The sequence below is a fragment of the Acanthochromis polyacanthus genome, chromosome 7, assembly GCF_021347895.1.
Source record: "Acanthochromis polyacanthus isolate Apoly-LR-REF ecotype Palm Island chromosome 7, KAUST_Apoly_ChrSc, whole genome shotgun sequence".
Taxonomy (NCBI): Eukaryota; Metazoa; Chordata; class Actinopteri; family Pomacentridae; genus Acanthochromis; species Acanthochromis polyacanthus.
Window position 1 is genome coordinate 21336617 of NC_067119.1, and position 240432 is coordinate 21577048.

A 240432-nucleotide genomic window follows, 5' to 3' on the forward strand; every position below is an offset into this window, starting at 1 on the left:
AAATGTTCCCAGAAAGTTCGGTGAAACTCCCCTTCCTAATTACAAACACACAATCGAAAATTAGTCTAAATACAATTCAACAGCTGAACTTTTCTCCTCTACTTCATCGCATAAAAATATGAATGAAAAACGTGAAATTATCAGACTGTTTTTTGATGCCTTTTATCTTTACTGCATATTTGATCATTTGTCCAAATGGCATCATTAGAGAAATTCAGTTTAATAATAGCCCAACGAAAACAACTAATTACCACTGATTTTATTATTATTATTATTATTGTTGTTGTTGTTGTTGTTGTTATTGTTATTGTTATTGCTATTATTATTATTACTATTATTATTATTATTATTGTTGTTGTTGTTGTTGTTGTTGTTGTTGTTGTTATTGTTATTGTTATTGCTATTGCTATTATTATTATTATTATTATAACCTTCAGAAATGAGTCTTTTGGAATACATGTAATAATAAATAGTGTTAATAAACAGAAATATAAATGAATTATTAAAATCATCTTTCCAAAATGTTTAAATCATTTATGTTGTTTTATTGTCTTTATATCTTGCTCTCCTTAATTTATAGGATACTTGCTTTTCCAAAATCCTCTTTGATTATTTCTTACATGGCCTTTTAAAACTGGCCGTGAGGAAACACACCGTGAAGTTCCTGCACTCTTTTAAGACACACAGTGTTCATTAAGGTTGGTGGTAGAAAATATTTCTTTTGTGGACTAGCACCATCTTGGTTATTTAAATCTTTAGATTTTGAGTAATTAATCTGATTTCCAGCCTGGTTGTTACAGCTTTTTGGAATATAACTCTTCATTATTTGGTCTGTGGCCTAAGCAGAAGAAACCGGTTTCAATAATACCTGAAATGAAGTGGTGGTGGCGGCTGGAAGGCTCATTATTGTCCCATCCTGGCTTCAGCTGACTGGATCCTCTGTTCTCTGTCTGGAGGAAGTGGTGAAGGGGTCCCAGACCTCCTGCACTCAGCAGGTCTGTCTCACACACCTCCAGCCCGGCCAGAGCCAGTGTGTGCATATGTGTGTGTGGCATCAGGGGGCAAGGTCAACCCATTTCTCTGCAAACAATCACATCACACAGGGCAAAATACATTCCAACCCCCCTGCCTCCAGTTTGTAAGGTGGTCTGATGTGGGAACAGCGGCCAGTGGGGGTTTGGCAGCGGTCCAGACGGGGGCCTCTGAGTCCAGATGAAGGAAAACCTGGTCCACATTAATATGACTTCATATTATGCATGTTAGAAAGACTCAGCTTTCTGCACAGGCTCAGTTAAACGCTGCACTCTTCTGTAATCTCAGTGATAATCTGACTTGTTGTAAATGGGCCTTCAGATCAGCTCACCTATGGTCAGTAAAATCACACACACTGAGGTGTTTCCCCTCTAAAAACACAATACAAAAAATAAAACACTGCTCATTAATTCTGTCAGTTTAATCTAAATTATTACTATAATTTAGGAATTTGAGAAAGTGCTGTGACTTGAAATCATGAAGTATTACAGGAATATTCTTGGAAATATTCATTAGAATCAATAATTAACATGAAGATGAACTCTTCAGGCACTTTGAAAAACTGTGTCACTGTTGTAGCTCCGATCACAGAGGTTTTCTGAAAATTGAAGGGTTCATCTTCATTGAACAGAAACATTGTCCGTTCTTCATTCACTGGATCAGACTCAGCAGCTAACTGCAACATAAAACCTGAATATCTACAAAAACATGAGGATCTGATGCTAACATTTCTAAACAAATGAACAAATTACATAATGAGCGACTGTAACTTGGCTGGATGTTTGATTTTTAGATTAATGACTTGATCTAAAATGGCCACCAGTGTTCATTCTGTTGCTGATTCTACGTTAATGTTCTGATGAGTCCATGTTTTGATTTGACATCCCAATTTTAGAACAGGGCTTTTATTTTGAAGATGACTGTGAGTGTCAGCTGTTAAAATATAGATGTTTTAATTGTTTGGCTTGTCGTTCTCACTTTCCCTTTGTTGTCATATTTAATGGTGTGACTGGTACTGAATGTTCGTTATAGCTGCTGGTGAAACTTTCCCTGGGATCTGAAGTGAGTGTCTGCAAGTGAGAAAGAGGCTTCATGAGTTCATTTCACATTGAACTGCCTGCATTCATTGTTTTGACACAGCAGACAGTGCAGCGACTCAAGTGAGATGTCTCACTGCGCCCTCTAGTGGATTTCCTCTGCAAACAGAGAAATAACAATTTGCAGCAAACGCATCAATGTGACAAAGTCCAAAAGACAAAAAAAACCACCAAAAACTCATGTTGGTCTTCATCAGACACACATTTCTGTTTGCCGGCCGACAAGCCCCAGAACGTGTTTATCTCTGAAGCAGTGCAAGCAATGACTGTGCTTCGTAACATTTAAAATCAGCAGAGTGTAACGACATCAGAAGGCAGACGCACACAGGAATCTGGTGCAGATTCACTGATGTGGGAACATTAACATTTCAGGGAGCTGAGTGTCTGTCTGCCCTCAGAGCTGCCTGTCACTCACAGGCGTCAGACTGAAGTGCTGTGTGACCTTTACATTAGGTTTGTGCACACAGGAACAAGAAATTCAACCTCCAAGGCTTCTAGAGCAACATTGTATTTCCAGGCATTTATCTATGTTTATAAATGCAACTATCAAAGATCAGAAACTCACCAGAGACCTGGTTATATTAGCTTGATGTTTCAGATCAATGTTTATTTAGTTTAGGCTCAATCTCCATCACCTTCATTTTTTTCTTTCCTACACTCCCAAAACTTTCATCCCCGTCTTCCTCTCCACATGTTTCTGCTTGGATTTCCCTCGGTACCTAGAGGAACTCTGTCTTTAACAGACTGAAAACTCATTTCAACACAGCTGACATTTCACAAGCACTGAGGGCCTTTTTACCTACTGCCACAATTTAAAGTGTTCAGTGGAGACATTTTACTCTCACCAGTCCTGCAGCCACGCAGCTGCACTGGGAGGCAGAGGGGGATGTGGACGGAGGTCAGGACACAGTTTTAGGCATTTTACCTAATGGACTTTGCACTAGATGTGTGAAACACTTCACTTAACAGAGCCTCTGGCCACTAGATCGCCATGTGTATGTGTGCTTGTGTTTGTGACTTCATGCCATGCGTGGGCTTAAGGTGACAGTGTTAAAGGGCAAATTTGTTGGCCCTGACCCTTTGCATGTCTGCCAGTTTTTTGCCCTTTAGAGAGAAAACACATAAAAGTCTTATTGAGATCACTTCTACCAAAACAATTCATAAAACTCTAAGTTCTTTTGTGTGGACTTTTACAGATGGCAGAGTAAATAAAAAGAAATCACCCTATAATCTGATAAAAAAAAAACCTCAAACGAGACAATAAAAAGCATCATTTAATGTACAAGAAAGTAAATTATCATTATATGCAGGCAATACGTGCACACGGCTTCAGAAAATGCAAACAGGAATGAACACGGTACCACATCAATGAAGCCTTGAGGTGAACTTAAGAAGAGCTAGAACTACTGGTGTAACAGCACAACGTGTGAGAGGCAAAGGAAGCTGTAGTATCTGCTGTGACAAATCATGAAGGAAGCACAACTTTAAAAAAAAAAAAAAAAAAAAGCATCCTCAAAGTGCAGAATTACAGTTCAATTACAAAAAGTAGTGGCAAATCTTTCCACATAATGCTGCAAAAATAAAATATCACATTTACAAGCTGTTAAATCGAGTGGTGAGCTGTACTTTGAGGCTGGAACCATTTATTGTAATAAGTACCATTAAAATACTGCAGTATTATTATGGTACCGTGTTAAAACCTAACAGAGGAATCACAGTTTCCTGACAATTGACCTTCAAGCAAAGGATAAAAGCTCCTTTTCAAAGCATACTGTGAATACATAAAAGATGTTAGGAATAAAATGCTTGTTTAATTACTATTAAAGGAAAGTTGATGTGAGAAAAGAAGGAAAAACACTGCTGGGCCCAGTGGAAACTAATGCTGTCCAGTATATCTAAATGTGTTCGGTGAAAATAAGCGTTGAGTATAAAAATGTGGATAGCAATATGCTAAAATGCCATTAAATACTTCTCTGTGAATACTTCAAGCGAGGGGGAAAACAAGTTCTGGTGAGTCCCGTGGCACCCAAGCGCAACAGACTGAAAGCATGTGCCATAATTGTTTAAAATCTGCAAGAACAATTAACAAGATTATTCAAGTTTTCAGAGGAAGTTGAACTAAAAACATCTCCATCATATCTTTTCACAGTCCTGTGAACAACTAGCACTGTGCCTCTTTCAGCTGGGTGCATCCTTCGTCTGCTAAACAGCTACAACACCAGCAGGGGGCCCCAATCTCACGTCATAGCATTGAGGCCGATGGTCACAGTGTCACTTCATTAGCAGGGAATACTATTATTACCAGTCACATTCATTTAAAAACAGGTACCAACACTTTAGTCCACACAGGAGTCTGGACAGACGTCACTGAACTAGACGTCAGTGGTGCGGATGCTGTCGTCGTCTAAGCTGAAGGGGAAGCTGCAGCTGGTGTGAGCCTGAGGCTGCGAGCGATGCCTCCGACGCCCGCTGGCCACATCCGCTGAGGCCGTGAGGATCCCCAGTCCGCTGATTGAAGGGGCTGGGGGAGCGCTGGGGCCGGGGGTCGGGGTGGACAGAGAGTTGGAAGAGGAGGAGGTGGACGAGGAGGTGGAGGAGGAGGACAGAGAGGGCAGAGTGGGCACAGAGCAGAACACGTTATCTTCATCCTCTGCATCCATTATGGAGGCCTCACACTGTGGGACGGGTGTCCAGGGCTGCCAGCCTGGTGCCACAGAGCAGGATTTAACCAGTGTAGGTCTGCGCTCATCACGGTGCTGACCATGAGGCGCAGAGCAGGCATTTTGATTTCGGTAGAGAGAAGACGAACGTTTAAAGGAAAAGCCCTGAAATTAGAGAGACAAAAACACAGTTACGAATCATAACCAAGAATTTTCCAGTTTCTTAAAACATACAGACAGGGAAAAAAAAGCAGAATTATTTGTTTTAGGTGTCTTTCCCCAAAAGGAAGGCCGGGAGAAGACAAAGTTACCTTTGGGGGACCTCTGAAATCCTGGATCTTCATCTCAATGTCCCTGATCCAACCGTGCATCTCCTCAGGAGAGTCCGTCTGCAGAGAAAGGTCCCCAGAAGATGAAGCCTCACAGAGCAGCATGTCTGAAATTATTCTCACACCAGCCTTTGGCACCTGTTTTCTAATATCTACTGATCTTGTTTAAAATGGTATTCAATATCTGTAGTTTAAAGGTTAGTTTGGGGACTTATTTGCCTTTATTTTATAGAGACAGTGGAGACACAGGGAATGTGGGGAGGCAGAGTAGAGGACTGACATGCAGAGGATGACCATATCAAACCCATCCTCTGTTCACTCCATTAGCTCCCCATATCCTCCAGAATTCACTACAAAATTGCTCTTCTCACTTAGTGCATTCATGGCAATGCTCCAGAATACCTTAAAGAACTCATCTGTCACCAATCATCAAAAAGAAACCTCCGCACCAATAACTATCACCTCCTCCACCTGCCCAGAACCAAACTCCAGACCATGGGAGACAGAGCCTTCACCTCAGCCGCCCCTCACATCTGGAACTGCCTCCCTGAGAGCTCCACAGACAGTAGATGTTTTTAAAAAAGGCCTAAAGACCTTTCTTTTTAACAAAGCTTTAAATTAAATGTGCTCCTGAAATTTGTATTTTATTTTTTTTACTGGCATTTTATTTTATTTTATTGTTTTTATCCGTTTTATATCTTCACTGTAGCACTTTGAGATTTTGCCTAAATGAAAAGTGCATTACAAATAAAATGTATCATTATTATTATTATTACTATGATCCCCAACCAGAAACACTCACTGCTCAGCGCATTTGCTCTCATGCGATAACTACCCAAACTATTGTGTGGTTTTAATCAATATCTACATATGCATGTACAGTCAGGAACAAAAGTTTACGTACACTTGTAAAGGCCATGTACACCATGGCAGTCTTAACTTTCTAGTGACTCCTATACCTCTGAATTTTCTATGATGGAATAATTTAAATACATTTATTTGTTGAAAAAAACAATCATGCATTTTTGCTGTTTCATAAATTTGTTACAGGTCTTCTGAATATTGGACTAAATCCTCTCAGAGCTATAGAAGACTGCCGTGATATACATGATTTGTACAAGTGCATGTACATTTTTGCTGATGACTGAATGTACAGTCTTGAAAACAACAAAAAATTTCCTGCTAACAAGTATTGTCTGAACCCAGTCTGCATTGTGGAGGTGCTTGAAAATATTGATGATTACGTCCTCATCTTTAACTAGAGCTTAACGTTAGTGTGTATGGTGGATCATAATTAAAAATAACTGCCTTCTCCACCTACAGATCCATCTACCTACATCACTCTACCTACCTACCTGTCATTATTTGTCAATCAGTCAGTTTGTTGATTGAAAGAATTAATCTGCAACTATTTTGAAAATGAACCATATAATGACTTGCAATCACCCTAAATCAGAGGTTCTGTGTCAGACCAAAGTTAAACTTTATACAGTAATAAAAATAATCCTTGTTGTAACTGTAGTTTATATTACTGTATGTTTAAAAAATGAACATCAGTTGAACAACCATTTAGCTTTTGGGATTTTTTTCCCCTTTCGGCAACATCAAATAGAAATGTGATTTAAGATAACATGAAATTTTGGTAATGATTTGTATCAATCTGTTGTTTCAGTTTACTAAATGCATGCTGCACTTCCCTTTTTCATGCACAAACAAACATAAAAGTGCTGCTGCTTGCAGGCATCTCTCTCTGTGTCTTCCAGTACTTCCTATCTGATCCGAGCCTCGGTCAGCTGTTCTCCCAGGGGGAGGAACAGGATATTATTGTTGTTATGGAAACAGATGGCTGTGCCCGTTTCACAAAAACAAACTTTTCATGCTCCTAAATAAAGAGTCTGTGCCACACATCAGCAGCAGAGCATTCAGAGAAAACATTTCAAAACATCAGGACCGACACACCTGGAAATACAGACCTCTGTTCTGACTTAAGGAACTAAAAATACAAAAGGGGAATCCCCATCATTATTCTGAATTATTTTAAAACTTATATGGATACAGAAAGATTAAGAAAGAACAGAAGAAAGACACTTTACCTGAATGTAGAAAGTTCTGGAGCTGGTGATGATCTCAAACAGGTTGTCTCTCAGCAGGAGATCCCTGACACACACAGAAAGTGAGTTAAATATACAGCGGGAGAGTAAAAAAAGAGAAGCTGTTTTGTATTGTCATTTGTGTTCCTCATACATATACCAGATAACATCACATTTTAACCATATAAAAAATAAATTAAGTAAAGTACTATGTGTAACTGTCTAAAGTAGGAAACTGTTACTGGAAATCAGTAGTAGAAATAGCTCTTAACAGTGGGGGAACACTGAATCATAGAAATAATAATAACAACAACAACTTCATTTATACAGCACTTTAAGAGAAAAAATGAGTTTACACGGTGCTTTGAGAGACAAAGAAAAAGCAGTAAAACAAAAGGCAACAAGTCAAACAAGAAGATTCCGATATAAGCCTCAACTTCGAGATCTAAAGCTGTGAGCTGACTCATATGAGGATTGACATTTCTACTATGTAGCTTTCTACCAGACTGTGACATGCTTTGAAAGTGATCAGTAAAGTCTTAAAGAGCTCCTATTATTGACAATAAGGATGCTAGTGCATATTGTACATTTACAATTTAGTTATTTAAGGTCTACCACAACATGTTAAGATGTTTTGGTGTTCAAAACACATTTTTTTCTCATAATGTGCGATCCTGCAGCACCTCTTCTCACCCTTTGAATGCTCTGTTGCAGCTATTGTCTCTTTAAGGCCCTCCTCCCAAAAAGCCATGTCTGCTCTGATTGGTCAGTTGGTTCAACAAAGCTATCCCATCCTGCTTATTTACTATAACTCCAAATCTCTGAGTATACTGAGGGAGCGTAGTAGGACCAACTCTAGAGATGAAATAATGGTGGGCTACGAGGAAGCTGCATATTGTTTGAGTCCATGCCAAACTAGCTCCACCGAACGCCTCAATGTCTCGTATCCCATTCATTGTTTATGGGAAACGTATGGAAACACACCGCATTGCATGGTGGTTGCGTTGCGGTGAGTTCCCTTGAGTTGCTTGCAGCTCATTTGCATAAAGTAGTTTGATTTCTACTTTATGGAAATGAGGCCTGGGGAGCGGAGGTCTGACGCCTTTTGAAACTTTTGTTAAATGTCTGAACTAAAATGAGGACAGATTCAACAGCTGCACAGCTTATTTCTCACCTCAAATGCTTTCAGAAATACTTTGCGCTGAACTGTGAGAAGGTTCGCGGCCGAGGTGGCTGGTATTGGTGTTGTTCTGACACTTCTTGTTCTGACTGAAGCTAAAGCGCTGTCATGTGACCACCTAGTGACACGCCTACCGAGCGGGTGATATTCAGATATAGCGCATTTCTATGTGAGAAAAAAACACCCCTGTGCAGACCATTATACACGTCACATGGTGACATAGATGAGTGACGGAGAAAAGCCTGTACTTCAAACATTGTTCTTCTAGGGTCATTCTGGCGTCAAATAAAATCTTTTGCCATTAAATACTTTTCTGTAGACAAGGTCTATTTGACCCTAAATTACAAAATGAAGGGAAAAATGTGGTAATGGCTTGTACTCAAGTAAGACTAAAGGTGCAGCACAGATTTGATTGACAGTTTATACTATATGCTTTAAATAACAGTCAAACCAGGTGGGGTCATTTTTACCCCAGAGAACAAAAAGGTGCATGATGAGGGTTAACACGGATAAAAATATGGGCTCTTTAAGATCAGTTCTAAAATGACCAGGAAGCCACTAGAGAGAAGCCAGGATTTGGATGATGTGATGTCGTCTGCTAAAACCAGACCAGAAGCCAAGCTGTGATATTCTGGAGGCAACAGAGTGACTTTTGGTAGAAGCCAGAACGGAGGGAGATGCAGCACCGAAAATTACTGCACGAATCACATTTTCCAGGTCAGAGTTTGAGAATGCTAGTTTAAGACCAGAGCAGCAAGAGAAGCTCTGTGTAGTAAGAAAGTTCATCTGCAAAAAAAGAGACTAAGACAGGTATTTAAAATAAAACTTATTTTGTATGCATTTTTAATATGGACTCTAACTTCAGCTTGTCACTTTCCATCATGCACAACCATGCACAGTGCCAGGGTTTAATATTAAATCATGAGGTGAAAATAGCACTTGCACAACATGAGAGAAGCTTAATCCTACACTGAACAACAAATCTGGTGAAAACTGATGAAATGTTGTGACAAATTTGTGTATGTCATCAGTTTGTGTGCATCCATAGCAGATAGATCGAGAGAAAGCAAAATGGTGGAAGAATCTGGCTGATTCAAGTTTGACTCACCCTGACTTGACGAGACATTCATGGACCTTCTGAATGTCCCTCAGCAGAACAGCTCGAAGAGGCTCCTTGTCCTGGGAGACATTCAGACACGAGCAGACAAAGACCACAGTCACTCGTAAGCATCAGCTAGCGACAGGAAAACAAAAAAAATGTAAAAGTCTGACTCCTCACCATCTCTGACTTGTAGTAGCTGACTGCGTTGTCATCCAGGGTGAAAAACCGCCTCTTCCAGCTCTTCCTCTGAAACACACACCACGGTACAGTTTCCACATTCTGTTTTTAGACACACATTGAGTTGATCGGTTTTAGGTTGCTGCACACTCACCACATTTCCCTGTTTAACACAGTAACCACATCTCAGCACGCCCGGCCTGTTGCCCTTCCTCTCTCTGCCCTCTGTGTCTTCACTCTCATTCTGAAACATTTCATCACAACCGCCTTCATTATCACGGTCACAGTGACCACCGGCATCAGATATCTCTGCTACACACACTTGTGAACTCAAATGGAAGACAGTGCTGTTTTGCTTTTCTTAAAACAAACGGTTCGAGCAGATTTCGGGGTTTCTGCTGACACTATCGCAGCAGGTTTTAGCTTACTCTACTGTACCTGGATGGGAGTGTGCACCACCACACCGCCGATGATCTCAGTCTTATAAGCCTGCTGTTTCCTCCCTCCCTGAGTGTCACTGATCACTGTTTTCACATCAGACCTCAGAGGTGCAGGGCAGGACTTAGGAACCTGTAAACCAAGGAGGTAATATTAACAACACAAACACGGCAAGTGGTTTCTCTCAATAAAAGCCTGACAGACAATATTGCTATGATGATATTAGTCCATATCGGCCTGTCACAGATTTATTAGTATTGGCATACAGTATATGTTGTCTGACACACTGCACATCAATGTGAAAACTGTCTTTTATAGATGATAATGCATAAAAGGTGCATGGTGTAATTTTGGAACTGTCTCATCACATAGTTTGTCTGCAGCATGTGTGGCAGAGTGGTACATAAACAGTTTGTCTTTGTGGTTACTAAGAAGCAACTAGCTTGTGAAATATTCGGCTTTAAAACCAATAAACAGTGGCCTCACCATTGTTCCTTTTCAATGTACCGCCAAGATATATTTAACAATGTGGTCGATATATCATTATCGTCATTTCATGTGCCCTAAAACTTGATCCAAAATCCAGCATCAGTCAGGATCTACTCTGGATGTCTCAGAATCAAAATATACTGCTTGTGTGGTTCTGTGAGTGCTGTCTTTCTCATGCACTAGCCACAATACTGTGAAAAAGAGCTTGAAAGTGCAAACTGATTTATTGACTAGCATGTACTTGTTTCCATTAAAAAAAATGAGAAAATATTTTATTAAGTGAATTATATATGTGCTGCATTACATGAATGAGCCACACCATGAAAACCAGTGGGAGGTGAAATGAACATCATTGATCATCTTTGTTACAAAGTAGTAGCCTAGCCGCGCTAGGCAACCCACGGCAACGAATTTAATTCTCTGCCAGGGTGGGTCTAGTTACCCTCCATAAGGCTCGAGGCTGGATGCTCCTAAAACTGGCCGGACCAATCACCATGAAGTGTAGAGTCAGAAGGCAGGCGTAACTAAGTGACGACAAAGGCGTGACGATTCTGACAGAAACAACCGGCGCACAATAAACAGTTATCTTTTGACTCGGCTTTGGCCACAGCCCTTAAAGATTTGAAGCTAAAATTCAACTTCAAAGATAAACAAAGGACGGCACTGAAGTGTTTCATTGAGAAGAAAGACGTATTTGGACTTATGCCGACGGGATATGGCAAATCCTTAATATACCAGTTGGCTCCGCTGGTTGGGAAGCTAATAAGACTTAACCACAATCCACCGGCACTCTAGGAACTATGTCAGCCTATTCGTTGCGCTGATTGGTTGTATACCTACCCAATTGCTGCAGAGTGATTTGAAAGACAACCTTTTAGCCCGCCTCCCTCCCTGTCGAGCGGTCCTAGACCCTTGTGCCTTCAGAACATGGGTCTAGCACGGCTAGGCTGACAAAGTAGCGCAACGAAACAACACTCCCTGACAGCAGTAGCCTCCTCCAGAAAGACAACGCACCCCTCTATATTACAAAAAATGCTCAACAAAAGGCTCGAGGAACACGAACAAGAGCCTACATTGTTAGTCCCCCCCCAATCTGACTGAGCCTCCATAAGATGTGCCAGAACAAGCTCAATGTGGAAGACAAAAAGGATTTAGAGATGTTTTGTCACCACAAAGGGAGATATTATGCAGGTTATATTAATGTTGTGGTTTTTATTTAGCCTTACATTGTTGGTAAACATGTAGACAAGAATATAGAAACACTGTCAATTAATGCAAGACACCTCAACAGAAGTTTCTGATCACAAAGTGAAGCAATCCACCACACAGTTTCAACAAAAACTGAACAACCTCCGTAAAGCAGGTTTTACTGCATGATTGTGTTAAATTACATTATTTTAAGCACGGTACAACTAAAAGAAAAGACACCGATTGTCTACGAAATAGCCAAAGTATAAATGGGCTCTGCAAAGTATAGGCCAAAAATACAAACTCATCCACCTTAATGTGGCAGAAGAAGAAAAGGTAATCTTAAAAGGATCAATTTTAAATCATTTTAAGTTGTCATCAGTTCGGATTTTACTTCACCACTAAATTGACATCATGCCCATTCTGCTTCACAACACTTTTTCACGCGATGCTTTATCGAGGCCAAGGAAGTTCAGAAAGCGCGGCAGAGCAGCCTCCCCTTGATGGGGAAGTGAAAGAGCGTGAGCAGCGCTGCTTCCTGTGTCAGTGTGCAGGTGAGAGAAAAGAGTAACACTCGTCTTCTCTCACCTGCCGTCATCAAATATCTGGATGTCACCAGTCAAATAAAGCTTCGGACATTTCGCCGAGCGCACATACAGATATTATGCAAATGTGCACACTGAGCGTGGACACCTTCACCACAGTGACGCTGATGTGTTATCACTCCTCTTCTTGCACATTCACAGTTTCCTCATTCACAAAGTGTGTGAGAGGGTATTTGTGGGCACCCTTCTGGCATCTGCGTATGCCTGGGCCAAACTGGTTTCAGTCTCTCCACCGCAAACTGCAGCTTCCTGCACTCAGGTGGAAACAAATCCCCCATCAATAACTGCTAGTTTAGGCGTCATCTCCCTGCTCATTAGACAAGCACATGTGGATAAAACATCACGTGAGTGTTGCACTTACAGTGATCTTACTGGCCCTGTTGAGAGCAGCCACCCAGTCCCTCATGTCAGTCACATCGTTGGCTTGGAGGAAGTATCGCCGCGAAACTGCATTAATGACTGCAGAAATATCAAGAATAGCCACATTAGATAATAGAAAGACACTTTTGGCACAATGTGATTGCGTGCAACTGTGCTAGCATGAGTCTGTGTTTCCCTGGAAAACTCACCAAAGCAGAACTCCGTCTTGGGCTTTTGCTTCACTGTAGCTTCACTGACCTGAAGAGAAGAGAAGAGAAGAGAAGAGAAGAGAAGAGAAGAGAAGAGAAGAGAAGAGAAGAGAAGAGAAGAGAAGAGAAGAGAAGAGAAGAGAAGAGAAGAGAAGAGAAGAGAAGAGAAGAGAAGATTCATATGTTTGCCGTCCAGGGAGGAGCTGTCAGCGCTACAGAGCAATGAAGCCAGATGTCATTATCTTTGGTTAGCTCAGCGAGCGACATCTGGAAAACTTCTCAACGTCTGCTCTAACTCTGCGGCTGCATATGACCATTAACTATAACAACAGATAACTCTGAGATCTTGTGTATCTGGAAATTCTTGAATGAATTTGCATGCTATCTGTGTGCATTCTGTGAATTCCTGTGTCCGAGCAGCTCCAGCGTCTAGGTTTGTTCTGTTCAAGGGACTTTATGTAACTACAGCACACAGCCGAGGGAAATGACAGGCAATTGAGAGGGTGGTTTACCTTAGAGATGTAAGTTAGCTTCAGGCTGCCGACAAAACTGGCTCCGCTGGGCAGGTTCTGCATGCAAACACAAACACACGGACTCGTTATTGGCTCAGAGTCCAAGGTTACATTTCCTCTTGCTGTTTGTGCAAGTGTGTGTCATGCATGTATGAACCTGAGGGTTGTCCATGTACCACAGCAGAGCATTTCCCTGCGTGTCGAGGATGAAGTATCGTCTCTGGAAGCGGCAGCTGTTCTCCTTCTCTTCGATGTCTAGGAAGCCGCACACACGGTTCAGCCGATCCACGTACGGCATGCTGTCGCTATCACATATCACTGAGTTAGAGACACAGTGAGGCGGACAATGAGAAGCGAAATATGGAGGAAGCAACAGAGGTAGGCAGACTAATAGGACAAAAAGGCAAAGACAGGCAGATGTGGAGGATAAACCATCTTTCATTTAGTGTACACACACACACACACACACACACACACACACACACACACACACACACACACACACACACACACACACACACACACACACACACACACACACACACACACACACACACACACACACACACACACACACACACACACACACACACACACACACACACACACGAAGAAAGAGACCCACTCACACTCAGCAGTTTTTCATGTGACGTGATTGAGGCTGAGCAGCAAACCCTGAAGCCTGAGGCTGAGCTGAGGCCCTCCACCACAGCCAAAAATTACAGACTGCACTCAAGATCTGCACACACGCACATTTCCACTGGCCAGAGAAGAGAGAGGAGAGAGGAGAGGAGAGAGGAGGAAGAGAGGAGGAGAGAGGAGGGGGGACGGAGTTGCTGAGATGTGTTCATTAAAATGATGCCATGAATGTGAGTCACTGAGCTGCTGGCTGATTCCTCAACACGATCAGGACTTATTCAGCTCAGATATGCTGATGATATTTTACTACTTTTAGCTTTCCAATGGAATTTAATTAATTGGTACCTCATAGTAAATTAAAAGTTGTTTTTAGTTTTAGGGGGAGTTTCTGGCTCCATCACAGGAGATGCAAAACGATCACAATGACCAACAGTATACTGTTAGATGCACAAAATACCAAAAAAAAAAAAAAAAATCTTGTGCTCTTTTTCCATTTCACAGACTGACTTTTCCAGATATCTGAATTTATGAACGGATTTGAATGCACCGTGGCCACAAAGGTAATGTGATGGCAAACTAGGCCACATCTGTGACTGATTTTTTTTTCTCTTTTTACACAAGAAGAAAAATTATGACTGTCACATAAAATATATAATCAGGACTGGTTGGCTGTCCCTTTCTGCCAATGCTTTTACAGCACTGTCTTGGCTTTCCAGGAGATGGAAATGATCAACATTTCCATGAAAACTTTCGCACACGTCACCAAACTGAGCACAACACAAACACAGAAATTGCCAGGCAGCATCTTCACCGAGCTGGTGCAACTCCTGTGGAACTATTTTGAAGTTCATTTTGAAACTGAAAAAAATTGTGGGTTGTGCTTGTGATGCGTGTTTTCTTCTGCCATTGAAATAGGTCAAAGATACGGAAGATTTCTGCAGAAAACATGTAATGGAAAAGTGAAAATGATGCCACAGAGGTCGCACAGATACCAACACTGAGACAAGCACACTCCCCCCCCCCCACACACACGTTTGTTTTTCTATACCGGTGGGGACTTACCATTGACTCCCATTCATATCTAACTCCTAACCCTTACCCTAACCTTAACCATCACCAAATCAATGCCTAACCCTAAACAAACGTTTTTGCACTTTTACATTTTTTATTAACAACAATATGGCCAAGAAAACGGTGTTGCCACCCGTGGGGACCTCATTTTAGGTCCCCACCGTAAGACAAGTCCCCACCTTTATAGCAAATAGTCAGGTCAAAGTCCCCACCGGTATAGCAGAAACAAGTACACACACACACACACACACACACACACACACACACACACACACACACACACACACACACACACACACACACACACACACACACACACACACACACACACACACACACACACACACACACACACACCAACCATTTTGGGTATCAGAGAACAGCTGGTTTAACCATTACAGGGAGAAGCAGCGGTGAAGTTGTGGCATCTTCAGCTGAACTTTGCCAATAAATATAATTTTGATGGTGTTTAACACAGTTTTCAAGAACTGTGGCTTTGAAATGTGGTAGAATGACGCCCAAGCAGCAATTAACGCTGACAGAGTTTGTGTGTATGAGGACAGAACAACATGTAAAGATTGCAGTGGTGATACCAGATGTGATGTCTGTAACCACATCCAGCGTAGCGAAGTGAAACCCACCTATAGTACATTTACACAACTGCTTTTAATTTAAACCGCTTTTTAGATGGTCAGAAACTGAGATTCCAACTCTTCTGAGAAGTTTAAAAGGAACTTTTAAGTCTTCGCATTTCTTGTGAGAGACAGAATAACAGAAGAATGGTGGAGATATCTGAACTCTTAAACCACAGAATGAGTCAAACTCCAAACACCGCCCATCCTGCGCTTCCCTGAACACAACACAGCACTGTAGCATCTTTTGTTTTGCCTGGTAAATGCTCTTCTTTCTTCTCAAACTTGACAAAGTTCACTCCAGAACACATTATATAACGCTGTTCTCTGACTGAATAGCAACGCCTGCGATAATAAAGTTTACTTTGACATGTAAAATAGATGGATCCTTGTTTTGCAGAAGCACATTTTTTAATGTCAGTCGAAAAACTCACCTCAAGACTTCTCACACAGCCCTGAGGACATCATTTGTTGCTTTTTGTGTGAAATCTTCATCTAAACGTTTAAGGATCATAGTTAAGAACCACAATGTAATCATAATTAGACATAAAAGTGAATATCTGGGCAATTTTGGACTGTTGGTTAAGCATAAGAGGCAGTTTTAAGAGCTTCAGGAGGTGCCAACAGGCTTTTGCTCAACAGCTGATGGACCAGATGTAATCATGTAGTGGATGAACTGATACTAAAACCTAATTGTTGACTGCAGTTCGCCACTGGAGTCTGGTGGTCACGGCCATGGACAACGTGATTATGAGCAGGCAATGAAAATTTTTAAAAATGTGACCAGGCAGAGTTACTCAGCAACACCTGACTGACATTTCATTTGTTCAGCTCAGATGACCTGCACTGACTCACCAGATCCAACGACTCAGCGGCCTGCCACACCTACTGTACCATCCACACGCACAGGCGCACGCACCCACATACGCACAGACACACACAGTCACAGTGTCCCTGTCGACAGTCTACTTACCCGCTGAGGAGACTCAGTGTGCGCCACAGCCAGCGCCCCGCAGGGCTACGAAGCGCGGAGGAGAGACCCGACGTTGGTAAATACGCGCATGTTTTACGCAAAGTTTTTAAGAACTTTTACAAACGGCGGACATCCACTAAACCGGCGTGCATGAGACTGTCGCACTCTCGCCTGTTTGTTTGTGTGCTCGGATTACAGAAGTCTTGTCTTTTTTTCCGGGTTGGACGTTTCGTTATTAGAATAAACCAGCCCCGGATGTGATCTATGCGTCCTCCGGCCGGGTCCTCCTCCTCTGAGCTGCTGCTCAGCTCTCAGATGAGGAAGCTCAGTTCAACGAGCTCGTTTGTTCTTCCTTAACCTCACTTTGTATCATTTCAACAGCCTCTGCGATGCAACTTTGGCCTTTGGCTGAGTTTTTTTTCTGCCTTGACAGACACCAGACGTCTTTGCACTGAAGCGTTTTCCAAAAAATAAAGAAAAAAGTAAATGCAGCATTTCTTTTTCTGCAACTGCATGCGATACGTTATCTCTACTTGTCTCAGGTGGCAACTTGAGAACTGGGTCAAACACACAGACACACATTCAGCTGAATCAGGTGGTTGAAGCAGAAGAGCTGAAGGGAGCTTTAGATTTGCTAGTTAAGGGAACTGAACTTAGTGTGACATATTCTGTTTCCACACATTTTAATGGTGTAAAACTGCATTAGAAATTATGGGCAAACCCTTTGTGATGTCTAAAACTCCCTTTCAACGTTATGAAACCTTTCTTCTCTTTTTAAAAGTGCAGTAACTTAAGATATAGTTGTTTTTTTCTGTGTAGACCACATTAGACCAGGTCCAGATATAACCCTGTATAGAAACTGATCAAATCTGGAGCATATTATGCCAGAAAGGCAAACTAATCTAAAGAACATAGTCTCTGACTTGTTAACTCTTTATTCTATTTTTGATCAGCAAAAAAGTGAAATCTCACTCCCTTTTTCAAAACATCTGGAGCTCGTCAATGCAGTCCAGGACAAGGTCCAGATCTACATCCACTGTATATAGACCAGTCTAATCTGGACTAGATTATATCAGAGAGGCTACAATGTCTCTAGAACCCAGTTTCTGATTTGTGAAACCCTTTTTCTGTTGGAGAACTCGCTAAAAAAGGAGATTTTATTGCTTTTTTTACATGTCGACCATATTACACCAGATCCAGATCAACACCCACTATATATAGACATGTCAGCTCTAGACTAGACTATTTTACAGAAGTCAAAAAGTCTCTAAAATATGGCTTCTTATTTGTGACGTCTTCATTCTATTTGTGAACATGTAAAAAAAAAAAAGGGGAAGACTTCACTTCGTTTTTTTTAGATGTAGACCACATTAGACCAGGTCCACTTCTAAAACAGTCACATGTAGGCAGGAAAAATCAATAAACCTCACTGCTTTTTTCCCACCTAGACCAGATTTAGATTTAAAACTTCTAAACGTAGACTGGTCACATCTAGACTAGACTATTGTACAAAGATTAAAAATGTTTTAAAACAGCAGAATCAGATTTGTAAAACAAAAATGGAGCCTTTACTGCTTTTTTTCTCTTACCTAGACTAAATTAGACCTGGTCCAGATTTAAAACCACTTTATTTATACTTGTCAAATCTAGAGGTTATTTCCACAGAGTCAAAAGAGTCTGATTGCTGACACATTAATTTGATTTGTATAAATGCAAAAAGGGGAGATTGCACTTTTCCCCCCCAGATAAACCACATTAGACCAGGTCCAGATCAAGGACTACTACCTGTAGACTGATCAGATCTGGACTAGGTTGTCCTACAGAGGCTAAAGAAAAATCTCTGGTTAGTGAACAGTTTCTAAGGAAAACTTCATACTAGTACAGTGGTTTTCTATTCCTGCCATGGGAAAAGAGCACAAGACAGGTGCAGGATGACGCGTCAAAAGCAACTGGTGCTAAAGAACTGAATAAAAGTTGTGCACATAAATGCAAAGTAGGAATTAGAAGGATGTAAAAGCAGGACTGTAGTGAAGATTTTAAAAATATAAAAAAAACACCACATCTGTACCTCACATGTTTCTCCCTAGCTTCCAGGAGCATTTCAAAAAGTACTACATTTTCAGGTTTTATTCATTCATTCAGTTATATTTTCTGTAAATTGCTCCTTCTAAATGTTCTTTAACATCCTTTTCTATACTGTCAGGCACTTCTGGTGAAGAAATGCCAAACAAATCCCTAAATCCCTTTAAAGTCTGTGTGTATGTTTCCTCCTCAGGCCATTCAACTCTATAAATCCTCAGAAATGTCACATGACATCAGCGTTCTGGATGATAGCAGCAGCCCTAAATAAATGCCCCACATTCACTTAGTGTATTCAAATGGAAGCTGGCAGTTATTTTAGTTAACATGGGAAATATTGGAGGACATATTTCATCCAAATACAGCTACTCGTCTTGTTTTTGAGCAAATCGAGTACACTGCATGCAAATATGTTGATGTAAAGCAAATCCCATAAGCTTTGTGGTTGTTACATTGCAAATAATGTTTTTAAACTGTTCCAAATGACCAACTTTACATATGTTTTGTCAGTGCTGCCCATATTTAGTACATAACTCACCCTGAGGGGACTTATGTTATGATTTAGCTTTATATAAAGAAAATGTAATTGAATATTTAGCTGTCGGTTACTGACTGTTGTGGTCTGTTGGATTCTGTTTTAACACTTATGTAATAAAAAGTGACTTCACAGTCTCAACCATACAGAAACACCTCCAAGTTTAAATTTACCACCAGAGAGAAACCTCAGCACGATCCTTTACAAAGAGTTACATTTCTGGCAGGTTGAAATATATTTTTATATTGACTCAGTGATTTACGGCAGTTCTTGGCTTGACTTTCTCATTTTGTTTGGTTATCCTCAGTTTCTATAAATAAATATCATCAGAGAAGCAACAACTTCAACCTTAGACAAATGTGTAAAATATTTCCCTGTAAAATTCAGATTCAGAACTATTTGAATACTTTACTTTAGGATTGCTTCACTGGTTGTTCACCTTCTCTGACTTTGGTGCGGCTGAGCTTGTCAGCTTTGTAACTGCTGAAATAGCAAATATCTGCATTTACAGAAGTCATTCTGTGTTCTCTTCTCTTTCTTTTGGTAAAAAATTTGCGTCCTCTTGTTAAGAGGAAGTGGTTGCACGTCATATGACCTGCCAGAGGACGGAGACCTACCTCACTGATTTCATATCCTGAGGCGACTGTACAAAATTCAAGTTACACAGTTGCAGAAGGAAGTCTTGAAGTTTCCACAGAGCTGATGTTTCTGCTGAAAATCACAGTGATGGAATGTTTCTTTTAGCTGGTTTCTAGGTCTGCTTTTACATTAGGAATATTAACAAAAAACCCCACAGATTTAGAAGAGTAGAGTGTCAAATGCCACATAAAAAATGAGGGTGTGATTGCATTTTTATTCAGCTTACAATGCACACAAGTGCGCAAATAAAACACTAAACACATCATTATTAGACATTTTTACACATTTGTTGTCAGATGTTTGCGTTACCATGACACCGACAGATAATGTGGTTCCATGGTGTGAAGCAAACTGTGCACTACATCTACCCACGCCTACTGAAACCACACCCGAGTCCCCCCTGGCTGCATCGGCGCTGTAAGTAGGTGCTCACTTTTTGCACATTTATTCACCACATACACTGTGAGGATCACAGGTTCACAGCTTGACATTATCCGAAACTGAAGATACTATTATATACAATTAAGTTACTATTGATGTGTTAGATGATAATAAAGAATGAAAAAAAACGCTAAAAGAAAACGAAAGCTGCTGAAATGCAGCTCGTATCTGTGGGACAGACCTGCAGAAACCTTATTATAACACCCTTTTTGTTGTCAAACCACATGAAAACTCTCTGCAACTCTCTCTTTTTTTAAAAACTTGCATGGACAATATAACAAATAAGAGGAGGTGATGAATCACTGGAGGGAAAGAAGAGGTGGAGGAGTTTAGAGCTGACTGAAGGCCATACGCAGCAGCAGGGCTGTGAGCAGCAGGACTGGGCTGGAGGCCAGAGCCCCTGCACTGTTGTGGTGGTGATCCCCGTGGCTGTGACTCCTGTGGGGCCCGTTGCAGTCGTCTCCAAAACAACACTCCATCCTGGCTCCAGAGCTGCTGCCGTGAGCCTTGTCGCAGAAGGCCTTGTACGTGCACGACTTCATCACGGTGTCTGGAAGAGAGCGAGACGGAGCAGTTGAACTCAAAAGTCGCCACTTGTGTTGATTTGACTCCGTGAACCCGATGAACTCCCTCCCACAGTCCCACTCCTCTTCTCTCCGTGCACACACATACTGGCCCGCGGAGGCCTGTGGTTATCAGAAACTGCTGGGAGAACATCCAGCACACGATGAGAGGATGCAGAGGCTGGATTTATGATCGCACACCATCTCACACATTCACTTATCTGCAAATATTTTAGGTACTTTTATATCATCAAAGGTGTCTGATGCTACATGAGAGCAACCACAAACATCCAGTCTGAGTCACAAAGAGTCATCTTCAGAAGCAACTGAGAGAGTTTTACAATAGATTACACACGCTCTTGGTTCGTACATTAGTAAATTTGTGATTAAAAATGACTTTTAAGCCTCTTTTTGTCAATGGAAACAGCATTAGCATGATTTTAATGACTTCCTTTAATGAGAATGCACACAAGCAACTTCTGTCAGTGTTGTGCTGACCTCTAGTGAGATACTTACACCACTGTATCCAAACGAATCACACTCGGGTCGCATGCATGTGTGTTTACTCACTAGGTCCAGTGATGGTGGAGCAGGCATCGGCGTACTGAGGACAAGAGGTGGATCCCTGTCGGTTGCAGTCGTCGTCATTGGCCGCCACGCATGTGTGACATTTGAGCGCATGGCCTTTGCAGACAGAACAAGAGAGAGCACCTGACTTGAGACTAAGCATGTTTATTCACAGGCGAGCACAAGAATATGTTCCTATTGGTCCATTCAGCAGCACTCAGATACACACTCGCTTGCAGGTAGATTGAGTCGACATGCATGCTGAGTGACACATTTGCACACAAAGCTGTTGCGTGTTGCTGCTGTGTGGATTTGTCCACCATACAGGCAAATTTTTCAGCCGATTAAGTTGCCGTATACTGTGTATATACCTTGCTTGTTTAAATCTATGACAGATTTACTGCAGAGGAGGAGAATCTTCAATCAATTGTCTTTCTCAAAGTGCCTCGGTAGCCTCTCTATAATCAGTCTGTCAACTACAAATCACTAAATATTTCCACCGGTGCTAAAAAAAAAAAAAAAAAAAAAAAAAAAGCTCAAATCCAGAATTCTAGAAACTTACTGTGGCAGGCCAAAGAGACAAGCAGCAGCAGCGCCAGAGCGGTCTTCATGGTGGCTGGCTGATAGGTCACTGTGTCTTCAAGAGTCCGGGGAAAGAGTGGATGAGCCTCTGATGGAGGGAACACCGGGGTTGAGGAGGAGAAGGAGGGGGTTTGGCTCTGGGAAGGTGTCTGAGGGCATTAAAGTCTTATCTCTGTAATCTCCATCTATGCTGCACAGCCAGCACCCTGCAGTAATAGACTTAACCAAGCGAGCTTTAACAGGGAGTTCAGTCTCATGAAGCTATCAGACAATTTTAAAGTCATTTGTTAGGTTAGATTCTTCCACACTGTTTTTGTAGCCGCTGATAGCTTCCAGAATGTGAAATGTAAACACTCAGCATTGTTAACAGTAGTGAGGCCAAATCTGAGGCCATGACACACACACTGACATTCAAACCGAAAATTTACACAGTGGTCAGGGAAGTCCCCGTATCAGCTGCGAGTCTGTGGCAAATGTGACCATGAGCAGCTACAAAAGCACAAGTAGCGAGTAAAAGAAACAGAACGTAGCTGAACAAATTATATTTATTCAGGCAAATGTACAACACATTCACGCTGCTTCAACACAAGTGTGAGATCGCCATTTCTAATTCACAAACTGACACAAATAATTAAAGAAATGGGCTAAAGTTACAAAGCCGTATCTTATAAAAACAAAGCCGAGTAACAAGAGTGAACATGACATTAGAATGGCACAAATATCAACTGTGGCACAAGAGTGGGCTTGTGCTTTAAGTGGAGACCGTTTTTCAACTAAATATTTGCATTTATATTTACTTGAACAAAGATCACCAATTTAAAACATACATTTGCAGTTTTTAAACTGTTATATTGAGCCAAACAGTAGTTTGTGTTAAACCTTCATTTTTGTTGTAGAAATGTTTGCCTTTACTGGAGGGAAATTTTCTTCTATAGAAAAAAAGCAAGAATTGAAAAGCAGATTCCAAAGAAAAACAAGAACCAATACTCATCATGAATCATACTGGCAGCAGTTCCGAGATTCTCCCACTGATAACCATTTACTAAACCAAAACCACCTAAAACATTACATCTCTGTGCCAAACAACTAGTGTTTACTGGTGTGTAGAGAAAATGATCTGCAGTCTGAGAAGCATAAAGCTGTAAAAATAAACATGCAAAGAAACAGACGTATTTGTTGAATAACTTGTGCACGGCTGTAAATGCAGGTATGAGGACTCACATCTTCATCACGCATAAACAACGGAACAAAAAGCTCTTAGTTTCCAAGAGGTAAATATGATTAGTGGAAACTCAATGACAGAGCGATGACATATAGCAGCACTTGCTAATCATGTAATAATTGTAAATAAGCTCAATCAAAATATCGTCAGTATGTTTTATTTTTTCCAGTTGTTCAGGATTCTTAACATGACATAGTTAAAGGTCCCATACGGTGAAAATACACTGTTATAGTGTTTTGTGGTTGTAATAAACTTGGTTTAAAATAAAAGCTGTTGTCTTCTTCTGACATCTTTTCAGTATTTGAGATAAAAACTAAAAGACACATTGTGGAGACATGCGACACTTCGATTAATCTGCTGAAAAGCGGCACAACATGGGACCTTATACAGCAGTGGAGCTGATTTTTCTTTCTAAATTTTTAAAGTCGTCTCTGTGCTGATTTTGTGGATCGGACAAAACGATGCCACCAAAATGTATATAATCACAGGAAAGTCTATGATTGTCAGGTTATTATACGTCTCTGCGACTGATAAACATTCTGCAGCACTTTGAACTCCTCACAATCCCAAATGTGTCACAGTACTGTAAACCAGAAAAAGCAACAGCCATAAATCATTTGCAGCTTGGTTTCAGTGTCACTCCTGAACAAACCAAGGCCTCTGAGGACTCGTGCGTTTCCTCAATCCTAAATCCTTTCCTCCAGTTCTTGTGCAGTTTGACTTGACCTCATTCTGCCCCAAACAATACCCCTGAGCTTTACTCTTCCAAAATAAAATCCCTGTTTACGTCATAGAAAAATACATTTTCAGGATTCTTACTTTAATATAAAATAATCAAAAGCCCATCAAATCAAAAGCCCAATTGTAACTTCAAAACAAACCCCAGCCTGCATTAAATCCGATGTCATCCTGCAGGAGGAGTTGCTGGGAATTTAGCTGTTAAGCCGCTGGGAGTTTAAGTTGAGTCACAAGCAGGTTGTTGTTCACTGGCATGATGGACAAAAGCACAAGGGCTCCAGATGGCCACATAATGGCCACAAACAAAACAAAGTGATTACGTATAGTTAACATGTCTACAACCGTCTTGGTTCTGGTCACATGTAGTGCAATTGTAGTACGCAAGAAGTTACTTCAGACATCTGTACAAAAGCAGGCTCTGAGAGGGCAGGCACAGGGGACGAGCTGCTTCTTGGCTGGGGGCGTGCACAGGGCATTACTGTAGGCAGGGCGGGAGGGACTGTAGTGGCCGATTCTGATGAAGCAACCCTCAATCTATTTTACCCATTTTGGCAATCAGCTCATCACAGATCTTTGTGAGTTCCTCGATCTCTTGATTCTGTGAAAACACAGAAAGAAAGATACAATCTCTGTGTGCCAAATTACAACACAAACCCACAGCAAGAAATGACTTGTTTCATGTATTACTGAAATGCTTCATCATTGTGAAGGTTCCTGATACCTTCTGCTGTAGAGCTTGTTCCAGAGACTCGTTCTTCATCTGCTCCTTCCTCAGGCTGGCGGTCAGAGCCATGTTCTCTGAGCTCGCCTTCATACGGACCTGAGCGATCTCCTCATTGGCCCTACAACATACATGTAATGACAAAAATTAACGATGGTTTTAAACAACAGTATCTCCAATCTGTTTTTAGTTTCTTATAACATTTTTCTTTTCGTCTCCCCATACTTGTCTAGTTTCTCCTCGGCATGAATTTTCAGCGTCTGGTATCGCTGCTCCTCCTGTTTGACTCTGGCCAGATAGTCCTGAGCACACTTCTTCAGCACTTCTTCATTCTGTATGCGGAAAAACATATCAAACAATGAGTTATTTATCCGTCACACACACTCAGGAAGTGGATACAGCATTGTGAATCCCGGGATTATTCTATTATTTGTCTTGACTTGAGTCTTAATTCTTTAACAGTATTCACAGATATTTTTTCTCAGCACTGTAAACTTTTCTCCTTCTAATCTTTCAGAATTCCTGCAGTTGCACACATTTATTCCTGGAAGCTGCCCAGTACAACCACCACAGCTGTCGTTTGCCTCATGAGCAGCTGCTGTGAATCAGTAATGGGTCAACTGGGGGTTAAGATTTGGTCATAGAACTGCTTTAATCAAAGGGTTTTATGTGGGTTTGGTTGACAGAGGACAGTGTTTTAGAAGCAGATGAATCAAGCGACCTTCCATCTAAACCCCTGTTACTATTTACTTACAACTACTGTCCCTAATCGCAGGATACCTTCCAACCTTATTCTCACCTTAATCCTCTTACAACCCTCCAATTTGTGCAACTATCAGCTGATCATCTCAGCACCTGAATTTGACACTCATGAGTCATGAATTTGACTTCATGAAAGTAATTACCCAGACCTGTCTATCTAAACTATCGCTTACTTTCTTAAAGCCTTCAAGGGTGCTCTTCATAGTTTCGTAACGTCGAAACACATCAGAGAGAGAGCGTTCGACGGAGTTCAGGTCTGCCAGAGCGGCTTCCTTCTCCATCGTCACTGCGTGCAAAGCCTTCTGGGAGGTCAGGTTGTTGCGCTGCTCATCCTCTGAAAGAAGAAGATAGCATTACTGAGTGCTAAATAATCTATTTTGGTTTCAGTCTAGTAATAGTGATTGTGTGAAAAGTTGTATTTACAACACAAACAAGCAGAAATTCACAAATAAAGAGGCAAAGCAGTTTCTGTTATACAGTCAATGTGGACTCATGCTGTTGTAACAGGAAACATAGGAAAGCATAAGATCAAGTCACATTAAATTTGCTGCAGAAATGCGTGAAAATCACAGTTACTTTAATAACAGAAGTGTGTTCTGCAGCTCTGACCACACAGACAAATGTTTCAGAAGATTGCATTTCCTGACATTTCAACTCACCAATCATCTGAGCAATAGTCTTCTCATATTCTGCAACAATCTTCCTGTAATGAATCACAATACAGTGGCGGTTATAAACTGTATTTAAATCACAGCAATAATGCTTCCAACAGAGGTTAAACCTGCAAACAGCTTTTATTAAAATGATGAAAAGCGGTTCTCAGTTAGTGCCTTTTTTGGAGACAAAAATGTGTTGCAGCATCTCCACGGAACAAGTTCAGTATGTCAAAACCTCATGGCTGTTGCCATGGTGATGACAGTGACGGCGAAAGCACACAGCATCATGTTTTCTAACCTCATCTCATCCACTTCCTGCCTGCAGTCCTCGTACTTTTTCTTCCAGTCGTTCACTTCGACCTCTTTAGTGATGATCTGAAAAGAGGATTGTGTGCATCAGTTAAACGTTGTCTTTTACCTTCACAGTCTACTGAGGCAAAAACAAACACACTGTTGGCATATTAGTTGGTGGATACGAGTGCGTACCTCCTCCCTGATGAGGGTGAGAACTGCCTGTTTTTCTGCCTCACTGATGCAGATGGAATCCAGGACCTGACTTCCCGTTTTCTGCATCTCACTTCCCCCTGATTTGTTCTTCAGTTTGCACGTGTCTTCAAACTGCTGAGAGGAGAGGGAAATCAGTCATGCGCTCCGTTACCTTTTACGTCCACCCATAGTAATGAGGGGTTCCCCTAGTAAACTTTACAAGAATATATAAGATATTTAGGACAAAAACAAAGACTCCATTTTGGCAGACAGCATTCACCACTACTTCTAGAAAAATGAACACCTTTTCATCACCTTTTATTGTATATCTTCTAATGATTTTTCTACTTCCTTATATTACCAAATTAGTTCACTTCAAACTATAGTATTGTTTTATTTTTTGTAAAATGTATTATTTTCTGTTTGTTATTCTATATTTAGCATGTCATCTTTTTCTCAGCCTGACGTTATTTTCACTTCTCAAATTCGTCTCCTCTTCATCTTTCATGCCCGTCATGCCTTTCGATCATCCTTCCTCTTCTTCTCCCTGTGTCTTCCTCCTCTCTCATTTTGTCCTTTCCTGGATTATGACAGTCATATTCTAATCTCCTGAATGATAATCTAAATCCATCTGTCTCCTGAGTAGATGAACATGGTGGTAGACAGTAAGTACCTCCTGCTGCCCTACAGCACAGCGCAGTCATCGTATCAGACAGCTGATCGTACTGCAGCTCTACATATAATATAGGCGGGTCGAAACCCCAAAATAGGCAGTCAGTTACACCTTTCGTGACAGTCAGGACAACTGACTTTACTTTCATTATGTTTTTTCATTACTGGTAAAATTAACTCATGAGATGGAGGTAAAAGGGTGACTGTTAATATTATAGTGATCTAGAACAAGTCTCCACTTGTCAAAGCTGTTGTTTCTGCGCTGCTTGTGACATTTCAGCTTGAGCGATAAAAGAGTGCTTTAATCCCACCTAGTGGTCACTGATGGAGTGTAACGGAGTGAACAGGACAGTGAGCAGCATAATGATGACTGAATCTGGGCCTGGCATACAGAGACGAAAAAGGGAAAATGATTTGTGGCAACGCCTCACCGCAGAGCAGCAGTCTGACTCCTCGGGTTTGGATGTCACATGGCAGTCCTTGCCTGGAAGAAGACAGGTTATAAAACATAATGTCATTAGGTCATTAACATCAGATGACAAATGTTACAGTATCTCCCAGAACAAACATTTTCTATTAGATGTGAAGTCCTATTTCACTGACAGAGGGATGAAATGGTATTAACTGTTTTAACTATGATTTGAGTATTCTTCTTATTAACTGTAATTTAGATAATATTGCAGACGTGATATAATCTTCTAGTCTTCTGTTTTTAACTCCTTGAAAGGTCACCGTAAATACACCATATAGGAGTCCCAGAATGTGTAAAAACATAAAACATCAATTTAAAAAATTTGTACTAAAATTTTTCTATTAACTCTAATTAGACTATGCAAAAAACTATAATTTCTCCACTGCACGGTGCAACCGAGAAGACATCAGCTGTGACCACCAGTCATGAGACAAAAATTTGGGACTACTCAGCTGAACTGGGCTGACATGCAGGCTGTGTTTATACAGAGCAAAGAAAAGACAAGTATGAAAACAAATTCAAAATGAAGGTAATAAAATATACAACAAAAAACCCGCTATTTTTAAGGATATGTGACAGCTGTGGGTACTTGGAAGTGTTTCTGTGTTTAAAAACAGCTAGCTTGCAGCTGTCTGTCTAAGCAGGTTGTATGAAACAGTGAAAAATGGAGGCCTAAACAGCTAAACACTGAGCTGAAACTTAAGCCCACAAAGCCAAGCGTAGCTGCAGATTCACATGACTATCTCTAGTTTCATGACCACGAGTTACACTACTGACATTATCATATTGTTTTCAACTTGCTAAGATGAACAAATGAATTAAAAGCAACACAAGGGGAGTTAAATGAAAAAAGGACCCAATTCGACCCAGTACAGAACCTTGCAGCACACCACAACGCAGCTCCAGATGAAGATGTGCATTTACCATCAGACAGGCAACAGAACTGCTCTAATACAACGCTGACAAAAGCAGATACCTCCTGTACCCTCTTTGTCTGTAAACCATAAAACCATCTTGTGTTGTCTTCCAGTCAGAAATTTAACCTTAAAATGATTACTGAAACCTCTCCTTCTGTTGAAGCCCCTCAGGTGGCTGCTGGATAAAGACCTAATGACTAAAGATGTCTGTGTAATTGTGCCATCTGAACATGTTTGTGTTTTTAATGTTTGCAACAAAACAGCTCTGCTCAAACAGGCTTAACAGAATGAGAAACAACTGAACATTCCCATGACAAAGTAACTGTTTCATTGTGTGTGTGTGCGTGTGTGTGTGTGTGTGTGTGTGTGACCTCGTTCCTGTCCAGTATTGATTGACCATGGCTGATTGTTTGCCTAAGCTAAAGCATGCTGACTAAACTTCAACAGTAATCTGATCTCTGTATAGGAGAGGAATAAGTCAACTATTCACCACTGCAACTGTGTGTGTACTGTGGCTGACTGGCTACAACACAGATAAATATTATGAGTAAAATAAATCTAAATGGATCCTTTTACTCACTGTTTTGGTCCTTTTCTGGTTTGACCCCGACACTGCTTGCCAGCTTCTCCTCGTCTGTGGCGTGGCCTTCATGATGGTCATCCTTCAACAGCATCAAACTTAATTATCCACACTCACTGTATGTAGTTCTCAAGATTTAATGCGACCTAGTGAGTTAAACAAATCTCACAAAATGAAGAGAAGAAACATGACTGTGGCTTACTTTTCCACTGAAGTCCTTCTGCATCGCCTGGTTCTGCTTCACTTTACAGGAGTTCCTAGGTAAGAAGGTCAAAAAGAACATCAGTGTTAAGACAAACCAGATCATAGCTCTGTATGTGTGTACATGTGGACGGGTGTAATGATGAGAAGAGAAAGCCTCACAGCTGGACCACATAGCTTTGCTTTGTGTGTGCTAAGCTTGCATGCCCTGCTAAAGATCCTGAACTACGCAGAAGAAAAAGCAGATTAAGGAAGAGGGTGTATGCCAAATTGAAATCAGAGCAAGAACATTTGTAGGAGAGCATTAGAGAGAATTATAGGCTTTCAACTAACACTCTCTCTTTTCTATTTTGTACAATTATTTCTTGCACTTTTTTGCCACCTTCAGTTTGTGATGAGGGGAAATTTAGTGCAGGTGAATGTATGCAGAGCTGAAAAGAACTGCTGTTACGAAACACACACACATACACACACTCTTCTGCAAACAAAGTTATGCAGTACTTACAACAGAACACAGAGGAAATGGACTTGCTCAGCAGTCCTGATGCCACACAGAGACAAGGGAAACAGAATGACAGATTTTGGAAGGAAAAGGAAGGAAAGACACAGGAGAGGACGGGACAGGGTTTAGGTCAAACGCAAGGTGAGTGCAGGGTTATTATATTTTAGTAAACCGAAAACAAAGACTAAAACTCGACGACTCACAATGTGCAATCAAACTGGGAAACAAAATTTTGATGAAAACAGAATATGTAAATAAACTAGACACATTTAATTTGGTCAATTGTAGCAATGTAGTGAACACTATCCATTTCATTTTGATGTTGCAAAGGTCAGACGTCAATCCCTTGACTAGAAATCATGCCAAAATTGTCACAACATGACATATTCGGAGATCTTCTTTTTATCTTGTGCTTTTATCTCATACAAGGTGAGAGGGGATGGCATATCTGTGCTGTTTTCTTGTGTTTCGGAAATACAAACTAAATATTTGTATTTTAAGATCATTTTGCCTTATTTGTTCATAAAATATTGGTTAAAGTGCTTGTTAAAATACTACTTTACTTATAATAATCTGTTTGTAAGTTCACTGGGCTCAGCACTCATGGCAATTTTTCTAACAGGATTCATGATGTGTTGCTGATTGATGTTCTTATTATTAAAAGCCAAGTGTTAAAATTAGTATGCAGATGTGTAGCCATTTTTAACCTTAATAATTGGAGCTAAATAGAAATGTGCGTTTAAACAAGAAACACAAGAGGGCGTTGTTTCACACTTTAAGTCCCTGCTACCTTTCACAGAAAAATCATGCCTGCATAACATTGGTTAGAAATATTTCATCCAACATCCATCCATCCATTACCTATACACTGTTTAATCCTCGTTAGGGTCGCAGGGTGGTTTCAGCCTATTCCAGCTGACTTAGAGTGAAGACAGCGGACACCCTGGACAGGTCACCAGTCTGTCACAGGGCTACATATAAAGACAAACGATCACACTCACATTCACACCTACAGACAATTTAGAGTTACCAGTTAACCTAAGCATGTTTCTGGACTGCAGGAGGAAGCTGGAGAACCCGGAGAAAACCCAGGCATGTACATGAAGAACATGCAAACTCCATGCAGAAGATCCCAGAGCCCCGTGACACAAACCAGGGATCTTCTAGCTACAAGGCAACAGTGCTAACCACCGACCACTGTGCAGCCCACGTCATCTAACAATGAATTCAAAACCGGAATGTCAAGGCTGTGCTACATCAGTATTTATAGATAAAATGCAAGCAAATCTAACCAAACATTCTAAAAATTGAGCAAAAAAATAAACTGAATTTGATTACTTATAAACTATAAATGAAACCTATGTTTATAACTATAATAACACTCGTGACGAATGAATGGATGAGTAGGGAATAAACCACAGTTGACGGGCTTTTCAGAATACACAGCAGGCCACTATAGTTTGTTAAAATGGGAACACTTTGATCACTTCAGGTTCATTGTACACAATAACGAGCATTCACTGCTGTTCTCTACAGTCACTAAAAGAGAGAAGCGTTTGTTCAGCTTAATAATCTGTCAGTCACATTAGTTCAGATTCAGCCTGCGTGGAACTGCAGCCGCTGACCGGAACGAGGATGATTGTGATTAATGACTGGAGAGGACTGGCCTTTGTGTATGTGTGTGTCTATGAAATGAAGGTCTGCTCACGTGAGAATTGTGTTGTTGGTCTCGCAGGTCAGGTTCGTGTTCGACAGCACGTCGTCAGAGTTCATGTTGCCATTGAGCAAATCGGCATCGCTGCAAATGACATTACTGAGGGTCAGGTTTGAGTCCGGGCTGGAGTCAGATGTCGCTGGAGCTTCGTCGTCCACCTCCGTAGGATCAGGTTTGTTCAACGGTGAGATGACGGACAGTGACGGTGGCCGAAGAGCTGGAGCCTGAGGGCTGGATGAGGAGAAGCCTTCTCCAGGACCAGGTTTTGTGCATGGGGTCAAATTAAGGTTCTGATTCAGACTGAAGGTGCTGTTGTTAAGCGAGGAGCCGGTGAGGTTGTTCAGGGAATCAACCCCTTGGGACGGAGGTGTAGTGACATCTTGATTGGAGTTCTGGTCCAGAAAGTGGTTTGTACCATCAGGAACAACTGTGAAAAAAAGAAGAAAAGCAAATGAGTTTGCATCATATGTGCAGACTGTCACAAATGCTCGAGAGTAAAATAGGAGCAGAAGACATAACACAGATTACAAAGCATAAAAAGATTTTTAAAAAACTAATTAAACATTCCACAAACAAGTCTATATGAGTGGATCCATTACCAAACCTGATCAGAGGACTTCAGTGATCACAAGAATTTTGTAGTGAATTCTGAATGTGTATTGATGTGTCACATGAGACCCTTTAGAGGACTCTGCTGATATCTGGCAGTAACAGGAATGCTTTGCTAAGGTAGGTTAAGTGGGAAAATACAATGACACGGGCAGGAAAAAAACTAAACTAATCTCAACTTGAAACACAGTGTTTTCAGCTGAAAAAAATCTGTAACAAATGAAACACACATTGGTCAGTGCTTGGTTTGAAATCAAGAGAAAACAGAAGCAAGACCTTTAAGAGATGTGGACAATGCTGGCCTGTTAAAAAGTCATCAACTTAAGACTGAAAAAAAAAGATTTACGCGCTATTCTCTGCTGTTAAACTACTAAACGAGTCAGTATTCAAGCTGAAATAACAGGTTTTGTGGGCCCCTGGGGGCGGCGAATACAGTTTGAAATACCAGACTTGTTTCTTATTTGCATATACAGCCTCTTCCAGAGATATGTTACCTGAGATTTACAGTTACATTCACATGCTTAACTCTGTTTATGGTCTCAAACATTTCTTCAGTCAAATATCTTGCTCTTTCGCCATTGAATCTAGCTGGGTCTGCCTGCTGTTGCTGAGTAGGTTGAAAAAAAATAACAATAAAAAGTTGAGGCCTGAACAGTTAAACACTGAGTTGAAATGTATCATAAAAGATGTGAAAAGGCAAGAGAAGATGCAGATTCATATTATTCTCAGCAGGTTCGTGACCATGAGTTACACTGTTGAAATTGTTATATTGTTTTCACATTGTCAATATTAAAATATGGATTAAATGAAACAAGAGGAGAGATGCACAATTCAATATCATCTACTAACAAGTAGACACAAGGTATCTTTTCCACCTCCTCACCAAGAAAAAGAACTCAATACAACCCTTGTAGCACACCACAATACAGAATTCCAGATGAGAGCATATAATTACCATTAGAAAGGCTACAGAACTACTCTGATGCCTCCCTGATAAAAGCAGGGAAAAAAAGATACCTCCTGCAACCTCTCTGTCTGTAATCCGTGAAAGCTTCCATCCCCATCCTGTGTCTGTCATTTAGGGATTTAACTTTGAAATGATTAGTGAAACCTCTTCTTCTCCTGTTGGAGCACTTAAAATGCCTGCTGGTTTCCCGTCAGTATACTTCTCTTCCTGTGTCCTCACACATGCTGTTACCAGCTAGCTAATGGGCACAGCAGCAGCACAGCCCCTGTTGAGTCACACTGTTACTGAAACACAGAAATCTCTGTTACTTACAAAAATCCCCACCAACACACTGTAAAACTCACACAACTACGCGCAATAATAAACCGACAACAACCTCGCCTGTATTTCTCCTCAACATGCACAGGACATGAATGAAGTCCTTGTGGTTTCACCTTGGGTGGGTAACAGTTTCTCACATCATTTGTCACGATCACATATTAATGTGTGACTTATTACATCGTGCAGTCAAATAATTTAGGTGTAGCTGAGCTTCTGCTCAAAATCTGGGTACTTTCAAAAACACAACATACACGCCCTGTAGAGACAAGGAACAGATGTAGAAGAACCGCACCCAGTCATGCAGAGTACACTCCACCACGTGGCCTAGCAACAAAAACAACATCAGGCTTCAGTATAGTTTCACAACTCAACACAAAAGAGGAAAAGGAGGCTGAGGGAGAAGCAAGAGAGTGTCAGTGACAGAGGAACAGATACTAGCAGACACAATGCTTTCTAATGTTTCATCATTGTTCAAAGGTACATGTAGTTAGATTGTGGCATGTGGTTGTTGCCTTGAACAGGCAGTGACTCCACTAAACCATTTCAGTCTTCTAATTATAGGGAACCCGAGTATCAGTTTCTCCACACAGTCGATCTATTATTTATGAAACTAACCCAGATTTTGTACTTACCATGTGACTACTTCAGAATGAAAAGGAGACAGTCATTGTCTGTACACTAGCCACAATAATAAACACATTAATCTCTCTGCTATTATTCAGCACAGCTCCTTATATACTGTGGTGAAACCATGTCGAATCACAAATAGCTGTGACATTCAAACCACGCAGACCCATTTTAGTACACTAACAATTACAATCAATTACTTTTATGTAACTTGATTTATGATCACTGATGGAGATGGAGAAACTGAGTTTCCAAACATTAGTGATGACCACATTAGTTTCTGCACAGAAAATGCACTCTGGACTGTGAATTACCATGGTAATGTGTGGTACTTGTGTCTGTGAGGGTGAAAGCAGGACAGCTGAAGGAGAGGGGGATGAGGAGGGGGTGACTGGAAACTAGTCGAGCTCTTTGGCAGTTTCAAAAAGACAGGATTCAACTACTACCCAATTTATTTGCAGAACTGTGCCGGACCAAAAAGAACTAATTTGCATTTTGAAATGACTTTTTATATGCACACTTTGAGTAGATGACAGTGTGTTGTTCCAACATATGAATTCAGACATGTTTAATGACACTGTGGTTAACACAGCAGGCAAAATAATCTAACAGTGTGTTTTCAAAACACAATTTACATTTTAATTTAGAGGAATTAGTGTAATCACTACTACTGCAGGATGGCATGTGGGAGAAGTGGTTGGCAATGTTGCCGCACAGCAAGAATGTAGATTTGCAATGGACTAGTGACCTATTCAGGCTGTAATTCACCAGTCACCCAGCTGGGATAGGCTACAGCCTCCCATGACCCTCTACAGTATAAAGCACGTTGAGCTAATGGTGGATGGATGGACTACTGTTACAGTAACAGAGTCAGTCCACTCAAATTACAATAAAAGGAAAGAAAAACCAAAAACACAGCTTATAACACTGAGAAGAAGTATTGCCATTGGCCAGGCATTTCAGGTAGCTTTGTCATCCCTTCTGCTATCTGCATATTAACCATTTTTTTCGCTACAGGAAACAACAACAAGAAGCTCAAGGTATTAGCCTACTGTGCTGAAAAATTTGAGTTTTGCCAAGGATTTGGATGGTGCAATAATAATTGCTAGTTTTTTGGTGGATTTGGTGGTGCTTGTTCCCCTATATGTATATGTTACACCAAACAATTCCACTCGTCACCACTTTAAATGAACACCAAAGCCACATCCTTCACTTAGACCCATCCAAGACAATCGTGATTGGATTAAAGAAATACAAACAAACCAGAGCGTTTTGTTCCCATATCACAGAGCAATAGTGAGGTGTAGCAGAGTTACTAGGTACAACAGAATAGGCTGGTGTTGTTAATTTTTTTTCTTCTAATGCTAATACATTAATAATGTATTAACTAATACAATACAAAAAAATATACAGCTTTACAAGTACTTATTGTGAAAAAAAACACATTTGCTGTAGAGATGTACAAGCACACTAAGGACACTGTGATATCACTGTGTGTATACAAGTGCAACAGCCAACGCCCAACCATACGCTTCTGTGAAGCTGCTGCTGTGGTTAGACATGAAACGGAATCAAAGCAAACAGTAAATAGAGCACTGCTTTTCAGGATTGTGTTAGGACATGGGAGAAACCTAGCCTAGCCGCGCTAGACAATCCACTGCAACGAATTTAATTCTCTGCCAGGGTGGGTCTAGTTACCCTCCATAAGGCTCGAGGTTGGATGCTCCTAAAACTGGCCGGACCAATCACCATGAAGTGTAGAGTCAGAAGGCGGGCGTAACTAAGTGACGACAGAGGCGCGACGATTCTGACAGAAACAACCGGCGCACAATAAACAGTTATCTTTCGACTCGGCTTTGGCCACAGCCCTTAAAGATTTGAAGCTAAAATTCAACTTCAAAGATAAACAAAGGATGGCACTGAAGTGTTTCATTGAGAAGAAAGACGTATTTGGACTTATGCCGACGGGATATGGCAAATCCTTAATATACCAGTTGGCTCCGCTGGTTGGGAAGCTAATAGGACTTAGCCACAATCCACCGGCACTCTAGGAACTATGTCAGCCTATTCGTTGCGCTGATTGGTTGTATACCTACCCAATTGCTGCAGAGTGATTTGAAAGACAACCTTTTAGCCCGCCTCCCTCCCTGTCGAGCGTTCCTAGACTCTTGTGTCTTAAGAGCTGGGTCTAGCGCGGCTAGGCTAGGAGAAACCCACAGTGGACGTCATTCTGTACAGATCAACCTGAGCCAGTTAACCGTCATTTTAGCCTAATGTTTATCATTGAAGTGTCACAAATGATACTGCAGGATAAAGTTGCAATCCCATGAACCATCCAACACATGTTGAACATGAAAAGCATAGACCCATGTTATACACACATCTACTGAGTTTAATTTTTAATGCATGAACACAAGCAGCCAGACAGATACTTTGCCTAAATAAAATACAGACTAAACTTGGCAACTTTATTAAATTATGTGTGAATTATTTGATTGCAAAATAACTAAATTAGATTATCAAACTGAACACACATTTTTTATTGCCCTTTGTAGTCTAAAGTTGATACCATAGACACGGTTAGGACCAAAAACAAATACTGCAGCTGGACATCCAGCCCTGCGTCACAGTATCTAAGGTACCATTTATGTGTGATAAGAAACAGCTGAGCTCACTCACCTCTGTGACTGGAGTTATCCAGTTGGCCTAGCAGCTTTACAACACCTGGAGACTCAGTTTCTGGAGTCTCGAAGGTCCCCTCAGAGTCCGAACTGTGGGAGACAAAATTAAACATTCATTTGTATGTCTGTAATCTGAGTGATATTTAGTAAAAATGCAGAGACAGACACTGAATTGGACAAAGATATGGAAAGAAAAAGGTTGGAGCTACGAGTGAGCTTTAGTATATTTGGGATTTTATTTGGAACTATAGATGGAAGCAACAAACTGGCCTAAAACCATAAGCTTTTCAAACAACAGTTAATTGTTTTTGAAAACAAGAGAGAATTTAAAAACGTTGATCAGACCAAATAACTACACATACCTATATATTTAGGTATGACTGCTAAGGCTCTGCTCATGTTTTGTAGTGTCATTCTAACAAATAAGTAATGACTTTCCAATATCCATCTTTTGTTTTCTTAAAGTGACATGAAAACAATAGATTTCAAAGCTCAAACCAGCTCAAAATAAACAAGCTGCCTTTATTTTCAAGGAAGTCAGAGGAAGGGAGAGGAGAGGAAGTGAAGCCCTACAAGGCCACCTGCATCCTTTGCTCCTCAATAAGGACACACTGTGTCCCACAACGGTAATTCAAACACACACACAGTCTTTGGTCTGCTGTGTCAGCTGCCTAGACACCCAGTCCAAATTTATTTCCAAACTGTGGAGAGACTAAAAGGAAAGGGAGAAACACCGGCAGTGAGAGTTTGTGTGTGTGTACTGATTCCCAGCCACTTGATCACACATCAAAACGTCCGCAGTCTAATGAAAAACAGAACAACAAGGAACAGAGCTCACAGTGCCAATAACCACCCACACTCCATCTCTGATAACCAGTTCACACAAACACATTCACACACTGTGGGGCTCTATACAACACCATCATTCAGAGCTAATCCTAATATACATACCCACCCTCCCCTACCCTGAACACACACACACATGCACACACAGTGAATCACGTCCCAGTGATGGCCCCAACGGCTGCAATCTTGGATGGTTACTTAGAAACTAGAAATGGATGGGAGAAAAAAAAAACAAAGCTTTGGAAACTGTGGCTTTCCCCCCCTTCCCCCCAGCTTTCAGCAACTGTTCTCTAACTGCCAATGAGCCCTCACACACAAACACACACACACACACACACACACGAACACACACATAGACGAGCCTAGACAGTCATATCCTCAGTGTTTGGCGTCTCAAAGAAACAGGATGTAGCCCATAAAGCAACAACTCACAAAAGCAGCAGTTTGAGTGCCTGTGTTTTGACAAGAGTCTGTTTTTAGCCAATGACAGCATCGCTTAGCCACTGGATCCACAGCTCAGGAAGGAATCTAAGATTATACCACAACATCAGTCTGTTTGTCTCTCTCTGTGTGTGTGCGATGCTCTCTGTGTGAGTATATATCCACCACCTGTCAATATGACTCAGGGGAATCTGCAGTCATCACACAAACGCACACACTCCCAATCAATCTCCAAGTTCAAGTGGTATCAAAAAGCTTTCCGATTTCATTTCTAACATAGAACCAGCTATGTTTTTCACTTCACTTTCACACAATACTGTCTGTGTCCAAGCCCTCTTACTTGTCCTCTCCATCATCCTTCGCTTTGGGCTGCCCATCGTCTCCTGCAGCTCCCGTCACTGCTGACCAAGTCCATTTGGCCCACTGGACCGGAGACAACCAGGACATCCCTGCAACACAGCAAGTCCTAACCCCGATGCCACCTCTGATATATAACGGTAAACTTCCTCTTCGTCTGGGTCAGTTTAGATTGCTGTAGCTGTCAATGCAATCTGCAATTCTGTGACACTCCACAGTCGCAACAAAATACAAGGCTGATCTCTCTTGGTTTTGTCCCTTCCTTCTTGCTTTCGATACGGCTGTCTCACTTCCTCTTCTTGCTTAGCCGCTCAGCTTTCCCATCCTGCTCTTCTGCGTTGTTGACGCTCGTGAGCGAGAAACGTGTCTCACGCTGCTGCAGCTGCTTCTGTTGCCGCTTTGCTTGCCACAGCACTGACTCACACAGCGCAGATTACCGGAGCATCAGTAGTCACTCCCCTCTCAGCTCCCCTCCTCCTGCCTCTCAGCTCTCTGTCTGTGTGGACGATCAGCTGGTTAACAGACATCGGCTGCTGCTCCCACATGTTTGCCAACTCGCCTGCTCGCTCTCAGGAGTTTGCCTCTCCCCTCCCTGATTCTTTAAGGGTTTTGTAAAGAGGGGTAGAGGGGTGGGGGGCAATGTTTCCTGTTTTAAAAACCAAGAAGTGTCTGGTTTCTCTGTGTCAGACAGACTAGCAGATATGTGTGTCTCCAAGAGAGAACAGATGAAAGGACATCAGGTAAAGAGGTTACAAATTATGGGGCATATTTAGTACATTATAAAAGATGTGAGGTTGCTTACAGAAAAAATCCTGAACTTAAACCACTACATTATCTGGCATTTCCAAATTTTGTCCTCCTACAAAGCCCACTGAAACAAAATTATACAATCAGTCATTATGTAACACATTAAACCATTTTTTTTGTCGTTTTCCAGTTTTTCCATTCTTTATGGCTTTGGTTGCTTTGAAACAGGCATGGTCTTTTTTATTCCTCTGGTCTGAAGGAATTTTCTTCCAAATTAAATAACTGAGCCATAGCCGTCACATGGCCACTGTGATTTTGAGAGGTAATTTGAAGGTAACCCAAGTTGTTTAAAAGTGTGTTTACTGACTTGGCAGTGGACACAGTAGGCAATTGTGACCATGACAAAGACCTTCAGTAAAAAGAGCAATTACTGTCTGTTTGTTTTTCCCTGGTAGAATGCCCCTTTCATACATATAACTGAAACACACAGAGTTTAGATGTCAAGGCCACAATGTGTAACAAAACTAACTGTGGATCTATTGTTCACTCAAAATATCCAGGGCAGACAGCAAACGAATCAATACAGCAAACCTAGATTCAGCAGTAATCGCTGGCCATCACAGTAGCAGCGAAAGTCATTTAGATGAAAGTGCTTAACACTGCTCACACGTGTGTCTGTGAAGCTGGTCATGGGTGGCTTATGTAACTCTACGTTAAGGCTTTTACATTTATACATTTCTCCCCCTCTCCGGGTATCTAGGCCAGATGAAATGTGTTCATTCAAAAAACATGGAGCATGACTAATCTAATAACAGGAAGATGGTTCAGCCACTGTGAAAAGAGGGAACAGCAAAGATGCTCCTCTTTTTAACTGCAGTTTAAGGTACCTATCACTGCTGTTTACCGCTCACACATGGAAGCAAAGACAGAAGCGCTATTATCACGTTGAGCTGGTCGACAGAGACATACAGGCAGACAGTGGATAATACATGCTCCAGTCCTCTCACACATGATGTTACACACTGGTGAACACAGAGAAAGAGGCCCTGTTCAGTCGGTGATAGTTGGAAAGAAAAACAGAGAGAATTAGAAGCACGGCGGATAGAAAACAGCAGAAAGGGGAAGGAGAGACAGGAAGATAATAGAAATGAGGATGGATTGGATATTGAAGGGAGAGAAGAAGAAAGTAAGTCTGGGTAGGACTAAAATCTCAAACATTTATTTGTGTTTCTGTAACATTCCTAACATGGTCTCCTTTCCCCTCCTTTCTTTCCTTATCTGTCACTCAGGACAGCTGAGAGGACAAACCGGTCTGTCTTAAAGAAAAGGATCTGCCTGAATGTTACTGTGCTCAGAAAGGTCAACACATGAGACAGGCCGCAAAAGCAAACAGTGAGCTTTACCTGCAACTCACAGGCTCAAGATTAAAATCAGACATACAAGCAAAAACAGAGAGCAAGCAGAGCTAGAGGTGTTTTTACTCGTGTGCAACAGCTGCCCTTACAAAGTATGTACAGCTTGAATTCAGTATGCATAAAATTGGGACATGGTATCATAATATCGTGTCTTAAACTTTGATTATCGCAGTCTGTAGTGTGAAGGGAGTCTGTGGGCTCTCTGCAGTGCAAGCTTGTTTATCCTCATGCGGGACACCATGACATGGAATGTATCTGTGGAGGATTGTGGGTCAGAATGGCCAGAAAAGCAAGCTAGCTAGAATACTGCAGAATGAGACCGGATGCAGGAGACACCCTAGTATTTCTGGCAAATTGCAGTGACATGCTATGTATTGGGACATGCTAAATGTTTTTCTGCCATACTATACAGCATGGCAGTAGAGATACTGCACGAGACTGGTGGATATTGGAAAACACCCGTAAACATCAATCAAGATCGAGATTGATTTCCAGGTCACAGGCAGGAGAAAGGAGGAACAAGGAGACAAGGAGACTCAAACTAGAGAAATGAGATGAGTCTTAGGAACATTTTGAGGGGCTGACGTGGGAAAAGGTGAGTAGAGAAAGGGTGTCTGGCTGCTCTGAAGAGGCAGGAGAATAATAAAGAAAAGACAAAACTCAGACTGACTCAAAGACGGACTGTAAACCATGAAAACAAAACCCCTTGAGCAGCACGCTCACACATAAAGGACATCCTGTGCTGCACAAAGTGTTTACCCAGCTACACCCTGAAGTTATAAACTTGCCTGTGGGCACACACACTGAAAGCACATGTTTTTGAATAGACAGGGAGATAGCATGCAGAGGTAGAGTGGGAATATTCCTAACTCTCCCTGGCAGTCATGAACCAGAGACAGAGAAGAAGAAAAAGGAAAGGAAAAGAAAGAGTTGTTATGCAATACATTGAAACCATAAATAGCACACAGAAGTACACTAGCAAAATCCACACATACACCTACACTCAACAAAAATATAAATGCAACAGTTTTGTTTTTGCTCCCATTTTTTATGAGATGAACTCAAAGATCTAAAACTTTTTCCACATACACAATGTCACCATTTCTCTCAAATATTGTTCACAAATCTGTCTAAATCTGTGATAGTGAGCACTTCTCCTTTGTTGAGATAATCCATCCCACCTCACAGGTGTGCCATATCAAGATACTGATTAGACATCATGATTAGTGCACAGGTGTGCCTTAGACTGCCCACAATAAAAGGTTACTCTGAAAGGTGCAGTTTTGTTTTATTTGGGGGGGGGGGGGGATCCACTCCTCTTCAGTGACTGTTTGAAGTTGCTGGATATTGGTGGGAACTGGTACACATTGTTGAGTGTATAGAAGAGCTAGAGCTGCCATCTGAACACACAGAGAAAACTGTATGGCAGATAAATAGGCACATTGCATCAAATGGACTTGGCCTATTATGTGTGTTTAGTGTCAGTTAATCCAATACGAATGCACGTCTTTAATCATCAATTATATTTCGACTGATAGCAGCATGTGGTTATGAGCTAAGAATAAATCAGCCACGGTGAACATGTCTCCGAGCCGCAACAGAGGTGATGTGATGCTGGATGAGATAACTATGTGTGTGCGCATAGAGAGGGAATTAGTGAGGCATCTCAGCTATCACACACTGTTTATCTCTACTCTAAATCAGCTGCATGATGATATAAGGTTAGCCAGCCTGAACATTACTTCGGTGCCACTATAATGCCAACAGTTTTCCCTTGACCAGTACTGTGCTGAATTACAAATATCCTAAATATTAATGGCTGGATGTCCTTAAAATTTATTCTGAATATTCTTAAGATGATGAATATTAATGTAAGTTTTTTTCACTTAGCGTCACTGTTCTAGGCATGGTACACTACCATTTGGGGTCACTTAGAAATGTCCTTATTTTTGAAAGAAAAAAGTTTTTTTCAATTAAGACAACTTTAATTAGAAATACAGTGTAGACATTGTGGTAAATGACTATTCTAGCTGGAAATGGCTAATTTTTAATGGAATATCTAGCTATTTGAAGTATTTTTATAATATTCTTTGAATTTTATGTTTGATTATTTGTATGTTCTGTGTTTCACTTCACTGTGTGGACAATTTTTTCTTCCGGACACAAATAAGTTCAGCTGAAGTACATCTGCCTTTTGACTTTCAAAGTCATCCTGCCTTTTTGTGTTGCGTCATCCTCCAGACAAACTTTACTTTTCTATCCAGAGTACTGCTAAGAATAACAGAGTCGTCCGTGTGTTCTCTGCCCAACATTTTCATGTTGTGGAGGATAATTGTAGCGTCCATTCCTATAATTTTAGGCTTTGCTCCAGTCTTGTTTCAATTAGAGGTTGCATTTAAATAAATGTACAAAGTGTTGTCTCCAAATGTTTCTTGTTTGATCATCATTTACATGGCACAGATGTCAAACAGCAGAAATGCAATGCGATGAACACATCTGTGTCAGCAACTACACCATAAATTGCTCCAGGATATGGGCCTAAATCCAAGTGCCTATAAAATGAACATAACTAGCCCAAATTATGCTTTTACTTAATATGTTAGTCTAACTTTCAAATTTCTTTTAAAAAGTGTTCTCTACAAAGCTGCACATCCTTAAGAGTGACAACTGGGTAGGTGGGTGGGTTTGACATCGATGCAATTTTCTTACATTTATGAAAAATGTAATTGTATATTCATCTTTTGTTGACATTTGATCAAATAAAAGGAGAAGAAAAAATGTTCTCTACAGAGTGAATGCCACGTGAGCATGATTCATATCTTGCATGAAAATATATATCAGCTAACACACTGTTGGACTGTCTGTGTATATAGAAATATCTAATCTAAGCAGAGTACTATGATTCGGACATATTTGTTAGTTTGTTATAGAGTGCCTATATAATGAGAGTGGCGACATGACGGGTCCAAAAAATTCTGGTCACGTGATCTATAGGAGCCATTTTGTTTCCTATTCATGAACGCCGGTTATGCCTGTTAACGTTGTTTACAACGCAGAGAGTAATTCTAGGACTTTTTTGGCTTCATAAATACCTGAAAAATGACGGGCTGTTGTGCCTTTGGGTGCACAAATCGATCGGAGAAGGGATTACACATGTTTAGATTTCCCAGGAGAAGTGAAAGAATGAAACTGTGGGAAAATAAAGTCCGGAGAGTGGGATGGAAACCGACTTCATCATGGTTTTTGTGCCAGGTTAGTCCCATGTATGTACTTTCATGTTATGATGTATGGGTGAATGACAGATAGAAAAGTTTGATGTGATTTTAGGCAGTTGTGGTTATTTTGACTTTGATCATTTTCATGCATGGAGATGCATGAAATACGGGCCGCTGAAGTTTAACGGGGTAACCCGTTAAACTTCAGCGGCCCATCTGAGCTTCGACAACAGCCTCCCTGTTCATTCACATGATTTCCAATTCAACAAACAGCTGACAGTTTTCTGTTTCCTATTTTCTGTTTTCCGTCCAACCTGCAGTCACTTATCAGCCTCATATGACCCGAACAGGCTCCGTGTTGTTCACCTGTTTCGGGGCTGTTAGCCGCCGTTAGCATGAGGATGCTGTTAGCCATATGCTTACAGCTGCAGCACCGTACAGGCGGACGGGAAAACGTATTTTGCTAAATTGACCGAAGCTGCAAGCTCGATGATAGAAACATTATACACCCATGGAAAGCTTAGATTCTCATGAATCCGCCCGTATAAACTACTTTCAGATGTGATTACCACAGCGGGTAATATAAACACATTTGTCCAACAAACAGCAAATAACGTAAACAGCAGAACTCACCTTTGAAGGCTCAAAACTAGTCACAGATGAAAATATTCCACAAAACGGCCATAATCCAACCTTGGACATCCAGACAAAACAAGCCAGTAAATTATTTTGTCCAAAACATGTCTTGAAACCAGTAAACAATCCATAGTTTTCGTGAATGTGCACCTCGCGCTGCGCATCCCATATTGAGTGAATGGAAACAAAATGGCTTCAAATCCCCAGTTGTCGCCACTCTCATTATATAGGCACTCTAGTTTGTTATATGATGTGGCTCCATCTGTTGGGCATTATTGGACCTACACTCCTCACAGCAGTAAAAAGAAATGGCAGAAACGGCAGCATTAGAGTCAGCCATTCCTTCAATGAAACAAAACTGAGATGAAAAAGCAATCTGTGTGAAAAAGCCAGGAACATGTATAACAAGGCCTTTTGGAGCCTTAACAGAGTTGACAGGATTTCTGCATTTACCATGAAATCATTTGGAAAGGAGTTTCAAATTTATAACACTAAGAAACATTATGAAAACATCCACAAAGATACTATGTAAAGAGATGAGTAGAAAGGAAGGTGGCATAGCTGCTGACAATCACTATCTTTGTTGATTTTTATGCTTGAATGCGGCTCTGCCTTATCAAGGACACAGCTCAAAGATAAAATATGCAGAGAGACAGAAGCTCCAAACTCTTTGATTTGCTTTTGGGAAGCAGAGCTGTGTTTACATCATTGATGTCTGCATGTTTTATAGAGAGCACCCAATTATCCGCAATCGGAACAGAAAACCAGCATGGAGTGAAGAGAGTGAGACTCAGAGGAGTTGCAGCGCTACAGTGTACTGAAATGACTTAACTGACAGTGACATGATAAAAAAGAAAAAAAAAAAAGAAAAAAGAATGAATGAGGAAAGAGAAGAGGGTTTTACCCAAGAGGAGTCATGTTCAGACACCAGCTGAGCTATTGTTCGTGACTGACAGGGACACAAGAGCACACAATTCTCAGACAATAGTGCATGTACATTGTATACACATGCATGCACAGAACAGGGAGCTGACACACCCCCTGCTGTTCTATTTTATGTGGGTGTTTCCATTCATTTTCCTCACCTTTTAAATCCACTTCAACTAGATTTCCATTCAAAATGCCATGCATCTCTATTAATTTCCGTAATTCAACCACAGATACCTACACTAGCTATGATAATATAGCGTGGGCGATGGTTTTCAGTCATTACATTCACAATTATTCCACAGTGAGTCTCACTTTTATGCAGGCACAAAACTTGTCAGTGAAGGGTTATGCATAATTAAAATGCTCGTTCTTGAATTCAGAGCCTGCCTTCATGTATTCACAATGTGTGTCTCTCTGAAGATACGGGAAGTTTTTCAGCTCTCACTGTTCTGATTTTTGTACCACTGCAGCAAGAAATGAGCTTCAAATGGAGGTCAGCTTCCTCCCAGCAGAACCACTGTCTGGATGTTCAGGGGTTTTACAGAGCAGGACATCCACTAAACATCCAAGACTGCTCCAGTTAAGACATAAAATGGATGATTAAGCCAAGTAAAATTAGACCAAAAGATGAAAGCTGCAATCCCACAGCACCGGTTGGCTCTTCAGTTTTCCTACAGGGAGGACCGACCCCCCCCCCCCCCCCCCCCCCCCCCCCCCGCTGCCCTAACAGTAGCACAGATGGATGCAGAGGGCTACAGTATGCTTGGAGAGGTTTTTTAAAGCACCTAAATAACAATGAGCATTGATTCAACATGGCTTTGATCCCCCTGAGCGCTCAAATCCTCTTTAAAGTCAGCAGCTTTGCCTCTCTGTCACTCACTGTGTCTTCCTGCCATCTCCCAAACAACATCTGCTTCGATAAATGGCGGCACTGCTTCTCATGTAAACAACCGCTGTTCTCCATGACATTAGAAATTGAAGAGGTGAATGGCTGGATATAGCATCACCTTTGCGTTTAAGTGTATCGAGAGACAGTGATCCGCTATAAGGGGCTTACATAAGCTTTTAAAACACAGAGATGAAAAGCACCACTGGGAGGACAAAGTGAAAGGACTCACTCTCTGTTACAAAGGATTAGAGGAAGAAGTAGAGGGTGAGTGACGGTTAAGTGCTTTTAAGCTCTGAAAAATTCCTCAGCAACATCTTCGCTCCCATTCCTTACATTTTGACTGGAGGAACGCTCCAGACAGCTGCAGTTCATACATCACACAGCACTTTAAGGATGTCAAACACACTTCAAGAGCAGCGCAGGGATCTGTGCTACCTGCTGGGACGGAAATAAACCACACAGCTTGTATGACTAACATAACACTTAAGAATTAGGGTCACAGCTGCATAATTAATAGCCGGAAGCACTATTATCTCATCTACTGTGGCAAGTACAAGTACTACAACTAAAAAAGGGGTCCAAAACTGAGGAGGGTTTGAATTAATCTACCTTTCCTCTGTCTTGCTCTCTAACTCCTGTTTGATTTGAATAGCTAAATAATATTCAAAACACCACACGAACAGAGGCTGTGCGGTGCCACGTGACGGGTTAATTTAATTCCAGTCTAGCAGGGAAAGTCCTGACTTTAAAGAAAGCATCAGTGTCCCAGTACTGCCTTTCAACTCCTTATCATGCTCTCCTTTTCCCCTCCTTTACACACTGAGTTCATTCACACAAGACAACACAATCTCGAGCACCAAAGGCAGAAACTGATCTGCTGTCCTTGATCAACCGCACTTGCATCCAATGCAATACACACAAACAATGAAGAATCTAATCTTACATGCTGCTCTTCTTGCGAGGAGAGCCGACAGATCCCTTCCTGTGCTGGCTGAGGGAGCCCCCCATGGCAACAGCAGACTCTGTTTCAGGTTTTTCCCAGATGCTCTGTTGGTGCTATTCCCCTTGCAAGGTTCACCTCTGCTTCTCCTCCAGACAGCCTGGCCCAGCGTCAGAGCCCCACACGACGGTACGTCTCATGACTGATCAGTTATTATTTAACCAACCAGCCTGTCCTCCCGTCGTCGTTTCCTCTTCAGCTGTCCCCGTTGATGCCCTATAACCGTTCAGGAGTACTACACACGAATAGCTCCGGTGACAGTCCCGCCTCCTCGCTCTACTCCTCAACCTCCATCATCTCTCTCTCTTCCCAACACGCACACACACCAGAGAGAGATTACAGTCCCCTTGTTAGCCAGTGCAACGCCTTTAAATGGAGAAAGACAGGGAGGTAAGAGTGTGTGTGTGTGTGTGTGTGTGTGTGTGGGGGGGGGGGGGGGGGGGGTCAATTTAAAAAGTCCAACGAGTTGAAGGAGGGGGGTAGGTGGAGTGTGTGTCAGTGTGTCATGGGGGTATCTGGCAGGCTCAAGAGTATTGTTCACGAGAGAAAGAGTCTCCTCTATTGTTAGTCAGCACAACAACAGATCTGAAATCCAGGGGGAGGGAGAGATGGAGGGAGAGTTGGCGGCATAAAACACAGCTTCACTTGTTGTACCACATTCCCGCTGCCTGCTGTGACCCAAAACCCACCCCAAAGGTTTAGCATGACAACACACATGCCCTTCACTGTAAGGGATTTCACTTTGTTTGCATACTTTGGTTTCCTAAGCTCACCGGAGTTGACCTCCTATGCTGGATGCATTTCAAAAACAGGTCAAGCAATGCAGCCAGTATGACAAAAAGACAGGATCAGATAGTTATGAACACATAAAAAGCTAGTTAGATAGGGTTTTACACAACTGTGTAAAGGTAAGCCAATACAGCAGGGCCTCTTAGTGGTTAAATAAGTAACTCATACCTCCTGATTCAAGCCTGTCCCATCCAGTTAGCCTCCTGAGATTAAATGAAGAAAGGCAGATGACTGGAGGGTCAGAGCACCCTGCCACAGGCCCGCCTTTCAGACCTACTCAGAGGCTTTACTGCATAACTTACTCCCACTGAAATGAATCACATGAGGCTCAGTGTGGAGCTCCTATTTTCTGAATGTAGTTTCTACACGCTAGACACAACCATACACAACCAAAGCGGCACGGAGATAATTATTGTTGAACATTTCTAAATCATAGCACGAATATGTGACTTTTAACGGTCTGTACCGTCGTTTGACCGTTACCCTGGTCGTTTGTTAGCTTGCTCTCACTTTTTTTAGCAACATAAATTAGGAAAAAATACACCAACAACGTTACAGAAAAGCAGATAGCTTTGAGGGATAGTTTCAAAACATCTTTAAGTCAAATTTAAGACTTCAACTTGCCTCGTGGCTGTTGTTTAGAGCTGCAGGTCAACTCAGCCGTTGCAAGTGATGCTGTTTGTCACACGACTGCGCATGCTCGAACGATTTGCCATAGTAACAAGGTTTAGATCGTAAATGGGACAAATGTGTGATTTACAGGGTTTGTCGTCTGGTTATTACTGTAAAACTCCCCTCCATGTTTTATTTGTTTATATTTTTTGTATGTTGTCTAACTTGATTTCAAAATAGCTCAATATGCTATCCAATGTCAACAGCACAAATACTCTGCTTGAACAAGTACTCAGATCATTAACTTAAGAAAAAGTACCAATACATCGAAGTAAAAATATTCTGTTACAAGTACAAATCCTGCTTGAAAAATTCTAGTTAAGAGTTCAATTTGTAATTTAAATGTTTCTATTTTGGTCTCTCTAAATAATATATAATCTTATATGTGGTATCTTTTTTTCATTTAATTATTAATCCTGAACTATCAGTGAGTAAGCTGCATGTCACTGTTAATTACTGCAGGTGCAGCCAATGTAAAGTACTTCATATACAGATTTTTGTACAGGGAAGTCACTTAAATATGAAGGGCTGTGATGTACGAATTAATATTAATAATGCAAAAGACAAGGCAAAACATTTTTGGGAGACATCAGGAACCAAAAAGGCTGGAAACTGTTGGTGTAACCTTCAACGGGATGTTCCATTTTAAAAGCTTTTGTATTATCCACTGCATCAAATTTTCATCTTAAAAGTAATTAAAAAACAGAAAGTAAAATATCTCCCTATGAACAGTAAAGATGGTGGTACAAAGCAGCAAAAAAACAGGAAATGCTCAAGTTAAGTACCTCAAAATTGCACATAAGCTCAGTACTTGATTAAATGTACTCGCTGGCCACCAGTGGCTGCAGGTTGAACTATTGTTTTCAAACCCACAATAAGCATGACTCAGAGAACCCCAAGGAACACAACAAGACACTTGTAACGTTTTATTATGGCACACAATACATGTAACCACATTCATTGGGTATGTAATCAGGAAGGAAATCCTTTGGGTATTTTTTTTGTATGTATCAGCATATTAGTACCAAACACCACAACAAGTGGCTCTGTTAATGAAGAAGAGTCAAAGACAAGTTTAGACACCATCATTTACAGAGACGTTATTAAGGTTCAAGAAAACATCGTCATGGTAACTTTGTATTAAGTGCATTTCTAAAAGAAGAGAATGAACAACCCCACTAGGTGAATTTATTAAATTGTGCAGCTGTTACACCCAGAGGGCTGAGAAACGGCTCATTCAGAGCTTTGTTGGAGGGGCCGTGATACCATGACAGCGATTAACAAATGAGTCTTTTATAAAGTGAAATTATTCTAACAGAGTTTCTAAACTTTGTAATCTGGACCTTGTGTTGTCAAATATGCAGATTTTGGATATTTATAATATTCTGATATTTGTACTATATATATTCTTTTATATAAAATAGAATAGCTTTGGAATACACAATTTTTATATAATTTATTCATCATGCCCTTAAATTATATTTTTATATGAAAATTCTCTTATTGCTGGGTCCGTGAGAAATATGGACATTTTGAGATCTAACATTGGGGTCAGGACCAGAATATTTTGAGAAACTCTGCTCTCATAGTACAAAGAAGTGCATGCAGTACAGATAGAAAAGGTGATTTGCAATACCTCGATACAAAGGAACAGACAAGAGGAACTTGTATCTTTTGGCCCTCAGATAATGAAAAAGTTATTACTATGTATATGAGCTTTTAGGATAAATAATATATTACTGTTATGGTCTCGAGCAAAGGTATATGGGTCGACTGTAAAAGAGCAGACAGAAGAGAGTGGTGACGGAGGAATGGCACAGACCTGGAGGATAGAGGGCACCCTTTTGTACAGTTTACACAGCGTTGTAACATCCAGTACTCACACACACTTAAACACACCGTAAAAATACAACCAGGTCATCTTTTCAAGCACCTGCATTTCCGTGCTTCAGTTCTGACATAATTCTTCATTAGGATTTCTTGTTTTAGATACATGTGGTAGACATAATCCAGGTGGCAGACATACTTCAAATCAAATCAAAATGTGATGACACACATCACCTTAATTACCAGTACAGAACTACATTATGTTTGTTAAATGGCAGGCATGACGTCCAACATTACTGCAACATTGCACAAACGTAGGAGCAGCAGCTTTGAGTTTCAAGAGGCCTTGACGCCAGCAAAGACAATAGAGCTGCCAGGAAACTTGTAACAGACAAAATATCACCTTTCACCTTCCTAATCTGAAAGCAAACAATGTACAGTTAAACAATAACCTAACCTGGTTTTGTTTTGTTAAGGTAGAGGTTCCTTAGTTAAGAGAGCTTTAAGTCTAAAAGCAGATGACCTGTGGAATATACATAAACAATGTTTTATCGAATTATAATTTTACATTTATGATTTTTAGAGCCTGGGAAATAAATGTTTTCAGAGTATAATTTACCATTTTGATTACATTCTGGATTTTTAAAATATTTTTGTCGTCAATTGCAAAGAAATGCCAGCTGAAGACATTTACTGTTTTACATAGAATGCAAAAAGATAAACAACATACATGTACATACTGTAAGTACTGTGTTTCTGGTATTGATGGTATTTAGTTACTGAAAGTGCAAATTACAGCAAAATAAACAATGACTCAAAAAAGTGCGACGAGGAGCATGACAGTGATGTTTGGATGGGTTTGAAACAACTGTCAGAACCCGACTCATATCCTGCAAAGACAATTTAAGTGACGCTAAGTGGCCGCCACTGGCTCAAACTGACTGGCATATGTGAACCAGCATCACCTGACTGCGGTCAAACGGTCTCCACTGTCAAAGGAGGAGCGATTGTGGCAATCAGGTAACACCAAGACAGTAAGGCATTCTGGAAGAGGATTGTGCTGCCTCTGGCTCCGTTAGCTGTCCTTCATTTCATTTTCTTACTTTCAGATTACTGTCATGCAAGGAAGTTTACATTCACACAACTTTATTACTGTTGAGGCTGTTCAAAGGCCACACCTAGCTTGTCGTAAATCTCCTTCAGCAGCAGGAGTGCTGTATCCTCCGACTCCCTAAAAGACACACAAATAATTTACTCGTAGTAAAAATGAGAATCATTGATGTTGTGATACAACAAAGGGAAGATATCATGACGACAAAATACGAAAGAGCAAAGTTCCTCTAGTCAGCGCCTCTGCAGATATGCAGGACTCACCAGTAACACAGATGAGACTGGATGGCAAACAGGTATTCATTGAAGCTCTCAATGGGTTTTTCTTGAAGCACGTAGTCAATTCGTCTTCCTTCATTCAGCATTCCCATTTTAATCTCAGGCTGCTCTGTCTGCTCTGCTGATACTGAGGACTCTGCCTCCTCACACACTCCTGCAGGGATACAAGTCACAACAGATAAGGTTGAATAAGTAGATAACAGTGACAGCAGCAGCTATCTCTTTTGACTCACCTTCTTTGTTAAAATTAGTTCAGATAATCAGATGATAGAGTGGACAAAAAAGGCAGCAGTTTAATCCACCCCTGCTCTGCAGGTGAACCAAAGTCATCTAACTAATCTATAATTGTCTACTCGAGAGATGAGTCACTGTCTGAATGTTGTAGGTATAAACGATAATAAGATAACAGCAACAGAACAGGAAAGGTTTGTTCTCACATGCTAGTAAAATAAGATGTGTTCGATTGTGCAGCTAATCAAAGTTTCGAAGACTCTGTGGTTTGTAGTTCAGTCACCATCTACAACAACAGGAGCTACTCTACCTGAATGCTCATTTGCTTTTTACAAGAATATTTTAAAAGATGATTTGAAGAGATTTTAACTGATGTGAGCAATTTTGGAATCACAAAATATATTGTTTTTATAGGACTATTTACTGTACTGTAGTACTTTATTGTGATCCTGTGAGAAAGGTAATGCACTCCATTTCAGAGTTGGCATTTTCAGCTTACAGAAAAAGAGGAAAAAAATCTGTTTATGCTTCTTAAAGACATTTGTTGATAGTCTGAGTCATGTAATCAGGAATAAACATTGTTATTTATCCATTGCAAAGCACTTTGGGTTAACAATTGTCGTTTTAAATGTGCCATACAAATAACTATGACTCGATAATTTATGAGTAGATATCTACTTTACTACAGTTTATCATGAGGTCTACCTTTTGCTTTGACATGAAAAATGCATATACAATCACCTTAAAATGCACGTAGAGGTTAAAAGGTAACGTAAAGAGCAATCTCACATAAAGAAATAATGCAGTTCTGATGAACCCTAAACCACTGGATGTTAGCGTCTTATACAATGTGAATTTCTGAAACATCTACCTCAGCATGTTCTGGCTTGGAATGCTAAAATTAATTAAGCTGCTAATCGTTTTCTCAAATTACTTCACGTTATGCAACGGTTTCAAATGAAAAACTCCTCTTTACTGATTTAAGGAACACCTAGCGAAGCGTGAGAAGTGTCATTGAATTGTACAGTCTGTTCTCACAACAGCTGCATTCCCCTTTAGCCATTTAAAGAACAGACAGAACTGACAGGACGTGTAGCCGCATGCACCTACCATATGTGACCTTATACTAATGGATGGTGTTACCTGCAGGTTCAGCTCCAGTCATTTACTCACGTTAAAAATAAAATCAGTGTGATTGCTACTGTGCTGCTGGCCATACTAGAGCATGCCCTGGGCCTGATACTCGATTGAAGTGGACAATGAATTCAACCAATCAGAACTAACAGCAGGGAAGAGGGGGAAAAGGCCTGAGGGAGATGTCAGTAAATTATGCTATAGTTCAAGACAAAACATACAGCAGGTGGTAATGCAGTTAGGCAAGTGGGGAGGAGGAGCCACAGGGTAGTGAAGAGCCTGTGGCAAAAATGGTGTAAATTATATAACATTTGCTTTTTGCATAAGAGTGAATGTGCCAAAATAATCAATTGTAACGTAGCAGATTTAAAAAAAAAAAAATCTGCAGTCATTGCAGGATATCATTAACAGCTAAAAAAAAAAAAGCAGTGATAGTATGTAATTTTGTCTCTTTTGTCATAATAATGGAACCTTTTCCAGATTATATCTAGTGAAGTGAAATGCAACAAACTGAAAGATGATTTATGGAGGCTCATAGGCTTTCACAAAATCATGAGAGTTCAAATAGAGTGCTCTCATCGATTGAGAGAGGACTGGAAGGTCAGTAAATTAACCTCACAGCAGTAATAAGATAGAATTAGTTAATGCATTTATTTTCCTAATTCATACCAGCCTAACGACAATCCTGGCTTACCTTGGAAATAATGCTTATGAAGGGCCCTGGGCCACTCCAGTATTTTAGTCCAAAAACCAGCACTTTTGTCTTCCCTCTTAGCAGAAGCAGTGTCTGCCGCTGAGGCTGAGGTACGAGGCAAAGTGGTGAGGGGTGAGGGGTGAGGGAAGCAGTAGAAACCAGCAGATAGAGCAGAAGAGAGTGGGGGGAGAGTGGCAACATGCAGAGAGGGGTGAGAGGAGTATGAGGACACTGGGTTAGACACGCTCTGGTGCACATTCACATTCACACACACACGTAACACCCACAAATAAAACACAGGCAAGTAAAAGTGCTTTTTCTACCCTGTGTCTCTTGAATGTTGCTCTCTATTGAAGATTCTCCTTCGTCCACTGGGGGCAGAGCAGCAACAGGTAGTCTGGCAAAAGACTGCCATGCTGTACGTAATGATCCCAGTACGTTGTTCTTCAAATCCATACTCATGCGGGTCAAGCTGTCCTTCAGCTCTACAGGACAGAAACAAATAGAGATGGACATTAACCTGAAGCTCATACAGCAGTATTGGTGAACAAAGTCAACAAAGAGGAGCAGTCATACCGAGGTGCATCCTCTTGCGGCCTTTATGGTGAGGGATTAGCATGGGCTCCACATCAACGTCTGAAACAATCATGGGCTCTATCCGATATGCAACAGGATCATACTACACAGGGAGGAAAAAGAAAAGACAGATGCAACTTTTAGCAGATGACCTCTTTCTTATGTAGGAAGAGAAATACTCCAGTTTCAGTGTCTTTATAACAACAGTCCATTATGATGGCCTCAGTTAGGTTAGCATAATCTTGGTGCAACAAGCAGGCTAGAGGAAGCAGGTCAAGTGCAGTGTACCTGTTTGTACTGTTAGTTATCTTGTTATTATTTAATGATCACAGTCACATGTGTCACTTCCAATATAAAGTTCTGTAACATTCAAATGTATTTGAAAGACAAAATATATACTGTATCTGTGGCAAATACAATTAATTCAATTCAATTTTATTTATATAGCATCAGTTCACAACAAATATCATCTCATAGCACTTAACACAGCAAAGTAAGACCTTACTTATTTGAAACAGAGAACCCGACTATTCAAAGTTCCCTTTGGATTCACTATGAGCAAGCAGTTGGAGCAACCAAACACCACCAACTTTAACATGGAGGGGGAAAAAAACTCTGACATAACCAGGCTCAGGGAAGGTGGCCATCTGCCTCAACCGGTTGGGGTGAGAGTAAAAGCTGGCATAATTCTTTTTGGGTCAGAGCACAGGGTGTGTGCTAGAGTGGGAAGATGCAGTAAGTGTGTGATTACTCACTGGGTGGTAGATGTTGTAAAAGCGCTTGCAGGTTGGGAAGGTGTAGTTTGGATCGATGCGTTTAAGCCCTCGTACAGTCAGAAACATTCCAATTGGAGAGCCAAATGCAAAAAACGTCTGAGGTTGGAATGCCAGCTGTGGATAATCAATGGATACCTGTGGATAGAAGGTTGAGTCAGAAACTTGTGCTGATTTTCACAGTTTTTGTACTTGAGGATATGCAGGACACATATTGATCTAAGAAGGAAAATGGAAATGGGAGAGTGCTGCTTTGGTTAAGAGTGAAGTTTGAAATCAAAACTACAGCATAATTCACGACAAGATAATGTTGAACGAGCAAATAAGGAGAAGACCAAGGAGATGACTGTTCATGCAGGACTGACATGTATGTGAGCACAGATACGGAGTGTGGCACTGGGTTGGACACCTCACTGGGACAGACACAGCACAATGTGACACTACCATGGAAATCCTATTGCTCATAAATGAGCCACTAGAATTTAGGTGCCTTGAGACTTCCTGACCACACTGCACAGTATGTTGAGAAACTCCAGGCACAGTGAGATTGAAAACAGCAAAGGACAAAGCCTGAGAGAAAGTGGACACCCTGTGAGACACACCTGTCCCTTGGCTATGCCTCCATTGGTCTGTCCAGGCAAGCAGGGAGAGGAAAGAAGCAGGAAGGCGCATCAAAGCTTCACCTCCCAAGCACAAATAAACATATGTATGTGTGCTCATGCGTGTTACCTGTCCAATGCCGACATCGAAGTATTCATAGTCTACAGCACTGGTGACAGACTGCGTCCTGTGGAACTGGGACTGCTGAGGCGTCGCTCTTGAAGACTGGTTACCATCGTTCTCACCGGCAGTTTGAGGTGGAACTTGCAACCCCAACGCTGGACGTAATGCCTCTGTCTTACAGTCCTGTTGAGATTAAGAAATATTAAAACGATATATGAAATGTACATACAGTAGAATTCATCTTTTGATAATCACTGGGAACACTTTGAATGATTAGGAAAGCCCCAAGCAAAAGAGGAACCGACCATAAATTAAATGAGAAACAGCCACTGTTTCTCACTGTTTGTACAGTAAATAGTTGCATCCTATCTTTAGAATTAAGAATACATATAAGTACACACAGCCCACATCAGCACCAGTCAAACATTACACAATACATTCAATGAGTTGCTTTTTTGTGAAAGAAAAAAGGAAGATTAATATGCGGCCTTGATAGACAGTGAAGGTATAATAATGCAAACTTCACAACCATCCAACTATTTCCTCCAGATAAAGTCCAGATCCATCTATGAAAAACAGTTGGTCACTTGAATCAAAACAAGAAAACACATTTAAGTTTCACCTGTCTGACCTCTGGAAGCCACTTCCTCCTGACGTAGTTCAAGATCTTCTTCCGGGGTCCAAGAGGAATTCCTAGATCTTTGAGGTCGCTGTCTTGGCAAAGAGCCTAAACACAGAGATTCTTGGGTTTTTAAGTCAAATCAAAATTCTCGCAGGAGCCTTTACCAGCTGTAGAGTATACACCAATTCTGCCCACAAACTCTCAGTTCTAACTATGCCTTAGGCTTGATTTTGCATGTTCATTGTGTGCGCTTTTTACCAGTGATTCTATATCAAGGTTTTCGGCCTGCAGTGTTTCCAGGTATTGCTGTAGGCCCAGTCTGTTCAGAGTCTGCTCCAGTGTGCCGCAGTTCAGATTACAGAGCTCACCAGAAGGCACCTTAACCACAGAGTGGGACAGAATAGTACAACAGTTTTGTTTTAGCTACATACACATAAATGTTCTTTTTTTCCATCTTTTATAGTGTATGTCATGTCGTACCCCTTCTCTGACTTGTGAGCCATTCCTCTGGTTAGTAAGCAGGTCAAACAGAATCAGTGAACCTGAGGAACAGCAGAGAAAGCAGAAGAGTTGAAAGTCAGTATTTTAATGTTCAACTTCCTTGTGACTGTGTGCGATTCTGAGTTTGCGTATCTCTAACCCAGGCTATGGCCCACTACTGAAACTGCCCCATTGAATTCTGGGTGTCTCTGCTGAAAGAGGGCATGCAGTCTGTTGATCTCTGAGGCCACCGTGTCCACTATGGTCTGGCAGTAGGTGGGGCTGTTATAGAAAAACAAGTCCAGCAGGGTGTCATTGGTGAAATGTCTCAGCCTGCTGATGCTGGGTAGAGTGATCCTCTGGATGTCCCTAGAAAGTGGGGAAAGAGGGAGAAAGTACAAAACAAAGAAAGTAAGTTTGACAATTTTCAGCATCTAACAGAGATCAAAGTAGTAATCATCAACGGAAACATCTTGTTTTGTCGACTCTCTATATCTCTTCATACTTACTCGTCTACACCGGTTGCATCCCCATGTAAAGCGCTGTGCCAGTTGACTGGGAGGAACTCCACTCGGCCCACCTGGCCATCCTGCTGAGCACGCTTATAATGAGAGGCCAGGAGGGACAGGGAAGCACTCCTGAAGTCATTTACTGGAGAAACACACCATGAAAAGGTGTCACAAAAGCACAGATATATATGTGAACATACAATACATACATGCACACAAACTTACCACACTGTATGATGGATCTGAAGCGCAAGTCACATGCAGGGCCGATGCCATGCACCATAAAGACGAGGTGGTCCACCTTCTCCGATTCACCTGGAAACACAAATACAATGAGCCCAAACGTGCTGACTGTGGGTAATACAGTAAAACTCTTACAACATTCCAACACATACCATCAGGTATTTCCACAAAGACATTGTCGACTCCCCTCTTGACAGTTCGTGGTCGGGTCTGCTCCGAAGGGGAGGACACCCAGTCATCCTGCATTCCTATTGGCTGATACTGCATTATCAGCTGAGACAGGAGCAGAGAACAGAAGCTTATTACAAGGAAACAACATAACTCATTTCAAATGTTTCTAATGTTTATCATTTAAACCTAAAAAAAACTTTGTTTTTGCTTTATTTTTGTTTCCTCAAGCATTGAGATGTATGTGTTTTAGATGCGGTTTCAATGCCAGATACTATTTGCAGTCACTGTATAATCAGAAAACCCATGGTGTGGCTTTGTCATGTATATGCAGTATTTATTACTTACAAGGTAATGTTTTAACAGCAGACCTTACCTTCGGATTGTGTAAGATAACAGTCTCTCCAGTAGGAAAGTCCAGCTTCCTCTTCCATTCGTCCAAGGTCACTGCTATCATATATGCATCCTGAAAAATAAGATGTGCAGATGAGAACCAACATATATGGAAAGAGTAACTTGGGAACACTCAAAGTTCGTAAAAGAATAAAGTTAGAAGCTTTAAAAACTTAGCATCAGTGTCAGACAACCTCCAGATTTTTGCTGAAGTCCTCCGAGTAAGGCATGAATTTAGTGTCTTTGTCTCCTTTGTAGAACCAGGTACAGCGGCGAACTTCAGTGGGAGCTTGCTCCCAATACACAGCGTAGCGCATCCTCTCCTTGACACGTACATCATATCGCTCTCCATCCACAGCCACCACCACATCCTCCTCCTCATCTCCTACTGCAAAGTAAACACATAAACAGGCAGATGTAAAGACAAACAAACAAAGAAAAAGTTCTTATCTCACTCTTCATAAATGAAAATCATTGCTCCGGAAACATGTTTGCTGGTGTTCCAAATATTTGTGCTCAAAACGTTTTGTTTATGGGAATGTTCAAGGCTTCAAGGATTCTGGAAGAAGGTTGTTGAATGTGTAAGCCAACATGTCTGGTCATACAGTGTATACAGATACAGTGTATACGGTGATGTGTACATTATAATTATACTGTCAAAGCAGTTACTTCTCAAGCTATATTGATCCACAGGACTATGTTGACACTCTGCATCAGTCAGTGCTCACATGAGTCTGTTTTCCTGGAATAATATAACAAACTTTCTACAGAAATGTTTACAAAAGCCCTAACACCCTGTCTTTCTTTGCAGATATTGATATCATCAAAGCAAAAAAAAAAAAGCACTTGTATTGACTGTGAAGTCTTTAGGTAGAATTGAAGAAATTCTCTCTTTCAAAAGATTTGGAAATCATTCACTACCGTTTTTCCGTTTTTCGTTTCCCTTTGTGTGGCAGATGTGAATGATCATAAATATTCACAAGATTTTAAGTGTGTTACAGGAAAAGCATTGCACCTGTCAAACCACGGTGTCATTTTAGACCACAGAACTCTGAAACTTGATTATGAATCATAGCTATGCTCACATAAAAACCACCCAGAAACTGAATTTTAACTCACTGTTTAATTGCTGGTAACAGTGAACATGTCCTAACAGGACAATCTATTACCCTGCTGGGCATCAGGCCAGTGATGACAGCAAAGCTTAGAGAGTCTAACGTTCCAGCAGCTGTTTATAGCAAAAACCCTCTTTTCTAACTTTATGACATAATGACATAATTTACAACCTCTGATAACCTCCTCATAATGATACAGTACATGTACACTTCATAAAACAGATTTTAACTAAGTACGCATTCTTACTGCTGTTGCAGGCGTTCTCTAGTTTGTCTGAGTCTTCTCTGCTGAAAGGAAGCCAAGAGGTGTCATCATCGGCACGTCGACAGAAAAACCAGTGAGGCTGCACTTCTTGGTAAGGAGCTGGGACTGACTCCATGTCAAGCATCTCAAAAGAAGATGCCGAAGAAGGAGAGACCTCATCCACCACGGGCGAAACCTGAACAAAAATGGTGGCAACATGCTCAAGATCTGAAATCAATATTTCTTCTTTCTCGTGTCACAAATATTGATCAGTTACCAGGAAAAAAGGAAATGCCTGCTATATAGAGTCTATAACTAAGTACATATACCAGCGTTTTCTATCTTTAGAACAGCCCACTGCTCAACCCTGAAGGATAAGAAAGTGTAGAAGTTTGAACTGAGTCTGCGTTGTTCTACTAAAATCCCGTTAAACAAACTGAGACTGTCAGTTTTCTTTGGGTAAAGAAGGATCAGGCCTCCTCTTTGCCAAACACACAAAGCTCCGTTTCATCCTTTCCTTCTCGACAGGCTGTCTCTTGTTTCTTCTGCTTCACTAAGCTGATACAACTACAGCTCGGAAACAATCTATTGTCACAGAATTTATTATGTCTACAAACAATGCTGCCATTAATAGTTTTGTTACTGGACTGCTCCTGTTTTAGGATGTTGCAAGAAAGAGCATGCCACAGTTTGGCACAGCACAGAGATTCCAAATCAGCATTTCAGTTTACAGTTTTTGCCTTCAGCTAGTATACATATTTATGATATGATATGATAAAGGATTAACTGGAACTGAATGGAACACCTTTTCTAAGAATTAAATCTTGTTGATCACCTTGTAAGAAAGATCTTTCTGCATGAGTACTGCTTGCCAGACTAGCAAACCATTTAGCAACAAAACTCTCTGGAATGTAAATGATAAAACCTCCCCACAATGAAAGGCAGAAATATTTAGCTGTTGACAACACACTGGGTTTGTTGTCTCTCTCGCACAACTTGCTATGCCAAAACCCTACAATGTGTGAAGACCATAAAGGGGGGCAGCATGTGACGTCCACCTATAGATCCCTTCATTTCCCCAGACACAAGCTCAGCATTTCCATTGACAGTTCTGTCACCTGGTGAGTAAAGAAAGCACAAGCTATTTTTGTTTGAGAGGACAGGAAGACAAACAAACATGATGTAGTCTTTCAGTTGTGGCTTTAAATAGAGCCACATCACTAAAATCAACAGCTGCACTTTTTCAAACTCAGAATTGCTTTAGTGACTGACACAGTGCACAATCAAATTTCATATTAGATTTAGTGATCTTTGTCTTTGTTTTTCTGGCAGGTTTCCCCTTGCCATAGACACCTCCAAATGGTTGGACCAAACATACATCACTAAAACCGTGCTGAAACTGCAATCCAAGTTGTAGCTAAACTGCCACTAACAGTGAGCAAATCCCATCAGGAGAGTCCAGCGCCCTGCTCGGCATCAGGCCAGTGATGACAACATTTATGTGTTGACATTTTATTCAGTAACACAGATTAGCCAAGACCTGGAAATAATCCTGACTGTAAAGCAACCATTCACATCCATTGTGTACTTTAATCTTGTTTAAACTTATAATGTGTCTCCCCAACAGCTGAATAAAAATGAACTACGACATATCTACTCACACTGATAATTAATCATCAGCTTCTTAATCATCATTTTCTTCAACAGAGCCTGTTTTATTGTCGTTTTTCAACACTGCAAGCATCACACCAGCATTTGTTTTTTTAAGAACACACAGAATCTCTTGTTATAACGGGAAACAGCCACGCCAAACAAGCCCAGACTATACACAAGATCTCTCTGATGTTTTAATGGCAAAGAAAATAACTTGGGGTAGGAGCTATGAGAATTAACTTCATTGGGATTTTTGATTTTATTTGGAGTGAGGTTAAGGTTAACGGAAACATCACAAATATTGACATCTTTACACACCTTCACCTGACCCTCAGGTGCTTTCACTGTGGCCTCAGCCTGAGTGGAGCTGTCAAACAGGTCCTGGGTGTTGTCCTTTGGGGCGGCCTGACATAGACCCCCCTCCTCAGCCTGACTGAGTGACATGAGCCCAACCCTCAGCCCTTAACCTGAGGGGGGCAGGAGACCACACAGTCACAGGACCTGTAACAACACGAATGCAACAGACGAAAACAGGAGGCTGAAGCACTAGTAAATGAGACTGGAGCGACAACAAGAAGCTGTCCTCTCGTTTATTTGTGTTTCTGCCTCATGTAGAGATAACAAACTGTAGTCATCAATACAGTTTTTTATCATTCAAGTCTCATTTTTTTAATCTTTCAGCTTCCTGTAGTGATAACAACCAGTAGTTGAACTCTTGATAACTTGTAACATCATCACTGTAGTTAATGGGACAGAGAGAGAAACAAATCAGACCAGGTTGGCTAACATCTTACCATACAGAGGTTTAGGTTTACTTTTTAACCACAGTTTTGATGAATCACAAGCAGCTGCTATAACAATTTAACACAATGAAAAACATAGGGTACTACTAACTTAAATCACACAATATTCGTCTATGATGAATTATGCTGTGACAATTGAAATTCTCTAAATTCTCTCGAACGGAACTAGCTGAAGTTATTTCTCATGTCGTTAGTGTATTTTAAAGGTCGCAGTAAACATATGGTTGAAGCCAAGGGTTGTTGACGGTAGTTGAGATTCAAGCTAGCTGAGTTGCGATGGCCAGTAAAAGGGACACTGGTGTTAAGTTCTCAAATCCTGTCGGTGTTTTAGACATCACAGCACTCATAACAGACAGTACGATAACGTAGACTCACCGTAAACTTCACACAGACTGAAAGCAGAGAATTTGTATTTGTTGCTTAGCTCGCAGTGGCTAACTCGGCTAGCCAAGGACAGCCTCCTGTCAAACGCTGCCAAGCTCCGGACTCGGAAATACAATTATTACTAAACGAGCAGTCACAAATGAACAATGTAATGGAAAAATAACAGCTTATGACAGCTTCACTAATTGAGAAGGTATTTTCTATGATTTAAGAGCTTCAAAAATGTCTCAAGTACAGGCAGAAATTCGTAAATGCAGCGTTCAGTGCTAATGGAAACGAATTTCTAACACATTATTAAAATCTTAACTGTATTTTAGAACGTCTTTCCGCTGTAAAGCAATCTAACTGTGTGTCGATTAAATTCAGAATAGGACACAGCGTCTGAAAACATCACACGTGGTTAAAAAGTAGTACACTTTCAGACTACAACTTAAAGCTCCGAGGCGCACTTGAAGGTGACATGAAACGCATCGCATCAGCACGACACCGCCCCCAAATATCACGCCGACGTCATGAATTAGTAATCAAGTACAGTTTCCTGGTTGTTTTTCCGCCAATAAAACGAGCTGTCCAAATTCCACATTTCACCAATCCGATACACGCTACAGATAAGGTACACAGCTGATTTGTGATGTGTATTCTGCGCATATTTAGTTAAATATTGTAAGTATAAATGGAATGGGGGTCAAAAAGATACAAACTTCAACAGTTTTCTGAGCAGATATCTGCTTGACTTTCAGCTGAGAGATCATTTATGCCCTACCTTGACATACTGTAGATGACTGGAATTCATTTCATTGCATTCTGGTAATACCAAACAAGTCACATGATCAGCCAAACCCAAAATTCTTAATACTTGTCTGCACAGAAATATGTCCAGGTATAACTAAAATGTCAGAGTAGTAGGTGTAAGCCTCTCAGCAACATCATCCACAGGCACGCCTATCTGTGAAAGGTTAATTAACAATAGCTTTGTTGTAATTTTTATGGAAGCTGTTACTACACTGGCACAGGGTTGGAGTTTAAGTATAATATTTGATGTCATTTAAACATATGTAAACATTAATCTCTGCATTTAACATGAAAAGCTTAATGCTGAAAGTGTTGTGGTCAGTTGACTGGAGTCAGAACACCAACAAACGCTGTGTTGTTAAATCCCACTTTGATTCCAGGGCTTACAGAAGGAGGAGTGAAAAGGGCCAGGGGAAGGAAGAGAGAGTAGAGCTACAACATATAGACACACCCAGTCCAACAAAGTGTGAGACAGACAGAGTAATGAGCCTGTGTGGAGCAATAGGAGGGTGTGGCTATTTTTCACACAGGGAGAACGGATAAGCTTAGTTTGCCTTGTAGAGAGAGGCAGGAGTCACAGTCCTCCACACACAGTAGTTTACTTTCACTCTGCCGGACTCTCAGGCAGTCCAGCTGCACACTTCCACTCCTCTCCTCTATAGTCTTCCAGCAGTTTGAGGCAAGACTCTGCGGGGAAACAGCTTCCAGCACAGAGAAGTGAAAACACAAGAACACAACTTTAGAGAAACTTCAAGACGCAGCCATGAAGGACAAAGTTAGAAGAGGAGGAGGAAGAAATCAAGGCAAGACTGGTGAGGAATCACTGTGATCTGTTTTTCTGCTCTGCTTCTCTTTCACTCTGGCTCTCTTTTGCACTTTTCCTCTTGCTTTTCTCTTTTTTTGGGTGCCTCCCTCGCTGGAGAATGCGTGGAGGGTGGGAGATTTAGCACTGAACTGCTACTCTGACATGGCCGGAGCTGCTCTTTCTTTTCTGCGAGAATCTGCTGTGTATTTTGTAACTTTGATGACACTTTCATTCAGGCAGACACGTGCTCTGCTTTGTTACAGCTGGAATCCCCCGAAAGCTATTGTCAGCTATGATCCTTTAAGAAGGACAAAGAATAGATTTAATGTGAAACTACGCAGCTTTTCTTTCTCTGTGTCCAAAATAAAAACCTTCTACATTATTGTTATCCACTTTATGACTAACTTCTGCTTTTGCCACACTATCAAGTGGGCCTCTTAACCTGCCTTAACATTTGCCACTCCCCTTCAGCAAAACAGAATGACTGAATTAAGGTGAGTGTGTGTTGGCCTGTCTCCAGATTAGATTGCCTAGAGGTGTTTTCCCCAAAGAATTGCATGAATCTGTGAGCGCAGCGTTCTGATTGATGGGTTACTCCAATTATAGTGAATTAATTTTTCTTACTTGTTTGATTATTGTACAAGCCAGCTTTAGAAATCAATGCCAAAATAAACTTGTCACTAGTGGAAACAGTGCTCTTTCTGCAGTAACATGGCAGAAGCAGCTTCAGTAGAGAAGGTGTGGATGGAAGTTTGCAGAGAGTGGGGACGCTCCCTGGCAGCCAATCGCAAACTGCTATTTTTTGGTTGTCTTCCAGGAGCAAAGTAGACCCAGATTGACAGCAAGAACTGAGGACTTATTATAGAATGACTGACAGTCACCACAGATAAAAATGTTGATTTCTGGCTTTGTGTATGCAAGTCAAAGGTGTTATATGCACAGTAAGTGCATGCATTGATGCAAGCCTGCATGGTCCACTGCCAAGCTTTAGGTTTGTCAGTTTTTGTGTCATCACACTCTGTCTCTACATGCCAGTGCTGGGTGTGGTTGTCCCTTCACTTCACCCTGAGATGACATGAGGGCCAGTAGGCAAATTCAACAGGTTTAGTCACACTTAAGTTTGTGGAACACGCTGAGTCCTGCTCTCCCTCTTGTTCTGCAAGTGTTTGTAAAAAGGTGGACACACCCACTTTCATTTTCTTTGTCTCTCTCTCTCTCTCTCTCTCTCTCTCTCTCTCTCTCTCTCTCTCTCTCTCTCTCTCTCTCTCTCTCTCTCTTCTTTCTTCTTTTTTTTGCATAAATTCACTCTGGGCCTCAGGCACTCTCACACACACAGACTCTTCAGCCCGGCTCAGTATAATTTTAGGAGGAGATTAGAGTTTTTGTTGAATCCAGCAGCAAGAACAGAAGATGGAATCTGACCATAATAAGCCGTGATTAGAATCCATTCTTTCTTTTATGCTGTTATCCGCATATTTTATGTAACAACAAGTTTTCAGAGTCACAGTGAGCTGGAAACTATCTTGGTATGTAATGAGCGGAAGGCAGGAAAACAACTCAGATTATTTGCTTTGTCCTTAGCAGGACTTTGTGATTATCCTCAGTCATTTGTGTTTCTCTGATTTCTCCCTCAAACAGATGTAATCAGCCAGACTGGTGGAAATGATGCTGCTGGTATGAAGCAAGATGAGGACACATCGTTCTCTATGAAGATCCAGGGAGCCGGAGTCGAGCCATTTGAGCTGCAGGTACAAAAGCAGACTGTTTCTCTCAGACATTTTCCCCTCTGATTTTAAAGCTCAAGATGAGTGATAATGACATGATGGACACTGAGCTCCAACAACATATCGATGTCAGTTTAACATTTTTATCCTCACAAGTAGATAGCTGACTTTTAATCTGACAGCCAGCCTTGTATTTGGACGTTGCGTGGTGTGTTAAAGCATGCATCTCTGCAGGTGCATGGATTTTGGCTTGTTCAAGATGCAGTAATGGCTCTGCTTTCGAGGAATGAGGTGTCTCCACGCTCCAACTTGTCACTGGCGCTGGCTGGAACCACTCTGGATCCTCTGGCAGAGCTGCAAAGCCTCAAGGGCCTTAAGGCAGGAACCATTGTTCGCCTGGTGGAAGGTAGCATTGCTTTTTTAGTAAATTCAGTCTAAAATATTTTTTATTTTTCTGGAATTCTATTTAATGGCATGCTGTAGCAGTGCATTCAAGTTAGGTTTAGCGGTTTTCACTCTAATTCTGTTCTGAAGTAAAAATGCCCTATATTACAAACCTGAATTAAAATGGCTGTAGAATCTGAATCACTCTGACCCTGTGCATGATTGCATGAAAGAAAGCCCCCAAAGTTTCTTGTGAACATGTCAGACAACCACAAAAGGATACAGAAATAAGAGCAGTGGGCCTTTGAAGTCAGTACAACACTGAAATATTATCCCATCTAAAATTTAAAAAAGTTTCCATAACAGTAAATTAGCATTTGCAGTCCTGTAACTTTCAACTTACAGTTATCATTAAGACTTTGGTTCATCTGTGTCTACCCTGCTCTGGTGAAAAAAGAAAAACAAAACTGTTTTGCGAAGTCAAGGACTTGCTGAATCCTACATTACCAAATATGTTCATATTTACTGACGTAGCATGCATTAGCAAACCAAAAGGAGACCATGAATGCAGGTTTTATTGGGGAGGTTATAAAGTTAATGTCCTAACAGTTCTTACTTGACATTTTACCACAGTTGTTTTTCAGCATATAAGAAAGAAAAAAAAACTTTCGTTTCCTTAATTTCATGATATTACCATTACCATATTTCATGACTGTCTTTTACTTAATTACTGCATGATTTTTTGATATTTGTATTTGTAAGAGCAAAATTATTTTGGATTACTGTAAGAATATTCATATCCACATTGTAATCACATGATCACCCTTTCACTTTGACACACACACACTTAAGTCTCTCTCAGCTGAATATAAACAGGTGAGTCACCTCTCCTGAGTCATCCTAGCAGGGTTTATGATCATAGAGATTTATTGTTGCAGAGATTACAGCTATGTGCCAAACAATTAGACAGTTTTTCTCCCTCAAATTGCTGAACTAATGAAACAAATTACTCTGTAGGTCATTCGTTATGCATCTCTGACTGATTTATATTCAGTCATGACATTTGTAATACTAAACTCTAAATAAGATACTCTTTATTAAATAGTTTCCATATCACTGTGAGTTTAATAAAGAGGTTCAGTCTAAATTTAACGTTACCATCTTTCCAGAGCCCTACACTTCCCGCTCAGCCAGGCTCCATCTGGCTCGTGTCCTGGAGCTGCTGAGAACTTCTGGACCTCAGGATGCTCTGAGAGAAGGACGTTCACCGAGTGTGCTGGAGACACTCACACATACTCAAACACCAGGTAGACACTGTGCAGTTTGACAAGAAAGGCCACACAAAGACACAAAGAGGCATCTCACTCATGGTAAAATCTGTCCTTGTTCCTGGTGCAGACTCTGGTCTGCCGAGTGGAAAGAGCCTGAAACGCTCTTTGAGCAACATGAAAACAGAGTCAGCCAACCAAGATGGAGCACCACCTGAGTACCTCCTCCCTGGTTCTTCAGAGAGGCCGCTCATGGCTCTGCTGCCTCATAGCTCCCAAACAGAAGTGCGTAAATACCTGGAGTCTGTTTGAATGCTGGGCTAGTTCACCCAAACACTGACTCTCTGTTGCTTCATATTTGTCCGTCAGGCTCCCAGACATCTGAGGGATCTGTCTCTCAGCTGCTGGAACCCACCTCCAGGACACAGAAAACTGCAGGGAGACTTTCTGTACATCACTGTGGTGACAATAGAGGGAAAACGCTGTGACATCACATCATGTCCAAAAGGTTTCTTCCTGAATAGGTAAATGATCATGATATTCAATCAAAATACTGTCTGTTGTACTGATTGTGGCTGATAATGTACCCAGCAGTCCATCTGCAGCATGTTTTGGCACCTATGTATGAAGCATTTCATACAGTTAATAGTTTAGCATTTCAGTTCAATCATGAAGCATTGTTCCCTTCTTCTTCATCATCTACAGGTCTACAGAAGATGTGTTTGATCCTCGTCCGGCACAGTCCTCCTCAGTGTTTCACTGCTTCACTGACTTGCTCTGTCACATCAGTCCTGCCTTCAGACAAACTTTTACCACACTCAAAAACAGGTAAAAATATTGCTTTTTTTTATAAAGGAAGCTTGAATGCTGCAGAACTTTATCAGAATCCCAACAGCTGGGTTAGATGAGGCGTACATTCAGTAAATTATACACCAACATGCCAATCATGAAAAATGTTCCATTAAAATTGACTGTAAGTGAAGTCTGCAGCTTTTTCTCTTTCTTCCTTCAGGCCTCAGCAAACACCAGTAGAGATGATCCCCACCCCTTACCACACCCTGAGCTGGCTCGGGCCTCCCTGCGCCTCTCGAACTCACAAAAACACCTTCTGTCGACTGGGATTGGATGAACAGGCAGCAACACAGGTTCTTTACAATAAAGGACTGCTGTTTGTTGCTGGCAGCAGTTTGCCGCTGGCCATTACACTGAGTGTAACTATGTATGCCATTGTTTGTATGTCTGATGTCTAGGCTCCAGACTGGAATGAGGAGTTACAAGCAGCCAGAGATCTTCCACAAGGAAGTCTGGAGGAGAGGCTGCAGAGAGACAGAGCTCTGCTGCAGGTAACCAGAAAGGCTGTAATTTAGCTTTAAGCAGCAGCAGGACAGGTCAAGATTCTTTTTTTTTTTTTTTTTTTTTTTACACAAGGTTAATTTCTTTTTTCATTATCTATCTCTCAGGTAAACAGTGCATTTGTGAGAGCTGTCATGCAGGGGGCAGAGACGGTGGTTGACGGCTTTGTTGAGCCAGCAAATGGAAACCCAGAGGACCCAGCTTTCCTGTGGGGTGGCCTGTTCATGAGCCAGGGGGCAGCAAGTGCAATGTTTGGTGGTGAAAGAGGACGCAGGTGAGAGCAGAGCACAAAAAGATACTATGGACGTAAGAACATTCGCTCTTTATTGAAGTGCACCAAGGCCCCATGTTGTGTCAGAAGTGTCAAGAGTTCAGAAAAAAACGAAGTGCAGGCACAGCAGGCAGGTTGGGGAAAAGAACAAACGTTAGAAAAAACTTTTTTGGGCGTATAGGATGAATGAGGGGTGGCTGGTACTACAGGTAAAAATACAAACTAGGATGCAAGGGGAGACACTGGCAGTAGAATGAAAGTAACCAAATAGGAGGGCAACAGGTCAAACTGACAAAGACAGATGGAGGGACAAGACTATTGACAGACTCAGAGCTGATTCTGGAGATAAGATACAAGTAAAACTAATCAAGGCAATCAAAAGAGGTTTTAAAGAGGGACATAGAGCAGAAGTAAAAAAACAAACAAAGGACACATGAAGAAAGGCAATTTCAAAATGAAACGGAAATGAAGAGGGACATGAAGTCTACACAAACAGAGAGACAAGAAACGCAGAAAAGGAAAACACACAGGAATGAGTCACTAAAACGAGAAACCAAAACCCAAGACCATGACGAGATGGTCTTGGGTTGTAAAATAGTTTTTGCTTCATTTTTCAGTGGTGCTGGTTAGTCAAATCCATCTTCTACTTGCAGGGCCGCTCAGAGGCTGGAGCTTAAAGGTGTACAGGCTTACAGTGACTTAGATGGACTGCAGGGGCTGCACACTCTACCTACAGCCCTGGTCGACTACAGAGGAGTGCGTCTGTCTGCTCAGGGTCTGGCTCCCGGCTTGGAAGGCTCAGAGCAGGAGCAGGAAGCCACTCCTGCCTCAAGGTACATCCTGTGGACCTATTTTATGACCAGATTTGTTCCACATTTTTGTGGTTGAGCTGCTAATTGTCTTTCTCCTTCTGTCCTCAGAGGTTTGCTTTACGGGGTAAATGCCGGACCCCAGGAGTCCAGCCAACGCAGACAGCTACTTGCACTCTTGGCTCATGCAGCCAAATCTCTTTCCCTCCAGAGGCATGTTGTTGTGGCACCCAACGGTCACAAGGTCCCGCTGTTCACCTCAGTGGATGCTCAGGGGCTGCTGGGGGCCGATGGGAGGTTCTACATACTGGACGTGTTCAGGACTTTCCCAGCTGACGCCAACTTCTGTCCAGAGGTGGAGACAGAAGGTCAGTCAGTCACTGGAGAGGAGGAGAGTGATGCAAACTGCAATGAGGATGAAGAGAAGAAGGGTTGTGTAAAAGACGGCTGGGCAGAGAGTTATCATGAAAACTCTGGGCTTCCAAACAGCTTCCCTCACGGCCTCTGTAGACTGACGCCAGAGCTGGTGCAGGCCTTCATCCAGCACAAGTGAGTTCTACATGTAAGAAAATGCTTTTAAAATTGTTTTTAAAATGAATCATGAGGTCCAAATTCTGTTTTGTTTCTTTTAGACATTCCCAGTTCACTCAGCATGTCAGGGAGAAGTTGGATGAAAATGGAGGCTTTGAAGAATGTGCAACAGCTGGTAAGCAGTGGTTTAGTGGGTCTAACTGAGGGGAAGCTAAAATTGTAATTAATACATCCAGTACTTCACATTTTATACTGGACAATTGCTTTTGTTCTTGCAGGTGACTCTCGAGCCACTGAGGCAGTACGAGCTGCATGCAAAGACGTGGGCTCAGTTAGTGACATCATCTTTGAGATGCGCTTTAACCCAAATGTTTTTTCTCCAGGTATACACACCAACCACATACACAAACACACTCATTAACATCTTTTATTAGAATACAATCTGATGACTCTCATACCTGGGCTTCACATTTAGGGATATCTTTTCCTCCTGGTGAAAGCAAATCAACGAAGCTGCAAGAGAGGTTGCTGAGGGAGGCTGCAGCTTTCATCATCACACACCAGATACCAGCCTTTGTAAGAGGATCCATTGTTAACACACTGTGACGGGCATGTCTTATATTAAATTTACAGAAACCCACAATATGCATGCATGTATGTTTGCAGGTTCAGCACTGTCTACAAAGCAACGAGGCACCAATGGACGGAGCTTCTCTCAAACAGGAGCTACGCAAAAGAGGCATCAACCTGCGGTACCTGGGTCATGTGATCAAGGCTATTAGCCAGTCAGAGCACAAGGAGCGCCTGAGGCATATAATGGTTTGTTACTTTAAAAGCAGTCAAACTTGAATTGCTCTTTTTTTTAAAAAATGTGACTGCTCTCTTAACAGTGCTTTCTATCATCCCTTTTTGTTTCTTCATCAGAGGACGGTCATAGGTGAAATTTTTATCCGCTCATCAAGAAGAGTGTTCAACAGTTTCCTCCAGGTACTTAACAGACGTCTGTGATGAGAACTCCTTCTCAGTTATAAGTTCACACACCTGAAAGTTGCACATTTGGGTCCACATGCTCCAGAAAGATTAAACGTCAGCCTCCCGTCATGTCTTTGCAGGGTGTCGATGTTCCTAGTGTCTCTGCAGCTGTCAGTCACTTTCTCAACTGCCTATTGGTTCCCCACTTCACGCCCACCTCTGTAGGGGAGGAAAGCAAGAAGAAGTCAAGGCGGCGAGGCCGAGGGGCTGGTGCCGGGGCCTGTGAAAGCACGCCCTGGAGCACGCTCACCGGCTCCGAGTTGTGGAATCTGGTCTGCCAGGATGCTGTTGAAACATATAACGTCTCTGACTGCCTGGGGTGAAGATACAGAATTTGTTTGTTCACAGATTCTATCTGTAATTTGGGCTGCGGTTGAGTGTCAGTTTTATTGCAACTGTCATTTCTCTCTGTGACAGCTCCGGCCCCAACCACCTGGTGGAAAAATACGGCCTACAGAAGCTCTCCTTGCTCAGAGAGTTCTGTTTAAAGACAGGAGTGCAGGTAAAACATCTGAAATATGGATTTAGTGTGTTATCAGCCTGGTTTATAAATCACCAGTAAATCACTGTATATTAGCAATGTTTTTTAACACAATGAAAATTAGCTGCCATGTGAAGCCTTATAAAGAAATGCTGTATATTAAAAGGTTAACTGATGTGTGGCGATTCTGTGTCCACACCAGTTGAGACTGAGAGACTACTTCCTCGACAACCAAAACAAAGCTCCCATTGGTCCAGACGACATCGTCAACATCTTCCCTGTCGTGAAGCACATTCACATGCCGACTGTGGATGCTTCAAAAGCGTACCGTACTGCACTGAACTTTATGCAGAAGGGTAGGTCAACAAACTGTAATCTTAATGCCTGATATACGTTTTTGAACAGATGATGTGATTTCATGAACATGAATTTGTTTAAGAAATAGGAATTCATTCTGTCCAAAATTAAACTTGCAACTGCAGGTCTGCTGGATCAGGCCCATGAGCACCTGAAAGAAGCAACCTACCTGTTTGGTAGAGTGTGTGACGATCTGCAGCCCGAAGCCTGTTATTGCCACAGCATGTTTGCCAGAGTGGCCTTCCTGCAGGGGAAACCAGCTGAGGTGGGAATAGCACACACACACACACAGCTATTCTGTTCATAAGAAGAAACACAATTTCTTTGCGGTAGTGGATGGTGACTGAGAAATTAATAACTGTTACTTTATTTCAGCACAATTTAAAGTACCCTATAGAGTACAAAATTCGATTTTTCCTTCTGTTTTGTACTACATAGCAGTTTGAGGGAAATGTACCTTTTACAATGCTACATTTAACTGACAGCTTCAGCAACTAGTTTAAACAAATGCATTGTTATAGAGTACCATAACCACAGTTTATATACATATAAACAAATTAGTTAAAATCATCCACACCTCAATATTATGATGCTACTTACCTGTCAATCCATTAATAACCAGTGAATTATCTTAAAAAATAAGTATATGATATGATTCTAGAAATTAGTGATGCATTTCTTGATTGCTTTAACTTTTAAGACTTTAAATGCAATAAAGTGATAATGCTAAATTAGAATAATACAGATATTTACTCAGAATGTTGTATTTGTACACGAGGATATTGCCAATTTTACTTAATTCATGTAAATGCACCTGAGACCATTGTTGTGCTGTAATACTCCGGAATTGGTCAGTGTGTCTGCATTAGTTTCAGGGTGTATTCTAATCCTACATGCATATGAATTTCTTGTCTTTGCTGTAATGTTGTCAAGGCTCGCAGTGTCCAGCTGAAAGCAGTGGTGATCAGTGAGAGGGTTCTTGGCTTTGATCATCCAAACACCATCCAGCAATATGTGAGTATCACCACACATTTGTATATCGGAGTTTGTCCAGGAGTTACGTGGGATTAATATTGTTGTGTTATCCGTAGGCCCTCTTGGGGGTGTATATGTATGCTGGAGGGGAGACCGCCTTGGCTCAGAAGTGTCTCCTCAGAGCTCGTCTACTAATGCTAGCAGTTCATGGAGAGGACCATCCGTACACTGCCGCGCTGGATGTAGGTTGCACCAACTTAGTAGTCACTTTTGTCTGAAATGCTTTTCACCACAAGCTCAGAACCGAAGCTTTTCACAGTGTAATGAAAGAAAAAACGTGTACAAATCCACTGTTTAAACGTTACATTCCTCTCCTTGTTTTCTTGCAGAGCTGTCTTGGGCTGATGCTGACAGAAGAGCAGAGAGGGCAGTTCCTCAAGAACGCTCTAAGACTTAACACCTCCTTCTTTGGCCCCACAGATCTGCATACTGCTCTCAAGTAAGATGTCATTTTTAACTTGCACTGATATGATGTATAAAAATCCATGACTTTATGACTTTGATCTGTTATGTTTCCAAATCCTCACCATGCCTCTCCCTGGTTTCTTGTTTGTGCAGTCAGCACCTGCTGGCTCAGTGGATGTGCAGTAAGGGTGACTACAGAAATGCAATGACTCATGAGAAAGAGGCCCTCACTGCTTTCACCTCACTGGTCAGTACCTACACAACACTGAGAAAATAAAATGGACTGAATGTGTGTGCATGCCATCTTATGGTTATCTTCCTCGCTAGTTTGGAGAGGATCACGCACAGACACGCTGCAGCAAAGAGTTCCTGAGCACCATAACCAAGCAAGCAGTGAAGGTGGAACGCACTCTGAGACAGGCAGGAGCTGACTGCTCTGAGCAAACTGTGGAGGTATGTGCAGGAGCTCATGTGCATTGCATAACCCTTTCCAGACTTAAAAAGAAAAAAGGAAAGTGTGTTTGATCTACCGGTTCTGTCTGTTCTCAGTGTCTAAGCCCAACAACAGAGACCATTCTGGAGCAGATGGTTCTGGTCACAGGGATCAGGAGGATTGCACAGAGGTAAATCTGCACTGCAATATACTGTGTGTTCCTTCTCTTCAATAATTTATATATTTATAGGTCCTCTTGAAAAATGACCAAATCTGCTGGGTAAGAATTAAACATACAGCTACTTGCAGCAACTAATGACTTTTCTGTGTAAATTTGTAAAGTATGTTGATACACTCATCAAACTTAGCCACAAACATTACAAAGGGACAATCTAAAGCGCTCGGTGTAGAAATGAAAAGGCAAATCACTGACTTGAACAAGTCAGGAAAGTCACTTTGAGCCATTTCAAACCACCTACAGATCCCAAAATCATCTGTGCAAACAATTGTTTGTAAGTATAAAGTGCATGGCACGATTGTGTAACTGCCATAATCAACCAAGAAAAACTAAAAAGCAGTTTTGGAATGAAATAGAAGCTGCTGGAACACAGGTGTCAGTGTCCACAGTGTTTTACATTGTAATGGACTGAGAAGCTGCTATGCAAAAGGCCTAAAGGAGGAAAGATCTGTGGTCAGAAGAAACAAAATTGAGCTGTATGACCACAATGACCAGAAGCATTTTTGGGGAAGAGAAGCTGAGGCCGTTAATCCCAAGAACACCAAGTCTACTGTCAAGCATGGTGGCAGCAGTATTATGCTCTGGAGCTGTTTAAATGCCTGTAGAACTGCTGTTTTACACAGAGAAGGAGGATTACTTCTGTGCTTTTTAGTAAAACCTAAAATTGTCAATCAGATTAGGTTTTTGATGTAGTTGGGTGTTCCAAAAAGACAATGCCCAAACGCACATTAAAAGTGATAAAGAAATGCTAAAGTCAGGCTTGAATTAAGGTTTTAGACTGGTCTCCTCAAAATCCTGACTTAAACCCCATAAATAACTTATGGACTGTACTGAGGAAACAAGTCAGTATCAGAAGACCAACAAATGTCGTTGAACTGCACCAACTCTGTCAAGAGAAGCAATCAAAGGTACAACCAGAGAGCCTTGTGGATGGCTACCAGAAGTGTGCAGTTGATGTGAAAATGTCCAAACCAGTTAAACCAAATACTTCCTTTGCTGTATGTATATTAATGACCCGGCAAATTGTATCACATTTCCAAATGATTTATAAATTCATGACAAAAACAAGAGTCATGATTGTTTTTTGTGAAAGACACATTTATTTCAGTAATTATATCATGAAGAGTTATAGGAGTCATTGGAAATTCAAGACTGGTCTTCATAAGTGTATGCAAACCTTTGTTCACAACTGTATATATAAACTCTCTCAAAGCTTGTTGAAGCAATGTGGTGACACATGAATGATTCTGGACTTTGGACACTAATACGGATGTTTGGGTTTAAAAAACACAAGAAGTTTTGCCAAACTTGGACCGCCCAGCGACAAAGATGACCCCTGTGACCTTGAAAATGAGGTCACGGTCACCAAATGCGAACTTGACCTGTGTCTTATTATGGTACACCTGTGTACCAAATATGGTGAGGCTACATCAATATTTTATCGAGCTATCGTGCGGAAACCAAATTGTTACAGACAAACAAGCAAGCAAGCAAGACCATGCAGCTGAAAACAATACCTTCCGGAAAACGCAGTTTTGCCAGGCGGTAAAAATCCAATCTCAGTATACTGTCAGATGGTTTTACAACAAACAAAATAAATAGTACATATTTTCACACCAAGATATAGTGTACTTTGGTTTTGAAAAATAAACTTAGCATGTGAAATTTGGTTGCTGAACTCTATAATAGGGACCCAAAGAATGTCCTACATTTCTTGTGACTTAGGTGCCACCATATAGACCTATGTACCCAAGTGCCCATATTTTATGTTGTTCTGTATGAATGTGTGTGTGATTTAAAAAGAAAGAAAAAGTATATAAAAATGAGGAACTCCAGTTTTTAGAGAACTGAAATGACAACCATGTGCAGACTCGCAAATGATGCTGTCACATCCTATTTGGTCATGTGGAATTGAATTTTGCATATTTCTATATTTTACCTGATATAGAAACCCATTCATTGCCTTGTTGTGTTTTAATAGTGACCGTCTCCAGGAGTACAAACAAAAACACCTTGAGCTAAAGGCTGCAGTGCAGAGGGAGCTGGGACTTATACCACCTAATGGGCCTGCCGCCTCAGAGGTTGTGAACGGAGAAGAGAAAAGCTCAGAACAAGAAACAGGATGCGGGAAGGAAGCCGAGGATGGAGGAAACCCAGCAGCGGAGAATACCAGCGAGAGCCAACAGGAGCAGCCAGTGGAAGAAGTGTCTGTGGAGAGCGCTGCTACAGTTTCTGCTAATGGTCATGAGGTGGAGTCAGCAGTGGAAAACCAGCATGAGGAGAAAACAGATGCAGAAAGTGAGGGAGCAGCTTCAGATGTAGAGGTTAAGGTGGTGAATGAAGGTGTTGAGATGAAGTCAGATGCAGTTGAGGAAAATGGTGAAATAAATGGAGCAGAGGAAACCGTTGTTAGCCCATCGGTCCTTAAGAGTGAGGTGACCTGGGCAGCTGTTGTTTCCAAACCAGTCATAACCAATGGAACAGAAGACAAAGCCTCAGCAGTGAATGGAGTAGAAGATGGTGTCACTGTCAATGGAACTGAGTGAACACATAGCAAACAAGGAGTTGTAGTAGTCACTGCTGTAAGATAAAACTCTCCCAGGATTCTTGATGTGATTAAACCCAGTGAACACAAACAACAGAAATGATGACAGAGAGTGAGAGGATTACTTTGTGTTGGAGATGTTACACTATCACTGATGCTGTCAGAGGCCTGTGCTGCCGAGCCTTTTTTCTCCCCCAACAATAAACTTTTTAGTCTGGTGCATTTACCATGTGCCTTCCCTCCCCCCTTTTTTGTGCATACATATGGTATTTGAAGGCATGAGTCTATTCAGCAAACAGCATGTCAAATCGAAATAAAGAAAACCAAGTTTCTGATGAAGTGAGATTGAAGCAGAGCAAGGCCGAATATCATGCAATAAAATGAAAAAGACAAACTGTGTGAAGTGTGTGAAAGATGTCAAAGTTGAATCTGAAGAGTGCAAACACAAGAAACATGAGCAGGACTTACCAAAGTTTTCATGTTAAAACCGCACAAAATCTGCAGAACCTGAAATCTGACATATTAAGTAATATTAAACAATACACTTAATTTGAATCAAAGCTACACAACTGAAACATGGTAATGCATTAAGAAAAAGTAGCACTTTGAAAGTCTTCCTTGTTGCCATATCTTCTGCTTGACACCTTTTATTATTATTTATACTATGTAAGAAGTATAATCCTGAATCTTCTTGTTCTGCAGCCAATTCAAGATGCAATAGAAATAGAAATCTAGTTGTTCTGGCGTTTTTCTTGACCTTCCATAGGATGTTTTTTTACATACAGGGGCACATCATGAGAAAAACAAGTAATTAATGCCATGGCTGAGCATTTCCACCTTGAAGCTGTAGTGTACTGATAGCCTCGAAAACACAGATTCAGACAGCTAGAGTTCAATATGTAGCAAACCTTTAAAAAAAGCTATCCTGCTAGGTTGTGGGGTGGGGCTTTCTGTAACAGTAGTCTTTGTTCAAAATTGGATGGCTAAATTGTCCCAATTTTACCACTTTTTTGTGTAGTGGAAAGCAGTTTTATCACACAGCACAATGCCACAGATATGGCAAGATTTGAGGGAGCATGCAATTGGCATGCTGACAGCAGGAATGTCAACCAGAGCTGTTGCTTGTGTATTGAATGTTCATTTCTCTACCAAAGGCCGTCTCCATTTATTTTTGTTGAGTGTAAGTACTTTGACAGAACTGGATTGACATGTTGAATATTTGCTGTTATGTCTGGTGCTTAAACAGCCTTAGAGATGTTTCTCGGTGTTTATACTGTCAGTCATGCATATGTTCTTTTAATACGTTTTCATTTTGTAGAAAATAAATGTCAACCTACAGAGGCTTGAAATATGCTTCAGTTAGATGATACATGGACTGTAACAAATCTACAGAAAAGATCTCCGTTTAGAGCTCTAAAAACAAAGATTTGAAGTCCCTGTCCAGTGACTGATCAAAACCCCTAAAAAATCATTTGTGTATCAGGGTGACGTATGTAGAAGTTTTTTTCCATGAAGATGATTGTTTCCCAATATATAACAGCTTATTTGTAACTCCACACTTTTCCCTCTTTGGAAATGCAGATCTATGAGGCCCCTGCATCTATCTATAACCTTCCTTCACAGTTCACTGCAGCTTGAGCACACCAGCTCCCCTACACCTCTGCTCAAACATTGTAAAACTAGACATTTCAGAGTGGCCTTTTATTGTGGGCAGTCTAAGGCACACCTGTGCACTAATCATGGTGTCTAATCAGCATCTTGATATGGCACACCTGTGAGGTGGGATGGATTATCTCATCAAAGGAGAAGTGCTCACTGTCACAGATTTAGACAGATTTGTGAACAATATTTGAGAGAAATGGTGACATTGTGTATGTGGAAAAAGTTTTAGATCTTTGAGTTCATCTCATAAAAAATATGAGCAAAAACAAAAGTGTTGCGTTTATATTTTTGTTGAGTGTATTTATTTCTGCCTTAAAGAAAGCTTAAATTAAGCCCTTACACCCTGGAGGTTCCTGTTCCAGGATCAAACCATCTGCCTTAGAAACACTCACAGGTTGCCAAGCATGGCAGATTAATTGAACATCCCACCTAGTGATACCATGACTAAAATAAATGCAGCATTCACTGTGCTTCATTTCTGTTGCAACAAATTTGGTTCAGTTGCAACTGAGAACAGGTTTAATTGCATCAATCTCACTGACACATTTTGAGGCTTTTAAATGCATTTTAAATGCCAGGGTTTTTTTGCTGTTTTTTTCATATCCAATTCTGGTCTGGTGATAAGGACAAGGACACTTTTTGTACTTCAAAATTCTCCTTAACATCATGTATCTATAGAGCCCAAACGTGTTCATTTTGACCTCTGTTTTGCAGCTGTTGATGTCTAAATTTGGGGATTTTTTTTTCAGGTGGAAATTTTAAAAAAATTGCTGTGACCACAACGTATTAATTAAAACAAAATTGTTAGTATTATCTTTTCTGTCCCCATGAAGCCTTGCAGCAAACTTCCCATGATGTTTGCTCGGTAGTACAGGATTCAGCTCAATTTAGAGCATTCCTCATTTATTTAAAAACTGGTTATATCAATGACAACAATAAAACATGTCCACTATTGTCAATTTCCCGTCTCAGCTCTGCGTTTCCTTCAGTATAATCTCCAAATCTGGGCAGTGCTGGTACTGCGGTTCACACAACTCTGTCCATGTAGACTGTGGGAGTCTGTTAAGGCTGCTGGAAGGAAAGGTGATGACTGAAGTGTCACTGAAGACGTCAATGAGACGAGACGGACAAGGGAGCTGTCTCTCCTCACACACATCCACGGCCTTACTGATGTAGCTGTAGTCCCGCTTGAGCTCTCTCTCAATCGTCCTGTGGGTGAAACAGACAACAAATGTCACCTCATCTCTTCTCAACTTGCTTCAACATTATCTCCGTCCTGTTGTCTGGTACAAACCGCTCTCTCATGCCGCTGAAGCTGTTTCCAATCATTATCACCAGCGGCAGACACTGTGCGCTCCAGTTCTTCCACAGTAGGTTGTTGTACAGGGCTTTCCCACAATGCATCAGGTAAAAGAGCGTGGGCTTTGTCGCTAGACGCTTCCCCTCCTGTACAATACAGTGAGACAAGATGCAGTTTATATGCATTTATTCATTACCTTCCAGACAGCCTATAAGTAATAAAAATCAACTTGCAGCAATCTGAAACTTACTGGAGAGTGAAATTGCGATACAATATATATCTAATCTACTCCACTAGACAACAATTTAGTCTCTATGAATTCATTTTCATACATTTTAAGGTGAAACTATGACCAATATTGGCCATCTGATAGAAACGGACAATTGTCGCTATTTTTGCATGTATATGGAAAAAAAAAACATCACTGTATTAAGTCCCAAAAGTAAATAGAGAGAACCTAGTTAAACAAATGAGACAAAATACTTACACTCAGTCATTTATGTATTGAGGAAAATGATACAGTGTTACATATCTGTGACTCATTAAAGTCTGTGAACCTTTGCACAGTATTTGATGGGCTGGTGTCTTATTGCCTGACTCACTTTCCCTTGAGATTGAGTTCACAGACAGATGTCATAACAGTTTCCATCAGAATTGGTCGGTATTATTGAGAATTCATTGTTCTATCCATCCAAAGCCCAAATTGTGATACAACAACCACCAAGCTTGTTTCGGTCTCATATGTCCAAAAAATATTTTTCTAACAGTCCTCTGGCTTCCTTGCAGCACTGCCATGCACAACGTTGTTCTGCAATCATCAACATCAGCATTAGCTAGTGTAAGAAACAGGCTTTTAGTTGCCTAGAAGTCACCACAGGTTCCTCTGTGAGCTTTCAGAATATTAAACGCCTCACTCTTGGATTGATCTTTGTTGGTCAGTGGCTCCTGGTGTGTTCAACAGTGATCCTGACATTACTTCATTTATACATAGTCTGTCTGAGTGCGGATCTGACTGGGGATGGGTGGAGTCCAAACCCTTTAGAGATGGTTTTGTAACTTTATCTGGCCTGATGAGCAACAATTCTTTTTCTGAGGTCATCATGAATCTTCTTTGTTTGCGCTATAATACAAATGTGTTGTAAAGATCAGATTTTGTTCAATCTCTGTTCTTTAAATAAAACAAGGAGCTTATTCACTCCTGAATAAAAACCCCCGACTCAAATTTCACTTTCAACTTAACGGTTAATCCTAGAGGGTCACATGCTTTTGCCACTCCCAGTTATGTAATATGGGATCATTTTCCTCAATAAATAAATGATTAATCATTACATTATCATATTTTGGTCTCACTCCCTTAATCTGGTCATTTTTTCCTACTTTTAAAAACTGTGTAAATATCTGATTATGTTTTGATCATTCTAAATGGCTCACAAGCCTTTACACAACACTGTCTGGTTTGGCAGAATGTGAAATATTTGAAATGTACATTAACAGGCACCGGTCTGACCAATGGTTTCCCACACCGTTTATGCAATAACAGTGGTTCCACAGGATGAAGAACAACAGCTGACCTCGTTTTCTGTCAGCACAGTCAGACCCAGCTCTCTCAGGACATCCTTCTCTGCTGAGGAGAATGCAGGATCATAGACAGAGCAGTCCTTCAGGGGAATCTAAAGGGAAACAAATGGTGGGATACAGAATTCATAATGAACAGGGAGCTATTGCAGTGTTTGTTGTCTCCTCTGACCTGCCCAGCATCCAGCAGCAGCAGCAACATGGCCAGCTGGTATCGAGCTGCGACACAGGAGGAGAAGGAGCCGAGTCCATAACACACACACTCCAGCTGCTGACATGATCTGTGTTCTCTGCACGTCTCCAGCTGATCCTCAGTGTCTTTGTCCTCTGGAGGTGTTGAGACTGATGCTGCCACCAACAGCTGCTCTGAGGACAAAAACCTAGACAGTCACCAAGCTGCAAACTACATAATTCCTCAGCCAAGCCACGTTTGGTGGTAACTCCACCTGTCCAACATACTCACCTTTCCACTCCTGCCAAAACTCCTCACATCTCAGCTCAGACCTACATTAACAGGACATAAACAGGATCAGAAGACATTGTGGGTTTGTTCACAAGCTTGTGCTGAAGGTGTGTACTCACTGATATCTCTTACACTATGTCCCTGATCCGTTTAACAGTTTTCCCGATATCCAGCTCTTCCTGGCAGCATGTTGAAGCAGAAGACAGCTGGAGAGATTTTGATTTCTTCGCTGCACCTTTTCGTCTCCGAGCCACCTGCCACTGATCTCCATTGTCCGACATGTATACTGACTCACCGGTGCCAAGTACACATGTCATTAAACTACTTGTTTTATTGCCTAAGCTAAGTTATCATTCAAATGATTTGTGTATTTGGCGAGTCTGCAACATGTGGGACTATTTTGAATGTAGCACACGTTTCCTCTTCCGGTGTTACACAAAAACTTGTACTCTGTAAAGCAAGCGGCGTTTCTTCAGAAATACTATGGAATAATAATTTACTGTACATATACAGTTACATTAAAATGTATAGCTTGGTCACACTGTGTATTTAGAATATATATGTGATTTCACATAACAACGTTTTCGTTTCTTTAAGGGCAACCGGCGTATCAGATCTATTTTGGCTATATAAACTGCCTTAAATCTGACTAAAACGGGATTAGTGTTGCTCTTTAAAATAGTTTTCACTGTTAGCAAAGCTTAAAAAGGGGGAATGCAAATGTATTAAAGCACCAGGCTCCCTTTCATGTGCAAACTGGCACCAAGTTTTTTAGTACAAATTTTAGCTCAACACCGACATACCCCGGAAGTACTCGTGTTGTTCGCATATCAAACGAATCGGTTAGCTGGATTACTTCTCATTACTGTCTCAGAAGAAAGTATGTATAGTTGATCTCCGGGTAGGGGAATAAACAACGCTTCAGGTATGTTAGAGAAATCAGCGTTTTCATTATTTCCCAGTACACAAGTTTCTGATGTGAAGCGCGAAAATGATGATGCATTACTCGCTAACATTAGCTACTGCTAGTAAATATTAGCTTACGCTGCCTTTTCTCCATCGAGAGAGATTTCATTAATGCAGCAGCACTCGTGTTACCAGCCAGATGATGATGTTTATGTTTATAATATATATTTTTCTCTGAAATGATAATCTATCGTTGTTGACCTCATATCTCGGGAAGCTTCAGCTACACGCTGCATTAACCCTCAGATGGACGAGTGATTGGACCCTACTACACACTACATACACTCTTCCATAAGTGGGTCAAAAATGATCCGTATAAGAATCAGTGTGTTTTTATACCATATTTGTCATTTTGGTTTAGAATAATAATTTGTATAATTGTTACTATTATATTTTTGTAGACACAAGAATGATTTCAAGTTTGAAACATGTTTGTTTTTCACTCTATAACAGATTTTGAACATTTTGATCGTTTAAAAGGAGAATATTGCACAATAGAAGAACGTCGGCATCCATTTTATTGACATTTTTCCTCTAAATGTTGGTGCTCTCTATCCCTCAAAGTTGGTGCACTTCATCACCTCTTGTGCAATATTATCAGTGATATAGATCTTGGAATAGTAATACAAATATTACAAATATTTCTTTCACAGAAGAGATAAAACCGATTGCTACTATTTTCATTCCTGAGCTTTCAAGCACAACTCTTGCGTTTTGCCAAGAAACTGTGTCCTCTCAGTTACCTTAGAGATCAGTGTAGCTCATCATTTGGATTATTTGCACTCTTTTCACCGTCCTGTGATTTTGTTTCTCTGAACATCCAGAGATGTCCATGTCCCACCTGTACGGGCGGAGAGACGAGGAGGAGGAAGGTGTGGAGGTTGAGAGCTTCGAGGTGACAGACTGGGACTTGGCCAATGAGTTCAACCCGGACCGCCGCAGACACAGACAAACCAAGGAGCAGGCCACCTATGGTATCTGGGCTGACCGGGATTCAGACGACGATGAGAGGCCGAGCTTTGGTGGCAAGAGGTAAGACATGGGTTAGTTTGTGTTGCTGCCCCACATTAAGTTTAACAATTAATAGCAGAATGGATTAACTGTAAGCCTGGGTGGTGTGGCTCAAAAATGTGTGATTATTGTTGAAAGTTTTATTCAGTGTTGATGGTCAGTGATTATTTTAATAGCGTATTTTTAATAAATACCTTGAGAAAACAAAGGCTTAATTGTAATTTATCTATTTATTAATGTACAAAGGTACTACTTTTATTGTCAACACAACAATAAAAAGCACACACAGATACATTTATTTACACTCATAATTTCTAAAAATAGAAATGAACTGATCTGATTATGATTGGCTACTTATGAGATGGGGAGAGAGCACGAACTTTGAGCTTTCATTATGTGTTTTCATGACGATTTGTACTTTACTTATTGTATTGATATTGCTATAGTTTTATCACCCATGCCTAGTAAATAAAGTGCAATTTAACTGTTTTATGCTAGATCTAAAGACTACAGTGCACCAGTGAACTTTGTGAGTGCTGGTCTGCGTAAGACTGCAGCTGAGGAGAAACAGCAGCAGAAAGGAGAAGGAGACTCCGATGACTCTGATGACGATGCCCCTGCTGCGCCTCCCCCTCCTCGCGGCCTCACTGCACCCAAAAAACTCCAGATGGTAAATTTTGTTGTGCATGCATTTTTAACTCTTTGTTATCTGTAATAGAAAAAAAAATATGACCTGTTAAAAATGCATCGTTTTGACAGGGCAACTTCCGTGGGAATCAGTCGCAGAGGTTTGCAGGAGGCATTCAGTCCGGACAAGGCATTGGGGGCTGGGAGAAGCACACAAAGGGAATTGGACAGAAACTTCTGCAGAAAATGGGTTACCAACCAGGAAAAGGCCTGGGAAAGAATGCTCAAGGTGGGTGGTGATGAGGACGTTATTTTCTTATAATGTTTTTAAAGATTGTGCGTATTTCAGGACCAACAGAGTAGAGCTGATGTACCTTGATATTGGATTCTCGCATTACTGCAGGCATTGTAAACCCTATTGAGGCAAAGGTTCGCAAAGGAAAAGGAGCAGTTGGTGCTTATGGCAACGAACGAACCCAGCAGAGTCTTCAAGACTTTCCTGTGGTCGACTCAGATGAAGAGGAGGAAAAGGTAACGTGTTGACATAAAGTTGTCGTTGCCCTTCCTTCCCAAATCTACATCTACTTTTGTTGTTGATTATACAGCAGAAATTATATTGTAGAGTCGTTATTTTGACGTTCTGTTCTATTTCTGTCTGTGTAGGAGTTTCAGAAGGAGCTAGGTCAGTGGCGTAAGGATCCTGCAGGGGCTGCAGCAAAGAAGAAACCAAAGTACTCCTACAGAACTGCAGATGAACTGAAGGCTAAAGGCAAAGTGGCAGGACGGAGTACAGCAGCGTCTGCAGGAGAGCTGGCACAAGTCAAGGTATGACAGAATCTCACATTAATGCTTCTCTGCTCGTGCCTGAGAAATGTTCTAAGCAAACTGTAGCATGGCTGTACTTTTATAATAAGCTTCAGGAACTTAATTGTACTTAAGTTCATTGCACAAGTTAAAATCCTCTGTAGATGAAATTGTCAGTATAAGCTTGTAGATAGCAACCATTTTGTTTTGGAAGCCATTTAACCCATTTCTCTTGCTGTGTTCAGGTAATTGATATGACTGGAAGAGAGCAAAAGGTATATTACAGTTACAGTCAGATGTCCAACAAGCACAGCGTTCCTGATGAAGGTCCACCGAGTATGTCCACTCGGGATCAGAAGGGATCTGGCTTTGCTCTCCCTGAGCTTGAACATAACCTGCAGCTGCTGATAGACCTCACAGAACAGGACATATTACAGGTACAAGGACCTCAAAATTTCCTCCAAATGTTCCTGTGTATATCTTGGTGTACCATTCTGTTACTTCTACCTCTTGCTAGCATGTTTTCTGTTTTTTTTTACCACCTTTTGCAGTCTGCCAGGCGTCTGCAGCATGAAAAAGATGTCGTCGTGTCTCTGAGCCACGAGTCACGGGCTTTGCAGAACAGACTGGATGCAGAGCAAGATGCCATCCAGAGAATGGAAGCTGTGCTGGCATTGGTGGAGCGTTTTCCTTCTGGGGAGACAGCACCAGGGGAGGGACCCACCCTGCAGGTGCTTATACGTTGAACATACAGACTTACTACAGTTAACAGGCTGTTTCAGTTTGTTAGTTACTTCTCTGTTTTCTTGTCCACGTGAGTAATTAGTTTGCTTTGTTTCTCTTTGTTCAGGAGTGTGCTCGGATCTTTGAGACCTTACAAACTGATTATTACGAAGAATACAAGACAATAGGACTGGCAGACCTGGCTGTAGCTGTTATTCATCCGTTACTCAAGGAGAAACTTTGTTCCTGGGACCCTCTGAAGGTATACTTTTGCAGCTGTTTTCTTTTGAGATCAGTACATACTCATTATGTGTTAAGTCATTTATAATTAAGTCACTGCTACTACTACTCTCATCTGTTGTCTGACTATTACAGGACAGCTCTTCTTGTCTGGAAGACATCGGTCAGTGGAGAGCAATCCTTGAATCCCGAGACCTTCACTCCAGCGGGCCAGATTCAAATATGGATCCTTACCACAGGTCATTTTAAACCCACAAACACATATTAAGCTATGATTATATTCATACAAATAAATCCCACTCACTTGGTGTTACAGCCTGTTTTTATAACATGTGTTGGTGAAATGCGTGCTCTGACTTTGTTTCTCCAGACTGCTATGGGAAGTGTGGATCCCAGTGATGCGGACTTGTGTGTCAGGCTGGCAGCCTCGTGTGGTCGGGCCAATGGTGGACTGTGTGGAAGTGTGGGCTCCTCTTCTGCCTCTGTGGATCCTAGATCACATACTGGAGCAGCTGATCTTACCGAGACTACAAAGAGAGGCAAGACACAGTCAGATGAAGAGAAAGCTTATTCCACATAACTTGCTTGTGGAATACAGCTGTGTTTATGCTTTCCTTAATAGCAATAGCATGGTTGTTAACATGTAAACGTCACACTTTGTTTCCTGTTTGATAGGTGGACAACTGGAACCCTTTGACAGACACAGTGCCAATCCACTCCTGGGTCCACCCTTGGCTGCCTCTGCTCCAAACACGTCTTGAGCCTCTTTACCCACCAATTAGGAGCAAGCTGTCCAACGCCTTGCAGCGGTGGCATCCCAGCGACACCTCAGCTCGCCTCATTCTCCAGCCGTGGAAAGACGTTTTTACTCCAGGTGCATGGGAGGCTTTCATGGTGAAAAACATCATCCCTAAACTAGGTATGTCTTTATCAGTGATGGTCTTATACATACCAATGCCAGTGATGAGAATGTACTGCGCTACAGTGTCTTCTCCGTCACCTCTCCCCACTGATTTTTGTTGACGTGATGGCTCTCCTGTTCCTCTCCACAGCTTTGTGTCTGGAAGAGCTGGTTATCAACCCTCACCAGCAGCAGATGGAGCCATTTCACTGGGTGATGGACTGGGAGGGCATGTTGTCCCCCTCCAGCCTTGTGTCCCTGCTGGACAAAAACTTCTTTACGAAGTGGTTGCAGGTTAGTGAATGTACTTACACAGTGATAGTACCTGAGTAGCTTATTGTATATATCGATTAAATCTTCATAACTTTTTGTTTCTGTATGTGTTTTGTTGACTTTAGGTCCTGTGTTCATGGCTGAGCAACAGTCCCAACTATGAGGAAATCACAAAGTGGTACCTCGGTTGGAAAAGCATGTTTAGTGACGTCTTGTTGGCCCAGCCCCTCATTAAAGAGAAGTTCAATGAAGCACTGGACATCATGAACCGTGCAGTATCTTCAGGCATGGGTTGGTACCACACACAGTCTGACTATTGTAAAGTAGCCTTTGATTTAAAAGTATGCATACATATCATATATGATAATAAAACAACAGCAAGCTTTATCCCTACGGTAACAAACTATCCTGTAACGATCATTCTTTTTTGTGTCCATAGGTGGATATATGCAGCCTGGTGCAAGAGAGAATATTGCATATCTCACACAGACAGAGAGACGGAAGGACTTCCAGTACGAAGCAATGCAGGAGCGCAGGGATGCTGAGAGCGTGGCCCACAGGGGCATCAGCGCTGGTGTGCCAACCAACTTTAAAGATCTAATCCAGACAAAGGCAGAGGAGAACAACATCGTCTTCATGCCCTTAGTGGCCAAACGGCATGAGGGAAAACAGTTGTACACGTTTGGTCGTATTGTCATCTACATAGACAGAGGGGTTGTGTTTGTGCAAGGAGAAAAGACTTGGGTGCCCACGTCTTTGCAGAGTCTGATAGATATGGCAAAGTAAACGTGTACATACTGAGTCTATGGTCTGCCAAGTGTAAAATGACTCAAAATAGAGCAAATATTAGTTTTTTTGTTACCACAGTATGTTGAATATTTGTCGAGAATGTGTTTGTAAAAATTTTAATGTGTTAGAATTGTGAATAAACAATTTTTGAATGTATGTGGCCTGCTTTGTTGTTATTTTAACAAAGAGCTGAATGCATATATGAAAAGTTCTGTACTTTTACAGCATAAAGCAAAGTGCACTGATGTGTGTGTATATATATACACATCTTTATGATGTTAGGTGGTTTTCAGAAGGTGTTGCATACATCTGACACAGACAGTGGAATTTTCTCTAGCATATTCTTGGCACAAATGTTCCCTGTAGGCTTGTATTAGTGTTAACTTTGATAATTAACAACATGTAAAAAAATAGATTACTAATTCTAGATGTATAACTGATTTTTTTTTATAGAATTTCCCGCTGTTTTATATAGACAGTTTCACCATTGTTTCCTTAATTTTTCTGTTGGCATGGGCTAACTATAACAAAACGATTAGGCAAGGGTGGCAGTGTAGCTGCTGTTAGCTTCAAAGCAAGAGAAGAAGTAGCCGCTTCTGTGTCCTCCAGCTAGTCTGAGGGCTTTTGACACGACAGGGCTTCCGTACACAGTCGGCGCCTTGCGGTAGCGTTTAGTTTTCTGTGTGTGTATTTGTTCGTGGTTTTACATTTTTCAGACGCATTTATCACCAAAAGGTATGTGGAAATGTATAGATATATTATCGAATATACGGTATATCGATAGTTCGGTATCTCCGATGGGAGCTTTGTCTTTGTTAGCAAACAAGCTAACGGTTGTCTAGCTAGCAGTGAGCTAGCCTTCCTTAGCTACACAGGCTCCAATGCTAACATTAGCCAACATGCTATTAGGGAAGTATTAACGAGCTCAAGGTTCTCGTGGCTTATCTTTTTTGTAAATGTTCATATTTCTATCCAGATCCCAATGTCCTCAGATGCTCTGAAGAAGCGAAAGTCGAAGGTTCTCCGCAGTGATGGAGGAACCCCAGAGATGAAGCGAGGCCGCGGAGAAGGGGACATGCAGGTAACGTTAGGGCACCGTCCGAAGGGAGCAGATGAGGGGGTCACAGGGGCAACAGCGTCCTGTAATCTGTAAGGAGCAATCTACTGAAAGGCTAGAGTCTAGGCCCAATGTCGGGGGTAAACGTCCGCACAGGCAAAGTGTCATAGGGCACCAGTAGAGACGTCGAAATCTTCCGTAAAATCTCCTTAAATTAAAGGGTCAGTGTGATAGTATATGAAATGTAGACACTACTGAGTTAAACTGTGGGATAAGTCTCGGTCTGCCCAATACTTATTAAGTCGTTTATAATGCAGTAGCCAACATAACTATAACTTTTAGCCCCAGAAATAATCAGATTTACATCACTTTTTTGATAATCCATTGCAAAAACCGTATATTTTCAGCCTTGCAAATGTATTTTACAAGTTATGTTTTTTTGTTCATCTCCTGTTAATATCAGATAAACAACATAGGAACATTTTTGCATGGCAATATCTGCTTTTATGATTTGGATTAAAGTCATTTAGTAAAACACAAATGCACCATTTGAGCAATACTAGGTTAAATGTACATTCTCTGTTATTAAGCACTAAGTGTTATATTACCAACCAGCTACATAGGCATTTGTCTGGGATGTTGAAAATGTGAGATATCAGTGCTAAATTCTCAGTCAGGTTCACTGCTATATTTGATGTTAGAAGTAATTTTGTTACTCATTACCACTTTGTTCACAAGTTAAGAACGATTGCACTGAGACTGAGAGCAGAAAAAAGGGTGTTTAAGGCTGAGACCAACAGAATCATGATATACTGTATATATTGATGCTGTGTTGTTCTTGTTGTTCAGGATGTGCGTGTTTATAGTGAGGAGGTGGAGCTGGACGGCAGGAGCCCTGACCAGGACTTCTTGCAGTATAAAGAATCATGTGAGAGTCTGGCCACACTCATGAGTGAGATCCAGGAACTGAAAGCCAGTGGAGCCAAGGAAGGGGTACGAAACTTACTTAAGCAGTTCATCTGGACATCTCTGTCATTACAGACAGATTTGTTTGTCAGTAATATTGTAAAAGCATTAAAGACTAACGGAACTCATCAGGGTGGTTTTGCTGTTTTGTCACATTCCCCCACAGCAGAATCCTTATTCATGCAGTTTGTAGTATTGGTAAATCTAATACATCACAACAGTGATTCTGTGTCCATGAGAATGAAGCCTGAATGGTTGTATTTCTTCTCAGTGTGTGGAAGTCGAGCAGAGGCGTATGCAGAGCTGCATCCACTTCATGAATCTGAAAAAACTCAATCGTCTGGCTCACATGCGACTAAAGAGAGGCAGAGACCAGACACATGAGGTAATTCCCACATTACTCTCAAATACTGTTTATGAGATATTTAAAGAAATACCAGCTTCAGTTAAGTTCACCCTGTTCCATTTATTTAGTGTAAAAAAATGCTGCCTCGACTCCCTTTTGTGCTGATCACTTAAGGAAAGTTGAACACGGAGCACTTTGTTTTGTCCTTTTAACAACTTACTGCAGTAGCTGCAGCTGTCAGCAAAGAGTGCTTATACACCCTCTGATTAATTTGTTGTTTTTTAGGGACTATTGATTTAGATGCCAATTCTGCTCATTGATCTTTGTTCTGATTGTTGGCATGTTGTCTAGTAGGTTATATATTTATGTTTTTTGCAGGGTCACCGAGGTAGTGTTTGTACACCAGGTTTACTGGTATTTTGTTTGTCTTCCCTCAGGCAAAACAGAGAGTTGATGTGCTTCACCTTCAGCTGCAGAACCTGCTTTACGAAGTTATGCATCTTCAGAAGGAGATCAGCAAATGTCTGGAGTTCAAGTTAGTAGAAAATATTTGTTAGTTTACATCATTTGATTTGACTCACTTTGCATCCTAGTTTAACATTACAGTAGAGTTTTTTTGAGCTGTGGAGTTGCACATTAAAAATTTCATATCAAAAACACCCAAAGTTAACACCATCACCACTCTGTACAAGAATCTGTTGTTGTGAAGTCCGTCAGTGAATGTGAGCCTTGGTGAAAAATAAGTAAATACAAAACAAGTTGTTTACACAACAAGGTGCACACTCAAGTTAAATCTTGAAAATTTGAATTCTTAATTTAACTGTTAAGATGTAAATAATAATACATTTTATTTAAAGTGTCTTTCAAGGAACTCAAGGACACTTTACAAAGGAATAAAAGCAACAACAGTAATTAAAAACTATACAAAAAAATAACAAACATGTTCATACATGTATCTTTTCAAAGTGGCATTTGCTTTATTTTCCCTGTAACAGGTCTAAGCATGAGGAAATAGACTTGGTCAGTGAGGGAGAGTTTTACCAGGAGGCTCCACAGGAGATTTCCAGGCCTCATCTTACAAAAAATGATCCTCACCAACTCACACTGGCCCGACTGGACTGGGAGCTCGAACAGAGGAAGAGGTACAAGCCCTGCAAGCAACATAGTGAATATGTAGCATGTTATCTTAAAAAGTTCAGTCTTGATTTTGCAAAGAACAATTTTTAAAAGTCTGTGGTTGGATATAGGTTGGCAGAGAAATATAAGGAGTCCCAGGCATCAAGGGAGACAATTCAAAAGAGTATTGAAGTGAAGAAAGAGCATCTGACAAGCTTGCAGCCAGGACTCAATGCCATTATGCAGGTAGAACAACTTTTAATGGTGCTGTGTTATAATCGTTTTGTTTTTCTTTTCTAAATTTTGATAGGACTGTCCTATCACTTTGTTTTAGTTTACATTGATTTTGCTTTGTTCATTTATTATTTGTTATATTGTTGCATTTTTCTATATGTAATGAAAAGCATTTAGTCCCATTCTCATTTAATCATTTAAGTGAAGATTAAAGATTGATGTGTGACCAGTTAACCTTGACCTTTCATTTGAATGCCCTTCCTTCTTTCACAGGCCTCTCTCCCAGTGCAGGAGTACCTCTCCATGCCGTTTGAACAGACTCAGAAACAAACAGAGATTGCCCGCCACCTGCCTCCACCTCTTTATGTCTTGTTTGTTCAAGCAAATGCCTATGGCCAAGCCTGTGGTAACAACCAAGAGAGAATATAATATACTTCAGAACTAACATGAATAGTGTTCATGGGATGTAAGTTCTGATAATTGTTATTTTTTGTTTTGATTACAGACAAGAACTTGAGTGTCTCAATCAGCGGTGATGTGGATGAGGCCAAAGCCCTGTCCAAACCTCCAGATGACTCCCAGGGTACGAACACTACTTGCTAACACACATAATCTGTGCATTTAGCGCACAGACACTTTGTTTTGTTCTGTTTTGCTCTGTATTGCTTAACCCTTTGCGCTTCAGTGCGCTTTAGTGTCCCGCCGGCGGTACACCTACTAATTTGCATAGGAATTTCAAGAATGTCCGACGGCTGCAAACGCGATTATACAAACACTATACGCCGATGGAAAGCTTAGATTCTCATGAATCCGCCGGTATAAACCACTTTCAGATGCGATTACCACAGCGGGTGAGAAAAACTCATTTGTCCGACAAAAACGAATATTCATCCATCCGTTCTCTATACACGGCTTCAACGCACACAGCGCGACTCACATTTCCGGGTTCATTATTACACACAGAAAAAAAGATTCCACAAAAAACAGCCATAATCCAACCTTTTACATCCAGACAACACAAGCCAGTAAACTGTTTTGTCCAAAACATGTCTTGAAGTCGGTATAAAATCCCCGAATCGGTCGTTTTCAAGGAAATGCACCTCGCGATGCGCGTCCAATATTCCTTGTATTTTTCGTCATTTTTAAAAAAAAAATAGAATATTAGCGTTTTTTTTGTACTGAAAATGGCTGGAATTGACTGCAGCTTAAAGGGTTAATACTATGAAAGATGCCATCCCAACAGGAAGCATAAAACTATGTGTTCTGGTTTTATCCAGATGATGAAAGTGATTCAGACGCAGAGGAGGAGCAAGAGAAAACAGTGAGTCTGAGGCCTGGCTTTACTCCAGGGCACTCACACTTCCACACTCAGACATACACATACTCTGTCACAGGTCAATGAGTTCACTTATTTCTTAATATACCCGTGTCTGCACTCGACACACAAACTCTCCCTGTAGCTCTAGCTGTCACACATTGTGGTCTGGTGGGTTGGAGAGCAGCAGCTATCGATCGGTTTTCCTGCACCCAGAGTGCCAGTGAGGGTGGTTCTGGGAAATTTTCGCCAAGAATGGCGAGGTGACTGTAACCTGAGGCCACCTTGGACATGCACAGTCAGCACCAGACCGGTGCTCATTTTTGTTGTCAGGATGTTTCTCTAGTGCTGTAGTGAATATGTATTTTCCAAATTACTGATTTGACTCTAAATGTTTTTATTTTGTGTTGCAACTTCTGTCTGGCCTTTTATCATCACATGATGGCTTGTTTGAAATCCTCTCACTCAGTCTTAGTCTTTCACTGCGTCAAACCCTTATTTTGACTTTCCTCATTGTATCTTTTGAGATGCTACATTACTGTCATGTTTCTTTTACAAATAGCTAGAATTTGATAGAATTTTTTTTCTAATGCATTTGATAAGCCACAATGTCAAGCATGTACTTTGTATTTTTTCATCTCCTGATTTCATTTCTTTTTATTTCCTCTTTGACAGAAGAGAAGAAGACCAACCACGGGTGGCCAGCTGGATGATAAAAGACGGGAGATGCTGAAAAGGCACCCTCTGTCCCTTTGCTTGGACCTGAAGTGTAAAGGTAACCCATTCTGAATGCTGGAGTTTTTTTTGGGTTAATTCAAGTCTGCTCAAAATCGGTCTGTGGGTTTTGTGCAGATTGAAACACTCCCTTTCTGTTTACTGCGTGTTTAAGCTCAGATATTTACAATTCCTCTGTTGGATTTCTTGTAATGTGACCATGTGTATGCTGTGCTGTGTAGTAACCCGATACCTATTAGATAGTATGAAGAAAGGTAAGTGTGACCCACTCTGCTGTGACATGACACCGCTTGACCCTTGTGTTCCCTCTGCTGGCTACAAAAGGAATGTAGTGACAGATTATAGGGAGATCTGCATTGCAGGCGTAACTCTACCTAAAAGGGAAGGAGGGAGGAGTGGTGAGAGAGAGACACTTGCAGCATTGTAGGTCTGCAGCACCTACAATATCTCGTAAGCATTTTTTGTCATCATCCAGTCTTTTATTTCCTCTGCCTTCCCTGTCCCTGGTTGTCTCCACTGCTGCCAGATGCAGAAATCTGTTCAGTGCAGCAAACACAAAAGCGAGTAGTGTAGGTGTGAGTGAGTGACAGTGTGTCACCGAGTTCACTGTGCCTGCAGAGAGTGGAGCATGAAAGATGACCATCAGCATGGTGTATGTGCCTCCTCAGTGCTGCTAGCTGCTGTTGTGGCCACACCCTGTTATTGCTCTCTAATGCGCTGCAGTGTGAAGTAAACCCAGGGGGGCTATCGCTGGAAGGATTAATGAAAAGAGAGGGGCACTGAGAGTATTGGATTAAGATGTGTTATCCGCCTTGTCTCCGCAGACGGCAGCATCCTCCATCTTTTCTTCTACTACCTGATGAATCTCAACATTTTGACCGTAAAGACCAAGGTCTCCACCGCCACAGATCTCAACACCGCCATCAGCGCAGGGTGTGTGTGAACGGCCAAAAGCATTTAACTCCCTCTCTGTCTTCTTGAGAGCCCTACAGAAGTCTGATGCTGCCTTCTTTTCCAGGGAGCTGCTGAAATCAGACACTTTGCTCAGCTGTCTCTACACCAGCGACCACGGACGAGAAACACCCAATCCAGCTAACCGCTACCAGTTTGACAAAGTCGGGTAAGGATGCCAGGTGGTTTTAGTGAATAAAATGCCACGTATTAATGCCCTTAATTTACCAAAGCAAAATGAACCCATGATTTGTTTTTTAGGATTGTTTCCTTTGCGGATTATGTGGAGGACCTAGGCCACCCATATATGTGGGTTCAGAATCTGGGAGGACTGCATTTTCCAAGTGATTCTTCAGAGGTGTGTGTTAAAATCAATTAGTAATCCACTAGAATGCATTTTGTCAGTGTTACAACTGCATAACGTTGGCTATATGTTGCTCATGTGTTTCCAGACTGTGAGTGTTGGCAGTTCTCTGAGTGCCAGCCACATGGAGAGCACCATGAAGCTGCTGAGGGGACGAGTCCAGTCCCGCTTGGCTTTGCACAAACAGTTTGCCTCCTTAGGTGCGTACATTTTTTGTTCACACTTGCAAACATTGTAAAAATAAATCGAAAGGACATAAATAATGATTGTTTGTGCTCCTGTCCTCAGAGCACAGCATCATCCCTGTCTCCAGTGAGTGTCAGCACCTCTTCCCTGCCAAAATCATCTCCCGTTTAGCACGCTGGACCACCATCAGTCAGCAGGAGTACATGGTACAGAAAACCCAAATATATGTTTATGTAATAGAAGTATTCATCAGGAAATACACCCCATAGAGTTAATTTTACTGTGATATTTTTCTTTATGTAAAGGATCTGCAGTATACACGCCATGTGAGTGATGCTGGGTTGGCAAAGGAGACTGACCTGTACTTTATGTCAGTGGTTGAAAGGGGCACAGGTAAATCCAGTCACTGATAACAGAATTGAATATTACTGATCATTTGATCTGAATTAGTTTTTATCAACATCTTGCCTGTGTTTTTCTCAGCTCGCCTCCAGGCTGCAGTGGTGCTGAGTCCTCGTTACCCAGAGATCTCCCCTCTCTTCTCCCTCTCTCTGAGCTGGAAGGGAGAGCGCAGTGGACGCACTGATGACAACCTCAGAGTATGAACATTTCAGTCATTTCATCACAGAAGCTTGTGTTCTGTTGTTGTTGCTGTTGTTACCCCCTAATCCTGCTACTAATTACACACGTGATTTTTACTCCGCGAAGGAACGCGGTGGAGTTATGTGATGATCGGTGTACATTAGTCTGTTGATCTGTGAGTCTGCCTGTCCGTGTGCAACATTACTCAGAAATGGACTAATGAATTTAGATGAAAATTTCAGGCGAGATCAGAAATGACACTAGGACCACCCCCTTAGTTTTTGGCAGTGATGCGGCTTATTAGTCCGGATCCACGAATTTGTTGAAGGTTTCTGTATCATTGCGCGATAGCAGCATGGCGTCACAAACTATGACAAGTGAATGCTATTTCAGCAGCCTGCTGATGATCACATGATTGCCATCCTACTACAAATCCACCACTGAGGTCTTATCAGTTAGAAATGATACGACTCAGCAGCCTTGGCAGAGTACTGCGCTCTCTGAGTGCTTTTCTTGTTCATACTGTAACAGATCTTTTACTTCTTTAGGCCATGGAGAGTGAGGTCAATGTGTTCAAAAATGAACTACAGGGACCACGTCCAGGACACCAGCTCCTGACCAACCAAATTGCACGCCTGTGTGTCTGCCTGGATGTTTATTTGGAGACTGAAGGACAAGATGACGGCGTGGAAGGACCACGAGAGTTCCCCCGTGAAAAGATGTGCTTGCGCACTGTCAGGTACGTAGTTAGAAGAAGAAATGGTAAACTTCTCACTCACATCTAATAAAAGGCATAGAATAATCTTACATTTGACGTCTCTCATCTCTTTAAATTTAGGGGCCCAAATCGCCTGAAGCCGTTCAAGTACAACCATCCTCAGGGCTTCTTCAGTCATCGTTAAAACTGTACATACAATGCTTCTACTGTAGTTCCAACTCTTAACTCTTTCAAGCTTACCTTTGTGACTCTTTGACACACAAAGCATCCTTTTTAAAACTCTTGATACCAGTTTGAAAATAAAAGAAAGCTGTTATTTTCCCGAATGAGTGTGTATCTGATCTTTTTATGACTCTGTTGCATTCAAACTTTGCTGTTCACTCCAAATCTTCCTGTTTTTATCCCCTTACGCTCCTCTCCATCCTCACCTCTCCCAGTGCTGCTCTATTTATAGGTGTCGTCTGAGCTAGCTGATTATCATGCCATTGTGGTTCAGTGCTGGAGCGAGCTGAGTCATTTCCACAGAGAATGATGATATACGATATTTACCACATTGTCTGCAGTTAGCCTCTGACCTCTCATTCATCATGCTGGCTTTAGTAATGGCAAAACAAGTTGGTATTTAGGACACTGAGAAGCCCATCAAGGATTGTTCTCATTTTTTGATTCGCTAGCATGCAAGTATCACTCTGCTGTTTTCTTGCACATTACAGCACAAATCCACCAGGATGTAACCCAACCCGTAGCTTATCTCCTCACTGATGTATAGATAAAGAATGTGTTATGTAGTTAGTAGGGAAATGAACTGTGGTGGCTGACATTTCACATATTTGATTATTTTATGTCATTGGTAAACTTTATACTGCAGCAGTGTGTTTTACTGCTACTTGTACTTTCCTCAAAATATAAAGAATTGTTTTTTGATATTCTGCTTAGAGTAAAAATTACTCAAGAGGAGGTATTGTGGGGGAAAAAATATCCGTGCAAAGAAAATACAGCTAGATAGCTTATCTTGGATGCCATTGAGGGTGGTTACAGTCACGTAAACTTCAAGTATTTCAGTGAAAATGTAAAACTACAAAGTGAAACAACGCCTACAGCACAGCCACTACATTAAAATCCGTAAACGTAGTTTGTCCCTTCCACCTTTTGTGTTCTACGGCGCAGCTGCTGATCCAGCTAACGCAGAACCATCCATCAGATGAGGTGAGATTGGATTTACGGAGGAATATGATGCAAAGAGAACACCCAAGTCGTGCCAGGAGAGAAATCCTTCCAATGTCAGCCAAAGTGTGCAATGTCAGTATTTTACCAGTGGAAAAAAAAGCCTCTTCAAGTGCCATAAATTTAACAGGTGCTTGCTTTTTAATATTCATGACATGATGAACGAGTTTTGTCACCATCTGCTGCGCTCATTAGTAAATCCTATTATGAATGATTGTGGAGTTCTATGAATAGCTGAAATACTACTGCAAGTCATTGCCAAAAATGGAGGATTTGCATTTACTTATTAATTTGTCTGGTTTCATAATGAGGGCCTGTTCTGTCTCAGCCTTAAGGCTACTTCTGATACTGATCCTGTTAATTATAGTGATTATGAATTAATAATACTGAGATAAATGTGGGCGATATAAAAGGATTATAAAGGTAGAGGCAGAGCTGTGAAACGAGGGAAATTGAGTCCGTTCTGTGCGAGCCGGCAACACAGCTCTTGATTAATACATGAACGAGGGATGTGAGGAAGGGTGCGGTGGCTGCTGAGGGTGGGTACAGCTCCCCCTCTCCTCCGCCGCAATGCAGTGCAGTAACTCGCAGCGTTTTACCTTTCTGGCCTCACACCTCGTACGATTCTCCCTCACGCTTGACAAATAGGGTTAATGTGTTGTAGAAGTTCACAATGCAAAGATTATCATCAAGGAAACTCCACAAAGCCTCTCGCGTTTGATTTTTCATTCTTTATTTACTGTTTCATATTGCATATTCTCAGCAGTTTATACATAGCACAGTCATCATTGTCCTAGCGTTGCAGACTAGACGAGTGAGACACTGCAGTTTCACCTGTCAGGAGAAGCTGCGTTAAGGTGCACCACAAGCAAAAAAATTCAAGTCTTTCTGACTGGTGTATCTGTAAATATAATATAGACATTTGTATCTCCTTAAATATACATGTTTTGTATTCAACATCTGTCACAATCTTTAGCTTGACGTTGTTTTGACATCACTACCCTTGAAGGCTTGTGTGGGCACAGCAGGACGCCGCTGCACCCATCATCGGGATTCAGTTTAAATGCACTTGTTATTTATTCATTAAGGGCAGTTGTCACATTCAGATAAAGAGTTTAGAGCATTCTGCATTCACTACAATCATACATCAGAAGCATCAGGGGTTTGTAATGGCCATACTTAGGGAGCACGGGGTTATTTGCTACAGAAATCACTATTGCTTACATACTGTGGCCTGCTCTGCTTTGGACATTGATTGCCCATCTGAAGACCTCAGTACATCCTTTTTTATCTATTTACCCTGCTTTTAGCTTTTATTCGCCTCCCTCCTTCATAGTTCTTTGGCATCTCCTCCTCTTCTAGCCCTGAAACTTGACATTTCACTTCTTGGCCTTTTCCTCCTTGCTCTCTTTTGACTCGGTGCCAGAGGACTTCTCAGCCTTCTCCATCTTTGCAGCCTCTTTACTCTCTGCTTTACTAGCCTCCTTTTTCTCCTCCGGCTTCTTCTCCTCTTTCTTGGTTTCTGTTTTCTCGGGTTCTACTTTAGGTGCAGGCTTTTCCTCTGGCTTCTTCTCCTCTGGCTTCTTCTCCTCCTTCTTGCTTTCTGTTTTCTCAGGCTCTGCTTTAGGGGCTGGCTTTGCCTCCGGCTCGGCCTTCTCTGGTTTCGGAGCAGAGGGCTTCTCCTCCTTTGCAGGGGGAGCGCTCTCTTTGGGCTCAGATTTGGGGGCTGGTTTGTCCTCGGCAGGTTTGCTGGGAGCCGCAGGTTTTGAAGGTTCTTCCTTTTTTGGTGCTTCCTCTGCTTTGCTCTCTTTCTTTGTATCAGGTTTGGCTGCCTCTTTCTCTTTGGGCTCCTCTTTCTTCTCCTCCTTCACTGGCTGTTCTTTTTCCTTCTTTTCCTCCTTCTCAGGCTGAGGCTTCTCCTCCTTTTTCTCCTCTTTTTTCTCCTCTTTAGGGGTGTCTTTGACAGCAACAGGCTTGGCCACCTCCTTCTCTGGAGACTTTGGTTCAGGGGTCTTGGGAGGAGGAGATTTAGGCTCAGGGGATTTGCTGGGTGGGGATTTTGACACTGGTGACTTTGACTCGTCTCCTGCAGGAGATTTGACTGCAGGGGACTTTTCAGGTGATTTGGGCATCGGGGATTTGGCTGCTGGTGATTTAGATTCTGGTGATTTTTGTGGTGATTTAGATTCTGGTGATTTGACAACAGGAGATTTAGGCTGAGGGGATTTTGAGGGAGGAGATGCAGCCTTTTCTGGAGATTTAGACTTCTCTTCTTCCTCACCTGCCTCTTCTTCATCTCCTTTCTCCTCTCCTTCCTCCTTTTCCTCCTCTCCCTTTTCTTCCTCCTTCTCTTCCTCTGCCTCTCCTTCTTCCTCCTTATTCTCGCCTTCCTCAGCTTCTCCCTCCTCCTCTTCTTTGGTTTCCTCTCCTTCCTCTTCCTCCTCTCCTGCTTCTTCATTCTTTCCCTCCTCCTCTTCCTCTTCCTCATCGGCCTCTTCTGTCACCTCCGTCACCTGAGTCTCATCTGTCTGCTCCTCTACGATGACTGTATCTGAGATCTCTTCTCCTTTCATTTTCAAGTGGGCAGAGATTCTGCCTTCCAGATAAGAGTACGGGCCGCCACCTGAAACAAAGCGATTCTCCTCTCCCTCCAGCAGCTTCCTGTTTCAAAGACAGAATGTGTGACAATGTTTAGAGCTTTTGACATTAGGAAACCAATTAAACTGTTTAACTATGTGTGTTTCTTGGCCCTGACTAACCTGTAAGCAGCAATCTCAATATCCAGAGCCATCTTCACATTCAGCAGCTCCTGATAGTCTTTCAGCTGGCTGGCCATCTCCCATTTGGTAGTTTTCAGCTCATTGTCCAGCTGGTTGATGGTCTCCTGCAAAATGAAAACACACAGCCTTGCAGGTTAAATATCATGCTGAGGGTCTGAGAGGAAATGTACGGTGTGTATGTATGCGGTTTTCTCATGAATGTCTGTGCCGATGTTCTACCTGTAGTGAGTTGAGGTCATCTTGGTGTCTGTCTTCGCTCTCTATACGCTGCCTCTCCAGTGACTCCTTGGTTCCCCGAAGAGTTTCCAGCTCAATGGTGCGGCTCTGGAGCTGGCGGCGGTATTCTGCAATCTCCTCCTGGGATCCACGGATTGCATTCTGGTTAGACCTAGCAGCTTCGGACAGGCGCTCCATACGCACTGTAGGGAATGCAGAGGAAGCATACACAGTGAGTGTAAGATTGCTTTTGCTGTGTCACACCACTGACTGGCCTTTGACACATCTATTGAATTTAGGATTCAATCGGTATGTGTTGGCCCTTTTTGAAAATCCTTAGACATCTGACCCGTCCAGCCTTTGGAGAGCAGACAGCCACTACTGGGAGTGTGAGTAACCTTGACACTGTCCATCTGTCAGTCAGAAGTCTGACTCAGCTCCCTCCCTCTCCCAAGCATGAATGAGCCACTGCTGCAGTCAGCTGGACGCAGAGAAGGTCATTATGTTTGCACCTTTTACTGACTCTATCAGGTCAGCATGTGGATGTACAGGAGGGGCTGATGTATGGACCATTAAGTCCTGTGACATGCCATTAAATTGCTGTGCACAAGAAACTCTTTCTGGCTTTCAAAGTTGCCAGTAGAGTATCTGTACAGCACCACAAAGGTCAGCAGCATTGTGTCATTCTCACAGGTGCTGGAGGATGATGTCTCAGTTATTGTCTCGCTTCAGTTAGTCCATCTATCATACAGGCTGATTCGAAGTCTAAGATTAAGTCTAAAGATGACATCAGTCACCAGTCACAAATGAAGCAGTATTAGTTCTGTGCGCCAGCCATGCACAGTGACCTTGAAAACAACTATATCTGGAGAGGTTCAAGGTAACACAGATACGTCAACACAACGAAAACAGAGACAGTGCGCATGGGGCGACAGCAAGAACATACCCACTGCTACCCACAGTGAGAGTGCAAATGAATCATAGTCTCCTCTCTGTGTGCCATCTCACGTCTGCAGTGCCGGGCTTAAATAAAAATTATCATTCTGCGGCAGACGCAGCCACAGGGAAAGGGCACCAAGTAGACTGTAGGGCATAATATTTCAACCCCGATGTTTACGCATTTTCTAAATAAGTTATTTGCTTTTACTAAGGCAAGTTTTCTGTTTTGTTAAAAGTCTGTGGTATGCAGGTTATCACATATTCAAATCAGCCAGCAGGGTTTGTTGTCCTATAAAGATTTAGAACGGCTTCATTTTTCAGCACCAAGGACAGAGAACAAGCGTTAAGTTTCAGCACAAAAGCCTCTACTAACGTTGCACCCTCTTTGCTCCAGCTCACCTTTGAACCACTCCTCGGCGTGCGTTGCGCTCTTGGATGCGTGAGTGTCCAGCTGTGAGCGGATCTCTCGCAGTGCGCTGGTGACGTCCGCCTTGAGCGCGTCCCGCATGTCGAAGCTCACCTGCGCGCCCTGAATCTGCGCCAGGAGCTCCGCCACTTCTTCCTCGTGGTTCTTCTTCAGAAAAGCGGCCTCCTCCTCCAGGGCGCACATCTTCTTGTCCAGCTCCAGGCGCGCCAGCCGGCACTCCTCCACGTACTTCTTCATGGTGCGAACGCCAGCCTCCAACTCCTCCCGGTTGCGCGCCTCATCCTCCAGCCGGACCCGCAGGTGCTGGATGTCTTCCTCCAGGTGCTCGTGCTCCAGAGCCGCGCGGGCCTTCTCCCCGGTCAGCTGCTGCAGGAGACCCCTCAGGTCACACAGCTCCCGCTCGTAGTGCTCCCCAACAGACGCGCGTCCGGCCTGGCTCTGCCGCAGCGCCGCCGCCTCAGCCTCCAGGTTGCGGTTGTGCATCTCCAAGTTCCGCACCTTGTCGATGTAACCGGCGAACCGGTCGTTGAGAGCCTGCAGGATCTCTTTCTCGCTCCTCCGCGTCATGTCGCCGTTGAACGTCTCCAGGCTGTCGATGGAGGATGGCTGGCTGTAGGTGTGGCGGCGGCGCTGGGAGTGAAAGCCGCTGGAGGACACCGAGGCGGGCCGAGCCTTGCGGTACGAGCCCGGGCCCATGAAGTGGTGCTCTACGGTGAAACTCATGTTGGCCGGGCCGGAGGAGAAGTGACTGCAGTAGGAGGGGAGAGCGCCGGGCTTTTATAGGAGGGAGGGAAAACTCACTAGTCAGCACCAGGACACACTCTTTTAAAGAGATAGCCTGGGCTGTGTCTTCTTCAGAAAACTACGGGCTGCGCAGGAATACATGTATTCACTCTGTGATCAGTGTAGCATCTTGTGGAGGAGTTGTATTTAGATGCACTGGGTTCATGATGTGCATTCTGGTGAAATAATAAACAGAAATATTAATTTTATAGCATATGTTATATCTTTCGAGCAGGACCTTCTTACAGCTTTGTGTGAACCCCTGGGAAAAAAGTGGAGTTTATGCATTCAATGATTGAGACATTAATAGTTTCAGACCCATTTGCAGTTGTCTACCTTTATGGATCTGTATAAACATCTCTGATAAATTATTCATTTTTGAGGGCTTTAGAAATGCAAACACACATTCATATCTCTGTGGCTAAAGTCCGTGTGAACTGGGTGTGTGGGTGTTCAGTGTGTTCTGCTGATGCTCTCTGTAGCTTCACTGCTGCAGTGTGAGTTTGCAGATCCACGCCAGCCCCCCTGGGACTCAACTCTAACTGCTGGGCCATTGATAGACTCTCTCTCTTACTACACACACACACACACACACACACACACACACACACACACACACACACACACACACACACACACACACACACACACAAGGTCTGATGCTACTCTAAAAATAGAAATCCCACCCCTCAGTTGCTGCTTCTGTTCACTGCTAAAGGGTAATTCATTTCCACATGTGCAGATGTGCTCGCAGGCCAAGCATGACATATTACACAGACCACCAACATACAGCTGCAGCAGCATAAACATCAACTTTACGGTGTATCCACGTCGGGATGTGCCTCGAGCTGCGATGATACAGCATCCACACAAACACAAAGCCAGCTGTCTCTGCTGATCTGAAGGGATGTCTGCTCTGAAGAACGCACCGGCTCTGAAGAGCACGTACAGCACCTATTGATTACTCAAACTCAGGGTGAGTGAGTTTACTCTGCATACCTTAAAGGAGAATTGTGTGTACGCCTTTCCCTTGAGATGTTCAGTGTTGGAGAAGAGATGGATCAGCACACAGTAATTGCTCTTTATCAGCAGTTCTGTGAACATGCATGTTGTGAAACCCATGGGGACCACGTGACACCTAAGCCCTTAATGTGACCTCTAGCAATTGCGTCCTGCTTGTTTGGGGTCCTGAAATGTCACTTTCAAAAATGAAGCCAATTGCAGTTACATAAATATCTTAAAATGCAATACCACGGGCCCACAATCACTGTGAGTTTTGCACCACGTGCCACACGCTCAAGGGTACATAGGATAGAAATAACATGCATCACATCCCCCTCCCTCCACCAGCTTCATGTTTTATAAATGAGGACGAAGGAGCAGAGTCAGCAGAATTCAGATGTGATTTTATGAGGATCCCATGTCCAATGTTTCTCTTGTTTCTCCTTGTTATCTGACCCTTCCCTTAAGGGATGAAATCTAAAGAAAAAGAGTGCTTTCCGAAGAGCATGTGTGTGATGTTTCTGCTGAAGAGATATCACCAATGCACAGGCCAAAAACCACTAGTACCTGCTACCTGCATTCTCCAGCTCACCTGAAAATAAATCTATTTTTGCCAACCAGTTAAAAACAGGATAGAATAAGACCTTCAAATTGGTAGTGACAATTCATCTGCCACTAACAATCCAGCATGAATTTCATAGTTCCATCTGTAGAACAATGTAATTTATGCTGTTGTTAAGTTCTCACAGAGGAACACAATCTGCTTTCCAAGCACGGTCATGGACAAATTCATCACAGCCAGATTTTATTAGTGTGAAAGGTTTAAGACTTGCCATGGAAATGACATTGACAGGACGGGAGAAGGCTCTTGCCATGTGGCGACCTTGTCCTTGAAGAGATGGATAGAGAGACAGCAGGAGAGTGAGACAGATGTAGAGATGGAAAATGGCAGGATCGATGCAGAGGAAAATGTCAGAAAAAAGTGAAACCTGTCCCTGAGGAGTGAAAGATATCTAGTGTGCATATATGTATGGCTCTGCAGCTGCGGGTGCCGTGGCTGTCAGGAGCTCCCCTTGATTTTCCATCGTGGTATATTTAGACCTTTCAGTGACTTGAGACAATGAAAGAAAGGAGGAGGAGGAGCTGGGGGGCTGTGAGGAAGGCAGACAGTGGAGATTGCAAGGAAACAGATGATGAAGTGATGGAGGGACGACAGACTCGCAGACAGGAGGGTGAGAGGAGATGAGTGGAAATGGGTGAAAAATAGGGGAGTCACCTTGGGAGGGACATCAAGAAAAATGGCTGTCCTGGCAGTCTCAAGGATGACTCAGCTGAAATACAATTAGGGCCTTGGACTTTGTTTGCTTGCTGTAGATGTGTATGTGTGTGCATGCATGTGTATGTATGTGATTATGGAAGCGTGCCAATATGGCCAATGCAGATTTTCAAAGGAGTGGAAACAAACTGAATACATTAAAGCTTTGCAGCGTGAGTGTGTGTGAGTGTGTGTGTTTATGATGTTTATGAGCGTTGCTGACCATAAAAGAAACATCATCTCTTAACAGTTTCATGCCTGTGACAAACAGTGATTGAAGTTTCTAGAAAAGCAGCTGAAGTTGGCTCCACACAGCACCACCTGCTGGACAGTCCGCAGGTTGCAGGTGTAGTTCGCAGATATGGCCACAGGAGGCAGCAGAGCCCCACAGCAGCACCTGAAACACACCACCGTTTACTTCCGGTGTCGGCTGCTGTTCGACAGACGAGGGAAAGTTCAAACAAAATATCACCAACTTTTTCAGAAAACACGGATGTTATGTCTCATAAAATGTCCCAACCGCCGTCTTTATTAAATAAATGGATCCAGGAAAACAACGAGTTGGTAAACAAGTGGAAGGTAAGTGATGTTAGCCAGCAAAGTGTTAAGCTAGCATGTAACTTGACGTTAATGTTCTGTTTTTTGGTGAGAATAGCAATATAGCATAGAAGAAAGCAAAAACATCACGATGTAGTCGTAGCTAACTTTATATTTATACTTGCGGTAGTCTATAACATACTAAGAACACAGAGTTGATATAAAAGTGACATAGAAAAACGGTTTTCTTCCTTGGTTGTCTTTAATTTAATACTTTCAGAAGTAGAAGACATATCTTTCAACGTGACTTGAGTATACATGGCAATATGACTGTATCAAAACAGTATCAGAATAAAAAAGGCATATAATTACTGACAGCAGAATGTGTTTGAGTTATCTAAAGTATAGCATTATGCTCTCAACCCCCTCTCATATTCATTCATTCATTTTTATATTATTGAATTATTGTTGCAGAGGTATTAACTTGTAATCACATTTGTAATGTTGTAGATGGTGGAGCTGACTTTACCAGCTGTATATGCATTTAAATAGTGTTATCTACAACAGTGCATCACATTTTAATAACTAATCAAATTTCCTGTTTGTAAAAATATTTACTAAAAATGTAAATGCAGTGAACAATATATAGATATAGCCAATTGTGTACATTGAATATTGTTTTAAAGTGTTTAACTGGTGAGAGATTCACACTGAAAACCTAATTAATCCACATCCTGGTCAGGTGGCTTTAGAGGACTATGATCAGACAGTGTGATCAGCACACAGACACTCTTTTGACCAGTCTCTATGAAAGTCCACCTTAAAATTCAGATTTTTTCAAATGACTTGATGCCACAGACAACAAGAGAAAAATGAAAAGGGACTGTTTGCCTGCTGGACACTGGCATGTCAGGGCTATAATCTGGGACTTGAATGTGCACAACGCCACTATTTATTATCTAAGAAGTTATTACACACAGTATGGTCTAACAGACGATCTGCCACAGGATGTTCTGGATGGATGTGTGTTTGAATCTGACAGTATATAATCCATCAACTTCACCAAGACACTCAGAAAGAGTGGAACAACATTCTGCAAGCCAGCATCAAAAACCACATTAGGTCTATGCAGATGTTTGACTCATTACTGATTTATGATTTTTAGCCTACGACCCCACCTTCTAATCTACTCGTTATCATTTCCAACATGCTGTCTACTTGGTTGGGTCATGACATCCATTCTGTTGCAGAGGAGTCGTACATTTGAACAACAGTGCTTTTTCTCCTATATTAAAAAGAGTAGATAAAATGTACTACATGATTGCAGCATTTATTTTTTGGTTCAGCTCATTTCTTGAATGTAAAAATATATTCCTGCAAAGTTACTGCAGTAAATGTGGTAAAGTAAAATATATCTTTTTTTCTTTCTACAGTACAGTGGAGTAGGAATGTAAAGTTGTATAAAATGTAAATTCTCAAGTTAAATACAAATGTCTGATCACTGAATGTTGCTTAAAGTGAGCAAACACTGTGTTATACACTGTTCATGTTGTTTTTTTTTTTTTTTTTTTAAGCAGCCAGAAAAAGGACGAGATACCGTGAGGCAGGACCATAACCAGCCTCATTTGAAGTGGTGCTCCTATGAGTTTCACAAACTTTTAGGGATAATACAAGGTGCTGCATGTTCTTCATAATTCAAAGACCTAACTTGCAAAAGCAAACGGCTCATTATCTTAATCGATACTCATCTTCTGCAGGTATTCCTCCTAATTCAGATTACACACAGTTGGAGCTGGCAGTGGTGTATAATGCCGGTGTGTGTGCTACTGCTCAGGCTCAGTTCTCAGAGGCTGAGTTGTTCCTCACACAAGCTGCAGAGAGAGGTGGGCCTCTATGTGAAATAATGGCCATGTAAATGATACAGGGACTAATGCAGTAAATCAAGTTTCATGTGAGTTGAAAGGATCTCTCAGTGTGAAACTTTTGCGGCCTGCTGTTGTTGCTTACAGTGCTGCAGGTGACAGGAGGTGAAACTGGTGCTTCAGATCCTCTTGTCTGCTGGAGAGCAGTTCTGAAATCAGTGGAGAACACACATTTGCACCCCTCTGTCTTGTACCTCGTCTGTCTGCAGTGGGCCATATGGCTGGCCACGTGCCAGCTGAAAACTATACAGGAATTTCAGGTAAGATTATGTAATGAAATCAGGTGGGAACATGTCCTAGAAGTGACCTGTTCCCACCTCACTTGTTACCTATGGTTTAAAGGAGCTCTGTAGCATCCTATGGTTTAGTACAGTTTGTTAAACCTCATTAAGTGACTGTCATTTAGCTTGTAATGTGGACCAAATTGCTATACTGAATCTCAAATAATGAATCCCTGTCAGCTTCCACTATGGTTTCCTTTGATGTAACTAAGGAAAATATGAAGTGATCGTGCTGGTGTTCAGCCCCTGTTGTCTCCTTCCTTTTATCTTATGACATTTCTTTATTTTAGAAGACAGATGCCAGCTACTATCATCTTTATACTCCAGTCTCTTATAGAAACCAAATATAATGCAAGCCTAAAACTTCGGCCAGTAGGATTTTAAAATCATCCTGCCACAGTTCTTGTTGGGTTTTGTTCTGTCTCACTATAATGTCTCTTCATGTAACACCAAATGGACTTGATGATGTTGATATCAGAGCTCTGTGAGCGCCGTGCCGTCTGTTGTAGGACTCTCTGTTCTTTCTCTAACTGAAAACAAATCTTTATCACTCTCTTGCTGTATGTTGGTGTTGTTGTCATACTGCAGATTCCTCCTTGGTGGTACTGCTTGATGAATAAGCATCTAATCCCCTACTGCCTGTCAGCTGTGTCCAGTACACATCTGTAATGTGGGATATCACAGGCGTGAGGTTGCATTTGCTGTCATTATTATGGATAAGACACAACTGCTACTACTGTATTTTTTTCCTGTGGTGCAGGAGGAGATGCCTTCTCTGTTTGAGACACTATGTGGCGGAGTAGGAGATGGCGCTATCAGTGAGGCAAGGTCAAAGTCCTCAAACATTCCACTAATGGTGATGGACCCGAGAAGGCTTATTGAATTATTGCAGATCTGCACGTCCATTGCACTAGGTCAGCAACATTTTTATTTTCTTAATGCATTTTTAAGGAGCAGATATGTTTTTTTTTTTGTGATGATGTGTGGCGCTTCTAACACATCTAGTGTTTGGATTGCTGCTCTGTGCTTTCTAAATATATGCCTCACCCCCACAAGAGCACAGTAACCGAAAGGAAAAATATCTAAAGCTAGATTAACCTGATGGAGTATGTATTTGAATGTTGATTGTTAGAACTGACTTTTCACTGTCAATATATGCTCCTAGAAATAGTTCTGGTGAATAGATTAAAGGCTCCTAAAAGACAGCAGCATTTGGATATAGGAACGATTATACAGTATATGGCACTGATAGATGACAATGATTTATAAAATGTCTCCTTGACTATGTGTGGCTGTGCTCTGTTTGACTAAGGTGCAGAGAGGCTGACTGAGGGTCAGAGTTCAGAGGCTCTGACTGGTCTGCAGGCAGCTTCTTCCCTGCCAGCTCCCAGAGCTCTAGTAGGATACACACACCTCCTCTCAGGCTCCTGCCTCACCCATATGGTACACACTCACAGTGCATGTGCAAACAAAAATGGAACACGTCTGAGTGTTTGTATGCAGTGAGCGTATTGTTTATATTTGTCTCCAGAGACGCCCTCAGATGGCATTGCAGTGCTACAGAAAGGCACTTGAGACAGACTCCCGTTGTGTGTGTGCTCTCTACCAGAGCATGCTCATTTACAGACAGCTGGGAAACACACAGGCTGAGATACAAGCTCTTCGCTTACTGCACTCAGTGAGTAACACCCATTCACAGCACATAATACAGTACATACAATGCCTAGAAAAAGTCTTCACCTCCCTTGGATGCTTCACCATTTTGTTGATTTTATGCATTAAATCATGGTCAATATAATTTGTGTTTTCTGACAAGAATTTGCAGAAAAAAAGTCTTTAATATCAAAGTGGAAACTGACTTTACTGATTTCATGTATAAAGGCAACAAACGGGTGAAACATCCAAAGGTTGAGTAGTTTTTATGGGCATTGCACGTCGACATGTTAAAATGGATTTCAGCTGTTGATAAGACTAGTAAAAACATTTGTCTTGTAGATGTGGGTAAATAATTTGTATTATTAGAAAACATCATGACTACCAATAGTGGAAAAGTTATAGAATGATAGGTGAGGTAGAGACAGAGATGCACTTCACTGTAAAATGTGACAAATATAATAAAAGTGTAAGAGTGGAATACTTCAAGCAATTTGGTAAGGAAAGAGAATGCATGATTTATTCTTTTAGCTACCTAATAATTGTATTCTACTTAATATATTGTCTTGGATTTCTTTTTTCTTTATTCTCTTACCTTTTTTTTTTTTTTTTTTTTTATTGTATCGTCCGTGATGCTGTAGCAATATTGTTTACCTGACATTCACGCCAACAAAGCACACTGGATTGAATAAAATTTGATCGCTGACACATATCCACTTAAGTGCAGGCCTGCATGCTGAAACATGAAACCTGTCTTGTCCCGCAGACTTTGATGCTGCCCTCTGCTACAGATCCTGCTCTGGCCAGCACCCATCTCCTCTCTCCGTCCTCACTCCTCTGCAGCCAATCACTGAGCAGCCTGCTCTCTGTCCCATCTGCCCTCAGTGTCCTTCACAGTTTGGCCCTCAAGTGTTTGCTCTGTGGCAGGTGAGAAGAGCAGCGTGGAGTGTCTGCAACCGTCCTGCACCTGAACGCTACTCGAAACCAGAACATGCAAATGAACATGACACACATGAATGAGTGTTGCTGCTGTTTCTGCAGAGTGTCAGAGGGTGTTGAACATTATCTGGACCTGCTGGCGGTTCTTCACTCAGAAGATCAACAAGGAGTAAGAGTGCAAACAATGACAGATATACAAGATTATTTAGGTTAAATTTGCAAAAAAAAAAAAAACTGTTTAGTAAGTAGTACTAGTAAAGCTATGTTTGTGAGAATTCATATTCTGTTTGCTCTGGCAAGGAATGCGTTCTTAATATGTAAACTGAGCTGTGTTTGTTGTGTGTCTCTATCTCAGCTGCACACTCAGGATGCTACAATACCAAGGTTACCTGAGCTTTACCTGGAGGCTGGCGCTGCCTTGCTCATGGCACGGCGGCCTGCAGACTGTTTGGCACTCTGCAGTGAAGTCATTAGCACCACACTGGAGCTGCTCCCAGAGAAAGTGGTGTTAGAAGAGCCGGAGGAAAGAAGAGAAGCCGAGACCAGGGACACGGAGGGTGAAAATAGGGTGGCAATGGTGCTCTGGACCGCAGCTGCCTACCTCCTCCAGGGTCACTGCCATTCTCACCTGAAGGACTGGAAACAAGCTGTGACTCACTACACAAGGTCAATGAGATGAAATTACTTTTATTTCTGTCGTCAGATTTTATGAGTCTAAACAAACACGTAAGATTGTGCTCTGCTTTGCAGGTGTATTAACCTGCTGGTGAAGGTGCGCTTAAAGAAGAGAGGTGAGCATTTTTTTGATTTTTTTTTTGTGTACTCTGTAGATGTCTTTCCCTTTTTATACAACCTATAGCTTCTGTTACTTTATGGTCGATTATAGATTTCCAACCACAGTTCTCCAGTGCAGACATGGATGTCCAACGAGGAAAAGACCTGTGTGTCCTTCAGAAGCTGAAGGGGCTTTCACTAGCTGGCAGGGGCATCAGCTTCACCCAGACTGACAAGCTAAAAGAGGCACTGAGAGACCTACAGCTCAGCCTACAGGCCTTTCCAGGTATGCACACCATGGCTATAACTTAATGATGTGTAAAGCAGAAGCTATTTTTGACATATGTTTATTGCACTGCAGCGACGTAGTTATACAGAGGCAAGCTAAGGTCAGCTATAGGCAGACACTTCAGTCTTGTACTTGGGTATCACTAACTACATGATAAAACCACAAGATTTCCCCTGTATGTCCCTTATATTGTCCTTCAGGTAGTTTAAAGGTTAGATTCACACCTTTTCCACAGCTGACAACATTTAGTGTGTTCTGAATCCTGTTCAGTGAGTATATTTTGTATGAAAATATTGATAATACAGAAAAAGTCATCATCTCTGCTTTTAAATGTGAAGCCAGTGGTTACAAACATATGAACACTGTGAGCTTTACACTTCATATGATATAAAATAGCACCTATTTTACCTTGAATCTTGTGCCATGAAATGTGGGCGTTAGGATGAATGCACCACAGGACTATGGTGAATCTGTGCTCGGTTTGTACGCTCCTTTGTTAGAACACATCATCATGCTGTGTGTGTTGTCTCAGAGTGTGTGGGTGCAGGACTGTGGTGTGGTGAGGTGCTGTGGAGGCTCAGCAGGAGACGGGAGGCAGCAGCTTGTTGGGAAAAGACCTGGAGCCTGACCACTCAGTCCTTAGTCGAGTAAGACGCTGTCACTCTTACATTTACTGTCCTCGGTAGAGTTGTTCTTTATACTATGCAGTGGGATTTGATTGTTCAAGCCACACTCAGAGTGGATCAGGAATAACCACTAAAGTATTGAATACCCAATTTAATGTTAATAGCAACATACATCACACAATAGTCTCACCTGTTGTGAAGATTGAACATCTTCTCAGCCATTGTTCACATATTTTTCTGTGTAGGATCTCAAATATAAACTTGTAAGCTAAAATCTGGGGCGTGTACGACAAAGTGATAATTGTGGGTTAGTGAGGTTGTAGTTGGCCTTCAGTGTCATGAAGGTTGTTCTCTTTTAACCTGGCCTCGATCACCATGGTAACTCATGCTGCACAGCTGACCTCTTTGAAGGAGGTCATGGTCAGAGGTTGGAAATTAAACTGGCTTTAAGGAGCACCTCTCTTTCACAAGTTCTCTTCCTGACTGACATACATGCAAGTGGTGATGCAGAAATTGCATAAATAGGCTTTTAGGTTTGATCCTGATTTGTTGTCCATTTTCCACTGTTGTTATTGTAGCAACTACAGAATTAATTAGTATCTTGCTATTTATCATAGAAAATATTTATCAGTAGCATTAATTTATCCGTGATTTAGTCAAAAACTAAAGAACACTTGTCATTTATTTTGGAACAGTGTCAGACCTAAATTCTTTTTGCGTAGCTTTATAAATGTTTGTTGTTTAGAGTTTAAGGGCTCTAATGTGCAGCTGTCACATTAAAATTAAGTCGCTCAGTCTTAAGTACAACATGTACAACAAATTTTGCATTGTTTTCAGAAAAAATGTTGCTTTTTACTGTGACATTTTTTCTGATGTTCTTCATGACCCACCGTTTTAACAGCCCGTTGCTCTTGACTGAAGTAGGCAGCATGCAATCGATCCATTTCTTGTGTGGAAGATGAGTCAAATAATGCCTGTAATGCCCCCTTTTATGCATGCACACACAGGACCGGGTGAAAAAAACCTGACTTAACAACGGAAGTTAATAACCGCTACAGTAGTACGTATTATCTCTGATTTAAGGGAGTTTTAGGTTTTGTTACACAAAGAAAGCCTGGTTATGTCAAACTTGCTTTGTAGTACATTTCTCTAATCACAAATGGTTATTCAAAATGAATATGAGATGTATTCTGATGCCACAAACTAACTGACACCCGTCTTAGTTCTATCAAAACACAGTTTAAATATGGGATGATTTATGATACTAGGCCTGAACAGGATGTTTGTTTGTTTTTTTAGAAAAGAAGAAGAAATTTAGGCAGCTGGTGATTTAATCAGTCTCAGTCTTATTGCTGTAGACAGACCACATTTACTGTGCTGTGATGCAGTGCTGCTTCTGTCATTCTGCCCCTTGTGTTGCAGGAATCTTCCTGTGTACCTACAGGAACCTCAGTCTGGCCCTTTGTTGGACTCAGCAGAGCTCCGCCACAGAATACAGGAACTTGGTCCTACCTAGTCAACCTGGAGACAAAAAGAGAATGCCCTGTCACTTAATGAACCGGATCAACTTTCTCCACCCTGTGAAACGTAATCCACTCTCACAACAAACATGGATCAACAGGGAGAGTAAACTAGAGCATGTTTTAAGAGTTCACAGTGTTTGAAACTGAGAATAGACACAGGGCTGGTGGTACACCTGACGTGGTTTATGCATGAAACGATGAAAGACTATGGAACGTACTGCATGGGGGTCTGAACTGAGTTGTAGGAAAGGAAATTGTTTATGTTAGCCATTCAAGACTAATGAAGACTGTTGGTTTAATATTTTTACAATAATATCAAGCACAGTGCTTACTACTTCAGAAAATACAATAAATTGTGTTGCTGCTTTAAAATGTCTGTTTATGCATCTTATTAATATGATATCGCCCATTAATACGTTTAGATTAATCTGCACTCTTTTTCACACATGCTGTTACCAAGAGTAAAGACGATAATTTAATGTTTTTGCGTTTCTTCAATATCAACGCGGTGGACGATTACTGGATGATCGGGTTTTGTTGAAAGGCCAATAAGAGAAAAGTTGATGAAAACGGGACCATCGCGCTGCTTCATAAAACTCCACAAAACCCCCGATGACGACAGACTACGGGTTTTTTGATTGGTCGTTGAATTTGACGGACAGCCAGCAGCCAATCAGAATGGAGGATCCATCCAGCTCACGGTATAACTGTAAAGAAAGCACGGAAACTGCTGCTCTTTCGTGTGAAATCACAGAGAACGTTGAGTAACGAGGACAGGTTAAGCCTCTTAAACATTTAGCTAGAATTTCTTTATTTATTAATAGTAAACCAGGTGGACCACCATGGCTTCGGGAGGGGAGTAAGTACAAATACATTTCCTTCTTATTAAAATGCGATTTTCGGAACAATGGTCATCGGCAAATACCCTTTAAATGTCTAACGCTAGTTCAGAATACGTTAGTTTATCAAAGTTAGCTCGAAAGCTAATACATTACCGAATTTGCTAGCAGTAGAGCTAATGGGGTCACTACTTCAGCCTCCGCACTTTAGTCCGTTGATTGGATAACCTAATTTTACAGCTGTGCTAGCTGTGGTGTGTTATCTGAATTGTCCATAGTTGTTAAATTGTTGTCATTTACACAGTTGTTGTTGGTCAGTTGGCGGTGCTGAGTTAGCCAGCTGTGTGACAGCGACTCGACAAAGCGCAGTCATCGCTGTCGTGTTTGAATGCTAACGTTAGCATAGCAATGGTGTCAAGGCCGTCCACCATCACGCCGACAGATATTGGCCTATCAGCCGGTTATTAGCCTGTCTTTGCACTTGCTGTCAAATTGTGAATTTAGAACACATAAATCTGCTTAGTGAATACCACAAACTTGAATAATAGGCCAACGGTTTTACGAAATGGAACGTTAGCTATCCAGACGGCTAACTTCATGGGGAGCTGCTTATAGCCATTCTACACAGTGCATCAAAGCTAGCATGCTAATAGGGTTGGCTGCTCATTCTAAATGATCGAGAATTTACTTGGATACTATTACGCCGTTAGCTTAACAGCCAAGAAATATTAAATATAGTTAATATGAACGCCAGTGTTATGTTGGTAGCTGACATGTGAACAGTCACGCTGAATATGTAGCGCAAGTCTTTTAAAGGGTAACCTAGCTAGCTAACAAAGTTTTTTTCTAATTCTTTTGCTGTGTCATCTGGGCTCGCTTGCTCGCCAGTCGGCTAGCTTTGAGGCTACCATTAGCATGCTAACAACATGAAAGAGAAACTACATAAACGGTCCAAGAGTTTTCTAGAAACGGGTCGCAATTTGACTTAATGTGTTGCTTTGCTAAACGTATTTTTGAATGGACGACTTATCAGTTTGTGTCGTTCAACAATTGTACCGGGGGTTGTGTTAACGACCTGTTTACAACGTTGCAGACATCCATGCTTAATGTCATAACTGTTGTTGTTGTTGTTGTTGTTAATATGAATATTAATATTCTTAATTAGGAAGGGAAAGAAATACTAAATAGTTTTATTCACAACCGCCTCATGCGTTCATGACACTAATACCTGAGTATTTACAGAAGTACAAGGACCACACAATTGATCTTTCTCTCGGCTATACAAAACACACTGATAGTTTACTAGCAAAACCAGGTATTAACACTCAGCAATGCAAGTTCTCATGCCCGAGTACCAAGGACACCCAGTCTCTCGTAATAGACTGTTATCATGGATTTCATTTTCCTTCTAAAGGTCCTCTGTGAGTGACACGTTTAAGCAGTTAACCCCAATGACCCTTTGAGTACAGAAATCCGTCTTGCAAAGGAGAACAAAGGGATGAAATGTAGTTCTCAGGAGAACTGAAAAGTGTCTCAGAGCACCTTCGGGGTTAGATTCGTAATAGGTGGTTTTATTGAAGTGAGGAAACCCAACGTTCATTTTTTTTTGTAGAATGTGATGTTCTAGGTTTCCTGTTCATTGTTTTTTTTTTTAATTCTATTGAACATTTACTTTTCATTTTGTTCATAATTATTGTAGGTGCTGCATGAGGTCTTTTGAGTTGCACAATCATAAGTATTTATTTGACTATATCTTGCTTTCTTCTCATCATAGATCCAAAAATGATGATCTAGCAACGGCCATTCTGAAACAGAAGAACAGACCCAACAGACTGATTGTTGATGAGTCCATCAATGAAGACAACAGTGTGGTCTCACTCTCTCAGGTGTGCATTCACAAATTCAAAAAGCGGTAAATTGTTATGATGAAGACACACTGTGATTTACAAAATAACTTTTAATGTGTCTTTAGACCAAGATGGACGAGCTGCAGCTCTTCCGTGGAGACACAGTGCTGATGAAGGGCAAGAAAAGGCGGGAGACTGTTTGCATCGTGCTGTCTGATGACACCTGTTCTGATGAAAAGGTTCGCATGAACAGGGTGGTCCGCAACAATCTGAGGGTCCGTCTTGGAGATGTTATCAGGTAGGAAGAAGCATGTGCTCGTCTTACTTTTTTTTTCTCTTGTGACCATTTAAATAAATACAAAGATTTAAATGTATTCTCTCCCTTAGCATCCAGCCATGTCCTGATGTCAAATACGGAAAGAGGATTCATGTCCTCCCAATAGATGACACAGTAGAAGGAATTACTGGGAACCTGTTTGAGGTGTACCTGAAGCCATACTTCTTGGAGGCTTACAGGCCAATCCGCAAAGGTGAGTACCAGCTTCCATCTGATGACAAAGAATTTATGTTGCATGCCTATTTATTTGAGTAACAGTAAATGTACAGCTCTGTTGGAATATTAAATATTTTTTTACCTTGTGAAGGTGATATTTTCCTGGTCAGAGGAGGTATGCGTGCTGTAGAGTTCAAGGTGGTCGAGACTGATCCCTCCCCCTACTGTATCGTTGCTCCTGACACAGTCATTCACTGTGAGGGAGAGCCAATTAGGAGAGAGGTAAATAGCAACTACACTCATGGTAAATGGGTTAACACTTACCAAAAATAAACTGCATGGAAATTTGAACATCTTGTGTTTGAACATGCAGGATGAGGAAGAGTCCCTGAACGAAGTGGGCTATGATGACATTGGAGGAGTAAGGAAGCAGTTGGCTCAGATCAAAGAGATGGTGGAGCTGCCTCTCAGACACCCCGCACTGTTCAAGGCGATAGGAGTCAAGGTGAAGTACCTTTTTAATCTGCATGGAAGAACAAGACATAAGCAAACAGATTTACCCTTCTTTGTGGAATTTTAAAGTGAATGGTGAAATGAAATTGAAAATCTCATTAAACAGTAAAGTAGAACATCTACGTACAGCCTAAAAGGCACGTTCCCTTAAGTTTTACAAGGTTTGTGCTTTTATCATAGTTATGTAGAAACAACCAGTAGCCAATATGGAGCGATATTACTGTGTAACTGGCATTGAGTCACTGTAGAAGTGTTCTACATCTGTATTGCTGTTCTAGTATATTTATTGTTTGCTATACAGTGCACTGTGAATATTTAACCAGAGTAAAGGAGGAAATAAACTAATCTACGATGCTTTTGGTTTTGACTTTCAGTTTGTGGAATTATGTCATTAAGGCAGCTGAAAGTTTAGAAATATTCAGCCTGTCTTTATTTAATCTACACGTTTTCCCTTTTTCACATAAAGGACTGACCTCAAAATTGTTTTCTTCTTTTTCAGCCTCCACGTGGAATTCTGCTATATGGACCACCTGGAACTGGAAAAACTTTGATTGCCAGGGCTGTGGCCAATGAAACAGGGGCCTTCTTCTTCCTGATTAATGGTAAGAACACTCATCTGTATTTGTTGTCTATACACGCTTATTCATTGTTGTGGTTGTTTGTAATACTTTGTCCCTGATTCTTTACACTGGAGTTGCGGTTTGATCGGTTATACTAATGTTTATCAGAGTCTCATCAGTTTGTTTGCTTAGGGGAAGATTACCTCTGAAATGAAAAGATTTGCCTCTTCATTTTAGGCCCTGAGATCATGAGTAAGCTGGCTGGAGAGAGTGAGAGTAACCTGAGAAAGGCCTTCGAGGAAGCCGAGAAGAATGCTCCTGCCATCATCTTTATCGATGAACTTGATGCAATTGCTCCAAAGAGAGAGAAGGTCAGTGGAAAGAGATGAAAACTAATGCAAAGTTCGATAACGGTGGAGTGTCTGTTTATGATTTGAGTGTTCTAAAATGACTGAAAATAGTCATCACTGCCCCGACTGAGGAGAGGGTTGAAATTGTACCAAAAGTGTGGTCTGTTTATGTAGGTTTATTTAGTAAATATTTTAAGTTAATTGTGCACTAATAGTCATTCTTTCTGATTTTAAAATATACCTAACAGGAGCTTCAGTCTTCATCAAGAGATTCATGTCTAGAGGATACTTAGAATGTGAATTGCTTCAACAATGTCTTTTGTTGGAGGAGCTTCTGTATGAATCAACTGGGCTTCTCTTGTAGGTTCTTGAATATATCTCACTTCTTATCCAAGAGGCTTCTTCAGTTCTAACTGGTTGCTGGGAAGTTACAGAACTTCTAGTCACTCCAGCTCACATCGTAAATGACCCATTAACGACCAGGACTCGCATGCCTCAAGGTGGGAATTGTTGTGAAGCAAGAAGGTCCACCAACAACCACAGCAATCATGGAGGTGAAACTGCCAGTTTATACAATAAGGGAGGTGAATCTGCCATGTCAGGAGTGACCCAAGATGTTAACAATGGCAAAACCTTCTGGGGAGAATTCTTATCACTGTGCTGTAGGTGCTTGATAAGTGGAGGAGTGGGTCTGTGACACTTATCAAGTACCTATAAGGCAGTGATTAGGTCTCCCCGCAGACTGTAAACTGGCAACTGTATCACCATGATTGCTGTCATTGTTGGTGGACCTCCTGGTTTAACAACAATTCTTGCCTTGAACCACGTGAGTCCTGGGTCAGTAATGGGCTATTACCCATGTGAGCTGGAGTGATTAGAAATTCCCCATTAATCATTTAGAACTGAAGAAGCCTCTTCAATGAAGGTGAAACCTCTTTAAGAGCCTACAGGATAAGTCAGGTTGATTTATGCTGAAGGTCCTATGATCACCATGATATGTATGACTGATGATCTACACAGACAATGTCTTTTGTGTTGTACAGACTCATGGAGAGGTGGAGAGGCGCATAGTTTCTCAGCTGCTGACTCTCATGGATGGCCTGAAACAGAGAGCACATGTCATTGTCATGGCTGCCACCAACAGACCCAACAGCATTGATCCAGCTCTCAGGAGATTTGGTAAATTATCTGGTTAAACCTTGTATCTAACTTATTTCAGTTGTTGACAACTCAGAAAAGCATCACATCCACAAAGACCTGGATATTTTTAGTAAAATGTTATACCAGTAAAACACATTAGATACCACAAAGTTTTCCCAACCCTTGTGATATTTTTGTTTTGGCATTGATTATGTTTATCTCCTTTTAGTGGTGTGCATCAATTTTGTCCTCTTGTTTTTTTTTTTTTTTTTTTTTTAAATACTGCACTCAGGACTAGTAAGATAATGTAGATAAGTTTTACTGCAGGACTGCCAGAAATTAAATGTAGATGAGTTTCTATGAATATCTTTTCTAATGGCCTATAATGTTTTACATAATGTACACAGAGGCAGTGTGGGATTATTCTAACAAAAAGGATCCGCTCATCCTGTAGCAAATTCAAATATAGTTTTCAAACACCAGCATTACTTATGGGGCATTGTGCACCTAAGATACCCGTTGATGATTACAGTACACTCAAAATTCATCATCATCATCATCAGGCGTTTAGAGTCCATTCTTCCCCTCGAGGGGGTTGGACGGTCAGGTGGTAGCCCGAACTTGCAGTCGCCATTCATCCCTGTCCTTGGCCATGTCGACTGTAAGGTTACAAGAATGAAGGTCCTCCAGAACGTTATCCATCCATGGTTTCCATGGTTTCCCTCTACTTCTGGTACCTTCTACCTCCAGTGTTTGGCACTTCCTTATACAGGAGTGACTGCGGTATGTGTGCCCAAACCAGCGTGGCCTGTTCCTTCTAAGGATGACCTCAAGGTGGACTAGGTCTAGCTTGCTGTACAGTATGGCTGTATCCATGTGCCTGAGTGTTGACTCCGCATATCCACCTAATCATAGCCCTCTCATTCCGAAGCAGTTTGGAGTGCTCCTCGTTTCTTGTCACCCAGCACTCGCTGCCATACAACATAACACTGCGGACACATGAGGCATAGATTCTTCCTCTAGTGAGCAGACTTGGGGTGCGACAGGTGAGGATAGGCAACAGCTCTCTGAATTTGCCCCACGCAGCTCTACAGTGTTTTGTGATGCTGGACAGGCTTTCACCTTCAGTGCTGATCATGTCACCGAGATAACAGAACTTGTCGATGACTTTCAGGCTGTGGTTGTCTATGTCAAGCTGGTCGAAAGGGCATCCATCAATAGGCCTTACCAGGCCTCTGCATCTGGGACAGCGAAAGGTTGGATCTTCTCTCAGCCTGCCCTGGGTGCCGCTGCAGGCCTTATGCACCCAGTGGGAGCAGCCTACACAGTAGATGGAATTCCTGCCAACCCCTGCTCTGCATACACCACAAGGGAATTTGCCGGTGTCCTTCAGTATGTTCAAATCCTTGCCACTGCACAGTATCTTCGTCTTTCCCGTGTTGACCCTCAGTCCTTTGTTTTCCATGTGTGTCTTCCACATGGTCAGTCTGGCTTTCAGCTCCTCGATGCTATCCGCGATAATGACCAAGTCATCAGCGTGGAGCATCTCCCAGGGGACCTTCATCTCAAACTCTCTGGAGAGAGCTTCCAAGACGATGATAAATGGCAGTGGGCTTAGGACAGAGCCCTGATGAAAATTATGGTGTGATATTTAATAGAACATGAAGGGAATCTCTTTGTTTGAATCCCTGAGGCAGGCTGTCATAGTTCTTGACTTAAAACTGCTGGCTGGTATTAATTCTGTGGGCTCTGCAGTTCACTAGTGGGTCAGTATCTCACAGTTCTGCAGTTTCACAGCTTTTAAAGGATATGATGGATGCTACAGCTTTGGCAAGGGGCTGGAAATTGTTCTTGCTTCATCAACAAATACTGATGTGTAGTTAAATGCAATCAGCCATGTCTTAGACCTGAAGTGTTACTTCTGCTGCCACTCCATTAGAAAAGACACTAAATTCCTGTAGATAGGAGTTTTGAATCATCTTTAGTGCTCATTGTGTGTTTCATGGTAAGTAATGCCTGTTTTTTAACCCCTACCGTCTCCAGGGCGTTTTGACAGGGAAGTGGACATTGGCATTCCAGATGCCACTGGCAGGTTGGAGATTCTCCAGATTCACACCAAGAACATGAAACTGGCTGACGATGTTGACCTAGAACAGGTTTGTGCACATAATTTCTTTGCTGTTAAGTCGTACCATACAGCACATTATGTCACTTAAGGAGAGGTCGAGTCATGTGGGGTTTTTTGTTTGTTTGTTTTTTTTACCTGTTGCTCACAAAGGGAGCAGCACTGCAAACTGCTAATTAATCTGTTTTATTAAGGAGTCTGAGAGCGTATATCTATTTAATGCAACATGACTGGTAGACTATCAAATACAATGTTTTGTTTACATTTCTTCATTACTGACCTTAACCGATGTGATCCCCCTTGGCCAGAGAGTTTGACATATGATGTGGTGAAGTTCAACGCTCTGTGACAATCATCATCCATTACAAAACAGCTGAACTCATAAATACACAGATGTAACTCCCTGTCATTTATAGCTAGCTGCATTTCATGGGTACCTTTTGTGATGCATTGATCTTTGTGTATCGTATTGTAGGTAGCCAATGAGACCCATGGGCACGTGGGTGCAGATCTGGCTGCTCTCTGCTCTGAGGCTGCCCTGCAGGCCATTAGGAAGAAGATGGACCTGATCGACCTTGAGGATGAGACCATTGATGCTGAAGTCATGAACTCTCTTGCTGTCACCATGGATGACTTCAAGGTAAGACTTGTGATGTGATCTTTGACATGGGGTAACGGTAAGATGGTGTCACATAGCCGTCTGAGTCAGTACTAACATGATCAACGCTGTATTGCAGTGGGCTCTGAGCCAGAGCAACCCATCAGCACTGAGAGAGACAGTTGTTGAGGTTCCCAACATCACCTGGGAGGACATTGGAGGTTTGGATGATGTCAAGAGGGAGCTGCAGGAGTTGGTGCAGGTATGAGTGTCCTACAAGAGTGACATCATGTCTGAAACTGATATAAGACAACCTGTAAACTTAGAATAATACTACGTATTTTTTTCTCTCTCATTTGTGCAGTACCCAGTGGAGCACCCAGATAAGTTCCTCAAGTTTGGCATGACCCCATCCAAGGGTGTGCTCTTCTACGGTCCCCCTGGTTGTGGTAAGACTCTGCTGGCTAAAGCCATTGCCAACGAGTGCCAGGCAAATTTCATCTCCATCAAAGGACCTGAGCTGCTCACAATGTGGTTTGGAGAATCTGAAGCCAACGTCAGAGAGATCTTTGACAAGGTAAGAGTGGTCTTAGTGTCTGCTATAGAACTTGTGTGTGGGAGGGGGATTAATTTATTTTCCATATTGTATGTTTAATATACAGGACTGTCACAATCTTAAGTTGAAGGTGATTTAACTCTAAGAACTGACTTCTACATTGTTTGCGTTACGTTTCCAGGCGCGTCAAGCAGCCCCATGTGTTCTCTTCTTTGACGAGCTGGACTCCATAGCCAAGGCCCGTGGCGGCAACGTGGGAGACGGTGGTGGAGCTGCCGACCGTGTCATCAACCAGATCCTGACTGAGATGGACGGAATGTCGAGCAAGAAGAACGTCTTCATCATTGGAGCCACAAACAGACCAGACATCATCGACCCTGCCATCCTGAGACCTGGCCGTCTGGATCAGCTCATCTACATCCCACTGCCCGACGAGAAGAGCAGGATCAGCATCCTGAAGGCCAACCTCCGCAAGAGTCCCATCAGCAAGGTGACAATGCTGCTACTCATTATTCACACCACCAACACACCCACTAGTTGTGCAGTGTCTCCTTTGTATGCAGAACTGAACTGTTATTATTTTCAAAGGCTTCTGTTAGACTGAGGGCATTTATTTTAAGTTGCATATCTATTCATTTTGTTCCTACCTACAGTAAGAACTTTTACATTATTCAAGTATATGGATAAAGATTTGTTTTGCCAATAAAAAAAAGAATACTTTTTCCAAAGAGATCTCCAGTAGAGTGCCAGGAGTGAGAAAAATACTGTTTGGAAAAAAGAGCTTCTAAGAATAACAAACTACATCAGAGCAGAACTGAGCTTTAAACCTGTCATTGCTTTTGTTTGATAGGATGTGGACTTGGACTTCCTGGCGAAGATGACCAATGGCTTCTCTGGAGCTGATCTTACAGAGATCTGCCAGCGGGCGTGTAAGCTGGCCATCAGAGAGAGCATCGAGAACGAGATCCGCAGAGAGAGGGAGAGGCAGACCAACCCGTCAGCTATGGTCAGCGCTTGTTCCGTCCCCTTGTTCGCTTTTTCACATCTGGATGAGCATTTGCGCATGACTGTTCTGCTGCTGCTGCCTCTGATCTCTCGTGTTTTGACATTCTCTTCTTTGTAGGAGGTGGAGGAGGATGATCCCGTGCCAGAGATTAGGAAGGACCACTTTGAAGAGGCAATGCGATTTGCTCGTCGCTCCGTCAGTGACAATGACATTCGCAAATATGAGATGTTTGCTCAGACACTGCAGCAGAGCCGTGGTTTTGGCAGCTTCAGGTACACTTTCTGACATTTTATATTGGCGTTAGTGGTGAACGCTTTGTTTTTAAGCTTTAAAGAATGACCACATGAAAGTGGCATGTCACTCTTTGTGCAGATGTACTTATGAGGGCTTGCTCTGATTGACAGTCACACCGGAGCAGATTAGTCATTAAGGAAATGCAATAACTATATAAGCAGCTTTTGTTCAAATGATTAGTTGTCTGAAAATGACCAGAGAAAGTCCTTATTACTTGTTTACTCGCCTTCAAAGACATAAATCAACTGAAATGTTAGTCATTTTCATATCGTGGGATAAAAATGGATGAATAACTTTGTTCTGTGTGTCTTAGGTTTCCCTCCAGTGCTACAGGTGGCAGTGGTCCAAGCCATGGCTCAGGCGGAACTGGCAGTGGTCCAGTGTTCAATGAGGACAACGACGATGACCTTTATGGATAAATGTACACTGCCCCACAGTGGTCAGTACCGGGATCACACCTGTACAAATTCTCACCAGATTCCACATTTTTAGGACTTTGTGCTTCTTTCATGTGTTCCTTTTTTTTGTATGATTTCCCTCGGAGAAAGCATGTAGCCGCTTGGTTTGCCCTGGCTTTGATGTGGGTGGGGGTAAGGGGATGTTGGAAATGGAAGGTGAGTGACTGATGCAGATTTTGTTTTTTGTTTCCCGGTGGGATGGGGGGTGGGGGGGTGGCGTTTATTGAGTGGCCTCATTCTCAGTATATCACAACCAACATGAATGGCTATAGTGATGGGATTCTATGCTAGACTCAGAAAGAAAAGAAAAAACATATTGCTAATGACTTCCTCTTTTTTTTTAAAATAAACAGTAGCATATAATGTATTACAACTTTGTCAAGGTTATGTTGTTGAAAATAAAATCTCACGAAACGGAAGTATTACCAGCGTCTGTTTTAAGCTTATTTATTGATCCAGTCAGTGTACATATCTGTATTCAAAAACCTTAGCACAGAGGATGTGTAAAACATTACGTGCATTTAGAATGTCTTCAAAGAAAATTTCTGTGATTATTTTCAAAACTTTAAGGTTTACATGACTGTTGTCAGAGCTAATTTGAATTTACAATGTTTTCTTTGGGTGGGACAGTTATTTTTATTCTTCCTTGGATTGCTTGCCAGTGAAACAGAAAACATGCAGAGAGGTGACATACCACAAATTTATTTGGCTGGTGATTATAGAGTAAAGCATGTGGACAGCCCATGCTGATATAATTTTGACGATGCAGAAGTCTTTAAAGGTTAATTCTTAACTGATTAGTTGTTTTCAGTGAGGAATTTATTGATTAGTTGTCAACCTTTAAATTGATTGCATTTTTTTTTTGGACACTTGGTAATTTTTTTGTGTAATCTTGTCCTTTTTCTTTCTCAGTTTTTTTTTTTTAAGATCAGAAAAAAGAATGACTGCAGCTTCTCAATTTTGAATGTTTCATGTTTTATTTTCTCATGACAGTACACATCTGTGGAGTGAAATTTGAAGATATCCTCTTGTTCTGTGAGAAACACTGACACTTTTCACTATTTTCTGACAGTTGTATCCAACAAAGAACTAATCAGTTAATCGAGGAAATAATCTAAAATGTGTATATATAATATAAGAGTGGAAACATGCTGGGACCATGTGAACAAGGGTATTGTCACTAGGTTGAGCGGTAGTTCTGCTACTGACCACACAGTGTCACTCTGGGTGTGACAGAAAAATTAATGCAGTGGAATAGGATTTGATTTTTTTTTTTTTCCTTTATGTTCTCTGTACATCCTCTTCAAATGTAGTGACCTGGATGGTATTTATTGCAGGCCTTTATTTAAAAAAAAAAAAAAAAAAAGATGGAAAAAGTGTATTTGTCAACAGTTGCAAAGCAAATTTTGAATTTATAGACTCAGTAAGGATCGTGGAAGGGGAAATGAGGATGCTCTGCGTCTCTCCAAACTCTCTTGCCGTCTCTCTGTGGAAGGAAAAACAAATTGGTTATACAAGCGCTGTTTTTGGGACATGAGAATTTACATTTTAATGATTTATCCAGCAGAGAGAAACTGCACCCAGCTGACCCAAAACACCTCGATGTGCACCTCTAATGAACAGCGTCACTACTGTGCATATCAGATTCAATGAAATCTAAAACGGTCGGATGTCTCAGCCGTGTGTCTGGCCCAGAGGAAGTCTGCAGCAGTTAAAGTGTTGGACTAATGTGGCTGTTATATATATATATATATATATATATATATATAAAACCTAAGAAACGGGAGCTCCACAGGCCGTCTGTGGGGGAGAAGTGGTTATGAAATGTGAGGTGTCATAAGATCAGTGACTCACCTCGACTGATGGAATGATGAAACGCTGGCTGCGGTTGAAGGATTCAATCAGCTTCATGTCCTCTTGTGACAAGGAAAAATCAAACACTTTCAAATTCTCCTGGATCCTGGAGGGCGTCACGCTTTTCGGGATGCACGCTACACCCCTCTGAATGTGCCACCTGCGGGTGTCATATGATGGAGTTTTACTTATGCAGAAGTAATCCGGAATTACAAGAGAGTGGATGAAGCTGGGTAGTAGCTCAGTGGGTTTCTTTGAAGTTTTTCATGCTACCTGAGTATAACCTGGGCAGGTGTTTTCTGGTATCTCTGGGCGATGGCTCCCAGTCCAGGGTCCTCCAGCAGGCTTGGTTCATCAGGAGAGGCCCAGGGTCTGTCTCCACTGCCCAGAGGACTGTAGGCTGTCACACAAACTGCCACTGAGCTGGGACAGAGGCATGACCACTGTTACTGATGCAACAGGAATACTATTTCATTGTGCTAATTGCAGAAAAACAAGGCATTCCACTGACCGACAGTGTGACAGGAGATCTGCTTGAGACAGATAAGGATGACATTCCACCTGTGGCACAACGAGACAAGTTTAGCTCACAGTTTTGAGCCTGTTTCTGGATATAATTTCAGTTCAGTTCTTGCTTACAAGCTGCATTGATATTTATTGTACCTGAATAACTACGGGTTTGTGTCGAGCGATGCTGATGATATCATCAGTCTGCCTGGCGTTGAAGTTGGACAGTCCTATAGCCTTGACCAGACCTTTGTCTATCAGGCTCTCCATGGCCCTCCAAGTGTCTCTGTAGTGCGTGTCAGAGTAACAAATACTTCCATCTTCCTGCCGAGGCATCACCTCCTTCCCCCTCCTGAAACATCCACATACAGACGGCTGCATCAGGTAAAATGACACATGGAAGTTCACCTTTACACTTAGCGTAAGGTTGAATACTTGCAGTTGGAGGGAAGATAAAATCATGTTACTGAGTGTGTGTCTGCTCACTGAAATGCCATTGGCCAGTGCATGAGGTAAAGGTCCAGGTAGGAGAGACCCAGGTGGTCCAGGCTGGTCCTGCACGCCTCTTCAACGTCCTCCGGGTCGTGTTTGGTGTTCCACAGTTTGGAGGTCACAAACACCTCCTTACGGGGCAGAGCCTGGAGTGGAGAGGATAATGAGTCTAAAAACCACTGGCTGCTGGGAATTACAGGAAAACACTTGGACAATCTGAATAATCAGGTTTAAAGGTCAGTTTCACTTAATGTCACAGTTATTTCCTCCATCTCTACTGACTGTAACTAAACTATGTTTAGTTATATTAATCCTCAACCTAGAGTGAGCAACAACACAGAAATTTCTAAAATAAGTTGCAAATAATTTAATTGCGACATGGAGCTTTACATAATATTCGTCCAGCAGATAGGCTTTGTTCAGATAAGTTTTTTGGACTTTTTACTCTTCTGAACACTTTAAGCACAATTTCACACTTAAGTACGTGGACTTTTAGATTATTTAGTCAGATTCCATCATGTACTTGATTAAACTCCTGAAAACACAATTTTGTCTATCAAAATCACACATTTAGAAGCTGTTTTTCATTTAAAAATCCCTTTTTGCAGTAAAGTAACGCTACACTGTCACTATTTTCGCCACTTCCTGCTTGCTGAAGGATTGGTTTCTTAGGTTTGTTATGTATGAATTCCTTAGTTTTTTGTTTTTTGACGCTTCCTTGAAATTCTGAGGAATGGTGTTGTCTGCTTATTTTATTCATGTCTCTTCTTGAATATATAAAAAAACGCTATGTGCATGTTAACAAGGTCAAAAACTTGATTTTTTTTATTTTTTTAAATGATATTATTGAGGGCTGCACATTGGGGTAGTGGTTAGCACTTGCAGCGAGAAGATCTCTGGTTCGTGTCCCGGCTTTCCTGGGATCTTTTTGCATTGAGTTTGCATGTTCTCCCTGTGCATGCGTGGCTTTTCTCCGGGCACTCCGGCTTCCTCCCACAGTCAAAAAATATGCTGAGGTTAATTGATTACTCTAAATTGTCCGTAGGTGTGAATGCGAGAGTGATTGTTTGTCTGTATATGTAGCCCTGTGACAGACTGGCGACCTGTCCAGGGTGTCCCCTGCCTTCGCCCGAGTCAGCTGGGATAGACTCCAGCACCCCCTGCGACCCTAGTGAGGATAAAGCGGTGTATAGAGAATGGATGGATGATATCTTCCGTGGGGACACGGGAAGATATCAATTTTATTGGAAATTTACATTACTGATGATCCGATTTCCGACGCTCATGAACGCAACTTCGTTGTCCAACTGCACCTGAATGCACCAATGACGTTGGTTTGATCTTTTGATTGTATTTCGTTTGGATTTGAAGAAGCTTTGAAGACGTTTCCTGATGGAGGAGAAGACGAGCAGCTTTGTACCTTTGCGGTAAGAAGACTGTGGCCGTTTCTTAGTACGTAACTGTCCATTTTTTTGAACTTGGTTCTCACGTACTCGTGAAACGTCATCATCGAGACTCAATGAGATTACCTGTATAAATAAAGGCTAAATAACATAAAATAGAAACAGAGTAGCATAGTATGTCTCTTAGAAAACATCATAGTATGGCTTTTGGTATGAAAAACGCCATCAACTCGAATATTTTAAATACTTTCATTTACTGCAAATGATTATTTCCTCCAAATGTCTCACTAATCATATCAGCCTGAAAAACCCACAAAACACCCCTCTATACTCGACTACACTTAGTACAGTCCGATTCCCCCTTCTATAAATCTGCTTGGAATCTTCCACTTCCTGTGTGTCAAAGTGGCCTTCTACCTGGACAGGTTTTGTTGGAGCTTAAGCAACAAACATTTTAGGTAACTACATTTTAATATGGATGAATGAGTCTGTTTTAATGAGATTGAGTTCAGGTGTGTAGCTCTGTCATTAAATAGGAAATTATTTGTCAGAATTCACAGAGAAAAGTCTGAAATGTTTGCTAGGTTAGCATCCCACATGTTCTTTGGCTCAGCTAAAGCTAACTCTCTCCATCTTCTGGATCTCTGGAGTTGCTTGTTGTTAAAATATCTTGCTAGAGGTGCTGAAGCTCAAAGTCTGAAATGTTTGTTCAAAATAAGCTCATTCTCAAGTCTTATCTGAACTGTCCTCTTTTGTCTGAACTTTCCCTAAACTTACGAGTTAATGACAGAGCAGCACATCCAGACTCAGTCTCATTTATGTAGAGATTAACCTTCAGTGTCATACATTGATGTTAAAGTGCAGTTTTTCAGATGTTTGTTGCACATGCTTGCGACCAAACCAGTCCAGGTGGAAGACTGTGAAGAGAAGCTCCAGAGGATGAATATCACACATTTACATTGGAAATAAATGTCCTTTATTTATACATTGTCATGCAAAAGTTGGATTTCCCTTTAATGATGTTCAAATCTGAGTGTTTTGATGTTTTCTAAATGTTTTTTGACACTCGGCCCCAAAGACTAAAACCTTTTACAGCTCACAAGCTGCAACAATTCACACATTAACTATCATTCTGACTAAACTAAGATTAAAAAATACACAATTTAAATTCAATTTTATTTATGTAATGCCAAGATGGACAACCAGTGTTTGTTCACAAACAAGAATACAGAATGTGTCTGACCAAAGACCTCTTAAGACTCACTACAACCAAGATAAAGACAACTCAGCTGCACCAAATCCACTAATCACTGCACACATTAGCACCATGTGCTAACTGTGGCTAAAGAACCACATTTACCAAGACAACTATCCAGTACAAAGCCTTAAAACACACCAAGAAACGCATTAAAGACGATTTTACTGCTGGAATCTTCAAGCCAACGCCTAAAGAACAAACTAAAGCAACGGAGCCAAACCCAGTTCAGTGAAGAGAAGCAGAGGAAATTTTTGACTGAAGACATAAAGCAGGAAGACACTGAGCTGCTCAGGTGTTCCTGATCACTAAGCAGCTAGCTGGACAGCCAATAGGAACACAGCTTACTGGAAGTCCAGAGGGCTGGCTTAGTGAAGTAAATTTAGTTTTTTAAAGTTGAAGCACAAAGTTAACAGAGAAAGTTGAAATCCACCTTCTGATACCTGAAATCTCTGAGTCTTCACACAAAGAACACCTGAACATGTCAAACTGTTTTCATAGTAGAACCTTCACTGTAAAAATGTCATAGTATGGTGTGTTACTCAAAAAACATTTCAGCCCGCTGAGGACACAAAAACAGGAGAAATGCTCGTTTCCAGTGGGTTAGGTGGCTATTTATTTGAAAGAGTGAGTTTACAACAACACAACATATGAGCAGAAAAATCACAAAGTCTGTCTTTAGTTCAGGTGAAAATATTAGTTTTTGTCTTTTTTGTTGACCAAACTTTTCAGGAAGTAGATGAAGAATAATTAAAGCTCTCATGTAGAAGTCCAACTTATTTTGGATCCTTGTGGAGGGTTTAGTCTTAGAGTTTGTAAAGCTGTTGAGTTTTCAGAGTCACATGGATTGTTCTGACATTTAATAACCGAGTCCTGAAATAAAATTACAGTTGTGGATTTCTGTCATTTAGTCTGGACTAAACAAATAGCAGCAGCATAAATCTCAGACATGTTTATGAGGAGTCTGGATTGAGGTTTCTCACTTGATAATGATCAAAACATGAAATTTAGATTGGTTTAAAGGAATATTCTACCTTAAATCTTTGAATGTTGACCTAAAAGGTTGATTTTATAAAATATTCCACCTACAAGGTCCTCACACATCGAACTTAAAGGAACATTCCAGTGCTCTGGACATGGACGTCATAATGAGTACGATCTACACGTGGCTGGAGAACCCGGTGAAGTTTGAGAAGTCTCATGGCATTAATAACACCCTGGACACAGAGATGGTCCTGAAGTCCAACCACAAGGAGAAGGAGGAGACTCACGTTGTCATTGTGGAGGGCTTCCTGCTTTACACCTACAGGTCTTTGATCGACGTGCTAAACCAACGTTACTTTATTTCCATCCCATATGAAGAATGAAGAAAGAGGAAGTCCTCTAGGAAGTAGACGGTGCCAGACCATGTACCTACAACACAAGAACATCTGCTCACTGTGAAAGATTATTGAGAGCAGCTTTTTGTGATTTCTATGCCAAACACTATGATGTTTGCTGAGCTGTGCACTATTAAATGACTTAAGAATATGGAATATTTTTACTGTTTTTTATTGTTCTCAGGTTTACTATTAAATGTACAGAGTGCTACTTACTGTATTTTATTGTATTTTTAAATTTACATTGCTGCACAGAACGTTTCAGATTTTTTTACCACAGATCAAGGGTACAGATTGTTGTTGTTCACTGTGTACTGGGTAGTACTCATTTTTATTTAGACTGATTAGCTTACAGAACCCTATGATGTTTATGGTTTACTGCTGAGAACTAGTTGCTAAAAGTACACAATATTATTTCTTATTTTGGGTGTGATAATTGTCAGTAAACATTCTAAGAAGAGGAAATTGACAGGGTTGTGTCTCATGCTGGTCTTGCACAATATTTGTCACTTAATTGCCCTCAGGATACTGTCGTTGAGTTTACTAGTTTTTCATAACAGACAGATGCTGCAGCTAGTGATGCTATAATTCACATAAATAAGGAAACACGTCCATCATAATTTGAATGTTAACAGTCCAAAATGAAAAGGTCATATACAGCTTTCCTGTTGGGTTAAAGAGTCAAAAAAAAAACCCCGTTAAAAATACTTTGTAAAAGTGAGAGGTCAGTAGCAGCTTTCATTTTTTCGTACAACTTTTCGGTGGCCCCCAAAATATCTGTTGTACCCCCCTGTGCCCCCCCACTAAAATTAATCTGGATCCGCACCTGAATAAATGCACCTTGAGTTGAGATTGCTGATTGAAAGGCCAGACACAAACTGTCAAAATCGTACAAATGAAGCACTACCAGATTTTCTCACCTTCCCAGGACCGACCCACAGAGCCAGAGCCTCTCCAACCTCCTGCTCGTTACCGTAAGCAGCAGCACAGTCGATGTGTCTGTATCCACACGCCAAAGCTTTCAGCACCGCCTGCTTCACCTGAGGGCGCACGGACACACACCATTCATATCTTTATCATTTTACAATGCCCAAAACCTGTGTGAGTGCTCATAGCTCAACCTGTCCTGGAGTGCTCTTCCATGTGCCGAGTCCAACCATGGGCATCCTCTGCCCTGAAGACAGAGTCACAAAGGTGTTCATGTTCCCACTCCGAGGACCTGACGGAGGAAAGACAGGGACAGAGGAGAGTGTGAGGTGTAGACTTCTGTGGAAGTGGATGACCAGTCATCGTGACTAAGTCCTAAGCTCTGTTAGTGATTATCACTAATATCTGAATTCATTAACTCTGTACAACAGCAGGGGTCAGGAGGATGAACACCGTGTCCCAAAGGTTCATTCTCCCCAGATAAAACAACATAGCTCAAAGATTCTATAACCAGTATTTCTACCTTTCACTTTGATCATAGCTTTCAGTCTTTCAGGCATGGAATGTAGGAGGTTCTTGAGTGTGCATGGTTCTATCTTCCCCCAACTCCGGCACAGCCCTAGAGTTGAGCTGTTTAATGGTGATCGGTGGTGGACTGGTAAAGATGCGACTGTTCAGGATTCCCCAACAGTTCTCAATTGGGTTGAAGTCAGGGTTATTTGGTGGCCGTTCTTCCTTACGCTTAAAGCCAGGTAGATCCTCAGAACACCGTTGCTGCGTCATGTAGGCAGTGTGAGCAGGGGCACCATCGAGCATAAATACCATTTATGAACGTCTGTTAAACATTTTCTTTTCAGTCACAGGCCCTGATTTTTTTCCTCCTGGCAAAAAGGAAGTAGAACTTTTTCTATAATGCTGTTGGTATAATACTGGGCATTAACAGTGGTACCTTGAGGTACAATGTGCAGCTCCGAGAGACCTGAAGCAGACATAGCCCCCACATCATACTATGGGCGCTGAATTTCTTTTGATCAGAAGATGGTACTTTTTCACAGTCATCCGTATAGATGCACAGAGAAAATCCAGTTCTCCCAGTCTATGGAGTCAGAGTTATGAACTTCTTTGTGAAAGTCAGTCTCTTCTCCTTTCGCAGTCACACAATGTGTTGTCTCTTGTAAGCTTGCTGCTCCAATATTTCTGTTAAATAACAACGCACAGAGCTCTTGGAAGCATCTTCAAGATTTTTCAGCCTCTGCTCTGACTAAGTCACAGGCATAACTGGTGTCTTTTACCCTTGGCTTTTCTCATCAGATCCTTGGCTCTTGCTCTTAGGTCAGATGGACATCCTGAGTGAGGCAAGTCTTTGAAGGTTCCTCCTTTGTTTAACCTTTGCCACCGCTTCTGCATAGAGCAGATTCTTCTGTCAAAGGCTTGAGCTACCTGCTGATGACTTTTTCCTGCATTTCAAAGAGCAGCATGAATCTCAGACTCTGAAATCGTAGCTTCCCCCCCCCCTTACTCTTGGCCATGGTAACAAAGCTTCCGAAATTTGATTGTGAGTGTAATTCATTTTGGTCAAGCAAATAAAAAATTATATACTGGGACCTAACACTTTGACCAGACCAACAACCAAACAGTACCTGATTGACCAGGTGGAACCCATTTTAGTGACAAATAATGAAACATGTTGTCCAGTGTGGAGAACAAACTTTTGGGACATGGTGTACGTATCCTTTACTTATGCAAAAGCCTTTAACAAAGCAGCAGGCAGTATACATCAAAGCAGCAAAAATAACATTGAGTGTCCTAGTTTTAGTTATTAGTACTTTTTTTCACCCTCTGAGCTCAAAAGTGTGTTTCGTTAGAGATATGAACTCTCTGTGAACCCGGCCGTGCTGCTAGGAATGGCTGATACAGCTATATAGCATTAGTCACAGTGCAGCGTTACTGGAGCACATCTCAGACAGCCTTCTCATGGTTCACTAATTGTCCACCATATCTTCACCATGTGGTGCACAATCACATACACTTTGTTTATCAACTGCTACAAATGGTTCACATGATGTGAGCGTCTTAACGCAGATCACCTGCTCTGACTGTCTCCTGACCCAGCAGCAGAACACAGCGTGTAATCCACAAATCCTCAAACACAGTCAACATGAAACGCAGTGCAGATGGAGGGTTTTTATTTTGCAGTCAAGACTTTTGTTCGTACCTGGAGTTGCTCTGGTGGATCAGCTGAGGGTTGTGCTTCCATCTGAATTTTTGCAAGTTGAGGTCAAAGTCTGACTTGATTTGTTTTTCTCTGGCGCTGTCTGATGGAAAACGTCCAAACTCCACTATAGTCACAGTTTAATATACAGTATATAACCAGGCACACAGGTTAAAAAAGAACTGATGACACAACAGCTTTTTGTGTGTGCACATTGCTATTCAAGGTTTGACTTATTGCTTTGATCGGGTTCAGGATTTGACATTAGAAACATGATTATTTATACCTCTGTATGCATGATCATAGCAGTAAAAGATTTGATTACAGATGTGTCTTGATTCACTCACTTCTGTAGTGACAGAGAATCACCATTGGTTTAAGCAGTACAAAGAAACTTAATTTAATTAATAGTAATGATACAAAAGTATTCATTACAGGCAAAACCCTGCATTTACATGCTACTTGTGTAAAAATACAGAAGCATTATCAAGTATCAAAACTGAAATGTGTCATTCAGCAGAAGAGTTATCCAATGCATCTGATATGTTAGTAGATTAATACAGATGAATCAGTGTGGAAGCAGCATTTTACCATTGGTGTAAAACATCTAAGTAAATTTACTCAAGCACTGTGATTAAGTACAATTCTAAGGTACTTGTGAGTATTTTAATTTTATGCTTCTTTCTACTTTGCTCTGTTCCACTATGTTTAGTTGGAGTGGTTTAGTTTTACTTTATTACTTTACATCAGATATGGACTTTAAGAATCTATCACGACATAATGATTGATATGAAACACAATGAATTTCTACATAGTAAATGAAGACATCTGGTAGTATTTAAAATGAATAAAATAGCTCTACTTCAGTCAGCTGCAATATTTACAGCTTACAACAATAGTGAGTGCATCCCTGTGCAGCATCACTTAAAATTCAAATGATTTTAAACTATGGCACCTAACAGGAATTTTATTACTTATACATTGAAGAGTTTTGCTCTTTGTTTTTTATATTTGTTGTTATGCCATTTTAGCCTGAAATGGCCCCACAGTAGGAACTCAGTGCAATAAAAGTCTAAGAAACATTTTTGGTTTTTTTTCTATGTTCTGTCATTCTTCCAAGGACATTTTTTTCAGCTGCTCTTCACTGGAGGAGCTGTTTTGCTCTGTTTTTCTTTTTAAGGTAAATTAAAGAGAAAAAAATTAATAAAATAAAAAGAAGAATCAGGATTTTTTTTTTATTCAGCAAAGTTATTGAACAAAGTTTTATCTCTCAGTTTGTACCAAAGAGGAGGCATAGGGTATTTTTCTTGGACAGTGTCCACAGAGACTGACCTTACCACCGTCCTTCACACTGTCTGAGCTGTGGCAGAATCTCTGATTTCCATTGATAACTCCTGTGCCAAATCTGAAGCACTCACCCATCTGTTTTTCAGAGCAGATTGTGCAAGTTACCCACTGTCTGTGGTGTCATTTTAGGAGGACATTCACTGCAGCTCTGATGATGATATTAAGACTCGTTTTATACCTCCTGATTACTGCTGCAACTGTGCTTCCACTGATTTTAGTTGGTCACTGATCTTCCCATATTATTTTCCATCTTTGTGAAAGCTGATTTTTCAGGTCCTCTGGCATTTCTTTTCCATGTGGAGCCACGATGCAGACATGCACAGACACAATTCGTAGGTCCAAACCTGATAAAGTTCTTGTGTTTACAGGTTATTTTCTACCACATGCATGTAAGTAGGCTGACGGGGGAATCACAGCTGTACTCAGTTTTGTTTGCGTGGTCGTGGTTTCCTCATTTGTGTGTGAGTGATCGCAGGTGTATCCACTTGCAGATACACTTCTGAATCACTTTACATTTAAATGATATTAGACAAAAGTGTGTTCACTTCTGTTGTGTACTGTAAAATGCTGCTGCATCAGTAAAAAATAGATCAATTAGTAAAATATAAAAATTTAACACTATAGAATTTTGTTTCTAGTGTGTAATGAATATTTTTACTTTTGTACTTTAAGTATTTTTGTTTAAATAATTACAGCATACTTTCCCTTAACAAAGGATTGGACGGTAGGAATTTTACTTTTAAAACTGCAATATCAAGAGTTTTATTAAAATACTATATCTGAGTACTTCTTCCACTACTACATTATACTATGAAGCCAGTTGAGTGGAAGCTCATATTAACTATTTCATATACAGCTTATACCAGCATTCCCAACCCAGACCCAGAATAATTTTGAGGGTCTCAAAACTGTATTACGGATATGCATGTCACACCAAAGCCATTTTTAACGTTACTGATCATTTTGAAAGAACTCAAATGACACAAATCATTAACTTCACACATTTGGTTTATTTGTTTCCATTTTGAAAAGTTCATAAATATTGTCAAATGCACAGAAGCAGTGACAGTGAGTCTTTCAGCAGCAGCAACACATGTGCAGTCTGGTTGAAGCCACAGTCCAGCGTCCTGTAAGGCTCTGAGAGGCAGGACGATCACACACTCAGACAAGTCAGCTAAATCCCCCCCATTGTCTCATAATTTTATCAATATCTTTAACAACATTAAAAGTGCATTTATCAACCCCAAAGCATTCAAACATCTCCCCGCTTACGTATCACATATGACCTTCTAGTGCTGGCTTCATGATCCACACTCATACATACGTCTGATCATTGCTGTAAACTACAGTAGGAAGAGCTGAAGAGTTTTCATTGCCCCCTGCAGCTGAGACACAGAATGGCTGCTGCAATATTACAAAACCTGTTTCCTAAACAGGGGTTACTACTTGCAGTACATATGTAAAGTTCAGTGTACAGATGTTACAGAATACAGAAGCCGTTATCAAATCACAAACTGAGGACTCCATGAAACCAAAAAGTAGACACCAATGTGGTCTATTTTTGGCACTGCTCATAGTAGCACCGAGACATGGCCTTCAAATGCCACAAGAGAAAGCAGAATATTCACAACCAAGCTGGATCTCGCAGAGGATGTTCACTATTCACTGTGGATTTCAGCTAAACTTCACACTTCCATTACTCTGGGACATCCAGCCTGTACTTGTATGGCACTTTACAGGGATGTATTGGCAAAAAAAAAAAAAATCATCAGTCTTGTATCAAATCCCTCCATAAAAATGCTTTTTCTTACATACAGTACAATATTGACTTTACATTGCTTACTTACTGTTTTTCTAAGATTACCAGCTCTGAATGGTAATATCTAACACAGCGTAGGGCATCGTCTGTTGTGCACTCAACATGGCTGTTAGTATATATTGTAACCTGTGTGTGTGTGTTCACATATGTGGTATGACACTGGGCTAAGGCACCTAAATGTCCCCCAGATATTGAGGCAGGCTATTCAGTTCAGAGCAGCCACACAGCTCAGAAGGGAAAGCACCCATATTATGTGCAGATTGTAATATTCGAGCTTACGCCGCTTTGAAAGTGAGTGATTGTCATTCCCAGATTTTCCAGTGCAGCTGAGATAGGCTAACATCATTTGGAGTAATGCGGGATTTTAAGTGCGCTGCGGCATTGCACGGGTCAACTTATTTTGGCGGAGACAGTTCTTACTGAATGACCTACAGACTTTAAGCACAATGCTTTATTAGACTGAAAGCATGAGAAAAGCAGGTTTCAGGGGCAAAGTTATGTTAAAATCAAGGGTTTGCACTGAACACACTGAAGCTGCTGGTACACTCAAGGATAAAAATCTAACAATCCTATTTTAATCCCTTTGGAAAACAAAAATCCTGGAAAAAAAAAAGTTTCCTTTTAAAAAATATCTCGCGGTTCATCCTATCACAAAAAGACGAGGATCAGAGAAGTTGGACAGCATATAAAACCACTGATAAATCCGTAAAAAACAGTTAAGAAAAGAAGTTCCGGTAAAAGCCACAATTGTGCTGAGCCCATCCTCAACACCGCTCCGCTACTCGGGTGCTTGTGTGTGTGCTTGGGCCAAAAGACAAAACAGACACAAATAAATTATATCCTGATACTGCCATTTGTTGGCCTTCCTCCTTCATCCTCCCACAGCATCTGTGTGACACACGACATAAGAAGGGAGACTACAATGTAAAGGAGGAGTGGATGAAGGAGTGTTAAGTGTAGCTTTCTAGGTTTAGTCTGGAGTGTATGGTGGTTGTGGTGTTGGAGAGATTACAGGTGTCTTCCTACGACTGTGGGAGGTGCTGTCTGATAATCTCTCTGGACTGAGGTGGGATCCTGTCTGGAAAACGGACCGAAAACTCCACGATGAGGTCACCGCGCTGCGAGGGGTTCTTGGGGAAAGGCAGGCCTTCCCCTCTGAGCCGCTTCACCGTTCCTGGCTTGATGATGTCATGGCAGGGCAGCGAGATGACACGGTTTTCCAGCGTGGGAATACTAACTGTGCAGCCACACAACGCCTGGAGAGGAGAGGAGATTGAGAGGGTTAATATCTGCGGTAGGAATGAAATGCCAAAGCCATGAATATCTCAGTGACTTAATGTTTCCATGAGGTAAAAGCTGCAGTTTATCTTCCCCCAGTACATCATCATAACTTTGTGTTAATGTGTTTATTTAGCCAGAAAAAGTCTCGCTGAGAGCAAGACTGTATTTCACACAAGCGTCCTGTGAGAACAACCGTGTCCTCCTTAAAAATGGTCTACAGCACTGCGAGGTCTAGAGAGCAGCCTTTGGACGAGGAACATTAGGAAAACATGACTTGGCAGAGGAAAAGTTTTCCTGTCTTTGTATGTGTGAGTGTCAGCGTTGGAGGGGCTACACATTGCACAGGGGACTAATTTTAGCAACGGTCTCATAGCCGGGGCTAATGAAGTGAGGCAGGAATCGGCTGAGCTCGTAAATAGTTGGAGGGCTTGTCAGATACGCACACACACTAAGCCTCACCTCCTTATCACAATGCCTGATGAATCCAGCCTGAGTGTAGCGAGCGCTAAACTAAACACAGGAACCTGTGGTTATCACGACTCCACAGGCTTTCCAGTGAGCATCATTCACCAGATTGGAGCTCAATAGGAACAACTATTTAAAGCCACAACTCTGTGAATGAACAACAGACTTTTCTCATATAATGCATTTGCAGGCAACTGTTACGAAATCAATCGATACACAGAAAAATACAGTCAGAGAATAAATACCATGAACGCATGGAGAAAGAAACATGGTGACTGTGGATGATGAGCAAGAAAGACAGAAAAACAGCAGCTCGGAGACTTGATTGTGGGTTATCAATGTCACTAATGTGTTTGGGATGCTGTCTTGTGATGATGTACTCTAAAATAAAGTAAAAATTTTCCAAAAAGTGGCATACTGTGACTACCTGGATTCTGCCTTTTAATAACTGCTCACAGCACTTGTTGCCATTTGAGACTTTGCAACAAACCAGGTGTTTTGACAAATGCTAGCATGCTTTAGAATGACACTGCTGACATGTTAATGTTGAGTAAGTATAAATGCATCATTAACAATCACAGCTTAGCATATTTGCTAATTAGCAGTGCCGAAAAGGTAGACCGCTTGAAAGTAAAGTGCGTGTCTTTGTTTTACAGGTATTTGGCCATAAACCAACTAAAGAATGGCGCCAGTAAGAGGATCACTTTAGCCACGATATCACCTGGGAACCATAAATGTTTTGGTCATTATGTGTGCCAATTCATTTGTTGATATCACACAGGCTAACTGAAAACTTTGCAGGGAAAGGCATGTAGTGCCCTCAGTTATTAGATTTCATCTTCTTTGCAACATACAAACAGGTGTCAAATTAAAGGGAAAAGCCATCATTAAGCATCTGAATACTGTGTTGGGTCACCATGTGCTGCCAGAACAGTTTTAAAGCTTCTTTGCGTTGATTCTGCAAGTCTCTGGACTCTAATGGAGGGAAGAACACCAATCTTCAAAAAGACATTCCTCTATTTGGCGTTTCGATTGGTGGTGAAGCGCGCTGTCTTACATGTTGGCCTTAAATCTCCCATAGGTGTTAAACGAAGTTGAGATCTAGTGACACCACAGGATGAAGGTTATCAACAATTTTGGACTGATTTATTTTTCTTCCCTCTAAAGTGACAAGTGGAGCCAAACCATGACAGCAAGGTGTCCCCAACAGCAAGCCAGATCCATCAGATCCTATCGATGCAGTGGTCCAGCATTTTGGCTTTTCCTTTAATTTGTCACTTGTCTATAATATTTGCACTAAATTTTCATGGAAATCCATTAATTGGTTGTTGAGCTTTTCCAGTCTGGACTAAAGTGGTGAAATATTCAAAACTAAGTAAGTGGGTTGGACATCAAGAGTTAGAGTCTAATGACTTCAAAAGAGGCTGATAAAGATATAAAGTATATTCTATTTAGGATCGACTTTTGCAGAGGACCTCTCTGCTTAGCTGTGTCTCCAATCAAATTCATCAAGCTATTAGCTGCTCAAGGCAACTGTTTTAATAGATACAAAAGCATCAGTTCAGTTACCCCTCTAAGGTTTTTTCCACAACACACCAGCTCCTAATGCCGTTCATTTAAATTCAACCAGCCTCTCATGATGTAACAGAGCTTTTCCCTGCATTGGCACATGATTAACCTCCGAGACATCGTCCGTGTCAGTTCTCGGCCAACGCTGCATCGGGACAGTTGGGGGATTTTCTTGTCTGGCCGAGTGTTTTCGTTTTAACAAACAGGGATGTACATGTCGACTGTTGATGTTGGGTCAAGCGGAGCAGCTGCCTCAGAGGACAGAGAGTTTTCCAGCCATGACATCAGCGTCCTTTTCCCCCACTAAATACATTGCAGTGATTTAGCCCATGACTGTAATTGGAGACTAGTGGTTCGTCCTCCTGTTATGAACAGTTCCATTGACTAACACAGTCTTACACACAGACACAGGTTGCCATGACACTCAACACACAATGCCAGCTGATCTGAGGGCCCTCAGCTCAGACAACAAGGCTATACAAACTGACACAAACACACACACGCACTATTGTGATATTTGTGTGAACACCATCTAGATTTGCAATTTTGCACTGGGAACATGTCCTAACCTCAGCTATCACTGTTTCAGGCTTAAACTGAGTTTGGTTTTTGCTGCACAGATGATACTAAAAGTGTTCTAGTCATCCAGTGTCCTCACAACAGTGTGGGCTGTCTGCCACTGAGCGTGTCCTGAATGCTGAAAGCTAAATTTAACTGAACTGACAGGATTACAGCACAATAGCTGCTGAAAAAATGCACGTGCTGCCTCACTTCCAGAGTTCCAACATCCTCTATTTTCCTGATTATGACAAGTTGAGCTGCAAAAAGCCATCCACTGAGCCTTTAGAGCCCCAGCAGCCACAGTTCGCACATACGTGTCTGTGGATGTGGGTTTTGCTGCTAAACTGAGCAGCAGCAGTGACAGGAGGCAGAAATACTCTGCCACGGATGATAGCAGCACGCTGCAGAGGCATCATCATTGCCATAAAAATGCCTCCCTATAGATATAAGTTGTTTCCAGGGAAAGCAGCGTGTCGTATTCTTTTGCTAAGCTCTGTAACTGTTTCTGATTGCTGTCACAGCCGACGACGCTGCAGGGTTGAAAGTTGCCTCGAGCGGCGCCTCCCAGGAGCTTCCAGCGTGGTCAAACGAGCTTGGCGGCACCAAACTAAGTTGCTCATCGGGGCATGCTTCAGGCGGAAAACAAAACTGAGCAACAAAACAGCAGTCAAAATACGAGAAAATAAGGATGTTTGCTTTACGTCTTCACATTCCACCTCTGCCTTCGTGACGTTGATTGAGCACTTGCAGAGATTTCTGCAGATGGAAACAATCATCTCGGCTGTCTTATCGACTGCTGCATTGTGTAGTTACATCAGCCATGTAGCAGGATGTCTAGTGTGCAGCATGCATGTGGTGCTGAGCTTTCACTGCAGCATTTAGCATCACATCTTCAGGAACAGAGCGGAGTGGAGCAGTGGAATATGAGCTCTTGTTTGCTTTGGATACTGAATCATCTGACCCACTTCCCTAATATTCCCCAGACACCCCCCCACCGCTGCCACATCTCCCCTGCTCTCCCCCATCTCGTCTTCAGCTGCATCAGGCTTAAGTCTCTTATCTGGCTGCTGGAAGAGCGCAGGGTTTTAGCTGTGGGAGTTCTGCAGTGCAAACTTAATCACTGTGCGGGCTTGATCAAGCACCATCTCCTGCTTAGTGTGACTCAACAAACTCTAATGTGCTCTCATTAACCAGGCTTCACGGTGTCGCTGTGTGCGGCCAGGCACCTTTGTTTTCCACTGCGTTACTTCTGCGGCGATTTGGGCTGCTTTTGGAGAGAAACTGTTCAGACTTGGCTAGAGTTGAGTGCAAACAACTCCCCCCCTCGAACATTAAAGCTTGTGTAATTCACAGACGGAGCAGAGCTGCGCTGGACCCGTTGCCCTCGCAGGAACAGCTAATTAAATGTCCTGCCAGTCACAGTAATAACAGCCTGGATTGTCACCACAGTCCCACTACAATCCATCTTTAACTGCTTGCAAATATTCTTCAAGATGCAAGAGTGTGTAAGCTTGCATGTGTGTGATGATTGTGTGCCTGCTCTATGTGTCTATGTGTGTGTGCTTTTTTATACAGCAGTGCAGAACAAGTGAGGACGATGGCTTCATGCCGGTCACACAAGGACACCACATTCCCGCTGCCTCTCTCACACTGCAGCGACAGAGGCTCTGTTTTGACTGATCCTGCCCTCCAGCAACGCCCGCATACACTCACGCCTGTGTGTCTGATAGGACCACACACCCAGGAAATAATCCCACCCTTAAATTACAGCCACGCCCCTCATCCTATGCTCGCACAGGTTGAGTGACAAGAATAATATGAACAGAAGCAGAAAGAAAAACGTGATGCCATTTTGGGATATTCATCTAAATCTTTGCAGGTTCAAGAATTCATTAAATTTCTGCCTGGTTTGCTCCACTGGGAATCAAACCCATTGGCCTACATGCAACAAAAGCACAGAAGAGGGAGAGAAAAGAAGAAAGCAAGACAGAACAGAGAGAGGTTAGATCAAAAGTGATGGCGCACCTCTTTTAGACTGATCTTGCAGTTATAAATGATATTGGAACCGTCTCTCTTGAAGTGGGCGTGCCCTTTGTCTTTAAGCACGAAGGCTATGTCGGCGGGAATGTTCTCAGGGGTCTCGTCCCCCTCCTTTGGGAAAGTAATCTTGGTCCCCTCCTTCCAACCCTTCTTGATGATAATGTTGAGGATCTTGTCTTCGGTCCTCATGCTCCGCCCGTCCGGGTTTAGCCTGCGGCGGGTGATCTTCATGCGCTTGGTGCAGCCGTGGAAGATCTCTTCCAGTGAGACCTTCAGCTCGTGGACCACTGGAGGGTCCTGCTGCTTCCGGCTGGTGCCCAGGCGCTCCGACGGTGCGGCCCTCCTCCTGCGACCCTCCCCTGGGAAGCCATTGTTCATCCCTCCCGGAAAGCCGAACTGTCTCCCAAAATGAGCAAAAGGGTCATCCTCATCCATTTCCATGTCCTGCTCTGCGTCGTTGGCGTGGTCGTTGTGAAAGGAGAAGCCGTTGGAGCGGCTGTGGCTGCGGTTGGAGCCGAAAAACATGTCGAAGGGGTTGGAGCCGCCGAAGAAGGAGGCGAAGGTAGCATGGGGGTCGCCGTGGAAAGTGTAGTGGTACGTAGAGCTGCCGGGAGCACCTGACGAGCTGCTGCCTCCTGTTTTCAAACCTGAGAGAGCAAAGAGAGAGAGGAACGTGAGACATCACATGCACATGCTCACACATCAAAATGAACTCAGAAACCAGACGCAGGACCTCGCTCTGAAAAGATAAGGTGTGGGTAACAGAGAGAAGAGTGGAGCCCACGTGGGCGGGAAAAATCCCACAGCATCACTGATCTTCCAACAGAGATGGTGGAGGAGGAACTCATGAAATACCAGGTCACTCTGCCCGAAACACTCACACAAATACACACACACCTTTTCAACAGAGACGCATGCACAAAACACCCACAAATGCAAACTACAGCAGTCGCTGCTATTCATATCTGAACCACGTAATGATCTTAAGCCATCTGTCTGTCAGCTAGCACACACAGTTATACACACACTACACGACAGCTGAGGTAGACTATAAGGTATTAGAGCTGGTAAGTGTTGTTGACACCAAAGATAACAATAGACAATCGCACATGTTCCAGCGCACAGGCATGAAAACATGGAGGAGACGGCGTTATTACTTCAGTGACTGAAACCCACCAAGATCCTCCACCGTGATATTAGATAGTGAGTCTGTTCCTGAGCTATTCCAATAACAACTTAATCCATCATAAGGCCTGTTTAACAGAGCTGCTCGGCCTGCACTCTCTGACCTCTTTCACTCAGTGATCCACACACAGACAGGAACAAACCTACATATGAACTAGTCTTCCTCACCTTCCTCTCCCAGCTGATCATAGACGACCCTCTTCTTGGGGTCGCTGAGTACCTCATAGGCCTCTGCGATCTCCTTGAACTTCTCCTCTGCGTTGGCGTCCTTGTTCTTATCAGGGTGGAAGCGCAGTGCCATGCGGCGGTAGGCCTTCTTGATCTCCTCCTCGTTGGAGCCCTTGGGAATGCCCAAGGTCTTGTAGTAGTCCTTCCCCATAGCTGCACTCCTCAGGCTGGGACCCCCCTTTTCTTCAGTTCAGGCTGTGGTCAGTCACTGGTGAGACAGAAAGCAACTGTGAGGGTCTTTTAATACTCCTCTGGGGCAGATACTGCCTGGAGCAGGACACTAAATCTGACCTGGCAAAGGTGCAAAGAGCTCTCTTTCAGGCTTTTACTGTGAAGCCTTTAGAGTTGGGAACACCAAGAGCTGGTGGTTTCACCAACTGTTGCTATGGGGATCGTGGTTGGTGATGTAAAGTCAGGTGGAGAGCAGAGGAATCCCCTTCATCTGCTTTATCAAGGGGCTTCTCCCTGTGATTAGCTCAGCCTGACAGGTATGAACAGTCAGGATATTTCATCTTTATCATGAAATCTGTGTGATTTTGCTCTACATGAATATGAAGAGCCGGTCTGGTTGCAGATCCCACAGATGATCTGCCTCCACCTCTGCTGTGTTTAACCAGCTGGGCAGAGAAAAACAGGAGAAACACTGCGGTGCCTCCGAGCAGGACTCGGCGATCTCCGGGTTGGACCAAAAAGCGCACAGAAGGCGAATAAAAAAAATCTGATTACATTTAGAACATTGGAACACGCTGCTGCTACAAAGAGACAATAAATATCTACAAAAACGCAAGAACAACCTACAATTTACACCACATTTCCACCAACCACTGGGTTATTCCGACTGATACTCGAGACATTGTATCCCACACAATGGAAACCAAACATGAGTGGAAGGAAACACCGATTGGAGAATTAAAATGAAGGAGATTCCTACCAGAAAAAAGCTGTACAGTGAACAGGGAATCAGATCACCATGGTCCTGCTGCTCTCTCGGTCTCTCTCCGTGTCTGTCTTCCCCTCAGCCCTGCTGTCTCTGCTGCCGCCCCGGCACTCTGGGTCCTTATAAATTGACGTCAGGACGCCGGGAGGCTCACAGGCTCGGAAATAACCGGTGACCAAACACTGAGGTGCACTGACGCTTCACTGGAAAACCTCGGACAACTGCCCCAACAGCCATAAACCTATATATCCAAACCTACATCACTGCAGCTGGTTATTTTAGGCGAGAGAGACAGTCATCACGGTTTGATTTAAATTTGGAGAGAAACAAATTTTAAAAAAAAGTTGTTTCAGCTCGATTGTCAGGCAATTAACTTAAATGGTGCGTAAAATTAACATTACGCACCAACGTATAGATCTACTCCCCATCCACGATCTTCCTGGTTTCACCTCACCATGATCAAATCTGCACCATTTGACCCCGAAAATCCGCATACATTGATTTTCTTACCGAGCCTGCTCCTTTCTTTATTGTGTCCGATCCTGGTCCTGCGTCTGAACGCTTGGAGAACAAATCCAACCCTCTCTATCGGCTAGCAGCCAGCAGGGCTCTTTGTTCACAAACACACTGAGAGGCATTTAGGATTCAGGTATAAATGGAGAATTTGCTTTCTGTTGTCCTACAGGAGTGCAGAGGTTAGAGTGAGGCTGAGCTGCTTCACTGTGCAAGGAGACAGTCATATTAGGAGAGAGAGAGTCCTGACAGCCTGATTAAAAAAAAATGTGTGTCGTGCAGTCGTGCCTGGATTGAGTCGGTATAAACACCGCTGAGTCATGTGATGACTCCACACACACACACACACACACACACACACATTTTCATCTTCTATCTTTGTAAATAACGAAGTTCTATTCAGAGTCACATCCTACATTCACAGCATCAAACATCCAAACTAGTCCCAACTTTGTCTTAACTTCTCACAGTCTCCTTAAAAACAATCAGGCACTTAATCCCAATTTTAGTTTCAAGTCTTCACCTTAAAACTTAAAGCTAGAGATGCTGAGTTTTAACCCCAGCATCAACCCAAAATAACCCCAAACCTTCAAACAAAGCAGGACCTCACATTAAAACGAGCTGCACCAGGTCTGCTCTCCTGTCATTTTAGGAATATTCAGTGCACAAAAAGTGATTAATATAATTCATAAGTAAACAGTGGATTTCAACATGCACTGAAGAACTATGTACTTTAAGGCCCTCACCATGTCATCTGATGTTCTTCCGTTGTTCACATTCCCATACAAAGATTATTTGTACAAAGATTTCTTGCCTTAAAATGGCTTAGATGTAGCTACACTGTTGCTTCTTTGTGTGATCGCATGAATCTCTGTAGTCTGCAGCCCTTTTCTGCCACTCACTGCTGCTCGAGCACACCAGTTCACCTACTAATGTCCAGAAACGATAAAAACTACTCTACACTACACATAGGTAAGTTGTCAGATTGGAGTAAATCAGGCATACATGTTCAAATCAAACGGATTCTGAACAAAAATAATGATAAAATCCCCAATCTGCAAGTGAACAGGATTGATTCTGTAAGTTTAAGTAGGAAGTCTGAATCATTGTTTTAGTTGCTGTCATTTGTGTATTGCAATATAAAGATGAACCTCCTGAGTGATGATGCTGACTGATTATTTCACTCATGATGTGTCTGTAGCATTTAAGAAACATCCATCCATTATCTATACGCCACTGAATCCTCATTAGGGTCGCAGGGGGGCTGGAGTCTGTCACAGGGCTACACAGAGACAAACAATCACACTCACATTCACACCTACGGACAATTTTAGAGTCACCAATTAGCCTCAGCATGTTTTTGGACTGTGGGAGGAAGCTGGAGCACTGGAGAAACCCCGCGCATACACAGGGAGAACATGCAAACTCCATGCAGGAAGATCCCATGCACAGGCTGGAAAGTGAACCGTGGGATCTTTTAGTGCTGTCTACTGAGTCACTGTGCAGTCGCATTTAGCCCTCGTCTTGTCCTGCAGGTCAAAATTGACCCGGCTTAAAGTTTGAAAATGTGGAGAAAAAATATATATTTTCATAGTGAGACTTCTGATGTCCACATTTTCAACATTTTTGGTGGAAAAAAGAAATGTTAAAAAGGTTTCTTAAGAACTTTCACACAAAAAAATCAACCAAAATCCAGCGAATTTCGGTTGATTTTTTGTGAATGTTCTTAAAGAAAATATTAGAAGTTTTGCTGATATATATGTAATCCATTCATTCTCTGTACACCGCTTTATCCTCACTAGGGTCGCAGGGGGGTGCTGCAATTTAGAATAATCAATTCACCTCAGCATATTTTTTGACTGTGGGAGGAAGCCGGAGTGCCCGGAGAAAATATATAATATATATAATCACTGTATATATTTTTTAGGATTTGTTTTGGAAGACGAAAACTCATTTTTTGAAAATATTTACAAGAATTTTCTTGCCAAAGAAAATTCTTTTTTTTTTAAATAAAACTTTTAAGGGAAACTTTTAAGGAACTATTGGAATTGTCTTCCTGAAGATTTTGCAAATTTTCAGAAATTTGGGGAATTTTTTTGCTGATTTTTTCAATTTTTTTTCAGACAAGGAAACAGTATTTTTTGGTGCCCGAAAATGAGGACAAGAAGAGGGTCAAGAAACAACATATGGAAATGTTAACATGGTAAAAGCCTTGACTGCCACCAGAGGGGGGCTTAAAAGTTGAAAGATCCCCAACCAGCTGACACATAAAGATGGAGCTATTGGCCCCCCTCTAGATCTGAGGTCGTGGGGCCAGTGCCCAGCATTGTTCTGCCTCTGATTTAAAATAAATACTGTACCTCCACCTAATACTTTCAACATTAATCCCTTCATCACCAGTCCCACAATCTAGAAAGGAACTAAACTTACCCTATTCAACTAAATTTCCTCCTACTGGAGGTTTCTATTTGTTGTCACAGCAGAGTTTTCTGTTTCCTGCAACAAACCAACACACTAAATCCTGAAGGCTAAACATTCCTCCCTGACTTCACCGCCGCTCTCCGTCTGGAGCAGATCAACAAACAGCCTACCTGGCTTTCAAAAAATCACACGTATTACAACACTGGTGGAGGTCTGAGTCATTATGGATGACTTTTACCGTTGAGTGCACAGGAAGGTACACTCAGCGGGGTGAAGCGCTTCTGCTCTGCCTGGTCCATCCAACAGGGAGAGAGAGAATGACAGAGAAATAAAGACTCGTTTGAGTCATCGCTCCCCACCGTCCTGGCGAGGAGGTGCGAGGAAAGGTGGGTGTCTCAATGGAGGAGTCTGTCTGTCACACGCAAATATACACACTTGCATGTATTCACACACACTTAACATTTAAAGCAATCACGAAGAGGAATCACTGTGTCGTATAGCTGTGCAGGAGAATACAGAGGGACATTCCTGTGTCCGGCTAAGTGTGTGTGTTTTGGCAGCAGGGAGGGACTTGGAGGCCGGTGCAGCTGTCCCAGAAGAGCAACTGGTTATCAGCGAGTGTTATTCATGCTGGGGCCTTGGCTCAGCCGGTGACAGACACAGAAGCATGCTGAAATGCACTGTGGGAAACATCCGGTTAAAGTGAGATCTGAAAGCTGCATCTGTCAGTGCCAAGTCAACACATATGTTATACAATCAACTATTCTTACTCATTACTGCCAGAGGTTCTTGCATAACTGGTCAGCTCTCTGAGAACATTATCACATCTCTGCAGTTGTTTGTTTTGTGTCTGGGTCCTAATAGCCAGCTGATGGGAGCTTATCCACGTGCTGCTCTGGTGCTGAGTGCGCACCGAAACAGCCCAGGAACAACTATTCCTAACCTGATGCTGGGTTTCCATGGTGACACAGGAATCTGCCAGACAGTGATGTGTCTGCCAAGATTACTGTCTCAGCAACGGGCCTTCTGAGCACGTGCATAATGTATGCCATAAATGTGTGTGAACAAGGGATGCGTTTGAGAGGAGATATTCTATGAGACCAATGTTTGAGATCCGACTAAAGCCTAAATACAGACTACTTTTGGGCGCTTTATCACCTGAGCTGAGAGACGGGAGAACAGAAGGTCGATTAAGCGGCGGGAGACAACAGACGAGGGGCTCGCAGAACACACCGGAGGCCGTTTTTGAGAGCGAAGAGGAGGCAGTGATGAGTGTCTGTATGCATCTCCCACCTCCCCTCCTTTCTGCTTCCTCTCGCAGCCTCAGAACACCCCGTCCTTTCCACCTCCTCTCTCACTTCTACCCTTCCTGTAACCATAGATACCACTGTTGCCTGAAGAGAGGTTTTCTCCCAGACAGACGCGGTGGTGTCAAATGAGGATGCAGGGTGGATGCAGGCACACATTCACACAAAGGCAAACAGCTCAATTTATAGACACCCTCTTGAGCGATCTTTGTTCTTGTTTCTTTTTTCGTGTGGAACACAAACCATCCCTTCGCACAGACACAGGGAACAGCAGAATGTGGATGCCAGTCAAATTACTCCACAGCAAGGCTGGTCATCTTAGGTAAGGAGGCTGTATTATCAGTCTGACCATCTGCACCATGATGCATATTAAAACTCAGATGTAACACCAGTTTGTTGTGTTGTTGAGGCTGCAATGTGTTGTCCTCTAATTACTGTCTGGATCTCTTTGACTTTCTCTCCAATTCCTTTTACCTCACTTAGATGTGTCTTCAGCGACCAGTCTTGGGAGCTGAGATCAGTCTTTGTGCTCTCAGAGGCTGCATACAATACATATGGTCCCAGATTGCTGTGTTAAACTGATAAATACCAGCTGTGAGACGTTCAGTTCTCTTCGTTGTGCAGCCTGGCTCTGCAGCAGCAGCCCTCCAGACCCATTCCTGATCAGTGACTCATAAAAAAGAAATGCTTTTGACATTAACAGTCACCACATAACACCGGCAATAAGGCAAGCTTCAGGCTGCCGAAGTGCAGCTGGATTATTAGTAAGACGGCACAGAGCACCAGAAGTGGTGAACTGACAAGGGTAATTAAAATGTGAAAACTGCTTTGAATGTACAGTAAGTCCAATTTAAAACCCGGCCTTTATCCTTTAACAACTGTCCAGATACGTACTGACTTCAACAGCATCTCATTCCCGCTCTTTGAGTTATACCAGCAGAATAAGCAATTTGAATTACTACTTTATAAGGAAGTCAAGTGCTTTGGCACACTAGTGGTATTTTGTGTGTCTTTCCATGCATGTGTGTTACATCAGACAGCAGTTTTTGTACTCGGCAGAGAAAGATGAAACAACCAGAGTACATGGTCAAGAAGGTTTAAGTAGCTGAGCAGATTAAAATAACATCTCTTTGGCAGAAACAAGGAAAGCACTTCTGGCTGGACATGAAAATAATACTGGCAAATATTCTGTTATTAAACATGATCATTTCCTACAGGCATTCACTTATTTCATCTGTATGTGTACAGTACCTAGGATTGGCAGATTTCAGATTGTAGCCAGATGCAAGCATCAACAGCAAAAGAGTTGTAGCACACAACGACCCCGACCCACCAGCTTTCCTGGTATGATCCCCGCCCCATTTTGAGAAGGTACTACTAAACTTATTGGCCTATTAGATCTGTCCTTCAACTTTCTCCAAATAATCTGTGGACCCTTCATCTTTTTTCTGTTAGATTCCACACACAGGCGTGAAACTCGCACCGAAAGCCCAGCGCTGAATTCTGATTCATGAATTCTGCTTCAATAAATATATGTAACAACCTCTTAAATCAAGAATCGAACAGATGGTGTTCAAAACCAACAGGCAAGTTATGCAAAGAGCAACAAGGCAAAAACATGAAAGAAAGTAAAGTGCTAAAACAAGTCAGAGATTAGCACATAAGATTGCTTATACGTCTGACTGATTTTATGATCCTTCATTGTCATCATCAGTCAAAAGTAATCTCTTCGCAAATGCACCATGTCAGTGTCTGTCACACACAGTCCTCACTGATAAGACATGTAGCTCTTGCTGATCATTTTATAACAAAGGCAGTTCAGTACCAGTGTTACTACTTGAATCCTTTGTGCTCCAGTAAGATGTCTGCGCAGAACAGAAGTTTATTGCAACTACGAGCCACAGAAGTGTAGCCTCCAACGTCTGCCAGGTCAAGTCATGGTTAACGGATAATGTGCAGGTATCTGAGGTCCGGGTATAGAAGGTTGGCTAGAAGGGCCAGCAGTCGGGGTCCGTCTTTGAGACAGTGTCCTGGGTAGCGGATGAACTGGACAGCCTTATTCACAGAGTCCTCCAACTCAGCGTACTGCTTATTGCTGGGCATGGCCTCCAACATCCCCAACGTCTGCATCCACAGGGAAAAACAAACAAGAAATCCAAGTTATTTTTAGGAGATCATTACAGACTAGAAAACGAAAACACAGCAGTTTTTTTTTTGGTTTTTTTTTGCATACTTGCTGTGCTTTTGCAGAGAGCTGCAAGTCACTGGTGGGTTGGAGTCGAAGCTCAGTCTCTGATGGCACCTGGATGGACAAGAATGCTGCCAGACTGCGCACCACCACCCTGAACCTGCGTGTACGGTAGACAAGCATGAACAGTTGGTTTATCAACAGTGATACATGACTATCTTACTGTTTGGACTACAGGTGCTTATAAAATGCATGTGGGCTTACCTATTAGAAACAGGAGACCGCTTCCCAAAGCCTATGGCTCCTAGCAGCCCAGAATTCAGTCTTTCTTCTCCCAGCTGAAGCAGCCTGGTTTGCAACCTCATCAGACCCATGACGACGACTGACACCTCAGTCTGGCTTGCTTGTGGCTGCAGCTGCTCCGCTGAGAGGTTCAGTGCTTTGTGCCACCAAAGGAAGAGCTTGGCTTCATCACCGGGACCGCTAGAAAGAAAAACCTCTACATCAACATGTATAATATCCCTGCAGGTCAGAGTACATAAGCTGACATGTGAAATGGACTTTTAAAAAGCAGCTAAATGAGAGAACGAGGAGTTCAAACCTGGGGAAGACCTGAGTGGTCCATGTGTTAATTAGAGCCAGAGTCCTCCTCTCATTGGCTGCTGTGTATTCACTGTTGAGGCGCTGCAGGATGAAGGCATAGAGCGTCAGGAAGCTGCCTCCTGATTGGCTCTCAGAGAGGAAGTCATCCACTGTGAGTTCTGGGACCTGCAGTGAAGCCAACACAGGACCCCAACCTACAGACTCCTCCTCAGCTGGAGGACAAACAGGGTAAAAACATTTAGAAATCAATAATATCACATTAAACCTGTAGTCTAAAGAGTGACATTTACTGGCTACTTGACCAACATCAAACTGACAGTAGAGAAATCAGACAAAAATTCTGGACCTAGTGTTCCGTCTTCTGCACCAAATACAATGAGTGCCAAAAAAACCTTTACCTGCTACAGTTCTTACCGTGGTTGAAGTATGCTGTAATGCACGCCTCCATGATGCGCGTCATGTGTCGCACTGAGGCGAGACAACGGGAGCAGGCCGTGAGGAGAGGCAGAATAGGAAAGCCCCGGCCCTTCCTGTCCAGCCAGGTAATGACGTGAGCAGCAAGCGCCTCGCCGGTTGAGACGCCCACTCCGTTGAGCAAAGCCAGAGCGTCACTGAAGAGACTGCAGAAGGCCATGTGCCTCTGCTCCAAACCCACCTCTGTACAGGAAGAAAGGAACAGCTGAGGTGATAAATGAATTCATTACCGATGATTGGGAATGCTGATGAGGAAGGCTGCAAAGACAATTCACCTGGTGGGTTGAATGTGATGACGCTCTCCAGAAGTGTCTCCAGCTGAGCCTCAAGGCTGTTGAGGGTGATGCTGCCTCCTTGTTCCAGAGTCACCAGAGACTGCACACACCAGCACACATAGGCTCCGGCTTTCAGCGTCTCCTCCTGACAGAAAAAAGCAACAGAAACTCTAGTTTTGTGCTTTGTTTTTTTGAATTGCATACATGAATACATGCACAACAGTCCTGCATATGTTACACACAAGACATTTTAAGTATGTCTCTTCAAACTAAGGCCTAAATTTTAATGCATTACTAGAGTGGAGTTGTTTTTTAAAAAAAAAAAAAAACTTTTAATACAAGTATTGTAGCATTTATAACTTCCTACTGGGTGACACAGCTCATCTTATGCAACAATAGCTCCCTCAGCTAAAGAGGAAATGGCTGCCAAACCTCACTGAAAGAGCAAATATGTCAACTTTACCAAACAAATACATGCATTTCTGACACTGACATTGAGTTTCAGATTTAATGTTAAATGCATCTAATTTCTACAGATTTTGTAGATTTTTTTCATAATTAGCACATAATGTTTGACAGAAAGGCTTAGGGAGGACACACTGTTGGATCTTGAAGCAGAGCTGTGTAGAGTACAGTCTGGAGGACTGTGTAGATCTTGCCAGTACTTGTGATCTTTGGACCAGTCTCAGCTGGTGTATAAAATGTCTTACTACTTCTCCAAATCTACAACAACTACAAGTGTTACATTAACGTAATTTGGCAAAGTAATACAAGACTGGCAAAGAAAACTGAATTGTTTAATTCTAAATTTAGCTTGGCTGTTTCAAGCCTCCCACTTTCTCACATGTGCCTGCCTGGGGCACTGAAGATGCAGACATTAGAGATTCACGAGCTCTTATAATCTCCAACATAAAGGCTACTCTGTACATTACAGCTGCTCTGACAGTCATACTCAGTAATTTCCACTCACCATTTTGACTGACTCATAAAATAAAAACTATCAGTTGCTAAAGCAGTTTATACATTTATGCACTTATGAAAACATTTGTTGGCCAGTTAACAACTCCTGACTTTCTGTATGTGTCTGAACATAACTTGGACTTTTTAATACTGAACCAGAACCAGGCAGGGTCTTGGACTAATTACTGGGCTTCAAACTTCAACTGGGCTTCCCGGTGCTATATTGAGTACTCACCTGGTGTGGATCTTCATTGGGGCGGGGGTGGAGCCCAGCAGCACTGCGCAGAGATTTCAGCAGCAGCTGAGGGGCAGAATCAGCACTGAGCAGCAAAGATGAAGGGTAGTGGGTGCTAACATATCCCAGAATGCTCTGGTATGAGGACAGGTCCAGCTGGTGCCAGGGCAGAGAGGTGGACTGAACCAGCAGACTGAGCAGAGGGGAGTCCTGGAGGTTAAGGAGGAAAAATAATAAAGGAATGAAGAAGGGCCAAAAGGTCTGACCCCGATGGGATACAGAAATAGCCTCGACTCACCTGTTGAGTCAGAAGCTGTTCCTCCTTTGCCAGAAAAACGAGCATGTACAGCAGATAGACCAACATGGTGTGTGACTCCTTCGGCGTACCCATGTCTGGTAGAGTTGGGTACGTTGTAGAGCTTGGAGGTGTTTGTAAGTGGTCACTTAGGACGCTAACCCAGTTGACTTCACATAACACTTCTCCCATAAAGAGGAAGCAGCTCTTGGGACTTCCTCGCTCCACCTGCAGGCACAGAAAGGCAAGAAAACAAACTAAATAAAAACATCTATCGTGTCAAAACACAACGCCAAACAACACAAGACAAATCAAATCCGTTTGGATGTCAAAAAATCATTGCATGTTCAACTCCTATTTCATGTAAGATGCCCATTTATGTCAAGATTTATGGCTTTACAGTCCCAGTCATCTTGAAAGCAGATCACAGTATCCTAAATACCAGCCCACTGACAAGACAAGTAACAACGGGGAATGACAGAGCTCCTCTCAAAACGCCCACTGTTGCAGAAAAAAAGAGAAATTGTACAAATGATTACAAATTTATCTTGTAGTCAATTTCAGAATGAAAATGTTCATTAGAAAAATGAAATGACCCAGTAGTTTGCTATGTCTCCTGATCTCTGCCTACTTCTATTACTCTACTTTCTTTAATTTTTTGGTCTGCTTCACCATTCTGGGAGAAGAAAATATCACTGTCAGCCTATAAATTAGATTTTTGGATTATTATGAATACAAGTATGTTATATAACTATTTCATTAATCTTTACAGAGTTTATTTGGGAGCACTTATAGATTGATGTGGGTCTTGAGAAACAGCCTTCTTCCAGGAACACTGTGTTAAAACTACAATTATGGGAACTAAGGCTAATAATAGAAACTGGGCCCAAACATGAAGGTCTCAGATGAACAAGCTCCGCTGTGACACACATGTCTAGATCAGGGTGTTTGGGGTCGGGGGAGGTCGGGGAGTCAGAAGGTCGAGTATCTCACATTGAAGAGCTGCTGCATGAGCTGAGTGTCAGGGTGTAGGTGTCTCCAGGGCAGGCTGCGGAGGTGTGTGTGGTACAAGTACAGCAGGTATTCGGGTGTACGGGGCGAGGTGCAGCTCTCACAGTACTGCATCAAACACAGCCACAGAGCACCTCTCTGACCAGGGAGCAGGCGATCTGTAACACACACAAGGACAGCAAAGCTAAGCAGATCCATTACTATCCATGCAAAGGTTACAGCACTGAAACAGTTACTCGTGTGTGAACACTGGACAGCTGAGAACTTACCTCTGAATTTGTGATGGAGTGTCTCAGTGAGCTGAGTGTACAGACTAACCAGGCATCCTGCAGCACTCGCATCCGTCTCCAGCCAGGGGTAACACTTGACATTGCTGAAACAAAGAGACACTCCTATTGACATTTTCCAGTTTCTTTGTTTGTCCGTTTCTTCACCCTGTTAAGCGCCAAACTGCTCTCTGCTATCATCTAGGAGTGGAATCTTTATTGACTTTATTGTGTAAGGGCAGACCTACAAGCATTGTAAGAAGTAAAACAAGCATTCTATTGTTCTCCTCTGTGAATAGTGTTGTGTTTGTTCCGTATTTTGTCTAATGTAAAGTGTGCTTTAGAGATGTATAAATTCTCTCTCCTGGTTCAGTCAATACAATAACTACAACTCCATAGGCCTCTGCTATCGACTTGCAAAAAGAAACCAATCTCATCTAATTTGTTGTATACGTAGATTCTTTAATTTGCTGCCCTCTCTGGAGTCTGCTCTTTCTCTAATCACATCTGTTTCACATCTGCCTCACTGACAACAGCTGTCTTTTATGCAAAATCAATTTCTAGCTGAAAGCTGAAATTGCATCACACACTTACCCGCCCTCACTAGAGTCCAAAGGAAAGACCCACGCCTTAAATAACTTCACAATTTTACTGTGCAGGTCCTGCAGAGCTGTGAAAGTGCAAGACACATTTCTTTTTCAAAACAACAGATAATTAATGATACCCGCAGAATTAAAGATTAAAATTTGCAAATGATCACATGCTCACAATCCACACGTACCTTTCATTACTTTGCTGCTGCCCACCGACTCTCTGGCACAGCTGCTGAGCTGCACATTGATTAGACAACCAATCAAATGGTCCCAGAAGGAAACAACATCAGCGATGTATGGGGTCCAGGCAGAGTAGAGGCCAAAGCTACGGAGGTCTGGCTTGCTCAGACGACTTCGTAAGAAATAATCGCTCAACCAGTGGACTGTCTCATCCACCTGTTAGAAACCAATAAAACATCACAGTATTGTTGGTTTAAAAACAAATGTTAAAGCATCATACAATTTAATGAGACATAGATCAACGTTTTACAAGCACATATATAATCAAATTGAATAAAACTGAGTTGAACAGAATTGACTTGAACTAAACTGAACTTCTGCTCCCGGTTAGCCTGCAAAGCATTTGCTATTATCAGACAAGGAGGTTTGAATCCAATAACAGCACTGCTATTAGGCACCTGCTGAGGAGAGAGGCTGATGGAGGATCTGTAGGGAGCTGCTGGGGGTCCGACAGCACGGCCGGGCACATCAGCAGGGCCGGCGGGTTGCTCAGCTTTGCTCTTGGTGCTGCGGGATGGAGGTAAGCAGCCCAGCACTCGAAGAGTCACTTTCCAGCATTCTGGACTCAGCAACTGGTTTGATGAGCCTGGTGAGGTTAAAATGATTTTGTTGAAGCTGATTATCCAAACTGAATATTTTATTTTTTAAATGATTGATTAATAAATAATTAAGAATGATTTGGAATGATCTCATCCTATTAAAAAAAATTATGTCTATGAATCACTCAGCAGATGCACACTTTAAACTCAGGTCTGATGCTACAGATTGATGGAATGATTCAACCAACTTCAGCTCCGTTCATTAATCAGTTTAATCTTTTGTTGGTGGAAAGATGAGTGGGAGGCATTCTTTAGAGGGATGAATGTGTTTTCTCTGAATCACTTGAATGGGGAACAAGAAAACTTTTCTAAGCAGGTCTTGCTTTGAAAAGTGTATTACCAAGCAGTGTCTAATTTAACATTCCCAAAATGAAAAGATGCTGTTAAAGTGACACACAAGACTCTCAAGTGTGTTTGCAGTCATGGATGGAATGTAACACTGTATTTTATGACATTAGTCCTCAATCAACTCAAAAATTCATGCAATGCTTTGAATAGCTGGCACAGGCTGACTTTAAGAGGCACTAGTAGCCCAATATGAGCAGTTTAGTGTAAAAAAACCCAACAAAACAGCTATTTGATGATTTTAGTTAGTAAATGACTACATTTATCGCTTTAACACAGACGATTCGAACAATCTTACTGGTCATAAGCAGACGCAGGCAGTCACTGTAATGGTCGGGGAAATGGTGCCGTAAAAGCCAGGTCCAGTGTTTGGTGAAAAGGTGAAACGGTGTGAGAAGTTCAGGCTCAGGGTCTCGGCCGCAGACACAGAGAGCTCCGTGAACCAACTCCAGCAGGCGGGTTCTCTCCGAAAACACAGGATGAGCTTCATGAAGCCACTGGGACAGATCAAACTACAGGGGGAGATTTGGCAGAAGTGGAAGGTTTAACTGGAATGATATGGATGCAGCGTATGCATCGACATATTTGGTAAGTTTGTTTCACTTGGACTAACCTTAGTGAGCAGCATAAAGATGACGTCAGCACTGTCAAGGTGTAGGGACGTCACCACATCTTGGTAGAGGAAGACGAGCTGATTGGGAGCAGCGTTGGGAGTGAAGAAGGGGGAGATGAGAGGGCAAAGACGCCTCTGCTCCAGGATGGTCTTCAGGACATGACCACATTCTTCTGCATTTCCCTGAATAAACACCTACACACAAAATAAACGTACAATGGAGTTTAGTTCACATGCTTCATTTAACTCTTTAAGCTGCAGTCAATTCCGGCCATTTTCAGTACAAAAAAAAAAAAAAAAAAACGCTAATATTCTATTTGTAAATAAAAAATATGATGAGAAATACAGGGAATATTGGACGCGCATCGCGAGGTGCATTTCCTTGAAAACGACCTATTCGTGGATTATATACTGACTTCAAGACATGTTTTGGATTTTACTGGCTTGTTTCGTCTGGATGTCCAAGGTTGGATTATGGCCGTTTTTTGTGGAATATTTTCATCTGTGTGTAATAATGAACCCGGAAATGTGACTCGCGCTGTGTACGTTGAAGCCGTGTATAGAGAACGGATGGATGAATATTCGTTGTTTGTCGGACAAATGTGTTTATATTACCGCTGTGGTAATCACATCTGAAAGTGGTTTATACCGGCGGATTCATGAGAATCTAAGCTTTCCATCGGCGTATAGTGTTTGTATAATCGTGTTTGCAGCCTTCGGACATTCTTTAAATTCCTATACAAATTAGTAGGTGTACCGCCGGTGGTACACTGAAGTTTAACGGGTTAATAATGAAAGAAGTTCACAGTAACTGTATACAAGGACAGAACCTGCCTCTTTTAGCAGTTCTGTACACTGCACTGTATATAGAAATTTTATTATTATGACCACAGTGCTAAACTGGAAATGATTCTCTTGCACTATAGTAGGACTAAGCTCCTGGGAAACATCCTGGCATGGCTGGAGTGTATTTGTGTAATCCAAGCAAACCTATCAACGGTTATTATACATCTCACTGGTTTGTGCACTGCATGTATGCTTGTTACAGTGTGTGCACACCTGTCCCAGTATTTCCACACATGATGAGAGGTACTGCCGTGTTGGGGGGTGTCGCAGTGTGTCCTCACACACAAAGGAGACCACCGTGTAAAAGGCTGACACACCAACTTGCTGCACCGCCAGAGATTTCTGTGCTTTGTGCATATTCACAAGAGTCCTGCACACAAACACAGTGCACATGTTAGTCAAAATATCTCTGTTTCAAATAAATATTAGTTTCTTTCAAATATGTCAAATATGCAGTGGTATTGGTTACAATACACAGCCAGAATTGTCTGTCTTGACAGAATAAGATCTGTGTGTACTGACGTGATAAAGTTCTCAGTGTGGACAGCAGCCTGGGCCAGGATTTGTGGTGGAGGAGCCATAGCGTCCGTTTGAAGCTTCTTGATGTCTCTTCGCAGCGATGTTATCTGAGTCTGCACAGACTCCTGCCTCTGGACACGCTCACACTACACAGGTACACATACACACTGCTGAACAAATCATGACAAAATGGTACCTTATAATGCGTCTAGCGTGCAGTGTGAGTGGTCGTACTGTGACGGTGATGTTTGCGGGTCCCTGACAGGGCTGCCCTCCTTTCCCTTTACACTCCAGGGCCATGCTGACCTGCTCTGGCCGATTCTTAAAAAGTACAGGGAGGCTCTCAAGCAGCTCCTGCTCCATCGCCACCTGCTGTGCCTCACGTGCCACTGCAATCCTGACACCGAGATGAAATATTCGGGAATGAGCATGTTGATTTTTGTGTGCTTTAATGTGTGTATGTCACTGATAATAAGAAACTATTTAGCGCTGTATGATACACCTGGCTTGGTCTTGCAAAATGCTGAGGTCTTGCTGTAACAGTTCAGCAGCAGCTTTGCAATCAGTGAGGCAGGCGGTAGGGACCTCAGGCACTGGAGCTTTGTGCTGCTGCAGCTCAGGAGGCGATTGAGGAACCGGATGTTTCTGCAGGTTGGACATGATACGCTCCCTTGCTGAATAGAGAGAGACACAGAGCACAATATCAAGCACAGCTCTTCTTAGATTCACATTTTTAATCTGTAGTCCCCTACAAAAACATACGACAAACTAAACGAAGACAAACTTCAAATTGTTACAAATTGTTTCACAGCAGACTTTTTACATGTCATAGCAGGAAAGGCACATGTGTTAAAGATGAGAGCATCAGACCTCGGGGAGGTCCAGCTGCTGTGCACACTTTGTTGTTTAAAAGATCTTAAGCAAAGGCTATACCTTTTGCTCAAAAACTATAAAAGCTGGCACATACATGAACTATTTCCATAATTATGTATTTTTATGTATTTTTTGCCAGCTCTTTGTGGGAAAGATGATTCAAATGGAAGTTTATTTTCATTTGTTTCAGCAGTAGCATCCATTCCTTAGGGGGAAAAAAAGCACTCCAAGTTTGCACAAACCTACACCTATTCTTTATGCAACTGACTATAAAACTGATATTCTAAATACATTCATGTTGAAGTTTTCAGATGATACCAAACTGCTGTCTTTGTAAGGCGTAGAGGATGATCCTAGTATTCATCAGTATTATACAGTAGTGGATGGGTATGCAAAGAATTCACTTATCAATCCAAAGATGACACATGAAAGAATTTCTTGAAGAGACAAACTTGTATCCTCTAGTAGCTACTGTCCATAACACACCAATTTAAGGAGTTTCCTCCTATAAATATGTGGGCATTGATCTGGATGCTGCTTTGTTATGGAGTGCACACAGACTAGATGTGTAACAAGCTACAACAGGGCATTCATTTTCTCAAGAGACTAAGATCATTTGGAGCAAACAGATATTGTTTTTAAAAATCAATAACACAGCGTTGTGCATGAAGGAATCAGAGCATGGCACAGCTGTCTCTGTTAAGCTTAAAGCTCTACTAGTTCCACTGCTAGATATTTGTTCAAAGCTTCTGGTTCAAACGCTTCAGTCAAGTTTTCCAGCTATATGCCAAAAGAATTGCTGTCATCTCTGGCAGGTAGTACTACACGCAGCTTCCCTTATATTTTAGATGATATCAGTTCTTGACATCAAACACGCTGTAAAATCCCAGACACTCAACTGAACAAACTGCAGAACTCTTGTGCACATCTGTGTGTCTACACTTAAATCAGAGTTTAAGAAAGTAGGTCCACTGTTCCTTTGCAGACCGACGCACAGCAGCCGCTTTTTTATATTGTCTGATGTACTATGTATTTTGGTTAGTGCTGAAATATTTCCTCAAGTAATCTGATTACTAAAAATGCCTTGATGCAAAATTTTCTGCATCAAGGCTTTCTCCAGTCCACACTATAATACTATATACACGATGTTCCTCCTGGACCGTTATTTCTGTTGCACAGCTTGCTCACTTCTGCTTTTGATTTGATGCTGTAATGCACATGCCAAGCACTGAATGCAAAATGGAGATGGAGACAGACGATTACTTGATTAATCACCAGAAAAATCGATAAAATATTTAATTACTAAAATAATCGATAGCTGCAGCCCGAGCTGTTTTATTTGTCTTGTTGTGTTATTATTCATTATGTTAAACAAATTTCAGAAGACTATTCGGACAATAAAGTGGCATCATATCAAATCTGTTGTCATCCCTCAACACTACAAAATTGTCCACCTTTTCATTTCAGACCACATATCTACTGAAACTGACTTCTATGTGATCTTTTGGATGTAAAGCAACAATTTTAACTCCATACCATTGTTGAGGCTGGTGTAGTCAGCCAAACCAGGGTTTTGGGTCTGCAGGAAAGTTGGTTCACTCTGTACTTTCTCCCAAAGAGCCAAAACCTCCCTCTCATCATACTGCAAACGCTCCTGGTCCATGTACTCAAGCCACAGTTCCTACATCAAAATATGACAGAACAAATTGAAATCTAGAAGCTATATATTATGCTATAAGTTATGACACATACCCATTTGTAACACAAACACACACACAGACATGCCCACCTGTTGCCGCTGCATGACTTGTGCCAGTCTGTGTGGGTCATACTCTGGTGGAAGAGAGGGAACGTACACTTCCTGCTTCTGCAGAGTCTCATCATCTAGCCACACAGCAAATACACCAAACAACCTGTAGACAACCAATCAGCAGAGAACTGAGAGCCCGCAAACATATGACTTCATAACTTCCAAAAAAACCTGTAAAGAATGATTTCAAAGGCACATGTTAAGCATCAGTGACCTACCTGACCAGCTCTGTATGTAGCTGAGGAGAGGTGAGGTAAGGCGGTTGGGGATTATTGGGGCTTTCATCGCTCTGGGTGTCTGATGAGGGTGTGTGTGGTGGCGGCACCCTGAGGGCCTGGCTGGCAGCGTGGTGGAAGTCAGACACCTCTTGTATTCTCTGCCTCAGATCTCTGAGTAAAGCAGCGTGAGAAGAGGCCTGGAAGAACCTGCGGCCGATGCATCCGCCTGCAGCCAGCCTGTTGGTTGACACATACACAGACAGAAATATACGGGAACTGCCTGTTTCCTGGATTCTCTGGCTATGGATCGTAACATGCGAGTACACAACATACCCATACTCAGGACCAGGCTGTCTCAGGTAGAGCTGTAGGAACTTCTGCCAGATGAGGGGAAGGAGAGGGTGGTCAGGCGGTGTGGCTACAGCCTGACACGCCCAACGGTACACTTGTAGCCGCTGCAGAGATGGTGCTACTGGCAACTTCAGCCTCTGCTGCACCTTCTGGCTCAAACACAGAAACACTGTTAAAGCATGGACCAACAGCAGACCAGACAAATCAACACTCACTGCCATATTTCTCTGTGATTCTGCAAACAGTCTGTATTCAAAACTACGTCTTTTTAAATTTACATAACTTCTGCACAGTGCATAATTTCTATACTATTTGTTCATCTATCTATGTATGCGTCTATGAATCTATGCATCTATGTATGTATGCATGCATCTATTCATCTATCACAGCAATGCAGATATTATGCAGAATTTATGTGTTTGTTTACCTTTAGGGCTTGCTCTGGGAAGATGTTGGGTTCTGACAGGAGCTCGTGCTCAACACAGCGTCTCAGCTGTGAATCCTCCTCAAACACACCCTCCATATTCAGCACCAACCAGGCAAACCAAACCTACAGAAAAAACAGCAAGCCTGTCAGGACTGAGAGCTTCCCTGATATGATCAATAGTGCTTGCACATATTGTTGTTGCTTTGGGGACCCTTACCTCTGCACTCAAGGATTGGCCCTCTATGAAGGAGGGTGTGGCATTACCAGCAATCCAGCCAACCAGAGAGGAGAGTAGACCCCGATCGCCATGGTAACCCAATGCATTCTGCATGATGTATGAAAACAGAAAAAAATAAAGTTAAAAAAAAAAAATCACAAATATTGTTGGTTTAGCATCTCTCACCAGCTGCTCTTGCTTTTTCTGCAATGTATGACCAATTAAATGTTAATGCAGTGTTTATAGTTCTATTAAAAGCAGTTTAAATGCAGCATCTGCACCTGTCAGACCTACGAGGGTCCAAAAATATGCAAACCAAACAAAACTGCGTAAACACCTTATGCTGTTGGTACAAGAGTTTCTGCACACAATCCTCCTGGTGATGAGTGAAGGCGGCACAGCAGATCTGATCCATGAGGAATAGAACTGTTTTGTCTCGGTACCACAAGTTTTGCTGAGTCAGAATTCCCACCCAAAACTCCAGCACTGCAGCAGCTCCGACACGACCGGGCTGTGCACTTTCCACCACATGACTCTGAAAGATGAAGTAAATACATCTTCACAAATAGTGTTTAGGAGACTCACTTCATTACTCTTTCAGTTTTCCTCTTATTTTTGCTATAAAGCATAAGGAATACTGAGTCTGTAAAAGCTGCATCACTGACAGATGAAAATAAGCCCCAACCTTTAGTGATTATATGAGGTTCATGAATATTTTCAAAACACAATTTCAAGCCTCTTCCTTTTGATTACTGGCTTGTAATATTACAAACATCTGGTGGCATTTATTCAGAAACAAGCTGAATAATTTAGACTCTGTGATTCTTCCACAATTTTCGAGACTTAAATTATTCTTCAGTTAATTTTCCATCTTTTTAAAATCACTTTAATCCCACATTCTCACAGTGTTTAATGATTTCTTATTGATGATGATTATAAGTAAAGTTTTCATGATGTACTTGGATGACACTGTTCAGCAGGCGGACATTATCTCCATAGGTGGTTCCAGTGAGGAGGGGTGCTACTCGGTGCGTGACTTGCTGTGTCACACCTTGAGGACAAACGCTGTCGTACTGCAAGAACAACTGGATACAACTCACAAACCTGGAATTAACAGGAAGACACAAGACAATACACGTCAGCATTAAAGATATTGTATCTGCAGCTTTGACATGCTGTCTGAAGGATGTCCACAACAAAAATATAAACGCAACACTTTTGTTTTTGCTCCCATTTTTTATGAGATGAACTCAAAGATCTAAAACTTTTTCCACATACACAATGTCAAAATTTCTCTCAAATATTGTTCACAAATCTGTGATAGTGAGCACTTCTCCTTTGCTGAGATAATCCATCCCACCTCACAGGTATGCCACACCCCCCAATAAAACAAAACTGCACCTTTCAGAGTGGCCTTTTACTGTGGGCAGTCTAAGGCACACCTGTGCACTAATCATGGTGTCTAATCAGCATCTTGATATGGCACACCTGTGAGGTGGGATGGATTATCTCAGCAAAGGAGAAGTGCTCACTATCACAGATTTAGACAGATTTGTGAACAATATTTGAGAGAAATGCTGATATTGTGTATGTGGAAAAAGTTTTAGATCTTTGAGTTCATCTCATAAAAAATGGGAGCAAAAACAAAAGTGCTGCTTTAATATTTTTGTTGAGTGCATGTTGCTTACTGAGCGTTGTTGAGCAGGTAGTAACTGAGAGGATAGGTTGGGGGTAGGATGTTATCCAGCAGATGTACAGCGGCTCTCAGGTGGCGAGATTGAATTAAACTTTTCAACAACCCAACTCCATCAGTACAGAAGTGTTCCAGACTGAAAACATAGAGAAAAACCACGAGATTAACTTAATTCAAATTTATGGGCAAATTAGTCAGAAATATTTAGTTTGCATGTGAGAGTACAAACCTATGTCCCACTGTTGTCATGGCAATGGACAGGTAGCAACCAATAGGGATGCCTGCTTTTACAGCTCTCAGAACAGAGTGCATACTAGGAGAGTGTGTAAGCTCTGGAGGTGGGTTTGATGCCAAAGCAGGAACTGCCCAGGCTCCTTTAGCGTTCTGTGCATTTCCATGGAGCTTTAGCCTTAGCAACAGTTGCCATGCCCATTGGCTAAAGGATGCTTCAGGAGATACACCCAAACGAAGGACACTGGCGAGGTAAGACACCTGAAGTAGGAGTTAAGACAGAGAGATGGAAAAGCGCACAAAGTGAGGTTGAATTTAAAGTCATGGTTATTCACAGCGACCATCTGTGAGAAAAGCGTGAAGGTGTCACCTGTTTGATTCCCTCGGATATGAGGCCACTGTACGGTTTGTCTGTGAGGTACTTCTGATAGGCTTCAGCCACCAGCAGAGCAACCTCACTGTGAAGAAACGAAGGCAGGGCCAAAGAGCCATCCTGCAAGGCAAAAAGAGGAATTTAAGAACAAACTGACAACTGTTCTGGTTTTGGAAATATAATTTTTAATGAACCCATGACTACCTGTGTGTAGCCCCAGTTCAGACCCTCCAGGATGACACAGGCCAACCGGTTCTCCACAGCAGAGAGAGGATGCTGGAGCAACCAGGCCCCAATCACACATATTTCTTCTGGCCGTGGCTGCCACAGACTCAGAGGCAGCTCTTTACACAAGTACAGCGCCACCTAACATGCATAAAACACGAAAACAAAAAGTTTGACATCTGGCAAGTTACACACTAAACATAGGTGAAACCATCAGATCATTATGGAATAACAGCACCAACCATTCCTACAGTCTGTATGGTCTCTCTCAGTCTCTCCAGGAGCACAGAGATAACATAGGGATGGGCTGTTGCTATGGCAGCCAGCAACTCCCTCCCCACCTTTGAGTAAGTTTCTCTGGTTGACATGCTCACATAAGACACCTAAAACAAAAATAAGAAAAGTGATGTCACGACAAGGAAGGCACTGCATGTCTTCTAAACAGGTGTGATGAATCTTTACCCAGTACTTTAAAGTTTAGACTTTTCTATGCTACACTTATAGCAAAAATGGTTAAATTCAATATAGTTACAAAATAAACACCAATCAAGTTAATGGATCACACTGTCAAATGTGGAATAAAATATGCTAGCATATTATGTGCATTTCACATAAAATACCCTGCGTAAAAATAACAGATACATTTTCTACTTAAATGGTAAGTTCTACCATTCAAATTCTGGGAAATTTCTTGTATTTATCACTTACACTATTAAATTCTGCATCTTCTCATACCTGGTAAATCAGCAGAGTTATGGTAGTGATGAATGCCGGGTCCGAGTGCTGAGTAGGCGTAGCCATGTGTGCTAGTGCAGTGAGGAGGGAGATGCCATCAGAGCTGTTCACCTCACACAGCCACTGTTCAAATCCCTCCTGGTGCTTTGGGTCTGTAACAGAGACAGTCAGGAAAAATCAAGACGACAACTCCAGACCGAGAAGAATGACATAATACAACTTACTTATGTCTGTTTTTAAAATCCCAAAGAAGCAAAGCTGCCAAATACATTAGTGTAAGCAGCTTGAGAAGACATCAGGTGTTTTTAAAAGTGCATTAAAAATGTGCTTAAGCTTCATTAAAAGTTTAATATAATGATGAAACTGCAGGGCTACCTTCAAGCATTAATACTAAGGTTTGAACAATAACATTTTGAGCAGGTTTGGTGTGTATATTGGTACCTCTAAGAGCCTGAATGCAGGAGTTTGTGTCACTAGTGCTGAGTGTTTCTAGTCCCGCTGTCTCTGCGCGCTGCATAACATAAAGGACCTTCCACAGCATAGAGCTGGACAAAGTCCCATATGGCATCTCAGACATAAACAACCAAATGCCCAACCTGTGAGGGAGGAACACATAAAATAAATTTAAAAGTCTGTAATGTAAATAGTGTCCAGTTAAAATGGAAACTTGAGGCCTATTCCTCACCTTTTGTTTCTGAGCACATGCAAAACAGCTCTGAGAAACACATGATCGTATTCCAGCTGTAGTTTGTCCAAAGACAAAGAGTGAGAGCTGGATCCACCTGCATCAGTCACACTCACATACTGGGCCCAGTGGTCACTGACGTAGCACACTGTCATTCTGAGGGAAAGCAGAGCAGACAAGCATGACATTTTAGGTAATGCAAGGCAAACTTTAGTATTTACCGGAAGAGGTGTGAGCATATAGGTTTTGCTTATGTTGCACTGACCGTATGATGTGTCCTATTCGTTTGACTAACTGTCTGTACCGGGCTCTGTTATAGGTTTGTAGGCCAAGAGCCAGAATTTCAATGAGTGAGGAAGCAAAAGCAAACACTCGCATCATCTTCTGACTGGAACAGGCCTGGGGCTCATACACACCTGGAAACAGAGTGGTCTGTCAGTTCAAACCAGGAGTCACACAAACACAAAGGCAGTCAGGACTGACAGACTCTCTTACCCTGCTTGCTCATCCCAAGCATGTGTGAGTAGAGATGCTGGAAGGGGAACTGGGTGAGCAGTGAGATCAGATCCTCCTCACAGAGCAGCAACCAGCTGCTCTCTGGATCCTCATCCTACACAGAGAACAGCAGGACAATGCAGAGGCTGAGTGATTTGATATGTGCAACAAGTCACAACTGGTAACCTGGCAATAGCCAGATTAATAATTGTGTAGTACTTGATAGTACTCCACAATATCAATCTGGGACCGCTCCATGTAAATCCGTTCGGAGGAAAGAGGCACGGACTGGACAATGCAACAGTATGTCCCGCCTCTGACAGGTTTGTTTTTAGCCAATCGCGGGATCTTCACAACGAGCGGAGCCAATTGGTAGATTAAACTCTTACCAAAACCCGTAGGTAAAAAAGCACAAACATCTTTATCATCCAGAAATGCGCAAAGCGCCTCTCGTTGTTCTTCCTTCAAAGAAGCGACAGGAGATTCAGCTAAAACTGACTTAATAGCAGCATCTACACGATCGTTGTCCTCCGTTGCCATGTTTGTTTTGATCTACTGGGGCCAGTTGTTCAAAATAAGTAATCTGGATAAAAATTATCCAGATTTGGAAATCCCATTTCTTGCTATCCAGGATCAGGTAATCCGTCTTACTTTTATGCCGGTTTTTCAAAGCAACATTGGATTGGATCATCCTGATCCAGATACACAGTTTTTGAGATTACCAAATCTGGATTTCCAGTGCTTTAAATGGGAAAACATAACACAATGTGGGCTACCAGCAATGTAAAGAACAGGTAAAACAGCCAACATGGGGTCACTAAGTGCTTTTTATTTTGAGACAAAACACAAAAATAAGATAAACATCCACATCTATATTATTTTTTTTTATGATCACTCATCTGAGCAACAACAAATAACAAATACATTAACAAATACACCGTGGATATTTTTGAAAACCTCACGAGAGGGAATGGGAGTACGTCAACCGAAAGGGGAGGCACAGCATCAACATCCAACTTGTGGGTAATGCTGACCTCATCATCACAAACTGCGTTGTGAAGTGGCCTGGGTCTGTCAATGATGCACGTATCCTGCGGGAGAGTGCTTTATACAGAGAGCTCCAGACCAGCCGACCGGATGGCATAATATTAGGAGACAGTGCCTATCCACTCTTACCATGGCTGATGACTCCTTTTTTTGCAGCAACTACACCTGCGCAGGCGCGCTTCAACACTGCTCATTGCAAAACAAGATGTGCAATTGAGCATTTAAATGGAGTTCTGAAGAGACGCTTTGCATGCCTTAACTACTTGCGAGTGGAACCACAGGGAGCATGCAACATAATACTTGCATGTATTGTCCTGCACAACATCGCTACCAGGCACAATGTCCCTCTCTGTGATGATGTTTGTGATGTACCTGGGCCCGCTGAAGAACCAGACCAACCTCTGGCGTTCTGTCAGGATGAGGGACTGACTGGACGTGTAGTGAGGGATGCAATTGTTAGAAATTATTTTTGACAGGGTCATCTCTGATGAATGTTTTTCAATTAATATGCAGTGATGAATCACAGAAATACTGAATATATTATTTTTGTTTGTTATTCAAATCTGTTTGGGGAAATCCGTTTATGTCTTGGGGACAGGATCATTTTTATTTTATTTTTACTTTACTATACTGAAAGGGGTAATTGGTAATTGGTTTATGTACTTTATCACTAACAACAAACAACAACAAATCAAGTGCAAAATATAAATAAAAGTATATACACAAATGATACAAATTGATCATTTGACCAATTGTACAGTTTTGCTACATTTTCTTCCTGAAATCCCCCTTGAAATCCTACCCCTGTTGGGATCAGGATAATCCTGCTTTTTGGGATCAAAGTTATCCAGATCCTACTGAAATGCTTTGAACAACACAAACTGAAGGTTTGATCCAGATTCAAACTAGGATTGGATTACACGATCTAATCCGATATCAGAATCCGTCTTTCCCTTTTGAACAACCCATTTTCAAGATTTGATCCAATCCGATAACCAAAATCCAATCAGATTACCTTTGAACAACTGACCCCTGGCGCTTGGTGTTGTCGTCACACCCAGATATCCCGCCCATTATCCCGCCCCACACACGAATACTGCTGCGTGATTGGCTCGAACCAACTTGGTGCTGTACGAAAAGTGAAGGCGGGAGCGGAGCAAGATGGTTTCTTGAGAGATTTGTGAACTCACAAATATCGCGAGAAATCAACTTGCTGGCAAGGTTACACAACTGGATCTATCTGGCAGATGTTTAGCTCCTAAAGCTACTTACTTTTTATATAAAAGAGTGATAACAGCTCATTGTACTAAGTAAAAAATGTGAATGGCAAATACAAGTTGAACATAATATGTTTTGCAACCTAGTATGAATCTTGAAGGTTTTGAAAACAAAGCGGTTCCTAAGCAACACATTAATACCGGCAGCAGTGGTGGTTTGAAGCCAGCAGACTGATATTTAAATGGTCATAGGTGACAAGTCAGCACATTTTCTCAGCAGCTTTAAATGTGACTCAGCCGATCAGAACAAAGACCAGAACATTCTGTTTTAAAAATCACCGTCTACATATTTGCAACGCTCTGTGACATTTCTTCTCAACAGACAAACAGACTGTACATCTATCAGCAACCGCATCGAAATCAGAGAAGGAAAACAAAATAAAAAAATAGACAGCGTTCTGAAAGACAACAAGATTAAGGATCTTTCATGCAAGCAGTGTGTAGAAAGTAGTACACCGTTAATGTCTAATAAAGCTGGAGTCTGAAATTCTGGAGGAAGTTTGTTCACATTTAGCTAGTTAGCATATTTGGCTGACCTTTGCCAGATTTACCATCCCTTTTGCTCGAACTGCTCTATTATCCACCCAAATCTCTGCCTTCCTGTCCTCCTGTCCTGTACATGACCACAAATCTGTATGAGCACAAATGTACACAGGACACGCTGGAACAGTGTTGTGTGGATCGGTCCAAGTCACTTTGTTCGTTTCCCATTTACAGGGCCAGGGCTGTGAACCAACACTGTACACACACAGAATTGACAGCCGGCACACCGTTTGGAGATACGTGCTGAATTTAACAGGAAGGGGCTAGATTAGAATAAGATTGGAATACAATTCCTGACTTCACATGTGAAATGTTCCTACATATTTGTTTTGTTTCTTTTCTAAAAATGCGATCAGTGCCTCCCAACTCTCACCTCCTCTCCACCTTCATCCACAAGAGTCCAGTTGCCAGACTCCGGCCCAGAATTTGTTGAGCTCTGACTCTCACATGGCTTCATATGACCCAGAAACTCCATACGGTGCCTGGGTCAAGACAGAGAAACCACAAGTTAGGAGATATGAGGTTGTTGAACCCTGAAAAGATGACTTCTTCTCATGAAAAAACCCCCACAGAGCATAATTCTAGGATGCATTGTTCACAGTCAGGCAGTCACTCCTACACTTACCTGGCAGGCGACATTAGGATGGCAAGAGCTTGCATAAATTGCTGCACTCCACAGGTGTTCCCCCAAAGTTGAATCTGGGACAGAAAATAAAAAAAGCTCCAGTAAAATAGGTGTCCCTAAAGTCATTTTCAGACACTGGTTACAAGACATTACTGATTCCTCAGTTTGTTTAAGTTACGGCACTCTGTCACTTAAAATAATGGCTTTAATGGTTTCATTCAGACATACCCACAACTGACTGAGACAACCACAGAACATCAGATTAAACAGTACATCAAATGATGCACTTATAAACAACAGATTGAACCTAAAATAATACCAGCATTTTTAAATCAAATACATAATCACAATAACTACTTAGGTAATTTCCTAAACCTGCCAAACCAAAAAATATCTTGACAGTTGTGATGGAGCTCAGGACTCCACCTGAGACGGCTGCTTTGTAAGAAATAATTTAACTGCAGATTATAAACTGTGACTCTATGTTAAAGCACACTGTGCGACTTTGCTGTGCAATCGTGACTGACCCTGTCGGAGATAATTTACAAGTAATTTATAGAGTTTAGACTGTTGTGCCACGTGGTAAATGTGCGCAACTTTATGTTTCTGGAGGCGCTGCGCTTTTATTTGATGCTGCAGATATAACAAACCAAGAGGAAAGACTCCTACAAACAACTAGAAACAACACACTGAACTTCAGCTCCTGTTAATGTTTTATCCAAACTTGAAATTACATTTATTGTTGGTGAGTGTCATTAATCTGAGCTGCTGACTGTTTTCAACGTAGTGAAGTTTTATTCAAATGATACAGAAATGTTAATAGTTCTGACTTAGTAAGACTGCATCTGCAAATTTTACAGAAAAGTCACCAAGGTACTTATTCAGATACAAAGTCAACATGTTCAGATGCCGTCAGATTAACGCAAAGGAGTGCATATCTGAAAGGGGCCTGACTAACCTGAAGGAAGGGTGCAGCCCACTTTCCCACCCCAGCAGGACAGCACAGAAGATGACACAGCAGGTAAAGATGCTCTCCTGATCCTCCAACACGCAACAGGACAGCAACCTGGAGAGTGAAGCATGGACACATGAAGATTCATAACAACAAATTGCCTTGACTAGTGGGACATGAAGTTGAAAAAGTGGAGTGTAAATATACCAATCTGTCCAGCCAGTGATGGATGTCTGTCTGGAACTGTGTGTCATCAAGGACTCTACGTGTGAAGCTAAAAAGGACACTGATGGCCTCTTTCAGGGGTTGGAGAGAACAAGGCTGTGTTTTGCTGCCTGAGCAATCTGACAACAAAAAGCAAACAAGACAAAGCTAATAACAATACTGACACGTGATTAGTATTAGAGGTGTGTTTGAAGCAGGTTGTGCATGTAATGGCTACTTGAAGGCATGTGTAATTTTAAAGTCTCTCACCTTTCAGTAGACGATACAAGTACGACTCCACCTGTAGGCGTGACAGCAGAGCCGTATATGCATGCAGCACCACCTTCTGATGCAGCAGCTCACTGCAAGCTTCAAACAGTCTCCTCAGCTCAGCAAGCACACTCTGACTAAAATCTGCCTGCTGGAAGCGATGGTATCCACAGACCTTCGACTGGTCTGCACACACACCCTGCAGAAAAGAAATTTTAGATACCGTTACAACTGTGGACGATTATAGCTTCATGTGCTACGTGTTATTGATTGTTGATCCAAAAAACACACCTGAAGTGTGAGCTGTTCATCTCTGAAGCTCCAGAGACGATTCTGTGTGCTCTTGCAGTCAGAGGACTGTGTGTGCAGCTGTGTGTGCGACTGGGTCAGCTGTCTGCGGCAGCGCCAGTAGTTCTGCAGCAGTTCAGTCAGCTCGTGGTTCTCCTGTCGGGCGAGAGCACAGAACTGGGCGGCACACACCTCAACACCCTCCAGCCATGCTCGCAACCCACCGCCTGGCTCCCAGACAGTCAGCTGCTCTAGTGTGAAAGGCTGTGGAAGAAAAACATGAGGTGTGTAATACATGCAGCATACAGTCAATACTGCAAGGCCACATTTCAGGCTCGAACAATGCAACATATATTGATAACCTAACCAGATCTGGGAATACGGATGACTGATTTTTATTGCTGTGACAAATTTTTGCTACTACATTATCATAATATAATATTTATCATATTACAGTAGTCTCACTGAATGTTATCTCGGGATGCATGAGCTCACCTGCATCTCTGGAGCTGTCTTGGGTAATTCTGGGTAAAGTTTGCTCCTTGAAAGTTCAGCTACGAACTCTACAGGATGCAAACTCGGAGGGGACGACTCCTGCTCAGGAAGTGCCAACACTGCAGGTTCCTTCGCACAGTTTTTTACAGCTTCATCACAGAGCTCCATCACAGGACCCTCTTCCAAAGTAGGGAGAGACGGGTACAGTGCAGGGGCAGTCGGGACATTTTGGACTTCAAACTGAGTTGAAAGACAAGGCTGAGTCCATGACTGCGTGCCTGTTCCTAACCCAGTGGTTTGTGGCACATCTTTAAGCTCAGCCCCCTGAGCTTCCAGTCCGCCTTCCTTTTCATCCTCTCTTTTGGACTCCGTCAGATGTACCGTGACTTGTGATGTCTCCGTTGGCAAATTCACATTTGACTGTACAGGCTGAGTTAACACTGATGTGGATAAAGTCTGTGATGAGGAGGTTTGTTGCTTCTGAGAGGGCTGGTCTGATGGCTGTGCGGTGATCTCAAGGGTTTGGATAGAGTCCTGCTGCTCCTCCTCTGGCTCCTGAAATGGCAGACTGAGGGGAATGTCAGTGAAGCCAGAAGTGGAGGCCTCATCACAGACAGCTGAGGGAGCTGTGGCTCTTTTGTCTTCCTCTGCCTGCTTCTGCTTCCTGACCTGCTGAGGAACATAAATAAACAATCACACATAAGTTTTCCTCAGCCTCTGCAGCAGTTTTCTGCATGTGACAATGAAGGCATGTGACTAAAGAAAAAACATTGTTATAAAGGTGGCAAAAATAATTAATTATGATGCACCGGCAGTGTGTCTGTAATGAGCAAAGTTATTTTACATCAAGGACTTTTTGGTTTTTGAATCATTGGCTGTTATGTGAGGTTTCTAGATTTTGCTGCTCTTAAAGTTTATTATCAATTTCTAAACAGTAAAAGTATGTTGGCCTGGATACTCTTAGCTGTCTAAAGGTGAGAGAAAGAGTGTTTTTCTTTGTGTTTATTCTATAAAGGATGGAAAGACATGTCCTGTCTCATAGCTATACTTGTTGGAACTTGTTGACTCTCCACTTCACCTTTGATCAGATAAGGAAAAAGCAAAAAAAAGAAGAAGTAAAGAAACGCCCTATAGAACTTGATTTAATCACCTGAGATTTTCCGCTGCTTTTTGACTTGGTCTTCTTTGGTCTTACTGCCTCCATCTTTAGTGGTTGCTCACATCAGCGTTTTCCACGACTCAGATCACACTGGCAGTTGACGGAGTCTGCTCTTGGAAAGGACGCCGATCAACTGAAAACAGCTGATCAGCCGAAATCGATCAGTCATCATACGTATTCTGGATATGTGTAACAATAAGTAGCTGGAACAGCTAGCAAAGTGTCTGAGTCTTCCCTGTGATAAGCAGCTAGAGGCTGACTGTGCTGTCAAGATAAACACCGTCAGTGGCTGTAAACAAAACACGCATCTATAAACCGTGGAGGGAACTCACAGACGGAGAAAGGCAAAGCACAAGCCAGCATGTCGCCAAACGTGAACATAATTTCCAGAAAACACATTTCTCGAAAACGAAACCAGTCCTCGCGGACGAAACTCTACTTGGCTAAAGTGCACAACTGAAGACGCAGTACAAAGGCTAAGCTACGCTAACGACTAGCTGCTCGCTTGTTACGCTAAATTTCTGCTTATTAATGTATTCACCAGCGTCTCTGGGTTTTCCATGTTGTTGTTCATGTCCTCAAAATAACATTTCAACTCGTCAAAGCAGGTGACAGGTGGCGAAAGCTCCCCTCCGCTGCTCAGCTGTCATTAGTTTTGTTTGTTCCAGGAACTCCGCTATCGCAGCCATGATCAAGTGACTACTCCACCTCTCTACGGAATCCCAGAGTGGTCAAAATTTATAATACGCAATTTTCTCCAAAAGGGGCTGCACAGTGCAGTAGTGGTTGGCACTTTCGCCTTGCAGCAAGAAGATCCCCTGTTCAAATCCCGGGGTGGGCCTGGGATCTTTCTGCATGGAGTTTGCATGTTCTCCCTGAGCATGCGTGGGTTTTCTCCGGGCACTCCGGCTTCCTCCCACAGTCCAAAAATATGCTGAGGTTAATTGATTACTCTAAATTGCCTGTAGGTGTGAATGTGAGAGTGATTGTTTGTCTGTATATATAGCTCTGCGACAGACTGGCGACCTGTCCAGGGTGTCCCCTGCCTTCACCCGAGTCAGCTGGGATAGACTCCAGCATAAAGCAGTGAATGGATGGATGGATGGAATTTTCTCCAAACGGCACACAAATACAAAAAACAAACATAAACACCACATTTAATGGTTCAATCTTAGTGTAATATTACTATGTTTATATATAATTAAGCTTCACACTTGTGCATCAGTTTAAAAAGCAAAAATATTGGTGTCAAAAACAGCCCTAATATTTTTTCATATCGACATTATTCACCACTTTGACTGAGAATTTTATTGTCCTGTCAATCAGTACTGATTAAAAAATACAAAATATTTACTCATACTTTCAAGGAAAACCAACCCTTTAAACCCCAGTTGGTTTGCACGACGTCACATGATACATAATAGGAGGATTTTTAATTATTCTTTTTTAAAGCATTTTATTTTCTTGGATATATTGTATAACACTGACTTTTATGCATAATTACTTTGGTCATTAACCATATATGCTTTCTGTTAGTTTTCACAGCAGCGGCATCTTTTAACAAGGTATAATTTCCTAAATAGATTACAGGCTGAAATAAAGAATGGATGGGCTGTGATGTGATTACAGCTTGGCTACAAATGCAGAGACACATAATGAGTAATAGAAAAGAACATTTATTTTGAAATGTGTATTAACATGATAAACTCAACATTTTTCCCTTTAAAATGCATTCACTCGTCATCTATAAACAAATTAACGAGAGTCAAATGCACCTGACCTCTATGCATTTTATAACAAAGAACATACTAAGTGTTGATTCTTATAATAATAGCTGCAGTTGAACAGACCAGCTACACTGTATGATGAGCTAATTCTCTTGATACACTAAAGCTAGAAAGCATTTTGTACAAAGCTGCTCTCTGACATTATCTAAAACATTTGTGTTACACTCACAAAAGAGTCCGTTTCACAGCATCCAGTCAATAGTATTACTCTGGCAAGTAATTTCCACTGAGAAAACTGACACAATAAACGGCATGTTAGAGAGCAAGGCATGAGACAGGGAGAAACACTGAACCTTTGGCAAGTTAGACAGTACTTTGACTAAAAAGATGGAAAATCCTCACTAGGCGTTGATTAAACCTCTAAAAACTCAATTCTGGGCATCAAATTAACATGTTTACAATGGTTTTTCCCCATGAAAAATAATCCTTCCCTCACTTAAAATTCCTCAGATGTAAAACTCTGTCTGAACGTGCAGAACTGCAGTAAAGGGTCTGCCTCTGTCTCTGACACTTTCACTCTTTGCAACAGCTCAAGCACACCAGTTAACCTTCCACTACTGAAACACTGTAAAGTTGCTTTATACTACACAATGGCAAGTTGCAATATCAGAGTTGAAAATGTTATGGACTGCTTAGTTTGCTCATGACATGTCTTCTAATCGAAAAACTACAGCAACAACAAAACTCCTATGGACATACTTACAAGGCAAAAATCTTGATTTTCAATTGGAGGGCACATTGTGGATTATAACAAACTTCAAGAAAACACAACTAAGCTTACATAAAATGTGGGACAGCAAAGGAGAGCGCCATTCTTGCAAAAATCAAATAAAAATGTACTGTAATAATGCAACTATTCTGCTATTATTTGGTCAAAATTATTTGAATGTTGTGCCAGTTGTGATTAAAGACGCAAAAACACAGAGTTTAGTTTTATAGCCATAAAACTGAATGTGATGTTAGAGTGTTAATATTGTGAAAATATTAATAATGCACAGTTAATAATACAAAATAGCTGTAGATTTGACAAGATTATTGAACTTTTGGTAATGTTTAAACAGATGATGAAAATGGTTGATAAGTTTTGTTCTCACATATCTAGAAGAAACATTTATTGACTCATTGATTCATTGATCCACATGATAACTTCATCCATCGTCTCTCTTCCGATTCAGTCTGTTCCAGGTTATTTAAACCCACAAAAGTCTGTTTGCATTGTGTTTTTATGGAGGGTCGGTGAAGGACTGAACTTTGGGGTTATCTCGTCGTCTGTGTCCTGGCTGTACAAAGTGTGTAAAGGAAGTTGTTCTTGATTGTATGTGCGAGCCGGCACCTCCTTGAAGATTTCAGGTGTGTGGTGAATGTATGCTTGGCTTAGAGCCAAGCTGAGGATCTCTGTCTTCTCTTTGTTGAAGCGTAGCTCTATGCCTCGACGACGAGCCAACACCAGCTCCCTCTGTGCCACCTGCAGCTCCATCCCAAGTATCCCCGGTGACCTCTGCTCCCGTCCCAGCCAATCCAGAGCCATGCTGCTGCGCATGTACTCATCCAGGCCTCGCTGAGAGTAGTAGGCAATCACACTCTGAGGTGGAGGAAAGAAAACAGGTCATCATCACCGTATAGACGCAGATGCTGATGCTTTAACCCTCGTGTTGTCCTGCGGGTCAAAACTAACCCAGTCTAAAGTCTGAAAATGTGGAAAAAAATACATATTTTCACAGTGAAACTTCTAATGTCCACATTTTCAACATTTTTGGGAAATCTTTGAACATTTTTTGGTGGAAAAAATAAATGTTATCAGAATCAGAATCAGAATCAGAATATATTAAAAGTTTTACCGATATATATGTAATCACTTTAGATATTTTTAGATTTTTTTGAAGATTTTTACCTATTTTTTGAAAATATTTACAAGAATTTTTTTGCCATTTTTTTTAAACAAAACTTTTCAGGGAAACTTTTAAGGAATTACTGGAATTTTCTTCCTGAAGGCTTTGAAAATATTCAGAAATTTCGGGAATTTTTTTGCTGAATTGTTGGATTTTTTTCAGACAAGGAAACAATATTTTTGGGTGCCCGTAAATGAGGCCAACAGGAGGGATAATAAAGTTTGCTGTAAGCAGGAATGAGATGTCTAACTGGTGAAGCCTGTACCTGTCGGGAGCACTGCCGCTCCCTCAGAGCCTTCAACGTCCCGTTCCAGTGCAACAACTGGAAAATTGTCATCATCTCCTGCAGAGAGACGAGGGTCAGAAACAGACACAGACTGAGAGAGAGCAAATCTTGTGCAGCTCCAAGAGGAATGACTTGAATAACAAATCCAAGCATCCAGATCAGTGTATGTAAGTCTGACAAAGATAACATATTATTTTAATATTTCTTTAACCCTTACCTAAACTGTGGATGATTGGTGTGACAAGATAATATAAATCTTTATGCACCAGGCAGGTTTCGCCCTGATTTATACAACACTGCCCAGGAGAACAGCTGGCATGTGTTAGGAGCCAGTGACATTAGTGTTAAACAGAGAGAGACTATACATTAACTAAAACTGAGCTAATGAGGCCCAGATGGAAAACATTACACGTAAACTGTCTGGATTTGAAGTCCGTGTTGTACCTGCTGGCCTGTTTACCAAGTTTCTTATGTTACTTGTTTATGATTCTGCCTGACAGCCAAAACGGTTCGATACCTCCTGTACTGTCTGCATGTATAAGCTGTATGAACCACTGACAGCTGCATACATCATGGTTGATGTTGTGTACAGGATTTTCTATATGTGTGACTAAAGTTTAGCACATATATGTGTGCATGTGTACAATGTGTGTATTACTTGGAAGTTCTCCATCTGTATGAGTTGTGTTTTAGCAGGAATGATAATGAACCCATTTCCTCCCACTAATAACCCCCTGTCTGCAGACATGCTTATTTACACAAAGGTGGAAATATTATGTGTTTCATACCACGGCTCCCTGCCAGCGACTGAGAGAGAGAAGGAATGAGGATGAATACCGGTAGGTAAAAGTAGACTAGGGGTGTAATGACTCCAATGAAAAGTAGATTTACCACCCACTGGTTGTGATTTTTATTGTGTGTGGCTTAATTATCACTAATTAGGTCAAATTATAACACTTGCATCGATAAATACACTACTCCACAACGCCAAAATCTTTTAGCCGAATAGATCTTTCATGTGATAGCTGCATGATTTTTTTTATTGAAAACTTGTTTCATGTTTTACCTGGAACTCCAGCATGGTCCTGCCTATGTAGGAGTTGAGCAGCAAACTGTAGGTTCCTATGCTGGTGCTCGAATCACACGCATCTTCTAAACAGACCTTTACACAGAGAACAGTGCAGGTTAATGTTCATGGTAAGAAAAATAAAGCGTCACACTGTGTGCTTGCACTGGTTTACACTTACAGCACTGTCTCTGGCAGCCTGCTGCAGACTCTGAGTGATGAACTGAGGGCTGATTCGTCGACACGGCAACTCGTTCACAAGCGAGTTCATCAGAGCAACACGAGCTGCATCCCTCCGAGCCTCTGCTTGAGTGTCACACACCTGACAACATGATTTTTTTTTTAAATAAAAGAGTGCACAAGGGGAACAGACAGAACTTCAAACAGACATTTTAGGGTCAGCTGATACGTTTAAGTTTAAGATTGACCGACTTGAGTCCATAAGTCCTGTCTGTAAATAGGCGCACACGCTTACATGTGTAATGATTTTACACCTCACTACAGCTAACCATGGGATCAGAACTCAAATCACCATTGAGATTAATACATTAGAGCCATTCACAGATAACCAATCACATGCCTTCTCTGAGCTGGGAGGGGCTGCTGTCTGGGTCACAATGAACCCTTTGAGAAGCATCATGGGATTTAAAACTGAGCAACATCAATGTCGAACAACCTTAAAAGTGAGTGTGTGTGACTGTGTGGGTGACCTTCAAAAGAGCTTCAAAGCACTGAACGCAGAATGTGAAAGCTGATGTGATACAACTTTGCAAGCATTCAAATGCTTTTTGCTCAGAAGAAATGTGTGAAAACTTGTGGTGTTTGAGTTAATAATTGAGTTTAGATATGCTTTGTGCTGGGTGAGTATGATTAAAAAATGTCTGTCATGTGGTGAAGCAAAGATTTAATCTGAAACAATGAACACACCAGTTATTACTAATAGCTGATGACTTGTCTTAATTACATTTACAGGTGATATTACAGATTTAATGGATTTTGCTCTTTTATTATTAGGATATATTGAGAACAGGAACATCACCTGCATCAAGTATCCTGATTAATACTTTATCTTTGGTCATATGTGTGCTATTTCCAATGGCACATTAAGGATACTTGATTCAGGGTCATTGCGGCAGTACAGCCAGTCAAATCAACTACCAAGCACAAAAATGTTGCTGATGATGCCAAACACACCTTATAGTTACCAAAGCAACTTCCTCCAGGAAGAGTGACATAGCAGACATATGGAGGACCAGGGGAAGGTGCAGATTCATACAACAGCAGACTCTCTGCCTGACCAGCTGCGTTCCCACCAGAACCCTCTGATCCACTGGCGGAACCACTTAACGGACCCGTCTGCTTCTGCTCCCAGAAGTTATGGAGAATGGCCACCACATTCACTGCATACATACGGATAATACAATGAAGACCAACTGCTATAAAACGTTGATTAAGGAGAGTTGATGAGTCTTGATTTCCTTTTAACAGCTAAAACATTCTGAAAACTCCTCTGCTTGATCATATCAATGAAGTCTGACTCAGTGACAGTGAATGTCAGCCTAAATATACAAGCCAGACATCTGTATATACTGTATAGGCATTCACAGACAGTGTTTATTTTAGTATAGTTAAGTCCATCGAAAACACCTCAAGGCTTACACAAATCAGTATTTTCTAACACTTTCAGCTGAATCTGACCCTGAAACAGATCTGAATGATTCGTGTTTCCAAATTTTCTGCCACACAAGTCAGTGCAGTTCAATTCATGGCAGATGGGAAAAGCTGACTTACACTTGTTTGAGGTGTTATAACAAAGTTCTAACAATCAGCTTCCTGTTGTGCTTTTGAAAATTTTAATTCATCAATTCCAGGTTTGTGATAAAGAAATTTGTAAGTTGCAACACCTTTAAAACTTTGACTGTCAAAGTTTCTGTTACTCACAGTCTTTCGGGCCGGCGTCAGTCTCACTCTGTGACAGATACGACATGATGCTCTCCTCCACCTTCACCTCACTCATCCTCACCCAGCGTTAAGTTCCACTGCAGCTTCAAACACATTCAGTTCTACTTTTCTCATTAAAAAGCCCTACCAGCACAGCACACATGTCCCTCGAAACGACCGGCCACCACAGCTCAGGATGGGACATCTTATGGGAAACTCCAAATCTAAAGGCGCCTCCACTCACCCTTTCTCCACCTCCCAAACTCCCTTCCTCCTCTTCCTCCTCCTCCTTTCCAGTGTGAACATCTCACCAGGGTTTCTCTTTTGAAGCAGACCACCTTTGTCACTCTCACTGCCAATTAGCTCAGAGGGGCCCTCACTCCCTCTGCAAATGCACACACACACAGAGGTGCAGAGCTGGAATGCTGAGACCCTCCCCTCGGGCTGTGCAGCTGGCTAATCCCCGAACAGTCGGACAGTTTAAGACCTGCAGAAAGTTGCCAAGTTGGTCCAAGCAGCAACAGTGTATATATTTGTTTATATGATTGGTTCCAGTCCAGTTGATGATTCTTTTATGTGTCAGTGTCCAGCATCATAGGGACAATTCCTCCCAACATGTGCTGTCTCAGATATGTGGGGGGTTGGATTTTTTTTGACTTCCCACTCAAATTTGAGCCCAGGGTCTGAGCTCCATTCAACCTCTTCACTATGAATGGCCATTGTTAAAGTCTGAATTCACTTGCTTTCTAAAAGCCTCTTACACATAAATTAACCAAATTCTGAAGAAATGTGGTCTCTCAGCTCCTGAGTTCTCGCATCTTTTCCTACTGTGTGCCTCATTCTGCGTGTACACAACCAGCCTATTTCCTGAGTCTTTTCATGAGGAATGTATTGGTGTGTTCCCACATGTAAGTGTATGTATAAGAGTTGAAGACCTTGAAGCCAGAAAGTTTAGCATCAACAAAAGCTCTTTGAATTCTGTTTGAATTTTAACTCCACATGCACATCAGTCATTCTGTCAGCAGTGTAGGGATACAGTCTGAGCACAGACTTCAGTACTTAAAAGTTAATCCACACTTTTCTATCTGTTGCGGTGATATTGGAGGTTGTTATGCCAAAGCTGAATATCACTTTACAAGAATGCGCTCAACTTGTAAAGTGAAAGATAAAACATTTTCAGGGTTGGTTGTCTCATGTTCAGAGAATTTCTACTGCTTTTAAAAAGAAAAACACATCTTAGCTGTAATTTGTGGTTTAATTGTTTAATCATAGCACTTCATTATACTAAATAGTCCATATTTACATTTGACTCTGTGGAAAGCAAGATATTTATTTGCAGTTCAAATAGAAAAACGGTTAGTTTGACCAAGTGGGGGATTAAACACGGAGAAATACAAATTGTTCGTGTTCACTTCAGTGTATCTTAGTTTTGCCTTTCCTCTTTGATTTCTTCATGATTGTACAAAACGGTTGAGTCGTTGCCCAGATGCTCTCTTGTTTTTTACCCATCAATCATCACATGTTCACAACTCGTCAGACAAAGGAGCAGAGGCACCATGCGGCATGTCTGTCAACCAAACAAAAAGCATGTTGACGTGAATTCCGTCTGTCCATCTCCACAGTCCTATTCATCCCCAGAAGGAGGCACTCTCCATGCTAGACTTGATGTTATTTTGGTTCTCCCTCCTGGACTTGGTCACCAAGTTGGCCTCTCCCTTCTGCAGACGTCTCCTCTGTGCCGCCTTCTGCTGTTTGGTGAGCTGCCTCCGCACCTTCTGACGGACTACGTCCTGCAGCACACACAAAAACAACAGCGGGTTACTCCAGATCAATGTTTGTCTCTGCAACCAGACACAACACTCTGTAGACATGCTGCATCTGTTACAAACTCCAACACCACATGAAAGCTCTTTAGCAACACCTAGAGGACATCTGAGTCTTTGTCAAAATATGCATCTTGGGAATGCTACATTGCCCAACAAAACATCCAAATATTTATACTTTGAAGTGATCAAATTAGCTGGACTGCCTGTATTTTATAGTAACAGGCTCTTTGTTCTCACCACTGATAGGCCCTGTAAAATACATTACAGCAGTCAGTTCTGTGTATCTATAGTTTACTTACTGGGGGTATTGTTGAGCAGCTCCCTATGCTGCCCACTGTGCCCTCACTGTCCGTCCTCTTCCTCCTGTGTTCAGCAATGTGTAGAAGACTGTCCGAGTCTCTGCAGAAGAAATAAAACGATCTGAAGCTATTACAACACACTTTATAACCAAGCACTGTAGTTAAGTGTAGTTGTGCTATTTGCATATTTTTAACATCCTGCATAAAATAACCCAAATTATGCTGTAAATTTGCTCACTGTCTTAAAAATTTTGGCTGTGTATCTGATTTGCGGCATTTTAGCATAAAATAATCAGAATAAAAGTGCTTAATTTTGAAGGTTTTATTGTGTTAACTTTCCAGTTTGTTCACCTGAAAGGTTTGAACTCTTTGTTGCACGCAGAAAGATCTGTCAGCTCTGGGCACTCATCTTCTGCTTCCTTCAATTCTTCCTCTAACGCCTCTGTTTCTTCATCCCCTCTCAATGTCAATGTCGTTTCAGTCTCTTTCTCTTCCTCCCTGTTCTCACTCTTTTCCTCCTCATCTGATATGTTTGCATGTGTATCACTGACTTTCAGCCCCTCCAGTTCCAGCATTGCATGTTTATATTCCTCCATATCCAAGCTCTCCTCCCTTTCTGCTTCCTCATCTGTTTCTTCTTCTTCTTCATCCTCCCCCTCCTCTTCATCTTCATCATCATCTTCCTCAGGTCCAGCGGGGTGTAGCAGTGCACCATCTCTCTCCAAGTCTTTGGTGAAGCCGCTGGCTGACACTTCAACATCCAGAGAATAAGATCGCCTGTAGGGGTTTAAAAAGAAGATCAGAGATTTGCTTTCATTTTAGAGGCAACAGACTGAATATGGATTCATGTAAGTTGTTCAAACTGAAATGTACACTGTATACTTCCAGCATTATTTCACTGTATGTGTGCATATACTGCAATCAAAATATATGAGCAGTTACCTGATGTCTTTGAAGGTTGGAAACAGCTCGCTCTCGTAATTGAATCGCTTTGCAAAGAAATCTCTGATACATTTGACGTCTCGGTCAAAGTACCTAAACACAGAGGTTGGACAAGTGAGCAACATGTACATCTTTTAACTGTTTCAATAATTATAACTGTTAATTTTCAACTTTATAGCAGAGAGACCAACCATTCAGCATTGGGATGCGATGTAGACACCATTTGAGGGAAGTCGATCATAGTTATGTGGTCCTGGTCATCCAACATAAGGTTAAACTCGTTAAAATCTCCATGAATCAGTCCATTATTGGCTAGTTTGACTATGAGCTCCATGAACTCACTGTACAAAGCTGATGGATCCTGCAACTCGTGCACCTGACACCTAAAAGAGTGGGACAAAACACACAAATTGTACAAGGAACAGAGAAAGGGAAGGTTGTACTATTACTTTTGTAATGTAGACAAGCAACAAATAACAGCAGGTTTACATACAGAGGATATCCGTTGATGAGCTCCATTACTACAGCATGTCTGTTATAGTCCACAGGTTTGGGAACGGGAAAGCCGCGGTCATACAACGCCTGAACAGAGAGAGGATATAAGTCAAACGATCCACAACACAAAGCTGGATGCTTACTGCACATCTTGTGAATTCCTGGTGACATTTTTTTCCACGTACTTCGTACTGATTTAGCTCATTACCTTCATGTAGGCAAACTCCTTCATGGCAGAGAGGCGGGAGAGGTAGAGCCAGGACATGTTCTTCCTGTGTTTGTGATAATCCCTCTTGTTCTTTAGGTTCCTGAAGGAGGTGCGACCCAACCTGTGCAGCTTCAGTGCATACTGGTCGCCGTTTGGACTTGCCACAATGTATATATCTACAAAGAAGGAAATATTTGTATAAATGTAAGAGATCTTGGCAATGACTTGCAGAAATCTGATAGAGAACACATGATGAAGATTGTGAGTATAATTAAAACTCCTTTTACATTTCTTTTGAAGGAGTTATTTAAGGTTGTATTCTTAATATTACTCCGTGACTGTAGTTAAGAAAGTTAGAATAAATGCTATACAGCAAATCACATTTGAACCAAGTAAGGCTTCTAACAGAGAGAAATTTTGATGATATAATAATTTTGTGACACTGTAAGACATTAAAGTTTAATGGATGGTGACAACATCACTGCATTAACTATATACATGAATAAAAATATTTGTATTGTGCTATCAGTTTTAATTAAAGTCGCACAGTGTACCAAAATGTGGAAGTACAAAATGTACATCCTTTGAGATTTTTTCCTTACCCGACTCTTTTCCTACACCCATCTGGTTGCCAACTGAAAATATCATTTCTCTGGAACACAAAGTCTTTAGAGCCAAGTAGTCATATCCTCCGTAGTTCAATCTGTAGCCCTGAACAGCTGAAATCAACATATACACACATACCACATTAAAAAACAACCTACATGCACTGCCTCTATTAGGACATGCAAAGCTGATATTTTTGTGTGTTTTCTTACTCTTGGTGCGTTCATAGACAACAAGCTTGTGTTTCACGAGCTCTCTGAGGATCTTGTTGCAGCCGCCGTGTTTGAGGCTAGCAATGGAGGACAGGAGACTGACTGGAACAATCTCATGGTTCTTCATCCCCATCTCAACCTTCACAAGAAGAAACACACTATGATTATTAGTCTACAGAAATTCAAATCTGCTTGTCGCCAGACTGTTAAAACTCCTGCCAAGCTGAAGGATGAATTGACATGACACAATACTGACTGATCCTATGCACTATTAATAACAGTTTTGAGTATAATGTTTCCTTCCTCCTATCACAACTCCCATGTAAGTGATGAGAGAAAGAACACACAGTCCATTTTCTCTGAAAGAAAGCAGTTCTTGTCTTCTTGGTACAAATTCCTCTGTCTGTGCTGTCCTGCAGCTCAGCAAAGGAACAAAAGCAGGGATTTTTGGACGAGTTTCAATTATTCTTTAACATTTGTGTGCACTTCTTTCATTGTGTCAATAATGTTGTTTTTTAATTACTTGTCTGATAAATTTAATATTACTATGCTGTATACTGTACCCTCCCCATGTTTTAATGTCTTTACCTTGCCTGTAAAGCACTTTCAATAACCTTTGTGTGTGCTACAGTACTATATAAATCAGGAATGGAGCTATCATTTAATGTGAAAGAAAAAACAGTACAAGTAAGAACTATTAGTTTCCAGACTGATACTAGAATAGATCCCAAACTCTTCTGTCTCCTGTAAATCCACCTACATCATGGGAGTTCAATACTAATTCACTAAGTCAAAAGACTACTCTTAAAACCATATCCATTTCTGCACATGGCCTTTACTGTAAATTTATAACACCATAAGAACATCTATCATGTAAACACATTTATGTGTCACACTTTCAAACCTGGAATTTGAATTATGCTAATTAATCCAATGACAACACTGACATTATGTTAAGTGCACTATTACAGATCATGAGGCAGCATTTTGGTACCTCGTTGATGAGCTACTGGTTAATATATGTACAGTAACGTTAGCCAACACTGTGTTCAATCAAGGTTAGCCTAGCATTGGCTAACTTAACGGGGACAAAACCGACTAGTTAGCTCGTTACTTACCGCTGTGAGAACTCGGAAGTCATCCCGAGACAAATATCTCAATACCACGACATTCAGCTTCCCCATATTCCAACCAGTGTGCAAGTAGTTAGTGTGTACAAACTGTTATTAGGAATAATTTAGCTAGGAGCGCCACATTCTTAGTAAACACACGTGGAAGGCGGAAGATTGACAAACGGAAGTTACGTTCGTTAGGCTTACGTTAATGATGTCATCACGTATTCCGTTCCTTTATCAATCCCATGATAAATTGTAGTAGACACGGAATTATAAAACATTAAAAGGAGACAATAAAACATTAGAAAAGATACGAAATGTACAAAAATACCGGCTTTTAAAGCTTTTTAAACAGAGGCACTGCCTAACCAGTTTTGACCATAAGGGGGAGCTTGTTACATAGTTCTGGGTCTAGAATAGCGAGAGCATGGTTTCTCTTCATTGCAGCCTGCACAGTGGATCTTGTAATACAAGCTATCAGATCTGAGGGGTCGATGTGAAGAATAAGGAGTTAATAGTTCCAAGATGTAGACCAGAGCCAAACCATGTAGAGATTTAAAAGTAATCAGCAGAATCTTAAATTGAATTCTTTAATATATGAGTAGCCGGTGAATTTCATCCAGGACTGAAGTAATGTGTTCCCTGCAGTGAGTAATTGTGAGCAGCTGGTCCTGACTTGACCCATCGCTGCATCGTTCAGGCAGGTGAATAGTGAGCTGTTGGAGTCCAGCTGGGCGAAAATGAAACATTTTTTGGGGAGCATTGCTTTGGCCTTGGTAATATTTCTTATAGCAGGAGTGAATCAGAGTCTTAATGTGCTGACTGAAGTCAAGGTTGTAATCCAAAACTACTCCCAAGTTTCTGGGTGAATGTTTCCTGCTTATTGTTAATGGGCCAAGTTGGAGAGTGATGCTGCTGCAAATGAAGTTGGGACCAGCGAACAGGACATCAATCTTATCTGTGTTTGGAGATTAGAAGCCAGCCAGTTCTTAACAGCAGCAACACAATATTGCAGACTCTCGAGACTGACATAAACATAAATAAAGAGGAGGTGGGTGCTAATGATATTAAACCGATCCCTACCATTTAGCACTAGTTTGTGACTCTCATGTGTTTCAGGGCAGCTGACAGAACCAGCAAAAGGTTTTTTCTAAAAAGAAATTACCTCATTTAAATTGAAAAAGGTCTTATTCTAAAGGTGTCTCTTGAACTTGTATATCTCTGGACCTCATCTTTATCTTTTTGATTCAAATCTACTTCAATTTTCATGTTGCACCTGTTACAGTGAAGCAACAAACATCTTGAATATTAGTACAAACTTTACATTTTGCTAACAGAAATGCAATAACCATACAACAGAAATTTTACAGTTAAAAGAATAACTGACTAAGACCACTAAACTTAAATTTAGCTTCTTTTATAGTAATATGTATTGTCTCTGTTTTAGCAGTAGGTTACATTATCAATGTTTATATGAATGCTACCACTCTTAATCTCAGATCTCTTGATCCTGTGTATCATAGTTCTCTTGGACTTATTACTGATGACAGTTTTAAGACTCGTCATTGTATTCTCTGTGAGAAAGAAGCTATCAAAAGAAGCCAAAAGTGTTCTTTTATTTACAAAGGAATCGTAAATGAACTACCATGTCATCTATCATCACTTTTTAAACTTGGATATTTATTGTGGGCAATCATACCCACTCACCAGATTTGGTTTCCTTGGAGATCCCATTTATGAACATGAATCTGCTTTCAAATAAGATGTACTATGATGTTTTATAGAATGACTGTTCCCGCTTTTCTTAATGTTTTTCTTAATGTTTCTGCTTTGTCTTTCTGTTATGTACATGTTAAATGTTGGTTTTATATTTTTGTTCTTGCATAATCATTTTCATTAGTTATTCTCCGGCTGTCATTGTGAATAAGAGCCTTGCTGTCAATTTCTTTTTTCCAGATCAAACAAAGAATATTAGTCAATCAATTAAAGGGGAGGTACTGCTTTTGTGCATGCTCATTTTCTATCATGGCTTACTGAGGCACTTAGATGGAACTAAACAATCTTGATTTCGGTTGTGCTTTTCTGAATGTGACAAGCCAAAATTTCTGCAGTGAAAAATGTCCATTAGGGAATTACAGTAATTCCCTTAATTTATTCAGTCACCGTCCAAATAAGTGGAGGTCTGATATGACTGAAAAATGTTCAATGGGCCTTTTAATCCAAAATGATTTCTTTGATTTTACTAGACACAGACTGGAACAAGTGTGAGAAAAGAAACAACATTTTAGGTTTTCTGCTGTTTGGCACTTTGCGTAAAGTAATGCTTTCTTCAAAACTTGTGTGGCTTGTTGTGTGGATTTTTACCTCCACCAAGGAGGTTATGTGACACCCAGCGTTTGTGTGTCCGTCTGTCTGTCTGTCTGTCTGTTAGCAAGATAACTCAAAAACGCCTGGGCAGATTCACATGAAATTTTGAGGGGATGTAGACTATGGTAAGAGGAAGAGCTGATTTAATTTTGGTGGCAATCCGGAAAGGATCCTGGATTCTGGATCGCTTTGAATTTTTTAGTGTGTTTTTTTTTGTTTTTGTTTTAGTATGTGGGCCAAAATATGACAAAACATCATAGGTTAGTATGTCGTCCAACAAACTGGCACAAGGTGTCCAGATAGCTCAACTGGTTAAGAAAGTGCTTTTTAAACAGAACTGTGTGAGAGATGCAGGTTCAATTCCAGTTTCTGATCCTTTGCTAGATGGGTTTCCTGTTTTCCTCTCTATCCTTGGCGGAGGTCTGCACTCTCTGAGTGCTTTTCTAGTGCTTTAAATGAAATATAAATGAAAAAGAAATGGATTGATGCCTGCCGTGTTTGTGCATTTTTCTTCTCTGTCATGTTAGTGGGCTTTTTTCATGTAAGACATGACATGTCACATCCATAAATACAATTAACAGCATACAATAAATGACAGCTGAAATGTATGTGGTGGTGCATGCAAGATGTCACATTGTCAAATCAAACTGCTGAGAAAGAGGCATATTTTCTGTCAAAGCTTACAGGATACAAAAATGTAGGTGTGTAGATGTTTCAGTTTGCTTTACATAGTTTTTTATTTAGATGATGTGCTGGATGTTTTTTTGTTTGGTGGTTGGTTTCTCTGTTGACATTTGTGCAGTTTTTTTGTTTCTTGTAGTCGTGACAGATCACTGCTGTGTGAGAGGAGAAGTTTTCCCACAAGGGCAATAAAGTGTACAGCACTATAGCGGAAAATGAAAGAAGTATATCTAAAGTTGTTGTTACGGCCACCAGTATTGGTGTGCACCACCTCAAGAACAAACGGCACACCAATACTGGTGGCCGTAACAGTTGTGCTTTTTAATTCCAGGACTATGTTTTTAAGTTACACATACCTGTGACTAAATATGTTGTGCCATAGTACAATCACTGTGATCAGTTGTAACGCACAATGCACACAAATGAATGTTAAACTGAGTCATAGTGTTGTTGAAATTCCACTTACTTTAATCTCTGGGTGTTTCTAATATAATTTTTAAAAGAACAGTTCAATACGTATAAAGATTTTTCTAATATACTCGTTCTCCTTTGCACTAAAACGTCGGAAAAACTTAGACTTATTGTTACTTCTCAGTAATTATGCCATAAGTTTACTGGTCTGGGCCCTTTGAGATCAAATTAGGCCGTATACGGCCCCTGGACCAAAATGAGTTTGACACCCTTGTTCTAGACAAACAAAGGAAATAAAGACTAGAGAAAGAGCTGACGAGGTAAGAGCACTGATACAATGCATGACGCGTTCGTTTATTTTAATATTAGCTTTTTAATGTTACATTTGCTCCCGATTGATGATGTTTGTAATGACAAGGACTGTGTAAATATTCATGACAGCCAACCTCTCTCTGATTAGATAACGAGGTGAAAGAAGATGCCAATGGTGAGACATCAAGCACATAGATTAAAGGGTGGTTTACAAACCAGATACCTGTAAATCATTCTAAACTAACACTGAAAGAAACTCTGACTGTGCCTATTGCTTTATTTTAGGGTGTTTTATATGGATCGGTGTAACGTATAATATTATCTCAACCTGAGCTCACATCTGTAAATGGTTGGTTCACCCAATTTAAAAAGAAAACAGAACAAACCAAAACAAAAAGTCTAAGAATCATATTTTCAGTTTGTATCTCGAAGTGCCAGTTGTTGTATTTCACTTTTGCTGACCATGTTGGAGAGTCTCATCTTTGTCTGTTTACCATTACAATGAAGGATCATTATTATCTAGCAACCAGTAATCATCACTAAAATTATTTTTTAAAGTAATTTTTCTTAAAACTTATTGTGAGATATTCAGAGCACCTGTTTTTTTTTTTCAAATATGTATTTTTTCAAAGCTGGGAGCATGTGCACCACAAACAGAAGGGAAAATAATGCCTCTTTCACTGTGTTGGGGTGTAAGCAGGAAGCTCCGACATAAATATCTCAAACAACTGTAACTATCCAGATGTTCAGATACCAGTAAGTAAGAAAATATAGGAAAATATAGGTGAAGTGGTCTATATTGACTCGATTCATCAAGTCTAAGCTCTTGTTAGCATTTTTTGAAATATAAGTTGAATGGGCAGATGTCTCATCACCTGTTTCTTTGCTCTCTTTGTGAATAACTGCCAAGGAGACATATGTACAGAGGCTTTTTGGAAGAGATCCTGACAGCTAAATAGACAACTGAAGTCTCCTGCATCCACCAGTGTCAATTACATGTGGATTTCCTGAGGTGTTCTGGTAAAATTGCCAGACGCATTGAGAATGCTACTCCTCTCATGTCAGAAATAAACTGTAGGGATTTTTCTTTCAGGTATTTAGGGCATTCACTTCTCTCCTCCTCAGTCCAGCTTTTGAGTCTTTCAATGTTGTTATATTCATATTTATCTAACTCTGTGTTTGTAGTTTCTATTTAATATTAATTAACTGCATAAATACTATCAATATGTTTTCTATAATGATAGAACAACAATGAATAAATGTTCAGGCAACATGAGTGATAGACTCTTTGTCTTGTTTTGTTGTGTTGTGAACCAGCGAACACAGAGGGAGACAAAAGGGGAGACAAAGCTGCTGCTGATGACAGGGTCAGGAAATGTGGAGATGAGGATGACAACAGTGATGTCAGTTTAAATTATAATAACACAGACACGGACGGTAGCGCTAACTGATGATAATGACAAACAGCAGCTGTAATGAAGGATAATGACTCTGAAGTCAGCATTTGTGTTTTCAGAGTCGAACCCATCTGTAAGTGTGATCAGTAATTCTCATCACCGTCAGACTTTCTGTCACTTCAAGGCCACAGAGTAAAATAATCCGGATGTTTCAGAGAAGCTCTTCAGCAACGAACGTTTACTCCCTTGATGTTTCTCTTGATAATTGTGTCTGTGTTTCTTGCTCTTGTTTTACATGCAGCAAACACGCTGGTTTGTGTGTTTTGTTTTTTTATCTGAATATTTCTGAAATGCTCTTGTTTGTTTCTATAAGCTGGTGACACATTATTAGATGTCTATGACATGGAGCATGGAGATGATGTTTTAATAAAACATATTTCACTGCATTCATGATCAAGGTTGCACCTGCAATCTGGAATAGCATGCAGAATATTTTAAAGCTGGATAATTTTTCATCTTAAATCAATCCAGGCTTTTAAGTACTCCACCAAGGAGGCAGATCCTCCCCAGAGTCATATCATGGTAAGTGTTGGTTTGTTTGTCTGTTGGCAACATAACTCAAAAACGGGCAAACAGATTTGGATGAAATTTTCAGAGGAGGCCAGTAATAGCACAAGGATTAACTGATTTCATTTTGATAGTGATGCAGCTTAAAGTCTGGCTCCATAAATTCTTAAAGATTTTAGCTGCCGGAAATGATGCAAGAAATGAGCAGCCTTGGCAGAGTACACCCTCTCTGAGTGTATTCCTAGTTTCATTTTGCTTCTAGCTGCTCTTATTTTCATTGATTCATCTGTTTTAAAATTTAAAACCTATGATTAATCTTATTATTATTCTACTCACCTTTCTTTTCAATATTTTGCTGGCACATGTTGTTAAATATATTTATGCTGTTGTTCAACTTTCTTATTTGTGCAAATATGTCTTTTTGTTTTGTTTTTTGCTCTGCTACATTGTGCATAAGGCTTCCATGCTTCAACGTATTCTGGGTTCAGCTGAATTAATTCTATTTTCTGTCCTTCCCTCCAAAAGTTAAACAGTTTCACAGAGAAAGCTACATAACATGGAGGTTAATATCAATAAAGTCAATTGGATTAAAATTTTGTTTATCTTTTCCTCAGGAAGAGGGAAGAGTTCCCCTATCGGCACTCCCAGAGACAGGGTGTCGATGCTGGGGTGAGGTAGGTGGCATGGCTCAGTGGGTAGAGTGGCCGTCTTGTAGCCGGAGGGTTGCCGGTTTAATCCTTGGCCCCGATCAAACTGGCCGAGGACACCCCCAATAGCTCCTGGTGGGTCGTGGTCGTGACATATCATGTAAAGCGCTTTGGGTATCTTTCAGGTATAGTAAAGCGCTATATATCATTTTATTTTATTCAGAAGTTAATCTAACTTACAAGTATTAACAGTCTATTTTCTTTTATCCTTTTCTATCCAACAACAGAAGTCATTTTTTTGTATTGTTCTTGTCTACAACAAAAACATCATTAGAACATTCACAGTGTTGGCTGGAAAAGTGTGTGAGCCTCTGGGTGAGTAACAGCAACAAAATCTAACTGGACCCAGGAGTTAACAAGTCTGGAGTCAGGAGTCTAATCAATGAGACAAGATTGGAGGTGCAGCTTTGAGCCACTTTAACCTATAAGAAAACATTTTGAGTTTGCTATTAAAAAGAGGACTGCTGTTGTGAACCATACTTTTCCAAAAAATCTATTGCAGAAAGCTGGAGAAGGTTACAAAGTAATTTTTCAGACTTCAGATATTGATCAGTCTGCAGCAAGACGAACTCTGTGGTTGTGGGCAGCAAGAATCACTCCAAAAGCACCACACTGAATGCTCAGAGAGATAAACAGAAGAAGTCATGAGTAACAGCTAAAGCCCTAAAGGAAACACTGGTGCTGGTTAACATCTCTGCTTGCTAGTCGACCATGAAGAATGTATATGGAAGGACACCACACATGGAAACATAAACAACACTGTGCACTTGAAGTTGGCCACAGAGGCTGTGGACACTCTCCAACACTGCTGAGAAACTAAAATTTATCTAAAATTAAAGACTGGATATTGCACTGTTTTAAAATAAAACATGCTTGAGATGCAATAATTGCAGAAAATGGGTAATTCTCCATATTTAAGCTAGATGGCACTGTGACACAAGTAGACTACTAGAGCAGCTTTCTTTTGTTTAACACACTATTGTTGTTTTTTCTGGTGTGTTTTTGAGACATGGATTAACATATCGTGCTTGTAATGGTTTCAGGCTTTTAAATAAAGGAGATTAAGAGTCATTTCTCCCATTGACCGTTGTACATGATGGTGAAATATCAAGTATCTTTAAAATAAATAAATGGGCAATTCAGTGAACCATTCCTGGAAGACATGCTGTTAAAAGTATGCTAAGATGAACGGTTATGAAATATCTGCACACTTTATTGTGCAGATTTTTGACAGTCATAAAATGTATTCATTGTTTTGATTTCAATTTCTGTCTGCTTTTTCCATACACTTCTTTACCAACTCATCTTATCTTCATTGTTCTTCCATTTTCTCTCTCATTTCATGTTACAAACAAATAGGAACACATGATAACCCTCTGATTTGACTGATACCAGCCCGATCCACCAAGAGATGATTTATAGCACGTTAGATCATGATACCATCCCCATAACTCAGTTTCTGATTGGAATTCTCTTAATACTGTGCTGCGACTATAGATCGAGATAGAAATTTGATTAATCGATCTGACAGGCAGAATGTGTTTTTCACTGATAAAACTTGTGGTCTGGTCCTCTGCCTCTCAGCAAGTCTTGAGGCAGAATGTCTTGTTAGGGAGCGTATGACAGACGGACACAGTTGTTCGGTTCACTGAGTCTGGCCAGTTAACGCAGAAGCTCAGACCAGAGCGGTTAGTGGAGCTAGACTGGGTGTATAGAGGCAGACTGTGACCCCGCCTGTGTGTGGAACTATCTGGAACGTGGCGAAGCAGCCAATTCCTGCGTGCGCGTGCACAAACACACACACTCAAATAGTGAGATAGTGTCTTCGTTCCAGATGTGTCGAGGGAACTTTCTGTTGTACTTCAACACAAAGCCGCTCTCTTTTCAATCGTCTCCCATCGTTTTCTCCCTCATCTCCTTGGTTTCTTCTTCATCCTGCCCTTAGTTGTACAGAATTTAATACATCTCAGTGAGAAGTGGCCAAAATCATCCATGTGAGCACTCATATGCGCCTGCTGGTCTTCAGATGTATTGTTTAAAATGTGATGACTCAATCCATGTTCTGTGTTTAGATGGCTGAATATAGTCTATGGACCTGCGGTGCATTAGGATCCTTTGATTAGAAATTAATGAACCCCTCGTTAGCGTAGGATGAAAGCTGGAGCTGGATAGGTCAAAGTGATGAAAGGGCCGCTGCAGAACTCACTGAAGTGAAGTGATCTCTATGTTTCATGTACATATAGGGTATCAAAGCAATCAGCCCTTCCCCCTATGATGTTCACATGAACTAAGAAATTACTTCCAATGTTGTAATAATGCCTGAGAGCTTAAAGGTGTTAGCAGATCTGGCATCTCACATATATGATCTATGTATTCTATAGATTTAAGGCTCATCATGTACAGGCAGGCAACAAGGAAAGCTTAGCTAATTTCTGAGCACCATTGCAAAGGTAGTGTGATCGTGTTGTCTACTTTTGCATGTATTTCAACATGTTGATGCATCTTTGCAGAAAGACGGAGCAGTATTTCCACAGGTCCCGTGTATTTAAAGGGTTGTTTGTGTTTGTGCTGTCTGCAGGTGTTTGAATTTCCCTTGCTGTGTTTCTACAGAGTAAACAGCGAATCATGGAGGACTTGCTCCCATCAGCCCACGGAGGGCGTCTGCTCCACAAACAGACATGAACAGTTTTGAGGGTAACACACGCACAAACACACACACTCACTCACACATACACCTAAGCACACACTCGTGCAGTATGAGGCTGTTAAATTGCTTTCCTGTTGTTTTCCAGTTCGAAGCTGCAGGGAGAGAATGCTAAATTGAGGCAGGAATTGGAGAAGCTTAGGTAAGTCTCCAGCAACAAGCGTGGGCTTTGTTCCTGGGTTATCATCGCTGTGCCTTTAGCCAGCTGCTGTGTGTTTGGAAACATCAAATTTGATTAGATTAGGACAGAGGAGAGGAGATCTTTTTCCTCAGCCTGCTCTCCTGCCAGTCTCCTAAACAATAATCTGCTCTCAGGTGCCGGCACAAGCGGCTAGTAAATGGGGGGGCTAAGGAGAAATATGAGGAGGGGAAGGCTAACCTGCTCCTCGACAATGATATACACCAACACGCACACACATGTGAAAGGACGTTTGCCTCTGAACCTTTGTGGGTACCTGTACGTCTCTATTTCTAAACCTTGAGTTCTATAAACATTTTACAGTTGGGTTTTGCAGAAAACTTTCATCACCTTCAAATACAGTGAAATCATGAACTGAATTAATTTGCATCGTACACATTTGAACTTTCACTCTTAAAATAAGCATTTTATGTATTATTAGCTCTTTACAAGCAGTATCTGACATAAAACACAGCCTTTATGTAACAGAGTGAACACTAAAACACTTATTATGCTTTATTTATTGAGTGCATTTACAGTTTTTGGGAATGTGTTTGTCTGTGTGTAAATATACAGTAAGATTCTTTTAACTGTTTCTCAGTTTGAGCTGACGTGACTGGGTAAACTGTGCTCCACTCTCAGGCAGTAAAGTTTCCTCTGCACACGAATAACGAGGTAGCGGGAGGACAGGTTTGCATAGAGATAAAGGCCAGGTGTCAGTACATTCTGTACACACTGCAGCCACACCCAGAGTTATTCATGAAGGCTTCTGTTTTTATTGATACAGTTTATGATGACCACTGTAATTAATTGCTGTCTAATTACATCAATCCTATAATATAAGGTCTGTGAGGATCTCTGCTTGCCTTGCCAGCAAGTCCTTTTAAGCTCCAGTAACACATGCTGGTGAGTGCACATTTGTTTTTATTTTCAGCAAAATATCTAACATGTTGGACTCCATCAAGGTTTCCCCCCTCGTCTCTGCACTGTTTATTTTGTTATTCATGGACAGAATTTCAAGGCAAGGGTGATGAGGATGTTTGATTCGGGAACCTCAGTCGTACCCTTACTTTTTGCAGATGCCAAAGCTCTGTTGGCTTCATAAATTCGTATCTTTCAAGGTGGCATCAGAGCAGTTTGCAGTCAACTGTGCCCCTCCAAGTCTGAGGCTGAGGCTATAGTTTGCTGTCGGAAACTGGTGGATTGCTCTCTCTGGCTTCTGAGAGTGAGTTTTGCTCCAAGCAAAGAAGTGCCTTGGGATCTTGTTCAGGAGTGATGGGAAAATGGAGCGTGAGATGGACAGATGGGTTGGTGCAGTAATGTTTCCATTGTAGCAGGCCATCATGGGGAAAAGGGAGCTGAGCTTAAAGGTGAAGCTCTTGATTTATCAGTCAGTCTTCGTTCCAAGTTTTGTCTATGGTCATGAGCTCTGGATGGTGATGGAAAGAATGAGATTGTGGATGCAATTTGCCAAAATGACTTCCTTTAGTAGGGTGGCTGGGCTTAGAGATACCCAAGGAGAGACATTTGAGGAGCTCAAAGTAGAGTCGCTGCTCCATCATATCAAGAGAAGGCAACTAAAGTGATCTGACCGTCGTTCAACTGGAAGAAGACCCTGGGAAAGACACAGAACTTGGTGGCCTGGATTACATATCTCATTTGGCTTGGGAACACCTTGGGATCCCCCAGGAGGAACTAGAAAGTGACGCTAGGGAAAGGGGAATCTGCTTAGTGAAATGATGGAAGAAGTGGAAAAAAAATAGATAGATGACACATGTTCATTCCCTCCAAACACTATTAATCATAGTTTTTATTTCACTGATCTTACAGTGTCATCAAGTATTATTCCCAGTGAGTTTTATTGGGAGCTTCATGCTGTGACATATCGTTGCCAAGGCTCCCAGGCAACCAGCGGAAACTCTAAAAAGAAACTAGGCTCGCCAAGAAATAGTCACAGTATATAACTCCCTTTAAAACCACAAACTGACTATGTAAATGAAATATAAAGTGCCAATCAGTGCAGTTATTTTGAACCTCTTTCCAGCTAGGTTAGTCTTCTTTGCAGGTTTGGTGCTAAACTAAGCTATCTATCTCTATATAATGAGGAGATATGTGAGGGGTTTCAATCGTCTCATCTCACTCTTGACAAGAAAACGTCAACAATTTCTATAAGGTTGTCCATGTGGTGATAAACATTAAAAATGGATGAGGTGAACAGTGTGTCTCAACAAAATCAAGACGAATCTGTGTCTCTGTGTGTCTACATGACTGTGGATGTGTGTGTTTCTGAGTGTACCGGCACATACATGTGTGTATGTGTAAGTATGAGTGATGTAACATAAGCCCTTGCCAGATAATAACATGCCACAGTGATAGAGAATGCTGCTAACTAACAGCACTTCTGAGATGATCTTCTCCATCACACACACACACACACACACACACACACACACACACACACACACACACACACACACACACACACACACACACACACACACACACACACACACACACCACCATTGCTTGTCAGACTCTTGTAATGGGATCACTGAGGGATTGTTCCAGCATCAGTCACAGTGCAGATGCGAATATATACTCACACACAAAGGTGCAGCCATATCACATCGAGGCTGAACATGGCTGTGTATCACTTGAACAGGAGAGAACTGCTATTTATGCCAGAGGTTGCCGTTGTTCAGGCCATCAGATAGCAGCTGCGTCTTGTAGGCGTGCACGTGTGTCCGTGTGTGTTGGAAGGTGTGCGCATCTGACTGTATCTGTGTGTCGTGTTTAATAGCATTAGCTCCTGCAAGCGTGAAATGAGACAGTCTCCCTCTATCTGTCTTTAAGAGCAGGCCTGAGAGAGCAGCGGCTGAGGTGAACTGATGGATCGTGCAGGCAGATGAGTCAGATGTTAGCTTTAATAGAGGCTGTGCTAGTGGAGAGACTTTTCACAGCGAACCACAGAATATCACTGCATTTTGTACCTGCTATAGTCATTCTGCTTACACATTATTTTTCAAGAGAAAGTGTGGGATAACAAATTTTTTGATAGTTTGCCACTTCTCCCAGCTCATTTCAAAATCTCTAGGTCCTTGGTTTAGTTTTTGGGAGGTCAACTAATCAATTGCATGTCTTCCTAGTTCACTGTATTTATTCTATCACAGCAAGCATAGATCAATATGTATTCAAGCTCAGATTTGCTTACAAGGAAAGAATTTTGTGTGAAGTTGTTTTGCACTGGTAAGACATGTAAACACAAGCTTGTTATGCTCATACAAATCCACAGAAATGCCGAGAGAATCTTCTGGATATCCTGACAGCAGTCTTGGCTCCCGATCAATGCGATTACAACATAAAACCCTGAACATGTTGTCTAAGCCTCGCCTGCAGGTCAGCGGGCACAATAACCGCAATAGCTGCCAGCTAGAGCAGAAATCAAACTCATCACTAAAAACAATCCCCAAAAGAGACTCCTTTTTTCTTGCCTACTTGTTTTAAACCTCACTTGTTGTGTACAAATCTGTCTTTCAGTTCTGCATGAGCTGCTGCCCTGAGACAAGCAAAATCACACACACACACACACACACACGCACGCACGCACGCACACACACACACAAGCAGATACTGAGCATCACAGTAATCACGACGCAAGGGATGCTGGGTAATTTGGTTAAAGATGTCAGGAACGTAAATCACCTCCAATCAGTCCTGCTCTCTCATTGGTCAATCCTCCCACCTTCAGAAGAACACTAGTGGCCACTCGTCTGTCTTTGCAGGTCTCAACTGTTCAGCTGTTGCTCACAGTGAGGCTGACTTTCTCCAGGCTGCTGAACGAAAATCCAGACAGAAATAACTTGATATGATTGAGATGTTTCATGTGAGAAGAGACTGATTAAGATGCAGTCAAGCTGCAAGTTGGTGTCTCGAAAAGGAAGAATTTAACACTTTCAGAAATATTCAGGTTCTTTCTGATGCTGATATAAAATGATTGATAACACTCTCTCATGTAGCATTTAGCTTAGCATGTAGTCAAGAAACATGGAAAAATATTTAACGTGCTTTTTTCTAAAGGTGACAAGATCAGCCAACTAGCAACTCAGCAATTAAGCGATTTGTTTCTGTGTTTCGATCCAAAACTAACAACATGAAGTGGCCCTTGTCATCACTATGACGTTGATGATCACCCAGCAGGCAATAGCAAGTCTTGGCAAAACACAGCAACTTCCAACCTGACATGTTTAAACTTCTGTTAATCGGTCCTAGGAAGGAGAGAAACTCTGGTTATGTCTCATTTATATATCAAGCTTGACAGTTTGTTCCTGCCCTTGGAATCAGCGATCTCATCTCAAGATCATTTAGTCACTTGTCTTAGAGTTTACAGCAGGAGATCTGTCTCAGTTATAATGCAACGACACAGACTTAAAGACCTCCTCTAGTCAGAATCAAGTTTGTTTCTTACCCTGTTAACATCTCCACATGGTGTGTTTATATATGCCAAAAGAAACGTGAGCAAAATAAGCAGTCATCACCATGGCTGAGCATTTCCACCTTAAAACTATATTAATATTAATCCAATATTAGAACTGGCCATTGTGTGGTGTAGAAAAGTTTCACAGCGCTTAAGGACAGTAAGGTAAGCTGGTGTGCTCGAGCTGCAGCGAGAAGTGAAGGGGTGGGTAGAGAGAGAGTCAACAACTTCAAATAAGCGCAATCCGAAGGAGGCAAAAGTGTTGAGCTGTAGCTGAGCCAATTTGGGGCAGAAATGTTAAACTATTTTGTACAGTTTTCCTCTTATTACAAAGTGGCTGACTCATTGCCTGCTGAGCTTTAGATGAAACAGTCGACAGCAAAGCATAGATGAGCAGTCAAGTTGATAGATCACAATAAATCCTGCTTAAGTGTTTCAACATCACTGCACATGTCAGCTGTGTCTTAGTGAGTGTTTGCTCTCCTTAAATAGCCACTGAGGTACTTCTATTGTAAGAACAATTCCAACAGAGCTTTGAGTTTATTTACTTTGATCCGCATCTTCTAAAACTGTACATGAAACAGGACAATATTCCACAAAAATTAAAGCAAAACAAAGCCTGCAAAACAAAAAGTGGGGCCTGCTGAGGAACATAGTAAAATTTAAAATTGCCTCAGGCGCTGATCGACCTTGACTTCCTTAAATCCTTCTGTTATGTGAACAAGGACGCTGGACATGGTGATCAGAGGAGTAAACAGCACAAATATATACAGGCAACAAAAAATGGCTCCTAAACTGTGGTTTAATTTTGTCCCTTTTGCTCCTGCAAGATGCCAGTTTGTGCTAAATTTCAAATACATTTCCACGTTCACATTCTGAACAACAGTTTTTCATCTGCAAAGCAGTTTGACTCAATATTGTGTGAAATATTGAAAATAATTGTACTCTTTACCCGATGCTTTTGAAAAAACACAGGTGCTGGAAAAGTTTCAGCCCCTTGACTGTGTTTGCATTGGAATGTGTGGTTCTGTCTCGGCTCTGGTGGGAGAAGTCACCTACACACACACACACACACACACACACACACACACACACACACACACACACACACACACACACACACACACACACACACACACACACACACACACACACACACACACACACACACACACACACACATATACACACTTTAGATGTTCGGGGCTTTGATTTTCTGCAGTCTGCACTACAGGGTAGACAGCTAGGGATCTTCAAACAATGCCTGGATAACACTCTGACACCCTCACTGCATATCTAGTGCTAATGATTACTTGTTAAGCACAACACACACACACACACTCACACACACACACACACACAAAGAGAGACACACACACACAGGAATGAGCTCAGACTTAATGATTCTGTGAACGTTGCATATCTCAGAGCCTTTTTCCATTTGGTCTTTCTCCCCTCAGGCAAGGACCTTCATCACACCACCAACCATTGATTGGGACGATACACAGCATTAATAAATGAAACGAGTGCATGTAGCTGATAGAGAGAGAGAGAAAAAAAGACACACTCGCACTGGTAGAAATATATTGGACATTCCTGAGTCTGTCGAAAATTATGATGTGAATGTCAAATTGTGACAGTGAGTGTTTGCTTTCCTGGACGGGGCCAGTGGAGGTGATGGACAGTGAAAGGAGCATACAAATGAAACAGCCACCCACGGGGAAAGTCATCCCACCTTGGATGTTTACTGCACAGGGACCGCACTGTGTGAGACTGCGGTTCTCAGTAAATATTCCTGGTATGCGTGTATGTAGTGGCGAACGCTCCTGGGCGGGGGTGCTATGTGCAAAGCTAGAAATGCAGTGAAAGAAGAGGGGCTGTGTGTGTGTGTGTGTGTGTGTGTGTGTGTGTGTGTGTGTGCCCTGTCCAGGTGGATGTATTCTAGGTCAGGGTGTTTGTCAGAGCTGAGACCAGATCGATGTGGCCCTAATCTAAGGACGTATGATGTGATTGATCACCTCATATTCTGAGGGCCTGCACACAGACCTCCATGGTGTGATGGACACAAACACACACATGTATGCGCACACAGAGACACACATCACCACGGTCAGTTCATCCAAGCAAAAGAATTGATTGGGATGAAATGAAATAAGAGCAGATTGGTTTTGCCGGCACAAGGCTGGACAGTCTATCCAAGAGAGTCAGAAAGATGATGGGAGCAGAAAATGTTCATTGATACCATCTTTCTTGTGTGCGATGTCAATGTGTGTGTGTGTGTGTGTGTGTGTGTGTTTTTTCTGAAATTGGTTTTCCCTCGCAGCATTAGCTGTGCTATTTTTTGTCTGTCGCCCTCCCCGATGTCTGCGTGTGTGTTAAAGTAAATGTGAGAGTGCATGATGTTGACAAGATGTTTGTTTTTGCGTAACATTGACTGATGAGAAAATGGTTCCGGCTGAGCGGCTGGAGGAGTGTGTTAAATGAGCGGAGTTACTTGCCCCCACAGCGTGGCGGGGTCTTTGCATAATTTTCCATGTTTGAAATGTTAATGTCACCTGTAGGCTATGTCATAGTGAATCTGCTCGTAAGTGAATAAAATGAGATAGTGATGCATGTCTGTAATTGTGGGTATTTTTGTGGCTTACCACATTTTCAGAGTGAGGATGTCTGTGTGCTTGTTCATTTCCTCTGTCAGATTGTGCTTTTACTCACTTGGTCCTCAGCTTCCCCTCACTGACATGCACAGTGTCAGGAACCTCATTTGAACTGCTGGTGATGGGCTCTGCTGTGTATTTACCTGCTGGGCTGCACTGCCTTGACTCTTCTGAGAATTAAAGTATTGTTTGAAAATTCACCACACCTTCTGTTATTCTCATTTTCACTGTGGACGTGAAGTAAATGCAAACTTTAATCATCAACATGTTGACCGTCTACTTTTAAATAAAACAAGCTATAGTTTCATGGAAATTTTGCTCTATAGTTTTATGGAAATTTTGCTCTATAATTTTATGGAAATTTTGCTCATTTATATATATATACAGCTTTGTTTTATTTTTGTTTTGTTTTGTTTTATACTAAAAAGTTCTGTTCTGTTCTGTTTTAATTTTTTTCTCTAACCTTTGAATCTTTTATCATTTGAACAAATATGAAAATGAAACCATGTCCTTGGCTCAAAGACAAAAATCACTGTTTGATGGAACAACTAATAGATTTCTGAAATTTGAAATTTGACTGCTTTTTGTAAGACATCAGTAACCAGAAGAGTTGGACAACACTGGTACTTTAGAGCTTGTTAAATTATCCTTTGTGTAAAATGTTAAAACTTAAATTAAAAATACGAACTAATTAAAAGTAACATAAACTGTGAAATAAATATAATGGCATGGAAAGTACAATATTTTTCCCTCTGAAGTATGGTGAAGTGAAAGTATAAAGTAGCATAAAGTACAAATATTCATGTAAAGTACCTTAAAATTGTACTTCATTATTTGAGTAACTGTCCTTTTCACCACTCCCTACCTCTGAACATTGTTAATTAACGCAGTATATCTTGTTTGGTTAATGAATAAACAACACAACTGTTGCTACAATAATGCCATGTGCTGAACTCTTCCTATCACTGTGAGGTTGCCAGACAACCAGCAGTGACTCAAATAAATAGTTGTGGATTTAACAAACAAGATATAACGTGTTGCTGTGTGAGCTTTAGAGCTGCTGGTAGGCAGATTTAAGCCAGGCTAATAGTTTCCCTTTGTCACCATTATGTCTGCTAAGCTAAACTAACTTGCTAATGACTTCAGACTTCAAACACATGAAAATCATCTCACCTGACTCTTGGCAAGAGAGTGAAAGAGCACATTTCCTAACAAGTCCAACTACTCCTTTTGGTTATTAACCTATAAAAGAGCTCAGCTTTGTTTTACGTGTGTTGTTTTAAGGTGAAAATAGAGTAAAGCTTCACTTTGCCCAGGATATTATCTCTACAAAACAGCTCCACACTTGGATGTCTGTTAGGGCTGGATGGACAGCATCTCCCTCCAGCATGTGGCAGGTCCAACTTCAAAGTCTGGCAAATGGGATTTTTTTAAAAATTCTTTTCAAAAGGGATTTTTTTCATTCAAAGGCTAAAATCAATGCCTGACACATTTCACCTAGTCTTTTCTGCAACTATTATTTAAATATATGCCGGACCTCAGACTTGGCATCACAACAGCCTGAACCCAGCTCAGCTTCAGGTCCGGCCTCTGAAGTGGATGTGAGTGTCTCTTGGCCTACATCCTGCCTGCCCTGTAGCTTTACAGATCTGCACCTGCAGCCTCACAGGACAACACTCACCACAGGCAAACACACAACTGAACACAGATAAGGCCAGTCAGCTGGATTTATCACAGCTAGTTTCACTTGCCAAATGTATGAACCACTCCCTGTCTGTCCCCCTTTGTCTCTGTCCATCTCTTCCCTCTTTTTCCTCCTTTGGACCTGCCTCCATGGCCACATATTGTCCTTTTATCTGACTCCCATTTCTCCTCATCCCATCAGTCATTCTGCCTCTATTGCACCATGGGAGGAGGAGGATGTCCCTTCATGTTGTGCCCAGGTTTGCCTCTCTGAAGTGTGTGTGTCTGAGCGCTTGTATGAGGGCATGAAAGAGACAGAGGGAGCAAAACATCATTACAGAGCAGGTGTCCTTCCATCTGTGCTGATCACAGTTAACTTTTTCCTCACTTTCTCTTTCTGCCACACACATCCTGTCCTCACACATTTACAGAAAAGACATTTTCTACAGAGCAGCGTGACATTACCAACTGAAAATGAGAAAATGTAAAAAAATAAGTAGAAGGGACAGAGTGGGGAGTAGATAAGGGACAAAAAACAGCAAGGCTAAAAGGATGATGTGCTGAGAAAATAGTCAGTATTTATTGGGAGTGAGAAGAGAGGTTTCATGTGGAAGAAACAAGTTTTTTTTTTTATTAATAAATGGGGAGTAAGGGAAAGGTGGAGAATAGAAATGAGGCAGAGGCATTGGTGAGGTCACCACTGCTGGTCTATATGCAATTTTATGCACTGATGTGTGTGTGTGCGTGCATCTCTGGAGAACCAGGGGAGCCCAAAGTTCAGGCTCAGCATTAAAACATGTCTTAAGGCTGCAGGAGGCAGCTGAGCCTCTCCCAGGGGAGATCAGCTCACTGCCTGGATGAATGGACTGATTTTATGCATGTTTACGTGGACGCATGCATGGAGGAATAGTCAGATGGGCAGGAGGATGCTCAGGTGGACAGACAGGTGTGAAGGCAGAGAAATACCTGTATATGGATAAATAAAAAACAAAACAGGCACTTTGGATGATTTTATGCCTCTGAAATATGCCAGAAATGTAATAATTATTATTTACAATGCTCTGGTTTCTGTGTCAATGTTTACTACAGTAGTAGGAGAAGCACAGTCAATGCAGAAATAAGCCTGAAGTGGTAGTGGTAAGTGATTTGTGCGGTGTACTTTGAAGAAAACAATAAATTGTGTCATCAGCAAAGCTGCTGAGATGTTTTTATCTGCAATTTCATTTTCTTTTGACCAATGAACTTCTTTGCATTTTTTTGCTAAATACACTCGCAAGTTACCCATTATTTATTTTTTAAGAAACACAGTAAAAGAAAATTTGGTGCTGCTGCTGACAGAATCACTCGTCGTATCTTTTGTTTCAACATCCTCTCTAAGGACAGCAGCTCCACACAGCATGACGCTCAGCTTGACTCCGGTGTAAATTTGGTGCACGATCAGTTTCCTGCTGCTGTTTGAATGTAGGAAGTAAAAGAAAACAAGACTGTAGGGAACAAAAGAGTATCAACTGGATGTTTTAGAGGAAATAAATTCTGTAGCGGTTTTGTAAAATATTAGCTACATACACTGGTAAGTTGGGAAAAGTGTTTTGGCAACATATTTGTACTGGGCAACTGAAGAAGAATAAAGGGGAGATCGCACACCTTATTCCTATGGTGAAAAAATACATACATACACACGTGGACAAAATTGTTGGTACCCCTCAGTTAAAGAAGGAAAAACCCACAATTCTCACTGAAATCACTTGAAACTCACAAAAGTAACAATAAATAAAAATTTATTGAAAATTCAATAATCAAAAACAGCCATTACTTTTGAATTGTTGATTAACATAATTATTTAAAAAACAAACTAATGAAACAGGCCTGGACAAAAATGATGGTACCTCTATAAAAGATTGAAAACTATTTGACCAGAGTGACATGATTAACTCAGGTGTGTCATTTAATTGACATCACAGGTGTTTCCAAACTCATAATCAGTCAGTCTGCCTATTTAAAGGGAGACAAGTAGTCACCCTGCTGTTTGGTGAAAAGGTGTGTACCACACTGAACATGGACAACAGAAAGCAAAGGAGAGAATTGTCCCAGGACATCCGAAAAAAATTTATAGACAAACATCTTAAAGGTAAAGGCTATAAGACCATCTCTAAACAGCTTGAAGTTCCTGTGACAACAGTGGCTCATATTATTCAGAAGTTCAAGACCCACGGGACAGTAGCCAACCTCCCTGGACGTGGCCGCAAGAGGAAAATTGATGACAAATTGAAGAGATGGATCGTTGGAATTGTATCCAAAGAGCCCAGAGCAACCTCCAAAGAAATTAAAGGTGAACTCCAAGGCCAAGGTACATCAGTGTCAGATCGCACCATTCGTCGTTGTTTGAGCCAAAGTGGACTTCATGGGAGACGACCAAGGAGGACACCACTGCTGAAAAAAACTCATAAAAAAGCGAGACTGGAATTTGCAAAAGTGCATGTTGACAAGCCACAAAGCTTCTGGGAGAATGTCCTTTGGACAGATGAGACCAAACTGGAGCTTTTTGGTAAGGCACATCAACTCTATGTTCATAGACTCAAAAACCAAGCATACGAAGAAAAGAACACTGTCCCTACGGTGAAACATGGAGGAGGCTCAGTAATGTTTTGGGGCTGCTTTGCTGCATCTGGCACAGGGTGTCTTGAAAGTGTGCAAGGTACGATGAAATCTGAAGACTATCAAGGCATTCTGGAGAGAAATGTGCTGCCTAGTGTCAGAAAGCTTGGTCTCAGTCGCAGGTCATGGGTCTTCCAACAGGACAACGATCCAAAACACACAGCCAAAAACACCCAAGAATGGCTGAGAGAAAAGCGTTGGACTATTCTAAAGTGGCCTTCTTTGAGCCCAGATCTGAATCCCATTGAACATATGTGGAAGGAGCTGAAACATGCCATTTGGAGAAGACACCCATCAAACCTGAGACAACTGGAGCTGTTTGCTCATGAGGAGTGGGCCAAAATACCTGTTGACAGTTGCAGAACGCTCATTGACAAATACAGAAATCGTTTAATTGCAGTGATTGCCTCAAAAGGTTGTGCAACAAAATATTAAGTTATGGGTACCATCATTTTTGTCCAGCCCTATTTCATTAGTTTGTTTTTTTAAATAATTATGTTAATCAACAATTCAAAAGTGATGGCTGATTTTGATTATTTAATTTTCAATAAATTTTTATTTATTGTTACTTTTGTGAGTTTCAAGTGATTTCAGTGAGAATTGTGGGTTTTTCCTTCTTTAACTGAGGGGTACCAACAATTTTGTCCACGTGTGTACATGCTAAAGGGATTTATTTGTGCCATGTTTAGGTCTTTCACTTCATTCTATTACTTGAAGTAAAGATAACTTGAGAAATTACTTCTTCCCTAGAGCATCCTGCTGCCACTTCTTCCTCAGATAAATGACGCACACGCCCATGAAAACATGATTCATCAGACAAGGCCACCTTCTTCTGTTGCTCCATTGTCGGTGCTTTGATGGTGAACGGGGGTCTGCACAGCCCCATACACCGCAAACTCTGATGTACTGTGTGTTTTGAAGCTTTTTAACATGGCCAGCATGCTGCACTAGTTCTTACAATGTGGGAATGGTTCAAGTTCACTGGCTGTCCTTCCTTGGAGCACTTTTGGTCAAAGCTAACTACTGCATACCAGGAAGACCCATAAAACCTTTAGGAGATGCTCTGGTCCAGTCATCATAATTTCACCCTTTTTAGAGTCACAAAACTCCTTGTACTGCCCATTTTTCCTGCTTCTAACACATCACCTTCAACAACTAACTGCTCATTTTGTGCCCAATACACACGTGGACAAAATTGTTGGTACCCCTCAGTTAAAGAAGGAAAAACCCACAATTCTCACTGAAATCACTTGAAACTCACAAAAGTAACAATAAATAAAAATTTATTGAAAATTAAATAATCAAAAACAGCCATTACTTTTGAATTGTTGATTAACATAATTATTTAAAAAAACAAACTAATGAAACAGGCCTGGACAAAAATGATGGTACCTCTATAAAAGATTGAAAACTATTTGACCAGAGTGACGTGATTAACTCAGGTGTGTCATTTAATTGACATCACAGGTGTTTCCAAACTCATAATCAGTCAGTCTGCCTATTTAAAGGGAGACAAGTAGTCACCCTGCTGTTTGGTGAAAAGGTGTGTACCACACTGAACATGGACAACAGAAAGCGAAGGAGAGAATTGTCCCAGGACATCCGAAAAAAAATTATAGACAAACATCTTAAAGGTAAAGGCTATAAGACCATCTCTAAACAGCTTGAAGTTCCTGTGACAACAGTGGCTCATATTATTCAGAAGTTCAAGACCCACAGGACAGTAGCCAACCTCCCTGGACGTGGCCGCAAGAGGAAAATTGATGACAAATTGAAGAGACGGATCGTTGGAATTGTATCCAAAGAGCCCAGAGCAACCTCCAAAGAAATTAAAGGTGAACTCCAAGGCCAAGGTACATCAGTGTCAGATCGCACCATTCGTCGTTGTTTGAGCCAAAGTGGACTTCATGGGAGACGACCAAGGAGGACACCACTGCTGAAAAAAACTCATAAAAAAGCCAGACTGGAATTTGCAAAAATGCATGTTGACAAGCCACAAAGCTTCTGGGAGAATGTCCTTTGGACAGATGAGACCAAACTGGAGCTTTTTGGTAAGGCACATCAACTCTGTGTTCATAGACTCAAAAACCAAGCATACGAAGAAAAGAACACTGTCCCTACGGTGAAACATGGAGGAGGCTCAGTAATGTTTTGGGGCTGCTTTGCTGCATCTGGCACAGGGTGTCTTGAAAGTGTGCAAGGTACGATGAAATCTGAAGACTATCAAGGCATTCTGGAGAGAAATGTGCTGCCTAGTGTCAGAAAGCTTGGTCTCAGTCGCAGGTCATGGGTCTTCCAACAGGACAACGATCCAAAACACACAGCCAAAAACACCCAAGAATGGCTGAGAGAAAAGCGTTGGACTATTCTAAAGTTGCCTTCTGTGAGCCCAGATCTGAATCCCATTGAACATATGTGGAAGGAGCTGAAACATGCCATTTGGAGAAGACACCCATCAAACCTGAGACAACTGGAGCTGTTTGCTCATGAGGAGTGGGCCAAAATACCTGTTGACAGCTGCAGAACGCTCATTGACAAATACAGAAATCGTTTAATTGCAGTGATTGCCTCAAAAGGTTGTGCAACAAAATATTAAGTTATGGGTACCATCATTTTTGTCCAGCCCTATTTCATTAGTTTGTTTTTTTAAATAATTATGTTAATCAACAATTCAAAAGTGATGGCTGATTTTGATTATTTAATTTTCAATAAATTTTTATTTATTGTTACTTTTGTGAGTTTCAAGTGATTTCAGTGAGAATTGTGGGTTTTTCCTTCTTTAACTGAGGGGTACCAACAATTTTGTCCACGTGTGTATACCCCACCACTTGACAGGTGCCAGTGTTATGACATAATCAATGTTATTTGCATATATTTGGTTTTGTTGTTGTGGCTGACCGGTGCAAACATGTTCTACAATTTGTTCCTTCCTCTGGTATATTTATCCAGCGCTACAGGAACACTCTTGGTGAAGTCGAAAACAAACCTGCCTTTCTGAGCTCTGTTGTGTTGCAAGGGACTTTACCCCACAGGTACTCAGTATTTCCAAAAAAGTACTGTATTCTAATTTGTTCTCTCTAAAATGCCCAGTTACTCCCTCGTTCCCTAAAGCCCAATTCTCGCAACTAAATTGTGCGGTAAATTATGGACCTAAAATTAACATTTATTACATTTATAGATCCTAAGAATGAGAGTTTCATTCCCCCAGGGCTGGAAATGAGGTTTAAATATTGCATCTCAACCTTCCTTTATTGCTTATGTATATTGAATGCATTACATCATTACATCTAGTCTCTCTGTGTTCCTACAGGACTGAACTAGTTACATACATATGAAGGTTCTTCTTAGTTGCTCGAACAGACAGCCGCATGAGCAAGACCATCACTCCCACACACATCACAGCGCCCTTCTTCAGCTGTTGCCATGATGATGTCGTTTGTAATGAGATATCGACATGATTCACTGCCCTCCTTTTATTCGACTACCATTTTAAAGTGTGGGGTCACCTAGAAATGTCCTTATTTTTGAAAGACAAGCAGTTTTTTTCAATGACGATAACATTAAATGAATCAGAAATCCAGTCTAGACATTGTTAATGTGGTAAATGACTATTCTAGCTGGAAACAGCTGATTTTTAATAGAATATCTCCATAGGGGTACAGAGGAACATTTCCAGCAACCATCACTCCTGTGTTCTAATGCTACATTGTGTTAGCTAATGGTGTTGAAAGGCTAATTGATGATGTGCAATTGTGCAATTATGTTAGCGCATGAATAGAAGTGTGAGTCTTCATGGAAAGCATAAAATTGTCTGTGCGACCCCAAACTGTTGAATGGCAGTGTGCATTGTCAGATATTCCTCTGATTTGCTGCCGTTGTCTGGTGAGGAGCTTGAATGTTTCGTGTCAGCGATCGAAATCAACCAGTCAGAGACACTGTTGAGGCCACAGCTACATCTCAAGTGTAAAAACAAAAGATGAAATTCACAACTTGACATTTCATGTAGCAGTTTGTTGAAGATGTTCTGTCAGTGGTATATGTGTTTTAAATGCAGGTGAGGTTACACTGGAGTGCTGTGAGCACGACTTCCAACTGACAATGGAGCAGAAGGGCAGCATTTCAGCATTTAGTTGGTGTAAAAACCAGTGCTAATCCACTCAGAAGCGCTATGATGACATAAAGGCTGCACATGCAGATTTGTCACCCACACAACCATGTTCAGAATGACACACTTTCCTCCAACAATGGCCCAGGCTCTTGACCCACTTTTTTTTGTGCCTGTAAGTGCACCAGTACAAACGCTGTTCCTGTAACTGCAGAGCATCATGGTGCTTCACTTGCAGCTTTCCTCAGAATCACATCAAGACTCACAGCAACTCCAGGTCATCCAGAGGCCAGCCAGTCGGGGTGGGGGGGTGGGGGGGCTGCAGAAAAGTCCTCACCAGACGCCCCTGGCAGAACCAAGCAACATAACAGTGTATCATCTTAATCAGATGGACATCTGCAATGAGAGAATCACATGCATCTACCTACTACCTCTGCGGTTTTATGAATGGTGTAAATATCTGTTATGTTGGCCCTAATGACTAACACGGCACCTTATTTGGTCTGAATTATCACACTCAGGGGAGCAAAGGGGGAAATAAAAGTAAAATCTCGCTATCTCTGTGTCGTTCTTCGTCGCGGGTGATTTGAGGAAATAAGCAGCACTCAGATGCCATGAGCTCTGGGGTCAGGCATCTTGATGTATCCACTCATCCATGAATGTGTGTGTGTGTGTCTGTGTGTGTATGACTGAATGCGTAATTCTGTGTGATGTACTGTAGCAGGCACCTGCTGGTGCACTTTTATGGGATTGACCTCACAGACGCACTCTCACTGTGCTTCAGACTACAGGTTTAATGCACTTGGTTAGTTGGTGGCAGTGAGATGGAAAATAGTCCTTGCAGCCTGGAGCAGAGCAGTTTGTTTCATTTGCACAATTGCACAAACAGGCTTTCTCGCGCATTGTCACAGATGCCAGTTGTTCTATTTCAGTGATGTAAAAGGCAATTTGCTTAAACTGTGGTTTATTATTAGGGTTTCTTGAAAGGATACTGCTTAGATTCAGCTGTGTTCAATAATACTGTCAGACTCATGATTGACAGGAAAGGAAAAGGCATCAGAATTGATGCAGCAGAACAGGAGATATTGACTTTTTTATTTAATGCATTTATCTTTCTTGTCAAGGCCTGTTGTCTGTGTTACCCACAAAGTAATCTGACCTCTGATAGTTCAGTTTTGGATTCGTCTGTGTTGTTCTAATGGCTAATGTGCTATACACTGGCATCAAACAGAGATGAAGATGGGCAGCAAAGATCTCTTGTTCTGTAAATGTCTTTCTAACTTTAGACGCCCCAAATTTTGTCACCTGTGTATCTTGTCATCCCAAACGCATTAACTTTGTTTCTAGCTCCCCTATCAGTCTGTATGTCCTGTTCTCATGAGACCTGAGCAATAACCCTTCTGGCAATACTGCCCTAATCTTATTGCTATCAGTCCTTTGGTTTTGGAATTAGACCACTGAAATAACAACCAAAACACTAAGCCCCAGGCTATTTTTTTAAGCTAGAATACAAAATGTGTTCTTGGGGCATTTTTTGTTATATTTGCTAAAAGTCTCTTTACATTCCAACAAAAATCAATGAATTAAGTGTTCTGTTAATACATTTTTAAAATAATTTCAATCTGCAAGTGTAATCTGAATTATGTTTCCCTAAAAATGTAACTGAAAATGTGGTTTTGTTGTGTTGGAACATGAAAGTTTTTAGAGACGGGGTTGGCTAAAACATGCTATGTGATCACACCCATCTTCCAGGTTGTTATTTTTTGGTTGCACACTTTTCAAAATTTTGTTTAGTCTGGGTGTTTCTATAATCTTGCATGCTTTAGCTTTAAATTTACACCTGAATAAACGTCCCCAAATATGCAGCCTCTTCAGGCAATGTGTCACAATTGGCAACTGTGAGAGTCCACGCTATAAAGCAAGAGGACTCACGGGTGTATTCAAAAGAAGGGTTTTTATTTCACCCAAAAAATGACAAAGTTACAAAAACCAACAAGATAAGATAACATAAGATCATCCTTTATTCACAAGTACAAGAAGTAGCTAAAAAAGACTGAAAATTGTCAGGAAATGCTGTAACTGACTTCCACTCTTACGGCGCCATTTTTTAAAAAAAAAATACTGAATTCAGGCTCATAAAAGGGGTCAAAAGAACAGAATTTAACTGTGACTACAAGCAACAAAATAACAGCACAAACCATCTGAACTGTTCAAAACAGCTCTTACCAGACCGGCAAAACACTGAACAACAGAGGATATACACTCACCGGCCACTTTTTTAGGTACTCCTGTTCAATTGCTTATAAGCTGCGGTCAATTTTCGCCTGAAATTTCTACTGAAGATGTACAGAAAGTAAATTGAATGCTGTTCTTGAACTGTTTGGAGTACAGGCATGGTTGGGGTCTCCTTTGAAAGCTGACAACCTGAATTTTCACCCAGTGCAGTCAGAATTATTTTAGGTGCTACTGGCACAGAGTTATTTATTTTGGAACACACTGAATTAGGATGAATTTTATTCTCGCCTAAATTTTTTCCCTAATAAAACACCTGAAAATTAGTGTGGCAGCACTGTGACAGCTTGAAACACAACAAGGCAACAGCCTGGGCTCTTACATAGTTCAGGACAAAATTTCAGAGCAATACTACAAGAAATGAGTGTTTCACACATGTTTTTGTACTAATATGCCCAATTATGTCAATTTTGGACACCCTGTGTACACCCTGGGCAAAAATGGTATATGTTCATTTATCAGCCCTTTTTCACATTATTTTCACTCCAAAAACTCATAAATAACTCAAAAAATCCCTTCAGATAAGCTTCAGTGTGGATCTTGATCTGAATCAGAGGAACAGACGGACACAGAGAAAAGCTGCAGCTCCTGGCCGCAGCAGGAGAGCCGGAGGTGTGAAAAAACACACAGGGCCGCTAAAACCCGCCTCTCGGCTATTCAGCAAGCTCATTGGCTACATGCCCTGTCAGTCAAACGTTTCCTCCAATGTGATTTGCTCAGGATTTACTGATGATATAAGGAACGTCCAGATCCATCGGTCTCGGCAACGGTTGGCTGTTTAGGCTTCGGAGGCAGCGATGAGTCACTTGATTGGTTGAAATGCGGTTGGAATCGAAAGCAGAGGCTTCAGTCGCCATTTTCAGACCGGGACCGTGTGGATTTGTGAATGCTTCATAAAATTATGGACAAAAATGCAGTGAATTATGGAACGCGCAACTCCACCATGCGCCGCGTGGACGCGCACGGAGCCGAGCTATTTGTGGATTATTTACTTATTTCTAGACATGTTTTGGGCAAAATATGATACTTGCTAGTATTGTCTGGATGACTACTCTTGGATTTTTGTGGATTATTTTCATCGTTGACCGGTAAAAGACCGTCCAAAGGTGAGTTATGCCCTTTATGTGTCCCTTTAAATTTTTGTTGTTTGTTGGAAAAATGTGTTTATATTACCCGCTGTGGTAATCACATCTGAAAGTGGTTTATACCGGCGGATTCATGAGACTCTAAACTTTCCATGGATGTATAGTGTTTGTATAATTGCGTTTGCAGCCTTCGGACATTCTTGAAATTCCTATGCAAATTAGTAAGTTTACCACCGGCGGTACACTGAAGCTTAACGGGTTAACACAAATAGCTCAACATGGTCAAGACAACTTGCTGAAGTTCAAACCGAGCATCAGAATGAGGAAGAAATGGGATCTAAGTGACTTTGAATGTGACATGGTTGTTGGTGCCAGCTGGGCTGGTCTGAGTATTTCAGAAACTACTGATCTACTGGGATTTTCACACACAACCATCTATAGGGTTTACAGAGAATGGTCCAAAAAAGAGAAAATATCCAGTGAGGGGCTATTGTGTGGATGAAAATGCCTCGTTGATGTGAGAGGTCAGAGGAGAACGATTGGAGATGATAAAAAGGCAACAGCAACTCAAATAACCAGTTGTTAAACCCAGGAAAGTAGAATACAATCGGTGAATGCACAACAGGTCAAATCTTTAAAAAAAATGGATTACAGCAGCAGAAGACCACACCAGTGCCACTCCTGTCAGCTAAGAACAGGAAACTGAGGCTGCAGTTCACACAGGCACACCAAAATTGGACAGCAGAGGATTGGAAAAATGTTGCCTTGTTTATGATTCTGTATTTCAGCTGCAACATTCAGATAGTCAGAATTTGGAACATGAAAGCATGGATCCATTATGCCTTGTATCAACGGCTCAGGCTGTTGGTGGTGTAATGGGGTGGGGATATTTTCTTGGCACACTTTGGGCCCCTTAATACCAACTGAGCGTGGTTTAAACACCACAGCCTACCTGAGTATTGTTGCTAACCATGTCCATCCCTTTATGACCAAAGTGCACCGTCTTGGCTGCTTCCAGCAGGATAATGCTCCATGTCACAAAGCTCAATTCATCTCAAACTGTTTTTTTGAACATGACAGTGAGTTCACTGTACTCCAACAACCTCCAGAGTCACCAGATCTCAATCCCTTAGAACCTTTGGGATGTAGTGGAATGGGAGATTGGCATCATGGATGTGCAGCCCACAAATCTGCAGCGACTGCTTGATGCTATCATGTCAATATAAACCAATGTCTCTGAGGAATGTTTCCAACACATTGTTGAAAGTACACCATGAAAAATTCAGGCAGTTCTGAAGGCAAACGGGGATCCAACCTTTTACTGGCAAGGTGTACTAAATAAAGAAGCCAGTGAGTGTATGTACTGGCTGATCAGACCAGTTACACACAATAGGGAAACCATAAAAAAATTACATATAAACTAACAACAAAAAGCACAAAAGACTACAACTGTGCTGCTTATTCAAAAGAGTAAAAACAGACAAACTCAGAATATATATTTAACCAACATAAATCAAATCAATAAAGTGATATTTATATCAAATAAACCTTATTCACCCCTTGAAATTGTAGGCACTTGGTATGGTCTGATTGTGGCTCTAGCATAAAAGTCTGGTGCTCCCTTGGCAGCATCTTTTGCCTGAATCCATCCAGGTGACCACAGTGGAAGAAGACCACATATCCCAGCACCGGTATTTCATCAAAGGCTAGTTAAATAATGAGCATGATGTTTGAAATGATAAATTTTGTGTTCCTTTTTATGTGTTTTTGTATGTGTAATATGAGTGCAAAAGTGCAAAAATGTGTGTGTTTTTATAGTAGATAGAACCTAGTCTTGGTACAAAAAGGTTAAGACAGTATACACACCAGGGTGCTCTTCCTCAAAGAATTTCAGGGACTTTCTGGGAATTCATTTTCACTTCAGACAGTTCATGCAGCCCTTTCTGAAGCCAGAAAAACTTTACAAAACTTTTTTTTTTCTTTTCACAAATGCAGTAGTGTGCCACAAGGCCTAAAAATACTTTGAAAATCACTGGAGTTTCCCCTTAATGAAAATTACATTAGGATACTATTTGGCCTTATCAGTGTTTGGCAGTGATCATGCATTTGATTTTATTCATCAGTGTTTTCAAAATGTGGAAACCCTTTAATAAGAACATTCATCATGAACATATACCCCGCAGCAATCACTTGGGACCAATCGCTGCAATTAAAAATTCCATTATGGGGGAGAAAAAATTGGTTGCTGGGATCTAATGGGAATTTAATTAATTGAACGTTTTTACTACAGCAGCTCTAAAATCCCACCCCCTCAAAAAAACAAGATAAACTTTAAAATAAGCCTGATTTTTCTCGGCAACCCGATAGCCAAGTACTTATACTTAGTGTTCATGCCATGTGGGTCCAAATGCCCAGAGCAGTGAGTCCCTGCTTCTTGGCTGGAGACCGTTTGCTGCATGTCACTGTCAAGAGAATGCGACAATTTTCCCAAATTAACTGAGTTGATGAAATAAAGACATAAAATTGCCCCCAAAATTAACATTTTTTCACGTCATTCTTCGATGTTCCCTGAAAAATAAGGACAGTAGTTTTCTAATTAAGGCACAGGTGCCCTTGTAACTACACGTCAGTGCTGGGGGCAACAACACATTTGTGCCTCGCTATAGGCTTTGTCTTGTTTGCGAGTCCTTTTTTGCATATTAACATTTGTACAAGATAATTGTTTATCTCCATTTGTAAGACTTTCCAAAAGGCAAATAGAACCAATCTGTTGTCTGTTTAAATGGCATTTAGATAGAGACAAACAGATAGCAGTGACATATCTCTGCTTTCATTCTGAGATGTGACACAGTGGATATTACTTTGCCCTCGTTTAGCCCATCTGTCTCCCTGTAGCCCCTCCTGATCCTCATGCCTTCACCCTCATTTTACCTCCTTTCCTTTCCTTTCCTTTCCTTTCCTTTCCTTTCCTTTCCTTTCCTTTCCTTTCCTTTCCTTTCCTTTATTTGCCTCTTCTGAAATTCTCCCCCTGTCTGCCTTCCTTTCTTCCCCTGCCCTTCTCTTCTTGACTGGGACTCTTTCAGTCCTTTTCATTACCGTCTTGTGTCTGACAGCCTCAGAATGGAAACAAAAGATAGAGCAGAAGATGGAGGGAGAAAGATAAAACAGCAAAAAGCCAAGTGAAATCGTACTTTCAGCCTCGCCACTTCCCCCTCCTGCTCTTCCTTACTTTGCGTTCCTCTCTTTTGCTTAATGTTTGAAAGAGCTTTTATTCCACAAATTCTCTTTGCGCTCATGAATAACACATGAGCATCAACGGCAAACTCTTATCCCCACCCTAATCTGCTCTCTCTCACTTGCTAAAACACACACACACGCACACACCCTTCACTCACAGATGGCCTGGCCCAGGTCATTTCCTCTGTGGATGGAGGATAACTGGATTTACCAGTCTGTTGTGTTCTGTTGTTCTGACAGATCTGTTTATGGGCAGAAAAAGGCAAAAACACGAGCAGCTAATAAACTGTATTTTGTGTGTGTGTGTGTGTGTGTGTGTGTGTGTGTGTGTGTGTGTGTGTGTGTGTGTGTGTGTGTGTGTGTGTGTGTGTGTGTGTGTGTGTGTGCAAATCCTCGAGGACTTTAACTTCTGCAGCAGCAGAACCCCCACTGATGAACACACTACCCCTACAGTTCAGTAATAGTGGTAGTATTTAATAGCATATCAGCCACCTTGTGACAGTATAATGTTTAGTTAATGTGTTTAGCAGATTATTCCATTATGGGCCTCTGTGTTTTGCCGAGAAGGCATAATGGTGTTATTTCTCATTTCTGTCACTGTGTGTGGTTACCTTTTGTTTTTTTTTTGCTGCAGTACGTGCACACAGTCGTCCATGCACATTGTATTACCCTGCTGAAAAAGCTATTTCCCCATCAAATTTGATGGAGTTTCCAATGAAACTGCTAGCACAGTTTAAAACTCAGATATGTCATTTTGCAGAAAATGATTCAGCTTCTAAATGTAATGTGCGACATGCCTTTCAAACTGAGCGAATAGCATTCCCCCAGGAGATTCTTGTATCCATAAAACAGTTCTTGAAGCTGGAAGGGAACCATTTGACTCTGCTGTTTGGCGCTTTCTGAAGACAGAGAGGCTAGAAAGTACTTGAGAGCGTTTCTCATCCGTACAGTATTTGCAGCCTCGTGGAAGCTGCCATTAAAGTTTGGAAGAAGAAAGTAACATCTGGCAGGAGCAGGCTTCATGTTTAGATTTAGACTTTAGCAGGTGTGTGTTTCTATAAGCGTGTGTGGTAGATCCAGGTCTGCCTGTGGAAGTAAGTGTTGGACGGAAATAACCAAGTTGGCCAATTAATTGTGTGTGAAGTCATCAGCCCACACAGGCCCGGTGCAATTCTAATGCCCCCACACTTCAAAATAAACACACACAGGCACACACACACACACACACACTCACAAGCCTACACGCCTCCAAACTAAACAAACCATTAAAGTTAACTATCCTTCCCCAGCGTGTCGTCGGTCGGGAGGTGCTGAAACATAACATATTTCATGTTTTTGACTTAAGCTGTCAGTCAGCTGCCAGCTTTACTGTAAGCCGCAGCGTTCCAGTCTGAGATCATGGATCAACAGACATCCAGGGAGACACACGGGCCTGCATTGCTGGAGATTTTCTCTTTCGAATTCAGACAGGCAAGGTGGCATGCTGTGAAAAGCTAATGTAGACATCAGTAATATCACTTCAGCTGTAATTAGATGGGTGGACACCTCGTTATCACGGCTCAGTTTTCCTTTGTTACTCGTATGACATGGCTCAATGGATGCTCAAAAAAATAACCCGTCCAATTCGGGGATTTGCTGTGCGCCAGGTGGAGACTGGACTAGTTGAATTCAGATTGATTACTATTTGTCCTCTGTGCACCTGCTTTAGCACCCACACACACTCGCATGTAGTGGTTGGTGAATTCCCAGTCCTGTATTTGAGCTGCATTACAAATGCATACGTAGTGTTTAGAATGGCACAGAGCTCTTTTCATATGGAGATGTATCTGATGAGTTCAGGCTTCGACCTGCCACTGCCTATCTGGTACAGCATTACATCCACAGCTGCCCCCTCTGTCTTTAACATATCCGCTCTCCTCCTCCGATAGACCTTTCCTTCCTCTATGTCTGTGCTCCATATATAATAATCACCCTTAACAATAAGCGCGGCAGAGGAAGTTCTATTAATAGAGATGACAATGATGCTGTCCCAATTGTTTGCCTTTGTTGGTAGCCTAGATACTAAATTAACAGTTCTAAATTCAGGAAATGTGTGTGAAAGAACTGAAATGTAAATGCATGGCACAGAGAAAAGAGAAGAAAAGAGGTCCCAGATAACAGGGCCGACTGCCTTTTTTTCTAGTTTGCCAGGAGATAAATATGATGGAGATGAATGTCAGTGGGGCTCATTGTTTGGCTGCCATGGGAGGTGTATGCAGCTCATCACGTGTGTGTGTGTATGTGTGTGTGTACGTGTGTGTGTGCTAATTATATGCATGTTCTAAGCTCCAGTCTGATTGTCAGTCTGACATGTGCTCACCTTTGTCTGAGGGAGGAGGGAAGAGGATGAGCGCAGGAGGAGAGCAGCGGGAGCGTGAGAGAGATGAAGATTTGGAAGAAGTTTAAGAGGAAGCAGGAGGCTCTGATCAAGCTTTTGTCAGAGCCGCTGTGTATGTGCATGTGCGTGTGTGTGTGTGTGTGTGTGTGTGTGTGTGTGTGTGTGTGTGTGTGTGTGTGTGTGTGTGTGTGTGTCGGAGACAAAACAAGGGAGAAGAAGCTTTGCCATGACAATATATCCGTTGCTTAGCAGGTGCAGTCTGACCTGCCACAGTCTCCCACTCTTCAGCATCTCTCTGGTTTTTCTATTCCATCTCTCCCGCCTGTCAAACAAAGGCGAGGAAGTCTGTTTCTTCTCAGGATGAAACACTCCCTCGTAGCATCATTGCCTTTTATGTGCACACTACTTCAAAGCACGTTTCCTTTTTTACTTCCCTGACACCACAATCTCAGCTATCGTTTAACTTCCATATACATTTTTATTTCTTATGTAGGACACAAGTTCTGACTGCATGTGCATCCTTTTGGAAACAGCCAAAGTCAATATAGTTTAAACAACATATTGAATATATATATATATATATATATATATATATATATGTATATGTATATATATATATATATATATATATATATATCTCATACATTTGCCCTTTTACTTTCACTCCTCCCTCCACACAGGAAAACACACACAAACTCTCTTAAAGATCAGTCATTGATCTTCTCCTTCTCCCCTGCCTGGGCAATTATCTCCCTAATTATTCAGAATCCATCTTCGGCTCAGTGTAGGCCATCAAACAAGGAACTAGTGGAGTTCGTGTGTGTGTGTGTAGATGTGTGAGGATGTGTCAAAGGGTGGGACAGAAACTGTTTCCCTAATTGCTTAAAAAAGACAGGGAGCCTGCTCCGGCTGACATTTGCTTGCACCCTGCAAACAGCAGCCTGCCGTGTAAATCAGGTAACAGAGTATGCACAGGCCTCTGTGATCCCTGGACCACCACATGGACAATATGTCACGCCTGTCATATTTAGAGAGCCATTAAGGAAGAGTCAGCACCCTCGACTCTTATTAATGATGTCACTGTGGACAGTATGTCGTATTAATGATGTCACAGCAAGGAGCGAGTTACAGCGGCGGGCTTTCATCAACTTGGGTGTGTGTGTGTGTGTTGCCTATATGTGGGCGGAAAAAGATAGGAGAGGGGTGGAGCGGTGTTTCATTTGTAACACGGTCCGACCTTGATGCCCGGGAATGAACGATGGGGGAGGGGAGGAGGAGCGCTGAAGGGGGAGGAAGAGGGACCGAGAGGTGTAACATCTCTTTGTCATCACTCCTTTCCAGTGGTTTTCCACACGGCCCTGACGTTCCGCTCCGCGTGCTTATAGTAGCACAGCCTGGCTTTGTGTTCATGTGTCTGTGTGTGTAAAAACAGGCTCAGACACCAGAACAACATCGGAGCATTCCTCTGGCCCGGCCGGGATTACACCACGCAGCCATGCAGAGAGAGAAAGAATAAAGGAAAAGTGAGAAAGGAGGCATTAAACAATGGGAGTGATCATAGGGGCATCTAATTAGCATCTGCAGCATTGTGATGCTACAAGCACATCAGTTCAGAAACAGCTGAAGCAGAACAGCAAGACGTGACTGTTACTCTGTAAAATGTTTGTAACCAGACAAAAATGTTGCTTATTAAATATTTGGGGCTGTAAAAAGCTGATGTCAGCTCAGAGCAGTTTAGAGAAGATAGAGGTCAGATTACTGTGTGTGTGTGTGTGTGTGTGTGTGTGTGTGTGTGTGTGTGTGTGTATACACTTGTATTGCTCATGTTGTGAGGACATAAGTCTATTTATACATTGCCAGGACAAGCTTCTCTTTTATAAACAAAAAGCACAAGTATTGTTACATTTTTTTGTGAGGACTTGGTTAGACTTAAGTTAACTTTAGATTAAGTGAGGAATGATTATGTTTAGGCTTGGGTTAAGTCTCTTAAATGAATGCAATTCAATGTGAAGTCCTCTAAAGTAATGGAAACACAACTGTGTGTCTTTGAGAGGTCATACTGACTGCTGACTGCACCCTTCCACACCACACCAAGGTTATATTAGTGAGAGCAAACACAATTTTTAGTGATTTATGTCATGATTCATGAAGAAAGGGTTACAGAGATGGCTTTGTGTTTTTGTGGCTTTGAACAAGCTGAACAAAAGATGTGTACACAATTTTTTTTTCTCTTTGTTTTTCTTCTCACTTATTCACCTTGTCTCTCCTGTCACTTTCATAAAATGTATGTATCCTTCCTTTTGGGGGTAAAATGCTTCTGTGTGTTTATGTGTGTGTCGGACAGGAGTGATGGTCTTCCTACTGCGCTCCCACTGATTGCCAGTCTCTACCGGGCCCAGAACCCCTGCTGGCAGTAGCATTAGCATCTGGAAAATGGAGTGTGTTCGATGTGTGCGAGTGTCCTGCAGTGTCAGACTAATGATGTTTTTGACCTGCTCTTTGTCTAGAAACAAAGAGGTGCTTGTGGCCATGAGGAGTGTGGCCACACACATAATACACACTTTTTAATAGGACAGCTCTGGGTGTGAGAATGTGTAATTCTTTGACAGCTGCGTCCACGTTGAGGACTCTTCATTGAGATGCATTGAAATTATTTGGGACGCATGTGTCTGAAGCAGCTCTTCAAACAGCCCCCAACCCTTGTCAAATCACCTCTGCTTGAGAGAGAGAGAGAGAGAGAGAGAGAGTGTGTGTGTGTCTGTGTGTGTGTGTGTGTGTGTGTGTGTGTGTGTGTGTGTGTGTGTGTGTGTGTGTGTGTGTGTGTGTGTGTGTGTGTGTGTGTGTGTGTGTGTGTGTGTGTAAAAGAGATGTATGTGTATTATTGCATGAAACTTGTCTGAGGATGTAATCTCCATAAGTGATGAGTCGAGAGTGCAGACACATTTTGTGGTAATTATGTCTATTGGTCAATGTTGCACACACACACACACACACACACACACACACACACACACACACACACACACACACACACACACACACACACACACACACACACACACACACACGCACACAGACCTCAGTGGGGGTGGGTATGTGTGCTTCAATTATCGCCCTTGTCACAGTGTGCAGTGCTCACACAAACCAGTGCTGGAAATATCACAGCAAACAGCTGTGGACAAACAGAGATGTGGACACATTTCCAGTCTCATTCACACATTTAGTGAGTAAACAGCCACAAACACAAGCCTCATTACACATATACATTTGCATACTTATGCGCGAGCACACACACACACACACACACACACACACACACACACACACACACACACACACACACACACACACACACACACGCGCGCGCGCTCGCACGCACCATCTGACATTACAGTAAAAACACCTACAGTATATAAAACAGGCAGAGATACAAATTTCTTATCAGGCATCAGACAGTGGAGAAACTCTCCACTCCATGGTGAAATGATATGAATATATTTTTTTCTATGAGTTGTTAGGTTGAATGCAGGTGATGCACTTTACTGTGTAGTAAAAACCAACATTAACAAGCAAGTGTGGTAAAAACTAAAAAATCTACATTTTGGAATATGTTTTTTTACTGCTTTGTGAACTTGTTGAAAAACTTCTGAAAGCACTTTACATTCCTGTCTGTCAAATCAGTCCCTCAAGTTTCCACAGTTATACAGTCACTGTAATATACACTGATCAAAAATATAAACATAGCATCTAATGTTTTATTAAATATTCTATCTATTCTTTATACCGTAGTGGAATTAGTATTTGTTGTTCCAGCACACAGCATCTCTACAGCAGAATGGACATATGGACATCATGAAACAACCAAGTATTTATTGTATTTGAAATGACATGCAGATCAAGAGTGTTGTCAAAGACCACAAGTCTGTCATGAGTTTGTCCACCACACATCTGTGTCACATAGAGTTACTGAGGTTCTTCATGCTAGTTTGTGAACTGTTGTTTCACTCTTTCTAAAAGGATTCTGGAAGTAGGTAGACATTTTGGTGTGCCGCATTCCATTGGAGTACACGTTCATCCAGAGCTGTCTGAAACTCTTTCTTAGAAGACAAATGGTGGATTTGTGAACATTTAAGTGCCTGATTGAAGCCTTGACTTTCATACCAGGATCCAGCATCAATCTGTTCTCATCTCTCTCTTATCATCTGTGGCTTTTAATATTTGAATATAGCTGCATTTTGAGATTGCCTTTTACAGTCACTAGTAAAAGAAGTGTTTGTGTTCTGGTGATACGATCTAATCGTTGTCTTTTAAAGCAACACCTTACTAGAATGTCAATGAACTCAGTGGTTGAGAATGTATCAACAACTGACTATTTACTTCTTCTGTAAGTCAGAAAACAAGACCATTTGTGTGATGCGTTTAGATTTCTCTTCAGTGTAAATGAGATCTTGCAATTTGATTCAAAAGTTGCTTACAATAGTCCAGAAACAATGACCGTAATGAACTCTTACCAGTTTCACCCATCATTGCCTTAATGAATGTAATAACAATACCAGAGCCGTAGTTAAACAGAACCTATCCCTCTATTGCCACATTCAAACCTGCAACCTTTTTTTTAACTGTGATTAGAGGACAATAATTCTCTCTTAGGTAGGAGTTGCAGCTCAGTTCCAAATCAAAGAGCCATTTTTAAAGTTACTACAATGCATCCATCTATAGTGGAGTACTGAACCTAACCATTTAGATTACAGAGCTAAGTGGAAGCACAGTATATCATTTAGGAAGCACTGACTTGAGATAATTATGGGTTTATATGCTGCGTAACATGTAATATTATATGGCAATAATATATTGTCAACTTTTCAGTAATAAAATATCCACATTTAGAAGCATGTGTTTATTTCCGGCAGTGGAAGACTTTCAGTGTTGCTACATGCAATTTCCTTTCAATCAACTCTGAAAAAGGAAAAATCTTCACTTGTTGGCCTCATAGGTTGGACACCTCTCATATCCAGGTCAGGCAGGTCTGGATGGTTTTGTTGCAGGTCCAAGGCAGTTCAGTGAATTAGTAACACACTGAAATTATCAATTTCAAAACTGGAGGCACCACAATGTTGTTACTCTTTTCCTGTTGGATTCAGCTGTTAGAACAAAAGCGAAAGTCAAGGGATCAGATCCATATCTGAAAAAAAAAAAAAAGACTGGGACATTCATCATTAGTGTTTTGCAATATTTTGGTTTTACCATAACCGTTTCTAATGATAAACAGTAGAATCAGTTATTACCTGAACCTAATGAGGGACATATTTTGCAGTTTGAGCAGCCCACACAACTTGTCTCTCTTCTTGTCTCGATTAATAGGCTACAAAGAAGCTTGGATATTGAGCAGTATATGACTCGTATCATTTGCTGGACAAATTTCACTGTTCAAGCCTGCCAAACTTAGGTGCACACAATTTAAAAAGATGAATAAAGTCATTTATGTAAGTAGGCCAATCTCTAAAACTGTTTGACAGCTGAAATGAGGTGAAGTAGACTGTTTGAAGCGCTGCTGTCTCTCAGTTCTGTAATTTTGTGCCACATTATTCCTGAAATGAAGATCTCTACAAGTTTATTTTACCTTCATTATACAATGAATTTGTGCAATTTGTTGGGTGCACATTTGCCTGCACAGAACATCGTTTCTTAAGGGTCCGGCGGCGAGTTGCCCATCTGGGACTGAAGATAACCCATATTACTCTGGTATGCAGCTGTGAGTGTGAGAGAGTGTGTGAATGTATGTTTAGCTAAGTCTTTCTTTTTCTCTCTCCCTTTTCTCTGTCTGTCTGGGGTTGACAGAGGACAAAGTGTGTTGCTGAGCACTGGACTTCAGCATCTGTGCAGAAATCTGTGTGTCTATATGTGCAGTTAGGGATAGCTATGGGAAAGGATTAGGCCAGCTTTAGACAGGCTTTGTTTAATAAGCAGCACAACGGCTGGTCCGGAAGGGAAAGCACCTACCTCCAAGCGCACACATGCACACACACACACAGAGGAAAATACCACGAGCACATAGGAACGATATGGATAGGCTAAAAAAAAAGCCTGGGCACTGTGTTTTGTAATGGTGGAAGCTGGGCTGTGGTCTGTGCACCGTATTTTATTTGTGTGTGCATGTGTGGGTGTGTGTCTATGTGTGTGTGTTGAGGTTCTGTTCTAGGGATTGGGGTCCCTGGCTGTGGTAATTGGGACTGATGGAGCTGAAAGCGAGGGATGAACCAGGGGATAAAGGATGGATAAAGGAAAGGACGGAACTGTGCACATTGCCCAAGGAGCTCTTCACTGATTGGCTCAGAGTGACCGCATGTCCATGTGCGAGTGTGCAAGCGTGCATTTTTGGGTGCATGTATCCCTGCAGATGTGAGGAGCTTAGCGATTTTCTCAGTGGACCAATTAGATGAAGGGAGTTTGGTCCTCAGGTGTGACAGCCTCCTCCTGGTAATAGGGGCTTGATTAGTGGGTGTATTAACTGTGTTTTAGCCAGAGTGAATATGTGTGTACGTGCACACATTTGCGCGCACCCACATCTTTGCGTTAAAGAAAGCGATTAACATTGGCTTTCGGCAATTTGTGCTCACTTGTGTGGCTGTATCTGTATGTCTGAGTCTCATCAGTGAAGTGATGCTAATTCAGCTAAGGTAGCCCCAAAGAGGAGGCACTGAAACCCATCCTTTGACTTAATGCATGCAAATTAATTCCTACTGTGTTCATCATAACAGAGATTTTACCATCATAACACTGTTCCTCAACTAGGTCAGCAGGATCAGAGGTAGATGGAGCTAAACATGCAGAATGACTTACAGTAGTGTATTCCTGCAACAGCGTCATCCTAGAACCAACAGCTCCGGCAAAGGAGAGAGATGATGAAAGTGTGATAGGGGGCGGGTGGGAGAGAGGTAAGGAGGAGAAGTGAATGATGGAAACAGAAAGGGTGAGAGGAGAGAGGTGAGGCCTGCTTTTGAGCACCACTCCTGGGAGCCTAAATGCTTCTTCATCAGTAAACAGTGAATAATTCATCTAGTTACCATAGAGAGCACACTTATACACATCTCCATGTGCACACACACACATGTACAGACACAGCAAAAATCACATTCGTGTCACAGACAGGCCATTTTTACAGCAGACAGACGGCCCAGTCCAGTGTGTAGCTTTTATTATTCACTAGCTTATGAACTCTGCAGGACCCTTCACTCTTTGACTGTCTGCACGTGTGCTCATGTGTGTTTTGGGGATGTGTGTGTACCGTTTGTGTGTGTTTGTGGCTTGTATGAGTTTCATTTTTCTGCATCTGTGGGGGTGAAAAGGAGGACAGGGAAGAGCGGCACGCAACATTCCCTGATTCGCAACCCTGAGGCGTGTTCATGCGCGCACACACACAAACACACACACACACACACACACACACACACACACACACACACACACACACACACACACACACACACACACACACACACACACACACACACACACACACACAGAGAGAAAAGGCCGCTCTGGTTTTATCCCACAAACAAATATACAGCTCCATTTCTCAGGACCTCTTGTGTATATTACAACTATCGAACTATTGATCCAGGGTTACACAACTCACACAAACACACATTTCTCACGCATGCATATGCATAGACAAACCCACTTTGTGCACACACACACACACACACACACACACACACACACACACACACACACACACACACACACACACACACACACACACACACACACACACACATTCTTATTCACACACAAACAGCAGAGCGTCGGTGTCATAGGTGTGATTTCTTGGATGCTCACACTCAGATCTTCAACTCAAACTCAACTCTGTAATTCGCATTTGTCGTGAGTAATAACTCCATGTCTTAGTGGAATTCTGCTGCGTGAGGCAGAATAAAAGAACAATATTTTATTTCATTTCCATAACTCCAGCCTGTGAATTATTATTATGCTAATGTTGTCAGGGAGCCACTGCCACACTGCGCTGAGGTGCCAGCCCTGCTCCTTTTATAAACTGAAAGGAAAACACAGTGAAAGACAATAAGCGCTGGAATAATCAATGATAAACTGTTTACAGAAGCGGCTTGTGTTGCAGTTTGCACTCATTATTTGATCACACCATCATTTCACGTTTTAACCAAACCAAATATGAAGCGGGGGGCTGTGACATGGTAATGAGGTACAAGAGGAGGAAATGGGTTTTGTCTCTGGGTAATTTCAGCCTTGCCTGTGTGTATGTGTGTGTGTGTGTTGTATGAGATGACTGATGTGTCTGACCATAACCTTTGCCCCAGAATGCTATGGACACCTGTCTTCCCACGCAAGTTCCTCCAGGACTCTCCTGTTCAATGCAGGCCTGATTTATTAGACCCCAAGGGCTTCCTCTCTGCTGCTTTCTCTGTCTGTCTCTCTGACACACACTCACACATACAGACACGCAGACAAGCATCATCCTGAAGGGCCATAGAGAGAAAAAGAGAGAAATGGCTCCTGTCATTTTTCCTCTTTTAACTGGGGCTCTGCAGTGGTCTCTGTCACAGAGCCCCCGAGGGGAGGACATCTAACAAAGGAAGAACCTTTCACACTTTATTGTCTTTTACCACAGAGAGCTCATATCTCTTTTCTCACTGTCTTCGCTATTTCTTTTAACACTTCTCTCAAATTCCTTCCATTCATCTTCTTCCCCCCTTTCCTCGGCCTCTGTGCATCTCTTTCTATATCTATATTTTATAAAGTTTGACGGTTTGACAATGCCCTTTGAGTGTGCCAGCTTGTCAGAAATACGCAGAGGGCAACGAGGGAGAAAAAGGGGCCGAGTAGAGCGAGAAACTGCCGAGCAATAGACAGACATTCGGAGTTGGAGAAGGGAGAGATGGATGGCTGTCTTAAAGCCAAACAGCACTCTGTCAGATCAGAGAGATGTTTGAAGAGTTGAGGTGGAAGAGGAAGCAGCAGCTGAAGTGAAAAACCACTGAACTTTCACATGTTGAAAGTGTGTAAATTGTACTTCAAGGCTCAAGGATCACACGGCAGCGAAACACCAGACAAACCAGATTTACTGATGGTGCTGCTAATGTTAGTTTGTCATATTTATGTCACCTTTTGTATTTCTTTCGTGCACTACATTGTTTTCAGGTGCTTCAACAAATCACATGATAAATGGGCTTCTGCATTGCTGCGTAGGCTCATTGGGTACACGCACATTTTTGCAAGGCCATAGGTGACCACATGTGATTTACTGTACGTGCTCTCTGCTGAAACCGGTGTGTTTAGTATGTGCATTTTCTCTGCAGCTGGAAGTGATTCACATGAATGTTAGTTTTAGAGGAGTTCTTACTGTTTTGTAGGATATTAGACATATTTGGTATATGATTTTTGCAGGTTTAAGTGTCTCCTTACAGGCTAATTTACAGGTCCCATGTGGTGAAAATCGTTTTTATTGTCTTGTGTGGCTTTTTAGCAACTTGAGGGTGTAAGACACAAGCTGTTAACATATTATTATGTTCACGTCTGCTCTTCCATTTTTACAAGCCAGTGACAATAAGACCGATTTTCCATGTGACATCAAACTATCCAATAGCCATCCAGCTACAAATGATGCAGACTGTGTTTTCTTCCTGAAGGGGCGGGAACAGTAGCAGCTTACTGGTTTTTAGAGAAAGCAGCTCTACAGATATATAGTCACTGTGAAAGTAAACCTCTTTGCACTATTTTAAGCTGAAAACCTAAAGGACACGCTTCAAGGCATGCAAGACTTTGATTAATTTACAGAAAAGAGGCACAAAATGGGACCTTTAAAGTATTTAAAAAATATATTTAATTCATAGGCAGGGATATTGAGGAAAGCAAACCGTGCTGCTAGAAGTTACAAGAAAGACAATAAAACATATTCTGAAATATATGATTGGGGAAGTTACTTGAAAAATGTATTCATCATTTAATCACATATTACCTATTGAAAATGCATTTATGAAAAATGAGTGCATTACTTTACTCATTACTCGAGCAAATCTGACACATGAAATGTTACAGTACTTTCATTATTCAGCTCAGTCCCTTCAAATGTGCTTTTATCCAGTCGACCAATCATCACAGTCAGTAAATACTTTGCAATAATCTTTATTTGTCTGCCAGAGAGGAAGCTGTTGTTTAAAGTGGACCTTAAACAAAAAATCAACTCATTTTCAACTTTTGGATTATACATAAAGTAATTTTTTAAACATTAAACTGAATATATTGGGGTTGTGGACAAAACAAGACATTTCAGGACATCATCTTTAGATTTGGGCAAAACTAATCAATGTTTCATTCTATAGACCAGCCATCTAAGCAATCGATTGGAAATGGATGGAAATAATCTTTATTTTCAGCCCTATTTTAAAGTAATCAGGTGAATCTCTTTTATTTCATATAACAGTGTTGCTCCACCATGTCAGTTTTGTTCACAGATTACTTATTTGTTTTTTTGGAAATCAAAAATAAGTTCTGTAAAGTATTTTGGCTAAAAACACTAGAGGCTTGGCTCTACATATTTGCTTCTGCTGGAGTTGTTCAATCGTTTGGATCCGCTGGAAAGAAATTAGTCAGTGTGCTCACCAGATTTCATGACTGTGGGAGGAACTCTTAAAATGGCTTCCCAGGAATGACAGATTTTTGAGAGTGAAAATGCAAAAATTAAAAAGAAAATCTCAAAATTCAGCCAAAATATTTGATAGAACTTGTTTTGGGTCCCAAATAACCGCCAAGTAAACTGTGAACAAAATGTGGCGATGGAGGAGCGGCTTATTTCCTGGAGTCTGTCAGAAGTGACACAGACAGACTAACCCAAATAATTTTTAATTTGAAAGCGAATAAGGCTGGACTTCAGCCTTCACGACTGACTTTGAAACACAGGCTTTTTTATTTAAGACTCTTTTCTGTTTGTCCGGGTTTTAGCTGCGGTGTCATAATTAAAGAGAACAAAAGGTTCTGGATGATCGTTGCTGAAAACAAACAGGGCAGTGATAGGAAAAACAACTCAAATATAGCTCATAGAGTTCATAAAATTTTAAAGCTTAGTAAAGATTAATAAGCCTGGTATGATCGCATTATTGTTCTAAGTCTTCAAAAACTGATTCATTATTTTTTTTTATCAATAATGTAAAATAGCTGGTCTGTCATAGCACAATAAAATACAGTGAAACTATAAAATGAATAGAATTCCCTTTATGTTCCTCTCAGTTATGTATCCAAGTGAACACAAAGTCCACTTACTGTTCACACTCACATACCAACTATGTGATTATACACACCACATAGCACACACACACACACACACACACACACAACACACACACACATTCATTTAGTGGGACCAGGGCAGGGGTTAAAAAACATGGCTTAGAGCGACCTTCATCTGAGGTAACTGTCTCCCTGTGGACTTCTTGCCCTTTTGCAGAGAGCAGAATTTCTCTAAGAGAAGAAGCTCGCAGCGTCATTATTTTCATCTTCCATGCAGGAGACGGAGCGCTTCAGGAAGTAAATGGCTTGACACAGCTGGTATCTTCTGGTCCGAGTTGGGGGTCGGCTAATCAATACCTCTGAGGGAGATCAATCCTGCTGTTTGTCTCTCAGTGGTTTTCACACTGTGTGTATGCATGTGTGTGTGTTTGTGTGCCATTTCCCAAGTGGTCACAGTGCAGCAGCAGTTATAAGACCTAATGGGACGACAGATCTCAGGAGCTGCATGCTGCTCAAACACTGGGTCTGACACTCACGGTCTGATTGGCTGCTGGAGACTGAGCTCACGTACTTTGTGTGTGTGAGAGAGTCTACATTTGTGTGTTTTTGTTCTTGTGCATTTGTATGTGTGGGGGAATGTGTGTATGTGTGTGTTTGGATGTGTAAGAGTTGTACCCAGGTGCACTGCCTGGAGGTTGGTGGGGTGAGCGGAGTGTGTGTGAGAGAGTGAAGGGATGACAGGCTGTGTCAGGAGGATTCTTTTCCCTAAACCTCAGAACGAGAAATAAGGTCAAATTCAGAATATCGTGTCAGAAGAAAGAGGAAGACGGAAAGAAAGAGAGCTAGAGGGTATTTTTATGTAAATTGCAATTGTCCACTGAATTAGAAAAGTACAAAAGAAACTGGAAATTTCAATTAAATTTTATAGCAAGAACATTGTGAATTGCGGGTTGTGGAAAAAAAGAAATTTCATTTGTATTTTATTTGTATTAGTTTTCTGCAGATCACATGGTCATAAACCTGTGTAACTTACTGCAGTTTGAGGTAAAAGTAAAAATAAAACCATATATTATTCATTGTGAGTCACGCATATCATTTTTTTAACGCTCCCAATGGGCCAACTAATCCTGAACAACCATTGTTTAGATGAGTATGTTCCTATTGTTTTCCTACATGACTACTTTTACTGTCCCACATTTCATTTCTGATTCTAAAAAACAGTGTGTAACACATGTTCAACAACTGAGTGAAAGCGTGGCTGAAGAGAGAGGAGAATAGGATAATGAGATTCCCTGTAAATTAGACAAATTGGGGATAAAGAGACAGAGTAGGGAGACACCTGCGAGGTCCTTCACCTACCCTGCTCCGTTATTCCGTTTAGCCCTCTGGTGATTGGGCGTGTGTGGCTGTGAATATGAGCTTGGAAAATAACAAGAAAGCGCACACACACACACACACACACACACACACACACACACACACACACACACACACACACACACACACACACACACACACACACACACACACACACACACACACACACACACACACAGCCACGGACATGCACACACAAGCTCCAAAACACACACAAACACGTGCAGACACAATGGTGTCTGAATATTTCTCAACACTCAGGCCTTGAGGAAAGCAGGGTAAATCATGTGTGCAAATATTTGGTTCACAGCCTGAGGTTCCATCTGAATAAGCCATCAGTGGGAACTGTGGGTGATGTGTGAACATGTACGTGTCTGTTTTTGCTTTGAGGTTTCTAATATTTGCATAGATATACGTATGGCAGACTTAAGCTTAAGTTTTTCCCAAGGTTTGTCAGGAAAGAATAGTCATTTTGCTTTTGGTGTCAGTTTGTATAATTTCTGATGGAATCAACTAGTGAGCAGAAGAACATTAAAAATTCATGCTTTATAGAAATACATGGATTAAACTGTAGCCTTCTTACTAAATGTGCTGTTACATTTTCACTTTGTCCTCGTTCGTCTCTTGATAAAGCATGCATAACTAATCTGTCTCAATTAAATAGATCTCATTTTGCGCCAGTTCTTCATCCTGATAAATGGTCAGTCATCAGTGCAAATTTCTGTGGGCTTTTTTTAAATGGAGTTAAATGATAAAATCAGACATGAAAATTATCCCTGATGGATGATGTCTGTTGTCCTTTGATCATGGAGCCATGTGATGCTTTGAGCTTTCATCTGTCTCGAATTAAACACCAAAACAAATAGTTCAGTGCTGTGGTTGAAAAACAAAGCCTTGAAGTCCCACGCTGTTCCCTTTATTTTTAGATCACACTCCTGCCTTTCAGTATTTGTCAAATCTTACATATTTTGTGTATTTTAAATATCAAGAGTCATCACTGCCCTATATGAAAGTGGTAGTTTACGGAGCCGTTTCGCTCTAACAGCAGCTCTGTTGTTTGGTGAGTTTTGGACACTGCTGCCCTCCCGTCACCCAGCCTGGGTGGGCCTGTCCACGGGGTGCCAAGTGTGGTGTCTGTGACCAGTGAAGTGAATTGACATGCTGTTTAAAAATGGATCTATCTAAATTATTCAGTCTGTTATTTTAGCGTCAGCATTCGGTGATGATGTCTGGTTGTCACGGAAACATAGTCCCATGATCCCGAGCCCACAGCTGAGTCCCCTCTGCGAGAGAAAGAGATCCCCCGTACCAGTCTGATCATTTCAACAGAGAACGAGAAGAAAGTTGACACTGTCAAATGGGAAATAAAAACGTATTTCCTAGAGACAGAGAGAGGCTAAGTCCATGTGCCCACTGGCAGCGAGGGATTATACAGACTCACAAAAATGATATGAAGTGTTTTGTGGTGTATAGTGCTCACTGGCTGTAGGGGAAAGACAATATTGCCTGAAACTGATGAATAGGTGCAGGCTGTTCCTGCCTCTGGCTTTCTTTCCCTTTCTGTCTGTCTCATTCAGAGCACACACACACAAACACACACTCAGGATGGATCCCAGGCTGTGATGGTCAAGCTTTATGGCTCTCCAGCGAGACATGAACACATGGAACAGTCATCTAGCTTCCAGCTGCTAGTGTGGAGCTTCTCTCCAACTCCTCTGAGATCCTCTCCGTGAAGAGAGAGGCTGCATCTGGGGGCTGCCACTTCACTCACTGGACACTTGTGTTGCAAAGAAAAACTCCTATTCATTGCCAGCGAGCTCTCCATGTGCATGTGTCTTCATGCCTGCAAGTGTGCGTGTGTGTCTTTGTGTGTGTGTGTACAGTAAACATTTCTTTGTGAGCAATCAGGCTGTCGAGGCAGAGAAACGGCTGTGAGAACAGCTGGCGAATCAGACGGTGATTTTGTCTTCCACCTAAATGCTGGGATTTACTCACTGCCCAGAGCCCAGACACAGCACTCTTGTGCCAAGATGAACATGCATATGCATGCAATCATATGCACGCGTTCACACAAAGGACTCTTCCACTTGCACAGCTTGCATCATACATTTCAGGTAATTTCATCATCTGTTAGTCATTTTTCATCCTTAGCTTTCACCTTAAACAAACAACAATAATATGCTCATTGATTTATTCAGAGAGAGAAGAAGAGAGTCTCTTGTGTACAAACTGGTTTCAGTTCAAGCAGCTGACTTGATCCAACATGTTAACCACTGTCTCAGCTCTTTGCACACTCACTCAGCAGCGTTTTAAGCCTTAGTTAGGCAGACAAATTGACAAACTCCACTGGATTTCTTCATTCCATGAGCCGCAGCAAACACATGCAGGGTGTGCAGTGAAACTCAAACATTCCCATATAACCCAGTGTACAGTATGAGTGGATACTGAGAAGAGTGTTACAGCACAAAGAGATGATGTGACACTTAAACATCCCTACATGACACAGATGTTTTCTTTCTAAAGGCTAACACATGCTGTTCTGGACGCTGGAAATATGTATTTACAGTCCCCAAAACTCTGAAATTTAGTCACATTTGCACAAAATATTATTTCCCTCATCACTTGAGATGCAGTGTTCCACGAAGCGTACGGCTTAATGCCAGTCGGAATATGTTAATTCCCTCCACAGCCATTTGGAGACACACAGCCTGCTGTCTTCACAGTGTGACTCCAAATCCCGCCGTCCCTATCGCACTTTCATCCCTACCTGTCAGCAGATGAGAGCTCTATACACCTGCGGCAACCCATGTTGGTGTGTGCGTTTGTTGTGTATATTTGCGTGTGCCCGTTGAGGAGCTTGCTGTGCAAGCATATTCACAGCCAGCATTTCTGACAGGCCTAATGAATCTCCAGAGAACCACTACCTGCTAGCTCTCCCTTGTTCTGTCTTGTCTTCATTGTTCTCTCACTCTTCTTGTTTGCTCCCTCTGCTTGCTGTTTGTCTGCTAAACTGAGGCTGCCTCTCTCACTGCAGTGGATTTTGCCTCCTTCAGCTAACGTCATCTGTTGTGGATATACATCCTACTTTGTCCCCAAAAACTCCCAAGGAAGCACATGGTCTGAGAGAAAACCTTGCTGTTGATGGGTATGTGATGAATTTCTCTCATAATGTTGACAAATGTTGCTCAGGCTTTCGGGTGTGAGATGGAACCTCCTTCTAGAGAGGAGACGTTAATTATACTTACCCATGCTGTATTAGTCATGCCTCAGCTCAGCTTGTCTATCCAAAATCCATTACCTATGCCTGAGGAGGCCTTGTTAGTTCACAATTGATTTGCTAATTACACAACATTATGATACATTGGCCTCATCTTGGTGTAATCACACTGATTAGGGAAATAATGTCTACATGAAGCCTACATGAGCAGGGAAGCAGAAGAACCGCGGCTGTGCAGAACAAAAGCGTCAAATCCAGCCGGTCTAGCGTGCACCTTAAATGTCCTTCAAAATACACACATGAATGCACACACACACACACACATGTATACAGTGACTTGTCAGTTAGAAAGTTGTGACTGCATCACTGATCTGTTGCCTCACATGAACTGAGGGGGGCATGCACACACAGAGCATGAGTAATGAAACGCTTCACACTCATTTGGCTTTTGCACTTCAAATGAGATTGGCACGGCGCAGCGTCTAAAACACAACCATTAGATCTATAATGACTCCGCTGCCTACTCCCCACGGACCAACTACACACACACACACACACACACACAATCTGAAGCCTCCCAGCCCCCCAAATAGTCTATGTATTATGCATTCCACCCATCTGCCATTCTGTGAGCACTCTATCCCAAGGGGAAGCGAGGGGAGGAGAGGGGGAGGAGAAGAGAGGGAGGCACTCACAGCTGGATATGGCAAAAAGAGAGGGGAGGTGAGCTTTCTCCCTCTTTCTCTCTCTCTCTCTCCCCCATCTGTATATCTGTCAGGTTGTGAGCTGCTGGAATGTGAGGGGCTCACCTGTGTTTGGGCTTCTTCTTCACAGACAGGTATGAGCATATGGCTCTGGAGTGATTTATAGATGCCCATACCTTTTCCGTACTGTGTGTGTGCGTAGATGGAGATTTGTGTTTACCACTGGAGGATGTGGATGGCCCAGCAGGAGATGTAAGCTGACCATCTGTAACCACAAGACTCAAAATATCTGTGAAGCTTCAGTGTGCAGACACGTGTATGCATGTGTGGAAAGTAGTGCATCAGCACCTGCATATGTGTGTATGTGTGAGGGAGAAAGGCAAGCGAGAAGGCTGTGTGTAACGTGATCAAAGACGATGCATAAAAAGCAGGAACAAAGTAGGACAAAAATTATCACTGTGACCAGACGCGCCGGCTTGAAAATTTCCCTTTTTTTTTGTAAGTACAGAGCTGGTGTACATGCACAAAAGGGCGTCTCTTATCCGAAAATGTTAGGGGGAATCACAAGGTTTCTGCTTGTTTAACTCGATGTTCGCTGGCAGAATGACTGACAAAACAAGTTTGACTGCAGAGTGAGCTGGAGGCGAGAGGGGAGCAGTTTTAATAGCGCGTCTTTGTCTCACAGCTGCCAAACATTCACCCTGACCCAAACCAAACTGCAACCCCATGATCCTCATCTGCCCTATTACATCCTTCAGCTGTTTCCTTCTTACTGCTCTGTGTGAGCACGTGTGAGTGTGTTTGCCCGGAGAATACAGAGGCTTCATTGTCACTGCGCTGTCTCATGCAGCTGTGTGCGCCTCAGATGTTTTTACACAAAGGATGAAATGATAGACGACTAAAACGAAGAGGAATCGTGTAAACAACAGAGATGATAAAAAAAAGACAGTAGAAAAGAAAGACATATGAATATGTCAAAAGTGTCTTATTTGTTTCTCTCAGATCTGTCCACAATATAGTCTTTGCACTATTTATGGTAAATAATTAAT

At 41.7% G+C, this 240432-nt stretch overlaps 16 protein-coding genes and 1 long non-coding RNA gene across 29 annotated transcripts; 6 read left to right on the top strand and 11 right to left on the bottom strand.

Moving 5' to 3' along the window:
- Window positions 1–3390: 3390 nt before the first annotated feature.
- On the bottom strand, window positions 3391–17052 carry plekha2 (pleckstrin homology domain containing A2). The gene is made up of 12 exons (XM_022197922.2): window positions 16784–17052; window positions 13626–13786; window positions 13469–13525; window positions 12957–13005; window positions 12749–12846; window positions 10106–10237; window positions 9822–9911; window positions 9668–9736; window positions 9497–9567; window positions 7212–7275; window positions 5101–5178; window positions 3391–4954 (listed from the first exon to the last, which is right to left on the bottom strand). The coding sequence occupies exons 2-12, from the start codon at window positions 13764–13766 to the stop codon at window positions 4502–4504; spliced, it is 1302 nt and encodes a 433-aa protein (XP_022053614.1). The 5' UTR covers window positions 13767–13786; window positions 16784–17052; the 3' UTR covers window positions 3391–4501.
- A 3178-nt stretch (window positions 17053–20230) lies between these two features.
- On the bottom strand, window positions 20231–22596 carry si:ch211-113d22.2 (uncharacterized). The gene is made up of 3 exons (XM_051950756.1): window positions 22170–22596; window positions 21611–21724; window positions 20231–21027 (listed from the first exon to the last, which is right to left on the bottom strand). Exons 1-3 carry the CDS (start codon window positions 22216–22218, stop codon window positions 20807–20809), a joined length of 384 nt encoding a protein of 127 aa, XP_051806716.1. The 5' UTR covers window positions 22219–22596; the 3' UTR covers window positions 20231–20806.
- Window positions 22597–22716: 120 nt separating this feature from the next.
- Window positions 22717–47852, bottom strand: LOC110953743 (transforming acidic coiled-coil-containing protein 1). 3 transcript variants are annotated; one of them, XM_022197910.2, is made up of 13 exons: window positions 47457–47852; window positions 37036–37127; window positions 31827–32259; window positions 29618–29672; window positions 29416–29497; window positions 27878–27930; window positions 26775–26909; window positions 26587–26663; window positions 26292–26335; window positions 25806–25966; window positions 25096–25202; window positions 24871–24991; window positions 22717–24747 (listed from the first exon to the last, which is right to left on the bottom strand). In XM_022197910.2, exons 1-13 carry the CDS (start codon window positions 47519–47521, stop codon window positions 24679–24681), a joined length of 1494 nt encoding a protein of 497 aa, XP_022053602.1. In that variant the 5' UTR covers window positions 47522–47852; the 3' UTR covers window positions 22717–24678. The 3 variants fall into 3 exon arrangements, with proteins under 3 accessions (XP_022053602.1, XP_022053584.1, XP_022053593.1); XM_022197892.2 differs by lacking the exon at window positions 47457–47852 and adding an exon at window positions 38665–39198; XM_022197901.2 differs by lacking the exon at window positions 47457–47852 and adding an exon at window positions 38665–39193 and having other exon boundaries at window positions 26775–26906.
- A 2035-nt stretch (window positions 47853–49887) lies between these two features.
- On the bottom strand, window positions 49888–63169 carry ddhd2 (DDHD domain containing 2). 3 transcript variants are annotated; one of them, XM_051950941.1, is made up of 20 exons: window positions 62927–63169; window positions 62067–62249; window positions 60099–60291; window positions 58931–59124; window positions 58720–58809; window positions 58328–58448; window positions 58158–58247; window positions 57933–58074; window positions 57584–57792; window positions 57424–57485; window positions 57202–57321; window positions 56953–57048; window positions 56328–56504; window positions 56201–56227; window positions 55581–55736; window positions 54826–54928; window positions 54573–54734; window positions 54250–54354; window positions 52176–52344; window positions 49888–52032 (listed from the first exon to the last, which is right to left on the bottom strand). In XM_051950941.1, exons 2-20 carry the CDS (start codon window positions 62190–62192, stop codon window positions 51951–51953), a joined length of 2424 nt encoding a protein of 807 aa, XP_051806901.1. In that variant the 5' UTR covers window positions 62193–62249; window positions 62927–63169; the 3' UTR covers window positions 49888–51950. The 3 variants fall into 3 exon arrangements, with proteins under 3 accessions (XP_051806901.1, XP_022053568.2, XP_022053574.2); XM_022197876.2 differs by having other exon boundaries at window positions 56944–57048; XM_022197882.2 differs by lacking the exon at window positions 54250–54354 and having other exon boundaries at window positions 56944–57048; window positions 62927–63162.
- Window positions 63170–64181: 1012 nt separating this feature from the next.
- On the top strand, window positions 64182–77797 carry si:ch211-166a6.5 (clustered mitochondria protein homolog). The gene is made up of 28 exons (XM_022197863.2): window positions 64182–64539; window positions 66171–66280; window positions 66491–66662; window positions 67810–67947; window positions 68039–68193; window positions 68278–68432; window positions 68614–68736; window positions 68921–69053; window positions 69159–69251; window positions 69369–69535; window positions 70186–70365; window positions 70453–70890; window positions 70974–71047; window positions 71151–71255; window positions 71348–71448; window positions 71539–71691; window positions 71797–71859; window positions 71985–72223; window positions 72322–72406; window positions 72588–72741; window positions 72868–73007; window positions 73676–73756; window positions 73834–73959; window positions 74107–74216; window positions 74336–74429; window positions 74510–74635; window positions 74732–74805; window positions 76835–77797. The coding sequence occupies exons 1-28, from the start codon at window positions 64491–64493 to the stop codon at window positions 77397–77399; spliced, it is 4203 nt and encodes a 1400-aa protein (XP_022053555.2). The 5' UTR covers window positions 64182–64490; the 3' UTR covers window positions 77400–77797.
- A 2149-nt stretch (window positions 77798–79946) lies between these two features.
- Window positions 79947–82814, bottom strand: srrd (SRR1 domain containing). Its single transcript, XM_022197521.2, has 6 exons — window positions 82531–82814; window positions 82399–82439; window positions 82108–82301; window positions 81932–82030; window positions 80355–80506; window positions 79947–80269 (listed from the first exon to the last, which is right to left on the bottom strand). Exons 1-6 carry the CDS (start codon window positions 82713–82715, stop codon window positions 80029–80031), a joined length of 912 nt encoding a protein of 303 aa, XP_022053213.1. The 5' UTR covers window positions 82716–82814; the 3' UTR covers window positions 79947–80028.
- A 376-nt stretch (window positions 82815–83190) lies between these two features.
- tfip11 (tuftelin interacting protein 11) lies at window positions 83191–88888 on the top strand. The gene is made up of 15 exons (XM_022197853.2): window positions 83191–83323; window positions 84189–84396; window positions 84874–85045; window positions 85135–85291; window positions 85406–85533; window positions 85666–85827; window positions 86052–86243; window positions 86358–86537; window positions 86657–86791; window positions 86905–87008; window positions 87140–87308; window positions 87445–87688; window positions 87822–87964; window positions 88069–88234; window positions 88383–88888. The coding sequence occupies exons 2-15, from the start codon at window positions 84191–84193 to the stop codon at window positions 88727–88729; spliced, it is 2505 nt and encodes an 834-aa protein (XP_022053545.1). The 5' UTR covers window positions 83191–83323; window positions 84189–84190; the 3' UTR covers window positions 88730–88888.
- Window positions 88889–89325: 437 nt separating this feature from the next.
- thoc5 (THO complex 5) lies at window positions 89326–97628 on the top strand. Its single transcript, XM_022197841.2, has 20 exons — window positions 89326–89467; window positions 89709–89813; window positions 90639–90782; window positions 91027–91140; window positions 91539–91636; window positions 92097–92243; window positions 92349–92463; window positions 92725–92857; window positions 92957–93034; window positions 93729–93772; window positions 94442–94541; window positions 95326–95434; window positions 95520–95621; window positions 95714–95810; window positions 95905–96016; window positions 96105–96208; window positions 96308–96395; window positions 96486–96601; window positions 97133–97323; window positions 97423–97628. Exons 2-20 carry the CDS (start codon window positions 89715–89717, stop codon window positions 97484–97486), a joined length of 2055 nt encoding a protein of 684 aa, XP_022053533.1. The 5' UTR covers window positions 89326–89467; window positions 89709–89714; the 3' UTR covers window positions 97487–97628.
- A 1609-nt stretch (window positions 97629–99237) lies between these two features.
- LOC110953678 (neurofilament heavy polypeptide) lies at window positions 99238–103752 on the bottom strand. The gene is made up of 4 exons (XM_022197807.2): window positions 102861–103752; window positions 101526–101725; window positions 101286–101410; window positions 99238–101187 (listed from the first exon to the last, which is right to left on the bottom strand). The coding sequence occupies exons 1-4, from the start codon at window positions 103609–103611 to the stop codon at window positions 99906–99908; spliced, it is 2358 nt and encodes a 785-aa protein (XP_022053499.1). The 5' UTR covers window positions 103612–103752; the 3' UTR covers window positions 99238–99905.
- A 2444-nt stretch (window positions 103753–106196) lies between these two features.
- Window positions 106197–114904, top strand: fancg (FA complementation group G). 4 transcript variants are annotated; one of them, XM_022197819.2, is made up of 14 exons: window positions 106218–106567; window positions 108100–108199; window positions 108283–108408; window positions 108535–108707; window positions 109489–109642; window positions 110041–110171; window positions 110260–110406; window positions 111148–111308; window positions 111423–111489; window positions 111676–111986; window positions 112071–112111; window positions 112207–112380; window positions 112916–113030; window positions 114432–114658. In XM_022197819.2, the coding sequence occupies exons 1-14, from the start codon at window positions 106487–106489 to the stop codon at window positions 114523–114525; spliced, it is 1875 nt and encodes a 624-aa protein (XP_022053511.2). In that variant the 5' UTR covers window positions 106218–106486; the 3' UTR covers window positions 114526–114658. The 4 variants fall into 4 exon arrangements, with proteins under 4 accessions (XP_051806701.1, XP_051806700.1, XP_051806699.1 ...); XM_051950741.1 differs by lacking the exon at window positions 112916–113030 and having other exon boundaries at window positions 106197–106567; window positions 110047–110171; window positions 114432–114904; XM_051950740.1 differs by lacking the exon at window positions 112916–113030 and having other exon boundaries at window positions 106203–106567; window positions 108103–108199; window positions 114432–114904.
- A 332-nt stretch (window positions 114905–115236) lies between these two features.
- On the top strand, window positions 115237–125730 carry vcp (valosin containing protein). The gene is made up of 17 exons (XM_022197777.2): window positions 115237–115391; window positions 117146–117257; window positions 117344–117516; window positions 117606–117748; window positions 117863–117993; window positions 118085–118216; window positions 118724–118826; window positions 119022–119155; window positions 120178–120313; window positions 122318–122430; window positions 122875–123039; window positions 123137–123259; window positions 123362–123574; window positions 123735–124043; window positions 124404–124559; window positions 124677–124831; window positions 125167–125730. Exons 1-17 carry the CDS (start codon window positions 115375–115377, stop codon window positions 125270–125272), a joined length of 2421 nt encoding a protein of 806 aa, XP_022053469.1. The 5' UTR covers window positions 115237–115374; the 3' UTR covers window positions 125273–125730.
- Window positions 125731–126569: 839 nt separating this feature from the next.
- On the bottom strand, window positions 126570–135513 carry akr1a1a (aldo-keto reductase family 1, member A1a (aldehyde reductase)). Of its 2 annotated transcripts, none has more exons than XM_022197794.2 (9): window positions 135344–135513; window positions 133323–133420; window positions 133122–133241; window positions 128159–128310; window positions 127829–128024; window positions 127677–127726; window positions 127439–127588; window positions 127166–127325; window positions 126570–126797 (listed from the first exon to the last, which is right to left on the bottom strand). In XM_022197794.2, the coding sequence occupies exons 2-9, from the start codon at window positions 133401–133403 to the stop codon at window positions 126732–126734; spliced, it is 975 nt and encodes a 324-aa protein (XP_022053486.1). In that variant the 5' UTR covers window positions 133404–133420; window positions 135344–135513; the 3' UTR covers window positions 126570–126731. The 2 variants fall into 2 exon arrangements, with proteins under 2 accessions (XP_022053486.1, XP_022053477.1); XM_022197785.2 differs by having other exon boundaries at window positions 135216–135354.
- LOC127534754 (uncharacterized) lies at window positions 129022–132352 on the top strand. The gene is made up of 2 exons (XR_007943124.1): window positions 129022–129591; window positions 131915–132352. It is a non-coding gene; the product is annotated as an uncharacterized LOC127534754 (long non-coding RNA).
- Window positions 135514–137677: 2164 nt separating the features above from the next.
- On the bottom strand, window positions 137678–147586 carry dnajb5 (DnaJ heat shock protein family (Hsp40) member B5). Of its 2 annotated transcripts, none has more exons than XM_022197767.2 (4): window positions 147283–147586; window positions 145776–146043; window positions 144408–145069; window positions 137678–139762 (listed from the first exon to the last, which is right to left on the bottom strand). In XM_022197767.2, the coding sequence occupies exons 2-4, from the start codon at window positions 145984–145986 to the stop codon at window positions 139529–139531; spliced, it is 1107 nt and encodes a 368-aa protein (XP_022053459.1). In that variant the 5' UTR covers window positions 145987–146043; window positions 147283–147586; the 3' UTR covers window positions 137678–139528. The 2 variants fall into 2 exon arrangements, with proteins under 2 accessions (XP_022053459.1, XP_022053452.1); XM_022197760.2 differs by lacking the exon at window positions 147283–147586 and adding an exon at window positions 146767–147261.
- A 4509-nt stretch (window positions 147587–152095) lies between these two features.
- Window positions 152096–177207, bottom strand: epg5 (ectopic P-granules autophagy protein 5 homolog (C. elegans)). 3 transcript variants are annotated; one of them, XM_051950806.1, is made up of 46 exons: window positions 176810–177207; window positions 176260–176375; window positions 175110–175781; window positions 174618–174878; window positions 174327–174525; window positions 174060–174196; window positions 173859–173966; window positions 172901–172974; window positions 172649–172757; window positions 169409–169523; window positions 169179–169329; window positions 168914–169069; window positions 168670–168824; window positions 168229–168380; window positions 167736–167876; window positions 167473–167634; window positions 167266–167388; window positions 166894–167156; window positions 166660–166800; window positions 165931–166075; window positions 165309–165506; window positions 164972–165079; window positions 164755–164877; window positions 164310–164476; window positions 163977–164213; window positions 163738–163861; window positions 163485–163629; window positions 161578–161749; window positions 161310–161472; window positions 161079–161221; window positions 160770–160926; window positions 159711–159905; window positions 159396–159609; window positions 158552–158739; window positions 158102–158309; window positions 157915–157990; window positions 157324–157427; window positions 157037–157212; window positions 156047–156271; window positions 155749–155958; window positions 154554–154698; window positions 154219–154461; window positions 153803–154016; window positions 153466–153684; window positions 153247–153361; window positions 152096–153137 (listed from the first exon to the last, which is right to left on the bottom strand). In XM_051950806.1, exons 2-46 carry the CDS (start codon window positions 176311–176313, stop codon window positions 152955–152957), a joined length of 7770 nt encoding a protein of 2589 aa, XP_051806766.1. In that variant the 5' UTR covers window positions 176314–176375; window positions 176810–177207; the 3' UTR covers window positions 152096–152954. The 3 variants fall into 3 exon arrangements, with proteins under 3 accessions (XP_051806766.1, XP_022053439.2, XP_022053432.2); XM_022197747.2 differs by having other exon boundaries at window positions 175110–175778; window positions 176260–176411; XM_022197740.2 differs by having other exon boundaries at window positions 176260–176411.
- Window positions 177208–177928: 721 nt separating this feature from the next.
- LOC110953616 (protein limb expression 1) lies at window positions 177929–183609 on the bottom strand. Of its 2 annotated transcripts, none has more exons than XM_022197726.2 (6): window positions 183238–183609; window positions 182590–182696; window positions 181478–181618; window positions 181297–181392; window positions 180210–180287; window positions 177929–179637 (listed from the first exon to the last, which is right to left on the bottom strand). In XM_022197726.2, the coding sequence occupies exons 1-6, from the start codon at window positions 183311–183313 to the stop codon at window positions 179242–179244; spliced, it is 894 nt and encodes a 297-aa protein (XP_022053418.1). In that variant the 5' UTR covers window positions 183314–183609; the 3' UTR covers window positions 177929–179241. The 2 variants fall into 2 exon arrangements, with proteins under 2 accessions (XP_022053418.1, XP_022053410.2); XM_022197718.2 differs by having other exon boundaries at window positions 182491–182696; window positions 183238–183608.
- Window positions 183610–184483: 874 nt separating this feature from the next.
- Window positions 184484–189125, bottom strand: riok2 (RIO kinase 2 (yeast)). Its single transcript, XM_022197510.2, has 10 exons — window positions 188944–189125; window positions 187826–187964; window positions 187610–187726; window positions 187008–187183; window positions 186798–186886; window positions 186496–186687; window positions 186305–186397; window positions 185714–186139; window positions 185363–185462; window positions 184484–185027 (listed from the first exon to the last, which is right to left on the bottom strand). Exons 1-10 carry the CDS (start codon window positions 189007–189009, stop codon window positions 184866–184868), a joined length of 1560 nt encoding a protein of 519 aa, XP_022053202.2. The 5' UTR covers window positions 189010–189125; the 3' UTR covers window positions 184484–184865.
- Between the last annotated feature and the right edge of the window lie 51307 nt (window positions 189126–240432).

What these genes read in the sequence shown, in the direction of transcription:
- plekha2 (XM_022197922.2), bottom strand. Translation starts at nt 13,766, where the DNA reads ATGCCGTACGTGGATCGGCTGAACCGTGTGTGCGGCTTCCTAGACATC. An exon ending in GGTACATGGACAACCCTCAG is followed by an intron (nt 13,526 to 13,625) that starts GTTCATACATGC and finishes GTTTGCATGCAG; the next exon opens with AACCTGCCCAGCGGAGCCAG. An exon ending in ACAGGGCCAGTAAGATCACT is followed by an intron (nt 10,238 to 12,748) that starts GTAAGTGCAACA and finishes CTTGGTTTACAG; the next exon opens with GTTCCTAAGTCCTGCCCTGC.
- si:ch211-113d22.2 (XM_051950756.1), bottom strand. Translation starts at nt 22,218, where the DNA reads ATGAAGACCGCTCTGGCGCTGCTGCTGCTTGTCTCTTTGGCCTGCCAC. An exon ending in TGTCTCTTTGGCCTGCCACA is followed by an intron (nt 21,725 to 22,169) that starts GTAAGTTTCTAG and finishes CTGTCTGCAAAG; the next exon opens with GCCATGCGCTCAAATGTCAC. An exon ending in CTCCACCATCACTGGACCTA is followed by an intron (nt 21,028 to 21,610) that starts GTGAGTAAACAC and finishes GCTCTCTTCCAG; the next exon opens with ACACCGTGATGAAGTCGTGC.
- LOC110953743 (XM_022197892.2), bottom strand. Translation starts at nt 38,771, where the DNA reads ATGTCCTGGTTGTCTCCGGTCCAGTGGGCCAAATGGACTTGGTCAGCA. An exon ending in TCACCCTCATCAGGGAGGAG is followed by an intron (nt 26,664 to 26,774) that starts GTACGCACTCGT and finishes TCCTCTTTTCAG; the next exon opens with ATCATCACTAAAGAGGTCGA. An exon ending in GCCGAGGAGAAACTAGACAA is followed by an intron (nt 24,992 to 25,095) that starts GTATGGGGAGAC and finishes TGTATGTTGTAG; the next exon opens with GGCCAATGAGGAGATCGCTC.
- ddhd2 (XM_022197876.2), bottom strand. Translation starts at nt 62,192, where the DNA reads ATGTCACTCAGTCAGGCTGAGGAGGGGGGTCTATGTCAGGCCGCCCCA. An exon ending in CTTTGTGGAAATACCTGATG is followed by an intron (nt 58,248 to 58,327) that starts GTATGTGTTGGA and finishes TTGTGTTTCCAG; the next exon opens with GTGAATCGGAGAAGGTGGAC. An exon ending in TCGATGTCGGCATTGGACAG is followed by an intron (nt 56,228 to 56,327) that starts GTAACACGCATG and finishes TTGCCTGGACAG; the next exon opens with ACCAATGGAGGCATAGCCAA.
- si:ch211-166a6.5 (XM_022197863.2), top strand. Translation starts at nt 64,491, where the DNA reads ATGAAGGACAAAGTTAGAAGAGGAGGAGGAAGAAATCAAGGCAAGACT. An exon ending in TGAAGAATGTGCAACAGCTG is followed by an intron (nt 71,048 to 71,150) that starts GTAAGCAGTGGT and finishes TTGTTCTTGCAG; the next exon opens with GTGACTCTCGAGCCACTGAG. An exon ending in GATCTGCATACTGCTCTCAA is followed by an intron (nt 74,217 to 74,335) that starts GTAAGATGTCAT and finishes TTGTTTGTGCAG; the next exon opens with TCAGCACCTGCTGGCTCAGT.
- srrd (XM_022197521.2), bottom strand. Translation starts at nt 82,715, where the DNA reads ATGACATGTGTACTTGGCACCGGTGAGTCAGTATACATGTCGGACAAT. An exon ending in AAACGGATCAGGGACATAGT is followed by an intron (nt 82,440 to 82,530) that starts GTAAGAGATATC and finishes CTGTTAATGTAG; the next exon opens with GTCTGAGCTGAGATGTGAGG. An exon ending in CTGTGCTGACAGAAAACGAG is followed by an intron (nt 80,507 to 81,931) that starts GTCAGCTGTTGT and finishes TGTATTGTACAG; the next exon opens with GAGGGGAAGCGTCTAGCGAC.
- tfip11 (XM_022197853.2), top strand. Translation starts at nt 84,191, where the DNA reads ATGTCCATGTCCCACCTGTACGGGCGGAGAGACGAGGAGGAGGAAGGT. An exon ending in GTTCCTGGGACCCTCTGAAG is followed by an intron (nt 86,792 to 86,904) that starts GTATACTTTTGC and finishes TGACTATTACAG; the next exon opens with GACAGCTCTTCTTGTCTGGA. An exon ending in AATATGGATCCTTACCACAG is followed by an intron (nt 87,009 to 87,139) that starts GTCATTTTAAAC and finishes TTGTTTCTCCAG; the next exon opens with ACTGCTATGGGAAGTGTGGA.
- thoc5 (XM_022197841.2), top strand. Translation starts at nt 89,715, where the DNA reads ATGTCCTCAGATGCTCTGAAGAAGCGAAAGTCGAAGGTTCTCCGCAGT. An exon ending in GCAGAGACCAGACACATGAG is followed by an intron (nt 91,141 to 91,538) that starts GTAATTCCCACA and finishes GTCTTCCCTCAG; the next exon opens with GCAAAACAGAGAGTTGATGT. An exon ending in TCAGTCAGCAGGAGTACATG is followed by an intron (nt 96,209 to 96,307) that starts GTACAGAAAACC and finishes CTTTATGTAAAG; the next exon opens with GATCTGCAGTATACACGCCA.
- LOC110953678 (XM_022197807.2), bottom strand. Translation starts at nt 103,611, where the DNA reads ATGAGTTTCACCGTAGAGCACCACTTCATGGGCCCGGGCTCGTACCGC. An exon ending in ATGACCTCAACTCACTACAG is followed by an intron (nt 101,411 to 101,525) that starts GTAGAACATCGG and finishes TTCATTTTGCAG; the next exon opens with GAGACCATCAACCAGCTGGA. An exon ending in ATTGAGATTGCTGCTTACAG is followed by an intron (nt 101,188 to 101,285) that starts GTTAGTCAGGGC and finishes TCTTTGAAACAG; the next exon opens with GAAGCTGCTGGAGGGAGAGG.
- fancg (XM_051950739.1), top strand. Translation starts at nt 106,487, where the DNA reads ATGTCTCATAAAATGTCCCAACCGCCGTCTTTATTAAATAAATGGATC. An exon ending in CTGCACGTCCATTGCACTAG is followed by an intron (nt 109,643 to 110,040) that starts GTCAGCAACATT and finishes TGTTTGACTAAG; the next exon opens with GTGCAGAGAGGCTGACTGAG. An exon ending in GCTGTGACTCACTACACAAG is followed by an intron (nt 111,987 to 112,070) that starts GTCAATGAGATG and finishes TCTGCTTTGCAG; the next exon opens with GTGTATTAACCTGCTGGTGA.
- vcp (XM_022197777.2), top strand. An exon ending in GAGAGCCAATTAGGAGAGAG is followed by an intron (nt 117,994 to 118,084) that starts GTAAATAGCAAC and finishes TTGAACATGCAG; the next exon opens with GATGAGGAAGAGTCCCTGAA. An exon ending in TCAAGGCGATAGGAGTCAAG is followed by an intron (nt 118,217 to 118,723) that starts GTGAAGTACCTT and finishes CTTCTTTTTCAG; the next exon opens with CCTCCACGTGGAATTCTGCT.
- akr1a1a (XM_022197785.2), bottom strand. Translation starts at nt 135,288, where the DNA reads ATGTTGACTGTGTTTGAGGATTTGTGGATTACACGCTGTGTTCTGCTG. An exon ending in ACAAACCCGTAGTTATTCAG is followed by an intron (nt 127,727 to 127,828) that starts GTACAATAAATA and finishes GTTGTGCCACAG; the next exon opens with GTGGAATGTCATCCTTATCT. An exon ending in CCTGCCCAGGTTATACTCAG is followed by an intron (nt 127,326 to 127,438) that starts GTAGCATGAAAA and finishes TGACACCCGCAG; the next exon opens with GTGGCACATTCAGAGGGGTG.
- dnajb5 (XM_022197767.2), bottom strand. Translation starts at nt 145,986, where the DNA reads ATGGGGAAGGACTACTACAAGACCTTGGGCATTCCCAAGGGCTCCAAC. An exon ending in TGATCAGCTGGGAGAGGAAG is followed by an intron (nt 145,070 to 145,775) that starts GTGAGGAAGACT and finishes TTGCTCTCTCAG; the next exon opens with GTTTGAAAACAGGAGGCAGC. An exon ending in GCAAGATCAGTCTAAAAGAG is followed by an intron (nt 139,763 to 144,407) that starts GTGCGCCATCAC and finishes TCTCCTCTCCAG; the next exon opens with GCGTTGTGTGGCTGCACAGT.
- epg5 (XM_051950806.1), bottom strand. Translation starts at nt 176,313, where the DNA reads ATGGAGGCAGTAAGACCAAAGAAGACCAAGTCAAAAAGCAGCGGAAAA. An exon ending in ATTTTGCAAGACCAAGCCAG is followed by an intron (nt 161,473 to 161,577) that starts GTGTATCATACA and finishes TCTCGGTGTCAG; the next exon opens with GATTGCAGTGGCACGTGAGG. An exon ending in TACAGCATACTTCAACCACG is followed by an intron (nt 154,017 to 154,218) that starts GTAAGAACTGTA and finishes TTTGTCCTCCAG; the next exon opens with CTGAGGAGGAGTCTGTAGGT.
- LOC110953616 (XM_022197718.2), bottom strand. Translation starts at nt 183,313, where the DNA reads ATGAGTGAGGTGAAGGTGGAGGAGAGCATCATGTCGTATCTGTCACAG. An exon ending in TGACGCCGGCCCGAAAGACT is followed by an intron (nt 182,697 to 183,237) that starts GTGAGTAACAGA and finishes GTATGTATGCAG; the next exon opens with TGAATGTGGTGGCCATTCTC. An exon ending in GTTGCTTTGGTAACTATAAG is followed by an intron (nt 181,619 to 182,490) that starts GTGTGTTTGGCA and finishes TCATGTTGTCAG; the next exon opens with GTGTGTGACACTCAAGCAGA.
- riok2 (XM_022197510.2), bottom strand. Translation starts at nt 189,009, where the DNA reads ATGGGGAAGCTGAATGTCGTGGTATTGAGATATTTGTCTCGGGATGAC. An exon ending in TCGCATCCCAATGCTGAATG is followed by an intron (nt 186,398 to 186,495) that starts GTTGGTCTCTCT and finishes CTCTGTGTTTAG; the next exon opens with GTACTTTGACCGAGACGTCA. An exon ending in AAAGAGTTCAAACCTTTCAG is followed by an intron (nt 185,463 to 185,713) that starts GTGAACAAACTG and finishes TTTCTTCTGCAG; the next exon opens with AGACTCGGACAGTCTTCTAC.